General features: G+C 42.2%; 17 protein-coding genes and 1 long non-coding RNA gene across 29 annotated transcripts; 10 read left to right on the top strand and 8 right to left on the bottom strand.

The window, feature by feature from the left end:
- Positions 1-47446: 47446 nt before the first annotated feature.
- Positions 47447-49932, bottom strand: LOC124998143. The gene is made up of 5 exons (XR_007111029.1): positions 49879-49932; positions 48981-49100; positions 48553-48720; positions 47743-47885; positions 47447-47606 (listed from the first exon to the last, which is right to left on the bottom strand). It is a non-coding gene; the product is annotated as an uncharacterized LOC124998143 (long non-coding RNA).
- Positions 49933-70010: 20078 nt separating this feature from the next.
- On the bottom strand, positions 70011-79644 carry elac2 (elaC ribonuclease Z 2). 2 transcript variants are annotated; one of them, XM_047572848.1, is made up of 25 exons: positions 79579-79644; positions 79116-79339; positions 78158-78208; positions 78000-78070; positions 77622-77686; positions 77464-77521; positions 77319-77387; positions 77095-77205; positions 76203-76258; positions 76038-76096; positions 75864-75936; positions 75671-75783; positions 75489-75587; positions 75258-75396; positions 74150-74235; positions 73762-73883; positions 73527-73623; positions 73185-73323; positions 73074-73112; positions 72871-72980; positions 71919-72018; positions 71715-71835; positions 71192-71270; positions 70765-70909; positions 70011-70433 (listed from the first exon to the last, which is right to left on the bottom strand). In XM_047572848.1, exons 2-25 carry the CDS (start codon positions 79325-79327, stop codon positions 70200-70202), a joined length of 2448 nt encoding a protein of 815 aa, XP_047428804.1. In that variant the 5' UTR covers positions 79328-79339; positions 79579-79644; the 3' UTR covers positions 70011-70199. The 2 variants fall into 2 exon arrangements, with proteins under 2 accessions (XP_047428804.1, XP_047428803.1); XM_047572847.1 differs by having other exon boundaries at positions 79116-79638.
- Positions 79645-80352: 708 nt separating this feature from the next.
- On the bottom strand, positions 80353-91229 carry map2k4a (mitogen-activated protein kinase kinase 4a). Of its 5 annotated transcripts, XM_047571954.1 has the most exons (13): positions 90753-91229; positions 89865-89900; positions 89021-89053; positions 86875-86977; positions 86589-86763; positions 86383-86502; positions 86174-86293; positions 86009-86060; positions 85800-85927; positions 83424-83501; positions 81321-81469; positions 81143-81188; positions 80353-81046 (listed from the first exon to the last, which is right to left on the bottom strand). In XM_047571954.1, the coding sequence occupies exons 1-13, from the start codon at positions 90889-90891 to the stop codon at positions 80933-80935; spliced, it is 1293 nt and encodes a 430-aa protein (XP_047427910.1). In that variant the 5' UTR covers positions 90892-91229; the 3' UTR covers positions 80353-80932. The 5 variants fall into 5 exon arrangements, with proteins under 5 accessions (XP_047427910.1, XP_047427911.1, XP_047427912.1 ...); XM_047571955.1 differs by lacking the exon at positions 89021-89053; XM_047571956.1 differs by lacking the exon at positions 89021-89053 and having other exon boundaries at positions 86875-86965.
- A 654-nt stretch (positions 91230-91883) lies between these two features.
- tmem220 (transmembrane protein 220) lies at positions 91884-93424 on the top strand. The gene is made up of 6 exons (XM_047571959.1): positions 91884-92076; positions 92154-92183; positions 92269-92329; positions 92611-92734; positions 92844-92903; positions 93047-93424. The coding sequence occupies exons 1-6, from the start codon at positions 91975-91977 to the stop codon at positions 93177-93179; spliced, it is 510 nt and encodes a 169-aa protein (XP_047427915.1). The 5' UTR covers positions 91884-91974; the 3' UTR covers positions 93180-93424.
- Positions 93425-93586: 162 nt separating this feature from the next.
- On the top strand, positions 93587-95944 carry LOC124997224 (protein SCO1 homolog, mitochondrial). The gene is made up of 7 exons (XM_047570785.1): positions 93587-93885; positions 94144-94254; positions 94553-94643; positions 94785-94982; positions 95064-95156; positions 95315-95430; positions 95520-95944. Exons 1-7 carry the CDS (start codon positions 93733-93735, stop codon positions 95652-95654), a joined length of 897 nt encoding a protein of 298 aa, XP_047426741.1. The 5' UTR covers positions 93587-93732; the 3' UTR covers positions 95655-95944.
- Positions 95945-100434: 4490 nt separating this feature from the next.
- LOC124997287 (myosin-2-like) lies at positions 100435-116640 on the top strand. Its single transcript, XM_047570874.1, has 39 exons — positions 100435-100478; positions 100552-100787; positions 100874-101017; positions 101111-101267; positions 101996-102023; positions 102228-102342; positions 102445-102537; positions 103102-103165; positions 103277-103375; positions 103456-103559; positions 103724-103862; positions 103948-104066; positions 104248-104397; positions 104479-104649; positions 104730-105036; positions 105133-105206; positions 106401-106488; positions 106571-106688; positions 106768-106891; positions 107032-107168; positions 107734-107989; positions 109030-109272; positions 109356-109532; positions 109632-109777; positions 110852-110942; positions 111021-111410; positions 111487-111613; positions 111693-111811; positions 112176-112372; positions 112454-112637; positions 112710-112875; positions 112948-113072; positions 113144-113452; positions 113544-113747; positions 114069-114194; positions 114294-114464; positions 114537-114641; positions 114751-114846; positions 114926-116640. The coding sequence occupies exons 2-39, from the start codon at positions 100587-100589 to the stop codon at positions 115067-115069; spliced, it is 5808 nt and encodes a 1935-aa protein (XP_047426830.1). The 5' UTR covers positions 100435-100478; positions 100552-100586; the 3' UTR covers positions 115070-116640.
- Positions 116641-118789: 2149 nt separating this feature from the next.
- LOC124997285 (myosin heavy chain, fast skeletal muscle-like) lies at positions 118790-131603 on the top strand. Its single transcript, XM_047570873.1, has 40 exons — positions 118790-118849; positions 118931-119142; positions 119351-119494; positions 119566-119722; positions 120363-120390; positions 120479-120581; positions 120665-120757; positions 120882-120945; positions 121031-121129; positions 121217-121320; positions 121394-121532; positions 121611-121729; positions 122520-122669; positions 122752-122922; positions 123007-123316; positions 123411-123499; positions 123663-123750; positions 123845-123962; positions 124043-124166; positions 124252-124388; positions 124491-124746; positions 124822-125064; positions 125769-125945; positions 126019-126164; positions 126237-126327; positions 126410-126799; positions 126878-127004; positions 127084-127202; positions 127291-127487; positions 128256-128439; positions 128524-128689; positions 128767-128891; positions 128978-129286; positions 129368-129571; positions 129653-129778; positions 129859-130029; positions 130712-130816; positions 130907-131002; positions 131082-131216; positions 131327-131603. The coding sequence occupies exons 2-40, from the start codon at positions 118939-118941 to the stop codon at positions 131348-131350; spliced, it is 5832 nt and encodes a 1943-aa protein (XP_047426829.1). The 5' UTR covers positions 118790-118849; positions 118931-118938; the 3' UTR covers positions 131351-131603.
- A 6003-nt stretch (positions 131604-137606) lies between these two features.
- LOC124997281 (growth arrest-specific protein 7-like) lies at positions 137607-165753 on the top strand. Its single transcript, XM_047570869.1, has 14 exons — positions 137607-137683; positions 140960-141083; positions 143499-143576; positions 145767-145852; positions 147870-147932; positions 152605-152694; positions 154160-154275; positions 155805-155879; positions 156676-156754; positions 158087-158218; positions 159788-159911; positions 162017-162096; positions 162201-162299; positions 163993-165753. Exons 1-14 carry the CDS (start codon positions 137636-137638, stop codon positions 164104-164106), a joined length of 1308 nt encoding a protein of 435 aa, XP_047426825.1. The 5' UTR covers positions 137607-137635; the 3' UTR covers positions 164107-165753.
- rcvrna (recoverin a) lies at positions 165338-169289 on the bottom strand. The gene is made up of 3 exons (XM_047570871.1): positions 168856-169289; positions 168216-168327; positions 165338-168117 (listed from the first exon to the last, which is right to left on the bottom strand). The coding sequence occupies exons 1-3, from the start codon at positions 169234-169236 to the stop codon at positions 167999-168001; spliced, it is 612 nt and encodes a 203-aa protein (XP_047426827.1). The 5' UTR covers positions 169237-169289; the 3' UTR covers positions 165338-167998.
- Positions 169290-172880: 3591 nt separating this feature from the next.
- Positions 172881-179567, top strand: LOC124997282 (germ cell-specific gene 1-like protein). The gene is made up of 5 exons (XM_047570870.1): positions 172881-173504; positions 174643-174690; positions 175472-175624; positions 176931-177042; positions 177763-179567. Exons 1-5 carry the CDS (start codon positions 173201-173203, stop codon positions 178064-178066), a joined length of 921 nt encoding a protein of 306 aa, XP_047426826.1. The 5' UTR covers positions 172881-173200; the 3' UTR covers positions 178067-179567.
- Positions 179568-179690: 123 nt separating this feature from the next.
- Positions 179691-181299, bottom strand: LOC124997284 (protein NATD1-like). The gene is made up of 3 exons (XM_047570872.1): positions 181078-181299; positions 180289-180407; positions 179691-180205 (listed from the first exon to the last, which is right to left on the bottom strand). The coding sequence occupies exons 1-3, from the start codon at positions 181223-181225 to the stop codon at positions 180089-180091; spliced, it is 384 nt and encodes a 127-aa protein (XP_047426828.1). The 5' UTR covers positions 181226-181299; the 3' UTR covers positions 179691-180088.
- A 1907-nt stretch (positions 181300-183206) lies between these two features.
- Positions 183207-187318, top strand: LOC124997887 (serine/arginine repetitive matrix protein 1-like). The gene is made up of 7 exons (XM_047571920.1): positions 183207-183245; positions 183714-183791; positions 186037-186135; positions 186287-186424; positions 186580-186723; positions 186879-186968; positions 187089-187318. Exons 1-7 carry the CDS (start codon positions 183207-183209, stop codon positions 187290-187292), a joined length of 792 nt encoding a protein of 263 aa, XP_047427876.1. The 3' UTR covers positions 187293-187318.
- A 31668-nt stretch (positions 187319-218986) lies between these two features.
- LOC124997886 (homeodomain-interacting protein kinase 1-like) lies at positions 218987-221867 on the top strand. The gene is made up of 10 exons (XM_047571919.1): positions 218987-219105; positions 219368-219585; positions 219806-220000; positions 220128-220309; positions 220430-220553; positions 220880-220987; positions 221107-221199; positions 221317-221495; positions 221584-221646; positions 221733-221867. Exons 2-10 carry the CDS (start codon positions 219388-219390, stop codon positions 221836-221838), a joined length of 1248 nt encoding a protein of 415 aa, XP_047427875.1. The 5' UTR covers positions 218987-219105; positions 219368-219387; the 3' UTR covers positions 221839-221867.
- Positions 221868-224446: 2579 nt separating this feature from the next.
- Positions 224447-229412, bottom strand: LOC124997239 (dehydrogenase/reductase SDR family member 7C-B-like). Of its 5 annotated transcripts, none has more exons than XM_047570803.1 (8): positions 229253-229341; positions 228027-228110; positions 227414-227588; positions 227224-227336; positions 226292-226502; positions 226120-226212; positions 225371-225520; positions 224447-225290 (listed from the first exon to the last, which is right to left on the bottom strand). In XM_047570803.1, exons 2-8 carry the CDS (start codon positions 228078-228080, stop codon positions 225082-225084), a joined length of 1005 nt encoding a protein of 334 aa, XP_047426759.1. In that variant the 5' UTR covers positions 228081-228110; positions 229253-229341; the 3' UTR covers positions 224447-225081. The 5 variants fall into 5 exon arrangements, with proteins under 5 accessions (XP_047426759.1, XP_047426762.1, XP_047426761.1 ...); XM_047570806.1 differs by lacking the exon at positions 229253-229341 and adding an exon at positions 227736-227858 and having other exon boundaries at positions 228027-228042; XM_047570805.1 differs by lacking the exon at positions 228027-228110 and having other exon boundaries at positions 229253-229412.
- A 1287-nt stretch (positions 229413-230699) lies between these two features.
- On the top strand, positions 230700-240966 carry LOC124998448 (splicing factor U2AF 65 kDa subunit-like). Its single transcript, XM_047572864.1, has 11 exons — positions 230700-230872; positions 232216-232390; positions 232664-232767; positions 233264-233415; positions 233498-233614; positions 235147-235285; positions 235360-235439; positions 238044-238166; positions 238252-238338; positions 238519-238761; positions 238847-240966. The coding sequence occupies exons 1-11, from the start codon at positions 230824-230826 to the stop codon at positions 238976-238978; spliced, it is 1401 nt and encodes a 466-aa protein (XP_047428820.1). The 5' UTR covers positions 230700-230823; the 3' UTR covers positions 238979-240966.
- A 662-nt stretch (positions 240967-241628) lies between these two features.
- iqck (IQ motif containing K) lies at positions 241629-253403 on the top strand. Its single transcript, XM_047572191.1, has 8 exons — positions 241629-241713; positions 241815-241889; positions 241971-242068; positions 242674-242726; positions 242830-242907; positions 243160-243244; positions 249571-249682; positions 252989-253403. Exons 1-8 carry the CDS (start codon positions 241659-241661, stop codon positions 253210-253212), a joined length of 780 nt encoding a protein of 259 aa, XP_047428147.1. The 5' UTR covers positions 241629-241658; the 3' UTR covers positions 253213-253403.
- A 2568-nt stretch (positions 253404-255971) lies between these two features.
- On the bottom strand, positions 255972-271000 carry gprc5ba (G protein-coupled receptor, class C, group 5, member Ba). 3 transcript variants are annotated; one of them, XM_047571581.1, is made up of 4 exons: positions 270893-271000; positions 261533-262570; positions 261164-261309; positions 255972-259452 (listed from the first exon to the last, which is right to left on the bottom strand). In XM_047571581.1, exons 2-4 carry the CDS (start codon positions 262566-262568, stop codon positions 259408-259410), a joined length of 1227 nt encoding a protein of 408 aa, XP_047427537.1. In that variant the 5' UTR covers positions 262569-262570; positions 270893-271000; the 3' UTR covers positions 255972-259407. The 3 variants fall into 3 exon arrangements, with proteins under 3 accessions (XP_047427537.1, XP_047427536.1, XP_047427538.1); XM_047571580.1 differs by having other exon boundaries at positions 270120-270990; XM_047571582.1 differs by having other exon boundaries at positions 261188-261309; positions 270120-270990.
- Positions 271001-278242: 7242 nt separating this feature from the next.
- Positions 278243-283392, bottom strand: proza (protein Z, vitamin K-dependent plasma glycoprotein a). The gene is made up of 9 exons (XM_047572120.1): positions 283247-283392; positions 281506-281645; positions 281248-281399; positions 281144-281168; positions 280950-281063; positions 280728-280862; positions 279603-279718; positions 279374-279491; positions 278243-279205 (listed from the first exon to the last, which is right to left on the bottom strand). The coding sequence occupies exons 2-9, from the start codon at positions 281582-281584 to the stop codon at positions 278667-278669; spliced, it is 1278 nt and encodes a 425-aa protein (XP_047428076.1). The 5' UTR covers positions 281585-281645; positions 283247-283392; the 3' UTR covers positions 278243-278666.
- Positions 283393-283707: the final 315 nt, after the last annotated feature.

Below are 283707 nucleotides of genomic sequence, written 5' to 3'. Positions count from 1 at the left end.
GATGAGGTAAGATTAAAAAATAAATAAAAAATTTGAAAAAAGATGCTGATTAGTTGTGCATCTCATCTCCATATTCGTCATGCAAATGATCACACCATATTTGTACAGAATCATACTTGCAGATGTTCAATTAATGGTGTCAAACTGGTGATAAAACTCTTCTATTTGCAAATGCACTTCAGCAGCATTTCATTCACTGTCCCTGTAAAGAGTTATCTTGAGCAGTAAATGTCAAACGCACATGGAACCATCTATTAAAAGATCCAAAAATCCAAGGTAATATTTGTCAAAAAGCCAAGTGAATGAATTCTTGAACTTCTTTTTTGTGATTTTTTAGTAGCTCCTAATCTGTTTACTGATCTGACTTAACTACTGAATGTGTCTGTGCACAAATAGTGGCAGCATCTCACTGTTTTGTATTTTTTTATTTTTATTTTTTTTATCTACGTCCGTATTGTTCTGCAATTCTGCTTGTTCCACAGCAGAGCGGCTTACACAGTGTGTTATGTGAGCAGAATAAACAGCGCTTTCCCAAGACAGCAGTTAGATGACTAGCACAATGCTAACAAACTGAAGGTAAACACAGGCCTGCCTGTGTGAACACCTGCTCATAGAGATTAATGTGGGTACTGGGGCCAGTAAAAACATCATTATCATTCAGTCTTATTTAGTTGGCTCTGCAATAGGCAGTCAGGCCAGATGTTCTGTGGACGGAAAGCAGCTTATCAATACTGTTGCGTTCTCATTATTAGACTGGAGTGTGTTGTACACACGGATACACAAGGCACTCCTTGCCAGTTTCAAATGTGTTCATTTGTTGTTGTGTAGGAAACTACGAGCATCTGTACAATATTTACAGATGAGCAAACTTTATCTTCATTTTATTGTAAAGCATATGTGGATGATCACATTTTTGGTTAAATTGTTTCAGCTAATTTTGAAGAACAAGCTACAAACAATGATTCGGAAAGCCCAGATGGGCCAATAATCTGCAAACAAAGGCATCTGCACAAGTCAGTTTTTAGCGTATTCATGTTTTTTTTTCCTCCCCATCAGTTATCAAATAAAAGTTGTTATGCACGGAAAACTTGAAAACCGAGTTATAAAAATTGCAATGAATTAGCCGAAATGGAGAGGTTAACAGTGAGGATGATTATGCAGTTCTCACACTAAAGTAAATGCTGCTTTCGGCGACACCTGGGTTGTAGAAAACTATCCTGAAGCAGAACGGCATGAAAGTGAAATGTTCATGTTACAGATATGATAAAATGCAAAATTACTGTCAGCTTCGCCGTAGCCTCACTTTATCATATGGCTGACAATTAAACTGAGAGCAAGAGTAGCCTAGCTCATTGAGCACTTTACAAAATGCCATAAATTAGAGGAACATCTTCCACGTATTAATGCAACGGCATCCCATGCATCACAGTGATGGAAACATCAAACACAATCGTGTAAATGTATTGCACGCCACACCGTGTAGGTCTGTCACGCTGTGTGACGAATATGTGGTGAATTGTTGATGATGTCAAGGAGGGTGCAACAGTGCCACAAATTAACTGAATAGATTCACGTGAATCAGACACGTTTCCGCTGGTCTTTTGTCAACATTTATCCACTATTCTGACACACTGACTCTGAACAAAGATAGATGAACCCTCAGTGACCCTCAGTGGTTTGAAGCTCAGTGGCGTCTCCGGCTATCTCCATCTTTAAATTTCTGCTGTAAAGTTTTATTAACATGGAAATCTGTGGGGATTTAGCAAGCGGCAAGTCTGAAAGATGAAGCCCATGCGCAAGTTCAAAAAAAGTGCAGTTCATCGTTTAGCCACTTGAGGCTGGCTCCAAAAGGGAACAAATCCCCGTAGACCCCCATGTAAAAAAGACCAACTTTAAAGAATTATTAAACATGTTTACAGCCTGGTACAAAAAATGGTTTTGGTTACAATAGTTTATTTCACTTTTCATGACTTTTCATTTCTAACCCATTAGTTCCCAGTTTGAGTGACCGGTGGTAGCCTGAGATAACAGGTAGCGGAGAGTTGGGTGGGCGGGTCTCAACGTCCGACACAACCCCTCCACGTCCATATTTGGAATATCCGCTTTGGGCTTAATTTTCAAGGTGACGTCATGATCGGTTTGTCCATAATACAGTCAATGGCATATAGTCACTATGCCAACCTCTAGTGGCCATTTGAGGTACTGCAATTTTTAGCGCCAATGTAGAAGTCATCTCAACCGAAATTGTCATCATAAATCTGTTGGTTCTGCTCCAACACTGTCACGAATTAGACTTGTGTACATCCCCTCTCATTTGGCAGAAGAAGCTTCTCATCAAAAATAAATTTTCCTCCTGTTACCTAAATAAACGTCATACACTTCTTATGAGGCTCTATTGTAGTGTGAAGAAAGCTACATCTATTATTTCTGTCAGGTCTGCATACAACTATACAAACCACATTTACATTTGTCTTTGAAATGGAAAAAGTGCCTTTATTTGCCCATTAGTTACATCAGTGCCCAGTGAGACGATGATGTTCGTAGCGATGGATTACCAATTTCGCCCACATCAAATGAATGGAAACCAACGTCTGTCTCCCTTGGAAAATCAGCCTGGTCAATTACACGTGCACTGGGCAGGATACTTATGTGAAATCACACCTCAAATTGGAGCCGAGATTGTGAAGATGGACCACATTTTCACAGACGAGCAAGTCAAAATAACGTCATTGTACACCGTGGTACAAGGAGTGCCCATTTACCGGAACACCACCCAAGTCTTTGCATCAAAGGGCATCTGCAAACTAAGTGCTGGTGCCAGGCTGGTGAAGAATCTGTACGGGGAGCAGGAGAGGTAAACACACCTGAAGAAGACAGAGAGCACACCCCTTCTTCTTCTTCTTCTTCAACAAGCCCTCCATCAGCGTCACTCTGACATCTGATTTGGCTGTCTGGGATCTTGCGTGGCAACCTCATCCATCTTTATCGCCGCTTCAGGAAGCACACGGTGATGGGCGCTGGGTGACAGCCGCAATAGAGCTGCCCGCTTTATCTATCGGCACGTCTCCTCGGCTTCACCCTCTCAGAGCTCTGAAGGGCAACGTCCTCAGACTGATAGCAGACACGTAGATGTCGGGATGAGGCCCCCAGGCTGCGCCCCTTTATCCCACACCACTCTTCCATCCCCGGCTTCAGTCACAGCATTCATGTGCCGGGACGTCGCCGCCTTGACGCATATGAAGCTGCCAGAGCTGTTAAGTGTGACTTTGCAGATAGAAGCACAAACGAGTGTCAGATAAATTTTTAACCACAGGGAAATAAAAGAAAGATGTCTCAGATTTACAGAGGAGGTTCTGTTTTAGTGCGGGATACAGCAGCAGGCAGGAAAACAGATTGATTTATTAAACAGCACCGTTTCCAGACAACAGAAGGAAGAATTTATGACAGCTGCTGTTCTAACTAACAAAAATTACTTGTCATGTTCCTACATGTACGTTTTCGTTTAATTTCTGTAACTCCATTAGCCTTTCTTAATTCTTGAGCCAAGATACTCGCTCCACCAAAAAAAAATAACACACGGAGAAAGGAGACAGTTCAACTGGAGCTATTAAGATATGCAGCTTAATTATGAATGAGCTACGTGGGGGCGTAATAAGCTCGACTAATACAATGATTCCTTGCACACAGTGTGCCACGGTGTATAAATTAGAGCTAGGTTACTAAGAAAAATGGAAACACACCACATTACACTTTGATTATGGAGCAGGAATTTCATTATTATATTGCCGCAGGTCACAGGTTGGACACTCATTGGTTTAAGATATGAAAACACATGCGGAGTCCGGTTGTATTTTATTGTAGTCAATTAGGAACTGGACTTCAAATCTGCCTTCTTTTCCTATAAATAACTTTATTATTAAATATGCTATTAAATATTCAAAGATTATAGCTATTATTATTATTTTATCTATTTTTTGGTATTGAGTTTTACAAATACGAACAGTAGCAGCTAATAAAATACCATAAATATAAAAATACCATAGGAAAAAAAAAAAAACATATACAGCAACGATTCACAGTTAACGAAAATATCATACTTTATTGTGTGTTTATTTCTGTAAAATAAACCTTTGTACATATCTGTGAAATTAAGTGAGCCCTTGTTTTCAGTATCTGATGACTCAACGTTTCCGGTAACTGCTGATCAGTCCTCAACAATGGCATGAAATTTAATGATCATGTATCCAAATGTGGCAGGTTTCAGTGGCCGGCTGGTTCGACTGAGATAACAATAAAAAAAAAATAAAAAATTAAAAACTTGGTTTTGTAAAAAACTCTAGAGGATTTAAGTCAAAACATACCCTTTCATGTATGCAGAATTGGTATGTAGACACTTCAAAGTCTTGCTCCAGTTAACAAAATATGGAAACTTTTCACTTTAATTATATTTTGAACTCCCATAAGACTGGCCTGGATATTCAGCAAAGATAAGTTGTTCTGTTAAAGTTTAACTTGTCCTGTTAAGCTAAAACTGTGCTGGAGCCAGGATGTTCAAAAAGTGAAATGAACATAAAGTTCATTTCTTAATTATTTTACTTATCATTTACAGACAGGGTTTTCTCTGCGTAGCGTAGCACAAAGACTGCCAGCTCTGCAAGAAGTCTAAATTGCATATCACTGCAAACGCCAATCAGTATGTGTGTTATCTGCATTTTGAGCCTTTTAAAGTCACTTCACATCAACTATTTAAAAAATAGTCTTAAACAGTTAAAGTAAATATATCTGACACTTTGCATGCATATAGTTCTAATACCCTAAACATTTTAATCCCACAGCAACATGATGTTGCTTCTTCTTGAGTACCATGGCTAATATCCAGGATTATTATTATTATTATTATTATTATTATTATTATTATTATTATTATTATTATTACAGACAAACCATTAACATGGGTCATTTTAGGAGTTTGAACAATGAACGACGGTTCTCTGGAGAGAAATCCCAATTTCTAGCTACAGCCAGTTATTTCATTCAAAGTGTTTTGGATGCCTGAAAGGAACAAAAAATCACCACAGTGATGTTCCATTAACTTGTAATATTTTTACCTACTAGTGACCAATTAAGGAATTCACCGGGTTAATTTACTGAGCCATTTCTCACCGGCTATCTGTATGCCTGTCAGCAAGAATTAATGTGCAAATTAAGCTTTGAGACGCTGCTGTAGGCCTCTTTCACAGGTCTAATGCATAATGGTCCTGGGTGCATTGTAACAGAGGCTCCCTGTCCACGACTCTGTCCATCACACGCTGGCAAGAAAAACATCATCCTTTCAGTTTAATCCGTAGATAACTGAAGATTTAGTGCTTAAGAATATTTAAGATGTGACTAAATATATCGCTTCTTGGCAGGTTTATATTTGTTTATTTATTTTTTAGTTCAACAGCTGGAGTTAGATTTTAGCTGGATGAAGTTACAGCAAAAGTAATGCTCAGTGCTTAAAATCCATGTGCATGTACTGTTAATCATTCCTACTACGAGACCAATCACATAATTGTTCTATGCATTCAGGAACTTTCAGCTGCTAACACCACACACCGCTATATTTTTTTAATTCAGCTTCACAATATCAGTCTATACAATATAAGGTAGAGTTTTGAAAAGATGTTTCACTGTTCATCCGTGTAGCTCCTTCAGTTCCTTGTTTCACAAATGCTCGTGAGTTGACTTTAATGAATTTATCACCGAGTGAATCGTCTCCTTTGGTGATTTTTTTGTGTGCACCTCATCTTAACACTGTATTGGACATTGAGATGTTATTTTTGAATGCAAATGACTAGCCTAGGCATGCTAGCGGCCAGCCAAGTGAGTTATATATCAGTTACGCTTGCAGTCCTGGCATATTTCTGGTTATCACAGATGGCAAACTCCAGGTCTGATCAGTGACGCCCATGTCGAAGTGAAAATAACTGCGGTTTATCAAGCTTCAAAAGGGAGCAAATCCCAATAAACTCTCATGTTAAAAAACTCAAATTTGTGATATTAAACCTGTTGATGGCCTGGAACAAAAAAAAATGTTTTGCTCTCAACAGCTGTACGGGTGAACTGTCATCAATTCATATTCATTCCATAATGTTAAATTAATTAATCATGACATAAATACAGCTTGAAGATTTACCAATGTTACCCCTATTGTTAAAAAAATAAATAAAAATGTTTTACAGTCACGTAACTCTGTGCTCTATCATTACTCACTGCCATTGCAGTTCAGCATCAACATTCAATGCTTTGACTTTATAGCATGAATTGTGAATTTATAACATTACAACTAACAACTCTGATGACTGACATTAGCGAACGTTAGCATCATCATGACAAGTGTTCGCCGCAAACGTGCACATATCAAGTATCGGGGTCCCACACGGCTTCCATCTTTGCCCACCCATTTTATGGCCTGGAGCCATACATTTATTCGGTTTTTGTTCCTCTCCCTTCAGGGGAGCAGAGAAAATCTCAGAGTTTCAACTTTTTGAATGGTTTGAAGAACAACACACAACACAGCAATTTATGCTCCGTTTTCGCCCATAAAGGGGCGTGGCCGTTTCAGTGACCTAGGGTTACACTCTTCTATGGCTTCTATGGTTCAAAATCCAATGGGTGACATCACGATGTGTTTTTCCATAGTATATAGAGTCAGTGCTTATCATGAGGATAATCTATATGCGAGAATGTGAATGTCTAACAGAGCTAAACAAAGCAGATTATTGTTTATGGGATGGACAGAGTGCAACTGGGCATGTTAATGATAGTCATAATGTTGAGTGTTAATGCTTCATATTCTTTTCTGCTATTCCACTTTTTCCAATGATATTGCAGATCTGTCCAAATAATATTAGCCTAATGTTAATTATTAGCACCACAATCCGTCATCATTACAGATGAGTCGTGCCTAGTTTTAGAGCTGTGCTCCCGGCCTCTCAGTTTCCTCCACCATCAGTCTCTGCTGCCAGAAGTCACACCTCTGCATCTGCTCTCTGCTCTCCGCTCAGAGAGTTTCAAGAGAGTTGCCTCAAGAGTTAACACTCATCGTTTCATGAGAAACATTTCAATATTACACCCATTTCCAAATACTAGAACAATTAAACAGAGCTTGGATTTTTCTCCTTATCTTTTTCTCATGATACGGGTGCTCAACAGGTTGGGAACCTCTAAATAAGATTTTTTTTTTTCAACCATAAATATATACCATTATACTTTTAAAAATATAATTCTCGCAGATTTAAAAGCCTAGTAAGGTCATTTGTAATATGATTTTACATTTTGGCAAAGCAGGTTTATTTTTGAGTGCATTTAGATAAGATATATATCTATCGTTTTTTATGGTTTAATGGTACTTTTACTTAAGTAAAGAATGCAAATATCTCTTCCAATACTGTTGAACATACATTACAGCTGCTGTCACCATATATTACAGTAAAAAGCATAGCAAGAGATAAAATGTTCGCTGCAAGCAGAAAATAAAATAGGAAATCCAAAGAATCTCTGGCAGTTTCCAGGATATTCGAAGTTCTGTACAGGATTTGTCATCATTTGTCTTCCATGCCTTACTGAGACATCCATCCCTGTCAAAACTCGGAACAATGAGGAAAACAAAACTTGTGGGCCATGATAAGCTGTCAGCCATGGTCATCTGGAGGTAGCGCGCTGCCTGAGCCCACCATAGAGGCAGAATTCATCAGCCCTGTTACAAATCGAAACAAGCGTCTAGGCAGAACATTTGGAAAGCAATTAGTTATGTACCGTCAAGGAGAATCGCATCAAAGCGGCTTTATCTGCGAGCATCTCCGGGTAGCCGGAAACCTGCTGGTCCCCGCGAACACGCTGCTGGAGAGCATACGGTGGTGAAACCCACAGCGCTTTTGCAGTGGCATTGCCAATACACTGACAGCTGAAGTTTGAACACTGACCTACGAGCCTTATGTGTGTGTGTGTGGATAAATCTAGATTTATCCGAGGAGAGTCATCTCCACTGCTTTCTTTGCCCTTTATGAAATTAAGAGTGGGGGAGGCAATTCCATCAGTAATTCCATTTTCTTCTTCGTAAGCTGCATATTGCTCATTAAATATTAACCGACAGGCCCTTGCGCTTCCTTTGCATTTTGATTGTTTATATATAAATAATTATTTATGCCTGACAGGTTAAGACAGCTGAGAGAATGTCAATAAGGGCATTTCTACTGAAGCAAATTGAAAAGCTTTTTTCTGAACTTTTTTTTTTGTTTTTTTTTATTGGTCATGACTGACTCTGGATGATACCACTGGATATACATGTAATTTCACAGTTAGTGGCAGAATCCCTGCAAATAAGCAGTCTGATTGGCCAAACATATACTTAATACATAAATAATGATCTGAATTAACGCATTTGAACTCATAAATATTATCTCTCTATTACCTCACTCAGCATTTCAGTTGGAAGTGTCGTTCCATTGTGTGTCTGGATCAAATTTTACAACAATATTTACAAAGAAAATCACAGTTTCTCCTAAACCTGAAAATTGTACATGTCATAGTTTGCATATTTTGTATTATATTATAAAAGTCAAATTTCACTCTAAATTACATTGTCAGACGCTCCAGAGGCTCCAAAGAGTAAAGCTCTCGCAGTCATCAGTAGAACACGGTCAACGGCCCAGCTGCTGCTTTCTGGTGCTTTGTCAGCAAGTGGCGTGCAATTACGTTGTATTGAGGTTTTCATCACTAGTTCACCGCGATAAGCTCCTGCAGGACCTGTTGTGTGCACTAGAAACGTCAAGCTATTACTCTGCCGGGTCTCCCTTCGCTCTCGTTTTGCTTGATGTTGACATGATTGTGTCACTTTTTTTTTTTTTTTTCCCTCTGCAGACGTGTCGGCCTCATATTTATTCTGCAAACCTCTGTTCTACCACACCCCAGTGGTGTTCTACTTCATACAAATGTGCTGACTGGCGAGGGTGAACAATTGGCTTAAATAATGCAACAAGTAAGGAGTCCGTGTAGCAGATCTGCTAAAGTCAAACCGATTTCGGTAAAAGCAAACCTAACAGAAAGAAACAGAGAAGAGAGGACAAAGAAGGATGTGTGCAGTGGTGTTGTTTCAGGCAAAATGCAGAGGGGATGAAAGGGAGAACGACCATGTTGACCTGGCTTTATAGCATGGAAAACCCGCTGACGACCTGTCGGATTGGACGTCACAGTCATGTGACTGACACCAGTTTGACTTTTGCTCTGTGACATGTTGCATCCTCATGGTGGACGTTTCCTTAAAAGATATTAAACCGTGGCCATAATGGGATCCACCCAGACACTGTGAGTTAAATTAAAGGATTATCTATCGCTTATCTCTCCAGTAGACCATTTTTATGTTTGATGTGATCATTACCTGAACTGTTTCTGTTCTGCAGACTTCTTCTGTCTGTTAGATGCATCGCTCTGCTGACAGTTAATAATCTCATTGGATAATTGCATCTTTGAATGTATACTGATCTAAACTTCGGAGCCCAAGAAGACTAGCTGGTAACTATGGCACCAGCTAATGGGGATCCCCAAATTAATAAGTAAAATGAATAAAAACTCCAGTTCTGGTAGCCGATTTCTATGGGGAAATCCCACAAATGATTTTAGTCAAATGCATGGAATGAATAATGAGTTGTCACAAATTTTAGACGTAAAAATAACAACTTAATTGCTCGTGGTAGTTGCCTAAAACATCTTTAGTTTAGCTCTGCGTAAGGTTAGACCTATGGGAACTGCTATAAAAGGTTGTGTCTGGACTATAAATCAAGAAAAAAAAATGAGTCAGTGACAAATAACATCCCATGGGGACATTACTATGACTCCAGTAATTACACAAGCAAGAGCAAAAAAAAAAAAAAAGAAAAATGCCAAGAGGAAATTGGATATTTTTTTAATCAATGTGAATTATTTAAACAAGTTAAACTGACTGCATTCTTTATTTATGTATTCAATGAAACTTTTGACTGATCATTTGTGATATTTGTCGCCTGTGAGGCAGGAGGTGACGGAGTGGCAAGTCGGGGGTTTGTGTGCGCTCAGCCTTTTTCCCCTCAGCCTCCCGGACCGTAGTGTTGGCACTGATGTCTTCTCTCTTCGGTTGTCCCCGGACACCAGCGTTTGCTCTCATCACAATGTACCACGAGACGTGGTCACTGACAAGATTTGATTATCAATAAGCCGGCTGAATTGAGAATGTACTCGCCGTGGCTTGCTTGACAAGCTCAGACTAGCAGCCGTCCACCAGGCTGGTGAATTATGAAAACCATTGATGGATGAAATATGAACATCAATCTTCCTCAGCTCCCGTCTCCTGAATAAATTACTTTTAAAGTTTGCTGCCATGTTTGCTGACATGTGCTTCAGAGAGTGCTCATGCTTCCCTGCTTTCCTCTGTAATCTTCTCAGGAGGAAAATAATCTCCTCGACAAACAAAGCCAGACAGAACGTGAGGATTTTATTTTATTTAATTTTATTTATTTTTCGGTGACTATTACACGGATTGATGAGAGGTTTGCCCTGTTGAGGACGCGAGGCTTGAAGGCAGCGGAAAGGCAGGTTGATTGTCTAATGATTTGTCTTATTGTAAATCAATAAAAGAAGATACAGTGCTCTTTGAAAGTGGCCCGGGTGAGAAACAGTCTGCTGCTCATTCTGACACTCTTCATGGCTTCATGGTCCGTGGCCTTTCCTTAGAGTAAATCTAGTGCATGGCAGGGTTTTACAGGTAATGAATGAGCTTGTATTTTTTCTCTCTTACCCAGAGTGCACATAAATTATACACCTCTCTACAACAGAGAAGAAAAAAAGCGGCCGGGAGGTGTGTGACATTTTCTGGACATTTTTAACAGCACCCTTACTTGAAACTCGCTGCTTTCACGGCGGGTCTCATCCCTTATCAATAGACGCAGTATTATCTGGACATAATGTGTGAACTGTTCATGTTGGACTGAACCTCCTAAATCCTAAGTCCTCTTCAGTTCTGTCAGGGGATTCACTCTGGACCCTGGAGTGTTTCATGGACTAAACACATCCTGAAATGCAAATGTTCCATCTACAGAAAGACAGACTGCACATGTGGACGCAGGCAGTAGTTTGGTGATAAAACGACAGATTTTTGTGAAAGTGTTAAGGCTTTAAGCTGTACAATTAGTTTAAAACATGCAAGTGTAACACACACAAAAAAAAACAATAACGCATGGTTCAAAAGCGTTGCACAAATACAAAAATATATATAAATATTTATATGAATTGATCCCTAGATTTAATAATTACTGAAATCGATCAATTCATTAATTAATTAATGCGTATGAATGAATGTGAATGTAATTCCCACAATGAAAAGTTAAAAATATAAGCTGGTCTCAGCACAACTGAGCTGCATTTCAGCAGCTAAAGGAAAAACTGGGCTCAAAGGCAGAAAATAAACATAAAAAAAAAAACAGAGCAACTGAAGAAGCATCACTGAGGAGGAAACTCATACTTTGGTTAAGGGTTTCTGGAGTTCAGGCGGTTGTTTCCTGCCACAGGTTCTTGGCAAATTACTAAAAATGAATCGTTTATTCATGGTTGCATTATCTTCATTTGCCAAATCACTTTTGAGGCCCTGCCATGTAGGTAGGGAATGGTGTATAATATTTATAATCCCAGCATGGATACTAAATTTAAGAGTCTATATGTCACATTCTCTAACTGTCTAACTTGAATATGGTTTGTTAAACAACTGAGAGAGCAAAATGTTCCACTAACAAATGAACACATTAAAAAGGTATGGACGCACCAAACCGACATCGAAAATACAGCGGCGATGAAAGCCTCCGTAATCTGTGTCTGGACCAAAAAAAAAAATAAAAAAAACGCACTTGAAGACAGACCTTCTGTGCCTGCATGAGAGAGAATAACTCTTCATGCCAGCATGTGGCAGTAGTCCGCATTCATTATTCAGAAAGGGGAAACCAGAGGAACTATTAGCTGGAAAGCTGCAAAAAAAAAATCATTTTTAGGACAGAGCTGACTTTTGTTTAAACCTCTCCTCTAATCAGTCTGATCACACTGCAAGGATATATCAGCTGTCCTGTTTACGTGACCTCATTGTGATTTAAAGGCCACCCTAATGCCTCGTCAGCCCAATGTATGGCTAACCATGTGCAGAAATATATTTTCATTAGTCTGTGAGGTGTCAATGGCCTCTTCTGTGGATCTCCACTTATAAACAAGGACAGCGGAGGACCCACCGAGGCATCAGTCAGCCTCATTATAAATAACCCAGAGTACATGGAAGGATCTCTGACCCCTGCGTCAAACTCGTTTGGCATGCTTAGCGAACAGATACCGTGCAGAAATCTCTACTGTGAAGTCATTATACAGATTTCTACCCAGACCACACATACGCCAATGTATTACTTTCACCAGGTGGATTTCCAGCTGGATTTTCTGTTACATCGGAAATAAATCCACATTTTAAGGTGGCAATTTGTCCCCAGAGCATTGCTGCCACTGAATTGATGGAGGTCAGTTAGCCTGAAGACCTGCTCATAGAGAAATGGATTCATTACTGTGGGTCACATTTAGAGGTGGAGAGAGATGATTAAATGGATTGATCAAAGAGAAAAGGGTTCATCATCTGGGGAACCTGTTTGGTTTATGCGGTAAATCTCTGGACGTTGTATTTCGATATTTTTGTGTACAAATGGAAATTAGTTAGATCATGAAGGGGGAAATTATGTTATTTATCCTCTGAAGGCAATAAATATTCATATTTTTAATCACTGTTTTCCACTTTGAGCCAGATGTGTCCACACTAACACTGCTGGTAGAATTAAAGCAACGAGCTGAACGGTATTTTTTGGTATTTATTAGTACATTTTTGTTAAATTAACAGCAGAGAATGAAAAATAAAACATGCTACGTCACTCCTAGGAGACTCATTTAGAAGCAACAGAAGCACCAATACTACGAGTATTTCAAATGAAAATACAGTTCTTTGTCCAAGCCCTTAGCACGATTATATTTAATCACTGATATAATTGTAAGGCTAATATTTTAAAAGAAACGCTGCTATCTGACATGGAAGAGGGGATAAAACAGCTATCCACCTTGACTTCATTCCTCCTTCTTACTTTTCTACTGTCAGAAACACTACGACCGCTACAGGTTTTTGTGTCTTCAGACTTTGTTGTGGCCTGAAACTGATAAGTGCTTAGTGAAATGTTCTGGGGCTGAAGATCAAAACCAGTACAGAGAGGGAGAAAAAAAAACTGCAGTTCCTCTAATGTCCACTTGAGGCTAAAAACGTCAATAACTGTAATCATGCTATCAAGATGAAATTAAGAAACATGAACAATTTATTTCATTTATTTTGACATATTTATTCATATTTAAACTGCTATGTCTGTAATGTCAATAGCAGCGCGACCGGCTGCCGTAATAATTGCAGTCTGCATGCAACATTTTTTTTCTCATTCATAAAACGCTAAAATCGGGGACATTTTCGGGGACAACTTTAGACAGGTCATCCAAAACAGGGACTGTCTGGTCACCCTAAAAAAACCCACAGAACTAACACGGCACCTTCTTTGGAACAAGTTTTTCTGTGCTGTCCATCTTCACCACGCCTCACAGTGACACAGTTGCATCGTGTGTGTTTACAAGTGTTACACTGGACATGGTCCAGTCTGAAACGTCTCGCGGCACGGCGCTCTGAACGCTGTGTAATAACATGCCAGTATATTCATATCATAAAGAAAAAATACCCATATAGTTCACCATGCTGAAAAGTCCAACTTTACATCTCAAATAACATATAATAATATTTATAGGTCTAACTAATTTGTCCATTTACGATAGAACTGGGTGTATTTCCATATAAATAACCGGTTTAAATTATATCAAGACTTAAGCATGGTTTATACTTGCTCTTGCATAAGGGCTTCAACTTTGGGGCTTACACCAGGGCACTGATGTTTCCCAGTTATTCTGAAATGATGCCCCTGAAGGCGACTACTGGGCAGATGTGTTATGCACTGGGTGTGCTCTATTACCATAAAGGACTATATATCACGCTGTAAAGTTATTTATTATTGGCTGCTTTGAGTGACCATTTTTGAGTCAGGCACTGCCAAGATGGTGGCGAGACGCTGGGATCTTATCCCAGCCTTCACTGGGTGCTTTCTGTCTGACAATAAGAGGCATAATGTTCTTTTGTAGACCACTTACTTATTTCAGAGGCAGTACTTTGGACCAAATAATAAACTCAGACTGCACTGTCTTCGAGTGGAACAAAATCTTTAGAAGCAGTCTTATCATAAGTATAATCCATTATCATTGATGGCACCTTTTTGATTAGGAGTCCATTTCATGTACCCTGATTTTTTTAGAAAGAATGATCCAAAATAACAAAAATAAATAAATAAATAAAACACAGTGTACAACTATTGTCTCCTGACTCTGAAAGCAGGGCTTTTGGCTCAATAATACCCTCTCTTTGTCAGCACAGAAGCAGTAAATATGGAGGCCTGGGCTCTCAGTGTGATCAATAATTCCTTCAGCCCCAGATTCCACACTGATAAGGCACTTTGATGTGGACCGGAGTGCAGGAGAGAGAGGCCATCCTCGGGGAGAAAATGCAAGGAAAAGAGGCTTCATTATTTCAGACAGCTGTCAGCGGGTCATATTCAATTAGCTCTAATATGTTTGTCAGTTTGGGAAACAAAGCAACAGCACGGAAGAAGGACTGTACAGATAGAGACGGGGGGAGAAATAAATAAATAAAGGCCGTCGTAATTTTGGGATCTTCTCTCATGGACACAAAATCAGAGCATGACGCACAGCGGGCCACCAGAGAAACATCAGCAGAAGCACATTGTTAAACCAAGATACAATCAGCTGGAGGGTGGCAAATGTCTGACCAGTTTTACTGCCTTGAAAAAGCCTTTTGTGGCTTTATTTTGAGACACAATCCTCGCACTGGAGCCCACAACGGATATATAAAAAGTAAATAAGAAGTTTAAAGAATATGTTTGAGCATTGCTGTCACATTCGCCTCCAGCGCCCATGGAAAAGAGGGAGGAAGACTTTTTTTTTTAAAGAGTTAATTTGCCTGGATTGAATCATTTGGTGCAACGTGAGAGCGGATGTAATGTTTGCTAATTAACAGGGTGATGAACGACTCTTCCGAAAAGCTAATTTAGTTTGATCATTGGCGTTTTTTAAAATGGGCTTCGTGTCGTTTGAGCGAGGTTGCGCATTTATCGAAAAAGCAACTAAAACCTGGAGCGGTTGAGCTATTGAAATTACATTAGCTTAATTAGTCCCTTTCTTTATTTGAATGAGGCTGTCAGTGTTTCCTGACACTTTATTTGCTCGACAAACAGCTGTTTCGGTCTCGGCGCGCCTAAGCAAACACCTTTTTCTTCTTCTTTCTGAACTGCTCCCCAGAGAGCCCCGCTAAATTAAATATGTGGCTGCTCTCAAGAAGAGGGAAATGTGACATGAAACCGGGATGCACACTGGAGAAGTGGAAAAAAAATGAAATAAAATAATCCACAAACATTTTAAGTAAAAAACACAGCCGTACATGCGGCATCTCTAATGAATTAATGCACGACAAAGGGCCTATTAGAGGTGGTGAGGCAGCGTGTTTTGAAGCAGCCATTATTCCTTGGACCTCGTGGAGCAATTAGCGCCGCGGAATTTACTTACTTACTCTTCATTGTACTTGTGGAGTGTAAAAACACAGCATCAGCCCACTTCATCTTTTCTAGTGTTGTTGCGGAAGTCAATGACGACACGGGAAAGATAGAAACAGCGAGAGGAGTGCACTTAAGCCTCATGTTCACTTCAGCTCCGTGAACTTTACTGTGTCTGAAGCGGAACCTCATTTGAACCGACTGAATCTGCATCACAGCTGTGGCGTAAAACATCACCGCCGATAATCCAAGTCGCTTCGAGGTCGTGCGTGTGAAATATTCAAGCAGGTCGATTCTCTCCCCCGACTTATACTTAGGCCCTGTTCCCGACCTGGCATTAGCATGCGCCCTCAGTGATTGGATAACAAGCATCCGGCTTTTAGTATGTGTGCTCACACCTAGAATTAAAATGCGTCTCCACATTTGTCTCGAGCCACAACTTGAGATCCGACCTCATGCTTCATGCTCCTTGTGCATAAAACACTGGTTTTCAGCTCTGAGTGTTGGGCCTTCGCTTCACCAGACGACCACGAAGTAGTCGCTGTTTTTATCACTTCCGAATGGTGCGACTTTAACAATGCATTGCGCAGTTCCAAGTCGATAGCGGTTTGAAAGTAACTGAAATAAATGCCCAAAAACCTTAAAATGTGCAATGATGAAGGGTTATATTTGTTAGACAGTGGTGCCAGATCATAAAAACCTGTTGTGATTGAGGGTTTTTAATTTAGAATAGTAAGTTGGTTGTTTTTATCCGGGCAGGCATTCTAACTTACCACCGCCTGAAGCCCGATGTGTGCAAAACAGATGAACAAAAGTGTCTCAGTGATGTAAAGTTGTTATACCTGCCCCCATAAATTTCTCAGATTTTCATTACACTTCGGTAAAGTACCTCAAGTCTCTGTAAACTAACTCGGAGGACAAATTTTAGCTCTGTTGTAATTTTCTAAAAACTTGCCGAAATTGCCTCTCCCTGTCTTCCATCTCCTTTAACCAATTGCTCGGACGGCCTTCTCTGCCTGATTGGTATTCACCGGTGGTTCAGTCGGTACCTTTCATTTCATGTGAGTTCTGCTCCGCACCCCCGATTCAAATGACTTTCAATCTCTTTGTTCTGGGCGGCGGTCCAGGCCAGGGGGCCGGAGAATGATCCATTGAGGTGGTTTATTAACGTGATGTGCTGCACAACCGGCGACGGCGGCGTTCATATTTCTGTTCTGCCACCTCTGCGCCGATCCGCCCGGCGTACAAGATCACCCCAAGGTGCAGCTTCTGTCAGACCACCCTGGTTCCGCCATAAAAGCCACCTGATAGCCGACTTAAGGATCATACATCACATCAAGTATCAGTGTCTTGCCATATTTCTCACTAACGGCAAAGGGGATGAATGTCTATGTTTTGTCGGCCAAACAGGAAGTGTCATGAATTAGAATGGCAGGAAGATGAAGACATTTCGCCATTTGCAGCTAAATAATACGTCAAACAAACTCCTTGTCAAGCCATATTATATAATGAAATAAACCAGCAACATTCGTTATTCCGCACCGGGGAAATTAGTCTTAAATGCAGAGACTCACTGCAGCCTCCTTGATATTAAACACTTTTTTTTATTTTTTACAACACAGCTCAAATAACAAGAGCTCGTGTACTGACCAAAGTACTGACCTTTGAATGATGTGGATCAAAGCTTGACTTCTATACTCCGAGGTAGAATCTGTTAAATTTATAAAGCTTACAGGCTTCGGAATCCATGCAGCAAGCTACTCCCACCAATCTTTAACTTTTGATTCAGTTAAAGAGAAATACTAAAAAAAAAAAAAATACATTTGAAGGTAAAAAAAAAAAATAAAAAGAAAGAAAAGTATACCAGGATGATCCCTCTTCTAGAACAGTAGATGCATGTGTAGAGTGGGCAGAAATAAAAAGATTCAAATGTCACAAAAGAGAAACAGAATAAAAAATATTATGTGGTACAAGAATGTAGTATTTGGAGGAGCTGGTTTGGACAGGATTTCAAGCTGCTTGCAGACCAGGCAACAAAAAACACATTTAGGATCTAGTGAAATATGGAAGCCAGGTCAAGGCTTTATGCTGTTTTTCACGTGTTTTCGGTTGTTCCTCAACCATTTTTGTGTGTGTGCACCTGCGTCATCCTGCTGAGGGATGGCTGCTGCCATCAAGAAGTGTCATTGCTATGGGGCGGGGGTGTCTGGTCTAAGGTGTGTGGTACGTGTCTGATTGGTGTTGTTCCCGCACATTCAGAGGAAAAAAGTCAACGCGTGCTTACCATGACGACAATGGTAGTTACTCGTGAGATTTGTTTTCATCAGCAGCCGTCAAGGAGTGTCGTTGCTATGGGATGGGGGTGTCTGGTCTGGTCTGGTCTGGTCTGGTCTGGTCTGGGTGGATGGTACATGTCTAAGTAGCATCCACACGAATGCCAGGTCCAGAAGTTTCTCAGCGGATCATTGTATTGTACCACAAGATGGTCAATGTTATTTACTTGGTGGTTTTAATGTTGTGGCTGATTGGCGTATGTTCATACAGCCCTGGATCCTGGCTTCTATGATGAGCCAATATCTCACTCTACCACCACGTGGCTTCACTGCAGTCACAGCTTCAGTTTTTGCATTAATGTTCAACCTTTCTCTGCCCAATAATAACGTCCATTTTATTACAGTCGGTGTGCAGTATTTCACAATAACACGCAACTGTAAGAGTTTGAAAAGACTTAAAGATAAAATCAAATCCAAATGAAACCAGTGTGGAAGACTCCAAAGAGTTTAAACACAACACAACAGTTGGCTACAAGAAGCAGGGCTTGTTTCTGACCACTTTAAATGGCATTTGTTTACTTACAGGCAGTATTATGATTAGATGGTTGCAAAACCCTAAGTAGTGGGACACAGTTTAAGCACTAGAAATCTACTGGCCACGGCTCTTACTCTTTATTTAGGTACTTTCACACATCTTTTTACACCTGACATGCTCCTTCCCAGAAATGTAGCTATGTATCACAGCAACAGGTGGAAAGTTCTCCTTTGCATCTACCCAGATGTTGTCTCTATGTTTATTCATTTATCATCTGCAAAAAGAGATAATGCAATCCAATCTAACCTATGTTCTGTGCTGCAGTGAATTCAGTGAATTAACTGCTGATCCACATTCATTAACTTCAACTCCAACATGAGCCGCTCATTCCCCCTCGCCGCTGTGTCGCTCTGCATACACCGGCTGGTGACACATGTAGATGTGTTTTCCTCTGCTTGTAACTCTTAAGCCCCCTTAGATTTGTATCTTGAGCACCAATTTGGGAATCCCTGCTCTAAAATGATGTGCTATGCAGTTAAATACCAGCACAACTACTGTTGCTCTTCTGTAAACAGTATCAAGCTATCAGACTGCGAAAACATGAACATCTTTTCCTGGAGGGCTTCCACAGTTGGATCAGTCTGCCGGTTTGCGGCTGTCTAATATCATGAGACACACGGAGGCGGTTAACAGCAGCAGCGGAGGCCATTAGTGTGCTGTAGATGTTCAATTAGCAGCCAGATTCACACAGGTGGTGTTGATCATGGTGTCCAAGGTGGAACAAGGTCCAGGGCATCTGTCGACTACGTCAGCTCATGCCAGGGAAGCAGCGTGTGGACATCTGTTCATCATAGAGCTCCAAATTAACAATACCTCCATCCTTTCATTACTGCGACTGAATTTTTTATTATCTGCCATGTTTCTCTTTTCTAGCTTCATATCTGCAGTCACACACACACTCTGTAGCGGTCGCCAGAACGAAGGCAGTGCAACCCCCAGATAGAACTGGGCTAGAGTACAGTATGTTGCCGCAAGTGCGATCCTCAGCGGAGGAAGCCTAGATACACCAGTGATAACCTGTATATCAAGCTCTCAATCTGCCACACGCTGAAGGGGGGAAAATAAATAGCCTTCATCTCGGTGAAAGTGCGCTCTCCTCGTCTGCAAAGTGGTAAATCTTGCCCATTGTGAAAGTGGGACATGGCGAAGCACGGAGGGAAAAGAGACGACGACAAGGGCACTGGAGCAGGACCGCGAAGAGGAGGAAGAGGAGGACGGGGCATGATAGGTTTCCTCCCTCCACAGGCGTCATTACATTTCACTTATGCTTTCTGCATTATTCAGATTCTCCCCAGGGCCATCCTGCTTAAACGACCTTCCCCTCGCGATGCCACCCTGAGATTACATGTTGACAAAGCAATCAATGGAAACAGGCCCAAGACCGCAAATGTCAGTTTTGTCCTCTTCTCACCAAGTTGGTGCTTTTCTAATCGCGCCCTCCTCCTGAAAGGAGCCGGTCATCCAGACCAATTCAGAAGTGTCCCGTAATTATAGACTTGTCAGTACTGATTTTCATCAACAACTGGGCATGTGATGATCCGGCAGGAATGTTAATGAGTCCTCGATTGGAGTTAATCAGCTGCAGGCATCGCAGTGGCCGCCTCAGCATTTCCCCACGGTGCTCTACATGGCTGTCAAACGGACACTTCAGCGCCATGCATTTTGTGATGGGAACCGGCGGACAATGAGTCAACTTTCCTGCTCTCTTTTACCTTTGGATTTCATAAAAGAAAGTGCTTCTCTGACAAAATCTTTTATTTTTTAGTCAAAGTTTATGTCCACTTGCTTCACTGCTCTTGACTTGCCATACAGTCCCTTCACTTAATTAGGAGAGCTTTTTCTTCTTCAGACAGGCCTCCCAGAGGGTCATGGATTCAAAGAAATTCTTCAGCTAATGGGAGTTGCAGAGCACTTTGTTCATTTTAATGTGCCTCGGCTGGATAATCTTTTGACACTATGGGAAGGGGGTTCTGTAACAGAAAGGTCTGAGAATGTGAGAAGTCCACAGCACAGCATGGCAGTATAACGAAACAGCTGACCTTAAAAGTCACTTCTTTTGGCTGCATGATATGTTACCGTAATTAATTATACGCCTTCCTCTGTGTGTGAGAGGGAGTTTGAGGTTATTCGTGCAGGTGAAAGCAGCTCAGGTTTAAATGTCATGTGATTATTGCGTTGTAGAGATGACAAGTCCTCAAGAGATGTTGCAGAAGCAAGTGGGTTCAGAGGTGAAATCATTCTGGGCATTGCAGGCAGATGGGTTTCACGAATCCTCTGTCCTTTTCTTGTTGTATTTGTAGTTGGCTAATAGACCTCAGAATCATATTGCTAAGAATATGATAAGTGGAAACATGCTTAATACAATAATAGTAGCATTTACACAAGTCTTAACTTTTTTAGTCTAAAAGTAAAGGGTATGAGACGTCTTCTTAGTTCAGATGAAGAAAGACTTGATGTCAAACAGAACCATTGAAAAGTTTTAGTTGATCTGTCATTCCATCGGTGTCTCAGGTGTGTCAAGAGAATGAGTACCAAAATGAAAGAAATACAGTCCAGAGAGGCAAGAGGAGCAACTCAAAGTAAATTGGTGATGACTTAAAAAATAAGAAACAACTGCAGAAGTGAGCAGGTTGAATTTAAGTTCATCAAAAAGTGAATTTCAGAGAGAAAGCAAAAACCAAAGTACACAGAATCAGGGAAAATGGGGCTTGAAAAAGTGGACAATAAGCAAGTAACGCAACTGATGACTTGACAAGAAGAAAGACGGGGCTATATATACACACACACAAGGGCTGATGAGTTAACAAGACACAGGTGAAACTGATACTTGGACGAGTTTGCAGACAAAAGACACACGACGAGACAGGTGAGGGAAAACACAAGGGCGGGAAAGTAGGGCTGGGCGATACGTAAATACCGGGCTAGTATCGCCGATACCGATATCGATACTTTTTCTTGAAATGTCATGATCATTGAATAACTTCGTAATTTTGCCTTTAGTTAGTTGATTATGATTATGATAAAATGTAGGACAAATATTTAAGCATCTTAACTAATTACAGGATAAAACAATTTAACAGTATAAAATTTAGATAACTTTCCTTTCACTACACACAAGTTTTAGTTTTGTTTTTTGTTTTTTTAAATAGTCATTACTGAAAAAATAAGAAAAGGAACAATGTTACAAAAATATATATATGGCAATGTCAACAACGCAACACCAGTGGAAAATAAAGCCAGTGACAGCAGTCAGTTGGGCAAAATAAATAAACAAAAGCAAAAAATAATAAATATAAAAACTGCTAGGAGAGGGGAATGTTGGCTCATTCATTTTCCACAGCAGAAGTGAGCCTGCATCCCATGTAGTTGTCTTCTATTCTAAGTACCGAAGAGAAACTCAAAAGTATCGATCTCAGCACGCTAGTATCGATCCAATACCGATACTGGCTCGGATCGATACACCCAGCCCTACAGGAAAGGACAAAGGTGGAAATTAAAACCGACTTAAATGCAAAGAGAAAACTAGCTGACCTTTAGCAAAAGGTCATAATCCATTCATACATCCGAGCAATCATTACTCTGTGAACAAAGTCCGTTAGGCCGCCAACCTCCCACAAGCAAAATTGTGAAGCAGCGTGCCTATGGTATATGTAAGACTAGGTACCCCTGTAATTTGGCCGGGTGAGTCGTGTTCTTCCCAAAGCTGAAAACAGAACAGGAGTGGTGCCTTATGGAAGGCCCTACTCCCAGCTAAATCTCAAGAAAATAAACAAGCATACAGCATGTCTGCTCCAGGGTAACCCTAGAATGGGCTAAAGCCGTAGTACTAGCTAGCTAGTTAACATCAAGCGAGCAAGATGCTCATATGTATAAAGTAGCCCAACATTAGTGCCCAACTAACATTAGTTAACTAGTTAGCGAATTCACGTTGGCTAGCTACCTTTGACTGGTCTGGGAGTTGTCTCTAACGTTAGGTTTTGACAGTTTACATCAAAGTTGAACATAGCGTCCCAACAGGCAATTTAAACTTATTTTATAGCATTTTGCGAATGAGTAGCCTACTCATGAGTATCCAAACCCTGTACTCAATTTTTTCCCTAATTTGCATGTTTTAATATTTTGGATATATCCCTCCACTGCATACCCTCCCCTTTTGGCTTGATCTGGTGGATACCGCGCAGGTGTTGGGCTCCAAAAAGAAAGTAACGAAGCTTGACAGGCTAGCAACAGTAACCAAGGCGGACAGGGATTTTGGGAAAGGTCATTTACAGAATGGAACAGGAAACCAAAGTGGATGACAAAAGGTACCAAAACACAATATCCTGACAGTCAGTGAGGTGTATTGCATGAATCATGCCAAATTCATTCTGCTTTTTACGAACAGCTGTCTTCATCTACGAGAAGAACAAGGACATCAAAGACCTGGTTTCAACATGGAAGTTCTCCAAGGTGCAGAACAGCCTGTACACCAAGTAACCACAGTAGAGCCTAATTGCATTGTTGTGCATAATTAATTATTTAAATATTTAATTCATTTGTATATCTTTTCTCATCTAAATCTACTGATTGAGCTATAAACACATATATTGCCATGTTGCAGCAATACAGTGTTTTACTGGGAAATTTTTGGACCTGGCATTCATGTGTATGTTATTTGCTCATGTTGCACCCACCTAGGTCAGACCAGACATCCCCCACTCAGCAATGACACTCCTTGATCCCAAACTGATCAAGTTAAATTTAAAATACACAGCATGTACACATGACATAAACTCTAAACTGTCCACAGTCTTCACCAGCAGTGTGTCCAACTGTGTCTCTGTTATTCGGTGCTGGACAGGCAGCTTACTGTCGGCTCATTAAAACAGTTTCACTGAAAACAGCTTCCTGCTGCTGCATAAGGTAAATGAGAGCAGTGAGACTGAAACGCAACAACAACAACCCTGCTTAAAGATGCTAAAACGTTCCAGCCGCTGGAAACAGATTCTCCATGGGCACATAACGATGTGCAACTCCTTTAACATTACACAAATGATTTGATCCCTTCTTCTTGAAAAGCATTGATTTGCAGAGTTTGCAGTGAGCACCTGCATGTTTCTAACAGTCATCACGATAATCAGCTCATTGTTGGTGTGTGCTTCCCTGCTCATTTAAACAAGCATCTCAGAGTCACGAATCAGCCAACCTGCGTTTGACATTAATCAGTGAAGAGGTGAAATTACCTGACTGAAACTCAAACAGAGTCGACTCCTTGTCTATTCATAAAGCTAAAAAAGTGATTCTCTGCTCCCCTGGTTGGAGAAATTCTTCAGAAAATCCTAACTCAGCTTAATCACCAGGCTCGGCCGTTGTTCCACTAATGACTTGCACAGTGTGTGTTTGACGCGCCAGCAGCACCGGATCGGCAGCAGCTGACTGCACACGGAGTCCTGATGCCGGCGGTACTGACAGCGAATTCTAAGTAGGATACGAGGGCTTTTTTTTTTCCCTTTTTTTTTCATTTTTCTTTTTGGTCTAACTTCTCCTGCCAGCTCAAAGCAAGGATGAAGTGAGGGCAAGCAATGAATCAAAATCCACAGTTTGTCCTTCACCTATATTCTCACAGAAGCTCCGGTGATTTAACCTGTTGATCAGACACCACTTTCTTCTTTTCTTTTCTTTTTTTTTCAGGTTAAAGGATTGGCATTTTTAACACATTAAATCCAGGTAAATCCAGGTTTCCGCTGCAGACTCACAACTGGTTCACCCAAATTACAAATGTATTTACACTAGCGTTATCTAGCATTGCAGCTTTACTGTGCACATACAGTATTTTGTTTCCTTAGATTTCTATCTCTATCTCTGGAAAATTCCCAGACCTCAATGTCAACAGTTTTCATGTAGCACCGGGGATATTTCTGCCTCTTAAAGCCTCCACATACCTTGTGGTAAGAGCCACCTCACAGATTTACTGCATGTCCCTGTTTGCGTGGTGGGTCTAATAAGATTTCGGCCGTTAATCCGTGTCAGACAGATAAGACTTTGAAGAAATGTCAGTGGCTCTGAATCAGAATGTAAATGAATATATATCGTTTGTACTCGTGTGTGACTAAGAATGTAGAGCAAGGCAAGCTTCGGCATAAGAGCTGACGTTCAGAAACGAATGCACGCTATACATACATTAGCTATATAGGCAAGATCATGTATCTACACGATGGCAGTGTCAGCTGTTTTTGTTGTGTTGTATTTGGACGTGGATTTTAGCATGTACTGCAGACTTTCCCTAGTTTTCTCTTAGCATAGTTGCAGTAATATTACAATTTCTATTATTATTATTGCTATTATTATTATTATCATCTGGTATTAACCTGAGTTATTAACTTGAGCTTGTGATTCTGAGTAATCGGATCACAGGGATCCCAATGGTTCACACCACGTATTAAAATCTGTCTCCGCTAACATCTCATGTTGACAACTCGAGATCCTGATCGCAGTTTCACGCTCTGTATGCAAATAGACACCAGCATCATTTGGGGTGCAGCATTGAGCAAACAGCTGCTGTCTCCGAAGGATTGCCACATACTGCTGTTTCAGTACCCAGAAGAGAGCTGTTTGTTGTGTGAGCGAGCCAGCATGGTGACATAATACGCAAACATATATGAACGGCGTTACACAATGAGCTGTGAGATCTAGTCACACACTGAAACCGCATGTTAAGTTATTATTCATTTGCTTTTCTTCACTAGTAAATCCACTAGTTTCTTCACTCTCAGATTACAAGTGGAACACTGGAAGTAACGTCGCTGGTGTGTTGTTTGCAGCAGTGAAGGAAACATCATTAGTGATAAAGGTAATTAAAGCCAGTTAACCTTCCACTAAAGTTTATTTGATTTGAACTCAAAGAACCTTGGTTACATTAGTAACCCTCATTTATTGTCTATACTCTGTGTGTGGCGTTTACCGAACATTTGACATCTTTGCACTGTTTTTGTTCATCTCTACACTCTTTTTTTTGTACTTAAGTGTTGGTTTTGTTGTGCTGGTTGTTGATTTCTCTCTAGATTGCAGACATAGTAAGGAAGATGATTTACAACACATGCTTTTTGTATGAAATAAGCACAATATTTCTAGCTTTCTAAGACTGCAAATAATTTTGTTCTAATTTCTTGTTGGTCTGCATTGTACTGTCAGAAATCTCTGTTGCAGAGGAGTTAATCACTGAGCCCATTTTACTAACCTGACAGCTCAACCAGCTACATGTGGATACATTCTAATACTTGTTTAAAACGATCAGACTCTGTCAATCTGTGAGCACAGCTATACCTTACAGAATGAACAGGTACGTGCAGGATATGAATAGTGAAGCACACACCGGCTTTATCATCAGTTTCCACATTTGCTCTCTCTACGGCTGAAAGCTCCGTCAGTTGGCAGCTGTCCCTCTCTGCCTCAGACGCAATCATCCCCGGCAGAATTCGAGGCCTCAATCACAGAGCTGCATGCACAACGTGCACCGTCAGAGGGGTAGTATAGGAGACTGATCTACATGAAACACCTGGGGACAGTCATTACAGCCTTGCAGCCTCACAGACTTTGAGTCCAAGAAATACACCCAGAGGAGTGAGGGGCTGAGCTCAAGGCTCCACTGAGACTGCAGATTGAAAGAATGATGGAGACTGAAATGACAGATGCTTTCTTTATGGCTGCTTTTGTCGGATGTTCAATTTTGGTAAAATATGGGATGTCCGATTTGTTCACTGAAAAATATCCTTGTTTGGAGTCTTTGGGCATCTCTCTTATATTCTCAAAAGACATTCATAGTCACCCAATTTATATATAAAGTACTTTATATTCATACTTCCAAAGAAATACCTGCAAGTACTGGAAAACAACAAACGTGCAAGCATGACAGTTTGGATTTAAACTTTTGTGCATCTTGAGGTTTAGCAAGCATCAATTTAACACGCTAGCACCCATGACATCCATCAGATGACTTATCAAAGCATCCAGTGTCCTTTATCATTTATCCTTTGCAATAATAGTTCTGTAATAACCCTGAGTGGTCTCGGAACGCATCTGATTTCACAGTGAGTTCAACATTCTTTCAACCTGATCTCAAGTGTTAATACGTGTTAGAGCACAACAGCATATAGGAAAAAAAAAAAAAAACAGTTTGCAGTGAAGCCTTTAGTGTCTCCAGAAAGAGGTTTGTTAAATTGCCTTGAGTGAAACTGTGATCTGAAGACTAGAAAAATGAAAAATATCTAGTCACGTACTTTATTGTGCACGCGATGTCTATAATCACTGACATCACGCCAATTTTATCCAGTTTCAACATTTAGGCGAATCCTCTGCGTTTATGAGTTTGTTATATGGGTTTTGTATTTCTGTGTCCGGAGGCTGCCCATTTAACAATTAGTTTGGCAGCTGACGGCCATATGTGCCACTTAAACTGTTACAGGTGTGGGGGCGAGCCAATGACTGAATGATTGCTACATGCCATTCTTCAGCTTTCTCTTGATTACCTCTGCTGTTCTGAACTTATAAGGCAAAGGAAAATGTCTGAATAAAAGTTGAAAGTTTATTAAAGTTGTGTTATCAACATGCTTTTGACCATAAACCATTATCAAACATTTTCCCGCCCTCTTTTACAGCCTCTCCAGTATCTGCTCTGCTCTCCTGTGAGGCCAAATTGTGCCTCAGAGAGGTTAAGGAAGGGAGCTGATCCTGGTAAAAGCCTGAGTTTAGGCAAGGTTCGGATGAGTGCTGTGGGGCAGTTAAGTATTCTTCCTTGTGGTCTGAAATCTGAGCCAGTAAACAGAGTCTGACTTTCAATTAGCATTCCCGTGCCCTCCCCATCACTCCACATTTGCATCACGGCGCTCGCCTCCCCTGAGCTCGCCTCACACATACGCTTGTTTACGTAGAGAGGAATTGGAAACTGGAGTGTGACTTGACTTCGCGGAGGACATCCTGTTAGGGAAAAGACCAGCCCGCCATATTAGCCGTCGCTCCAAGAACACTGTAACGAGGCTCAGGCTGTGGCAGATGTCTCAGCCCACGGAAGGAGGGTTCAGACTGGGGTCAAAATTACGAGAAGGACCTCCGAAAACAGGCACACATATGTTACTCGAAGTACACTATGATTCTACGAGGGCATTTGGAGAGATTAAGTGCTGGGTCAGTTCCCAAAATGTCATTTCATCTGCTGTAGTGTAGTGTAGTAACCACAGGCATTTTGTTTATTCTGAGTAAAGTTCTTTTAATCATTTTATTGAATTACTGATTTTAAAAACTCCAGCCCAACAGTCTAAAACTGACAGTGTCCTCATCTTTTTGTAAGAAAATTTGAGATTTTGGCATTTGGATTCTCCCACAGTAGAAACAATATTAGATGTTAACGTCTGGATATGACCCAGAATCACTGAATTCAATTAAATAATTATTTAGATTTGGCTTTGTCATTTCATTTCTCTCCAGCTTTATGTGCTTTAGGAGGCATGTATGAAATGCATCATACTTGCCGGGAGGTTGTTGGGGTGGATGGTGGGTGCACAAGGCACACAACAAAGTTAAATTAAATCTAAATTAACACTCCGTCTAGAGTTGTTTTGTATATTTACTTTATTAAGGCCGAGCTTTGTTTTTCTTAATTTTAACCAAATGTCAATACATCAATATATGTGTTGTGCATGGAATTAAATAAGTGTTAAAATGTCTCCATTCTTATATTTGTTTTTTTTTTTGAGCAACTCTCAAGTGAATTTCATTGAGGCTTAAAAAAAAAAAAAAAAAAAAGATTCTATATCAACTGAAAGATGAGAGACACTTCCTCAATTAGTCTTCGTGTTTCATTTCTGACCTTTAGACATAAAAAGGATTACAAAAGAAAAAATTCCATGTCAGTGGCCTGCAAGGCATTAAAGGCAGTAATTACCAAACAGTGTGAAAACAGCTAGATAACCTGATTGTCTATTGATTCTGTATGTTCTGCTGTGAATAGATTTTACATCGCTAGCGGTAGAATGCGTAACAGGACCAGCTATCAGGTGCTTGCAGGTACATGCAGCATACACAATTGCCAGCATATCATATCAGCTTTGGTCTCAGACACAGCCAAATAAATCCCTTGAAAAAAGTAGCGCCACCAAATCAAACTGTCTCGCCTGTCCCTTACCCCGACATAATGAGCTGCGCTTTCCCTCCAAATAGAGACGCAACTTCAGCAGGACTTTGATGTGACGGCCGGGTCGTAATTTCAAAGGAACATTTTTGCTTTTCTGCTTTCAGAAGATGAAACATAAACCTGACTATTTATGCTCCATTATTTAATGTCTTGGCTGCAGCGGGCTCTTAGTATCTGCTATTGATCTAAATGCTCATTTCAACCTTTGGAAAAGATCGGTGTCCCCGTATACTCAGCGAACAGGCTGCCTTTGTTTAAAAATCCGATTGATCACTTGGATTTTTGTTTCTGCCCGAGCAGAAGGGACCCTCTGAATTTTAAACACAGAGGCAAGACACAGAGCTCAGCAATATTTGGCCCTTTTCTCCTGACCTAAACAGGAGGCAGTGACGCAGATTGATTTTGTTTTGTTGTGAGGCTGTGTGATAAGCAGAGGGAAAATAATGAGCATTGTCTCATTAATGGATAGAGAATGCATTATGGGTCATACATTTCGAATGAATTATGCATAAGGAATAAACACTGTGGCAGTTAGCTACATATCATCGAGAGAGGCCAAGTCATTCAGTAGCAAATGCGTGATCATGTCTCCTCCACCTGAATGAGACGCTTCTTTAAAGGCACTGCACTGGAAATGTATCTTGGCAAAGTGAGAAGGTTGTTTGTCTTGACTGAAGATGTGAATGAGTGAACATTTTGTTGCTTCCAAGTCAGAAAATTTTTTATATTCAATACATTAATGAATCCTTTTCTTCTTGTTTCCCTCTAAATAAAAAATCAAAACTCAGGTTTAACTTTTAAAGGTTTTGATTGGAGTAACAGATTCACTAAAGAGATTAATTTGGCATCATTGTCTACCACTTATTTTCAGTGTGTCCTTGAGAAACTGAAGAATTTCTTCATTATTTTAACTTCCAGACAGCTGGAAAAAAAAATAATTTGCTGATTTACCAAGATGTGACTTTAACGAGCAACTATAGCGTGTACTTTGTGAGGAAAACACTGTTTGACAGACATCACTCAGAAACTTCAGTCACAACATGCTTTAGTATAATGGAATGACAAATTAACTATTTTGATCAACACAAAGCTGCCTGTCAGTGATGAGGGAGGCGTTGGGATTTGAGTCAAAATGTGGGGACGCGCAATCAAAACTATCCACAGCCCACACATTTTTACATTTATATGAAAATGGACGAAACCACAGACACTTAAACCATAAGATTCTGGCGTCTTTGGCCATCACCATCTTGGCAGTACCCGGTTTCCTCTTACTCCCAGATAATTAAAAATGGTCAAAGAGTTGGCGCATGGGTGGATGTGAGGCTTATGGCCAGTAACCTGTGATGACACCCACCTGTCACTCAAAGCAGCCACACCCTTAATTATGCACAACCTTTCAGGCCAAGGTCCCCCAAACTGATGAGAGATTCAGTATTGACTTCCTATCTATTATGTGTTCTATATTAAACTCGGTCTAGTGCTATTTATAATTATACATTATTATTTTCATTTTGCATTCAGTATTAAGTTAATCAAATTATGCACAGGTTCAAATATTCTTTGACTGAAGAGGCTCTCGGCCAATTGCGGGGAACCTGACAGAATCACCGTGTAATATGGGGCCTCGCGATTGGCTCAGCAGCGATAGGGGCGGGGCCTACTGTGTACAGGAAGCTTACATTGACAGGGTCGATACGCTCTAGTGGTGTGGACGCTCTGCAGTGGGATAACGGTGCGCTCTGGTTGAAGTTTTAAACAGCCCTTTTATCGCAGGATGAGTGAAATACTGACTGAAAGGTAATGTCTTCTGCCTCCATTTATCCCTTTTACTAAAATATGCTGGATTCATGTTAATGTTTTTAAAAAAATATATATAAAAATGTCTAATCAACCAAAGATTTGTTCACCCCTGTTTGAAGACCTATGGCTTAAAGCCTTGATATAATTTATTTTTATTATTTATTTATTCATTTTTTCTACCAGGCTGTAAATTTGTTAATTTTTGCCTAAAAAAAAGACATCGACACTTCACTGGTGGCATTAATCTGCAGCAGCAAGGTACCAGGACTAGATTCTTGGTGAGTCACCTGACCTTCAGTTGCATTGGAATATCTGAAGTCAAGGTCTTTCCCAGCTATACGGGGCTGGACATCAACAACGGTCTCGACTGACACAACATCTCCACCATCTTAGAAAATAAGGCCCATAAAAGGCTATACCCGAGTACTGCGGTCCTCACACCTTAAATAGGTGTGCAGGGGAGATCATATCATGTGTCACTGTGCGGTGCAGAAAGGGCTCAGCCGCAGACAGAAAGGCTTTGGAGTGAGTGGAGGAGTCCGCGCAGAGTGCTGCAATCTGGTAAATTTACAACGGCAGATGCACAACAGGGCTGCTGGTATCATAAGAGGCTCTTACCAACCCGCCCATGGCCTTTTTAACCCCTCCCCCTCCCCTTCTCGTCATGACAAAAACTGCACAGCCTCAGTTTTCAATGATAGTAAAACCTTGAAACCTTTCTTCTTTGAAACTGTCCACATTTTTTCAGTCCCAGAGGTTGAGACTTGCTATACACTGACACATCTAGAGTTTTTTTTTTTTTTTGGACTATACTGCAAAAGCTGGCTAACACTTGAAAAACACTGTCTAAAACATCCACTGCGGAGCGTTCAAGGCTACCGAAATCTGTCTGCAATACACTATCACAGTGCTATTTAAAGGGAAACAGTCGCAGTGGTGTGGAGAAAAGGCCAAGGTGCCGGCAAAGATATTAGAAATCAGTTTTTAAAACCGTCGATATCCATCACAAACTGTTCAACTACTTGGCCTCTGGCTGTAGGGCCAAAGAAGAAAAAGGACAACTGCACTGCTCAAGAGAAAACTGTGATTAAGAGGTGAATGTGGGAGTTAATGTCTTTTTCATTTAAACTGAGAGACAATGCTGCAGAGTAGCAATGTTATACCTGCAATTAATATTCAGAAAGAGTCACCAGCAGGAATTACAATGGAGTCCATCAAACAATACATTTGCCTCTGTCAGTCCAATAAACTATCTGGGCTTTCACAGCTCAGTTAATTACCTTTTCTTGGACACAAAGGGACACATAATAGTCAGTGAAGCACCAGTTAGACTGACTGGGTCAAAGTCAAAGGCTCAGTGTTTTTTTCGGAGAAACCCAGTGAAGTCTTTAAATGTTCCCATTGTCTCTTGCTTGCTCAGTTTCTGGTTTTCATTTATTTTACTGCGCTGGATTAAACCATGCAATGTTTTGCTTTGCTTTGTTTTTGTAATAAATTATACATTTGCTCCTGCAGCGGCTTATTTTTACACAGACATGACTCACTTCTGTCTCTACGTTTAAGTAAATGGGAACATTTAGCAAATATGATCCCTCACAGAACACGGGCAATGCAAAAGGAACCAGTACAACGTTTGATATAGATACTGAGCATTGAGGATGCTTTGACTTTTGACATAGCAACAACTATGGGTTCACAGTGGCCATTTGTCCAAACCTTAAAGTAGTAGATAGGTGCATTTTTCAATTTCATTATCATAATCCTCAGAGGACGATCCATGTGGCCCTGCGATGATCCCTGCGCTTTTTTCCTAGTGCTAGCCTCAGGTCAGGGTGTCATCTTTGGAAGATATCTAAAAGTATGATGATGATTTTCTGCCTGCTTACAAGAGGATTAAGTAAAATAATATGAAACTAATGAAAGTGTTTTCTTTTTTTTTCTACCTCAAAGAAAATCTGCAATGCATATGTCTAAATCCCTCACATGGTCCCAAGAGGATAAACACAGAGACTGCCTTCACCTTGTGTACCTCTCAGAAAGAAAAAGGAAAGACTAGCATTTGAATCCATGCAAACAATGATTATGTGGTAACTGGTAGTTATAAGTATTCAGCTTTTAAACATGTGTTTCAGTCTTTACCAGGGGCCTTCAACCTTTTCCAGGCCAAGGACCCCCAAACTGATGAGAGATTAAGTAGGGACCCCCTGTCTACTATATGCGTTCAATATTAAACTCAGCCTAGTGCTGCTTATAAATATACATTATTATTATTATTATCATTTTGAAATATTAAGTTATTCAAATAATACACATGTTCAAATATAAACTTTTCTTTATTTCAACTGTTGCAACCGGGGACTAAATAGGCTCTTGGCTAATTGCAGGGAAACCTGACCGAGTCACCATGTAATATGTGGCCTTGTGATTGACTCAGTAGCAATATGGGCAGGGTTTATTGTGTATAGGAGACTTATTCTTATTAACGGATTCTGCCTCCACTTATCATGTGTATATTTATATATATATGTCATTCAAAAATGAAAAGCAGAAGTGTGAATGATGCCTTGCAGAAAACAGACAAACTCTTTGCAGAAAACTGTATCAGAGCAGCAGAGAATAGCTGGAGCTTAATATGACACCTGCGATACAAACGCGCTGCAATGCAATATTCACATGAGCCGTAATTCAGATTGCGGAGCGTGATCTAATCATCCCTGCAGAACTATAAAGCTGTCGGCCACTGATAGTTTGCAGACAGGGAGCGAGTGCTGGTGCAGAGAGTGAGCTTCGGAGAGAAGTTCTCTTCCTTAGCAGCTCATCAGCGCTCGTCACACTTCTGCTTTCTGGACCGGAGAGCTTTAGTCCATCAAATCCTGTTTACAAGACGTTTGAGGGACAGAGATAAGGGCTTTACAGTTTCTTGGCAAAGGAAGAAAAGGTGTGCTTCAGTACAGGTGGATTTAAAAACGCTGGAAGTAGCAGCGGGATGAAACGTACGGGAGCTTGGAGATGCTCACGCCAGCGCATCAATACTCGTGATAAAACTACAGTTACAACAACAGAAGTCCAGCCGTTGTACAGAATATATACTGCCATGTTGATGTCAGTGTAAACACATCATCTGACTGCCTCCTGCTGACTGCATGGACTGCTTTCTGATTTTTTTTTTCTTTTTTTTTTCCTTCTCCCCGACGCCTGGAGATTGAGGGTTGATTGCCTGTCCCCTGCTGTCCTGCAGCATGGGAGTGATCTGCAGGCGCGAGGACAGCAGGCCATTATTCAGTCTTTAGATGTGCTGCTTCTTATCAGTGCGCAGGGTTGACTGAGGCAGCTGCTCTTGTCAACATGCCAGCACCCAAGCGTCCTCCGGGAGGGGGGTGGGGTGGTGGGGGGTGCAAGATTTGACGAGGTCGCTCAAACAAACTCTTCCAAAAAAAAAATATAAATATAGAAAGACGCAACATCATCCAGACCGCAAGTGTCGCACTCTTCAAAAGCACACGCGTGTGACCATCTACGGCAGCCCCACTCCACGCCGTCGGGCATCTATCGGCAGGGGGTCGTTGTCAGGGTGGAGGGCGCGGAGGAGGCGTTTGACAGGTGACGGCTGCAGAATGAGGGCGGCAATCTGCGGTCGCTTTAAGCAGACAGAAGATGAGCATCTAAAATGAAAACCCTTTCAGGTGGTCTGATAAAAAAGATACCAGCGTGTTTGCCCACGGTGACTGGCAAATCGGCGGTGTCCTCACGTCGCTTCAGAGTTCAAAGAAACAGAAACAATCAAATGTTCTTGAGTAAAATGATACGGAAAGCTGATCAGGCACAACATTATGACCATTTCGAATGACAGGTCCAACAGTTTCCCAGCAGAACGTCGTATTGTCACAAGATAGTAATAGTAGTTGACTGTTATTTACTTCTCCTGACAGTGGTTTTAATGTTGTGGTTGATTGGTGTACTGTATGTTTAACCTTCGAAAGTGAGGTTGTGGAAACTTGCCTCTACCACCAGACTCACTCCAGAATTATGTTGAGAGGCGGAAGAACCCTCGGTGAGATTAGAAACAAGAATAGACGTTGGTGCCAAGTCTTTGCTGGAAGCAGCGTATTTACTGCTACTCCTGGCAGCGGAACAATGGCCTGGAACGTACTCAACTCGGACTCTGCTGCTTTCCGTTAAATCTCAGCCATCTTTTTCAAATCTTCTCAGCCCCGTGGCTGCGCATCCTTCATTGTGAAGCTAGAGGAAGAGGTTAAGGAGTCGAGGAACTCATTAGAAATCATCCACTGGAGACAATGAATATCCACAAAAATCTTATCTGACCACTTGGTGCGGTGAGACAATGGGACGGACCCACAACAATGGGCTGCAGGCTAAGGTGGTCGCAAATCATTCTCGGACAAAGAGGAAGTCACCTTTTCCTGAAAGACCCCAGATCTCCTTAGGTGGTCGTTTTCTACTCGCACATCCACATTTACACTGAAAATATTCCTTCAGCCCAAACTGTTCCAAATTAACTTAATGAGATGATCTGATGGGATATGTGTTTACAGTCCCAAAAACGTCAATTTTTGACAAAGTAGAGCCTTGAATCTACAGGAAATATAAGAGAAGATATTTCCAAAACTTAATTGACAACACTGTTTTCATTGAATAGAAAAGGATGACCATCAAATACCACCAAGTGCTGCCTCCATGTTTCTGTCCCTCCTGGGAACATGACAGAGAAATGATCGGATCAAGTGTTTACATTGTTATTCTGCACTTATATTTTTGATCAGATTGATGACAATTTTTTATAAATTATAAATGGAATACTAGTGTCCATGTAAAAACAACCAATCAACCAGGTTCTGGATTATTCTACATTACAAAAATTTAAACTACAATCCCAATTTCCTAATTGTCACTCCACTCACATATCTAAGTTATTTATGTCATCAGGTAAAAGTATAAACTGTATCGTGATACTCTGAAGCCACCAATTAAAACTGCTGAAATAGACTCGCACACTCACTCTAAATCAGGCCATTTTAGTTTTAGTTTTTTCACAATTACATCTTTTCAAGGCAAAAATAAGTTTGTCCATTGGTTGTCCAGCTTCTGTCATGCGGAGAAATCCTGATATTAGAGAGAAACAGCAACACGATGTTCTGCTCTTCATTTGCTGACAGGAATCACAGAGAGAACATGGAGCCTCGGCAACGTGCCTGTGTTACACACTCACAAGGTGTGCGCCACCATCTCTCATCTTAAGAGGATATTATATGAAGGAAGCAGATAAGGAAAATCCCGTGGTAATAAAAGATCTCGGCGGTTTGGGGTTCATAAAAATCTGACAACTGCTACGCTTCTCTTCGTTCTTCCTCTATGAAATTGTCTTCACTGCCGCGAAACGAGGAAACATTTCAGACAGTGAATCGGGGATGACCATGATGCAAGATTTCCACCAGCACTGAAAAGTTGCCGAAAAATAATTCAGCGAAGGCAACAGCTGGAAACCTGGATCCATTTAAATAATACACAGGTTCAAATATATATATATATTTTTATTTCAAGCTTGTTAGCTTCTCTTCTGCTAATATTGCAGCATGCGTCTGGGATTTCATCTGGGACTGAATAAGCTCTCAGCTGTTCGCAGGGAACCTGACAGTCATTGTCTAACATGCAGCCTCATGATTGGCTCAGCATCGACAGGGGGTGGGGCCTACTGTGTAAGGGAGGCTTAGATTGACAGGTCTCTGCTAGCGTGAAACAGTTGTTGAGAAAGCTCCTGTATTGCTGAATGAGTGAAGTGCTGACTGAAAGATGACGTCTTCTGCCTCCATTTATCCCTTTTACTAAAATATGTTGGATTCATGTTAATATGTATTTATAGAAATTTAAATTTGGGGGGGAAAATTTTAAAAAAAATATACAGAAAATGTCTAATCAACCAAAGATTTTGCCACACCCCCTGTTGAAGACCTATGATCTATTCAATAGAAAAATATTACTATGAAACACTTGATCTGATCTGTTCTGTCTGGCTGGGGATAGTTTTTGGTTGATATTTTTGGGCATGTTCACACATATATCAGATTATTTCATGTCTGATCAGGAATTTTGTCCACGTAGCACCTAAGCTAACATGTTGATGTGTTGATTTTACGTCGTCTGTAAATAGCCCTAACACCGCCTTCATTTAATGCTTCATCTGTCAGAGCTCTATGTCCCACTTATGTTACGGTCTGGAACTAACACACAAGAGAAGCAGCCTTGTCAGTTCATTTCGACTGGACCCTGTGAGATGAAGCATTGCCCGAGATCTCAGCCGTGTCCGTCTGAAGAGCGCCGCGTTGAAAGCTCCGCCTTCATCACACTCAGCCTCCACTGCGAGGCCTCTCCCATTGTTTACACTGCACCACACAACATCTAGTGTGTTACGAAGGCTCACAGTGTGAGTCCACAAAACCAAACGGCACTAGAATCTAGAGAAGTGTCCGTGTAGAAAAGTCTCCCATCCCTCTCCAAGAAATGTTTTCTGCAAGTATTTTTTACTTGCCTTCACTTCTTTGCATTGTGTAAATAAATGGTTTAAGATTCAGGCAACAATCAACAGCTGTGTGACGTCAAATAGTTTTAATTTCCCTGAATGCCACTGTATGTATTACAGTTTTCTCCTTCGGTGCTTTTTACTGTGTTGACATGAATTTTTACACATGCTGAGGGCTGGATCGATGATTCCCCTGCAGCGTGCTCGTCGGGCATTAGTCACTGCCAGCTTCTCTTAAGGTGACCGCGTTGACTGCATATTAACCACGTCATTTACCAGCTGTCCCCGTGTCATGGATTCCTTCGTTTGACAGAGGCTGAGGCTTAAAATAGCAAGCGCTCCTCCCCCGAAAACCTAAAAAGAAGCCCTGTTTAATCATACATACGGCAAATTTCAAAAGGAAGGCAGCTGAATAATGGAAGGAAACGGAGATTTCCCCACGCTGCGATTGTGTTTTACAATGCGGCGAGCTAGCAGCTACCTTCACTCTGTCTTGTAGAGCTGGCGGCATGCCCAAACACGTAAATGTGTCTGTACTTCATCCGAACAAGTGTCATTTCTAAGCAAACATGCTGCAGGTCAACTGCAAAAAAAAAAAAAAAAACAAAAAAAAAAAAAAAAGATGCTATACGAAAGCGAATGCAACACCCAGAGCTGCACTGCTCTATAGAATATTTTGAACATGTAAAGTGGACAAAGGGCTGTTTTTATAGAATTCCAAAGTCCAAACTGAAATATGCTGACATTCAATTGAAAGTCTGGCCTCTCTGTGTCAGTCCGTATAACGAACTGAGGAAAGAGTCAGTAGCTGCAGTCAGATTACATGAACATCAAACTGGGCAAATCCTGACAGCCTTAATTACACCTTCAATATATATATAGAACATTTTTCATATTCAGAGCAGAAACACACGACTCCTGGAAAATTACCTGATTAAAACAAATGTTTTGTAGTAGAACGACTTATTTGTTCTATCAATTATGATAAGACAGCTGATGATCTGACCACTCTGTTTCCCGCTCCGCTGGCCTCGGTCCTCGTGTTTGTTTCGTGAGTGACATGTTGTTTAATGTGATCCAATCAGCTGGTAGCACTATGGCAAATATGCACAATTACATATGCCTTTCTGTATGTACTTAGATATACAGTGTGTAGATTCACTGTGCAAAACTATTAATACAAGCCACAACGCAAAACAACAGTGCACAAAAAACATTAACCATTGCAGTATTTAAGGTTTAGTTCGTTGTTATGTTTATAGTTTCACTTATTCTGTTATTTTCTGCTGTAATAGGGCAGTTTTCATTTATTAAAACCAGACAATATAAAGTATGGTAAATGGAACGGTGTTGCTTTACCTTTGTACAATCAAGCAAACTTTTATAAAATAGTCAGAAATGTCCATATTAAAATTTAATAATAGTGTGGTTATATTACATGATTGTGTCTCATAGTTAAGTTAAGGCCCAGTGGGTTTAGATCTCCCAAACTCTAGTTTGAGTTATAACGTCATATTTCCCCACAAAAGAAAAAAACTTAAAAAAGACTTAAAAAGATAGAAGAGAGAAATGTTGTTGGATACTATTTTTACCAGCTTGTAACATACAGGAGAAGAAGATTTTTTTTTATTGGAAAAACTGAATTCATTCAATAAAAGATGATGACCAAGACGGAGCTGCGTTTTCATCTTTGCTGCCCACATGGATTCAAATGCCTCCTGGAGAAAGAATGGATTTATTCCAACCAGAGAGAAACTTTAATTTTAAGAGTTTACAGGACTATTGGGAACTATTTTCCTATTAAAGAGATTCACCGGAAAATAGATGAGTGATGTCAGTCAGATCATTAATGCAACATCAGTTTCCATTCAAATATAGCTATTGTGTCTTCTGCTGAGTGCTTTGGGACTTTGGGTGAAAATAAACCAGAGTGCGTTAATGTTAATGGGGGGAACATGTGACCCAGTGCAACAGTGGCACTAAACGAAATGTAAAATACCGTTATGCTCATCAAGTCGGTAAACCAGATTACCTTTAAAGGAGGTAAATTGTCAACTTAAGAAGTGTACATAAAACGCCTGGAACTGTTTTTCTTGGTAAACACTGCTATCACAAACACACCCAGTCTGCAGACACTTCCCTGGCTCTCCGGCTGGCAGCCTGACAGCAGCATCTGCGTGAGTCGGCGCGCTGCAGTTGATGACACTCTGCTCTGAACTGTCACGGGAGCAGATGGTTTATCAATTCAAAGCAAAAGAGGGAAAAATAGAGGAGCCAGGCTTCAGAAAAGCAAACAAACAAACCACTGAGCGATCAAAGTATCGCTGGCCTTTGGATCCGTTTCCTCTCCTCAAAAATGCATGAAGAGAATGGTTGAATTTTATACATACGCCAGCCTGGGAATTACACTTGGAAAAGGAACCATGTGTAGTAGTCAAATGTTTTATTCTCTTTCAGATTGATGGTTGGGATACTGCAATTCAGGCTATCTAGAGAGACACACTTTGGCTTCTTTCTTTTCTTTCTTACGGCATAGTGTTAGAAAGTGCAGTAATGGTGGCGCAACTGAGCAATAAACCCCATATCGACATGGCTGGGGACTTTAAGTGCTAAAACTACAAGCTTCTTCAGTGTAAAAACACTCAAATGAGTGCAACTCAAAGGCTGAATTTGTTTTCGTACCCAGTGTTTGAAAGTGACTTTGTAATTTAGAGGAATATTCACCTCCCCAGATCTCTGACAGGATCCATGTTCAAAGGCCTGAACCCTGAAGCTTCACTCGTGAAAATATTCCGGTTGTAATGTTGTTCCAAAATTAAATTCATTTGCCATAATTTGCACCCCCGTAATTACTTTACAGTTGGTCCGAGCTAAAGCGATGTGTCTTTCACGGTGATGCAGATTTTCACGGAAAATTGTGTTTTCTGCAACCCGCCGAAAGCTCCTCCGCGGAGAGCCTCACCTGTCACCCTTCGACCTCTCGAGCCCTTCCGAAAGCTTTGAGTATATCAGTCAGGTGCTAAATAAGCGTGGCAAAAGTCCTCCTCAAAGGTCAGCCATCCATTGAGAGGTGCGGGCCTCCTGAATAATTCATCCTCGCCGTTATCCTCTGGAAATTGAGAGCGGGAAATCAATTACACACGCATGGCGCCGCAGTCCATATTTACCGCCTCAGTGTCTTAGGCAACATTTACTTTCTAATTAGAAGATAATCAACAAGTATAATGGATTCTACAAGGTGGAGGAGTGTAGTGCAGCCAACTGGAGTTTGGTTTCCCCGAGATGAATTATTTGCAGCCGGTGAAGATACTTTTGATACAGTGGGGTCGCGCTTCGTGAAAGCTTCGTTAACAAGGTCAAAGTCGGTGTTGAAATTTAAATTTGTGAATGCAAAAGTCTGGCCTTTCACAAAAAAGAGAAGTCGGAGTTGAGTCAACATGTTAGTAACGGCTTACTTCAGTTGTAATCTGCCCCATTGATGGTTCCCACCAAAGACAGTTACCTGAACCTGAGTTCTACAGAACAACACTCCCCTAGAGGCCGATGCTTTTTTTGTAATACAGAAATTGCATTATTTTGTGCTACTACAGGAGTTATTGAACAGGAGGCAGGCCTTAATGTTTTTCCTCCCAAAACAAGTATCTGTCAAAGTTGGATCTCCCTGAGCCACACACACACACACACAGAGGGGAATGGATATTTGAAGACTTTTAAACCCAGCCCAAATATATGCAATCTAATACAGACAAAAGAAAAATACATCTTGCAATTTCTGGACTGGATAAAAAGACAAAAAAAGCACTTATTTACAATTACAAACTTCCACTGAATTTATTCTAAAAGAATTATGCGTGTAGTTCAGTCTTTATTGTATCAGTGTCCCACGTGATATATAACAAATGGATTTGTTTTGTGGCAGGACTGCACTCCAGGTTTCCTCTTGTGTTTCAGCGACATTTGTCATCCCAACAGGCTAATGCACGTAGCCACCTATGCTTCTCCTTCGCAATCTCTGAATCGATTGTTTCGGATCAAACAAGACGGAAGGCACTGAGGAGGTTCGGAGATACAAACATTCGTATGACTCGTCTTCAGTCAAATGACTGAAAGGTTTCAGTCGTCACGGTTGAAAATGAAGCAGGAAGCAGCAAGAGAAACAGGAAGTAGAAACAACAATTAACCCAACTGGCAAAAAAGACACAGCATTTCACATGGCTAGCGTTTGGGTGGTGTTTTTACAGAGTGAGTGAGACTAGCGACCACAAAAGTAGCAATGGCTCACTCAACACTGGACTAACCACATTGATTTGATACAGTTCCAGACTCAGATTACCTGAAGACTGTGTCTGAAGTTCAGTGCGGTGTCTCCGGACGCCATCTTGGCAGTGTCTGACTCCACCTAACTCCAGTGCCAAAGCACATAACTGGCAACCTGTGAGGACATTCAAATGTCCCTCAAGGCAGCCACGTCCTACATAATTCAGAGCTTTAAGCCTTGATAGAATTTAAACAGGTGAGTTATCTATGGGGACATTATATGAACTGCAGTTCAGCCTCATTTCTACGAGTTCAAAGTCACGTTTTTCAAACCCTCAGGTTTAGTTCCTCCAGGTTCTTGATAAAGACTTTTTGGTGGCTCGACAATCAGAGGACAATGTTCACAGTCCAGGAAGGAGACATTCTGTTAACAGAAATGTTGTTAAGCTCATTGTGAGCCACATAAAGAAGGCCTGATTTATGGACATTTTTGTCTCCTTGGTGCAGGTTGTCAGGGCTATGGGTGGAATATAATGCAATTCTCCATGATGTTAAAGATTTCTCCAGGACCTGTACTGCAACTGATCAGCACTCCTTATTTTAAGGATAACTAAGTTTGATTAAGATTTTAAGAGAAAGTTTTCAGGGAGGAAAATACTGTGCTCTGATAGAACCATCCACATGTATTTCACTTTCCACCAATACGACACATTTTTGCCAAAACCTGGCACAAAGCCTCATTATTCCCATTCAGAGATAATACAGCTTTACATTATGTTTCTCAATTACATTTCCTTTCTCTTTGCAGGTTTGCACTCACCAGCTTCATCTCTGCTCCTTTCGTATTGATTTTAGCATTTACATTGTCAACATTGTACATTTGCTATTAATGTCCTATTTTCCTGCACAGCGTCTTCGCCTATTTGCAGCCGAAGTGACCCATTTTCCTCCTAGCGATCATTAAAAGTCATTAAACTTTAATCTCATCTGCCTCTAATTTAAGAGACATATGACAAATCACCTACCAGTCCTGCCATGCAGGCGTCACTTCATCCTCTCGAGACGCATGAACATCAGAAAGCCGAGCTGCTCCATAGCAACCGGGCATGGCGGCAGAGCCAATCGCATTCCAGCAATCGTCTTTTGGCCCTTGTGGGTGGCATTCTGAAAGGGCCTGTCGTCACAATGAGATGAGGGAAAACGGCAAGAGAGCTTTCCGTCGTGGCCTTTGGCAAATGGAGCAGCGATGTGCCGAGGAGTGTGAGCTCCCTGGTTACCTTGGGATGTCCTTGAAAAGACCATTGATGTCATCTGCTGCCCACACAACAGCAGCTCCCTTTGGCCTTGTCTCTTCACGCACAAATTGAGTCATACATAAACAATGTCCAGAGAAGAAGAAAATGCATCCGGTTGTCAAGCAATTATTAAAGACGGCTTTTGTTGAAATGCTTTGCAGTCACAGAAGAAGTGGTTAGTCTTTGGTGAAGATAAACATTTAGATGAAACATGAGACATTTATATTCTGCTATGTGAACTGATGTGTTATGCTAGTGTAATTATATCTGAATCATATTAAAGAACTTGAGTAAATCAGAAATTAAAATGTATATGGCTGGATCCAAAATCATTCTAAGTCAGTTTTAAGAAGAAGAAGAAGAAGAAGAAAGTGACTGACTATTTGTGATAGCAATCCCCAGAAGGATGCAGCTGACACACACACAAAGAAGGTTCAGGATGAAAACAAAATATAAAAAAAACATGAAAAACAGCACAAAGTGTTGACCTGTGGGATGCACTGAAACAAGTCTGATCCCCAGAGGCCCCTCTCCCTCAACAACATAGGACCCAGAGGGCCCCCACTAACAACTTCCTGTTACCAGACACCACTGGACGCCCTCAGAAGGCTCACGTCCGTTTTGTGAAGAGTCACAACAGTTTTGGAGCCACAAGGGAGAAGTACACGATATAAAGAAGGTGGTCATAATGTTGTGCCTGATCGGTGTATGATGCAAAATGAGATAAGGAAATACATTATTCAGATAAATTTAATCCAGACCACCTGGAACTAGACGCAGAAAAATAAAGCAATGTGACTCTTTGTATTGACTCTCTATAGTCAAAACGTCGATCGATTTAAACACTGCATGAATAGGAAAGAAGAGAGAGACACAGAGTTAAGATGGGGCCATGTGGGATGTATTATGTGTTATATGGACACTGTCAAAAAACCTCTAAAGAGCACAGAAGTGGTAGCACTGACAGCGAGGTCCGGCACACCCAGGACAGATCACCACTCCAGAGGGCTGTGGGAAGAAGCCATGGAGGAAACCCATGCAGGCAGAGGCAGAGCATGGAACATGCAAACTCCACTCAAAGGCCCCAGCCAGCCAGCAGGTTTAAACCCAGATCAGGGACAAATATTAATGTTGTAAATATAATGCAATATAAATTACCTCTGATGAATGTTTAATTATACAGTTCAATGCACAATAACTACACAAATATGCTCAGATATGTGTTATGTGTTTGCGCAAGAAACTGCATTAATTCAGTATTGGATTGCCCTGCAGGGCATCATGCACACCCTGACACAAATAAATGATTACACGTCATAGTGTCAGACTACACACTTGCGCTTTAAAGTTGTTTTGTGTTGTGTTTAAGACCCAGTGGGAAAATGTAAGACAGAAGGTTTGTTTCTGTTGTTTTCTATTACAGCTATATTTCCCATTAACATCATATAATTAAAAATTTTTTGACTGACTGTACTTTTATATTTTTATAACCATTTGCTGATAATGAGCTGCGGCAGTGGATCACTTTGTTTTTTGTTGTTTTTTCATGCTCTCGTAGCATTTACCACACTTTATTTGTTGCCATGTTGAAATTTCAGCACGTTTCTCCGTGCAGCCTGGCCGTCTCCATGTAGTTAATTGCTTTAAAACCACAGAGAGCAGAACAACTTTCCTTGCCAGCAATTCATTTTACAATCTTACAGTTTCAGCTCTTCTCCTCTGCACCCCCGTTGTTCTCCTCCACCTCCTCCTCCTCTCATCCCGACAGCTCGCATCATGAAGTTAAACCTGAGAATCTGGGTAATAAATCACAGTACCTTGGTTGTCCGCTTGATAACGGCTCACACTCAGCAATTATCTGCTGAATCCGATTGGTCACCGGTCAAGTCTACGGAGCCATAAATCTGCGACACCTTCTGATCTCTCAGATAGGTCCGAGGGAAATGAGTACAGAGAGGAAGCTGCTGACTTGTCGCTGTTTTTTTTATTATTTTTTTTCTCCCCCATTCAGGAGTGAACACCTAAAGGAAATTCTGATTCAATCTAAACTTAAAATGTGGCTTCCTTAAAATAAAAAAAAGGGCAAACTATAAAGTTCCCACACTGATGACCGCTATGAAATGTCTTCACACCTTCAGGTAACACGTTAACTAAAACCACTGTCTGCAAATTGGTCTCATTAGGAGCACTAACGGCGGGGCCAAGGTGTTAACTAGGATATTAGGATTCTTTTTGCTGGAGTAAAACAATAGACGACAGTAGAAAATCTCGCCGTTTCCTTCTAACGGTGCAATTAACTAAGAACCTGTTCCTGAAATTACAGTGACAGTTCAGCCAGCTTTTCCATTACCCCCACGTCTGACTCGCAACCTCCATTTGAATCGCAACTCACAGATTGTAGCCGAGCACTTCAGAGCACCAGCCCATTGCGGTTGTTTTTGTGACAAAGCGCTCCTGAGCCCACCTCCTCTATTTCACCACTGCATGGCTCAGTGGTGCAGTTAGAGGTGATAAATGATTTATTTTTCGTCGGCGTTCACCACAGTTGCTCAACTTTGCCCGAGTTGTTTCCACCCATAACACTGTGTGATTTATGTGGGAACATTCAACCTTCTAACTTTTCTATAATGCTCTGCTGCGTGGACTGGAGCAGATGGTACAATATAAATCTGCAGAAGTCACACAAATACAAGGCCGCAGTGAACGCGTCGCTCCTCATGAATAATGCAGCTGTTCTCTAGAGGTCAATCTAACAAGTGCTGAACCTTGATTTCTGATGGACAACCTGTACAATCAGAGTGATTATTGATTAGGCTGCCATGGAAGGATTAAAATATATTTGTTAAAGACTGGAACAGGAAATTGGACTATAAATATATATACCGTAGGCTATTTCCTCCTGAATAGTGGCCGGTATTCAATTGATAGCCAAGTCTCTTATAATGGCCGGGGGCGTGGTTTTCGGGTGCGCTTGTCGGCCAATTATAGATGTAGTAACACACATATGCCACAGATGGCAGTAGTTACATTTGAAGTGCCACATGAACCCAGATTTTAAACGAAACACGATCAAAACAACACAGTGCTTTAGCAGCGTGGCACAAAGAAGGATATTTGAGTGAACTTGAAGGAGATGGTTTTTAAATATTTTATTAATCCTGCATGGCTGCTGATGGTACATATGGTACGCAAATGATAGGAAAACTGAGCTCAAATACGGAAAGATAGACAACTGGAAATAAAACCCTCCCTCTAATAAAAGCCTGCCCCCGCTCTTTCCACTATTAGAGGATATACAGTATATAAGATCAGTGGTGTCCCCTGAAGCGCGGTATATACGTCTGCGGGACATAGATGGCGTAACCTACGCTCGTAGCCAACGCCGCTGTGAGCCATTTCTGCCTGTGCACTCTTCAATCTGGCTTGTTCTGTAAAAACGCTGCCCACATGCTCGGTGGCAATGTGCCTTTTTTTGCCACACAGGTTAACCGTCCCTCAATGTGTTCCGGCTTTATTGAGTCAAAACACCAATTTGAAAATTGCAGCCATGGAGAAGCATCCAGAAATAGTAAAATATGATATGATTAGTGTGATGCATAGTTACATTTCTGGAGAGGTGGACATCAAGCTACAGTGTTAGAATCTGGTCTGACACAGTAGCTACAATGTAGGTATAAACCACGCACAAGTCTTGGTTTCCGGTGTTTGCTCCCTTCAACTGCCTCTGTTCACCTTGACAAGTTAGCATACTGCTAATGCTGTTAACACAAAGTTAGGAATCATTTATTAAGGCAACATGTCCCGGAAGACTGCCCATCAAATTTCAGCCTCAAAACAACAACAGACCATTCGTCAATACTGCAGTGCAGACTTGGAACTGACCATTAAGTTCAAATGGTTATCGAGTTGCCAGCAAAGGCTCCGCTCTTTGATTGAGCTGACAAAGAATCTGAGGTGCAGCGAGGATTATGTTGGAAAACTAATCAATCCCTCCAACACATCATGGTATGGAAGACATCGATTGTGTTGCAGTCATTTGTACACATGAAAAGTGAAGTGTGAGGAAAGACTGAGAGAGTGAGAGAGTGTGAGAGAGTGTCAGTCTCTGTTTCCAGTCTCACGTCCTCACACCTGCCCAGAAGCTGGGGAACAATAGTCTGGATAGGCGGGGGAAGAAGAAGGAAGAGGGGGAAGAAGGGGGAAGAAGGAAAAAGAAGGAAAAAGAAGGAAAAGAGAGGAAATTTTGAAAAGATGGAAGGAGCCTGTAGTTATTAGTGTCTCTACTGTCCATCACAAGTAAAATCACACATATTCTGGTCTATTAATTTGAGAAATTTAACCAAATATGACACTTAACTGCAGAAAAGCATAGGAGGCTCTTGACCCAAAGGTCGCTGGTTCGATTCCACCGTTGGAACATGAGGCCTTTAACACAGACTACTACCAAGTGTTATCACATGTATCTAAATGTACTTTTATAGTCATTTTAATATTTCTGAATGAAGTACTGCAACAATTTTATCGTTTTCTATGAGTGAGTTTGCATTTTTGCAGTAAAAAATGAAGACAGTCACTGAAATGTAACAAATTTATTACAAATTTCACACACACACTCACAAACACGTGTGTTAAAGTTAAAAAACAAAATAGAACAGCAGCAAATTAAGACTTTTTTCTTTTAAAACTATTTACATTATATACATATTGACAAAGAATGTCACACCATGTTTTTTCCATGAGAAAAGTCGTGGTGGAAGAAGCGCTATATGAGGGAGGGCTCTGGTGGATCATACCACAGTTTCAGGTCTTTGAAAAGACGCTGGTCTTTCCACAGGGCTGCTGAAATGTCTTTAGCAGCTTTGTGGGCAGCCAGGCAGCATCTGAAACAGGTACGATCCCCACATTTTTAGGCAATGGCAAGGTGAGAGGAGCAGAGGGGGTTCCTGGGGAGACACAGGAGGAGGTGGCAGATAACACTCAATAAAAAGAAAAGAAAATACTTAAAATAATAAGTTTAATACATCGATATGATAACAATCTACTCAAGAGCAGCTCTTGTGTAGTAGAATATGTTCTTACAGCTGTAGCAGTGGAGGCAGAATGGAAGAAGCTTGATACAGGAACAGGAGAAGGAGGAAGAGACACAGGAGAAACAGTGTGCGTCCAGGTGGTGACACTTTTCTTTTTGTGGGGCTTGTGATGGGGCTGGATACATCAGAGGTCTGAGGGAATGAAGGCACAGTTCACAATATAAGATAACCGTAGATGGTAAAGAATGAATGAATCTATCATTATTGGCACAGCAGTCAATAAAACCAAATCAATTAAACATGGAATGAATGCATGAAAGCCCCACTATAGTTATTGCTACATGAAAACGATAACAGTGTACCAGTGTATTTATTAAATCAAAGTCTATCTATGTATCATTCTCTTTACTTTACATAAGTGAATGCTTCCCAGCCAAACTTAAGTTTGGCTTTAACATGGCACCATGAGAGCCACTAAACTGTGGCTTTGTAAACTGACAAAAAGAAAAAAATGACCTTAACTGGGACATTTTTTATAGTTGAGTATATTAATAATCTCATCTCATCTCATCTTCTGTATCACTTAATCCTGCACTAGGGTCGTGGGGGTTGCTGGAGCATATCTCAGCTGGCATCGGGCGAGAGGTGGGGTAAAACCTGGACAAGTCACTAGTCTATTGCAGGGCTAACGCAGAGACACACAACCATTCACACTCACACTCACACCGAGGGTCAATTTAGAGTCACCAATCAGCCTAACGAGCATGTCTTTAGAGGTGGGAGGAAACCGGAGTTATATTAATAATAATTCTAATAATAATAATGTAAATATCAGCACAAGTAAATCCTCATTACTTACTGATGCCAAGGTTCACCACCAGCTAAGGAGACATCCTTTGGTGGTGGTGAACCTGCAGGTAGAGTCCTGGCTGTAGCGTCTCACCAGGTGAAGGCCCTGGCTGCTTGGCTGCGGTGCCACTGTACATGAGGTTCCTGGATGCACTGAGACAAGGAGCGAACTGGAAGGCTACAGGTTCACAGACAAGATAAAAAAAAATTGTAATACAACAGTATTCAACACCAGCACGTCACAAGAGACTTCAGATACGTTCTTTACATGAAAACCACATTTACAGATCCATGCACTTCCAAACAGTGACATCTGTCCCCTCATCTGCATTGGGCATTTTTCGATCTCTGTTTGACAGCGAATAAGAAGGTGTTCCCTTTAAATATGTCATAGCTTTACATTTAATATGATACACATGTCACTCTGTCCAGGTTTACCTTCAGATGTAGATCATGCCACTTCTTCTGCCGAGGTGCTGGTGTGTTTCCTGCGTCAGAGGCCAAACGCCTGATCTCCTCCTCCTCTCCCACGGCCCTATGTTTTTTTTGTTTGTTAATCTGTTATTAACAGGAAAATGATATTTATACCAATACAGCTAATATTTGCTCATAACACAAATATGAACAATGTGCACACTTTTGTAACTTACTAATGCACAGATATTTGTGCACACTGTAGGTTCTTACTTGCATACAGTCACACAAACAAACAGCGAATTATAAACTAACAGCAGTAGCCTACATATTATATTATTTATTATTATTTATGACAACAGAAGTGAATACTAGATTATTATCAACTAGTAACCTACCAGTAGCAGCGGTGCATGTTGAAGACTGTGGTTACAACAGAAGTGAATGTTACCAGCAGACAGATTTACTGCCTAACGTTACTGTAGCTTATTAGTAACTGGTAACAGTGCATATTCAAGACTTTTGTGACAACAGAGGTGAAAACTATACAGATTTCATTCATAATGTTATGCTAAAAGTACATAAGAACATACTCTCATACTCTGACGTCATACTGGCATACTGATAAGCAGTACGTTACAGTGATAGAGCGTTACTGTACGTTACCGGGGGTTACAGTAACGTACGTTGCTGTCGGAGCAAAACGGTCACGTTTGAACTACACATGCGATGCGACGTCACAGTCGATTCTTTTAATAGTTATTTCTCTCTTTAATATATCATTAATATCTGCCTAGCTACCCGCTAGTTTATTTAATACAACATTAAAAAGGAGCGTGTTTACGTTTTGCGATGAATGAAAAGTTAACACCGAGCAAGCTAGACAGCTGACGGAATACAATGATATTAGCCACATATTTACCTTTTGTAGTTACAGGCAGCTGAAGGTTGTACGTCTTTCCAATCATTCGAGGCGGTAAATTTGAAATGACAGTAGAGGTCTTCTGCGCCTGCGTGAAGGCCGGACGGTTGAATTTTGGAGATGCGCCGTCGTGATTGGCCGTCGGAAAGATGGAAATGGCGGACCGCGATTGGTCCGGCTCGCAATTTTGGACAATGGCTACAGCGATTGGCCGAGAGCAAAGATGGAGACGGCGGGCGGCGATTGGTCCGCCCCGGCAATTTTGGACAAAGGCTACAGCGATTGGCCGACGCAAAGATGGAGAAAGATGGAGACGGAGCGACGTGATTGGAGGGGAAGATACAGACTCTCGCTCCCCCGCTACCGCTCCAGTCAAGGCTTAGGTGGATGAGCTTGAAAATTTCTAAAGGTTTTCCTTTAGTCACGATAATGATGAGGCACATGGTTATGGTGTGGCTAACACTAGGCACAGACACCATTTTACAAGGTTTCTTAGTTTGAATTTGAATAGGTGGAGCAGTACAACAATTAACCTTTATTAAGGTTAGAGAATCTCTTTGTTTTTTATTATTAAGTAACATTTATTGTTGACGTATCTTTAACTATCAACCCTGACCTCCTCAATCACTTTGCCTGTATAATATAAATCACCTGACTTCCTTTTTCTTTTTTTAAATTTGTCACTTGGTTGTAAACATAACTCAATTTGGAGCACTTGCTAGAAGGATATTATCATGTATTATCAAGCATAAGGTGTGACACATACTGACCCTTTAATAATTGCACCTATTGGTGGTTTTTGTGCTTCTGGTCTTTTTGGCAGGATACTTGATGTGACCCTGGTCTTGTGCTAAACCAGGAAAAAAACTCAGGCACTTGGCAGTCTGCTTTCTTCATTGGATTTCTGAACATCACAGAACAAATCTGTGTGTGGATTGTGGTAGCCAAATATCGCTAGCTTCCAGCAATACGTGTAGCATAAAATATATGCTATGTTTAAATATGCGGTTATCTTAAAGCCAACATACTGTATGTAACACTCATCATGACATTCCAGCTGGAAAATTAAATTTGGCGTCAACGTTAAAGTTGACTTAACGTGTATTCAGCGCTGCCTCTGTGGACTTTGCCTCTATTGTGCATATATCACATATCGCAGTTTCACAGTCTTTGTTTCTAACAGCGTTTTGTCACGGCACACTCAGGTGAAGCTCTATTGTATAATCATCGAGGCTGAGTTAAGCTGCTTCTGTCAGCAGGAGCGCTGCCGTTCAGTTCAGCTCAAGAGTGTCAACTTGCCAGGTTTGAACTCATCCATCCACAGTCAGTCTGGATTCGGTAATGAAAATATAATAAGTTTGTTTGAAACATATTATATTGGCACAGTTTATACTAATACATTGATCAGTTGGAGAGGAAAAAATATGCATAATCCACAGAACGGTTGCTGTGCCTGTGCGTTCTCCCAGTCTGGAGTCTATTAAACTGGTGTGCAGCTGAGACAAGACATTAGTATCCTCAGTTAACTCCTGTTACAGATCAGCGAGAATCAAAACCAGACAGGATATTCCTGCTGCAAGTTTCATTTCCCTTCTCTCCACACAAACACAATCCCTCTGATGATGCTGACACCACCTCCTCCTCCTCCTCCTCCTCCTCGTGACATTTATTTCTTGTGTTTCTGCCTGAACTCCACAAATCTTGTTGCTGTCAGCGTCGATGTTCTTTTTGGTTCTCGTCTCCTCCTCATTATGCATGACCTCCTCCCCGTTCGTCCGCACCTGCCCTTGTATCCTGGCCTCCTCTTGCTGTCACACAGCATAATCATATTCACACAGTGGAAATCACATTACATATCGGCTGCCACTGTGGACCGGTCCAGGGCGGCCGCTGGACAAGCCTAATGAATGCCTAACCATCAAAATGACAGTGATAATGGCATGAAAGGAGTTCTCCAAAATATCCACAGCTCCCTCTAGCTGTCCTTCTTCCCCCCACCCCCACCCCGCTCCTCTGGGTGGTGGCTAACACATTCTCACACACACACGCACCGGTACCCTTGTCCCACATAGAGTCACGACAGAATTGAAACTGTATGTCAGTCATGTCACAGTCTTGTGCCGTTTGATTAGACAATGACAAGTGAAGCAAATTTTTAGCTTGTAGGTTCTCTTTGCAGTTCCTTCTATCAGGTGTTTGCTTGACAAATGCAACAGGTCGTCTACGCGTACTGTCTACTTGCACGCAACCGCAACCTTGCGCCTTGTAACCTTGAGAGATTAGAAAGTACTACTTACAAATATACGTATTTATATACAAACAGAAACCTGAAACTTCTGATCATTTTGTCCCTTGCCTGTTGATTTTGTGTACGTATTTGCAGATACCCGTTTGGAGAGGTTACACAAAAACAAAGCTCACATGTGACTGTTAATGTCGTCAGGGCATGCACACGTCGACTTTTTTCCTGTGTGGCTAAAAAAAAAAACTCTCTGATGCGATGTATCACACAGCTGTTTTGGAGGCACAAGAGAGACCTACACAGTATGAGGAAGGTTGTCATAATGTTATGTTATACAATGTCAGGTGAAAATTCTCTCTTATGACTGCCTAAATGAATCACTTCAGGTGGAATTTCAAATATGTTTTTTCTTTCTCATTGTCACAGAGTCTCGTGGCAATAAATATGATTTTGATTTTTAGCTCCTGGATCCAGACTTCCAGACGCTTCTAATGTGAGAACAGTTTCATAACACATGCTCAAACACAGAAGAACAAAAGGCAGCAGTTGTTTGCCGAGTAGAACATCTTGTCATTATGGCTAAAAGACACCAGTGCTGACTGTTGCTACAAGACAGGGTACAAGCTGAGGTGTCCTATGTGCAAACTAAATCTCCTATCCTCCCAAACATCCTCCCACGAGATGTCTCGCAAATTCTTAATCCTCTCCTGCTTGGAGAGCAGCGGTACACTCAGGAGGTCACTTGTCCTGCAAGCATAAACAAGTCTGAACAAGAAACCACATCAGCTTTATAGCCAAACAAGATTTCGCCAGAAATGTCTTACTGCCTTAAAGATGTTTGGCACTCAATACCACTGGCTTGATCCGTTTTCAAGGTAAAGTTACTCCGCGTTGGCCTCCTGAAACTCACATTAGTCAGAATCAAAGTGTCTGTACAGTGGAGATCAATTAAGTCAAAAGGTCTTCGGTGTGTGCAGAGCTGATGAGCAAAGGGAAGTAGGAGTCTGATGGGGTCAATGTGATAACTAAAGCAAAGCTCACATCACCCAGACGATCCGAAGCCAAGTGAATATTCATTAAATCCTCCACAATAAGAGAGAATTTAATCTGCCATTTTAATTATGAGGCCGGCGCACAGGAAGGCCGTGGTCTAGATTCTGTTTCCTCAGGAGATTCGCCCTCTATCCCCGACTCCCACAATGAGAAAGAGATAGAAAGGAAGAAGGTGCAGCCTTTTGACCGGCAGTGAAGGGAGACCTGGCCCTTAATGCCGCTGCACACACCAGGGGAGGAATAATGAGGATGAGAGGAGAATGAATGCAAGTATACAGCGGCGTGGCCATTATTTGTCTGCATGGCCTATTATGCTACGAAAACAAGCAATATCCCCACACCCCAAATTAGGACACCAGAGAAGAGGGAGTTACTGAGGATGATGTCTCTGAGCAGGATGTAGTACCAGTAATATCTTTCAAATAGACTTTCTACAACACAGATGCAGAATGATTCTGATAAGAAGCCGGGCTGATTCTGAAGCCGGGACCAGCAGGGAATGAAATACTGATATTTGAGAACATGTACATGTGAGGGCAAACATATTTGCACCACAGCAGTCTGTTTTGGTTAGCTTTCTGCGCAACATAACAAGAGTCAACACTTTAGGAAATATCTTACTGCCTACGCTTCCACCTGCATTCATTTTCTGTAATCACATCTCTTCTTGATCCTAATTCAAGTAAAAATTTTCTCAGTAGAATCAGACAATAAATGATACAATTCTGAAACTTTTAAACTCTAAGCAAAATAAATGAGTGCTTTATTGGGTTCGCACTTACACATTTAAGTGTCTCCAGAAGAGAGAACCATAGTAAATTAACTGTAAACACGTCTCCTGTTGTGCAAACCATCTGATTAATTGCAGGAAATGCTGCGATATTTTAATATTTGCTTTAGGGATTAGTTGTGCGAATGCATGTTAATATTGACACAACTCTCGGCGGCTTTCTTTAGTCTAATTTTGTCAATGTCGGAGCAACATGGAAAACCTTCAGCACGCAAACTTTAACCTTCCATGGTCATTTTATACATTTAAAAGAATATATGGTTTATATTCAGCCCTCTAATGTACAAGTGACGGATATTTTAATAATTTTTCAACAGGAAAGGCCTCCGTAGGTATGTTTGGGGTCTTGTAGCCTAAGGCGTCAACTAACACACACTAGCATTATTTGACTGTCTTCCCAGTTACAGTGTTACACCCAATAAACATCCCAATCTGCCAGGAGGCCAGTAAGCACGAACTCTGTGCACTCAAACTTTGTTCAAACTCGAACTACTGTATTTTAAATTACTGCCCGGAGTTCTAAAAGAAACTTTACAATACCGGGCAGACAGCTGGAGAAATAAAATTATGAACATTTACAGTATTTATTTATATGGTACAACCATAAAAACTGTCTAGAGCATTGGTATTAACATGAAAAGTGATCTTAAGATAAAATACATCTTTTAGTGCCACAAAGCTACCTTTAAAGGGCTAGACACTGCAGAAATTCATCTGACTTTCTTGGTTTATTTGAAATACATCCGTCATTCAGCCTCCAGTGCGCACAGGTGCTTCTTGTGCTTTAAGACAGCTGTGATCACACTGGACAGGCAATACTCTGTGTGTGCCCAGCTCTACATTGTGAGAAGAGAGAAGAAGGTATTTGCAGAGGGTGACGTACTTCAGTTGACTGCATCTGAGTCATATGTAGAAACACTTGCAAGCCCCTGGGTGGTTTATTTTGAAAGACTCAACTTCGAGAGACAATGTACAGCTACAAATTCCTTGGGAGGAGGTTGGGGTGGATGGATGGGTCGAAACATCGAACTTTAATAAAATCCAGTTGCATGAAAACTCAAGTCAAACCAAAATCTTTTGTTTGCACACAAGCTTAAATATGGTCCTCTGTTCGTGATAACTAGTTGAGTTATAAAGAATGACACTGTAGACACACAGGGAGAGACAAGCAAATGATGTCATCTCTGAAGTGGTGACCTCAACCTCCTTTCTGAGCGACTGATACAGCTGATTGACATGACGCAAGCAGAGTTTCCTAAACCTTTGCCGAAAGGAAACACCGTTGACAGCTTTGCTTAATACCCCCAAATTCACTATGGTGACAGATGGTTGGGCTTGGAGCGTCGGGTGAAGTCAGGTGGAGTGAGTAATTGACCAGTGAAATTAACGGGTTTAAGATGACAAAAGAATTTCCACTTCTTTGGCTAACAGTCAAACCTACATTTAGTTTCGTATTTCACACAGCATCAAAAAAATCTGTGAGAAATGACTTCTGTTTTGGAGACTGAATCCGGCCCGTCTCATTCAAAATAAATCATTTAATCTGTCTTGTCTTGTGTGTGTGTGTGTGAGAGAAAGAAAGGCCAGAGCTTTAAGAGAGTCTATTTCAGCTCATTTTAAGTCTTTACTGAACCTAAGCAGGGCAGCAGAGGAGCTAACGAGAAAAAAAAAAAAAAAAAAAGGAGCTCAGATCCCAAGACGCCAATGCTTCAAACCCAATGAGCACGAAACTGCAACGGTGCTGCTATCGTACATCAGGCCTGTGATCTCCTGGTACATTAACAAGTGAAGGCGTTTTGCGTTGCGGTGGAAGTTTTCGACAACCGCCGGTGCAGTCCGCAGCCCCGAGATCAAATGTAAAGATCTAATCCAGTGTCACAGAAGTATAAATAGAGCAACTGCGAGCTATGTAGGCCTACTGCAGGGAAATTAATGTCTCTGCTCGGACGGGCTCAGATCCCCCAGGTCTCCGTCCACAGCGGAAAAGACCCGAAATAATTCAGAATAAAAGAAACTATATCAGATCTACACTTCACACTGATAGAATCCCGCTTAGAGGAAAGCAACAGTATGACCTACTGTGTCTTCTGGCTGTCTCGAGGGGGGATTACACAGATGAATCTCTCCCTAGTCTTATTTTTCCTCGATTTTAACAGCAAGAGTCGGATTTTGTTGCCAGCAGCTGTAAACAACTTCCTTCAAGAAGCCGGTGTCAGACATCAGAGGGGAGGAAGAGTCAGCCCAAAGTTCAGATCATCTCACTTTCCTGGGTTTTTTATCGGGATTCCGCTGCGTAGTGAATGTGCGGATGCGTCGCTTCAGGGGCAGCGAGGCCATTGTTGCATCAGGAAGAAAAACAAAAACTAACAGGAGTACAATATTAAGGCCCCGTGATTCGATTTGGATTGTGAAGCAGATGAGGCAAAACCCATCGTATTTACTCTGCAGGCTGTATAGAGGGCTTTAATCAAATGAAAAGGAAGCCGCTGGAAAGAACAGATATATACAGAACTGGAGAAACAGCCAATTTGAGGAATATCAATACTCTGACATGTTTCTCCTTTCGTCCGTAAGGTTAAAATGTCTGTGTGTGAAAATGTAATTCAGGAGTTACAAGTCTGAACCACTGAGCTGTACCGCAACAAAAAGAGACGCGCTAAAAATGTCGGCTAGCATGGGGAAGTGGTTGGGGTGGATGGTGGGTCGGCAAAACACACGGCAACAAAAACAGGGACATCTGAGGTCTTTGCAAGTCGCTGAATACAAAATAAATTTATTCTATTCTATCACTGTATTCGACATAAAATGTACTGCGTGCACAGTATGTTTAGGAAACCTGGTTGCAGGACTGTAACCACAGTATGGACTGCAGCGTTATGCAACATTTATCTGTGAGGTCATAGGTCAGTTTTTAATGAGCAGAGGTGGTGAAGACGAGGGAGTAGATTTTTTAAAAGCAGGACAGAGAGCGCTGCATTGTGCTCAGACAGAGCCCATAAAAGACATCGACTGAGGGCATACGTGTCTGACAGCGAATCTTTTAACTTATTTGAGCCTTATTTAACCTATTTTGATAAGTCTGCACAGATAACCGAGAGAAATGCAATTTCATCACAGTTGTACGCATGTATGTCAAATAATAAAAAAAAAGCTTGATTTGATTTAATTTGAGTGTATGAGCCTTTGAGGGACAAAATAAGAACGAGAAGAAGGATTTTGCATGAACAAAATCGTACTACAGTGTGACTAAGGCTGCTCAGGTGTCAGATGTCCAGAACATCAGCTTTCCAGTGCAGACACTTTTCTTCAAAACGTCAATACCCAATTTTCAAACACCTGGGTAAGCCTGTGAAAGATCCAGCCTTTTCCTCTGATCTGCCTTTGAAAAAAAGGGTTATTCTTTTGAAATCAAATAAAATGGATAAAAGTGCAAGTGAAAGTGAATGCGTGAGCATTTTTTTTTTTTTTTTTAACTTTGGCTGACCGCTAACCTCGGCAAATAAAGTGCAGCTTTACAGATTAAAGCTGGCAACATTTTGCAAAAATTTTCAGGATTTCCAGCCTGATCCAGTGTCTGATTATATTCAAAAGAGAGACATCTCCGGTATGTAACTTTCCACCTCATAACTCCAAATAGCTAATTTTTTTGTGACAGTTGCGATGGTCTTTCTCAGAGAATATTTCTGAGCTCTTCTGGCGTCGTTACTGCGGCTCCTGGATGTTTCTTTTTTCTTTCTTTTTTTTCTTAAATTTCCCCATTTAGCAGTTTTGTCAGGTTTGATTGGAGTCAGTGCCTGCCGTCAATCACACAAGCCAGTCCTGACAGCACTGTTACGGCTCGGCGTACAATAGAAAATGAAATTGTGGGGGCAAAAAAAACAAAACAAAAAACACATTGCTATTCTCATTAGTTTGGTGAAGTCATGCAGCAGAGTCCCGCGTCACTTCAACCTGAGCTGAGATTAGAAGGACAAATAAAAACATCTGTTTGTGAGCAGGTGTTTTAATGGAATAACTAAAGATAAAACTAATAATTTGAGTTGACATTTGGGATTGTTGCGCTGCATTCGTACTTAATTCCAACACATACTATTTAACTTGACTGCATGATGAAAGATATTAAGAGACGGGCTTTTCTTTCCTTATCAGAGGTAGAAGAAGTATCCAAAATTAATCTTTTGTTTGCACGATCAATAAAACTGTTGTGAAGTGTAAAACCTATAATATAACCAAAAATGAGAATTAAGATGTCCCTCATAAAATACTAAGATAAAAAAAAAAAAAAAAAAAAAAGAAAGAAATTTGACTTAAAAATAAAATTCTTATTCCCATGAGGACACGTGGCAGTTTTTGGGAGTTCATCATTGTGCTGGAGGGTATTTAACAGATACTGCAGGCAGGTGAAATAACCAGTCTGGCTCCAGCTTCGAGCCCACAGCTGAAATGAACTCGCCCGTTTGCCCCGGGGGCCTAAAGGTCTGCCAGGGTTTTGGTTGGCTGCACACCTGCAGGTCATCCTGCAGCAGCAAGCAGATTAGAGCCCAAGCTAATTTATATTTAAACAGCTCCGAGGTTTCACTCAAACTTTATACCTGATGTTAAAAAAAACAAAAAAAAAAACAACATACTACGATCAGAGCTGGATGGACGCTGTACACTTGTCAAATTCTAGACTCATTTTGTGGTCGGTTAACGAAAAGTACAACTGCTGTTCTGCAGGTGCCTCCGTGACTGGTTTATTCAGAGCAACTGTCAGTCATGACAACATCCATCCATCCTTTTTTAGACCCAATCAAAAACTCAAGTACTCATGACAAAAAAAAAAAAACTTTTGGGGGATATTTGAGGTATACTGCCTAAGTCACAACATCCTTTTATAAGAGATTTTATAAATATAAGTGCTCTTGTTGCTTATAAGCTGCAGATGCTAGTAAAAATCTGAGTAAGAGGACAATCGGAATAAAAAGGTCCACGTGGAACTACCTTAACCACCTGTCTTTGTGACCTGATTTGTCCTTTTTACATATTCTTTTTCCTCAATGTCCACGTTCACTTATCCTAGCAATTTACATCATATTCCTTTTTTTCCTCAGCATTTTTGAAATTCCCTGTCAGACTGATGTATATTCTTGTATATTTTGTACATTCTGTCAAATTTGATACTGACTTTTTTGTCTGTGTGTTGCTTGTATATATTTTCGTACCAGATTCTGCGCTACTGTGAGAAGGTAATTTCCCATACGTGGGATAAATAAACGTTCTTGTGTCTTAATGGTGGTGGAAAACTTTGAATCCATAGGGAAATATTAGCTCCTAATAACCATGTGCACACTTAGTCTAATCTCTTTCACCTTGAAGCAACCCCACATGTTGGAAAAACCCACCAGCCCTGACCTCAACATTTGCTGAGTTATCTGCGTGTACAAAACAGCAACACCTTGACTTTCCACATGCACCTGAAATTTAAGTCCATGCAAAATAAAAGCTGAACCCCCACCTAGATCTCAGAACCGCCTCGTGTCTCCGAGCCACAGTAAAGTTTTTGTAGCATATAGTAAAATTTAAACCAAGGACACGGGCGGGGATTTATGGAAAGGCTGAGATTACATCACCGCGCTGTTCGATGATAATAAGCCTCCACCGATTCATCACCACAGCTGAGAACCCTTACCTCAGCTAAAGTCCCCATTCATTTCTCCTCAATAGAAACAATCTCACATCCCATTTTTATTTATTTATTTATTTTTTTTTACATTCCAGATTCTTCCTCGTGATAAATGAAAACTTCCCCGGCTCAGAAACAATTGGCCTCCCCTGTGGATTTGTGCGTCTGCTCAGAAGCATTTGACTCATTCATTTGTACCGTGAGCTGCCGTTTCTTATTCAGCAGACTCAAGAAGCAAGCTATGCAGTTTGTATCTATTTGAAAAAAAAATAAAAAAATAACAATAATCTGAATGCGGCCTTCTGTGTATATTGAGTTCAGAGGATAGAGCATGGAGTTCAGCTTGTTATGTGACGGTGAAGGTTGGAAGACGGACTTCACAAAACAGCCACAGTGCAAAATGTTCCTCAATTGCAGAGCAATATATTGTATACGAGGGGGAAAAATATGCAACAGAGGTCGAACTGAAGCTGGGGAACTGAGAGAGCAGGTGAAACGGGCCCTGACTTATAAAGCTGTGTGTCACTCAGCACAGGTGTCAGCTATTCACTCTGATTTGATGCAGGCCAAAGTGAAAAATGTGGCCCAGGTGGCTTCGACACTTGTTAGATTTATATGTGGACGTCCTCATTTATTTGATGTTTAAGTTCACTTTGAGTCCCTTTGCATCAATCCTAAAAATCTTTGTGGTAATTAAATATTTTTATTTTTGTTTGGAAGGTCTATTGTTGCTGTTGAAGCCGTTTTTTTGTGCTTTTTTTTTTTGCAAAATTTGTTTTTGGAGTTTACATTGGGATCATTATCTTCTTTATTTTAGCCATTTTGTTTTTGTTGTTTTTTTATTTTTTTTTGCATCTATTTATTTCACTGAGTACCTTTTTTGTTGTACAAAGCTTGTTCAATTCATGTCTCCTTTTCTTGTTATTTTTGGCCTTTTCCCTGTTACGTCATATCACTTTGTGCTTGTTTGTGTTATGTTTTTTTAACACCATTTGCATTGTTGTGTTCTGGCCATTTTGCATCTGTTTATGTTCATTTTACAGCTTTTCTGATTGTTTTGAAAAGTCTTTCATCTCTCTTTTTGATCACTTTGTGCGTCACACTACGATCATTCCATATCAATTTCTAATCTTTCTGTTTTTATAATGTTTTTGTATATCCTTTATGCTCCCCTCTGAGATTTATTTATTTATTTATTTTTTAAGATTTTCTCATGCAATTTCTTAGTGGTTGCAAATGTTTTTGTGCTCACTTTGCGTCTCTTGACCAATTCACATCTCATCTTTTTGCCCTTATTTCCTGGCCATGTTTTGTCTCTTTGTGCTGAATTTGTGGCTGCTTTACATATCTTTGTGGCCACCATGCTTCTCCTTGTGGTTGTTTTACACCTTTTTCTCTGTATTCTCAGCAGCTCTGAATATTTTAAAGGCAGTATGTATTTTTAGCAAACGTGCCTTTATACCTTATATTTCATGCTTTTGTGTCTTTTGTTATTGCACTGAAATTTTCCTCTGGCGCAATCTTTCTATCCATCCACCTACATGTTTCAAGATGTTAAACCCTTCCTTCTGTTTTCATACATGGAAATGCTGATATACTCTCCTGTAATCTCCTTTAACCTGATAGCGGCACAGGACCGTGGCTTTTATTCTGAAAGGGTGTGCCAAAGCAGATTTGCAAACCCATTCCAAACAAGTTTAGCTGCAGAGAAGTGATCCAGGAGATAGACGTGCTGCTTCTCAACGAATCAGAGGAAACCTGTAAAGGTGGTGATGTTCAGTATTCTGGGACGCTGCTCTTTAATGTCCTGTCTGACACCAGGCTGAGGTCTTAATGATTTCAGGACTTCTTAAGTCAACCTTTCACGTATGTCACTGTTTAAGACGATAAAGCAAATCCGTCTTTGTCTGCCTGCCTTTCCCCCAGAGGGGCCTGTGTTTATCTCCTCGCAGCATCTCCACCGAGAAGCCGCCGCACAGCGTGATTATCCTTTTCTTCTCTGCACAGCGGTGAAGAAATGTTGTCACTCTCTTTTCCCCGGCATTACAGGCGACGGAAGGTTTGAGCTGCTCACTTCACCGCTGATTAGCGTTTGTGAAAGAGACGGTGAATTCTCACATTCCTCTTCGCTGAGAGCTTATTACCCAAGGACAGCATTTCATCTTGATTCATCAAAACAGGAGAATTCACAATCACAGCCCTCTTATTTCAGAGAGGTGGCGATGCTCCAGCGCCACGGGATAACAAGGGCCCGGTGTGATGAGGCATGGGTTCCCCTTCAGCTTATTACAAACAGGTGTGAGGCGACGTCAAGAAGCGAGGGAAGCCTGCCTCGGAGGCTCTGATGCGGCAGGACTGCACTGCGGCCCGCAGAGACATCAAAGCTGCATAGGTGGACGCGGAAGACGAGGAGATGGTTAGCCACCAGTGTGGAGTAATTGGAGCTCCTTAACAAACGCTCTGAAGGAAAAATGCCTACACCTGCTTATAGTGTTAATGACACCAATGGCGCTTGCTCCTCATGCAGACCGATTTATTTCAAAGACACGTTTGTTCTTCTCTTTGATACAGTTCAATATTTGATCTGTGGATGCGTCTATTAACATGAGATCCTCTCACCGAAGCAGAATTTAGCAGCAGAATAGATTTTTATTTAATTACAATGACTTTTTAGTCCCGTAATGACAAACTCAGTTATTTTCTCATTAAACTGACAAAAAAATACAGTTTAATCCGAGATAATCATTTAAGTTTTTCTGAACGTGATGAAATTCATGTCATGTAACTTAAAGTTCTTCTTCTCAATAGTTGGAGACTTTTACGCTCAATGTAGAAGATTTTCAAAACACAATAATGTTCAAGTAAAAATTCATCCAAGAAAAATGTCATAATTTTCATATTATTATAGTGGAGGATGGTGTTTGAGTAGAATATATTCATGTCTTAATCACTAAAACCAATTAAAAGCCAGATTCATTCACATAATCAAATTAGAAACTTGTGTATGACTTTGCTCACGCAATATCTGAAGTTTCATCAGTTCCAACGTGAGCTGCTCACTTCCAGCTGCCCACAGTTCACAGAGAAGACCAGAACTTTTTTTTTAAGAAAAATACACACACACACAGCAGAGATAGAGCTCGTTCTTAAGTACAAACTTAAGTTCCCTGATCAGCTGATTAAACCATGGTGGGGATACCATAATTCCACAAACAGTCAAACTGTTCGATATCTGCATCGTTTCGGTGGCTCACCGTCACGTGAAACGCACCTCAAACCTGCCCGGGTTTCGATTCATTCAAAACACCTGTGCCGGTTCTTGTTAGCGAGGCTGAGCACATACTGCCGGAGGCTGCGAGAACAATGTCAAACAGGGAAGCCAAACTGTTGAGAACGTGAGATAATCTCATTTCATTTGTATGAAAACAGCAGAAGGTGGTGTATCCCTTCTCTGCTGACGTGCCTGTTAAAGTACAAGCTTCTCTACTCTCTGTTCGGATTATATTACACAGTCTGGTGCAGTGAAGGAAACTTTATTTATTTAAAAAAACAAAAAAAAACAAAACATCTTCTCCCTGTCTCATCTGGGTTTTCCCCACTCATCTGTCCACCTCATCCGTTTACCTCCGTGGACACAGCCCCACACAGGCACAGGGCACACAAACACAAAATACCTCCCACATGACTAATTTTTGCCTGAGAGAACACAAAACTCAGGTGTTTCCTAATGAGCACAAAAGAAAAGCGATTCAGCTATTTGTCAGACTAATAATGCACAATGAAAGAGAGGACGCTGTTAAGAACACGCCGAGGAATTGGTCGTAAAACATTTGGAAAACATTCACCAGTTCGCTGCTTTTCTCTCTTAGCGTGTGAATCGCTGGCTACGCGGCACAGGGCGGGGTTGCCGTTTTTTTTTGGTTTTTTTTTGTCTATCGAAAGCCCAAGCACGCGAGTTCATGAAAAGCACGGGAGGAAAGGTGGCAGCGTGTTTTGTGTTTGCAGTCGTAACCTTCCTGTTTGCAGGCTTAACGTTTAGCGTTAACATTAAGACCTGCTGCAGCGCTAATCTTCTTAAATGTGACGGTGACACATCTGGCTCTGTTCGAACAGTTTCTCACAATATTAGAGTGCAACCACACACAACACAACCACGGGAAACTGGATTTTTAAAATTATAATATGTTTCTTTTGAATTGTATAATTCAGAAGCTGTATTTCGTACCTGCTGTCCTCAGGGAGCCGCCGAGGCTAACAGCTTAGCGAGCTAACGAACAGGTATGAGACGGCAAGGTGCGCCGGCGTTTTCTCCCATAAAAATCCAAAACCAAACATCTTAACGTCCACTTCAAATCAGCAGACGCATCACGTCGGGTGAACTCGGACCTCACTGAAGGAACACCACTTACAAAGCTGTGAAAATAACAAGAAGGGGCCATTTGTGTGACCTTTCCTCATGAGTGCGGTGGACGCAGCCTCATTACGTCTGGACAGCCGGCAGGAGGGAAAAACGGTAACTAAAAACCTAAGTGTTATGCAGTCACCGTATTCTTTTTCATTAATTACACATGTCCTCTTCCTGCTTTGACAAGTCATCATCTGCGCTGCAGACAAAAAAAAAAAAAAAACACATTCTCACATAATGTTTCTGTTCTGCAGATGCTTTCTCTGTTTTCCCTTCACCGGTGCCAGCAGCTCCCCCGAGACGGACAGACTGACGTCCTCCTTGCTCACAACACCTGGATGGAGCGCAGATTGACTGAAAGTTTTGATGTGCAATTTGTTGTTATTCTTCTCCCGTCTCATTTTGGTTCACAGACGCTCATCCACAATGCTCCAGTTAATTGCTACAAGCCAGTAGGCAGTCGGTCCCGGGCACCTGTGCACAGCAATGTCTTCAACCTGGCTTCTGCTTTTGTGAAGCCACAGCCATAAAATGCATCTTTTTCCTATTTTGTGTATGTGTGTGTGTCCTGTATTCATTCGCCGTTCTTCTAAGCGCTAACAGAAGACACGAGTGAGGAGCCTTCCCTGAAGGAAGCTGCCGTTCCTCCACCACAGTGGTCAAACTTTAGTTTTCGTCTTGGAGCCAACGGGGTGTGAAGAAGATGTCGCACATGGCGGCGCGACCTTCACACGTACACACATGGCTGAATGCACTTTTTTTTTTTTTTTGCTATATTTTCTCTGATACCAGGAGACACGCTATAAATAAAAACATTCAGCAGTCTTCCACGTTGAAGTGCTGTGTTTTTTGACCCATCCATCAACCCATCCACCACAGTCCATTCCAGACCAGACTTAATAGCGTCACCGAAACATCACCTCTTATTGCAGTTATCCGTTTTATTTTGAAGAAACTGGGAACTCAAACAGCTTTTCTTGTTTCATTCTTGGCTTTACTTCCTGTCTTTGTTTCTGCTTCCTGCCAATGTGACTGGGCCTCATTCGTTTCACCTGTGTCTCGTTCCCCAGTTGGTTTGTCTTTTCACCTTATTTTAGCCTTCAGCTTCTTCTTTTTACGCTGTTTACGCCTCATTTAGTCTCTTGTACTTTTATTTTGACATCCTGAGCGGGAGATTCCTTCATCAGCATCCGTTTTGTTTTCTCTGCTCCACTTTCATCTCCCTGCATACTAACTTGGTCCTGGGCTGCAAGCAGAGGACAAAACCTCAACTTCCCCGTCAGATGATTGTCCGTTTGAAGACGATGCCTGGCGATTACAACATTTTAATGATTCATTCTACTTTACCGATGCCGATAATGGAGGCAAACAGGGGAAAAAGGTCAACAAAGATCCTTGGCTGATCTAAAGATAGATGGAGGACGTACATGCTAATTCTATGTGACATTATTATTTGGACTGATGCCGTAAACACACTTGGCTTTAATTGCTGTTGAATGAGCCCGTATTCATTCAGTTCATTTAACGGGATTAAGAAGGATCTTATAACTCGCTCTTGCAGATTTTCATTAACAGAAAACGGAGCCCTACGTAGTGGCGAGGGTTTCCTGCAACAGCACGCTTGTGCTAAAGGGATGAGTCACCGCAGTCAGGCTTAAGTGGCATTTCACAGCAATTAAAATGACTGGCTGCAGGAGAACGTCATTCACTTCTGGTTTCTGAATAAACATCAACGCACTCATTACAGTAGCAATGGCTCAACGGACGCAGTGGATGCAATCAAACGGATCAGGGGGGAGATTATATGCGGTTTCGTTTTGCGAGGCAATCTGCAGGAAGGCTGTGGATGAAGCCACTAAAACAGACTTAATGAAGGACGCGAGTACGTGCGTAACGCGTATAATAAAACGACGACTTGTGATCTGTTAAATGACTCCGGTCCCATCAGAAGTGGTCTCTTCTCCTCCATCTGCGGGGCGGGAGCAGTCGCTTATGGTTCGGTTTAAGACCCTAAAGTGCATCATTAAATTAAAAACTTTTTTCTATCGCGGGAGCCAGCCCGCGGTTATCTTCTAACGCTTGAAACGTGAAGCAGCACCTCACCTTCCCATCCCCTCTACGGAGATGGAAAGCGCAGCGCACGAGTACTCCCCACAGACCGGACCACATACCACATCTGTGTCAGTCCTCAGATACTAAACCCGAGTGATGTTTCCCCTCTATGAACAAAGCATCCAAACATAAGAGGCTTGGCCTAATAAATCTCCCGTATAATCCTCGGCTTGAGCGATATTTCAGGGAGAATTTCCCTCCGATCCGCACAATTCACACAAACTCTCACGGGAACTTTATTTGAAAAGTGAGGAATAATGCACGGTGAGCATCTTTTGCCGTTTCAGGCTCTCTAATCCTCGGCAAGTCTTTATCTGAATGTCAAAATCACAAACAAGCAAGAAAAAAAAGAAGAAGAGACAAATCAATGTCTGTTTATCCAGCCCGCCGCATTGAAACAAAGATTTTCGGCGCCCCCTCTTCCCGAGCGAAGCGGCGGGCAGGTGTGATCTGTGCGGCGAGTGCTTGTGAATATCAAAACGGCTGATTGTTTTTCCTCCGCTCACTTTATTCTCATGCAGGACCAGGTGAGTGCCAGGGCTTTCCAAGCCTCCCGGGGTTCCTCTCTTCTCAGACACTCTGTTAATGCTGAGCTGCCACGCTGGGGCGGGGAGTGAGGCCAGCCCAGGCAGAACTACACGGAATATTAATGCCCTGTGTCGCCTCCGCTTTCCACGCACCAAAGACGTGTTTTTAAAAAAAGAAAAAAAGGGGTAAAAAAAAAAAAAAAGCCATTTTTCACAGTATTCTAAAAGTTATCAAAGCTCTGCCATGGATCTTTGATCTCAATTTTGTTCTCCGTGGGTGAGTCTCTGGGCTTGTCCCCTCTGGCTTCAGAGCGTTTTAAAGGTGTCTGGATAAAGATCTAGATGTGAGCTGACAGCTGACGGACAGTAACGCGAGAGCGGCCGCTCTGATCAGCGGGAATAGATCGCCTGCCCACAATTACCGACCTGTCCGTGCGACTGCGGCGTGCGCCGGCCGTGGCCGTGACCTCCAGTCTGAGTGGCTCCCGGGCCCCGGTGGCTCCTCTTTTTTTTTTTTTTTTTTTTTTTCACAAGTCCCCTCAGATTACCTCACACTTTGATTTCCGCCAGAGCAGAACGGGGCTCCTCTCTGAATCAGCAGCCAGGCAGAAAATGCGAGGAGAGGCGAGCAGGCTGCATAATTGACTTTGTATAGAAGCGGAGGATTCAGGTGGAGGAGGTGTATCTGATTGGTGGCGTCCCGCTCCGTTCCGTCCTGTCTGCCTTCATTCTACACCGAATAAGCGGTGACAAACGTGAATAACGCGGGTTCCTCTCGGTTCCACGTCGTATTTTAATGACTTGCCCTCTCTCACATAAGCCGCAGGACTAGGAGGTGAATCCAGGCAGGGTTGTTAGGTTCCCACTGACTTTTATTAGCCTTAATTTCTTTTAAAAATGATCCCCTGAGGGGCACATAAATATCTCAAACCACCCAAAGTCTTGCAAGTGAGGCTTTTCTCGGGGAAAGATAATTCACCCTCATAGGGTTGCCTGCCTGCAGAGGCGACACGGGTGGTTCTCTCAAATTACAAAAACCATGAGTCACTTCGGTTGGTATGCAGCCAGGCAAATACTTTAGCTTTTATTTGTCCAGGTTTTAAGATATGCAGCTCTCCAATACAATGGAGGTTAATAGAGTTTAATTTGTGGCGTGCAGGCACTTTTTTTTCCGTAATCACTTTGTGCTGTAGTGATGTTCTCTGTGCTGCACGTGGGAATGAGTCTTTTAAGACAGAGTGCACCGGATCTGTAGTTTTTCTGATCAGAGATCGGTGGCTGGTAACGCGTGGAGCCGGCAAAAATATTACTGAGAAGATCAAACCAAATGAGTCCCATTTACCCATTGAATAAAGAGGAGCATCACTGCAACATCCATCTATTATCTATAGACAACAACTGATGAACGGGAGGTTGAGGAGCATCGTTGAGAAATGGGCGTCTAAGGAGGCGGTTTCTGCTTCCATTTCGCCACCACTGAGGCGGAGACTTTGACGCCAGAAAGCTTCATTCATTGTCTACACCAGTGTCTTGATTGTCTTGGTTACTGGTGATAATGATCTTTAAATGTGTTTGACATTGTCGGGGAGAGGTTTTAACGAATCCAAAAATCTGAGGGTAAATTAGCCGAAAGGAAGGCTAATGCTACGCAATAAATATCCCAAAAAAAAACAAAAAACATCTGGAATTCTTGGAACTTCTTTTGTCACATATTTTGTCACTCATCTGGGTGGGTAGCTTTGGCAGACTGGTTTCGAGAGGAACATCTGTGGGTGTTGCCGTTGTTGACAGTGGTAATCTTATGACCCATTAAAGGCCGGGACCTCCAGCCTAAAGAACGGGGAAGAAACTTTTGGGGAACAGATGTCAAGACCGCGTTTTAAATTGATGGTACCACCTCCGCTGTTCAGAGAAGGGTTTTCCGATGGACGCTGTTGTCCCAGTGAGCTGGCTCCTCCTATACGCGTTGCTCAACACATTTTAGCCAGTCTCCTAAAACTGCAACTCGGATGAGTGGCGAGACATCTTCAAGAAACTCCACAAGACCAGTTTCAGCTTGTTTTGGGAATAAACCGTTACCTGGAGGACTGAAACCCTCCTAAGGTCTAAAGAAATCAGATTAAGCAATAAAACACTCATTTGTGGTGGTCAGGAGGTGATTAGCTCCATACATTCTCCACTGGGATTCTACCATGTTTATATCAAACCCCATTCCTGTTTATCACCCTGGATAAAAAAAAACAAAAAAACAAAACACATCACCCACTCACCTCCAAACAACTTAAATTTACTTCAGACCTTTGCCACGTGGACGGAGACGGGATCCTCGCAGTGTGTTAGTCGCTCTGAATCCAACCTTGAATTTCAAGCAGAACTCTGCTAATACTAAATGTGACCTTTCAAATCTAGACATAGAGTTAAAATGGAGAACAACAAGGTAAATGTTTACTCGGAGGGCGTCTCTGTAAACGAAAGGTCAACTTTCTGACATCAAAGTTCACTCTCGCCTGAGATTGCATGTGGATGTGTCAAATCCAAAAGGCAACTTTAAAACAAGCCGGAGCACATTTAAGACACAGCGCCAGTGAGTGAACACCAAATGGTTTTTCAACAATGCACCCGACCCTTCGGACGGCCGCAGGCTTCTCGTCGCTGTTTCCTGCAGCCACCGCTCCCTCAAGTGGTAAAGCAGTCTCCTCATCAGCTTTATTAACGTGGTGACTGATTTCTTTCCATTTGGGTAACAGGTTGGCGTGAGCTCTGATGGCTCACCGGAGCCCCCTAGTGGTGCACATTGAACATTTTAAAAAATCACATCTCTAACGGATCTGGTTTAGTTTAGCTTTATTTGTCCAAATAATGAAAATAGATCACATTGGTAAAGAGAGAGTTTTTGGACCTTATCACAGTGGGTGTAAGTCTGTAGGAAGAACATGCACATAAAAAAAAGGGAGGCCAACGTGGAGGAGTAAAACAGCCAGTGGTTTTAAAGTGTTTCAAGAAAGGAAGGAAGCTGGAATCTGATCAGGCATAACATTATGACCACCTTCCAAATATTGTATAGGTCTCTCTTGTGCCTCTTAAACTGTTGTGACTCATCACAGAGTGGTCATGGCCTCCTGAGGAGGTCCTGTGGTGTCTGACAAAAGGATGTCGTTAGTTGGGGCCTTTGGGTTGAGGGGAGGGTCCTCTGTGGATCATCCCACAGATACTTGATCAGTTTGGGATCTAGTGGATTTGGAGGGCAAATCATATTGTTTTCAATTCATGTTGTTTCTAAATCATTTTGTGTGTGCGCCTGTATCAGGCTGCATATATGTATTTCACACACATTAAACTGCTGCGGTATTTCTTTATTTTGTTAAATGAAAAACAAATGATACTCATAGCACACTGCAATGTAAGATTTATCAACCAAACCACACGATTCAAATAAAAATCTCAACCTCATTTAAATACAATAACTCAGGATGCTCTAATGTAAAGTCTTTTCCTCTTGACTCATGATTTAATGAATCGTAGTTGAATCAGCTGCTTTTCAGTCTCTTCGTTTCTAGGTTTTGTGTCACCATCCCATCCTCCTGGTCTCTTTTGGCACCCCGGCCACCCACGGACTCGTCGGCCACCTCGTAGACGCCTCCTTTGGGATTTCTCAGCTCCCTCCTCTCCCTTCTTCCCTCCATCTCGTCGATCTCATCGGCGAAGAGGGTCTTCAGTGCGGGGATGAGTTTGGGGAGAATTTTAAAATCTCCAAAGCGAATCTGGAAGAAGGGGGAAATTGACGCCACGTTAACTTTTGCTGGAGCTCTGAAATCTGGTCAGATCTGGTCTGAACTTGCTCGTAGGCTCATCAAACATGTTTGATATTTAGGATGATTGACTCTATAAGGACACCTTAAACTTTTGCTAGGACACTTTTGCTAGACAAACTCTCTGTTCTTGCAGTTATATTACAGCCATGTACTGAATAGTAAGTTATTCCTTTTTTTTATACTTCAACCAGTACTATCCTTAGTTTGACGTAACAAAGAAGAATATCTTTCCAACGTGGATTCTGAACGACTGAACATTTTTACGTGGACTCCGACTCACTCTCATGTGGTCGAATGATATTCCCACTCTTTCGGTGAACTCCTCGTTGAAGAGCGGGATCTTGGCGTAACGCTGGCTGAAGTGGTTCAGCATGATGAAGTCGGCGTTCATTTTCATGCCGATGCCGATGGCCTGGGAGGTCGTGCTGTCAGAAAACAAGGTGGATTTGTATTACTCTGCTTTCCTGAGAGTTTCATTGGGAATTCTGTGTTGTTGTTTTTTTTTGAGGGTATAAAAGATGCTTTTGTGAAGACAGAAACCATAGAAATAAAATGCAAAAATCAATGTCAATATCTGTGGAGAGTGAACAGTGCAATCATCAGAGAGAGAAAGAGATTGAGCTGAGGTCTTTCTTTTTTTTATTTTTTTCCCACTCCACAAATGTTCCATTCCAGGAGTGCTTGATGTCACGGCTTGTTTTACTCACCTATGCCTTTTCTCTGCAGCTTCCTTTTCCAGCTCATCCTCCAGCGTGGCTTCGTGGATCACTAAAGTTGCGTTCTTCCCTGCAAACCCGAAAAGGATCAGAAGTCTGAATCGCAGAAAACGCACTTCCCGTCTCTTAGGAAATCAATCAAGTAGTTGCTCTAATCAAGGGTTGGCACGCCCTGTTTGTCCGGTGAGCTGAGCCATCTATAATGAACAGGCATGTGGTATACACTTGCTGTCTCTAGGAGGCTGTGCTTGGACAGAATCCAGTCAAGCAATTTAAGGAGAGTCAATGAAGTGGGATCCCTTGGGAGGCATTAGAAGAAGCTGCCAGCTATGAGTGTGATCGAAAGCATGAAGAAATATCAGATAAATTATTCAGAGCCGCCAGCGTAGTCAACATGCAGTTAAGACGACCTCATAGGAGTCGCTGAAATATTGAAAGCAGTTCCCTCTTGTGCGCATCTGTCCGGACGCACATCAGAAACATGTGGACTTTAATCACTGTGAGCGGCACTAACCGATGTTCACGAAGTTCTCGCAGGGCATGGTGTCTCCGGAAAAGGCCAGTTTCCAGCCTGACTGATGAGCGAAGCTGCAGGCGAAGGCGTTCTTGCAGTGACGCACCGTGCAGGTCAGGAACTGAGAGACACACACGGAAAACTGAATGAGTGGCACGAAAGCTGCATTAACTAACGGTGTGACACTCGAAGACAGCTGCAGACCTTCTCTAGATCGTTCTTCTTCAGCAGCCGTCGGATGAATGAGTTCGCCTGCTGCTCGGTGACCTCAGCGCCGTCGCACAGAAACTGATTAGGGATGAGGCTGAAAAGGAACAACAGCTGTTGTGAAGAAACACACCAAGCCCAGGGTACACGAAGGAAGGAGCTCCTCTTACTGGGTTTTTGGAGCATGTCATGTTAATTTAAGTGGCTCTAAAATAAAAGCTTATGTGGGCAGATTATTTGATTGAAAATGTACCAAAAAAAAAAAAAGATCTAAATTTGGCTGCTATGGCACTTCCTGCAGCGCCCCCTGCTGTGTGGATGCCTGCACCTACACTAGTTGCTCATGAACAAAAACATATTTAAAATCTCAAATGATTACAAATTTAAAATAGGAATCTCTGTTTTTTTCCAATTACAATGAATTATAAGCAAGTAGTTTCCAACACCCTTCTACTTTAACACATTACGAACCTTAAGACTAGCGTCGTTGTCAAAATGATGAGCAGGAAATGTAAAGCTGAAAAACCTTTTTTAATTTTTTGGCAAGTTAAATGTAAAATGTGTATGTGATGTCCTACTAATTATAATGGTGGAGGTGTCTGCCAGCCGCTACAGGAAGGCAACACGTCTTCTATTAGCTATCTGGATGCTATTCCATGTTATGGGATACCGATTTTGTGGGTCAGAATTTATTTTGGAAGACAGAGTAAAATAGCATCAAAATAACCTTCTGACAACTGGTCAAAAATGTTATTGTAAAAAGAAAAACAGGTGACAAAAAAGACAAAAATCTAATATAAGGCACATGAATATAATTATAAATACAAGAACAAACAAGTCAAACCTGCTGCTTTTTCAACAACAGCCCCATGAACTAACTAACTAACAGACTATTTGAGTTGGTGCGCAGAGGTGATCTTTAAGAGAAGACGTCTTTGTGTCCACATACTTGACATGGCTGAGGATCTCCTCACAGTAGTTGTGATACTGGTTGAGCCAGGTCATAATTTGGACCGGAGCGATGAGGCAGATGGGAGTGAACCCTATTCCTAGAGTAAACTGGAGACACGAATAAAATAATTTAGGAGTTCAGGAGCACAAAAAGAAAGGAGGCATGCTGCTGTATGTAAGGACGATTTTTCTCATACGTACCAGCGCCCTTTCCCTCTGGTACAGCAGCTTTAGCAGCCCCTAAGACAAAAGGTTGAATATCAGCTGAGTTTGTCTGTGTAAGTCGGTTCAACGTGGTGCACAGGTGCTTACTGTGTGATGGTCGGCATGCAGGTGTGAGATGAAGACCGTGGATATCTTGGACAAAGCCTTATCCACGTCGTCTCCGTAGTGTCTGCAGAGCTGACCGAAGGTTCCCTCTCCGCAGTCCAACAGCAGAGACTGACTCGGGCTTCAAATACAAGACAGTTCATTAGAAAGCAGCTCGACAGGAGGAAGACATCCATGGCAGAACACAGAACTGAACCGCAGTTTGTTTTTGTTTCTCGGCATTATATAACAAGTTCTGAAAAGACTCTTTAGAAAGTTTTATTTGTAACATCCTTGAGAAATCGTGCATATATTTTTTTAGTCTGTCGCAGTGATCAGCTGTACCTGATGTTAACTAAAGTGCCGCTGACGTTTCTGATCTTCATGGGAAGAGCTGATCCTGTTCCCAGGAAAATCACCTCAGGATATTTTCCTCCTCGATCTGCAGCAGAAATTTGATTTGCATAATCAATGACACATGCGGAACGGTTGTTGACTTCACGGGAGCACCATCCTTTTAAATAAAAAAAAAAAAGAATCATCCTTCTGTGTGTGTGTGTGTGTGGTTCCCGGCACTGACCAGAAAGCACTGCAGCGTCAGTGGAGCAAATCTTCCTGCACTCGTCCACTTGTGCCAGAAAGTTCGGGACCTCAGAAGCTTCTTTCACGAACTCCTCGGAGTTGCAGGCGGGGATAGCATCTCTAACAAATGAGACACAGAGTCAAGAAGACACACACCACTGCCCGCACAAAACACTGGAGGGAAGAAGAGAGATTTCTTTCCACATTTGACCTTGATGCGCCGCTACAGTATCTGACAAACACTGACACTTGGAAGACGAGGTTAAAAAAGGAGAAGAAAGCGTTTGAGAGCGGTCGTCCGTTCCAGATTGTTTTCTGTGACGAGGCAGCGCTCGGAGCTGCAGAGTAATGTCGGTTAAATTGGGGGGATTGAAGGACAAACTAACCTTTGCCACTCCATTACGGGCCTGAACTGGAACTTGAGAAGACACTCGGCTCTGACGTTTGGGATGTTTAAGGAGGCCTGAGGCTCCTGAGAGAAAACGCCAAGAGAAGAGAAAGTTGAGTAACTAGAGTGCCTAAAACAAGAAGGGAGTATATTAAAATGCATGCAGGGAAAGACACTAATGAGTTGAATTAGTGGTGAATGCAGACTTTGTGGATGATGGACTCGAGCAGTAAGTTTGCTTTTGCAAGCAGCTCTGTTTACAGGTGTTATGTTAGTACTGTAACGCTATGAAGGGGTGTGGATGCAAACCTTTGACAATCCATTCAATGGGAAAACAGTAACACTAATAACCACGCAAACACTTGATCTGATCAATTCTATGTCCATGAAAATGTTAAAGAAGTCCGATGCCAAATCAGTCACAAAGAGGGAGATGTTTTTTTGGGAACTTTTGGTTCCAGAAGTTAAGATAAAAGAAGAAAATCCTTGAATTTATCCCACAATCATTTTTTTTTTAAATCGTAAATGTTTCATAACTCACATTTAAAACTCAATATATTTATCTATTTATTTTTAACCACATGAGACCCCGTGTCTTTATATGGGGACATTGAGTTTTAGGTTTTATTGCAGCTTTTCTGCTTCATTTAAACCCGGTGTCCTCGTTACTGGACACTTTAGTCTGCCATCTAGTGGTAGCAAAGGGTCAATAAAAATTTTTGCAAATTTTATCAATAGCAATGAGCTTGAATGAACCTTGATAATTAATTCATTGTTTGCTATTCTGGTTTTGCTCCACCATGTACAGGTATGAAAATAAACAGTTTTTATATTTTGTCACACATTGGTGACTTTAGTACAATATAAGTATTGAAATAATCACTGTTTTTTTGTTTTTTTCCCCCCCAAAAAAACTACTAATTCCTGTTGAAAGATAATGCTCAGTTTTTATACTTGTTCTTAGGTCTTACTGATCCCAAATACTTCGGAAAAATTAAAAATGCACACCAAACTAAATCTGGGGTTTCAGGAGGTCAATGAGTCCAGTCAGATTTGTCACTATGTTAATACGACGCGTGTCTGGACAGACAGTGCTTCGGCGCTACCTTTGTTTTGTAAGCCTTTAGCTGTGGAAAGATATCTGGGTGAATCATGTTGAGCTGGGTCTGAATCTTGTGACTTCTGATGTTGTGGACTGAACACGCATTCTCATTGATGATCAGGTGTTCTGTTGTGGACGGAAACCTGCAGGAACACAAGCGGCCAGAGGTTTAACGCCTCAACGGCAATAAGAGGAGTTTTAAAGGAGTCTGGATGCAGAGTAAGAGAATGCTAACCTCCCCATCCACTCCTGGTATCCTTCTGTTTTCAAAACACACTCCGGAGTCATGTGGACCACCACAACAGCCGGGGGTTCTGAACCTCCAGTCTGGTACCTGAACGGGACGGTAATTTAAATGTAGACTTCTCCCTTGAACAAGCAAATATTCTTCATCTCTTTACATGGTTTAACTCTTACCTTGCCAGCTGCTGATTGCTGCCAACAGGTTTGACAAACTCCTCAGACGGACACTCCACGACAATAAAGACTGGTCCCGGGTCAGTGGGAGTACAAACCTGCTCGGGTCGGATCTGCAAAACACAATGACAGCAGCGTCAGCAGGTGCACAACCAGCGCTTCGGCGTGATGACTGAGAGAATTCATACAGCACCTCTTTTCCTTCATACATGATGCTTTTCCCATTTTTCAGATCTGCAATGAGTGGACCGATAGCTGCTGTACCTCTATGGGGTAACAGAAAATAATACGTGATGTCAGAATTGCAGAAATATTTGCAGAAAATGAAAAATACCAACACAGGGGATAGCTCTATGGGCACTCTTACATGGGCAGTCCGAGCTCCTTGGCTTGAGCCACTAAGAAGTTTCCTTTCCTGGGGTGAATCTGTAAAAGCGTTTGACAGGTAGAGAAGAAAAATGTCAGAAACAAAATCCTTGTTCCTACATTACACACACACACAGGATGACAGATCGTTCTTACATCGTCTTACCTTGCACACAAAGGCAACCACTAAGGACGTGTCTCTAACCGCTGCTCGTCTTTCACCTGAAAGATATTTGACACATAACTGAGGCTCTGCACAATTAAACTCTTATTTACAGGGTTTGTTATCGCGACTGCACTGCAAAAACAGCATTGGTAGACAGAAGCAAAATATTCTTATATTCAATCAAATCATCTTGTAAATCTGCCAATAGATTAAGATTCTGTTGCTTGACAAAAATAAGTAGTAGTAAAATAATAAGTTTTTGTCTCTAAACAAAATATAAGATGCATTTCTTTGATACAAGTATTTTTTGCTTTCTTGAAATCCCTTTTTTGCAGTGTGATTTCCCGAATCGGTTCAATTCAGTTCAGTTAGATATAAATTCAGTTTTGATAATTTTGCTTTGTTATGAAAGAGATTTTCACAAAACTAATGTTGTCTTCTTAGAAACCTTGCTTGCGGGACCGCCACAAAATTTCTAACGAGAACATGCAGGAAATGGAATAGCGATCAAGTGATTTTATGACTCGATACTGGATCTTTCAAATCAATATCGTTTTTAAAGAAACATCAAAGACGGAGATGAAAAGAGCTTCACACATTGTAATAAAACATGTGAGCTAAAACGGCCGAAAGTCAACGGAGGGACAGAAAAATTTTAAGAAAGTGTTTCATCTCACTTAAAAATAACACGCGCCCCTGAGTGCAGGATGAGTCATAAAGATTTTTAACTCACTTTCCAGGAAATCATCAACCGTAAGACTACTTATTTCACTATTATTCATACAATTTAATTTATATTTTCCCCCATTTGGTTACTTTTATTTCAGTCTTATTATTGTTATTACTTCATTAATCTCTGGTAACCTGCAGCTTTACAGGCCAGCTGCCTCACCTGCATCTTCTCCATTGCCGCCGATGTGAAAGTGATCTCTCTTTGGGGAACTCTGAGAGGGGCTTGTTCTTCCCTGCGTGGGTGAGTGTTTTCCACCATCTGTAGTTTTGGCTGCACATAAAAAAATAAAAATAAAAAAAAAGGAGAAAAAAATCAGTTCACAAAAAATCTCTTTGAGGAGCTGAGGAATCACAAAAAGCAGGAAGAAACTCATCTGGACTCACTGAAAATTGGCACCTGACAAACCGTCATGGTGTCGTCTGAATGCATCTCTTCTGTGTACGGTCGAACCACTGCGAGCACACCGTGCAGTGAATATCATACATAAACAACGAGCGAAAGTAAGTGAGTTCTAGAAATTCAACATACACAGCTTGATGTCTTCCAGTGGCCCAGAGAAGGACTTGATGGCTTGCAGATAGTTCTCCTGTGATCAGAAAAAAGACAGACAGCAGATGTGCAATGAGTCCTTGTCAGTCTAAAAGCTCCTGCAGGCGTGCTTGTGTTGGACGATTTAGTTTCCTCACCAGCTGTGGCGGTCCAGAGAGAGCACATTCAGGGACGCCGGTGTCCTTCAAGGTTAAGATCATCCCTACAACAGAGGGAGAAGTTTAGAAAAGAGCTATGAGGGATGACTCACTGCCAGTCAGTTTTTAGAACCTTCGGAATATTATTGGACTTTCCGATTTGCAGAGGTGAACACACGCAGACGATTAGTGATTGATGATGACATTTAATTCCCATTAAGACTTCTGATTGTATGAACATTACCGCGCATATTAACTTGATGTAATATTAGCAGCGTAGACAGCGCTGCTGCAGAGAATCAATGTGAGTGGCATTAATTATTTTGGCATTAGGCCTCCCAACAACATAATTCCTTCCTGTGTAAAAACCAGCCTGACCTGATAAGCCGCCCACATTCTCCCAGCTCAGTCTGGTCAGGAAGATGTTGTCCAAGCGAGCAGCTTTCAGTCTGCCAGGATGAAAAATGTTCACGTTAATGCTGTTATCTGAAAGGCTGACCGTGTGTGCGCATGCTGTCATGCTCGAATCAGCTTACTTGTGTTCCTGCATGAGTCTCTGCGTTCCCTCACCGCAGTTGAACAGGTACCTGCAGCAGGGAGAGATTTAAGGATGAAAATAATACTTTTTTTTACAGGTGCAATAAAAGACAACACAAACACAAAACGTACGCTTCTACCTGATGAAGAAAGTCTGGTTCCACATAGCAAGAGAGAAATTGGGTTTCCTTATTATATAGTTTGCATTTCTGAGGTTTTCTCTCATTTTAAACAACCTTATGAAAAAAGACTTCTAGAAGGGCGGCAGCAAGATGATACTGTAAGAAAAATATGAATTTAACATCTGTTTTCAACCATAGTAAGTTAAATATCTTGGGGTTTTGGAATATTGGGCACACAAAGATTATATTATATTTTATTTGTTTTTTATATTAGCATTTTTGTCATATTTTATCGATGAATAACAATGAAAATCAACAAGAAAAAAATGTTGGAATAAACTATTGTCTGTCACTTTATTTGTTAATCACTTAAACCACTAGTGTTTAATTGATTCACAAAGAAAGAAAACAACAGATCAATTTATAATGATGAAAATAGTCATGGTGTAAGCTGTAGCCCCCCCCCCCCCCAAAAGGGTCACACACTAATATTTTGTTGGACCGCCTTTGTCTTTGACTACAGGCTTTGTTTCAATAAGAAGCTTCTGCAGTGTCACAAGATTTATCTCCATCCAGTGTTGCATTCATTTGTATTGATCTTGTATTGATGATGGGAGAGTCTGACCACTAAGCAAAGCCTCGTCCAGCACATCCCAAAGATTCTCAATGGGGTTCAGGTCTAGACTCTGTGGTGGCCAATCCATGTGTAAAAATGATGTCTCATGCTCCCCGAACCACTCTTTCACAATTTGAGCCCCATGAATCCTGACACTGGATTTTACACTGTTAAATGTGACTTCTAAAAAACAAACTAAAACACATCTGTATTCTGTACCTGTTGTATTCGGAGAAGACGTATAAAGACGAAGGACTGTCTCTGCTGCCAGATCCGACCACCTGCAGGTACACAGAAGACGGTCCGAGGACATCTCTGCGTTTGTTCCTGTTCTCCTTGTTTTTTACTCTGCGCAGCGGCTCCTTATGTTTCACTTTCTTCTGCCCCAGCTGCTGCCTCGGCTCCGGGAAACTATTACTATTGGTCGCCATTGTCCTGAAAAACTGCGAAACAGTCCAGTGGAGACGAAAGTCACAGCGTGCGGCTGTCGGACGACCAGCAGGGAGAGCTCTGCTTTTCACAAACAGCAAAGTAAAGCCCCTGAGCTGGACATGGACCGTATTCATAATAAAAACGCCACACAGGAAATTAAAAAATCCTGAGCCAGTCGATAAATCGAACCTAAACGCGCTCAATTAACGTTACTCAAACATTTCATCGTGCCGTTTTATTGATTAATTACCTAACATCAGCTATGTGCTCATTCCGCAGGACTCTAGAGGTTGGTTGACATATGTGACATTTCTTCCGGCATCTAATGATGACGTTGACAGTACTTAACGCTCATTGGTGTTTAGGAACAGGTCTGTGGACCAATCATATTGGTGTTCTCAGAAAGGGGGGCGGAGACAGGAAGTAAACCAACTACTACGAAATAAAAAACCTAAATAGAAGAAAGTTACACGTTCAGCTTTTAAGGAATCTGTGTAAAATAACCCCAAAAACCCAATAGTCAACATATTTAAGAATGAAAAGAAAAACTGTTTATTGATTAGAACGTTATACTTATAACGTGATAATTAATACAAGTAATATTCTTTATAATATCTGTAATATTATCACAAAATACACACCATCACACCAGAAACTGTGCAATGTGATGACTTGAGGAGGCTAATTACCATATTAATGTGATAAACTCTGATAAAAACAAAAGATCTTTTTTGAATATGCACCAAAGTGGCAATATTTAAATATAAAAATGTCATCTCATTTTATTTTGTTTAAGAATTAGGTATGTACCCTGCAATACTAATTATCACTCTCTCGCAAAGACCACCAACCTCCACATCACTAATAAGCGGTGGGCTGATTTATGACACTGGATGCAAGAAATCTCTGCAGCCCAACAGCTGGTGGAAAAACTGAAGGATAAGAGTCATATATTTTCCAAAAAGAATAATCAGAATCCACACATTCTGTATTTCTGGTCAGAAATAAAGTGACACAACACACCTTTTCTCTTCTCTTTCTCTCTCTTTATTCATACATCAGCATAGAGTCCACTGCAGTGAGAGCTGACTGCACTGCAGGTAATGACTCTTGACGACCTACACTTGGCTTTATACCCAGAGAAGCACACTTCCATTAAGATACCAAACACAATGCTTTCATTCACGTACATGGAAGAGGTGGGACAATTCACAAAGAGCATGATTCCAGTAGGTCTCCAAATCAAAGATGATTCTGGTTCTATAAATACAAGTTCCAGGTTATTTTTTTTTTCTTTTTAAATCACTGTTACTAATCACTGAGATGCATTATGATTGATAGATTCAGCTGCTATTATACTTAAGTGACTGTGCGTCTGTGAACAAGAGAGAAACAGAAGTGTGTTAATATACTACACAGACATGACTGAAATCAACACCACGTTTACTGCAGGTGGTGCTTGTTTTTTTTTCAGGCTTTACAATTCTCTTTTAACACGGCAATAAGGGGACCAAGCAAATTTACACAAGGATTCGTTTTGATTATTTAGTTGTCTTTTGTTGTCGCAGAGTGGTGTATATTCAGTGATGTGCTTTGTCCTGCTATCAGTCCATATACATGGGGGAGCTGGGAGAAGCAGGCATCTGATCCATGATCCTGCAGACGTAACTGGCGACGTCGACCGAGCGCTCCTCGTACATCTGAATGAACGGGTCTCTCTGGAGTGGGGGGAAAAACAAAAAAAAAAGCGGCGCATCAATACAAGCTCAAAACTAAATGTAAGAAGCCTTCAACACGTAGCAGCGTAAACTCACCAGTAGCTCTTTGTACTTTGGCCTTTTTGATTCATCCTTTGTAAGGCTGGAGAAAAGATGAGAAGCATTGTTGAGTGCAGTTCAGCTATTTGTCCACCAAGGGGCAGAATAGCACACATAAAAAAAAAAAAGCTGAATACTCTGACATAAGTAAAATAATGGAGCTGTCTGGACTTACCACACGTTGACAAAGGCGATGAATTTGGGGGAAAAGCGCCTCTCCTCCGAGTTGCTGAGCTGCGGCGGGTCTCCTCTCACCACCTGCGTCAACTGGTCAAACACACTGTTCCACTTCGGGTAGGGAAACCGTCCTGTGGCCAGCTCGTACTGAAATAACACGATGCGTTTAAGGCAAGCCAGACAGATCAGGAGTGGAAAAAGTATTACGGACAGCTACCTGCTGTGTTTTCTGGAGTCTATCCTGAAAAAATACTTGCAAAACAAAAGTAACGGAAGCGCTACTGCCCAGTCAATATGAATAATTTATTTGGCGTACTTCTGGTTTAATGCCGTCCTACTAAGTAAAGGTGCTTAAAGGTGGTTTATTCCATGTCAAACGGAGCCAGATGCTTATAACAGATATAATTGTAGCCCTCAATGTGTTATTATACAGGTTCAGTCAGACTGTGCAGTGAGAGAATAATGATGACGTAAAATAAATGGCAAAATAAGTACAAGAAATCAGTCTGCAGCGCTTCTTTGTTTTCTACAGTAAATGCAGCTCTGCAAGTTATAATCCTTGCCAGAGTTTGAAACACTTTACCTATGTATTGAGCACTTTAATTAGATTGAAGTGTGCACATGTTTTAGTCCTAAAATTGATTTAAAATGGCATTTACAATATGTTGCATCAGTGAATATGGCTGTGTGATAAATCAAACAAGTCAGGGTGAAAATGACACGCAGAAGATGTTGTGTAGGAAAGCAGCACAGAAGATTCGCAGTCAAGATGAACAGAGATCATAAATATGAAAAGAATATAATACAGGAAGGCATCACGCAATTTCAGGTGTAAGGACCAGATTAACCTCCTGAGACCTGAGCTTTTATTTGGCATGCATTTTTAATTTATCCACAGTATTCAGGATTAGAAGGACCTAAGATGTCTAAAAACTAAAAAAAGAAAGTACGAGTTTTTGGAAAAAAACTAAAACAATGTCCTCGTATGAGGACACTGGTATTATTTCATTATTTATATTATAACATACTCAAACTAGTACTAAAAGCATAAATAGCATAAAAGTTTTAACCTTTGCTACCACTAGATGGCAGACTAAATCATCCACTAGTGAGGACAATGGGTTTAAATGAAGCTGAATAAGCTGCAATAAAGCCTAAAACTTCATGTCCCCATATGAGGACGCAGGGTCTCGGGAGGTTAAAGGACCTTATCCACATGATTATTCATAGAAGAGATCTGGTTCTAGCCATCACACTATCGCAATCTTCTAATATGTCACTGCAACTATTTACATGAGTCCAACAGAATTACATGCACAGGTGTGGACTGTGAGTGCATGCAAGACAAATGTAAATTAAGTGTTTGGTAGCTTTTCAATTTTTGATAAAATGATGTGCTCTCAGTTGATACTTCAGGTAAAATCTCAGAATAGAACCAGCTGCTCCTGCAGAGACTGGAAGACCAAGGCTTTGGAGTGACAGCCGAAGATTTTATCTGACACAACAACAAGAAGAACTTGAGTTTCAGACAGCTCAACAACACCGAGAGTAAAAGGGTCACGGACTGATTGAAAGGAATCAGGTTCTGGAAGCCTCTACTGTGGGCTATGACACCTTACTTACATTGTGAGAGAGATTCTCGCAAGATTGCAAGGCTGGAATTTTTTTTTTAAAAAAACACCGAGAACAGTTTCCTTTTGCAGGCATATGACACATAGATGGTTAGATTGTTGAGTTCAGTCTGTGGCACTTGTCTAGTACTTTATTGAAAAACCAGCCCTTTTCCTGGTAGTTTCCAAGAACAATTCTGAGATGTTATTAGAAACCATCTGGTGAAGCAGGTTAATAGGTCGAGTGCAAAAAAAAACAAAAAACTGCACCACTCCCACAATGTTTTATTAACTATTGCTCTGCCATGTTTTGATTTATCAGATCGACCTCAGGTATCTATTCTGTGTGATGCACGTTCACATAACTCGAGACTTGCTCATTTCATTGATTGAAATGTTGCAAAGCAAAATGCTTAATAAAACATTATGGGAGAACAATCTCTCAACATCATTCTGGCACGCAAAGAGAGCGAATTAAAGCTGCAACTCACCAGTGTGATTCCCAAGCTCCAGACGTCTGAGCGGACGTCGTAACCTTGTCTGGAAGCACTGGGGTCTATTCTCTCCGGCTGAAAAGAAAACAGGCAACACATATAAATATATGGATTCACAAAAAACATTTTGAATGAAGTTCAAGGAGAAGGTAAGATGAGTACAGCTCATCATAATCTACAAAATGTTATAAACACCAGTGTTTTTGAGGGAAAAAAATGATTTAAATCACTGTCATCATGCTACTGAAGCAACTTGGTTCTCGAATAAAGCTTATAAACATTACTAAAAAAATCTGAGTATAAGCTTATATTGTGATTTTGAGGCCTTAATCAGAAGTTAATATGTCTGAAAGGTTTGAAAATAAACAGAAAAGAAGGTCTTCTGTAGATTTCACACACCACCAGGGGTCACTCTGCTCGCTGCGTTTAAAGCCCCCTCACCTTCAAATCTTTATGCAGCACCAGAAAGAAACCCCCAAAAACTATACAACAGGGATAAAAAAAAAAGGCTAAGCCAAAATTGATTCTAGGTTGTAAGATGCAGGTGTTGCCAACAGAAGTTCGCCACAGAGAATATCAAAGCAGCTCATCACCTCCGGGCATGTTTACACCTGCAAAATAAGATGCCATCAGCCGACACCGCGCTCATTCCTGCCCTCCAGGGCCGCTTCCGTCATTCACAACCTCCCCTCCCGGCTTCACCGCGAAGCCTCGGAGACGGAGGAGATGCGGTAACCAAGTGTGTCAGAGGGCTGCGGCAGTCTCCCGCCGCGGCGCTGAGAGGAGGGAGCACCTCGCTGGCCCATTTACAGGCCCGAATTAGAGGCTGATGTCACCCAGCGGAGAGAGAGACTGCAGTTCTGACGGGTTTCAGGGAGCAGCAGCTGACTGCTGCACAGAGCCCGCACGCATCTGCCAAGACCGGAGGAGTTTAGTCTGTAAAACACCATTACTTAGGAAATGATTAATAATGTGTCAACTGTAACTGAATGAATAATAGGTCAAATATTTAGCCTCTACAATTTGCATCCATTTTTTAAAAAAAAAAAAATGAAATAACTAAATTAAACCCTGAGGAATTTTGTGAGTTTGATCAACCGCTAACGAATGAATAATTGATCTTAGTCGTTATTTTAATCCCTAAAAAGAATTACAGTTTTATTCAGTGGGTAATTTGGATTCCGCTATTTCAAACCCCATCAGAGTCAAGATACCCTGTGTGTATTTACCATCTATTTTGCACACGTTAAAAAAGAAACTAAAGTCTGAGTTCCACGTGCACCCAGCACCTGACTGCAGCCTGAGCTAAAAGAGCACGTCGTCTAAACATATCTAAACAATACGTCAAGTCGCCCAGCTGCGCCCGGGAGCCGTCCGTCCACGTCGCTAAGCCTGCAGGAACCGGCAGCACGCCGATCACACACACACCTGGAGCGCGTGCCAGCTGGAAACGAGAAACGGGGGGGCCGAGATTCCTGCGCTCTGAGCTCACGGCCGCGGGAAGCTCCCGCTTCAAAGCCGTGGAGTCATGAATGAAGCGCCCTGCCCCGGCCTCCTCGGAGGGCTGGGTGTGGGCGCTGATAGTGCCTCACCAAATTTAGAATGGAAACTGCACTGGAGACACCAGGGGGGGAGGGGGCGAGAGAGAGGAAGGTGCTCCCGACTGATGTAACCCCGCGACAAAAAATAACCTATAGTGATGATGCCACGATGAGATCACTGCTTCCAACGGCCAAACGTTTGGCTGCTCACCAGTAACACGCTCTCGATGAGGAGGGGGAGAGACGGTGAGAACCAGTGCATCAGTGATGGTTTACTAGATTAAATAATGGAGTGTTTGGTCTATTAAGTGTTACTCTGACATCTCAGTTAACGCTAAGCACTACTTAAGGCGACACTAAGGCAAAGGTTGTTTTTTTCTCACTTGTAGATAAACTGTATACAACGTAAAAATGGTAAAATGGCGAGAAAAACTGTGCATGCGTTTGTTGGAACTGAAATGACATAAAACCACATACAGGACCTTTTAAGGTCAAACTTTTTATCCCAGGTCTTACTCAGCTCATCCGCACTGCTTCTTCATCATGATGTCAAGAAACCTGTCCTGATTCTTATCTGCCTCCTCTTTTACTGAATTGTGTGATTCACTACGGAGAACAGTTGTAATCTATGACTCTCTCTCCCGCTCTCTGAGGTCATTTATGGTCAGGATTCAGAAAAGGGAGGGACAAGAGAGTCTTTTATTTTGGAGGGCAATAAATATGTGATCTCAAACAAATGGAGCCCAACGACGAAACCCCCGAGTGCAGTCACGAGGAGCGGGAGGCCGGTGGTCGACGGACCGCGGCTAAACCCCCCGACCGTGTGACTTACCGCCATGTATGGTCTGCAGCCCGCATCTCTGGTTTTGGCGATAGAGTCCACCAGCTGACCGCTGATGCCAAAGTCGCACAGCTTTATGTTGCCGTTCCTGTCCAGGAGGATGTTTGACGGTTTAATGTCTGGGCGAAGAGTGAAAAGACGCAGCCGGTGAGTCGAGAGCACGCAAGCAATAAAATGTAAAGCGCCCGGTATCCTCTTACCTCGGTGTATTATTTTCAAGTTTTCTTTTAAGTGGTTAAGTGCCTTCACAGTCTGTAAAAAAAAAAAAGGAAAAAAAGAAGAAAAAGAAAAGTTTAGAGGGAAAGCTGGTAATCAGACACCTTATTTTTGAATGCAAAGGATGGGTTTAATAAAACAAAACTTACAGCTAATGTTATTTTTCCTAATATTTCCTCTGGAATCACGTCGTCTAGTGAGCAATATACAAATTTGTAAAATTTGTCAAACGAGGTAGCCATAAGTTCCATACAAATCCAACAGTCGCCCTGAAACACAAGGAAGTCAGTCACTTGCTGCTGAGGGGAAAACAACATCAACGCAACACAAGGCAAATATGAACGTGAGCGGGCTTCACCTCTCTGAACAGAGCACCGTAAAACTGCACGATGTAAGGACAATCACTACTCCTCATGACCACGTCCAGGTCCATCAGCAGCTGCTTCTGCTCCTTCTCATCAACGGTAGAACGGATTCTCTGGAGAAAAGAAAAAAGAAAAAAGTCTTAGTGTAACGGATACCGTTCCCGTGTTCGTTTCCACAGACGCAAAAGCAAACCATCACCTTGACGGCCATGATTTGGTTACTCGGCTTGTGCACCATCTTGTTGACGGAGCCGTAAGCCCCCCGTCCGATCTCGCCCAGGTCTTTGAGATCTTCGGCCGTGAAGTCCCAGTGCTGCTCCGGGGAGATCTTCAGCTTCCCCGATGACTCGATGCTGTGCGTTCGCAGCCTCTCTCTGTTGACAAAAACCCCAAGCAGGGGCGAAGAAGACAGCGGCTAAATACAAAGAAAACGGGGACGGTTGTTGCGGATTTAAAATCGGACCCGGAGGGAGGAGCTCGCTCACATGTGCGGGTTCTGAAAGGGCGGCCCGGCCGTGTTCAGCGTGAATCTAGTCGTGGGTTTGATCGGAGGGTTCGCAAAGTTCAGCTTCAGAGCTTTGCGTTTACCTGAGCGGAGAGGAGGAGAAACGTTAATCAGGTTGGAAAAAACGACGGCGAGGGAGACGGAGCAAGTGCAAACCGATCCCAGGTGAAAGGTCAGGGTGATAAGTGAGTGAAAGCAACACAAACCATAAAACGAGACAACAGAAAGGACTGAGGGGGGAGACGGGGCATATGGATCCAAATTCACTCAAACCCATCTAAGTCATGCTTTCCACAGAACAAGGCAACTTCTGCATCACCGAACGTCGGCCATATTCCCAACAAATACTCACCGAAGACCTTTTGAAAGTCTAGTAAAAGAATGGTTATTGCTGTGTAAAGTTGTTTCACTGTCATCAAATCTAAGAACATGAAGCACTACGAGTCTTATTCCTCTGTGCCACAGAGCCCCACCGCTGCCACGTAGCGCTGCAGCTCGTTTTAAATACACCGTCCTGCTGCTCCAGATGCTTACGCCAGCACTAAATCAGGATTAATACGGCAATTAAATTAGTCCACAACAAATGCTCTCCAGTTTGAGTGAGACACTGGTCAGCTGTTTTTAACCCCCCCTCCGCCTTTTTTTTTTTTTAAAGCTGCGTTCATCAAAAGAGGAAGCAGGAAGAGCAGTGGGACGTCCCAACGCTGAAAAATCACCAACCACGGGCTTGGTGCGTCGCTGCCTTATGTGATATGACATAACACAGTTAGTTTAGGTGTTTTCAAGGAATTTTGATGACAGTGAAAAACACGTGCACTCTGCAACACTAACTCATCCTTAACGACAACATGATGTCACAGTGCTCGTCATTCAATAGCACAGAAGGTAAGCTAATATTAGGACTATGTTTGATGTGCCAGTTTATTACAGTACATGTATGAATGACAGTACTAGATTACCCCTTTTAGCTGCTTTGTATTTTTTGGGAAAAACCAATTGATCTTCCGTTTAAGGTCAGCTGTGCTGTTGCAGCACCTTGAAGAAATTTCCACAGTTCTTGGGTGGATTTATTCTCTAATGCAGGACTCCTTACTCATTAGTGAGTGACTATAATGTCTTAAAGACAAAGAGGTGCTTTTCTTCATTACAGAGAGCCGTTTATGGTTTTAGCTCTAATTCCAAAACATTTACGAGCAAATACTGTATAAATAAAGTTGTGAAAAATATCCAAAAGCATGTTAACAGCAGACTGGCATTGCACCGCACTGTTAACGTACTTCTGGGGGGACTCAGCGCGCCCCGACTCCTTTCATTCTGGTGCAGACACAAGATACGTAGCATGCTGCTAAAAAAACACCTACATTCATGATGCAGACACACAAACCCAAAGCTAAACACAACGCAAGGAGAGGGGAAGTAAAATAAGAAAGCGTATATCTGGACGGAAACATGCTGCTCCTCGGGGCCGGCCGCTTTGATTTCACCTTGAATCGAAGGGCAGGCTCGCTCCACCCAAAAAACACCACAAGAATGCACCGGAATTCCAATAGGCTTCCGCGGAAAAACGGCTCTCGAAGTGACAACTTAAGTGTGTGCCTTGTCTCGACAAGAAAGTGCTATGCTAAAATGCACCCATGCCAAAAAAAAAAAAGAAAAAACAAATTGACACACCAAGTGGGGAACAAAAGGCAACGTGATACCACTACAAGCACTAATTCTGATTGTTAGTTTCACACTAAAACAAAAAAACGCTGCAGTAGAGCTTCCATTATTAATTCTCTACACAATGAGAAAAGACAAGACGGGGTGACGTCTCCAGAGAGGGCCTTGTGCCAAAATATCAATGGAAGCTCTGAATTATTTGGGCTTGTGCCGATGAGAGCAGATACACCCTGGCTTTTAGCGCGGCACAGAAATGGTAAACAAATGCGTATCCTGGTATCTGAGCACTTAAAAAAAAAAAAAAAAAAAAACTTCAGCTAGAGGCACAAGCCTTCTCAAACCCGTCAGAAGTTTTGACTTTGGATTAGTTGAGAACAGCAGGACAGACTCCCCCATACCAGACTGTCAGGCGGAAACAAAGGGATGAGAACTGTTGGTGCTGAAGCAAAAGAGGTTTGGCTTACTTGGGGGAGCTCCAGACAGGTTTATCTGAAACCCTAGAGGTGAGAAGACAGCTTTTACTTTTTCGTTATATTTCATCTTGTTAGGCCGTTTTCCTCAAGAGACTGCCCTGTCCGTTTGACTTTGCTGACCCCCACCCTCAAAAGGAAAAAAAAAATGATAACAGAAATGTGCCTTGCTTTGCTGAGCTGTCAAACAACTCAGGGCATTCAATCACAGGTTAAATGCATTTCCCAGGGGTCAATGCATCAGCATGCACACGCGTTTGTGAAACAGCTACAAGCTTGATGAAGTGTCAGTTAATGAAAAAAAAACCCGAAGGTTAAAAATGATAATAATAATAATAATAACAATAAATAAAAAAAAGGGGGGGGGATCTAGATGTATGGATAGCCATCATTAGGAAATGGCTTTGACAAGAAGACAGGTAAATATTTATTTTTCTTGGGATAGCTCACCATCGATCGGCATCATGTCAGGAGTTAGGAATCAATAGTTAGAAGCGTTAAAGGTAAAAGATGAAACATGGTCAGGGGAAATGTGAATTAAAACAGGGATGCCATCAGAAGATTCTAAATATAAAGGTTATCACTACCGTTGTGCATAATAAAAACAGCATCTACTTCACTGGACCAGAAATTACCAGGGACACATAATCAACATGCAACTCAGTTATACTGACTATTTAAATTTAATTCCACCACGAGTTATATTCTACATCATCATTAAGGACGTAAAGCAGTGGCTTAAATAACATAAATAAATCACCAAAATCACAAGACAAGTGTGGAGATTGTGTTTCCTTTAGTTCTTCAGATCTGTTAAATCAATAAAGCGTGTAGGTACCTGTTTCACTCTGACATCTCCAGCAGGTGTTGGACTCTGAAAGTTAAAACGAGAAGAGCGTTTGTACAAAAACACAGCACTGTCATGAGCATTTGGTTTTAGCTGATGCCTGATTTAGATGTTTCACGACAAAGCAGCTTCGGGTTTCACTACGCCACAGAAACAGGAGGGCGATCTGTAACACCACATACATCCACTGCATAATAAATCTATAACAAGTGTGCGGAAATGTACTGAAATCCAAGCTTAAGCTTCCCCATCTCGTTTGGTTTTCCATTTTTGGAACCGCGCGCAGTCGCTGCAATGTGACTTAATACAAATTATTAATCGTGAAGGTGTTCACATGAATTCGGCATATGCATCATTAACATGTGTCACTGTAATTATGTGGGATACCTCTTGAGTATGAAGGGTGCTGCAATGACACGAGGAGATGGTGAATTAATTGATCTATGCGGAACGGTGCGTCTTTTCGGTTTGTGATATTTAGGAAAAGATTTTTTAAATTGGCTTCTCCGACAAATTGAAATGTTGCTCAGATCTAAAATTCAAAGAATTTTGAATGGATTTCGGTAAGATTTGATCAGGGGAATGGCGAGGGATAACGGGCTCCAAAATGACAAACTGGCAAAGGATGACGTTAAATGCTTTTGTTTATTTATAAGAGATTAATTATTTTTCGCAACTGATGAAAAAATCGGACAATGAACAAGCCGTACGCCCGATCATGGGAAATAAGGGAGCGCTGGTCCGTTCTCTTGGGAGGATTTTTCAGTCCTGGGAGTAGCCTGAGCCTCCCACGGCTAGCCCTGCTAACATTAACCTTCACTGCAGCAGTCTGCGATCCCCTAGATTCATGCGGATATTTTCTCTTGGCCTCCCACTTACCCTGCATGCTGCTCATCGTTGTGATGTGCTGGGACTGGGACTGGTGGTGGAGGAGCGCCGCAGACCCTGCGTTGTTGCTGCTAGGTGTTGTTGGGTTGTTGGGGCTGGGAGTCGCCATTGTTGTGTGTTTGAATTCCATCAGCAGCGCCGGGCTGCAATGCAGAGACGCGGAGAGCAACTTCACTCCTTCCCTCCCTGCTGCAATAATTACTACGGCTACACCGACGGCAGCTTCGCCTCACGCCGCCAAACGAGCAGACGGCGACCGTGGAAGAACTTCAAATGCGTCAAGTTATTTAAGATGTTTAAAACGTCTGCGCTGCGTTGACAGCCGCCCGTGTAGTAACGTTGACAAAAACAAACATCCAGCTAAGCTAGGCTAACTAAACTGGCTAGCCAAGAGGCTTTACGACCCGCAATCAGCTGACCAAGTGACACTGACATGTCAACACCCACACACAGCTTCCCAAACAGCCACACGCTAGCAGCTGTTAGCCGAGACAGAACCGGATGTTTTGCGTGGTTTATTTCAAAGTAAAACAAATTACGATTGGCTAGTCAATTAACCACGACGCTTAGATTTGTCATCCGAGGTTTAGCTTTTTCTTAAACACATACATCCATCTCACTTCCATCCCATTTCTTTTTTGTTTTCTTTTCGGACCAATTTAAATGCATTTCGCAATTCATGCATTACGAGATTAAGGATGTATGGATTTTATTTTAGAAAAACATACCGGAAATTATATCGCTGCCTTGCGTTTTTCATCTTCTGCAGCCTTTAAAATGTGCGCTCGTTTCATTGACCTAGACGTCCATTGCAGCAACAATCCTATTTCAAACCATCTTATTCACATATATACGTATATGAGCTTTCTTTCGGCATTGTACAATAACGTTATCAAATAAAATGTTAAAAGTATGACTGTAATAAAATGACTGTGTCCTTGTTGTCAATCATGCAACGTTACGGTGCAACACTAATTCTGAATATGATGATCCGCTTGTGGCGTGTTTTAAAATGATAATAGTTATAATAATAATAACATTAGAGAGACAATAGTCGTCGACTGTCAAACAATTCAGTGAACTTTTAAGCTGACGTTTATACCTAGCGAACTCGTTGTATCAGGCTAAAAACTGGTGGGTAAGTGCGCCTGCTTTCTGGAGTCTTGACGTCCCGCTGACACGGGCGGGGAAGTGAAAGGTGAAAGACACAACCATGGGAGAAGTTTGTAAGGAGAAGAAGACATGGCTTTGTGTCATTTGGCAAATCTGCAACGTTTTTATGTCTTTGTTCTTCGCTCTTGCATCATACGTACAGGTGAATATTTTATCGTGTAAACACGTTCACGGCAAACACTTGAACTCTGATCAGTAACTCTATGTGTTCCTTTGTAGATAAATGACCCAGACGCAGGTTTGTGGATGGTAAGCTTGCACTCAATTCACATGTAATTTTCTAATCGGAGATTGCGTGTGTTTTTGCATTAGTAACACCTAGTTAATGTTCCAGGTTGGTTATGGTATTCCAGCAGTCCTGTGTGTATTTGTTGGTCTGAAGCCTCATGTGACAGGTAAGGAGACACGTCTGGATCTGCACTGGTAGTTGATCAGTGTCATTTTGGCAGATAATTAGCCTTTTAAAAATTAATTACAAGAATGTATTCTGAACGTGGTCACTTGCATTGAGTTTCCTTTCCTGTTTTCCACACTGTCAAGTCGCTGAACTCTCCTGTGCATACTCGCTAGTGTTGATAGCGCCATCAAGTGGCTTTATTGTGCATGCGCAGCTCACTTTGGTGCATGGCTTCTGCATTTGACTAATTTGCATTGTTTGTTTGATTCCATTAAACAGAGACTTTGCCCTGGAGGCGTGTTGCAGATCTCCATGTGATGATTTCCAGCGCGTTTGTTACCATGTTAGGATGGGTACTTTACAAAGAACAAATCACGCAGGTCTTTCAACAGGAGGAGGGCAGGTAGCCTACGTCTCACCGTATCTGAATCTTTTGCATATTTTTCTTATTATGGAAGCTTTAAAAATTAAATGAAAAGTATTGTGAAAACCTTTCTGTCAACTTTCTGCAGAGAATTTTCTGGTCTCTTGTTGACAATTGTTTGGCTTCTCTTGTGTCGCCACTCTGGAAGGTAAGGTTAAAAATAAAACTACAAAACTAACTTTCTTTATTAGATCTTTATTTTTACCACCCTTTCCACTACAACCATCCCTTATTCATTTATGTTGATAAAATAATTATTTGTAATTATTATTTTTTTTATTTGCCAATCAGAGCTCCTGTCGGGATGTGCCGAGTCTCCACAGCTGTTGCCATCACAGTCTTCCCCTTTGTGGCCTGGCTTTACTACTACATCAATAAGGAGCTGAGGTTGAACTGGCCGTCACATTGTAAAACTGCTATTTAAATTCCCACTTCTTTCCTGATACAACGTTCATTTTTCTTTTGTTCTTTGACTGAAAATCCTGAACCGAGAATGCTGCTTTTGAAGAATTAATGAATCCAAAAATATGTCAGGTATACTGACGTGGTTTTTTTTTTTTTTTTACATTATTTTCCACCAGTGTTATAAAATTAATTTTGGTATAAGTTAAATAAATGTGTAATTCTGAACTAAATGATATAAAATATAATAAACTGAATCGTAAAACAGTTGTCGTCTGTTTTTGTGTATAAGGTTTTTCCACTCTCCAGGTGGCAGCAGAGAGCAAACAAACGAATAGACAAAAGAAGAAGACGCTCATGATGACGTCACTTCCTGTGTATAACAGCAGCCTCTTTCTGACCGACCTCAGATCAGCTGTTTCAATTTCAAATGGCCAATATTAAATATTGACGAACACGGAGAACTGATCCGAGACCAGTAGTTTGCATGCCGTAGTTTCCTTAAGTTATCACGTTTAATAACCGAACTTGCGGCAGCTTCCTTGTTGCTGCAGTGGTTCTGTCAAGGTACAAACATGTCCCTGAGTGTCTTATATCACAGACTAGGCTGCCGGTTGTTTCATAATCAGGTTCTGCAGACACAAAGCGTCAGGCTCGCACACAATGTTGTACGGAGAGAAACTGGACTGACACACACGCTGTCACCGCGGAGAGTTCCCTGCTACCTGGTAGGTCAAAGCTAGCAACATCAGCACCAAACTCCATTTAGAAATCTGGCATACTTTTATATCATCGTGTAATTACCATTTTATTATTTTTATCTGTACCACTGAACATTTTATGAGAGAAGCCTAAAACTAAACACTAATTACAGCCAATGACTTTGGGATGCAAACCGAAAAACACTTAATAATTCAAAAGATATCTCCAGTTACTCCACCTGTCTCTCCATCTATCCTTTTTTTTCTGTGATCTTTTGCAAACAGGCGAATGTAAGTCACACCTGCAGAACCACACAATGGCTGAACCAACAGTGCTCCAGAAGGCTTTCCTCAATGCCCCCACCGCCATCAAAGGATCAGCCTAAGAAGTCAGGGGTGCGTATCTAAATATTGAAGCTGAAACCTGCCAGAACTGGCACAAATTCTGTTATGATTAATTGATAAACGTTGGCCCAGTTTTAAGGGTTCTCAGACATTGTAAAACATCTTACACAGGCATCATCAGATGGAAACACTTAAGTGCACCTGTTAGTAGCATAAGAACATGATAATTCAAAGGTCTTGTTCAGGAAAATTAAAAAAGGAACATGAAATTGCATGAGTCACATATAATCTGCTGTATGAAAAATGTACATTACTGTGCCTGCATGCTTTTGTTTTCTTATCTTTAAAGCCTGTGTCGTGGAAATCTTTAGCCATAACATTTGCTATCGGAGGAGCTCTGCTGGGAGGGATGAAATATTTCAAGAAAGAAAAGGAAGAATGTGAGTATTCACTGTTTAATACCAGATAGCAAAACAAGTTGGCGAATAAAGGACGTGTTTTTATATTTAAATAAGATTATTTTTGTGTTGAAACAGTTGATAAAGTTGTTAATTAATAACAGTGATGATTGTGAATTTTAGTGATTGAAAAACAGAGGAACAAGTCGATCGGGAAGCCGGCGCTGGGCGGTCCGTTCTCTCTCATCGATCACAACAAGAAGCCCACCAAGAGCGAGGACTTCCTCGGCCAGTGGATCCTCATCTACTTTGGGTTCACTCACTGCCCTGACATCTGTCCAGATGAACTGGAGAAAATGATTGAAGTGGTGGATGAAATAGGTGATAAACTCAGTTTTACTATAAGATGTGTATAATGTCCTCATTTGTCTAAACGCCTGGTCTGTGTTTGTCTTTCCACAGACAGCATAAAGACTCTACCTAACCTGACTCCCCTCCTCATCACCATCGATCCGGACAGGGACACGGCGGAGGCCATGGCTGTATACGTTAAAGGTACGACCATGTCTGAATGTAGGTTTTGAGTTTTTATAACTATGATTCAGCAAGACGGGTGAATCAGATTAATTGAGGCGCGTGTATTTACAAAGAATTCTCTGCCTTTCTATCTTGTCTGTATTTTATTTCGTCTAATCTTATGCCATATCTTTCAGAGTTTTCCCCGAAACTGGTTGGTTTGACGGGGACTCTGGATCAGATTGAGCAGGTTTCCCGGGCTTACAGAGTTTATTACAGTCAAGGACCAAAAGATGAGGACAATGACTACATTGTGAGTTAAAACCTGCAAATCTTAACAGTGGAAAGGTGGTGCCTCCGGGATTTCAACATGTATTTGTCCTTATCCTCTCTTGTCTTTAGGTCGACCACACGATCATCATGTACCTCGTGGGGCCTGATGGAGAGTTTGTGGACTATTTTGGGCAGAACAAGAGAAGCGCGGAGATCTCCACCTCAATAGCAGCGCACATGAGGAAGTACAAGATGAGAAAATGAGCAGCAGCCCGTTAAACTCCATCATGGACTGACAGATTCTCTTCTCAGGTGTTACTGTTCACCACTGACCTCTTATATTGATTGGCCTTTTATTTATTTTGGATACACTATCATATGAAGATATATGTCTGCAGTGACATTCCTTCTGCCGCTTGTTGTTGTCATATTAATTTCTCCCCGATTATACATGAGACCCATCACACTGCAGCTAAATGGACAGAAATTCTTGAAAACATTTAAAGAAACTCTAATGAGCTCAAGATTTTGTGATAAAATCACCCCCAAAAACATTTACGGTATGCATGGGATTTCTTTTGTACTTCACAGACATCCAGGTTTCACTGAAATAATTTAATACTTAATTTAAACACACTAGCAATAAACGATTCATCAGGAGTGTTGCTCAGTCAAAAAGGTCGTACTCTGGAGACCCCTAGTGGTGAGACCATAAATTACACTACAGCTGATTCTTCAATTAGCCTAAAAGTAAACGACTCTTATCTTTGTATCATAATGTGACCGAGGCTCCCCGTTCTGGCCACATTATTAGGTACGCCTGTTCAACTGTCTACAAAATCACAAATAATCACAAACACAAATATTTAATTAGCTAATCACATGGCAGTGACTCAGTGTCTCAAGTTCAAACCGAGCTTCTGATTGGTGAGAAAAGTTGATTGAAGTGATTTTAAACGTGGAATAGGTGTTTGGCTGCTCTGGAAAAACTGCTGATTTTCATGCATTGATATCTCTAGAATATCCAGAGAAAAACAATCGTCAGCACCAGACAAATGTTCGGACACAACGATTCGATCGACAGGTTTTCCAGCGTTTTTATACATGTTCTGCTACTATAAAAGCAAACGGGAGGCTGCTAACATTTATCTTTTTATCCATGCTTAGCGAATGATTCTCCTTCAGACTGATTAATTACTGATGAAGATTTACTTTCAAATACTTTTCTTTTATCTTATTAGTCATCTGAATAAATACTGAGCTCCTCCATAACACAGACTGATATTATCATTTTAAGCTTTGCTGTTCATTGGAAGAGGCTTGTTACTTCCAGTGTGTTTTAACAGAACTGTGATTATATAATTTATTATTTAAGGTAAAACACAGAGGAGCTGCGATCTTGCCAACAGCCGGTATTGATTTATTAATATATTTTCCGCCTGCGCACCTGTTTTGTTCCTCCTTTAGAAGTCGGATTAGAAAGGCAAACACAGCAGTCGGCGAGCTCTCCGCGGCCAGACATAGGGCTCATTTGCGGAGGAGAGAGGCCTTCCAGCTCTGAACCGATTTCTGGATTGATTATTTAAAAAAGCTTTCTCGTCTGATTTTTTATTTAGGTACTTCACAACTATTTTATTTGCCTGGTGTGAATTTCACTTTCATGAACATTTCCAGATAATACTGACAATTGAATGGATTTCTGCCACACTTTGCATTTGGCTCAGACACCATGTCAGTGATAAACCCCGGACTAAGAACAAGGGCTGATTTGTTGTTACAACGAAAAGAGACTTTAATGTCTGAAAGCTAGCAGTAAAGTACTGTAGCTTAGCTTAGCATCAAGTCTGGAATCAGTGTCAATAAAGCTAACAAAATCCTCTTACCAACACCTCTAAAGCTCACTATGTAGGATGTTAAATCGAATTTTATTATTCTGTGCAAAACCTGAAGAATAATAGTGAGAGATGTGTAGATATTAAGAAAGTTAAATATGTATTTATGTTATAAAACAGGCCCCACATAGCCAGATACAGGTTATACTATACTAATATAACTCGGTCATAGTTTGTGCATACTTTTACTTCTGCTGCTAAATCCAAACTACAGCGAGTGTGAAAACAAGAACTAAAGTGCCTGTGGACTGACGGCACGATTGATCTGCGAGGCCTCCAGGGACCGCCAGCTCCTCCCTCAGACGGCCCACTCGCGGGCCGATCGATCGCGCTGTCAATCTAAACGTAGTTTACCACTTGCTTCCTTTGTTGCTGCAGCAGCTTTGCCTCAGGAACGTCACACATTGGTGGATCTGTGAGGAGAGCTGGGTTTAATCTGTGTCCAGGAAAGGAGCCTGTGGTTTGCAGTAGCCGTGCTCTCTTGTCTGGTCTCTTCTCCTGACCCCTCTAATCCTGTGTGGACGCATCCGTCGTCAGATCTATTTTCCACCAAAATGAGTCTTGGGTCTGTGTCGCACACAAGCAGCTGAAAGGGATTTTCTCCCTGTTTCTTCTTTCTTCTCCTGCGACCCTCGAGTTAACATCTCGTTACCTCATCACAGTCGAACTTCCACACACGCATTTGGTGCCATGTTGAAATTGGACAGAAGGGTCCGTGTAGTCCCCCGGCTGGTCGGCCTGCTCGGGCCGCGCATGTCTCCCCGCAGACAGTTATTCTTGCAGCTGTTGCCAGACCTTCAAGTGACATTACGAGGCTATTAAATCAGCACCAATTAGGCTGTCTGCGACGCACGGCCTGACGAAATAACCAAGATTATACACTTATTTCTCGCTGTATTACCATAATTTCCACTGTGAGGAGATGAAGATGCGGAAATTACAATTTTAGATTTAATCCAAACGGCTGTTTATGTGGAAAAAGGAAGAGAACGGATAGGAATGCAAACATGGGAAATAAAGAAAAATATTTAATTTTACGTATGTGAATCTGACGTAAAAGAACAAATAAGGACCTGTTTTCACAACATGATTGCATCGGAACCATACACTGATTTTTACTCCTGCTATGTGAAAATTTTTGAGCGTTATGTGTTTTTCTACTACTGGTATGACTCAAGACCAAGAAAACTCAACCGCTGGGTCACTCATGTTGGACTGATTAAATACCACAATTTCAGTTCTGTTAACCACACACTATAGAAAGGAAATGAACATTTCTTTGGTTAATTTTTAATGAGAAAAAAAATAAGGCAGCCATGCAAGTATTCACGTGCAAATGGACATTTTCAAATATTCTATTCTGTGTGACCAGAACCGTCCAAAAGCCAGAGATAATCCATTCGTGCTGCTGGAAATAGAAGAAAATCAAAGCTTCCAGTAAACCCTGTCTCCACACTTTAGTCACACTCTTAACTAAAGCACATATTGGCTTTGGCACGCTAATAGAAACCCACTGTAAGGATCGTGGACTGTAGAAAATCTTTCTACAGTTTATGATAAGGATTTAAAATGGATTCATTATTGGCCTCGTTAGCTGGGATCTGGCTTCTCGTTGGCTTTATGATTGTCAGGAAAGTAGAATATTCAAAAAAACTGCCACAAAGATGAAATATTCTCCTTATGACCCAGCACATTAACTCGAATAAAATACAGTCAGTCAAATCATTCTGGCCTGAAGACCACTATGATTAAATTAAATTTAGACATGTGTGTAAACTATACCGATTTACTTGAGATGCAGTTTGTCAGTGATAGCTATAGCAGGTTTGTTTTAGGTTATGTAGACCCACCATGGTTCTGCGTATGACACCAACAAAACATTTAACAACAACAAAAAAGATTTCCAGTTGGTGTAGCAATTTAGGGGGTGGTTTTTGAGATTATTCAGTCAGTTATTCATTCAATGGATGGATAGATGTTACATCATGGACACCTGACAAAAAGACAAGTCTGGCAGAGTTTTTTGTGTATTTTTCCATTTAGCTTCATGAGAAAGATAAACTAGACAACCCAGACCTTCTCTTTTATGCACCCCATGGACTAAAAATTGGATTTTACTTATTTTGCACTGTATTTGGTAGTCATTTGGTTCTCTTATTAAGTTAGGATTAGTTGGGGATCAACATGTGGTCCAATCGCCTGATATGGCACACTGTAAATAAGCAATCTGAACCTAGCATGGGTCTGTAGTTATGCTAGCTTCTAGCCCTATGCTAGTCAGTTAGCTAATGCGCTCACAGTGAAAATGCTAAAATTTGGCAGAATTGTACGGAAGAGAGATTTTAGCTGTAACCAAAGTGGTGGACCACCATGCTACGGGGCAACACACAGATTACTAAAAGCAAATAAAAGCAAAAATCATTGCCATATGTTTGAATGCGATTGAACCTGGTTAAATAGTTTCTTGAATTCCAGTGATGGTTTCAAATTACTTCATTATTTGCGCATTAATGTTTCAAAGAGCTAGACACAACACATGAGACAAAATACAGAGAAGGCCGTGAGAGATTTGCATCAAAGTTACAATCATGCCTTTAAGATGCCAGAAGAACTACACAATCTCAACATCAGACTGTAGGTTTTCGATTGATCTGTGGACCCAAGAAAACCAAGCTATAACAAGTCATATTTTTAGACAAATCCCATTGTCACATCTTTGGGTTAACTGGTTCTGGCCTCTGTCTGGAATGTGCTAAACGTTACCCATGAACCCCTGCTTCTCCATAACAACACAAACCCAACCGTCGGCTCTGCTCTCCAGACAGCCAGTGTCAGAATTTCAGCGACAGCCTAACCGACCTAATCTCTCCCTGATCCCAGAAAATGAGGCCCGTCATGTTGGGGGCCTTAAGCCTTCTAAGCTGTCGCCCTTTGCGTTCATTGCTTTTTAATGGACAGTCTTAAGGATTACAATTGAAACCGTTTAAAAGTGACACAATACAGCTATACATAGTTTGAAATACAAAATGGACATACAACGGAGCATGGAAGACCAAATATAGGAGAAGACACAGCTGTGAAGCAGGATAGACTGTATATAAAGCTTCTAAAAGCTGTCATGGTCTTGTTAAGTTGAGGTATGTTAGCAGTGCAGAGATTTAAGCAAACATTTGAGCATCTTTTGACTCCTTTTCAGGTAAGTTTGATGTTATGACCAGTTTATCAGTTCTCATCCTGAGTTTTTTTTTTAATTAATATGATCGTTTTAGTACATCTAGTTGTGGTACTTATCCAGCCCAACAAAATGAGCGACGCAGATATGGAAATATTTGGGGTGGCAGCTCCGTACCTCCGCAAATCAGAGCGGGAAAGGATCGCAGCCCAGAATATGCCATTCGATGCCAAAACTGCCGTCTTTGTGCCCGACCCGAGGCAGGAGTATGTCAAGGGCAAAATCAAAAGTCAGGACGGCTTCCAGGTCACCGTGGAGACCGAAGGGGGAAAGGTGGGTGTCGTTCGCATCATGTGTTTAACTCCAGTGCTGTTATTTGTCTTAATCAATACACGGGATGATTTGAAACGAAAGCACAGGTGGTCACAGTGCACCTGGACGACGTTCGGCCCATGAACCCTCCAAAGTTTGACAAGATCGAGGACATGGCCCTGCTGACGCACCTCCACGAACCGGCAGTGCTCTTTAACCTTAAGGAGCGATATGCTGCCTGGATGATTTATGTAAGGACAAGAGTGTAATGATGACATTTTGAACATCCACCACCAACCATTTCCTCATTAGTGTTCAAACTGATTCATTTTTTTTCCTCACAGACGTACTCGGGACTCTTCTGTGTGACGGTAAATCCTTACAAGTGGCTTCCGGTCTACAACCCAGAGGTGGTGGCCAGCTACAAGGGGAAAAAACGTCAAGAGTCCCCCCCACACATCTACTCCATCTCTGACAACGCTTACCAGTACATGCTCACAGGTCTGGCCTGACTAATCTCAGTTGGTTCGCAAGTTTTTAAATTGGTTCCTTCATGTTATTCATTCAGCGTGATAAACTGATCTGTTAAATAATACAAGTTGCTAATAATACAACTTGGCATAAAAATGTATAAAATCAAATATTATATGTATTATATATTATATATATTTAAACCTGGCCAAATTATCTTTAGTTCTTTGACAGAAATTAAATTTAGAAAAAGCATGTGTGAAACTGACCATTATCCACAAATATATATATTTATTTTTTACTGAAATCTAACTAAAATAAAAGAATTTTGTCAACAAAATAAGGTACAAATAATAATTAATTTAAATAAATGCTATGTACACTGACAAAATAAAATGAACTTAAAATGTAATTTAAAGAAAAAAAATAGAAACCTGTATTTACTTACTTTCTGCCTAAAATTACACCAAATTAAGATTTTGTCCAAAATAAAACCAAATAGAGCCATGATTTAGAAGACTGAAGAGACAAATGATAAAAATTGTTAGGATGCATTTATGTACACATTATTTTCTTAAGCACACTGTTTTGTTTTCGACCAAAATGGTACAAAAACAAAGAAAGTGTTTTTGCCACAGCAAAACAAAAGTCACAGTTTTAAAAGTGCTCAGTGAGAAATTGGTTGTAATTCACCTTGATAAAAACATAAATGCGCAAAGGGGCCGATGTTTACATGAATTCCTCTGTCCTTTAAACAGATCGAGAGAACCAGTCCATCCTGATCACGTAAGTACATCTGCATTTACACAATTCAGCCAGACATATCAGCCTGCTGTTTTAGTGTTGTTATACTTCTTTTAATGTCTAATAACTCTGGACGTTATGGAGGAGCCTCTTCGCATAGAATAAGTAGATGGATACGCATGGCATGCACCACTTATGTCATGGTTTCATATCTTACTGCTTGTTATTTTATGGTTATTAAATCAGTGGTGAATCTGGTGCCGGGAAGACGGTCAACACAAAGCGAGTCATCCAGTACTTTGCAACAATTGCATCGTTCGGAGACTCGAGCAAGAAGGAGCAGCTTGGCGGCAAAATGCAGGTTCAGAGTCAAATCACGCGGAGATCAGAAACAAACTGGCATACGATGTTAAGAAAAAAAACCTACTCTTTCTACACGAGTTATGTGGCTTTGCTTCTTTAGGGGACTCTGGAGGATCAAATCATCCAGGCCAACCCGCTGCTGGAAGCTTTTGGGAATGCCAAGACTGTGAGGAATGACAACTCTTCTCGATTTGTGAGTTTAGTTCAGTCATGCCCCCATACGTTGACACTAGGTTGACACTCTAATGTGGCTACGATGACAAGAAACTAAATCAGTATATCTCCTGTGTATAATAGTGCAATTAACATGTGATCTTAAAGATTAAATTGATTTTATGTGTTTTTCTAGTTGTCTTCAAATCCCCTTTAAAGACCAAATTCAGCAATGAACCATAATTTTCACTTTCCACTTCCTTCAGACAACTACGGAGCTCTGACTTTATTTCACAAAAATCGACAGAGCTGAAAGATGTCTGGATAGAAAGTCTGGAAAGGCAGTTGTTAAATAATTAACAAAAACTTTTTAATAATATGACTGAATCGTTCGACTTCCTGTTATTATTGTTTTGTCTGTAAACTCACTTTGCATAAAATTTCAATACAAACGTAAAATAACATTGTTTTCATGATGGTAAAGTGATTTTCTTGTAAGGATCATTGCATACAAAGAAAAGCATATTATACTAAAGTAGAGTTTTAAAAGAAATAACATTGTGTTCGTTTGTTGCAGTATTATTCACAAGTTTAACTTTTCTAGGGTAAATTCATCCGTATCCACTTTGGAACTAAGGGGAAGTTGGCATCGGCTGATATTGAAACTTGTAAGTTTATTTACTCAGTGTCCACATCATTAGCCACAATCACTTTTTTTCTGCTGTAGGGTCCATTTCCATTATCTTTTTTTTTTTTTTTTTATTCCTATGTTTTCTTAGACCTTTTGGAAAAATCCAGAGTGACTTTTCAGCTGCCGGCCGAGAGGAGCTATCACATCTTCTATCAGATCCTGTCCAACAAGAAGCCTGATTTAATTGGTGAAGAGGCCGATCGATGAGCTCTGAACGATTAAGATGAGCCCGTGCGGAGCTTTCAACACGTTCACGTTTCATTTCAGAGATGCTGCTGATCACCATCAATCCTTTCGACTACCCATTCATCAGCCACGGTGAAATCACTGTGCTGAGCATCGACGATACAGAAGAGCTGATGGCCACAGACGTAAGTGCTCAATGGTTGGATCAGAGCACTGGTTGATTGTTGACTGATGAATTTTTCACGTTAGTGCTGACCCTTTGTTTATCATGAATCTGGACAACAAAGCAACACGCAAACGTGACATCATTAACAACATTAATCACAATATTTCTGTGCCTGTTGTTCAGAGTGCCATTGACATCTTGGGGTTTAACACGGAGGAAAAGGTGGGCATCTACAAGCTGACGGGAGCTGTGATGCATTTTGGGAATATGAAGTTCAAGCAGAAGCAGCGCGAGGAGCAGGCAGAGCCCGATGGCACTGAGGGTGAGATGTCTGAGGCGGCGCCTGAAAATTCACTGATTATTTCAAGGTTCAGATGAAAATATGTCACTGTTTTTACATCCTGCAGTGGCAGACAAAGTGGCCTATCTGATGGGTCTGAACTCTGCTGATTTGCTGAAAGCGCTGTGTAACCCTCGGGTGAAGGTCGGGAACGAGTATGTCACCAAAGGTCAGACTCCACAGCAGGTACGATACGTTTCTATCAATCAGTTAATCCGACTTTATTTATATAACACTTTTCATGCATAAAAAAGTGCTTTATATTAAAAAAAAACACCTATGAGGAAAACACTGCTAAAAACCGAGACAAAAGACAAAAGAAAAGAAAACTAAAGCTGATTTAGGTGAATACCACGTCGATTTTCAGGTGAACAACGCCATCGGCGCCCTGTCTAAGGCAGTGTACGAGAAGCTGTTCCTGTGGATGGTCACGAGGATCAACCAGCAGCTCGACACCAAACTTCCCCGGCAGCATTTCATCGGTGTCCTGGACATCGCGGGCTTCGAAATCTTTGAGGTGAACAAAACGTAAAATGTGCTAAACCGCTTGAAATTCTCTTCAGTGGCTCAATGACGTAACGTTTTCCGTGTGATTCAGATGAACAGCCTGGAGCAGCTGTGCATCAACTTCACCAATGAGAAGCTTCAGCAGTTCTTCAACCACCACATGTTCGTGCTGGAGCAAGAGGAGTACAAACGGGAAGGGATAACGTGGGAGTTCATTGATTTTGGCATGGACTTGGCAGCCTGCATTGAGCTCATTGAGAAGGTCCATTAGCTTTTTGTAACCTTAAGTATTCAACCGGTCGCTGATGTGAATAAAACTCTCATCAGCTTTCTCTCCTGCAGCCGATGGGTATTTTGTCCATTCTTGAAGAGGAGTGCATGTTCCCGAAGGCGACCGACGCCTCATTTAAACACAAGCTGTACGACCAACACCTGGGGAAGGACAGCATCTTTCAGAAGCCCAAACCGTGCAGAGGAAAGGCGGAGGCCCACTTCTCCCTGATGCACTACGCCGGCACCGTCGACTACAGCATCAGCGGCTGGCTGGAGAAAAACAAAGACCCGCTGAATGACACCGTGGTGGCGCTTTACCAAAAGGCTTCCCTCAAACTGCTCTCTCAGCTCTTCGCCACGTATTCTACTGCTGACGGTGAGGCCACACTTTTAAAGGCAGATGTCAAAGTTACAGTGAGATAATGTTTGTTTGCTTCACAATTTGTTCCTATGTTTATCTCGTGTTTTGTAGCAGCTGCTGATGGAAGTAAGAAAAGTTCAAAAAGAAAGGGATCTTCTTTCCAAACAGTTTCTGCACTTTTTAGGGTAAGAGCCTCAGGTCATTTAATAAAATAATGTGTCCTGAAAACCTTATTGACATCACCTGGATTTTTTCTCCTCTTCATAATTCAGACGGATTTGTCATTCTTGCGATATTACTTAAATATATGCCTTTTAAAATATTGTTTGGACCTCAAGACGGAAACATTAAAACTGGTGGACACTTGAAACCAAGCTTACAGTCTAAAATAATTGTGTAAAAATGTTCATCTAACAGCTGCTTTCTTTTAATAGGCTAAATTCCATTTTTTTCCATCTCAAGAAAAATTCTCATGAGAGGATACATAAAGTAAAACCAACCACAAGTCTATAAATGATAAAATCGAAAAAGATTTGCAATTTGGCAACTTCTCAAAAAAAGGCTATGCTGTATTATTTATAGTATTTTTATCTGCACAGATGAGGCTACCTACTGATGTTTCACGCCTCATATTAAAAGGAACAGCAACAAAAAAGGCCAATGCCGCAATAGTTTTTAGGCTGCAATATGAAGAGAGTGGTTATTTTTCATTTATTATTGATGTGTGTCAATGGAAACACATAAGAAGCTGCTATAAATGAACAAATGTAAGTGGCTCTCTGATCGACACGTTTCAGTTTCATCAGGGTCATCCTTGACCAACGTCAGCAGTCATTCTATCAAATGTTATGAGTTAGGAGTTTTGTCCACTTCGTACTTCTTTTTGTACCACTAGTCTCTATTTTTAGGACTTGCTGTTGCTTTGAGTATTTCTGAAACTTTTCTTTTCATTTATGTTTTGCCAGTTCACCTATTGAGTGAAAGAAACACTTTTAATTTTCACTCACAACCTCTAACCGCTCATATCATTAGTACTTATTTAGTGTTTATTTTTTAAAATCAAGTCTTCCAAGTTTGCGGCAGTTTGTAACGAGTGATTCGTTTTCTTCCCAAGCATTGGAAGAAAAGATTGATACCACACTTGTACTGTATTAAGCTGCTACCAGTTGGTTAGCTTAGCTTAGCATATAGATTTTTTGTACTATTTTGACCATATTAAACCAGCAACAAGAAACATTTGTCTACTTTAGAGATGCTGAGCTAAGCCAAATTAGCGTTTTTCCTGTTTCCAGTCTTTGCGCTAAGCTAAGCTAAACTAAGCTAAGATAATGGTAAACTTGTCAACAATTAGCTTTTGCTAACGTGTTTATTGGCTGCAGGAGAACTTGAACAAACTGATGGCCAACCTCAGGTCCACACATCCACACTTTGTCAGATGCCTCATTCCAAATGAAACCAAGACACCGGGTAAGAAATAAACAAACACACAACATGTTGATACATTTTTTTCAAGTTAAGCTGAGAAGAAATATTTCTCCCTGTTCTGTAGGGTCCATGGATCATCATCTGGTTCTTCACCAGCTGCGGTGTAACGGCGTGCTAGAAGGTATCCGGATCTGCAGGAAGGGATTCCCCAGCAGGATTCTTTACGGAGATTTCAGGCAAAGGTAACAGACCCCACTTTTCTTTCTTTCTTTCTGTTGACTGCAAAAAGTTTAAACTTGAATTTCCTTATGTGTGCGATAGATACAGGATTCTGAACACCGGTGCGATCCCTGAGGGGCAGTTTATCGACAGCAAGAAGGCCTCAGAGAAGCTGCTGTCCTCCATTGAAGTGGACCACACACAGTACAGATTGGGATACACAAAGGTATTCCTGACATATGATGAAAGTTTCCCTTCATGGCATTTCTTCAAGACTAATGCATGTATTTTGGCACAAACCATTTATGATGTCCAAAAGAATTTAAGAAAGGAGTCTTCACTCAGCATTTATCAACACAAATACAGGTGTTTTTCAAAGCCGGCCTTCTGGGTCTGCTGGAGGAGATGAGGGACGAGCGTCTAGCTGTGCTGATGACTCGAATCCAGGCTGTGGCCCGAGGTTACGTCAGCAGGCTGAGCTTCAAGGAGATGTCGAAGAAAAGGTCTCTGACACATTCATGTCTTTATATAAATATATATATATAGGCTGCATAGCCAAAAAAAAAGTCACACACTCTAATATTTTGTTGGACCGCCTTAGCCTCATGGATTAGTGGTTTTCTTAAGACTACACAGTTGTTTAGTCCCAATCGTTTGAGTTCCCATCGCATTGTACATGTGGAAATGCTCTTCACTATTAACATCTTCTCCACGACCATGAGATGTGTCTTTCGATGTGGTCGTTTAAGAAATGATAAGCTACTCATTGCATCAGTTGGGGTTAAATAACTTGTTTCTAACTGAAAGATAATCGTCCACGCAGTAATTATCCAATAGGAGGCTTGTATCTGTTTACTTAGTTAAATCCAGATGCCGACTTTTTTTTGGCCAGTCAGTGTAACTGTCATTAGCTACTTGTATTTTGAAATCCTACCGTGTTATAAAATTCCTTCTTAAAAGTCTTCTTCCTTTCTTGATCTTGTCTGCATTCTGTGTGCAATAAAAAAACTTGAATTCTTTATTCCATTCAAGGTATCATCAATAACCTTCACTGTTTTCTCTCTGCAGAGGGTCCATTTTCATCATTCAGTACAACGTCCGTTCATTCATGAATGTGAAGAACTGGCCTTGGATGAGGCTCTTCTTCAAGATAAAGCCTCTGTTGCGAAGTGCTGAGGCCGAAAAGGCAATGCAGACCATGAAAGAGGAGTTCTCCCATCTCAAAGAGGAGCTGGCAAAGTCGGAGGCCAGGAAGAAGGAGTTGGAGGAGAAGATGGTCGCTCTTGTCCAGGAGAAAAATGACCTTTACCTTCAAATCCAAGCAGTATGTAAAGACAAAGCGGTCTGTTTGTGTGGATTTTGTTCTGTTTGACTAAAAAGGTCGATTAAAAGCCACTACATTATCAATAATGAGGAAAGATAAGCGGAAACATTATCGATCCCTGCAGGGAAACAGCACAACAACAAATAAGAAGCTAGAAGACAAAGTCATTATACTAAACACTGAATATAACAATACCAGAACTTATAAAGAACAGCTTTAAGAGAGACACAAACCTTCAAGGATTTTCTGTAATAATTTCTACTGAAGGCATCAAACCAGGAAATAGCACATGTGAAATCATGTGGTGCATACGTTTGAACAAAACAAAATATATTTCAGGTTTCAGGCTTACCTCTGTTTGTCTCCTCTGTATGTTAAGAAGTTTCATTAGGTCATTGTCTGAAACAGTTTCCTGTTAACAACTGAGTCTTACCATAAGTTGCCTAGTTGAATCAGTTGTGTTTACACAGTAGTGTTTACAGGAAACTATTCAGTTACTGTAGCAATCTTCATTACAACAATAAGAGAAACAACAGTCCATCTTTACTTTGGCAAAGATTGGTCAGTCCAGAGGAAGCCCCAGGAATTGAAGACCCAGAGCTCCCATTTGCTCCAGCGAATCCGTTCATTAGAATCAGCAAGACTGGAGCTCACATCAGTGCTTTCTAGAGTTAATTTAAAAATCGATTGTTGGAGGACACTTAGTTAATAAACTCACTACTGAGAGAGACCAAAAAGAAGAAGAGAACAAGTCAGACCAAGAGACACAAGGAAGGTACATTAGACAACATCCTGCAGAGACAGTGGATCCCATATAGTAGAGTAGGGAAATGGGCTATATCACCAACCTAAACACAGCTGAGGTTATTTGGGATGAAGAAAAGCTCACTTTATGTGGTAACTCCTTCATGATTACCTCTTGGACCAGGTTAAAAAAAAAAAAAAACAGTCGAAAGAAAGACAGGTACTTAGAAGAGAAGGTTGTCCAAGCTCTGTTTATGCTGTTATCTCATAATCAACCATATGTCCTTGCTCCCTAGGAGAGGGAGAACCTGTGCGATGCCGAGGAGAGGTACGAAGGCTTGATAAAGAGCAAGATCAACCTGGAGGCCAAAATCAAAGAGTTGTCTGAGAGGATGGAGGAAGAGGAGGAGATCAATGCTGAAATCACCGCCAAGAAGAGGAAGCTGGAGGATGAGTGTTCGGAGCTCAAACGGGATATTGACGACCTGGAACTTACCATTGTTAAGGTGGAGAAAGAGAAACACGCCACAGAGAATAAGGTGAATCTGATGATTTGTCACGTAGTGCCCCTCGTATTGGATGAGTATTTAACATATACTTTTAAAACTGCTTCTGTGCTTAGGTTAAGAATTTGGTAGAGGAGCTAACTACTCTAGAGGAAAAACTGTTGAAGTCAGCAAAGGAGATTAAAGCTTTGCAGGAGGTACACCAGCGGACTTTAGACGACCTCCAGGCCGAAGAGGACAAAGTGAACTCTCTAATGAAAACGAATGTCAAGTTGGAACAACAGGTCGATGACGTGAGTGTGGAGCGACTACATGCTTCACAAAACACAGCTGACACGTCTCGATTCAAGTGATTCAGACTCTTCTGTGGTTTACATTGACATGTGTTGCAGCTGGAGTCCTCGCTGGAGCAGGTGAAGAAGCTGCATGCTGATAGTGAGAGATCGAGAAAGAAACTGGAGGGAGATCTGAAGCTGTCTCAGGAGACCATCATGGACCTGGAGAATGAAATGCAGCAGGCGGGGGAACGACTGAAAAAGTAAACTCATGTATCATAAAGCATGGGACACAATTAAGTTTTTTGTTTGTTTGTTGTCAAGAGCTTCACAAGAAGATTGATACCTCAGGAAGTTGTATTCCCCATTGGCTAATTGGCTAAGTACCACAAACATGGGAAAACCGCTAGCCTGGATTTCCCCCCTCTGTTTAAAAAACAAACAAACAAAAAACTAAAGAATAAAAACAACCAACGACCAACGTAATGTTCATAAAATAGCAAACTGTAAAGTTAACATTTTAACTAGTAAGCTATAGCATATTAACTAGTGAGCTTTAGTGGTGCTTTCAGGCACCGACTTCGTAAGTGAGTTGTAAAGGTTTTTTAATATCAGTATGATTTATTTGTTGTTTCGATTGAAAGCCAAAATGATTTATTGTTAGTTTAGTTGTTAGTTTAATGCTTCTTTGTGAGAGTTAGATGATTGATACCACTCTCATGTACTGTAATTGTGAGTCTACATATATAGTCCACACACATATAATAACAGTTAGGCTATTTTAAGTTAGCTTAGCTCCTCCAATTTCAACTTATTCATTTGCTATAGCTTGTTTGTTTAACACAAAAGTACAAGACGTGTAGTGCAAAAGTATTTTTTGCATTTTGCTTTTGCTTGGCAATACATTTATTGTATTTGGGCAAGCAGTTTCCACCTGTTTCTAGCTAACTGGCTGTTAGCTTGACTTAGCATAAAAAATGAAAACAGTTAGCCTGGTGCATAGCAGCACTACAGAAGCTCAAAAATTAACACTTCAACATCTTGAAGAGGTTGAAGAGTAAATTAAGAGTTTGCTGTTTTCAGTGTTATGTTACAGACTACTTTGTGAAGTCCTATTGTCAATATATCGGTTGTTAGATTAGATTTTATCCAGAATAAGCTGGACATGCACATGCTTTACAAGCTCTAGTGAACAGATTTTATAGCATTGCACAATGTTTTGTCTCTTTATTACTTATTTTACGGCACAGACATCAAAACCTTGTCATTAGCCATTCTTTAAAATATGCAAATGGCAGTAACAGTTTATATCTTTCCCAAAATGTTTCTGTTTTCAGAAAGGACTTTGAAATCAGCAACCTGCAGTGCAAAATGGATGACGAACAAGCTCTTAGCATTCAGCTACAGAAGAAGATTAAAGAGCTTCAGGTATAATTTTTTATAGGATACATATAGAGATGTTCTGTAAAATCATTTTATTTTATTTTTAATTCAACTTCGCTGCAGGCTCACAGTGAAGAACTGGAGGAGCAGACTGAAGCCGAGCGCTCGGCCCGGGCCAAAGTGGAGATGCAGAGTTTGGATCTGTCCAGAGAGCTATGTGAGATCACAGAGAGACTGGAGGAGGCCGGAGGAGCCACTGCCGCACAGGCTGAGCTCAACAAGAAGCGCGAGGCCGAGTATCAGAGGCTGCGTCGTGACCTGGAAGAGGTAACCCTGCAGCACGAGTCCACAACTGCCACTTTACGTAAGAAGCAGGCGGACAGCATTGCAGAACTTAGTGACCAGATAGACAGTCTTCAAAGAGTCAAGCAGAAGCTGGAGAAAGAGAAGAGCGAGCTGAAGATGGAAATCGATGACATGTCGTGCAACGTGGAGAGTGTTCTGAGAAGCAAGGTAATGTCTGCCTTCAGAGCGGAGTAGAAGTCTTAAAATGTTAGTGCTTGACAAATGATCGTCAATAATATTTCAGGCTAATCTGGAGAAACTGTGTAGAAGCTTTGAAGACCAAATGAATGAACACAAGACAAAGGCAGAGGAAGCACAGAGATCTCTCAGTGATCACATGGCCTTCAGTGCTCGTCTGCAAACAGAAAATGGTATGTCACTTTTTCTAAAAACTGACAAACAACATTTAGTGACAGATGAATAAATTTGTCTCCTGTTTGTCCTGAATAGGTGAACTTACACGTCAGCTAGAAGAGAAGGAGATGACTATTTCCCAGCTGAACAGAGGGAGATCTTTGGGGAGTCATCAAATTGACGAGCTGAAGAAACTTTTGGATGAGGAAATTAAGGTCTGGCGGGCTCAGTAAGGCACAGCAGGGGTGTAAACCTGAACCTAAACCATTGTTTAAATGCAGCACTTAATGTTAGAAGGCCTGAGGTTGACAAGTCGATTGATAGAAAAATCTACTGTTTTGATGATCGGTTAAAGCTAAACATTTTGATTATAGCTTCTTGAAAAAGAGAATGTTATCGTCTTATTTTCTACATTTGACAGAAACGTATCACTTATAAATTCATAATGAATAATAAATTGCTTCATAACTGCTGAATTTGTAAAATTCTCTCTGTTTGCCAGCAGTGTGATGAAACGTTGCAGCTTGTTTCTACTGTTTCCAAGTGGTAAAAAAAAAAGTTTTTTGTTTTCCTTATCAGACGCGAAATGCCTTAGCTCACAGTTTGCAGTCATCTCGCCACGACTGCGAGCTGCTCAGGGAGCAGTACGAGGAGGAACAGGAGGCCAAGGCTGAGCTGCACCGCTGCCTGTCCAAGGCCAACAGCGAGGTGGCACAGTGGAGAACCAAGTATGAGACGGACGCCATCCAACGCACCGAGGAACTCGAGGAGGCCAAGTGAAAGCGACATGCGTTTCTCAAGCTTCTCAAGCACCGATAGGCTTCTTCTCCTTTAACCCATTTATCTTTGGTTCAAAGGAAGAAGCTGGCCCAGCGGCTGCAGGAGTCTGAAGAGATGACGGAGGCAGCAAATGTCAAATGTGCATCACTGGAGAAAACCAAGCATAGGCTGCAGGCGGAGGTCGAGGATCTCATGGTTGAGTTGGAAAGGTCAAATGCAGCCAGCGCCACCTTGGACAAGAAACAGAGGAACTTTGACAAGGTGCTTCTTTATTTATCCTCAGGAGTTTTCCCTCATTTGCATCGTACTGAGGCTGATTTCCTCTGCTTTCAGGTTCTGGCGGAATGGAAACAGAAATATGAGGAGAGTCAATCAGATCTTGAAGTCTCCCAGAGGGAGACCAGACTGCTGAGCACAGAGCTCTTCAAGCTGAAAAATTCATACGAAGAAGCCCTGGATCACCTTGAGACCATGAAAAGAGAGAATAAAAATCTCCAGCGTAAGTCTTCTGCAGGTCATGTCAGTTATTGTGTTAAACAAACGAACATCACACTTTTCTGTTCATTTCCAGAGGAGATCACAGATATTACCGAGCAAGTCGGACAGTCTGCCAAAATTATCCACGAACTGGAAAAGGTCTCAAAGCAAGCTGAACAAGACAAGAGAGACGCCCAGGCAGCTCTGGAGGAAGTAGAGGTTTGTTTAGTTTTCACTTTAAAATCTTTTAATGTAAAACCAACTTTAAATGCTGGTTTCTGTCCCTGAAGTCTTCTCTGGAACACCAGGAGGCCAAAATCCTGCACCTTCAGCTGGAGCTGAACCAGATCAAGTCGGAGGTGGAGAGGAAGGTGGTGGAGAAAGACGAAGAAATTGACCAGCTCAAGAGGAACCACCAGAGGACCGTGGACAATCTGCAGAGCGCGCTGGACGCCGAGACGCGCAGCAGAAACGACACTGTCCGGGCAAAGAAAAAGATGGAGGGGGACCTCAATGAGATGGAAATCCAGCTGGGTCGCACCAGTCGGCAGGCGTCCGACGCCACCAAACAACTGAGAAACCTGCAGACTCAGCTGAGGGTTTGTGTGAACTCCGCTCACATGCACAAGGGTTAGACCGGAACGCTGCGATGATGTTCGTGCTTTTAAAGCCTCCCGCCTTCTGCCTCAGGACACGCAGGTCCACTTGGACGAGGCCGTCCACAGTCAGGAGGACCTGAAGGAGGAGCTGGCTATCTTGGAGCGCCGCAACAACCTGATGGGGGCCGAGAACGAGGAGGTAAGGGCGGCGCTGGAGCAGTCTGAGAGAAGTCGAAAGGCCTCTGAGCAGGAGCTGATGGACGTCAGCGAGAGGATTCAGCTGCTGCACACGCAGGTGAGCACGCACAACACTTTAGAGGACGGACATATGCAAATAATACAGTTTGCAATTGTACCAAGTATCACCAATTCTCACTATTTTGTGGAGATTTTCTAAGCAAAATTATTAATATTTTAAAAAATGCATCATTAGTGATAGCGCCGCATGAGAATAGAAAATTGCCTCCATCTAAACTGTGACAATAGTCATAATTGTAATTTTACTTGCATGTTTACATTGTAGAAATAGTATTTTTGCTTAATTAAACTTTACGAATACTTCCTCCACTCCTTCTTTTAATCAACGTGTCATATTTAAATGTCACTTAACCATCAGAACACCAGCCTCCTGAACTCTAAAAAGAAGGCCGAGGCTGATTTGACTCAACTGCAGTCAGACATGGAGGAAACCATCCAGGAGGCGAGGAACGCCGACGAGAAGGCCAAGAAAGCCATTATGGACGTGAGTCTCCCCTTAAATCTAATTTACTGCACATGGGCGAGCTCTGCTGGCTTTGGAGGTTGGGTTCAGATTTCACCGTGACTTCACATTTGCATGCAGGCTGCCGTGATGGTTGAGGAGCTGAAGAAGGAGCAGGACACCAACGCTCACTTGGAGAGGATGAAGAAGAACCTGGAGGCCTCGGTGAAAGACCTGCAGCAGCGCTTGGATGAAACGGAGCACTTGGCTTTGAAAGGAGGACGGAAGGAGCTGCAGAAACTAGAGATTAGGGTATAAATTGATACCGAACAAGAAAGAGAAGTAAATGTCTGGCATGTGACCTAAACCAAGGTTGTTTTTAAGGTCCGAGGGCTGGAAAATGAATTAGAGGCCGAACAGAAACGCAGCAGCGAGGCTACGAAAGGTTTGAGGAAATATGAAAGAAGAATGAAAGAGCTCACTTATCAGGTTACAAATGCATTCTGTTACTTAACAGCAAAATTCACAAGCTGTGATTTCACTGTATATGTAAATATGTTCAAAAAGAAAGATGTGAGAGTCGCATATTCAATTCTAGGGTGAAGAAGAAAAGAAGAATGCCTCGAGACTGCAGGATCTGGTCAACAAGCTGCAGCTGAAAGTCAAAGCATATAAGCGGCAGTGTGAGGAGGCGGTGAGTTAAAATGCTTCAACACTGTGTGAACTGGGTCTAAAACAGGCATATTTATGGTACTGTTTTATGTGGGACACAGGAGGAAGAAAGTGGCGTCCATTTGGCCAAAGTTCGGAAGCTGCAGCACGAGCTGGAGGAAGCTGAGGAGCGAGCGGACATCGCAGAGTCCCAGTTGAATAAATTAAGAGCGAAGAGCCGTGACGTTGTTGGTAAAGGGGAGTAAAGTCTTCACAGGTTAACTCCACTTTAGGAAATGTAGCATTGTCACAGTCTACTTAAAATATATACTTTGCTTTGTTTTTTGTTTTGCATATTTCCAATTATTTAAATTACTTTGGTTAAAAATTGACATTTCAGTCAAAATAATTAAACTATCAAATTTGGAAATTGATTTTTGGACAAAAATGTAAGATTTGGACAAAATTATATTTTATACATTATACATTTATCGAAAGTTTTTGTTACAAGTTCCTTACAAGGGTTTTGAAATCAAAAGAAATGTTCATAAACTGTCAACTAGTCGACAGCAGATGCAAGTAGAGCTGAGATAACTGATACTAAAATATGCCAAATTTATTTTTAAGATTTGCTGTTGTTCCTTTTGAATAATTTCAGTTGCTTATTGATCCTTTTGAGTTTTGGACCAGAACAAATCCCAAAATTATGGAAGGGCTCTTGAATGAATTTAGTTGCAGTGCTACAATTAAAAATAATCTCATTCATGATCTGAATCAGCTCAAAAGATCAGTAGCCCATTATATTCTATATATGTATATTATAGGGTTTAGCCAAATGGAAAAAAAGTGAAATAAACCACCACAGCTAACTTGTTACAAATCGTTGCATGTTGCTGGACGCTCTGGCAGTTTTCCACTCAGATTAGTTTACTCATGATTCACAGGTTGTCTTGACCTGTGAAAAAAAAAAAATCTTTTGAAAGTAGCTTTCTAAAACCCAAAAGAGACTACACATTTAAATATAAAAAATAACAAACATGGCAGGGAAGGTTGAATTAAATAATTGACTAATTTGTAACAGCAGAAATGTAGGACTCACTACTTTTGGAGCCATACTAGGAACTAAAAGTCCATATATGTCATCCTTTATGAATGTAGTATTAATGTATCTACAGAGCAGCCTGATAAGTGATAACATATTTAGACAATATTAAATGGGATCATGCAATCTAGTGCATTTTTACAATAGTTCTTGTTCTTTCCTTTGTTTCTGTTCTCGATGACTTGATTTTACTGCTGAAGGACTACATATTTCATAGAACTGTGGTGCTTCAGAGCGAAGACACCACTTTACTCATGCAGATTCATCATCAAATATCAACCAACCACTGTAAAGTCAACCCAGGACTCGTCTTCTGGCGATCAATGAATGTCTAGCTGAGATCTTTCTGTCAGGCAGTGGGCCCACAGATGAACACCACCATTAGAGCTGCACAATTAAATCTATGACCTCGTGGTTTTCTATGACAATTGTACATTAAAAAAGAAGAGTCGGGTCTCCATTCTGTGAGTTAATTCAGTTAATTTAGTCTAGACAGAGCTAAGTAAGCAGTGATAGCTTAGCATGTTCCAGGAATAGTGTCTGCACTGCAGTTATTTATGACCCGAACTAAATCCCCACTATGAGCAAGACACAAAATGAATTATTAATAGATGTGGACACTAATGTTCATCAAATATTGTTTAGTCTCTACAACCAATAAAGGCAGTCTGATGAATCTTTCTTTTTTCTTCTACTAACAAAAAACTGAAGTTTGATGGTGATTGTTTTCTACCTGAAGACATCATCAGACTATTACATGTAACAGCACATACACGCCACATAAGATAATATGAAGAATGATTAACACATTAAACCAGTGTGGTTTCACTCAGATGCTGCAGACAGAGTTTACATTTTAACTGAGGCACATGGATGATAATGCGCTCACTCGCTGACACTACGGTCAGTCAGCAACCATGTCCAGTGCTTGTAGGCCTAATAATGACTCTAATAAAAATCTGAACAAAGCGATAGGGTCACAACCATTTTCAGTCCTTGGACCCCTGAAAATCCACATTTGTAGAAGCTCATAGCTTCATCTGAACCCACCGGAAATGAGATGTAAAACATGAATGAGTTGGCCTGTCATTCAGGTGAAAGTACGCAAGTTCAAATGAACCTAAGGAAAATCCTCCTTAGCCTCCTGTCAGCGCAGCATTAATCACCATCAGCTGGCATGTTTTTGACATGTGTTTAAGTCCTTGTGGGGCAGGTTTAGAGTTACCACTCGTGTGGCTGTCAGCAGGGTTACTTACTGCAAGTGCTGAAGGTAACCCCCAGGAGAGCGGAGAGTACATGGAGTCGAAGGTCTGGAGGAGCTGGCAGGTTGTTGTTTGCATTAACAGAAACAGGACACCAAATAACAGGGGACAAACGAGACATCAGCTTGTCATTTTAAATCACATTGCAGGGTCATTGCCTCACAGAGTGGAGCCTCTGTGTGCAGTGAGTGGTACACATTTCTAAATGGAGAGTCAACAACACGTAGGTACAAAATGACTGCAGGAGAAAAGTGGAGATATCTACAAAGAGATACAAAAAGAGAAGAAACAAAGTCAACCATCTTCTTATTTTACAGTTCTGATGTGGTGTTTATGCCTATCTAGGAATTTACATTAAGAGACAATGCAATGTATTTCCAAGCCGACGAGCTGGTGTTCACACTTGCTTCCGTGCACTTCTCCCCTTAATGTGATTAGATATTGAGTTACACTCTCCCAAGCTCATTCTAAATGTGGCACGAATCGCTCGTCGTGTGTTTCCACCTGCCTGTGATGCTCACACGGTGTGCTACACTCACATGAGTGTAGCACAAACTGGACACTGTTATGTGTTAATGTGTAAACAGCGCACACAAACCAGACAACTTCCCTCAAGGTGGCTGGCTATCACTGAAAACCCGGCATGCAACTGCAAGAAACAAGAAACTGCTACATTTAAATCTGACTATTTTATTTGTTGTCTCACTTTTTTTTTGTCCATCATATTTAGCGGATGGAGTCCCACAGGGTTCAATTCTAGGCCCACTTTTGTTCTCTCTTTTAGAAAAGGCCATCCATCCTTTCAACCTAAAATAAGGAATTTCTTAAAAGACTAAAACTTCCAAGCCTCACTTGATATCAAAGTGAGTTGTCAGAGAGAGCCTAAGCAGTGATACATGTCGCTGTCTTTTTTCTATGCATGCATATAGGCGTCATAATTTGCCTTTAGGAATTCACTTATTAGTCATCCCGATTAAACAATTAAAGGTGGGCAAAGTAATAATATAATTCTGTTTCCATTACAGAATTTTAAAGAAATTGTCCGATCTGATTCATAAAAAAAAAAAAAAATTCATAAATATGTTATATTGACTTTGTACTGACATCTGTCTCCAGTTTAAGCCAGTTAATCCAAACAAGGTGCCTTGGAGGTGAATGAGCAGATGGTTCTCAAGTAAAGGCGGGGATATAAAGGTCATGAAACATCAGAGAGATGCTGTTCAGATATGCCTTATACACATAAAAATGCACAATAACAGACTGTCATCATTAATCAACACAATTACACCGAATGGATCAATTAAGTCATTCATCACGCATTAAACGTGAGACGTTGAGACCTGAGACGTTGTCCTCAACATCATCAGATAAGACAGTTCTTGACATTGCGGATGGCATGTAAAAATAGTGCTTGAGGATCATCACCTGTCGCTGTTGACATGTTTCTAATACCACAGCGAGATCCCGTGCCATATTTAAGTATCAAGCGAGAGATCGATAATGCAGCTCGACTGACTTTGGAGCACAGTGACATTGCCAAGTTTGGAGCATCCGGTTTTCCTCGTCTTGATAAAAGGGTCCTCAACCAGCTGCCTGCATTCACTTAGAAGATTCTTCTGGTGTCGGTCAGCATTTGTCCTGGCCTGCAGCACTGCATCCTCAGTTCAACTGAGCTGGGATCTGTAAGTAATTTTGTTTTGTTTGTTTATCATATGCATTTGATTTAATTTGACTTGAATTTAAGTGTGATTCTTTATCTTGAGATATCACCATGAGCTCTGATGCTGAGATGGCCCAGTATGGGCCGGCGGCCATCTTTCTCCGCAAACCTGAGAAGGAACGAGTAGAGGCCCAGAACCGACCGTTTGATGCCAGAACAGCGTGTTTTGTACCTGATGTCAAGGTCCTCTACATCAAAGGTGTCATCCAGTCAAGAGAAGGCGACAAAGTCACCGTGAAGACTGAAGCGAATGAGGTGAGCTCCTTTACGGTGAAATACATACTGTCAATATTTTTTTATAAATGGGCTTTAACATGCTCTTGTTTGTTGTGTGACTTTGCAGTATTGTGATTCCATATTGTAGTTTGTTCTCAGGTGCCACATTTCTTCCCCTGTTGCTCAATCCCATCACTCATGTTCTACTTTCCCCCAATCAATACCTTCTCTCATTTCTCTCTTTCAGGTCGTAACAGTTAAGGAGGAAGACTGCCATCCGATGAATCCCCCGAAGTACGACAAGATTGAAGATATGGCCATGATGACGCACCTCAACGAGCCCTCCGTGCTGTTTAACCTCAAAGATCGTTATGCAGCGTGGATGATTTATGTGAGTAATGAGTCTTTCTGTTTGCCTCAGTGATTCTTTCTGTTATGGCTCACATATATTCTCCTCTGCAGACCTATTCCGGGCTTTTCTGTGTCACTGTAAACCCTTACAAGTGGCTGCCAGTGTATGACCCACAGGTGGTTGCGGCTTACAGGGGGAAAAAGCGCATGGAGGCCCCGCCACACATTTTCTCTGTGTCTGATAATGCATACCAAAACATGCTTACAGGTGTGAACACATTAAGATCGCAGTGAATGATTTTTTTAAGCATTGATTTTTGATGTTGGACATTACCAGACCTCACAACTAGTTTTATTTGAGTTTGGATTTTGTGCTTCTTTATAATTCAACCTCACTTCATTTTACTCCACTATAACTTTTAATCGGTACTAGCTACTTCTTAGACTGGGATCTATTGTACATAATCTCAGTTTGCCCTTAATTTACCAATCACATGTGGAGATTCATGGGCATAAAGCTTAAGGTACAGTGCAAAATGAATCACACACCTTACACTTTTCCCATTGGCTCACAGTCTATATAAAATCTGCTGATTATTTTCTGCATGGAGTGATTTATAGATTTGTACAACCTTCATCGCTGTCTGTTTTTAACTTTAATTTGCTGCATTTTATACTATTATTTTTCATCATAGTAGTACTTATCAAGTAGTTTGGATTATTAACGTAGATTTTCAGAAGGAATTGACTGAATCTTTGCATGAAAAGTCATTCTAGCAATGTTTGTTTGTGCGTAGTTAAGAGCTTTAATTTAAAATCCTTTTCTATAATAAACTTGTCAAGTATGTTGAATAGGTTTATTGCAAAGAAAATCACAACTTCTGTGTCTATGTCTTTGTTACCGTCAGATCGTGAGAACCAGTCAGTCCTGATCACGTGAGTCTGCTGCATATAAAACTAACTAATAATTTAAAGCCATAAAATATAAAATGTTTATGGTTTATCTTGTTGTCTGCATTCACAGTGGAGAATCTGGTGCAGGAAAGACCGTCAACACAAAGCGTGTCATCCAGTACTTTGCAACAATCGCGGTGGCTGGTGGTGACAAGAAGGAGCAGTCTGGAAAAGTACAACTAATGGAAACACGAATAGAATCCAGCTCATGACCTCTTTACTGTGGGATTCTGATGGAGTTGGATTTGTTTTCCAGGGTACGCTGGAAGATCAAATCATTTCAGCAAACCCTCTTCTGGAGGCCTTCGGGAATGCCAAGACTGTGAGGAATGACAACTCCTCCAGATTTGTGAGTCTTAATATAGAAAACTCCTTTTAAACCCCACAAAATGGTACAAGAGGTCTTAACTTGCTTATTAGTTCTCATCAGTGAGTGGTTTTCTTGTTTTCTCTGAGGTATTTATGTTTCACAGGGTAAATTCATCAGAATTCATTTTGGAACCTCTGGAAAACTGGCTTCTGCTGACATTGAGACTTGTAAGTTTGTATTTTTGAGTTATTAGTGTTTACAAGAGTTATTATGAACATGAGCTTCTTAATTATTACTTGTATTTTCGTGTAGATTTGCTGGAAAAGTCGAGAGTGACTTTCCAGCTGTCTGAAGAGAGGAGCTACCACATCTTCTATCAGATACAGACAGGGCACAAGCCAGAGCTGATAGGTAAACTGAGGACTGCAGCGCCTGAAGCATAATGTATCTTTAAGACTACACAGAAATAAACATGTTTCTGATTGTGTTACCCTGCAGAAATGCTCCTCATAACAACAAACCCTTATGACTTCCCCATGATAAGTCAGGGGCAGATCACTGTGGCCAGTATCGATGACAAAGAAGAGCTGGTGGCCACCGACGTGAGCTAACTCTTCATTTTAATCACTTTTAAAAGCATACACAGAACTGATTATCATTCTTCCTGATTAACAGACAGCTACGGATGTCCTGGGCTTCACCAATGAAGAAAAACTTTCCATTTACAAGCTTACCGGTGCTGTGATGCATTACGGGAACATGAAGTTCAAGCAGAAGCAGCGGGAGGAGCAGGCGGAGCCTGACGGCACTGAGGGTCAGTCCTTTAGTCAGTTTCCATTGTCATTTAAAACAATGAGGTAGTATTAATTGAGGTATCCTGCTTGTCTCTCAGTGGCAGACAAAGTCGCTTTCCTCATGGGGCTGAACTCTGCTGACTTGCTGAAAGGCCTTTGCTACCCCAGAGTGAAAGTAGGGAATGAGTATGTCACCAAGGGCCAGACAGTTCCTCAGGTACAGTAACAACACAAACGTTTCTGATGAATGGATGAAAATAATACACAAGATGGAGAAAATTATCCTCACTGCTGTTACAGTGTGTCAAGAACAGTTACCAAAGTTTTATTTTATTTATTAAGATTCTGGGAAATTACCTGGAAACACAACTAATATCTGATGGTAAAATCCACAAGAACTTGATAGCAGAGTCCAAGAGGACACCTAGCCTCTTTAATATACAGTAAACTGTTGAAATATATGGATTAAAGAGTCATAATACCCAGTAATAACTGACTTTGTTTGCGGTTCAGTGTGTCCTGTCAACAGTTGTACGCACCTTTTTTATGTGCATTTTTAGTTTTTGTTATTGTAATTCCACGCATGGCCACTGTGACATGGTGGCAATCTGTATAGCTCTTTCAATACATTCGGTGAAATGTCCACCCCTTTAATCCATCCAAATGGTGTCTGCATAGCTACCTTACTATTGTCATGAAAATAAGGTGTACTAAAGTCACAAAAATGCCAATGAGCGTGGTTGAGATTGACAGACGTTCTGAGCAGACAGAGTAAAACTAATAAAGTATCTGAAAGCCTTTAGCTATAAAATGTCCCTCATTTTCATTGAACGAATTATTGGCTTCTTCTAAATGCTACTACTAAGTGCTACTACTGCCACTACACCAAAACTGAGAACTGAAATATCAACATTTTGCAAGCCATGAACTGTTTCTCTTAGTATGTGTTTTCCCTGTAAAACCATAAGGATCTGACTTTGTAACTACTACAACGACTTTTTATGCAGGTCACCAATGCGGTTGGCGCTCTGGCCAAATCTGTCTATGAGAAGATGTTCTTGTGGATGGTGGTTCGAATAAATGAGATGCTGGACACAAAGCAGCCGAGGCAGTTCTTCATCGGAGTGTTGGACATCGCTGGGTTTGAGATATTTGATGTGAGTTTTAGTTCTAAAATGGTTTCCGAAAGACAGATGCACAGTTTTATGTTTTGGTCTTAAATTAATCTTCTTCTTGTAGTACAACAGCATGGAGCAACTCTGCATTAACTTCACCAATGAGAAGCTGCAACAGTTTTTCAACCACCACATGTTCGTGCTGGAGCAAGAGGAGTACAAAAAAGAGGGGATTCAGTGGGAATTTATCGACTTTGGCATGGATCTGGCAGCCTGCATCGAGCTCATTGAAAAGGTGAGATAAACCTACTGAACTCTGAATGTTCTTAATGTTGGTTTAAACGCCATATCTCAAATGTTCACGTGATGCATTGAACAGCCAATGGGCATCTTCTCCATCCTTGAAGAGGAGTGTATGTTTCCCAAGGCCTCAGACACTTCTTTTAAGAACAAACTCTACGACCAGCATCTGGGAAAAACAAATGCTTTCCAGAAGCCAAAGGTTGTCAAAGGCAAGCCTGAGGCTCATTTCTCATTGGTGCACTATGCTGGCACCGTGGACTACAATATTAGCGGCTGGCTGGAGAAGAACAAAGATCCGCTGAATGAGTCGGTGGTGCAGCTTTACCAGAAGTCATCAATGAAACTGCTGGCTTTCTTGTATGCCTCGTTTTCTGGTGCAGAATCAGGTACCTGATTTACCATTAATTTAAAAATGAGAAGCATCCAAGAATGGGCACAGTAAAAGCTATTGTCAGCAATAATTCTGTTTCTTCCTTGTAGAATCAGGTGGCGATGCTGGAGGCAAAGGTGGGAAGAAAGCAGCAAAGAAGAAAGGTGGTTCCTTTCAGACAGTGTCTGCAGTTTTCAGGGTACAGACATGATAATCATCTGTTGCTTTATATTGATCCTTCAAAGTGATTATAGCTTATGACTCCAATGACCTCAGCCTGTTGAATATTAGTGTGTGGCTGGATTGTTGAGCTACCAGAATTCATTTCACATAAGCTATGCTGTCTTTTATTCCCTTTGTAGGAAAATCTTGGAAAACTAATGACCAACTTGAGGAGCACACATCCTCACTTTGTACGATGCCTGATTCCAAATGAGGTTAAAACACCAGGTACACACAAAAGCAAAAGGCTTGTCGGTCCTGTTAAAGATAGAAATATGCTCCTTTGTCTGATGCTGACCAATTTGTGTTGACCTTTCTGCAGGAATCATGGACAACCACTTGGTTATCCACCAGCTCCGCTGTAACGGTGTGCTGGAGGGTATCAGGATCTGCACCAAGGGATTTCCCAGCAGGATTATCTACGCTGACTTCAAACAGAGGTCAGACAACTAATATCCACATGCTGTATATTGAAGTTATTCCATTTAGCGATTACCTGTCTTTATCCCCATCCAAACAGATATAGAATCCTAAATGCGAGTGCTATCCCAGAGGGACAGTTCATTGATGGAAAGAAAGCCTCTGAGAAGCTTCTTAGTTCTATTGACATTGATCACACACAGTATCGATTTGGTGCTACAAAGGTAAGCAAGCGCCAGTTCTTCATAGAGGGGGGCAAATCTCTTAAAGTGAATATCTTTAATAAGCAACGGACTGATTTTGTTGCAGGTCTTCTTCAAAGCGGGCTTACTCGGCACCCTGGAAGAACTGCGAGATGAAAAACTAGCCTCTCTCGTGACCCAGACTCAAGCTCTGTGTCGGGGTTTTCTGATGAGGAAAGAATTCTCCAAATTAACTGCACAAAAGTATGGCCAAAATCACAAACACCCCTCAAAGCTGATTTAAAATTAAACTTAACACTAAATTAAACTAAACACACTACAAACCGTTTGCTATGTGTCTTTCAGAGATTGCATCTGGATCCTGCAGTATAACTTGCGCTCGTTCATGAATGTCAAACACTGGCCGTGGATGAAGCTGTTCTTTAAAATAAAGCCACTTCTGAAGAGCGCCGAAACCGAAAAAGAGATGGCGACCATGAAAGAGGACTTCATCAAAAGTAAAGACGATCTGACAAAGTCAGAAGCCAAGAGGAAGGATCTCGAAGAGAAAATGGTTGCTCTGTTGCAGGAGAAAAATAACCTCCTGCTACAAGTCCAGGCTGTGAGTATTGTGTTAACTGTTCAAAATCAGATGTCAAGATGATCTTACATTAAGTGCGTCCTGTCTGTTCCGTAGGACTCAGAAAATCTGTGCGATGCAGAGGAGAAATGCGAAGGCTTGATCAAAAGCAAAATCCAGCTCGAGGCCAAACTTAAAGAGGTGACTGAGAGACTGGAGGATGAGGAGGAAATAAATGCGGAGTTGACGGCTAGGAAGCGGAAGTTGGAAGATGAATGCTCTGAGCTCAAAAAAGACATCGATGACCTGGAGATGACTTTGGCCAAAATTGAAAAGGAGAAGCATGCCACTGAAAACAAGGTCTGTGATGCCAAAAGGACATTTTAGGAAATAAAGTTTTCACCGTGTCAGTTCCATTTTAATGCATATTAGGGTTAGCAACCATGCTAGCAGCTCTATGCAGCTTATCGTAGGTGCAGTGAAGATTAAAGCTAAAAGCTAATGCAGATGTTTATTTATCTAAGTGTTAAAATTAAGGCAATGTTTCACTCCTGATTCAAATGCCTTGGTGGTTCACAACACAACTTATCAGCTTCTTTTAATGATGTCGATGTCACATCAGACCCACTCAGCAAACCAAAGCACTAAGTAAGGAAGCCTTTCAGAAGAGAGGAAAACATTTTACCAACACTCATGCATATTCAGTTACCTTTGTTGTAGCCCCTGAGATCTAGACGATAGAGGGTATTCACACACACCCTGGTCTTTGGGAGGAATGGTCACCACATGCAAGCATTTGTTGACTGAAGAACTGGAGTTATTTGAGGTAACATATAAATGTCTGTTGTCCAGTTTACGTCAGTACAATTACGTCAACCTCAGGCTGTTGCGGCATCATCAGTCATTAGCATAAATGGAAGCAACAAGAAATAACTTTTCTTGAAGATCCATCAAGGATTTCAGCATCTGTCAGTGTGGAGGACCGGCCGACCAGCTTTCTGAGTAGGTGTTTGATGATTTTCTATTTAATTAGCAACTGCATTTATTCATATAACCTGCTGCAGGTTAAAAATGTAATGGAAGAGCTGGCTGGTCAGGATGAAAACATTGACAAACTGACCAAGGAGAAGAGAGGTCTTCAAGAGGCCCATCAGCAAACACTGGATGACCTTCAAGCAGAGGAGGACAAAGTTAACTCTCTGACCAAAGCCAAGTCTAAGCTTGAGCAGCAAGTGGATGACGTGAGTTCCTGTAATGCACTGGCTGCATTACGTTGTTGTTACTGTTTTTAAATGTCTCAATTAACTTTTTAAGCTTGAGGGTTCATTGGAGCAAGAAAAGAAGATCCGCATGGACCTGGAGAGGGCCAAGAGGAAGCTTGAGGGGGATCTGAAGCTGACGCAGGAGTCCCTGATGGATCTGGAAAATGACAAGCAGCAGTCTGAGGAGAAAATTAAGAAGTAAGCTAATGCACTGAGCTTGTGGAGTAAGGATGAGAGAACTTAAAGTGACTAATCTTCTTGTCTTCACAGGAAAGAATTTGAAAACAACCAACTCCTCAGCAAAATCATGGACGAGCAAACGATAAACAACCAACTTCAGAAGAAGATGAAGGAACTTCATGTAATAAAATTTTAAATCCTTAATTAACAAAACTGACAGTAACCAGTTGTCCTCTCTTGACAGAAATGTATTCTGTTTTCAGGCTCGAATCGAAGAACTGGAGGAAGAGGTCGAGGCCGAGCGAGCGGTCCGAGCCAAGATCGAGAAGCAGCGGTCCGACCTGACAAGGGAGATTGAGGAGATCAGCGAGAGGCTGGAAGAGGCCGGAGGAGCAACCGCCGTTCAGGTCGAGATGAACAAGAGGCGGGAGGCCGAGTTCCTCAAACTGCGGCGCGACCTGGAAGAGTCCACGTTGCACCACGAGGCCACGACCGCCGCACTGCGCAAGAAGCAGGCGGACGCCATGGCCGAGCTGGCAGACCAGATAGACAACCTTCAGAGAATCAAGCAGAAGCTGGAGAAGGAGAAGAGTGAAATGAAGATGGAGATTGATGATTTGTCCAGCAATATGGAAACAGTTGCAAAAGCAAAGGTGATATTTATAAAGCTGAAATTAAACACATAGTGAATCAAAAATGTCTTTATATAACTGAATGGCGCTGATTTACAGATAAACTTGGAGAAGACGTGCCGCTCGCTTGAAGATCAGCTCATGGAGCTCAAGATCAAAAACGATGACAACACAAGGCAAATCTCTGACGTCACAAACCAGAGAGCTCGTTTTCAGACTGAGAATGGTAATTCTTCTCACCCTTTTATTACGGATATTTTAAAGATATAGAATGGGTGACGAAAATATATTTTCCATTGTCGTAGCCGAATTTTCCCGACAAATGGAGGAGAGAGAAAGTCTCATTTCCCAGCTGACCAGAGGAAAGCAGGGATTCACAACACAGATTGACGAGTTGAAGCGACTGATCGAGGAGGAGTCAAAGGTCATCAAAGCTCACTCTTATAAACTTCACTTTTGTTATTTTTATTTTTATATTGCCTTACGTTTCATGTTCATGTCGTCCTGTGTAGGCTAAAAATGCCTTGGCTCACAGTTTGCAGTCAGCTCGCCATGACTGTGATCTCCTTCGGGAACAGTTTGAAGAGGAGCAGGAGGCCAAAGCTGAGCTGCAGCGTAGTTTGTCAAAGGCGAACACTGAAGTGGCTCTCTGGAGGAACAAATATGAGACGGACGCCATCCAACGCACTGAAGAGCTGGAGGAGGCAAAGTTAGCTGTTTCACATTGTATTGCACACTATTTTGGTTAATATGAAGAAAAACAACAAAAAAAATTGCGGTAACAGGTTACAAGAATTCAGTTTCACTTTATATAGGAATTTCCAATAATAATATGAGTAGTTACCTGTTTAGGCTGTACCCTGCCTCTCGCCCAATGACAGCTGGGATAGGCTTCAGCAACCCCCGTGACCCTAGTGAGGACAAGCAGTAGTAGAAGATGAGATTAATATGAGTAATTATCAAATGAATATATTTTTCTGGGATCAAACATTTTAAACCTAATGCCATAGCCGAACATTTCTCTCCATACCTTGTACGATATTGCATAGTTATTTCCAGGAAACTTCCAGAGAAATTATAAGGAAGTTATTTTAGACCTACAATTGAGTAAGCCATGATTTAATTTAGGTTTTTCCATCTGAAAGCAACATTGTGCATCTCAACTGCATATTACAGTATGAATAACATATTTTTAAGTGTTTCTCAAGAAATGCAAATGGCTTGCCTTGATATACGAATGCATTTTCAGTGGGATGCAGAGGTCTGTGTGTGAATTACTCAGCTCTATGAAAGTATAACTAAGTGATACCGCTTCGCTTCCCACCACTGGCTCATCATTTTTGGCGTGCACAGATGCTTTCATGCTCAGGTAGGAAGAGCTGAACGTGTCTGCACCTAGAGCTGGAGAAGTCTTTGTGTTCCCACAAGTGTGGGGTTGTTTGTTGTTTGCTCAAAAAGTGTTTTTCACCTGCTGCAGGAAGAAGCTCGCCCAGCGTCTCCAAGAGGCCGAAGAACAAATCGAAGCAGTGAATTCAAAGTGCGCCTCGCTGGAGAAAACTAAACAACGACTTCAGAATGAAATGGAGGACAAGATGGTCGACGTGGACAGGTCCAACAGCATAGCTGCTACCCTTGACAAGAGGCAGAGAAACTTCGACAAGGTATTTTCTTTCACTGTTAATGACACATACATTTCTTTATATGACACCATTAGTCGTGACTAGCAGATGTCTTGCTGGGTTCAGATTCTAGCCGAGTGGAAGCAGAAGTATGAGGAGTCGCAGGCTGAGCTCGATGGGACTCAGAAAGAGTCTCGATCGCTGAGCACTGAGCTGTTCAAGCTGAAGAACTCGTATGAAGAGGCGCTGGATCACCTGGAGACGATGAAAAGGGAAAATAAAAACCTACAACGTGAGTGAAATCTTATTTAGATGTTTCAAATGACTGGTTTTAAACCCTCCCTGTAATACTATCTTTGAAACACACAGAGGAGATCTCGGATCTGACGGAGCAACTCGGACAAGGTGGAAAGACAATTCATGAATTGGAGAAATTCAAGAAGCAAATTGAGACGGAGAAATGCGACATGCAGACTGCACTGGAAGAAGCTGAGGTATCGCTTACGAAATAACATCAAACACCAGAAAAATAAGACGAAGTGGAAGTAGCCATTTAAATGGAGCAAAAAATGTTTTTAAGGCTTCTCTGGAGCAAGGGGAGTCCAAGATCTTGCGTGTACAAATGGACCTGAACCAGATGAAGGGTGACTCTGACCGAAAAGTAGCGGACAGGGATGAGGAGATCGACCAGATGAAGAGGAACCACCAGAGGGTCCTGGAGTCCATGCAGGCCATGCTGGACGCCGAGGTGCGGAGCAGGAACGACGCCCTGCGAGTGAAGAAGAAGATGGAGGGAGACCTGAACGAGATGGAGATCCAGCTGGGCCATGCTAACCGGCAGGCGGCCGAGTCTCAGAAACAGCTGAGGAACGTTCAGGGACAACTCAAGGTACAAACACGTATTGCTGATTTACACTTAACGTTCTGTGGGGAAAAAGTGTATTAACTCCCCAATTAACTGCATTTTCAGGATGCCCAAATCCACCTGGACGACTCTGGGAGAGCACAGGACGACATGAAGGAGCAGGTAGCCATGATGGATCGCCGAACCGCCCTGATGCAGGCTGAGATCGAAGAACTCAGAGAAGTCGTGGAGCAGACTGAGCGCAGCCGCAAAACGGCCGAGCAGGAACTGGTTGATGCCAGCGAACGCGCAGGACTTCTTCATTCTCAGGTAAACCGTTTACCAGCATCAACTCGTGAAACAATCAAGTCATTACAAGTCATGTGTTTATTTTTTTTTAATGTTTGGCAGAACACCAGTCTTCTGAACACCAAGAAGAAGCTGGAAGCAGATGTAACTCAGCTTCAGACTGAAATAGATGAATCTGTTCAAGAGGCTAGGAATGCAGATGAAAGGGCCAAGAAAGCCATTACTGATGTAAGGCGCTCTCAGAAGTCTCTCACTGTCATTGCCACAGGCTTGATGAGATTAAAAGAATGCTGCTGTGGCACCTATAGGCTGCCATGATGGTTGAAGAGCTAAGGAAGGAGCAGGACACGAGCGCTCACCTGGAAAGGATGAAGAAGAACCTGGAGGTCACGGTGAAAGACCTGCAGCACCGCTTGGATGAGGCCGAAAACCTGGCCATGAAGGGCGGGAAGAAACAACTTCAGAAACTGGAGGTCAGGGTGAGTATATGGAACTAGCATCACATATTTGGATTTGCCTGAAGAGCTTCAAAGCCGCTCTTCGGAAATGCCATGGGTGAGGTCACGGACCATCTATCCATCTTTATCTTTATATAAAGTCAATGGCTTAAAAACATTGTTAATCCACACAGCAGAGAGTGCTATAGAATAAAGGTTTAATCCATTCAAAAGACTGAATAATTTTATTAATTTAGTTGTATCTGTGGAGCATCTGGAGGCCATGAAAGTTTTCTGTACCACAGTTGTCACAGTAACTGTGAATTTCCAAAGAGGATCTTGCCATCAAACCTAATGTGGATAACCAGTTCCTTTAGTTTTGCTGTTTTCATGGTGTTATTATTGACTGAAGTGGGCAGCTGCTTTCAGTGTAGAGCCTCTGTAGACATTTATTCAACAATCAGAGAGCAGACAGCAACAATTAAAGACAAACTGTATGCGTATTTATCAGCTAAAGTGTCACATATTAAACTTTGGAGCTGGTGGAGACCAAAAGCAGAGCTACTAACATTCATTTAACATGTATTTTAGGTAAAGAGGGATTTGCCACGTTTGGATATGACACCACACTAACATGTCTTCAAAGGCAAAATAAAATCAATTATAGTTCCAAAAACACATTAAAATGCTTCAGTCCTAAAACAGTCTCCTGACTTATGGTCAGGTCCGCGAGCTGGAGCAGGAGCTCGAAGCCGAGCAGAAACGTTCTTCCGAGTCTATTAAAGGAGTCCGTAAATATGAGAGGAAAATCAAAGAGCTGACCTATCAGGTAACTTTTTTCTTTTCTTTTCTTGTTGTTTAAACCAGCATACATTTGTGTGTCACATTATTTGACTGAGGGACGTTTGTCTCCTCACAGTCTGAGGAAGACAAGAAGAACAACGTCCGACTGCAGGATTTGGTGGACAAGCTCCAGATCAAAATGAAAGCTTACAAACAACACGCTGAGGATGCTGTGAGTGTACTGCTGTCAGCACAAAAGAATTCAGGGATAGAGTGAAGGCACCAGTGCACTGACATCAAATGGTTTCCAGGAGGAGCAGGCGAATGTGCACATGGCCAGACTGAGGAAGGTCCAGCACGAGTTGGAGGAAGCCGTGGAGAGGGCGGACATGGCTGAATCTCAGGCCAACAAGATGCGAGCCAGGAGCAGAGAAATAGGCACAAAGGTACTGAAAATTATTTTTACTAGTTTAACACAGCAAATATTTTCAGTAAAAATGCTAACAGATAAATTATATATCAAAATAATTTTTGCATGAATATGTTTGTTTTCCAGGCTCAAGATGGACAGGGCGAGTAGAACTTTGCTGGCAGACACAAATGTGTTGAGCTCAAACATACAGGTTGTAATAGTTTATAGATTCTCCTATCATCGTACGGTGTTAAATCACATAAGTAAATGGTGCTAAAATATATTAAGTTGTGAGGAGCAGAATAAATTTCCTTACTGTCTCAAAATAAAACTGCTATTAATTACAATGAGATCAATGGCTTAACCTGAAGATGATTTAATATCTAAAGCATTGATTACTTCATTACTATTTATTTATTTATTTATCTAAAGACTTGGTGACAATAAAAATAATAAGGGCGGCTTAAGTAATACGCTTGAGATTTTACACATTTGTAGCTCATAAGTTGCTGATAACTTTGTGACATGTGCTTCTATGATACAGACATTAGTTTTGTTTAATGAGCAACTTGTTTCTCGTGTGGGCGAACTGTAGATACTGGTGTCCACCCAGCAGAGGGCGCTGCAGAAACAGGTTGGGTGTACTTTAAATGTAGGGACCCACCAAACCAACACAAAGGGGAAAACGGGATCCAACAAACCATCGTAAACGGCTGTCCTGTTCTAGATGATAATATTGTTGCAAGTATATTTGTGTCTTTGAATGGTCAGATTAGATTAAAATGTAAAACCGCATTCTTTATGTGTTTTCTTGACTGAGCCTATCACAATGTGATCTCAGCGCGTTGACTCAGAAAAATAGAAACTTGAACATGCATCAGCATCATCTTAACTACGCAAAAGGCTAAAAGAAAAAAGTTTTTACATGGACTTGGTCTTCCCATCTGCTAACATAGAAGGGTGTGATTATGACTTATACTACAGCCGGCCACTAGGGGGCGCGCCACGTGCTTTGGTACGAATTGTGAGGAGCTGCCATGGCTACACTTTTACAGCATTCTGTAGTCACAGCCCTGACACCCATGAGAGATAAGAGTGAAAATTCGTATGATATTGTCTTTTTTTAAAAAAAAAAAAGCTGCTGAATCTGAATGATGTTCACAGAGCAGGTATGTTTGCTTTAGAAGACAAAAATACATGCAGATTCATATGTTGGGGTTTACTATGAATATCAGCGTCATCCAAAAAGACACATTTCATCTAATAAAGCAAATAAGTAAAGAAATCTAACCCTCTCTCGTTGCGAAACATTATTAGAAATCATTTAAATAATTTCACATCAGTTTTTCCCCACATTTTTTAACAAAAAAAAAAATTCTGTATGACTCATCCATGCTACATATCGCTCCTTGATGTTGAACATCACCACCATGTCCTCAACCTTATCAAACTTGGGAGTGTCCATAAGAAGCACTGATTCCTCTCTGGCAGTTAATATCTGGAAAAATAGAATCATAAGCTCGAGTATTATCCTTAGAGTTAAGATAATTTTTCTGACTCCAAGTGGCTGCAGGGTATTTACTGCCTTCACAAATTTAATAATGTGAACTTAGATTTTCATGTACAGCATTACTTATGTGGAAACTGAAGCAGCACTTTAAAGCTTCAAGGGAATTTAAATGTCTGCGTTAAAAGCCAGATGATAAAATATTGCAGGTTGTTTATTGCAGGGCACCCTGAGCCTGCTCCAAATCCTTGCACACTGCAGCCGGCTGAACTCCTCATCAGACATCTAATATAACACAAAAGCAATATCCACTGACCATGTTTACTGTCTAATAAAGAGTTATAGACCTGCTGCTGATTACGGACAAGGAAGGATCATGGATTAAACACAAGATATAGCACAGTTAAATTTAGATTTTGACATCATAAAATCTCACATTTGAATATTGATGCCACAGAGACAGAATCTTAACACCTATAGCCAGGGGAAGTATTTTGTTATCTAATTAATCTAAAAATAAACAGAAAAAGAAAAATCTTATGTGTTAGACCTTAAGTCATCTTCCCAAGTAATTTGGTCAGTGATTGCACTTGCACAATGCTGTTTTTCTTTTTAAACACTTGTTGGGGGGTTTAAATAACATACTCTGCTCCCTAAAGTTGTGACTGTGTAGTATTTTAAAAGAATAAGTGTCAACGAGACAAAGCCTCTTTCTCATCGAATAATGTACTTTAGGGCAGAATGCACTCAGTTTCTTAAGTTGTCATGAAAATACAGAGATAATTACAGATATATATAGACTTCTGCAATGTGCATTGTTCTACTATTGTATTATTGTATATTCTATTGTATTTCATGTCACCAGTTCAACAAACGCCAATGCTTTCATTCAATTCCTGCCAATTAAAAAAATAAACAACGGAGTTGATATGAAGCAGCAGGGTATTCATATTATCTGTACAGGAAGCTCAACTTCATTAGTCAGCATGTTTTGGGGGTCTTGGATAAAGCAGGCTGAGGCGATTATTGTCCGAACACGAGCAGGCAGAACTTTAAAGGTAGAGGATAAATTATATTGCTTTTAGACAATTATTGCAGGCAACTGGTGTGGACATAAAGGCCACCAAGGCCACCCGAGTGGATATAGTTGTTTTCACAATGGGACTCTGGATTTGGTCCAACAGTCCAGTGTGAGATGTGCATTGTTACTCCAGTAGTGTGTAAGGTCACAGCAAGGTGAGGCAAGGGAAAGAAAGGATGCCAGCATTGCATCTGGTTTCACTTCGATCGCATGCTGATATCAGTTTGTTTTTCTTCTCAGCAAAATGCGTGTAAAACTCATTTAACGCCGAGGCACTCATAAAGCTTATAAACCATTAAAGATTGAACATCACATTAAAAACTTGATCGTGTGTGGATTTATTCAGTAAAGTAAGGAAGGAGGAAGGAAAGTCGTCTCTGATCTGCAAAATAAAACACGGATTAGTCACGACCACGCTGGCTTGTGGTTATCTGGAGTCATTAGAGGGTATATGGGATCCAAATGTCAAACACAAATGCGGGATGAAAGTTGTGTAATTGAGGAATTTTGCATGGATACCCATGAATTAGTGAGATGAAATCCTTTTTTTTTTTTTTTTTTTATGTATGAGTGGCTGTTTATATTTTCCAAAACAGATTCATTCATATTCATGAGGGATTTTCTGATCCAAAACAGCTGTAGAGTGGAGCCCGATGAGGCTAAATACTTCCAAAAGTATTCATTGAATTCCAGCAGTTTTTTTTTTATTATTATTACAAATTTTGTAACAAGCCACTTCCATTGTCAGTGGGTCCAGCATCAAGGTGCGAATTAGCCAAAACTAATTGCTCCAGTTTCTGGTCAAGCAAGTTTCTGATAGGTTACACCTATCAGGTGGTAGGTTAAACTGTTTTAATCCGGTTTGGTTGAAGGTTACACAAAGATGAGCATTAATTTATCTTCTCATGGGAATTAGGGGTTGTGACCACAGTATATCTGTGATTCTAGCTGCCAACTTCAACTTCAAAAGATGTATTTCTAGACGCTAACACGTTATATCAAACCGGTAAATCCCCTTTCACCATAGTTAGCTTGTAGGATGATAGTCATGGCGCAGTGAAAATCACAACCTCGCTAACCTCTCATCTTCTCCAATGTGCAGGTAAATGTGTTTTTATTTTCTATGAATAGTCGTACTCAAACAATATAAAACCACTGCGTGTCCAAACCTCTACTGTAACATGCTTATCTTTAGCATTTCAAATGTTCTGTTTCTTCATTTAGCTTGTTAGCATGCTAACATTCGCTAATTAGCATACGGTTGGTTTAGGCTAAAATGTTTGCGCCAAATGATGGGGAAAATTTAAAATTTATATTGAGCGGAACAAAAAATATCATACAATTAATTCTATGAGTGTGAATGGATGTGAGGGCTAAATATCATCATTCAGTTTGGACCAAAGTGGTGGATTAACCAACCAACCCATCAGAGCCATGTCACTAGCATGTTTTAAAACAGCAAATTGTGTTAGTGTGGCAATAACATTTGATTATTTCATGCAACAGATGTGCTGTGTACCAAATAAAAAGTGTGGTTCTGGTTCCTAGATTTTGGTTTCAGTCAAAAATAAATGTCAACTTTATTGTCAATTCTGATATGTGCAACGCATGCACACTATTGATATCTATATATCTAAAAATGTATCTAAACATAGTAGAATAAAATACTTGGGCACATGATGAATAGACGTTAAGTGGCTGTGGCAATCCCTGAGATGGGTTGTGCAAAAAGGGATGAAATGAAAATATAATACACAGTATAAATGTCACTTATGAAGTGTGAGGCATGTTATGTCCGGGGGGCGGGCAGCATTGGGGGGGTCAGAGTCCTGATTTAGTGTCTGGTGGATGTAGCTGTCCTTCAGTCTGCTGGTCCTGGTCTGAAGTCTCTGCAGTCTCCTCCCTGATGGCCGTAGACTGAGGAAGCTTTGTGACTGCAATGCAGAGGGTTTTGCGGGTGAGACGGGCATTGTAAATGCCCCGGGGGCTGTAAATCGTCTTGCAGATTTACATTGTCAACATAGGCAATGTGAACTTAATCCGTTTTCTCCAATATATTGGATTTATGTGAGCATTTGTGTCAAGATACTGAATGCTGGTGGTAAACAATGCAATCTCCCATGTTGCTTGTTTTTCCCTGACCTGCAATTTCTTTTGTGGTAAAAAGCTGTCACAGACCCGCGCTCCATTTATCATTACAGTGGGTGATGTTCCTGCACATTTTCCTGATAGACCCAAGAGAAAAGACCTTTGACCCTCATCATTCACTTTGCTGAATGCTGTGTGTCGTCCTGCTGTCTATGGTGCCTGGCGTAACAATGCGTTGTAGTCAGCAGTCTGATTTAATTTAAGTTGGACCACTGAGCAAGATCTAATTCCCTCACCTCACCCGTTTGTGTCGTGAAGATGTAAAACACATATAAAAAGACATATCTCTTTAGATTTGGCTTTGAGTCAGACATCTGAGTTCGTTTGATCTGTAATAAAACATGGGCCATGTATTAAAAATAGCAATGTATTTTTTCTTGCTTTTTTGTCTTTTATTTTAGATGAAGCTACTTTGTTCTCCAGTGACAGAATGAGAAAGGGACAACAACCATTAGACAAATGTGGTGAGTAAATTATTAAAAAACAATGTAAGTTGCATGTACACTACAAGAGTATATACTGTACTGTAACTATATATTATGTTAATGGACATCTTGAGGTCAGTTTATGCTTCCTGCATCTGTGTCCACCAGACAACAGTGCACCAAAACTACTCAAAGCATTGTAATATTTACTACATTCAAAGGTTTTATGGAGGAAGATATTTATTGGGATTAAAAAACTACAAACTTAAAAAGTCATAGGTAGGGCTGGCTAGGTAGGGTAGGGGTTAGGTTAACCCTACAGAGCATGGACACAGCTCCGATACACCTACAGTGCCGCTTAGTAAAAGTAATCCACATTTCTGCTTAAAATTAGTTTAGTTTTTCCACAGGATGTTTTGCAAACTGCAGACAGGTAGAAATGTTCTTTTTGAAGAAAAGCCACTCTGCCATGCACACCATAGTTGATGAGGGCTCCTGATAGTGGACTCATAAACGTTAACATTAGCCAATGTGAGACAAGCCTTTAGTTGCGTAAGTTACCCTGGGTTCCTTTGTGACTTCTCAGACTATTATGCGCCTAAACTGTATTAAATTGACCCACAATTTGGTGCTTGTGACATCTGTAATACAAGTTATACACACAAATGCTGCATTATGCTAAATTTAGTAGCACTTTAGCAAAACAAAGACAAGTATCAGACAGAGTTTCATTAGAAAAGGAGCAAAGAAGACCAATAATGATAGAGTATTATTCTTTTATTTTTAATTCTTTTTGAGGGAAACTGTAAAGCTGGACATTTCAAATTAAACTTCCTCAAATCTCGCCAGCGCTGAGCTTCACTGTCCACAAGTGTCTTCATTCTCCCGAAAGAGACAGACCTTGACTGTGCTCACTGAGTATGAGTAGGCTGTCAATATATGCAGAGTCAATTTAATTTAACAGAAGAGAACAAGCTGGCAGGACAGAAAAGTCCTTGTTGTGTCCCAGTGCTTCGCGGCTCCGTCTGACAGTGTTCGCTTTTGTGTTTCCTGACACAGACTGACAACTGCTGGAGTTTTCTGCTCAACAAAGACTCATAGAGAATGTCTTGCGCCGATTAACACCAAAAGCATGTCTCTCTCCCAGGCCTTTTAATGGAAGAAAATACACTTAGTCTGAAAGAATTTCAGTGTCTCTTTCTGTTCCCTCTGTGCCCTGAGCTGTGACCCTGCAGCCTTTGGATCATTTTGAACAGTAATGAGATCATATAATCCTTTCTGTCTCTTCATTCATGTTTCCAATGGCTGGTCGACTGACTTCTGCTCAGCGTAGCAGCATGGTAGGAACTTTATTTTAATACATATACATATTACATATAATTACATATAATATATGCAGCAGACTTTAACGTATGAGATAAAATGAGATCAATTTTGTGAGACTTGTGTATAGTTTGCGCCCTCAGCATTGAACAAAGCAGAGATAAACCAGACGATTGCTTCTTTAAATATTATCTGGATGTATTCATTTATTCGTTTACAGAAAAGAAATGCTAGATCTCACACTACTACAGAAAACTTTGCTAAATAACTACGCGGCTAAAGTTAGAGAGATATCCACAGCTAGCTAGAATTGAATTATTTATTTCCTCCTCATTGTTTTGTGCAGACATTTTGTGTCACTGTAGTGCATTAGATTTCATTTAGCAGTACATTTAAATTACCTGTTTAAAAGTATTCATTTGTAAATTAGCACTTCAAGTTAGATATAATATAAATATTCATAGTTCAGATAAGCTAAGTGAGCTTAAGTCCTATGGACAGGAAATAATACTCAAGCTGAAGTTGTTATTTAGCTGCTCTCTTTCTTCACATTTCCTGCCTATTTCAAGTGTTACTAATTACGTCCAAAAAATAAAACGTATCCTGCGCACATTTTACAACTGCCGTTCTTAAAAGTCTCCAACCGCAAACTAGTTAAATGTTCAATGTGCTTGAAAAAGAACAAAAAGGAGTGACTGAAGATGCTATTTATGCAGAGAAAGACATCCACTAAGATGGCAGCGTCGCCTTAAACTTTATAATTTCATTATGAATGAATTTGTCCGTTCCTGACAGAGCTTTAACCCTTTATAGGGAACTCATTGAGAAAATCCAGCTCTGGAAGCAGCGGAGCCGTAAAAGCGTCCTTTTGAGGTGGCTTCCGTCAGTATAACCGTTAAATACGAGCATTGTTCCTCCTGGCGTGCTGAAGCTCCGCGGTCAGTCTTAAATTTAGAGTCGACTGATGCCTTCACTTTCCAAACATCTCGTAAAATGTTAACATCCATAAAATTTGCTATTGCAAAAGATGCCACAGGAATGAAATTCAGCCCGACTAATACGCAGCTATGTACTCATTAGGCCTCTGACGGAATAAAGGTCTTACTGCTGTTTCTATGCCCTCTACTGCTTTTGTGTGATTCTTTTTTCTTCTTTTCTAAATCAGCATCCTGTGTGAAGCGATACTGACTCTTCTCCAAGGCCTCCTCTTCTTTTGTGTAATTGCTGCGGTTTGTAGCTGCCTCGGGGCACGGAAACAACCCATGTGAAAAAATGTATATTTTGTCGGAGCGGCCTAAAATTACACGCAGGCCTTTCTCCCTTTGATAATTTAAGATTGCACTGCGCTCAGATTAAGTGCCCAAAATAGATCCATGACTGGCCTAACTTTTTCTGATAAGATGTCCTAATTTCATCTTATTTCTCCCCATATCTCCTGGGGAAGTTTTCCATAATATATTGCCGAAATGGTGCCCAAAAAAAAAACGGCATTAGCTTCTCTCTTTTACTGCTATGAGAAATTTTAGGTTCTTTAATCTCATTTTCCAGGTAGAAAGTGCTCTAAATGCTGTCTTTGTCTTCCTTTCCCCCGTCAGTCCTCATCAGCCAGCACACGCTCAGGAAAGCAATGAGAGGTCTGACACGGCCTGTCTTGTCAGTTTTTTTCTTGAGAAAACTGTGCTAACACGAGTGGAGTTCAAGTCCTAGTTTCAGGGTTTAAGTATCCCAGGGGGTTACGGAATTTAGTAGAGATATCTTAGAGATCTGTGGTGTTTTTAAAGGCTTTCCATAAAAGCTGACATTTCTTCGTGCCAGCCGGAGGACGCGTGAAATCGCTGCAAAAAGCAGATCAGTGTTTGATATCATGATAAGAATCTATCTTTAAATCTTGGGTTCATTCGGTAACAATGCACGGATTCTTTGGTTCTACTCGTTTGCATCAGCACGCTGTTGAACCGGAGATTTACGTCTAATGTGCGTGGGCTTATGTCTCTAATTTACAGTTTTCGATTAAGCTTGAAAATATGTTTTTCAAATCTCACTCTGGCTTTGGAATGAGGACACAGAAAGGTATTGTGTTTCCCAAGCACCCTGCACTCTTTATTTGAAAGGTCGTTTCTCAGGGGATGTGTTTTTATGGGAGGACAGTCTTTACACCGCATGGGTCGCCGTTAACTGCCAGGAGGGATGTCACTTATCTCGCGTGTGCACTAAACATCTGCTCGCTGTGAATTCAGCATCTTAAACGCTGCAGAAAGCCGCAGCAGAATCTATACGCTGCTCTCAAGTTGAGGCAGACGCAGAAAAGAGCCGATGAGTCTCTTTAATGTTACACATCAATCGACTTTATCCTCCCACTCCGCCCTGCTGCCCGTGTGAGCAAAAGGAACATGATGTGACTCCTTTATCATTCCGGTATTAATCTCCCCATTTATATTTCTGTCCGATCGCATCCGCCCACCTCCCCTCAGATGTCTGATCGGAGCGCGCCATCTCGAAGTGTGGCAGTCCGTCTGTCAGATCCGTCAGACGGATGTGAGCGCGCCGCGCGCCGCTGCGTCTGAAAATGAACAGCCAGCCGGCGATCTCTGCAGATTAAAAACGACTTTTGCCTTGTAAAGCACGCTGCGCTCGGAGTGCAGCCCCAGTGAAATGGCTCGGCTGTGGCGAGGGCTCCTGGGGACCGCCGATAAGGTGGAGCGAGCATTTATCACTATTTATCCATTTAGTGGATCATGTTTCACCATATGAATAACACCGTTATTTAGCGAGTCAGAGCTGCTGAAAGGCAGAATGGGAATTTGATGATGATAGCGTTGCATATTGCAGAGGCTGTCGTGCATCTGCTGCGTGCGAGCTGGTGGAGATGTTGAAACTCTACATAAACTTTAATGATGCAGCAGTTGCATTTCATTATAGACTTTGCTCAGTCTTCCCTTACTCAGGGTAAATTCAGCTATCCATTAGCACAGAATTCAGAAGCTGTTAATGCTCATGGTGTAATACCAACGTGGAGGAGTTACTTCATTTGTGGACTCAGCTGCACGTGCTCTGAATTAATCTAGTGAACTAAGCTGTTACTGATAAGAACGCTCCCTCTAGGACACACTTTGTAAGTTGATTGGAATTAAGGAGACAAACCTGTTCATTATTTCTACTATTGCGTAATTAAGTAGCTGTAGATACAATGATTGCAAAGTTTAATTATAGCATTGATTCAATGAAGTTTCTAAGGCCTTGTTTTAATTTTATACCAGGACACGTGCAGTGAAATGGGTTTTTCTCTGTTGTAGAAGCCAGTGGCTGTTAACTCTGCTGCACCCAGAGAGGAGACTGACAGGCGGCCTCTCCCCCCCGGATGGAGCAGCTACGAGTCACCTGAGGGACTGAAGTATTACGTCAACAGCTGCAGTAAAGGTAAGAAGCACAAAACAAAGAGCAATGCCTGTATGTTGGCTGGCAGTGGCCGTCATATCCTTCTGAATTCACAATCTGTAAATAAGCTCGTGTCAGTTGCAGCTCTCTTGTGTTAAAGTTAATTTGTGACTAGTTTTAACCTGATGCATTTCCCATTAATGTTTCAATTGTGTCTCTATCTTATGTGCATCAAGAGGTGGCACAAAACTTCTGTTTGCACTCGGGTAAAAAGTACAAGATCATTAATCATTGTCACATTTAATTTATTTAATATATATTTAACTAACACACAATAACAAATGGTTGTCGGTCAGTAGGAAATGAGAAAGAACGCTTCTGTTGCTCTTTGTTGTCACATATTGATCATCAGTTCACACAATCAAACTCTAGTGTTCGAGGAGTTCAATGCGGTTTAGCTCAGACGTCACAGCCCTCAGCTCTCACCACCGTAACGCTGTGAACTATGAGGACTCATTATCATTCCTCTCCATCGTCGTTTCTCAGCAGTCCATTCAAGTGGAGACAGGCCTCCAGATTCGATCCACTTTAATCTGATTATCTTAAACGTGTGGCACTTCAGGCCGAGCTGTGCAGCCAGTGTCTCAGCAGTGAGACGTGCGTGTTCAGAGGTGGACGGACGTGTCTGTTTGTTTGTCTCGACGCTCCCTAACAAGAGGCCGAGGTGTTGTTTTAATACAGAGGCTCGACGGCAGACGGCCACTCTGAAACATCTGCTGTAGTGTGAGCTCGTGTGTGTGTGTGTTTTACACCTCATTTGGGAAGAAATCCAGGGGGATAGGACAGGCTCCCACGGGACAAACTGAAGCTGCATCAACAACAACTCTGGCAACGATTGCTCTTTGGCTCACAGCACAAACACACACGAAAATGTTTTCTATTTAGGAGCCATATGATGCAGCAGTCACTTTTTTTTTTTTGAGTTCGTTGTAGTTTCATGTCTCAGTGTGACTCTTCAAAAGTGCTGTGCGCATTTGTGGGAGTTGTAGCGGTATCAACATGCATTGGCGTGTTTATTAGAAAGCTGCCTGTTGTTTTCAGTCTGTCTTTTAATTGAGGATCAGTTGAAATCTTTCCACTTAATCCCTTTGGAGCTGCAAATGTAACAGTGGGATTTGGAATGATAAGGAAGGTTTACTGGGAGCAGTCTTGAAAATTTGTTATTGTGCATGATGACATATCCAAAGACTGGATTTTCTGAGACTGTCCTCAAAGACGAATCCCAGAAAACAACATAGTTTAATTACATTCAAGTTAAAGGACAAAGTCACGTGAAATTATTACATTGTTGTGTAAATTATATTTCTAAATGATGGCTAGCTCAGGGATGCTAGAGCCGAGCCAATTCGGTTAGAGGTTAATGAGTAGGTAATTCCTGATAAGACAGTGAACCTTTCATCCCCCAGGCTTTCACAACTGGTCTGTATACTGAAAAATATAAGTAATCAGAAACACACAGTGCAGACACTTGTGGACTTCCCCAAAGCTTTATTCTCGGCATATATACATATGTACAACTATATTTATTAAGACTATATTTCATTAGGACTTTTGAGATTTCCATCCATGCACATTTGGACATTTGGGTGCTGAGTTTTTGTCTCCACAGAAACAGCACTGCCAAATATTTCTGCTGACCCACACTCCAGTGTTTCTCTTGGAAGGAAACAGCTTGATTGCACATAAGGACCCACAGAGGAACACCAATTCACCCACAGCTATAATTGCATAAATGGCGTCTCGCTCTGCTAAGTGGAATGAATTGTGATAAGTTGTGTGGGATGGACAGCTCAAATGCAGGAAGCGAGCTGAAAATGAGTCGGGACATGTTTTCACCCATAAGGTTCACATTCAGAAGTGATCATCACAGATGCTTCCTCTTAGCCTTTTCACTGCATACTTGTTTTTATTTATGTTAAAGAGCAATTTAGAGTTTTTTGTGTTTTTACATTTTTTCTGCTCGTTTAAATGTTTGTGACTGACATGACTGAGATTTGGTCATAAGAAAAAGTGAGCCTTCAACATGTAGATTTGTAAAGTTGACTAGTTGAGCACAACAACAGAACAGAGCTAAACTTTGGGAGTAAATCGTCCAATTAAATCCATGGCAACTCTGATTACAAAGCAACCCTGAGACTATCAGGAGAAAACAGCTGTTTCTCAGGAACACATTGTTTTGTGGAAAGAATACACTCGTACAATCATTCTGTTTAGAAAGAAATCTCTGAAATATCATCAAATGAGAAAACACTCCTGCCAAATTTACAGAACTTTCCACAGGCATGTCTGTTTCTGCAGTCCCACTAATAGATGCTTAAAGAGAAATTTTAATATGAAATTGTGCCACGTTTTAGTTTGTTTCCATCATCTTCCTTCCTGTTGTTTGTATCGTTCCAGAAACAACATGGCGACATCCCTCTTCGTCAGCCGAAGCCCCACAGGGACCGCTGGCACGGCAAAACTCCTCACCATATGGTAAAACTGGACCTCTATCGTTTCAGCCATCCATTTTTGGACCCAGTGTCTAAAAGCGCAAAGAAAACAACAGCACAAACAAACCCAAACAGAGAAAATAGGGTTTGCAGGGAGTGACGTCTCTGTGGTTAGCAGTAAGTGTAATTTGTTCCGTTTGCTGAAGATTGTTTCCATTTGGAGCTACAGGTCATGATTTAATTCCTCAACATTTATCCAGTCAGACAGATTTAGCCTTGTGGCATTCATTCATCATCAGAACTAATCTGCTTATTATGCAAAGAGCAGATTCCTTCAGGTGTATTTGACACAATACTAATCATGTTGCCTTTCCAAGAGACTTTTCCCAAAAGCTTCTTAGGAAACCTTTGACAAATCCCTTGTAATGCATGTTTCCAACTGTACTATCGTGATGCTCGCTATTGGAGGAGATCCTACACTTTCTCCGTGAGTGGCTTATTATGTTTCATAGCTACCAGCATCCTCACTAACAACATCACAGTAGATAGCAGATGGTTTCCTTCTTTCTGCTGGCATGTGGCCCGAACTCACTTAGAGGAAGAACGAGCAGGGAGGCAGTCAGCTGCAGGGGTGTTTGTCTGCGTTTAACCAGACAAGTGTGATCCTCCATAGAGAAGTTTAATGAAGGCCAGGTTTAGGTCTGAGCTACCCGGATGTCTGCTTCAACCTCTGAACAGGAAGCCAGAATAAAATATAGACACTGCACCCAGAGAGAATAGCATAAGAAGGGGTTGGTGAACACATGGCTAAGCGCTAAAAATACCTGCTAAATCTCCACTTTATCCTCCAACCGCTGTCTAACTGGTGGGTACACAGATTTTGTGTTGGGATGTTTTTATCACAGCATCTGTATGCAACATCTAAAAAGGAGACTCCTACACTAGACAGGTTTTGGTTCTACAACCAGGACACCACTCACAAACAAACTCATAAACTCATATGAAGGGAATGTAAGTATGTCAAAACCAAGCGAGATTGCAGATGTCTTTTGTCGTGATGCTTAAGGGTTTTGCATCTCCAATGTATGTTTCAGTTCAGATGAGCCAGTTATGCTAAGTACGTGCAGAATGACGCTGTCCCAGTTTCTATTCTTTTTTTTTTTAACTGGTATAATTCTTCTAATTTTTCAGCTTCTTCCGAGTCAAAATATTTGGAATAATCAGCTGATCCAATTTAAATTCATCCTGTCGTACAAAATGTAATTAGCTATGAGATATCTGCCTTTGAAATGACTATCACCACTTTCACACAAATCATTTCTGTTTGTACTGCTAAAAATGCAACTAAAAACTTGGTTAATAATCCATAAATCCAAATCCTTCCATCTAATAACGCAATAATTATTCATCTGCACAAACCTTGTATTATAGTGAACCATAAAGATTGCTAATTAACATTCTCTGTCTCATTTGTTAAATTATCACTTGACTGTAAAGATGTAGAAATGACCTCTAGCTGTTTCCTGCTGTTTCCAGTTGCTGTTCTGAAATAAGCTCACTGGTTGTAGCTTGTATGTTTAAGGCATACATATAGAGAGATATTTCAGAGAAGACTGAAAAGCTCCATCTTCATCCTAAAACCTACAATAGGCCACAATCCTTATTCCCACTGATGTTGAATTTCTGATGGACCTCTTCTCACTTTCATGCATAACTGCACGTATCAGAGACCTGCCAATATTCAATTTTCCTGATCGCTAATAGAGGTCAAAAAGGTTGCCACATTTCTTAATGCCCCACCCGCGCAAAGTGACCATCATCTCTATTTTTAGAAGTGCCTCAGTGTCCTGAAGGCGGTCAGCTCCGACCAGCGTCCCCGGCTGTGACCTCGGGGATCTCATTTTATGTGGCTCAGTGTTTACCTTCAGCTGGAGATGGGCTCATTTGATATTCAACGAGCTGACAGCTCATGAATCACAGCCAATGAAGGACCATTATGGGCCTGTAGGATAAAACCAGTGACGTAACGAGAGAGTTGTGAACACCTGAGGGCCCAGCTGATTAATAATATATCTCATTTTGTGTTTGTATGTGGATCTGTGGGAAGGAAGTACATTGCATAAACCTGAAACAGTGTGCCCACTCGTGACCTCTATTTTTTTGAAAAGCTGAAGGACATAAACATTTTTTGCTGCAAGATCTGAATATGTGCTCAATTGTTTTTTCTATGTAGCCGCTGGATGCCCCAACAGCAAAAAAAACAGTCAACCTACAGAGAAACCAGATGTTTCTATAAGGAAACCTTCAATTTACAGACAGGTAAGCCAAGAGAGAATGCATAGTCGGACTGTTTGAAGTATTGACTGTACTTTTTCTTTTCCTTTGAATTTCTAAAGCGATCGTCCAGTGAATCAATTTGATGATCAACTAACCAGTCTTAAAAATTAGACTACCATAATTAAAAACTGTTCGCTCTTAGGTGAATGGTAAAAGACTGTGTTTTGCTTCTGGTGAGTAGATGTCAAAGCTTTGTTTAATATAAATATAGGTGTAAAAAGGATCAGCACATTATAATGCACAGATATGCAGCATTAGATATTTGTACACTGCTGTATAGTCCATTCTAGGGATTTTCTTTCATTAACAGCCTCCCATGTTTATGTCCAATGTTTTGTCGACCCATCCATCCACCCCAACTTCCTCTTTGCTTGGATTTTACAGCTCTAATGTCCAGACCAGTATTTAAGCTGTCTTGGGGGCAAAAGAAAGCAGGAAAGCTCTCCATAATTATATGGAGCATAATTATGTGAAACTATCTCTTGAAAGAATAGTTGATATCCCTCCAATTTCACCTCTAGTCACTGTAAAAATATCGAGAAACACTTTATGTTCCCAGTAGCAGGGCTAAAACTGCCGTGCTCTGTCCACTGAAGCCAGGGCCGCTCCCGCAGCTCTGATGAACCTGAGCCAACACTGATTACATGCCAACCCACGTGACTAAATTACGAGTCCGATTTGGGCATACCGTGTCATGATCACATAGGAGAGTATAGATGGACAGACAGTCGAGCCATATGGGCGGCTGAGATTTGGACTCCACATGTGAGAATTCGTCCGAAAAGGAGGCCAGCCAAGACAAGTCAAAGCTCAGACCGTGAGCACCGGGGCCGCGGATCACAGAAACCCCGGATTGTTGCGGTCGGAGCCGCCCGCCGCCATGTTGTGTACAGCAAAGGTGAGAAGATGGTTGTCGTGCTCCTTCGTTCGTGTTCCGGCTGCGATGGTGTTGATGGGCCAGCGCAGGTGGATGTTGTGAGAAGGTGTGAGCGCTGCAGTGATCACGTGCAGCTGCCCAGCTCTGCGCGCAGCTTGCGTTTGATGCCTCGGGGGGTGAAACGCTGTCATGTGAGAACGATAATGGCCATGTGTAGCCGCTGCCGTCACACGTACTCCACCGTGAACGTGGATGTTGCAGCCGAATCTGCCTCCTCAGCACACCTTTTTAACCCTTTAAGCTCGGTCCTAAACACACACTCCGCATCCAGCACGTCGTCTGAGAGGCTGCGTCTCATTGGCTGGGTGTTTTGCCTCCTGCTTTCCCTCTCCTCCCCCCTCTTCAGCATCCCTCCAAATTCTAATTAGTTTTTAAAGATCATCATTCAGCCATTTCCCTCACACCAACCCCCGCAACTGCCTCTCCTCTCTCACTATTGGCTTTCTGCAGAAGGAGGTGCGTCAGGAATCATGTAAATAAACCCCCTCCTCATGCTTTTCCCCTCTCTCTGTATTTTTCTTTGTGTTTTTCACCCCTTGGCTTTAGTCTCTCCATCCATGAACTGGTTCAGTGGTCTCTTTTTTTTTCTGAGGAGGGGGAGTGTAGGTGAGGTGTTGAAGGGGGCGAGAGGTGCAGCCTCCAACCTTAAAACTCGTGTGGCAGCAGCTTAACCGGAGGCTAGACTTCGTCACGCTCCCACAGCCACCACCGATTCCTGTTACCACCCCCCCCCACCCCCTCTTTCACCCCTAACGCTACCTTCCCACAGCTCGCCACACACCCCACCGTCCCCCCACCCCCCTCTCGCAACGCGACTCCGCTCCACTCACTCTTTAGCTTGTGAGAGCGAAGGCAGCCTCGGTGCGTGGAGGGAAAGAGAGAGAGAGAGAGAGAGAGAGAGAGAGAGAGAGAGAGAGAGAGAGAGAGAGAGAGAGAGAGAGAGAGAGAAGAGTGTGAGGCTTTCCCAGAATAGAGAAGCAGGAGGAGGTGAGAGGGATGATGATGGAAGCCAGCTTTGACACTGAGGAGAGTTTTGACGATCCTTCCTGTCTCGCCCCGCAGCCCCCCGGCTCCGTTTCTCCGGCTAAAAGGCAGATCAAGGAGGTCAAGGAGACCAAGATCACTGTGAGTATCCAGGAACTTCTTTTGTTTGTCTCTTCATCCACCTCCTCTTGTAAGTGTCTGCGGTGACACCAGAAATTACTTAGTGTGTTTTGTTTTCTCCTCTTTCTGACATCTGTTGACATTGTCTTATAGCTCGCAGCTCAAATCATAATGCATCGTGGTTCCTCGTGGAGTAGCGTGGAGGGGTTCCCTGCATATTGTGTACCACATTAGTCTGAATGAAGAAGCCATCCAGGAGTCTTGGTCTCCTTTCTTTTTCCAACCTGAGCGGTCTCAATCTATCATATTGATTAATGTCCGTCAAAGATGGATTTACGCTTTGGAGATGGTTAACTGCTCATTTCAAATATTATTGAAGTGGCTGTGACGAGTTGATCTAGTTGCCTGCAGACCGCTGATGGTATTTTTAGAATCGTCTGTCAGTCAGATAAAGTGTCAGTGATCTCTGAGTGTTTCTGTCATCCAGTTGTTGCTCACTGTGGTGCTGCATTCAATCTTTTTCCCCCTCAAAGAGCTCCACGTGTAATCGGCGGAGCACAGCCCGACCTGCCTCGCTGCTTTGAGCAGAATTTAAGCTCCTCTGCAGCAGGAGGAGGAATGAGATGACCATTAATGTTTCTGTGAAGTGTACCGTAGCTTTGTCTCAAGATGCCCAGACAGTAACGGTGGTTATGCAATCTTTTCATCCATAATGATGGCAGGGGGGAGGTGGGGGTGAATAGCGGTGTGGGTGAGTGGAACGTGTGGTGGTGATGGAGGAGGCAGACAGGGGTGGTTTTGTGTCTCTCAGGGGTTGATTCTGAGCTCGATGGGCTCGGTGACCTGCCGCAACCACGGGAGCCATCACTCTGGCTATTGTGGAAAAGCCCACCAGACCTGCAAGAGATGCAGCAAGTCCAGTTTCCATGGTGACAAAGGCAATAGCACTGATTAATGGGTGTTGAAATGGAAAACAGTGCCATAGGAGAAGAACGGGAGCCATTCAGATATTCAAAGAGGACATGTTTTGAAAAGAAATGATTGTTTCCTCCTCTTCTTTCGCCTTTTTTATAGACAGCGTGCTTTGACATCACTAGCTGAATTCTTATGTAGAGCTGAGGATTTTTTTTTTCTATTTTATCACTTAGAAGCTGGATTGCAGAGAAGTCTTGATGTCTGGGAATTTTTTTTTTTTTTTCGTGCACGTTGAGTAATTCCGCTGCCGCCGATCGAGAAAGTCTGAAAAAATCCAGGTGATAACATCTGAACCAGTGACGTCGGGGCTTCAGGGGTGTCTTTTTGTTCGCTGTGGTGCACCTCACGTTACACAACCCCTCCACAGTTGTCATGGAGACGCACACATCCACGACTGTTGGTGAAATGGACCCTCGCCGGGCTCCCGCACATCAGATAAGAGAAGCAGCCGCTGCGCAACCTTGCGTTCACCTTCACACGAGCAAATTCGTGTGTTTCGGTTTTTAATCAGACATGTACACACGTGCACGCCAGTTTGACTTGTTGCTATGCTGCGTGTGCTCGGCAGAGCGTCACCTGGCCTCGTTGGCGGGACTCGGGTAGAGCGATGCGATTGGTCGGCCAAGAAAAGGCATTAGCGAGAATAGAGAGGAAGTCAGAGATTGTTTTGTTATGGGGAGGTGTGTGTGTGTGGGGGGGGGGGAGGGGGGGGTCGTCTTTTTTACAGCAAAAGTAATTTGTCGCTTAGCAACTGCACCAGCGCATCCTACAGTTTCATCTGCTGAAATATGCTTCTCAGAAATGGATGTTAGCGGGAGAGGGGAAGTGTTTGTTCGAGCCATTATTTTTAACATCTCTCATGGGCCGTTTGTTCTTCGACTGTGTCATGAGTTTTTTTTCCCCGTGTTCAGCACAAAGAACAAAGACAGAAATAAATAAACACTAAAATATGGAAGGAAACAAGTATTGCCTATAGCTCGGGTATGAAACCCTCATGAGGCTGACTGTTTATGACTGCTGAGTGAGAACAAAACGTCCCAATTCACACGACAAATTTGCCCTCTTATACTTTGCCGGCAGCTTTTTATTTTTATTTTTTTTTTGGTTCTCGAACATTCAGAGCATCCAGGGTCCGATGACCGGACTTCAAACGTCCCCCGGATGGCCTCACATCCCTCAGAAGGATTTATTACACGCTGTGTCATAAAGGTAATCTGTATTAATATTTGATTCTCAGCCCTGGAGTACCCTGGTAAGCACCCATAAAGGAGAAGTAAGTTAGCCAGACAGGCTTCCTTTAGATAAATGGTCTCATTTCGTGCAGGATGTGAGAGGCAGATAAACAACGGTCATGATGAATGTGGAGCCGGTGTAATGGAAAATCTGGTGCCGATGACAATCAGAATGATCTCCGAGGCAGAAAATGAACAAAGTGACTGGTCGGCACACAGAGTAAATCACTCTCCTGCTCCTTTAGATTACAGCGCGGCGCCGAGAGTTGACGCCTCTCTGTTTATGCACGTTCTTTCTGGTTTCATCTCCTTGCTGCCGTAGCAGTGAGCTTCGCTGGCAGCTAGCCTTATTAGCATTTCCTCTGACTTCTGATTATATAAGGGGCAAAAGGAGTATTACTCATCTGCTTTTGAAGTTGTTTGTGGGGAGCTGTTCATATGAAGTGATGCGGTGGCAGAGCAGAGAATCAAGGGGTCAGCGTCCGCTGCTTCACTTCAGGCACATTGTTGATGACGTTTAGAGCTGCACGAGGCAAGACCTCTCTGCAGCAATGCACTCATCAGAAGAAAGCCCCCTCTCCTTTTTTTCTTTTTCAAAGACAGTAAATATGTCTGTGCTGATATTGCAGAATGCTACACTAGTTTTTGTTCTTTTTTAACATAGAAATTGGGCCAATGACTAAAGACACATAGGGGAGTTTGCAGCAAAAGTCATAAATCTGCTTAAAAGGAGCTAATAAATATGACCTAATAACTATAAATCGTTTGCAACTGCGACACAATCAGGTTTCAGGAAGCTACAATGAGAGCACTTTTATTTAAACATTAAGAAGCAGATCTGTTACACCCAGCCTCACCCTCAGCTCACAGAGATTTATAGTGAGTTTCGGCTCATTCTTTTGCTGTGTAGCTTCAACTTGACTGTTCTGGGTCATTCTCATTACTCTTACAGTGTCACGTTCTGGCCACAGCAACAGTGTGCACAACATGCGCAGCATCAAATAGCAAAGCAGACACAGTCTATGTAGCTCGGTATCTGGGCAAAGAACGGTGGCGTAAACATCTCATTGATAATCATTTACATAGGAAAATATTAGTTTCTCACAGTTATGAAAACGCTCAATCATATTGTTTTTTCCCTGATTATTTCTGTGCATGTTTGTCTCACAAACTGACGAGTTTCAAGGATTGGCAGAAATATGGAGGTGTCAAAAGAGTGAGTTTTGTTTGAAAAAATGAACAAAGATGCAATCGATGAAGGCTCCACCTCGATTCTTTCTTTTGTCGAATGAATTCAACATTGTCATTAAGGTTTAGAGAAAAAGCATCTTCCCCTGCTGTATTTCTGACAGATTTGACACTCCATGGATGCCAGAAAAAAACACTTTGTGGTTAATATTTTGGGTCATAAATTGTCAGATAATTTTATTTAGCGTCTTTTTTAGCAGTTAAGTTTGAATCATTTCATCGAGGAGCTGGTGGAGACCAAAAACAGAGCTAAAAGAGGGCAAATATTTAACTTTAATAGTGCTTTATTGACACGTGTATCTCACACGGTTGAGATTTGTTAAGCTTCTCCTGGTACGGATCATGTATTCAGACACAAGTACCTCTTTGGTTTTGTTGTTTATATTTCATTTTTTTCCCAGTTTGAAGCTTTTAATGTGAAACACTTTTGTTTTGAATGTGCTGTGCTTACATGCTGGCGCAGCTTTTACCTACATTGGCGCTAAACCAGCCTCTCCACACGTTTTTAAACCTCAAAACATCACTCTCCAGCTGGGATGGTGAACCTGTGTGCACACGACTGATCTCAAGTTGTTTGAATGCTTCAGAAGATCTGTGCCATTAAACAGAGTAGAACGACTTGAGCCTCCTGGTAGATCTTCATGTTTTTCCCTCAGCCTGTGTGACAGCAGTACAATGGAGAGCTCATGCTGTAAACACTGTGAGTCAGTGTGTTTTGTGTGTTTGTGGAGCCTCCTGTCTGGATGCCCATGCAGTTTGCAGCAGCGGCTGACATGGCACAGAGAGTATCTTGCAGCGCCAGGAGGGAGGGCTCACAGATGGTGAACATTACATAATTGCAGCCCAGAGAGTAATTGAAGACGCTGTGGACCATGGAGTCTCTATTCAAGCTGAGTGTTTATCTGCAACACTACACAAGTGTTTAAAGTTCATTTGTTCCATTTTAGAGAAGAAAAGGTTTCTCGTTGCTTTGCAGCGGCCTGTGTTGTGTTTTCTTTCCCTCCCCTGAAGCCCCATGGGTCACCTTCTGGACCGCCACATTCATACGTTTACTCATTTCTGACCTTTTCCCTCTCGTCTGCACGATCCAGACAGAGCTCGGGCCTGTTACCCCTCATATTCCACTTTTCTTATTTCATTCCTTCAGCGTTCGGCTCCCAGTATTTCAGTACCTCTGCTTCAATTCAGTCATTCCTCCTGATCTTTGTGTTTCTTCTCTCTTTCTGTTTTTGCTTCAGATCAACTGTGTGACTTTCCCTCTTCCTGGAGAAGGTCCGGAGCAGCAGCTCCTCAAGCCCAACGAATGGAGCTACTGCGATTACTTCTGGGTGAGTTCCTAAAACACAGTGCCATATTTATGTAGAGACCTGACGTGTCCTGACAACAAAAACAGAGAGTTTTCCTGGGGTTTCCACAGCATTTCACATTAGTGATCCACAGCACCTGTTTATTTTTTGCAATTTTCTAGTTGCTCTTCTCTAAAAACGTATTTGGAAAAAAAAAAAACATTTGTAATGCTTTGGTTTATCTTGTCTAAACATTAAAGATCCTGTTTGAAAGTATCCCTAACACATATAACAGGAAGTCAATGCACCAACAAACAGCCAGTGCATACGTTTAATAATAGGGATTCAGTGTTGGCCTATAGAGATACCATACATCAGTATCAGCGTAACATCTGTGAAAACCAAATGTGTTGGTATTTCACTACTTTAGTCCCTTAAACATGCAGAAACAATTAGAAATGTCCATCACTGACCATAAGTTGAAATCCATTTCCATTCGTTAACAATAAAGTCAAACCAAGGAAATCGATCTTGAACTTAGCTTAAAAAGGTTATTCACACGAATAACCACTTTAGCCAAGCTAAACGAAAAGATCAGTGTGAGTTTATTTCCTTTTGATGACCTAATCCATTACCTGACTGATCCGTGCAGCTCTACACAAACCATGTCAAGCTCATGGTTAAATCAAATCAGTCTATTTAGAATGTCCTGAAAATGTTTTCAGTGTTCTCAGTCTCCTTATCTAAACCATAAAGTTCAAAACTTCCAACTACAAATGATTTTCCAGTTTCCAAAGATTCACATTTCACACAGTTTTCTGACCTTTGGTGCAATCTTTGCTGACAGATGTGTAAATCAGACAAACGGGAAACCAATCGATGCGCTGATCAGCAGTCTCCTCCTTGTTTAACAAAAGACGTTATTCATGGTGCACTCTGAGCTACACAGGCCGATCGAACGGCAAACACAACGATCATTTGATGTCTCCCCAGTGGCTCGCGCAATTTTCAGTTTCCATACATCTCCATTGTAAATTAGATTTGTATCGAAGAACCCTTCAGCCTGTGTAATTGACTGAAATCCGATCCTCGTTTGCTCCTGCTCCTGCTGTTTGCAGCTTGTCGTGTCACGTTGCGTTGTGTTGTTTTGTTTTTCCACTGACCTGCTGCTCAGACCCGCTGCGTGACTTAAATCTGACGCTTTTGTTCCACATATGCTGTCACAAACAAGACAGAAAGCAGCCGCACAACTCCGTTTGATATTCATGCGCTCAGAAACACACACATCCACCCATCGGTGATTGACGCACGCACACCGACGCATGCCCTCCTTGACATGCAAGCGTGAGTCATTCACGCACACACGTTTGTGACTCACCACTTTATTCTCACAAACCCCTACAATGCTCTCACATGTAAACAATTAAAAGATGTGACTGGACGTTCTGTCCGTGACCGCGGAGCCGGGGTCGTTTGTTTCGCTGAATGATGTGCTCCTCGTCCTCAGGCCGACAAGAAAGACCCCCAGGGGACCACCTCTGTAGCGGGCTTCGAGGTCCTGCTGCAGAAGCAGCTGAAAGGCAAACAGCTGCAGAAAGAGATGGCCGAGTTTATCCACGAGAGGTAACGACTCAGCTCCGCAGAGGAAATGCACTTTGCTGTCACTGGATTTAATCGATTAACTATGTTAGAAACAGAGCCTGTATCTGGAGGGAGAATTATTCCCAGAACAGGAGCCAGAAAAAACAAGTTTTTAAAAAGTTAAAACTAGTTACACGAAGCTTGTGAAACAGAGGGTCAGCGAGCTCATCATCAGTCACTTCACCAATTAAAGGAAAAGGCTGGTGATGTTCTCTTATTATTATTTCAACATATCCTGTCCCACTAGCACAGCCTGATGTAGAGCTACACTATTTCTAAAAGCACATCCCTGATCATTATTCACAGCGGTCTTGTGCACTCAGTAGCACAAACACCATACTTCTGCAGGAACGTGGCTTAATCCACCGCAGAAAATAGTCCCCCAACAGATGCACAATCTGTGGAACGGGAGATTGGCATCATAGATGTGCAGCCGACAAGTCTGCAGCAACTGCGTGATGATTCTATCGTGTCAATATGGACCAAAATCTCTGAGGAATGTTTTAACACCTTGTTGAAAGTATGTCATGAAGAATTAAGACAGTTCTCAAGGCAAGAGCGGGACCAACCTTTTATTAGAAAGGAGGTGTACCTAATAAAGTGGCCAGTGTGTATAAATCAATAACTAGTTTGGGGAAGAAAATTCAATGTACAATTTAAATTACGAAAGAAAGAAGAAGTATGTCTGCAGTATTTCTGCTTCATCAGTCAATTATTTGTACAAAAATGTCCAATTTCATTGTGCTGTACCACTCCTTACTACATTTCCCACATAAAACCCACACAAAGTTACACTTATAAATGAAATTTCAGGTTGAAAGGGACCCTAGCTTTGTATACTTGCACCCTGCTGTTAAGGGTCTGTTGATATTAACAAAGGAACTCCCACTGAATCCAAACCAAGATAACCGCAAATAACTTCTACATCCGATCTCACGCCTCTCTATATAATTAACTCCACCTTGGCCAACAAAAGCTCCGTTCACGTCCTGCTCCGAGTCGTGGGAAGTTAATGAAGATCCTCTAGAGGCCATCGCTTCCCAGATCCTCCAAGAAGACTCGGAATAAGACTCATTCACCGCTGACCTTTTTCGCAGTGTTTCACGCCGGTTGCTCGGTGCCCGTGAGAATCTGCCCATTAAGAACCCGTGACCTTCTTCAGGTGGCAGATTTACTCAGGTGTGGATGGTAAATGTGAAGCCGGTGGAGGAGGTGAATGTCACAGAGGGCGTAAACATGGCCGGCTGAATGTCCCTCAGGGCCGATACGAGCGTGGTTCATTTTTAAAATGCAGATGGGAAAAGGGGTAAAACGAGCCGCTCTGTAAAATACAGCTGCAGAACAACAGGATTGTTGAGGTGTAGGAGGAACAGCTACGTGACACATGGGTTTTTGCAGCAAAATATTGTTAAGGTTTTGTGTCAGGAAAGTGTGTTGAAGCATTTCCTTCACCTCACTAAAGCAGCTTTTGTTCTCTCCGATCCTGACGGTTTCACATCTCGGTGTTTCAGGATAAAGATTGAAGAGGAATATGCCAAGAACCTCTCCAAGCTCTCTCTGAGCCCCCTGGCAGCACAGGAGGAAGGGTGAGTGCAGTAACCTCGGTAAACAGAAGCTGGAAGACGAATCCCGGAGCACAGCTCTCTCCGCATAACAATAGACCGCCTCAGTAATTACCACAACCGTTTCTAAAGATAGGACTTTTAAAATAGACACATGCCCGTGCTTCTTTTGGAGTTTGATGCTCGTCTCAAGGAGCGCCCCTCTCATCGTGTTTGTCTCTAACATAAAAACCTTTGAGCAGATCTGTAGACTGAATGGAAAAAAGGCTCGGCTCCAGGAACAGTGGACCAGATCCGGAAGTCCCACTGCGCATTTCTGCTTCAGTCGCAAAATTAAACAAATTCAAATGCGAGGACAGAGTCCAGACATCAAGGAACTCACTGAGACATGAACGAGTGTCCAAAATGATACATAGCACTGGTTGGCATGAATATAAATAAGATGCAGATGATGTTAACGTTTCTGTTAATCCTTTAAAACGAAAGTGGAACAAGCCTAACAAAACACAGCCCCTGAAAATGCCTTCTACACTTAAAATCAGGGCTGTCGCTTTAAAAGATGCCTCAAGTTTGAAGCAAGATGGACAAACCCTTTACTGAGCATGCTCCCACTGCTCTCAGATGTTTTAGAAATTACCTCCTTATTGAGAAGAAACGGCAACAAATTGAGTTGATTGAGTTGATCTGAACTCTGAAACGAGTGTTTGACATTTTAAATAAAACTTGATCATTTTTACCGTGACTGTAAATAAAATGATCATTCTGTTCCTCCAACTACAAAGTGCAAGAGCGTGACTGATTCTGATGTTTGTTTTTTCAGGACTCTTGGAGAGGCTTGGACTCAGCTGAAGAAGAGTCTCCACGACGAGGCAGAAGTTCACCTCAAGTTCTCCAACAAGGTACCGTCTGCCGAGGGCTTTCTTTGTTTAACTTTTAAAGCTCATTAATGCGTTAGTTTGACAGGGGTGAAGGATGGCTGGCTTTTTGTTGGACAAAATAATAAATCAAACGGCATAAGTTTAAAAAAACCTCCCGAGGCCTTTGTTTGCGTTCTGACCACATTTGAGGCCTTATTTACCTCAACGTTGTCGGTGCCAGCTGAAAAAAAAAAAAAAAAGACCCGTTCAAGACTCCAATTACCAGCGAAGCGGAAACGGCGCACTGGCTTCAGAGGCAGCCTTAAATAAAGCAGAGGGAGCCTCCGAGCTTTTCATAACCCGCTGTTGTCGGATTAATTAGCTACGTGTTCTGATGAGCCACTACTTTGTGCCACGCAGGCTTTCCTATGCTCCACCAGTGCTCCGTGCCTCCTTTCTGTGGGTGGGGGTTATGCATGGTCAAGCGCTAGGATGAGGGGTCTTATCGAGCCTGCAGAAGCCCCGGCTCATTTTCTGCTCCGTTCTTATAATAAGCTACAATTCAGCTATGGCACTTCCAGCTCTGCTCACAGTAATCTTAGCAGTTTATTCAAGTGTCTTTAAAAAAAAAAGTCAGTGTTATTATTAGCATTTGATGCAAGAAAGAGAAGCAAAGACTAACAATGCAATTGTCTCCATTTATAGTGAAGGATCGGCTTTGCAGGACAGGAAAGGAGCTTTATGAGCTGGGCTTTTCACATTCTTACTGTAATAGACTTCCAAATAAAACGTGTCGACACATCTAATGATGATTTTAGAGGAAGGAAGAGGCACAGTAAACAAGTTAAGATAATTATAAAATGCTTGCTGTAATAAACAGGACCATAACCATGATGACAACAGCACATAATCCAGTAAAAAAACAACAGTTATTTACAACATATCCTTTGAATTTTCCCTGAATTTTTAGCTTCGCTTTGGCCAAATGGAGGGGGCGGAAACACGCTGTCCATCTTTATATACACTCTGTGATCTATACGCATTCACACTCCACACACACTCCTAACCCATTTACTGTACGTGAGTGTGTAACACATTATTGTGTTTTATCCACTCATTTATTTTGCCCGTGACCTCATTTTCAAAAGCCAAATCATTGTTTCCATTTACTGCACCTTGTGTGAAATGAATTAACCAATAAATACTCAGTAGCAATATTTCCTTTGCTTTATATATTTGATTTGTTCCCCTGCTGGATTGTGCAGTCCAATAAAGCAGCTCTGACAACACAGATTTTAAGCAGTTATAACGTGTTCACATGGAAAGTGTTTGATAAATCTCGCTCCACATTTTATCTCTGATGTGTTTTCAAAGCTGCACTCGGAGGTGGAGAAACCATTGCTGACATTCAGAGGCGACAACTTCAAGAAGGACCTGAAGAAGTACGACCATCACATCGCAGACCTCAGGAAGCAGCTGGCGAGCCGCTACGCCAGCGTGGAGAAGGTACGCGGGGTTTAACCACTGAAATCTGTACAGGTTTAAGAAAACAAAGCTAGGGAGACGTGATGTGCGCCAGAGGATGACATAATAATAATAACCAGTAACTCCTACACTTAGTCCATCACCGCTCTGTGTTGCAGCTTCCCACCTAATAGATCAGTTCATGAATGGTTGTTCACTTTTATTTCAGTGGCAGCCTGTGGTGGGTGGCCTTAATATGTGAATGCAGAAGAAGGCTAATATGGAACAGAGCCAGTATGCAGCAGCACATATTTTGGCCAGTTTCTGATTCTGATAGCTTTGTGCTTGTGATGTTTAGTAAATGAAACTGAAAAATACGGGCTTCAGCTTCAGCTTGCTCAGCCCAACATAAAGCAGGAGAGAGACACTTGTGTTAGCATAAATCCTTGCACAGTAGCATACAGGTCAACACGTCCTCACAGTATTTATTAACTATTTAACATGCTAACATTAGTAAAACCGTATACGTATGTATTAAGCTAATTAGCCGGCCATGCTAAACATTGCAGCTCATGTTAGCACAGTTACTTAGTCCAATAATTTTAGCGAATAGGTGTGTAGCACATTGTCACACTCATTCCTCCTTGTCACTTTGTCACTGCTTTTATATATTTAGCTCTATGTTAAACATAATGTGATTTGTTGATCAATTCACTATTTAATCCATGATTTATTTTTGGTTATTTCAGTCTATAAAAGCCTATTTATTATCGTATAATCTAATCTGAGGCTATAAGGTCTGGGATCAAAAGATTCACAGCGTTTGTGAATCTTTTGTGAGATTAATATATGTATATATCAGCCGGCCAATATATCGAACCGATATTTGTGTTTTTTTTTTACTGGTGTCGGTATCGACCGATACATGTCTGCGTTCGCCTATAGATGTTTTGGTTATTTATTTATTTTATTTTTGTGACTCTAGAATCACCCCTGCTTGAGCTCTACCTATTTTACCTGCTTATTTTTTTATTGTGTATGCTTAAGAGCTTTAAATATTCTTTGAATTCAATAATTTTTTATGTTTTTGGTTAAATTGAGACATTGGTATCATTGTGTCATGTTTATCATGTGAATGGAGGGAGCCGTATCAGCTCCAAATATTGACTTGGCAATATTGAAAATCAGCAGCATGTATCGTCCATCAGCCAATGTTGGTGTAGAAAAAAATAAAATCCGTATCGGTTGATGTCTTGTTTTTACTATAACATTTAAAAAAATATTTGCAGCCAAAAACAAACTCCATAGCTCATGTGTTCATTTGTTGTTCTTGATCATTTAAAAAGAGGTTTTCACACGTCACCGTTATTTACAGTATGTAAAGAACCTTTCAGTCTCAGACCTTGGAGAGTTTCCTTCTAAAAGAATAAGAAGAAAGATTCACTGATATTGATTAAGAAAAGATTAAAGGATGCACGGATGTCAGTCATCAACATGAAAAGGCTGTAATGACTCTTGATGTAGATGTACAGGTGTAGGTGTACAGTAAATCTGAGCATCATGACCAGTGACTCATTGTTTCTGTAATGTGTGTGTGTGTGTGTGTCACAGGCTCGTAAAGCTCTGGCAGACCGGCAGAAGGATCTGGAGGTGAAGACCCAGCAGCTGGAGATCAAACTCAGCAACAAGACGGAGGAGGACATAAAGAAGGCTCGGCGGAAATCCACACAAGCAGGTCAGAAATCTGAGTGTTGTCTGAATGTCACCAAGGAGCCAGAGTGCAGCCTGCAGCTGCTGTTTTAATGGAAGACGTGTTTTAAATCTGACACTACAAAAAACTAATAAAATCCATCAAAATCAATGTTGCTATTAATCACTGACACGTCCAAGGCTCTAATACTCCACTTCTCATTTAGATTAATGTGATTAATTAGATTTTTTTTTGTTTGTTTTTTTTAATGAAAAACTTGTGCTGTCATCACAAACACTGGCATATAAAGGGTTAAAAGTAAGAAATTAATCAAACTTTTGGTATTTATATTTAGGACTAAAGTGGATTAAAAGATTTATATATATATAAAAAGAAGAAGGTATTTTTATGATGTTTTTGAAGAGGACGCTTTTGTCCCGTAATGGTAACAACTCATTAAAGATATATTCAATTACTTTTTTGTTGTTGACAAAACAATTTATTTTAAATGATTTAATTGTATCTTATATAAATTTAACCCATTTAAGTTTGCTTTAGTGCCCATATGCAGACCACATGCACACATATAAGATAATTAAATGCATAACAATCAGTAGCATTTGGTAATGAGAAACTTAATTAAATTAATTAATTTAAATAAGATTAGCATATTTATTTCTGTCGTTTCTGCATGTTAGAAAGCCACAGGGTCCTAACTTCAGTCTGAAGCAAGATTAGTAAAATTAAATTACTACTAAATAAATAATTATAGTAAATGTACTAAATTATTAAATTTACGTGACACAAACTAGCTATTCCTTCCATTAACTAGAGATTCAAACCTACTATGTTATTAACATATAGATGCAGAAAAACATAATTTAAATAAATAAATAAATAAATAAATACCTGTGGAAATACAGAAATCCATTTATTTATTGTCATCAAAAATCACCTCACGTCCTCCATATAGACAGAAGGTGACACGTGGTGATGTAACTTTACACGTCTGAGTGAAACATCCTACAGACAGTGTGGATGGAGCCGTCTTTGCTTTTCTATTATTTTTATGAGCTTGACATGAAGAAAACCAAAAGAAAATCTTAACCAATGGAGGAAATTCCTCCTTGAGACCGGCTGCGTGTGACATTTCCTTAAGAAAAGTCTGGTCATAATTGTCATCCCCTGATGTTCTACACGAGCTAATCTTTCCCCTCAGTAGATTAGTCACAGTCCACAGCACTAATCAATAATGTTCATAAGACACAGTTAAATGATGTCAGCCTCGAGGTTGGGCCAGGTGTCACTACAGCTCGCTGCTCTCTGCCGAAGACCAGGAGGAATTTTAATAAGCTTCTTTTATGATCTGTGTTATAGAAAGTTGAAATAACCTGCAGTGTTTGGATGGTAGTAAAAAAAATTAATGAGATCACATATAATGTGGATTTTAATAATGTACTCCGTATATATTGGACCATATATATGTATATATATATTGGAAGCTGTTATTTGTGACCTAATTTATGGTTAGATGTTGCAGCTGTAGAGGAGCCTACAGGTTTGTTACATGGGCCTATAGATAGATATGACAGATATGTTAGTAGCAGTATATTAGCAGTTCAAAAATGGTTTATAACACACTACTTTATACTTCATCTCAAGTAGATGCTACAAATGATAAAATATGAAATATGTCTTTACAGGAAATGTTGGAGATGTTGTCAGTTATTGATTATTAAGACATTTAAACTAGTTTACTATAAACTATGTTCTATATGCTATATATAAAGGGTAGCTTTAAACTGGTACATAAGTGTTGTCTCATGGTGTTGTTATTTGTGGGCGCCCTCTACTGGTCGCTGTCAGTTTTGCAATACATGCTGGACAGCAGAGAACTTGAAACGGGGATGTAGATCAGAAACATATCATAGAGAAGGTTTGACAAGTCAAATTTAATTATAAAGTACGTTAAAGAGCAACAAAAGTTGACTAAAGTGCCACAAAATAACAAACATGAAGAAAGGTATTACTAATTTAAAACACAATAAAAAGCTCTCGAATTAAATGAAATAGTGATAAAGGTACAGAAAATAGATAAATGCTGATCACGGTTAAAAGCTGATTCGTTTGTTGCTGTCTGTATTCTCCAGGAGACGACCTGATGCGCTGCGTCGACCTCTACAACCAAACCCAGTCCAAGTGGTTTGAAGAAATGGTCACCACCAGCATGGTACAACGTCTTTACCTCTGATGTGATATTAGGAGCTGCTCTTAAAGCTTAAATGTGATACAAAATTAAACTGTCTATGAACATCTGGGTTCCTTCCACTGCAGGAGCTGGAGAAACTGGAGGTCGAGCGGGTCGAGTGGATTCAGCAGCATTTACGCCAGTACACGACTCTGCGGCATGAAACAGACATGTTCAACCAGAGTGTGAGTTTGTGTTTGTTCTGGACTTCTTCCAAGATCACTGCCAGAACGCTGTTTCTTTTTTTATGCGTCTTGTTTTGACATTTCATGTCTCTTTATTGTTGTTTTTGGTCTAATCTGAGCCATTTTAAGTTGCTTTGTAGCTGCTTCACATTCTTTTTAGCTCTGTTCTGTCTCACAAATACCATGATAAGCTGCATCCAAATGAAATCTGTGGGGAAAAGACAAATATCTTCAAATTTCAGAACCTCAAAAGAAAAAAATATAATCCTATACATGCTATATATGCTCATTAGTCTGAGCCCAATAGCAGACAATCATTTGTTCAGAAAACTGAGAAACCGTCTTTAGATCTTCCACTGACATAACTGCTTTGACGTTACTTGCATTTCAACCCGAGCCGGCCAGTAGAAAGCGGAGATGTTGTGACAGACTAAGTCCTTTTTTCTCCAGCTCTCTGGCTGTGATCGCTTGGCACGTCGGAGAGAGGAGGAGGTGTAGAGTAAAGCCTCCGAATCTAACGAGACAGTTTCTGTCTGCAGCGTAGGAATCTCCTGTAACAAGCGCGCTTCTCTGTGTGTGAGGTGACAAGATGAATTCAGCAGAGCTCACAAAGACTAGAGATAAACCCCCATGTACATATAATGTAATAGTTTAACTCTAATACTCACTTACTTTTTTTGGTACCAAGAACTGAAGGAATTGTTTTTTTCTCATCAGATTATAGACTAACAGTTATAAAGTTGAACTAAAACAAGACTAAAATCTAGATAATAAAGTAATTAAATGCAGCATTAAAGCCCTATTATGCAAGTATTGACGTTTGCACGCCCACGGTTTTGGATTTGAAGTCTCGTTTATGCCACTGCTAAGATGTAAACTCATGCTGAAATGAGCTGAAACCAAAACAACCAAGACAACTGCAGCTGGAGCATGACAAGTGATATTACGGACTAGTCCCACGGCCAGGTCATCGTCCTATTTACAGCCAGCGTCCAATAGCCGGCCCAGTCTGAGCTTTACTCTCGTCCTGTCATGTTGTCCAGACTGAAAATACTTAGCCTGCTGCTTCTTTTCCCATTACTTGTGGGGAGGAGGTGAAAGAAGTGTCCTTAGAATAAGGCAGCGTGCCATCAAAATGACTTGGAAGCTATTATTTTAAGGTAAAATAGCCACTTTATCTTTAAGACAAAGTGATGCAGCTTCCCATAGAGATCAATTCAATATCTAAGATGATATTGGAGCTGAGAAAGATGTTTTCTCAAAAAGCTCAAATGTATCAGACATGATACCAAATTAATTCCTGGGAAAAACAAGCGATGCATCGACGTCACCATCAGCCAAAGTACCTCACTGAAGGTAATATGCTTAAGTATTGCTATGGTCAACAAAGTATGTTTAACTCTGTGATGCTCGGTTCAAATTACTTTCCTGTGTAGTAGCTATTGATGCAGTTTTCAGCCGTACGCTCGCTGAGTAATGACACAATATTTCAAGCATGTATGTTGACTAAGACAAGAACACTTGCTACTTAAGCATCACTTTCTCTGCAACAATGTGGACAATGAGCTCTGTGTCGGCTACACAGTCGACTGTCGTGCAGACGAGCTAAACACCTGACCTCTCAGCTTCTTCTCTGACCTGCTACATGAACTCTGCTGCTTAACGAGGTCCCATCACTGTTAATGCGTTTCAGACGGTGGAGCCGGTCGACCAGCTGCTGCAGAACGTGGATCCAGCCAAAGACAGAGAGCTGTGGGTGAAAGAGAACAAAACCAGCGAGGTCCGGCCCGTGGACATGGACATATAGACCGTCCTGACGTCCCGTCTCAAGTATTAGCGCGTCCACAAAGTCGCAGAACACGTCTGATAACACTGGTCCGGGGACGGTGCATGTTCAGACTCTCTGACCGGAACAACTCGGAGGAAAGGTTCAAACTTAATGCAGTCTAAGTCCAGGAAACAGTGACGGATCAAAGTACCAGCATGTTCCTTCTAAATTTTAACCCTTAATCATAATCAACATTAGCTTATTGAATGCCATTTCACATATTCTGCTGTTTACCTGTTGTAAAGTTGAGACTATTAAAAAAAAAAAAAAAGATACGTATTTTAAATTGTTTAGTTTAGCTTCAATCAACACTTTTTCCAGTTTGAGAAACAAAAAACTAAAAAAGGAAAATGTCTAACTATTGATATTACCTTTATTTTAGATACTGAAGCTTATTGATATTGAACTTAGAATGAATATGATATATTTTCATATTTTGCTGGTTCATTTCGGTGGAGATGCATGTTTTGAATATGTTGCTTTTACTGTCTATGGAGAGCTGCACAGTTGTGGAACCACGATGGTTGTTTTTGGTATAGTTCATTGAATTTACACAAGGTATTCTGTATCTTGTAATAACTTAGGAGGTTGCTCATGAAAAAACAAAAAAACAAAAACACGTATTAGCATTAATAGAATCCAGTAACCTCAGTTGTCCAGAAACACACGACAGTGTTTTTTGGAATTCGATTACCACATGTCCCAACACATGGTCGATCAGATTTAGGCCGGGGTCTATTTTGGATCAGAGCGGAGGTTAGAGACGGTCCAAGTCACACTGAAACACCTGTTAGTGCCTAACGGTTATATACCTGGAATGTTCTTGATATATTCTTCTCTGCATCAGTGTACATTTGTACATAGTGGCTAGATGTATTTTGCCGTCTGATGTTGTAAGCGGTCGCGGACGTTCGGGCCGACGAGGTGTTTGCACTGTGCAATGTTGTTTGTTCTTATTTTTGGTAAATGTACAGAGAATATCTTTGCGGTGGTGTTCAGTGACGGGCCATGTTATTGGGAAAAAAGAGAACTTTTATCGGAGACTGCATGTACAGTACGTGTCTGTGTTTACATGTGTGTGTCTGTCTGTCGTCCTTACATTTTGTTGTGGTCTAGTTGTTCTGTGTTTATTTGGGTTGTCACCTTTTTTTTTTTCTTTTTTTTTAAACAATGAAATAACAAAGATCTTGATCCAGCTGACAGACACGACAAAAAATAAAAAAAATAAAAAAAATGCAATGTGAAAATAAATCTATGCTTAACAGCCTTACGAAAAACACACTGCTCATCTTTATTTGAATCAGGTGAACTGCAGCACATCCAGACTTTGCTTTACACGGCTTCATGCACACGTTTTGAATAGCGTATCTGTTGTAGAGGTTTTATCAGTGTGTGTCAATGTTGTGCACTAAGTGTTATGGCGAGTTATTACGTTCTAAATGTTCTTGACATGAATCGACGATGACGTGCCGGTTGAGTTAACTGCCCCTCTGTGGTGAACGTTTTTCATTAACGTGCATTAAATCCAATGTTCCCGATGTTTTAAGGATGTTTGATCATAGATGACCTCTGTCCAGGCGGTGTACTGAGGAATGCAGTGTTCAAAATAAATCTCCTCTTTCAAAATCAAATGTCATGCTGTGTGATTATGTAACTCTGCTGGGAGTTTGGGATTTCAGGGAGAGGAGGATAAAAATCAATGTTTACACAACGGCAAAAAAGAACAACACAAGGAAATATATATCTGAGCACATTTTGTTAGCATTAAGCCAAAAGACGGATCACACACTTGTGTCTTCTTCCACAAACCTCCTGACTCTCTGCTAATTATGGATGCGTTGAAGATTACAAAAATGTAATTAAAGGTTACCCTACATATTTAGAGTACACAGGAGTTATGGTGACCATCACCCACCCATTATTTATTACTACCATGACATGTCACATGAAAAATATTCTTGCATTGTGTTGCGTTCAGTGCCAATATGATCCTAACACTAGAGTAAGGAGGTTGTTTGTCTCATCTGACCTTCAGCTCCTAATAGGATCGGCTTACGCAGACGGATTGTTAACCTGAGCCTAATTCCCTGTCATAAGGCGCTCTCGCCCAGACTTTCTTGCTATCAACCTAATGAATGAATCCGAGTGTGAAAAAACAAGCTGCCAGTCATGAGAGAGTGAACTGGCCAGTCAGAAACATCACCGAGGGCGGCGGGCAGAGCGGAGCAGGTCAGGGTACAGAGGCTGTCGCACAAAGTCAGAAAGCAGAGCAAACGGGGACAGTGAACACTTCGATGCTACAATAATAAACACAGCAAACTAATGTAGCGATGCCATTTTTAAATTAAATACGATTTGACATGCTTTAACACTCATTCCCTAAAGGCTAAATGCTAAAGAGAGCTCTGTAAGCTAGTTAGCCACACAAGTTTATCTGATCTGTGGGTTTAATGGTGTTTTCCCTGAAAATATTTGATACTACTGACATTTCCAGAGTAATGTAAGATGAATGAAGTCCCAACGACAGGCAAATGTAAAATAATTAAAATATGTTATTCTCCTAACTAGGCTAAACGCGGTTTAGCTAGGCTAGTTTCTCCCCAAAGAGATTTAAAATTTGGCAGTGAGCTTTGTTTTCTCAGGATAACAACAAAACGGAGCTTGTTTTCCTGAGATAATTAACTCAAGACCTCAAGAAATCGGGAGAAATTAAGTCGTTATCACGGGAAAACTGAGGAAAGCTTAGGGCTTCCGTGAACAGCTAAACAAATGTAATTAAGTCTATAGCAAGTCACATCGATCATTCAAATTTAAGTGTGTGAATTAGCTTCGTGTTTACTTCCTTCGCACCAGCTAGCATGAATACAATCACTAGTCTGGTTTTCTAGTTCATATTACTTTTTTATGATCTCATAAATGATTCACGTGTTTGGTAACACATCAAAAGTCACATCCTGCTGTTCAGGCAGTTTAATGATGACAGTATTTTAAATACAAATCCACAGCTGGGAGAAGTGTGGAACATTAAAACATGACACTATTGCTGCCTTCAAATGGTTTTGTGTTCTGTGACTAATTAATGGCACACTCTTGTAGTGTTCATCATAACAGGAAATGATCTGAGGTCAAGTTTCCGACGCGTTTGGTGCCCGGTGTTTCCAAAATGGCGGAATTGGACGGTAAGTTAATATGTTTAAATTCAGACATACAGCGTTTTCTTTTTAAATTTGTAATATATCTGAAGGAAATGTTGATATTTATAATGGACTAGACCTTTCTGTATGCCTTTACATTTTCTACATTGGGTTAGCCGCTCGTTAGCATGCTAACTGTTAGCCTCGCGGCTTCTAGTCGTGACCGTTGCCTTGCAACCATCTTTGGTGACACCACTGCTATTTCTTATTATATTGGAAAATATAAAACAAACCAAATGTGTGCTTGTTTCCTCTTCACCTCTCATCGTTTGAGCTATTAAGCTAGCTAGTTTTTCCTCTTTCTTTTCTTTATTAAGAAACTACACATTGTATTTATAGTCTACATTTTCTCTGTGCCCTTCAGAATATCCAAACAAAGTGTTTCTAACTTCAGTGCAGTTAAATTGTTTTTTTTTTACCCACCAATTTGGATGGCCTTTCCTCTGTTCCTCAAATGCTATTATTTTCTTGCTTTATGGGAGCAAAGACAAAAACAAGATGCTGGTTGGCTCTTAGTCAAAACAGACCACCCCCACAAAAAAACATTAAATTAAGTAAAAAAAGAGAGAACTCAGGGAAAGCGGACAAGCAGTGAGAAGATGTAAACACAAAAATGAAACTGAGTCTTGAAATCACATGTGGGAGGGCTTTTCTGCCCCCGTCTTGTAGCCCACGCACTATTGCTTCTTCTCTTTCAGCTTGTCTTTGATTTTTTGCGGCTCATCGTATTGTATCAAGCGCAGGATGTCCTTGTTGTCCATCACACCCTGAATGAATTCTCCCTCCAAGATTTTATCTGTGAAGGAGGAGAACGACACGCGTCACAACAGCTTCAGCGAATGCTTGCAAAGGTGAAAGGAAATCAGTTTGGAGAAGAGATGAAGTGTGAATTACCGTTGTCCTTCTTCCCGAAAAATGCCCAGATTTTCTCAGCCCTCTTCTCTGGTGTGTTTTCATCTTCAGGGAGGTTCTTCTGATCATCCACAGGAATCATGTTGAATATCGACTGCGGGACAGTAAGTAGGTTTTAAACAAAACTACTTTAGCCAGTAAATTAAAAAATATTCACTTAAATAAAAGATATTTATATGCAGTTCATCATTTATCATCACACATTTGCAGGTTACAGCTTCGCAAATCCAACATTGTTTTGCACGTTCATTTTACTTAGTAAATTGGTGTAATTTGGGTTATAGGCTCTCTAAAACAATGTAATCTGTGAAATTATGATGGGCAATATACACCTAGTTTTACAGACTGCAAAAAAAATAAAATAAATAAAATATAATCTCTGCTTATTATTCTGCTAATAAAGATTCAAAAAAAGGTATGTTATATTATGTACGCTCATATTATGTAGCCCTAAATTTTGTTATTCAGCAAAGCATCTTTGTTTTTGTTACTGCACAGAATAAAGTGATCAAATGCAATATGAGCCAAGCCCAAAATAAATAAATGAAACCAATATTTAAATTTTTCCCATCTGTATTTTACAATTTACACATAGGACAAAGTAAGAATAAAGTATAAGTACCCTAACGATCTCTAGGATTTCATTTTTGCTGATGGTTCCATTTCCGTCCACGTCATACAAGGCAAAGGCCCATTCCAGCTTCTGCAGAGTCTTTCCCCCAGAGGTGAGATGCAGTGCGACAATGTACTCCTTAAAGTCTAAAGTGCCGTCTGCGTTGGTGTCAAAACTCCTGAAGACATGCCGTGCGTACGCTGTGGGGTCTGCATCTGGGAAGAAGCTGGCGTAGATGCCTTCAAACTGCTGCTTACTTATCTTCCCGCTGGGACACTCTTTCAGGAAGGACTGGTACCAGGTGCAGAGCTCGGCCTCGGAGTATTTGGTGTTGGATTTCAGATCTTCCAGGAGTCCCTTCGACAAAGCACTGCTCTTCGTATTCCCCATCCTGCTCAAAAAAGGTAACCTTCCTCGTTCGTGTTACTCTGCCTTGTGTTCACTCTGCAAGCCCCTCAAGGTGCCAAATGGGATTATTGTCATCACTATCTAAATCCAGACAGCTGTCTTGAAGATTAAGAGGATAACCACGTCACACAGCTATGACACCTTTTTTAAAGACACAGTTAAATACAGGAGTGTAAGCAGAGGATTAAACACAGCAGGTGGCTTCAAAGTTCAACATCTGTCAAACCCTGAACTGTATTTTACACCATGTAAACGTACATTTGTTAGTGGAATGAGTCTTTGTTCTAAGACCGATTACGTTTTTCACACAATACTACACGAAAAAGGATTAAATATACATTTCAACAAAACATCACTTTATTTGGTGTACAGAAAGGTGTGTTAGTGTTTATATATTGTGATTAACGTTGCCTCAAAATACATTTAAGAATTTGATCAGAGTTTGATACACCTCAAAATAAGCTACTTACCAAACACAGAGGAGTTCCCCAAGAGTCTGTTATGGGTCCTATTCTGTTTATCATTCAGCCTTTTATTGGGACACTCAAACTACAAGCCTGGTGTTATATAACTGATGTTATAGGGTTCAGTTTAGTTTGACACTAGTTTAAACACAAACAAACCTCAATTTGTGTTTTATTCTAAAAGAAGAGTTACATGTAGTGCAGGTCATGTAGTTGCATGTATTCTTAAAAATGAATGATGGGAGACCATAATACCAGGATTAAAACTCAACTAATCAACAAATAACACTTCTTTTACATGGTTCCAGTAGTAAGTACTGAGCTTAGGAAGCCTGCTTCATTCTCATAGGATAAACTACATTCAGTTCATAGAGTATTATTACATCCTGCCTTAGCTTCTTTAATCACAGCTGTAGATGACTGTAATATATTCTCATGACTTTTTATTGGTTTTGTTTTATAGCTTTTGTTCCTATGTGTGTGGCGAGCAAATGTTCTGCTATATAAGGTCTTGGATCTAAATCCAAATAACTAAAGAGAAAATATGTTGAAAATCAAGAGGACAGTGAGGGATTCAGATGATGTTTGGGTGCCTGGGGCCGCCGTGCAACCCCATGTGGTGTCGGCTGCTCATCCGCAGTGGGACGAGATTATCCGCATCTCCAATATAATAGTCTCAGGCCAGATTACAATACCACCTGCTGCACTGGTGCCAAAACCACAACAAGTGAAAGTTAATTAAAAAAAAAACAGGGTAAGTGGAGTGGATGGCATGGTGGAATGGTTAAAAAGATAACTGTAAACTCACATGAATGCAGTGTGGATTCAGGTGAGAGAAAATTAAGCGCCGTCACGCTGTGAGATGAGATATAAAATTTAATATAACTTGTTGACGTAGTGATGTGCAGGCTGCTGCATCTGCTTTACATTCTAGGGAAAAGAAGTGATGCTGTTGCCAAAAAGTCTATATAGGGAGGTCTGGGCAGATGGAAGGGTCGACAAAACACTGGATTTTAACACAGGAGATTGCTATAAATTTCTTTTCTCAAATTGATACGTTTTAACAAAACGTAACGTTAACTGATTGTCTGGCTTTGTTTTCCTCTCCAACCACTAAACATAATCTAGTTGTCTAACTTTCCAAATCAGATTAGGATACCCTGAATCATTCTTTAACCTTCAAATGATCATCTCGGGCCTTTACATAATCTCTCCGGTTTTGTCATAAAATGCACAGAATGCGAGGCATCCCGATCTCGGAGAAAAAGGCATTCAGTCAAACCTCACATCTGTCACCTGTGTATGCCAGCAGGTATTATTACGTAAAAAGCAATGAGTCAAGGAAGTATTCACGGTTCAGCTGGCTTACCACTTCATCAAATGTATCACTGGACTTACTTATCCTACATGGAAGCCAATGTTTTCAGAATAATCTCTTTATATTCAGGGAGACTACTCAGGCCCTGTTCAGACCTTGTACTAACATGCTTCCTGGGCAATCCAACGTCAAGTAGCGATCTTTTACTACCTGCACTTACACCTGGCGTTAACATGGGTCTCCACCATTGACATCTATATGCTATGAACAAACCCATCAAAGCCATCACCCACTGGATTCTGAACCTCGAAAATGAAGCCTAGAGTGGCTGAACCTTAACTCCCCCCACACTCGGATACTCCAAATATGGATATGAGTCATGTTGGGGCGGAGCTAAAGCAGCCTGGACATTGAGACCCTCCCATCTAATTCTCCGCTACCTGTTAGCTCAGACCACCACCTGTCACTCAAAGCGGGAATGCCCTTAATTATACAGAATGTTAAACCTTAATAAAGTTACAGTTGTCATAAATAATGAAATAAACTATTGCTTCAAAATGTTTTTTGTAACAGGCCATAAACATGTTCAGTAATGCTGTAATGTTGGGCTTTTTAACATGGGGGTCTATGGGGATTTGCTCCCTTTTGGAGCCTCAAGTGGTCACTCAGTGAACTGCAGTTTTTGGCACTTGTTTCATCGATGAGACCTCGATGTTGCCCCTTGGTCTCCACATGTGTGTCCAGCTAGCTCTCCAGATCCGATCTTAGTTTTGCGCTCTGTATGCAAATATACATCACCTGCAGCGCTTTTTCCATTTAATCCAATCATTTATAAAAGCAGTTGTGCGCTTTTTAACTAATGAATAAGTATGAGTAGGAGGTCTTGGTGCATTCACGCTACCAAAGGAATGTGGACAAATGCAAACTAAAGCAAGGCCTTAGTTCACATCTGTCGTGGTGTTGAGATACAAATTTGATACCACTATAAATGTGGGCAATCTGGAAGACAGAGAAAAATAACAAAAAGAGAAAACACTACAGTCATTGACTGTTATTATAACATTATCGATTTAGATGCAAGTAGGATACCATCAAACGTGGCATCATCTTTAAATTTCACGTCCCCAGTGGAGCACAGTTGGGGTTGTCATGCACAAAACAAATTGTCCTTACCTGACTTGGATACATTCATGGCCTAGATCTAGAAGAATGTTTCCCTTTAAGCTCTGATGTTTTCATTTGTGTGAGTCACAAAACATGACAAGGTTGCTGTGATTGAGGAAACGTTCATGCTTCATATCCAAGTTAAGACGTCTCCGTGACAATGTGCTGAGGCACGGCAGAGCCGCGGGGGCTGAACGCTGAGGCATTCAATTTTTAAACGAGATTCCCGCAGCCCAAACCAACTGTGACACGTTTGCTTCCGAAAGTACGAGCTGCAGGACTTTGTGACAAGACTAATGATGTCAAATTAAAGAGGCGAAAAGACAAATGCATCAGATCAAAAGGAGCAGACGTTTCCCTGCTAGCATCTGTCATCTCCTCCGCACACTCCTGCAAGTAATATATCTTCTGTCTGTGTGTGCCACATCAGCAAGCTATTGGGCATGAGGAGATTTGCCCTGCATGCGCGCACACACATTATGGATGGATTTTCATATGAGACTGTACACATTATGTCACGGATAACCGACTGTAAAACAGATGCTTGATCTTCCGCCTGTGGCTTTGCAAATACAGGAAAAAAGATCAGGAAAATATAAGAAAAAGCTTGACATGGATTACAGTTTAAGCCCTCTAATAGTAATCTTTTTGTTTTCTTTGCTCAAAGGAAGTCTGGACTATAATTTGCCATTTGTAATGGATGATATTGAAGGCAAAGATTTGTGGGAGGGGAGGAGCGACGGACGAGCGGTAGAAAGAGTGAAGGACTTCAAATGACGGCCGTGGGTTTCTATTGTTTCTGCGGAAGTGCAGAGAATGCACAGCAGCACACGGGCAGAGGCAGCGGAGGGATGTGCGCAACTCTCACCAGAGGAGCCCCGGACGCAACAAGATTATGAAGATTTCATATATCTGCTGGGAGGCAAAACACGGTGGCTACATATCGAAAAGCCAGGATTAGTTGCCTTTTCATTTCATTTCCTCTGGCCTGGCCTCGACCATGAGGTTAGAGCGAGGGCGGCGGGCTTCTCTGGCGCTCACCCTTAACTTCGTGGCGTTTGCCTTTGCCTTGTCCGCGGTGTGCACCAGCTACTGGTGCGAGGGAACCAGGAAAGTGCCCAAGCCCTTCTGCACGGGGCCGCCGCTGAAGGTGAAGCAGTCGTTCTGCATCCGCTTCAACAGCTCCAACCTCAACGACAGCCGCTTGGTCCAGTACATCTTTGAGACCGGAGAGGATAAGTTTCTCATGCGGAAGTTCCACGCAGGAATATTTTACTCCTGCGAGCAGTCCGCCGACATGAATGGTAAGAAAACTGTAAGCGCCGGGACAGGAAGTGATGATGGAGGAAGTGGTGAAAAAATGACTCTCTTATACATACTGTGCGTACAAACAGAAATGTCTGCGTGGTTATTTCGGTTGAACCATAAGTAAGTTCACTTTTGTAGCTTTTTATTGGGGTCTGGAACATTTTTGTGTCTCTAGCTGCTTTACAATTTGATAAAACTACATTATGTGAAGACTTGTTGCTTAGTTTGTAATAAAAAAAGGGATGGCTGCAAGAGGTTAATTTAAATTGAATGGAACAAAGCAAATGGGAAAGTGAATATATATCACTATTCCACTTAAAGATAAATCCCATAAATCAAAACATAGGATGTAATTACTACTACTGTCATTTTCTGTTGAGGATTTTAAATCATACTGAAAGAATTCAAGCAGTAGCATCAGATTATATTTACATATAAAGAAATATGGTGTCACTTTTCCATTTTATTTCATTTTATTTTAGCAAAGCTACCAGATTATAAGCGTTTCTCTCAGCGTCGCATGCAAGCAGCCCCATTTGGTTTCATAAGCCCCGGGTAAAATAAGTTTGTATAAGGATTTGCATGCAGCTAAAAGATAAATTGTCAATCTAATCTACCGACCTCCACCAACATGGCCAGTGTATTTATATAACCAGTTTCTCAGAAATGCCACAACGTATCGTCCGATGCTCTCAACATCTCCTCCTAAGTCCATGTTTGTGACTGTCTCCTTCAGTAAGATGGCTTTTTGTGAGCTGAGTTTTTAACAGAATACATCTTTTTTTTTTTCAAAATATTACTTTTTTCTCAAAAGGTGTTTTTTTGCTGAATAATATCACTTTCCTGTGAAAGGGAAAACATGTCATATGCATATGTTGGTATAATATTAATGCTTATAATGCTTACTTTTTACTTTGTGTTACTCACTTCTCAAATCGCTTATTTTAATTCCTATAATCAAAATGTTCTCTCAGCTGAAGATGTAGAAATGTGACATTTGTTTATAGACAAACGTAACCATTAGCTCCATGATCTTTGCAAATGGATAGTTAATATTTACTTGGGTTGAACACAAACTTCAAGATACTCATTTCCTCTCATTAGAACAACATTTAATAGCTTTTATTCTTACAGGATTTGACTGTCGAGACTTCTTTGAGATTGCACCTGAACATGAAAGAGGTTGGTAAAATTGCATTTTGTAAAATGTGTTTGGTTTTATTTCATTTTTATCCCGAGCTGTCGTGAAATTGAGCTGCAAATTGGGAGATTTCCGGCGCCCTGTTACTGGAAGTCGTCCTCATTAGAAGTCATTTTGAAACTGTTCAGCTCTGACAAAATTCTGTCACTCTCAGTCCTCAATCTTCTACGGCTCAGATTAGTAGAAACTTCCTTGGCTCCGGACGTTTCGAAGTTTCAAACTTACAGAGGAGCGTCGTTAACACTGGACTTCAATCAGTTTTTAATGAAGCTGGCTACTGTGCTTCACAAATTCAAGAACATTTTAGTCATACTAAAAATCATTAAAAAGTTATCTTTGGTAAATATCACTGAGCTAAGAAAACTAGTTTTAGATGAAGTTGAATCAACAGAATTTCAGTCACAATGACGGGAGGTGTTGGGGTGGATATTGGGTCTACAAAACATTAAATCCTCACTCCAAAGATCAGGATTGCATTGTCATCATGTTGCCAACAAACTCGACACAAAAAATAATGTAACCAGGAAGTCCTCCTATAGTAGGACCTCACCTTTGCAAGGCGTGCGTATATACTGAAGAGCATACGCGGCTGCTGTCCCAATTTTATAAACCCAGCAAATGTGCTTCAGATGTGCAGACCTAAAAGGAGAAGACCTGTTATACTGCCTTTAGACAACGGGATTATTCATCTGGAACATGGTATTATGAGGACAACACAAGTCATTTCTGCGTCCCTCCTTTCTGTTTCCTGCGTGTGCCCAGGGGTGCTGTGGTTGTGCATCGTGGCTGAGACTCTGTACCTCACCCTGCTCTTCATGGGTGGAGCTCTGATGACTCTGGAGCAGTGCCCCTGCTACAGCGTCATGAACAAGCTGAAGCTCAGTGCCTTCGCTGCCGTGTGCACTGCACTGTCAGGTAACATCCCTCATCAGCACTTATCATGAAACAAATCACCGAGTTATATTTGCTGTTTCCTCTTTCTGTATCAACGCTAAGTGGAGCAAATCGATGTAATTTGACTTTAAAATCTGCGCTGAAGTAACGCAGCTGTAAATGAGTAAAGGAAGGAGCAGGGCAGGAGGTCACGCAGCCCCCAACGAGGTGAGGCTGACAGTCGGCGAGCGTTCAGAGCAGCTAACTTAACTGTGTCCACTCACCGCCTCGGAGGATTTACTGGTTTGTGGACTAATCGGATTGAAGCCGACGCTTTGCCAAGACCTGCCCAGAGGAGCTCCCTCCCCACCCCTCTACTCCTCCATCCCCTAACACCCATCCCCCCCATGGTTATGAGTTAATCCCAAGAAAAGCAGCTGTGGAGAGGCAGGCTACTGGATGGAGGGAGGCCATCACCGGACAGACCACTTCACCTTCACCACTTCATGTCTGCATGTCGTTTTTTCTCTGCAACTGTACATAAAGTCGCATAAAGAGTGCAGCACAGTCCATTAAAGCAAACAGTTTTGTAATAATAATCTATCAATTGGGAGATTTCCCAAGCGATTTGACATATTTACTCATTATAAATCATAAAATGCTGACATAAGAAAGAGACATTGGCAATAAAACAATGTAACAATAGTCAGCAGACTGATTCAGGTCCCCTCCCATAGTGAACGCTACATAAATTCTTTTATACCCTACTCTATCCAGATGTATAACAGCTCACCTTTGTGTGACAATTAGGCTACTATGACAAATTAATTTCTCTTGTGGATCATTAAACTCTGTCTAAGTTTAAGTCTAAAAAATAATGTTACCATAAACAACAACTACAATTAGCATAAAAATAGCAGCATAAAGACCATCAAGTATTTATGTACAAAGTAAAAAATAGCATAAAAATTGTAAAACCAACATAATGCTAACATGAAAAAAAAATCTGTGTTTTTAGAGTTAGTTTTTAAGGGTAAAAACATAATGCATGATAAAAATATGAACATAAAAATGGTAGCATAAAAAGTTAGCATAAACTACCATTTCGATACAACGTTAATATTAGCGGAAAAAAACTAATATTAGCTAACATGTAAAAAGAAGCATATGCACAACTAACTAGCACGAATTTGAAATAATAATTAAGCTAATATGAAAACAAAAATGTCAACAGTGACCAAAGCATAAAAATACTGATGGCATAAAAATTTCCGAAAGGAGCGAACAGGTCCTTTGTGTAAATGGAGAAAATGTACATTACACTGCACTGATTTGCTCTTGTTCTCAGGCCTTTGTGGGATGGTAGCCCACATGATGTTTACCACCATATTCCAGCTGGCTGTTGCCATGGGGCCAGAAGACTGGAGGCCCAAGACCTGGGACTACAGCTGGTCTTATGCGTAAGTACCTTTCACATCTTAAGAAAAACCTACCATCCCAACAAAACCTTACATAGCTTCAGTGCAATGCATTGTGGGCTTAGGGGGTAATTGGAAAGTCTGATTACGTTGCGCGAGGCTGCACTTGTGTTTTGTTGTTGTCCTTTTATTTTTTATTTTGACATTAATGTTAGCCAACAACAAACAGCTGCATTCAACGATGGTTTTAGACTCCAGCTGACACAAGTAAAACTCAGTGACTCCAGGAGACAGGTTAGTGTTACCGTGAGCCGAACATACCGGAGAATTCTGCCCTTATCGACACAACTAACGTTCTGAACAATTAAGTCTGCTGCTCTGTTAAATTTATTGGCGCTCCTTAAAGTGAATGGAGTACCAATGTAAACAAACAGTCTTTGACCCTAAAAATGGCACTCGTGACCCACAATGCATTGCACGATCATGTGACCTTTCAAGCCCTATACAAGTGGGAATCAATGCTACTGTTAACAAGCTTAAGAGTCTCCACATTCTCAGTAAAATTCATAGTAAGATAAATTTGCCAAAATGTTTCATTCTGGTTTCAAGGGCCGATTTGATTTCTTGTTGTTAACCAAACACAACCAGCATTGAGTTTTTCATTGTTCCCATGTGTTGCATAGAGGTAGGATTTCTGTTGATTGTTGAAGACTTTAGAGAACAGTGACTTCAATCTAATACTGTTCTCAAACCTCTTCTCAGTTTAGCGTGGGGCTCCTTTGGCACCTGCATGGGCTCTGCAGTGACGGCGCTGAACAGGTACACAAAGACCATCATAGAGTTTAAGTATAAGCGGCGGAACATCGAGAAGACCCTGATGGTCAAGCAGAAGATGATCGACATGGACCTCCCCGATCAGATGTGGGACATGTACCTGACTGCCGTACCGGTTGATGCAGAGACGCCACTAGAACTGCTGGCCAACGGCCACAAACCACCCACAGGAACAACATACGTGGTTGAAATGGACGATGTACCGGAACAACAGGGAGAGGCTTATTGTTAAAAACGGAGTCGACATCCTTCCCTGCTGCGACCCACTGGACCAGTTTTAGGGGCTGAATTTCCTCGTCCTAAATTGACTCTTGTTCCTGGATTTAAGCGTCTAATACGGGAGAATATTTGTTCCTCTCTACACATCCAGTGTGTGTCTAGGAAGCCAGAGCCCAGATTCTTTTTGCAGAAATAATGTGACATCGTGGGCTTTGAGAAACAACATGCATTTAATCAAATCTTTCCATGCAATATTATCTGAGGGAGGAAGGGGGAAGCCGTAGCTTCAGTGTCTTCACTCTGGGATGTGGCAGTCTACCAGACATGCAACATCCTTCTCATCTGCTTCAGCATCAGCCGAATTCATCCCTTCCACTCAATCTGCATAAAAGCACTGTGGTGGATGAGGTCTGGGGAGAAGAGCAGTGAATACACAACAGTACCATCACGTCCATCACCATCCCGTGGACTTGACTCTCTTGCAAATGACTGTTAACACTTAATGTTGGAAAATCAAATGACTACAAGGAGACAGAATATTGACAGTGATGCTCCAAATAGATGGAAACAATGAAAAAAGATCATAAAGTGATAAGAAACAACCACAAAGGCACACAACATGACCACACAGAGATAATACAATGACCTCAAAGGCACACAAACAACCACATGAAATGACTCAATGACCACATGAACTTGCAGCACGTGTGTGTTTCTGTCAGTTTTGAGGTGTTGCTCCTCTGTTGGATGTGTGGCTGGCCTCTAGCTTGTCTCTTCTGATTTTGCAGAGCAGTGTCAGCTCATGGGTTCAACACCTGGTATTTCTTGACATGTTTGCCAATACGTCTGAGAGTTTTGGTGAAAATACTGCATGTTCGATGCTAAATCAGAAATGACTTCATGTCATGTTTGACCACAGCGGCTGCTGCCCTAAGTTACCATTTATTGGATGTTTTATTGTTATTGGGGAAGCGCATATACAGAGCACCAGACTAACAGATGGAGTCAAGGGAATACTCTCTGTGGATTAAGACTGACATCTATTGGAAGTAGAAAATACAAGCAGACCTTACAGTTTATCTGTCTCTGAGGCCGCAACGAAGCTGCAAAATAATGCTTTTCAATGAACTGGTTGCAAACAGCTTAACTGAGCTCAAAAACAAAAATCCAATTATTGACATTATTGTTGAAGTTGTCTTTATCATCTTATTCCATCATGCGCTTGTTCTCCCTGCAGAGGCACCAGCAGTGTTGCTGTGGTGGCTCAAGTAATCTCATTAGGTGGCGGGAATCCAAAATATAATGCGCTCGCTGGGGGTGGGGGGAGCTGTGGCAGTTTGGGGGCTGTCTTTTTTAATTTAATCTTTTTTTTTTTCTTTTTTTGCTCTTCTTTTTAGTTATAAAACAAAATAAAAAAACACAGTATAAAACAGGATTGGTCTGCTGGGGTGAGCCAGACAGAAGCAAACAATTACATGACACAAAGCTAGCTATGCTAACCTTATTAACCACAGGTTAGGACTTCTTACCCTATCAACACACTATGGATAAAATATAATATTATTCTGATTGAGATATTTTAGTCTGAACCAAAACAGTAAGCAGGGCCAGAAAGCAAGCAGGGATGTGACCAAATGTTGCCGTTTGTTCCATTTTCATTTATTGCTCAACTTTCTCGACTTGTTCTTCCCAGAACAATTTCATTTTATTTTAGCACTGGTAATCAAACAGGAAAATAAAAGGTCATATCTTGACATGACACTTTCCCCTAAAATCAGTGGACTTTGAACAAAAAAAAAATCATAGTATTTTAATTTAACACATTTTCCAGAGGAAGTAAGCATTACACCCACATTAAATAGTACAATCTGCTACAGATTACATTGGGTCATTTTACTGAATCGTAGTTCACATTAAACTTATGATTCTACACATATGCACTGAATTACATTCAAAAATTTAAAATCATTTGGCATATACACTTGCTGTTAATTTGAGGTAGCAGTCCAGCTCATAGTGGACAAATCAGGAAGAATCAAGTGATGACAAGGTCCTCATAATGTTTTTCTGGGTGCTCTTCGATGTATTTCTTTATGTACCAACAGGAGATGTGAGCCTTTAAGTTTTCTTCAACCAGAAAGTCCATGGCAGCCTGAAAAAGAAGCATTTGACAGGTTTAAGGCAAACTTCTCTTGCATGTCAACAAACGAGCCGAATGACACCTGAAGATCTCACCTCTGACAGCACCGCAGCGACGCCTTGACCCCGACACGCCTCAGGTACAAATGTGGACATCAGATCCACCTCCTTCTCTCCGGTGAACTTGTACTGCAGCACTGCACACTCCTCGGCCCCTGAAGAGAGAAGACACTGACTTAACACCACTTATAATATAGCCCTGAACACTTTGGTAGGGTCACAGATGTACAAAGCTAAAACAACATAAACGTGTAACAGTAAATGTCTCTCTTGTTTAATTTTGATGGGTTAAAGCGTAATTTATAATATCAAATTATTTTTAGACACTAGATTAACCACACAGGAAAACTACCTGATAGATAGATAATGTCAACATACAGTACCAAAGTCCGTTTCAGAATGCCTTTATTTTTAGCTCATAGCGACTTGCCCCATTATTATGCAACTGTAAACACAAGGCCAAAAGTGTATTAAAATAAATCAATTTAGCTTATAATATTTATGCCGAACTCCTTGTCAAATTGGAAGTAAGGGTGTTAAATAGAAATGATTGATGTCGGTTATGGAGCGATTTACCTACGTCAAAACTAACTTAAAATCACATATTTTTTAACGCAGTTCCGCAGAGGGGCTCTCTCATTCCGGACAGAAACATGAAAAATATTCTACAATAAACAACGGCGCCTTAAAATAGTATGAATGTTCTTAATGGAAATTAAATAATTCATATCACGAAGTGTGCTTCACGAGGCCGCAAGCGGACGCCGGGCTCTCCTACAGTGGATAAGCCGGGATCAGAGCTTCCACCCTGGGCAGAGTTCTTACCGGCGCCGCTGCTTGGAATGACGGTGAAGCGTCGGTTGTGTCGGTCATGTTCCACCGTTAACTTGCAGCTCACTGAACTGAAGGCACTGGTGCAGGACTCCATCCGTCGAGTTAATGCAGAGAGCCTGGAAATGATTTTAAAGGCCATTTAAAATAAAACAGACAGGACACAGTAGCATGTGGACCGAGCAGTGGCTCTCAAACATGCCCGATAGAGGGCGCCAGAAAAATTCAGTTACTCACGACTTGACTTTGACCTTTACAGCAAAACCAGCAAAGTTTAAATTAACAGAGAAATCAAGGGGGTAAAGTGAACCAGCTCGGGGTAAAGTGATCCACATACCTAACAACACATGTTGTAACATTTAGAAGTGGGGATTGGTCAATTAAGCACATTTTCCACTTGAAAGTAACTGCAAACAAAATCAAATACAACATAATATAATTCAAAATATTTTAATTAACATTCACATGACAGATACAAGTTAGATTAGAACCCAGGCAGAACACAGGTGTTTTCCTGGATTCTTCTGAGAAATTGTACCAGTATTTTGCCATCCTCAACTTTCTCAATCATGCAATCAGCTGAGAAGTATCAGTTAGGATGGCTGTCTTCACACGCTTTCATTTGGTTTGTGTCCTGGGGGGGGGGGGATTTCACAAGGAGACACATATCCAGGTTTGCTGGGAACTCGTGGCACATCTGAGTCAGCTGGCGAGGCACATCCATGTGGACCATGCGCAGTGGATGGATTAGCATCAGCAAGTGAATTGCCTGCATGGGGTGGATCATCTGCAGGTGCATCATCTGCAGGGGGCGGACCATCCAAACCATCTGCATGGGGTGGATCATCTGCAGGTGCATCATCTGCAGGGGGTGGACCATCCAAATCATCGGCATGGGGTGGATTATCTGCAGGGGCAGCCTGCAGCTCAGGGTTTGGCCGGTCAGTCACCATGGATGGTGTAAACGCTTCATCGGGGTAAATTTGATGGCTTTTCTACAATGTTTATGACATTAAAAATAAAACATGTAGGCCTATTGAAATATTACGTTAAAAGATGTTTAAGATTAAACTTAACTGTGCCTCATGGTGGGACAAATTTGTCTCACTTTACCCCAACACCACCATTTTAGAAAAAACAACCTCTCTTAGCAATTCATGCTAATAACTTGATCTAGCATCGCCACATGGTTTTATATGTTGGTAGTTCATCAACATGTATGATATACGCTTTTCTACCTAAATCAATTAGCTTTGACACAACAGTTCATTAAGGCGACAGCAAGAAAGTGTACTTTTACATGCAAAAAATATATTTTAATTAAAATAAAACATGCTTACCACAGCACTATGAGGTCCTCTCCTTAATGGCCAAGGGGAAATGAGAGGGGATCCTGTGCTGGAGCCGTAGGCTGAGCTCTACGGCATATTTTAACTTTTAATCCAATTTTATTCTCTGTTATTGCCACTTCGCTATGGGTGAATATTGGCTAGAATATATTTAACATGGCGTCAATGACACACGTGACCGGCTCAGAACCAATCAGCATAGCGGGAAAAACAGCGGAAATTAACTATCACGGGAAAACCGGGGATCAATGGGGAAAACGGAAAAAATATGTAAACTCGTGGCCCAGGGCTTCCGTAGGTCACAGGTAATGGCTACGAGGCTAATGAAATAGCATGTTTTTAACTTGCTATCGAAGTCTCAACGTAGTGTATCATTTCTAATTGCGCACACAACCATGTCAGACGGTCGAATCCTTTCGTTTTATTAGATTAGATAACTATTTAATTTATCCCACCGGTCCCACAGCTGACGCACAATAAAATTTCAGATTGGAGCTATTAACCGTACCAGTCTGATTCTGGCACCCTACAACACGACAGGATGACATGTTAATGTTAAATTGATACCGGTGGCCCCATATTCTGCTCTGAGGTCACGTTGCCGTGACTACGTCAGCCTCTGGTTGCTACGGCCGCCGGTTGCTATGGAGAGCATTTATGTTGGAAAGTGCATTTTACGTTCATATGTTCATATGCGTTTATGTTTGAAAAAAACAAAACATTCCTAAACCAGTCTGAAACTTCAGAGAAGAAAGTTCAACTTTTTCCGCGAAAATGGACAAGCAATCCAGCGATCTTTACCTTTTGGCAAAGGTGAGAATATTTATATTATTTTAATATTTTATCACGGCCTGTTATTCCAGGTGAAGCAGCTAGCCGGCTAGCAGTGTTATGATACGTGATAATTGGGTAGTCTTTCTTTCTTTCTTTCCTTCTTTATTTATTTATTTATTTATTTATTTAGAGCATCTACTACTACTACTTCTCCACAGTTTCCAACAACTGACTTTGATGCAATGTCAAGTTTTTATCAGCAAAATACAGTATTGAGTACAAAGCGTTTTACTAATCATGTGAATCTGAAATATATATTTTTAAATGCAATAACAACATCGTTAATCGAGTTCTGCTTTAATTAAAAAAGCCAACATTCATGGCTTCATTTAGTAACATCAGTAAATTCAGAAGGCTGAGATAAGAAATGTATAAAATGCTTAGTTATGACACAGTAAACAGTAGTTGCACAGAACCCCATCCTGAACTGCATTTTAATCATTGTAGATGTGTGAGAAAGCCAATACCCTTCATGACCACCACTACTCCCTCAGCGAGATTCAGGTTGGGCCTGAGACCACCAAGGTAAATCAGCTGTCTTCTGCGACTGCCATACAGACTGTAAAAGTATATGCCTGTTTAGACTTGCTATGTACGTGTGCATATTTGAAGTGTTATTTGCAGATGCAGATTTCTTTTCACTATAGTAGCAAATAACGAAGAAATATACAGGTATTCTACAGTCACAGCCACATGTGGGGTAGAACTGCTATGCTATGTTTTTGATGTTGGGACAATCATGGCATAACAACTTACAGAATGTTTCATAGAAGGAATGCCACAGGCCAGTAAATGGCCAGAAAAGTGTAGACAATTACAAATACTGGAGGTGGACTATGTGCAGCTGTCACTCTACAGATCAGACTGTATGCTGCTCCCCTGAAAGTGTATGTATTATGCTGCGTTCAGAGCTGTAGGATGTGATTCTTCCTGTAATTCCTCATGTGGTCCTGTTTTCCTCTGCTGGAAGCAGCGGTGACAACTGTCAGTGCAGGATGACCCGCTGACTGTTTGTCCCCCTGCAGGTCTTCATGTGCCACAGGAACAATGATGTGTTTTTCTGCTGACGTTGAGTTGTGCTCCACGTCGGCCTTTGCCATGTGCTGGGTGATCAGTAAGTTTTTAATGTGTCAGTGGAGTCTGGTTAGAGTCGTTGTGTGATGAGGCACGTGGATTGAGGAAGCGTGAAAGTGTGGAGTGGTGTCTGATGTTATTTGTCTTTGTTGTGAGTCGGGGCTTTAAAAAAAATTAATCTAATTTTATGATAAATCGGATTAGTTTCTAACAGTGTTTGGAAGGTTACTTTTAAGTGTCATAGGTTTCAGATAACATATTTCCTTCTTAAAAATATTCTGTAGGTGTTTTAAATTCTTCATCTGTGTACAGTATTATAATTTATTACATTCGATTAATTTTTCCATGTAAACTTTACAATAGTAACACTGATTACCGAGGAGCATTTATTAAAAGTTCTTCAGTATAACTTGAATTACCACTGGATGAAGATGAAACAAATCAATGCATGCATATTAAACCTAATTAGTTTGCCTGTGGACAATCCCAAAGAAAAGCTATTGAGATAAATTACATCTTGAACACAATTTGTGTGATGAAGGTGCTTTATTTTATGACTTTTCATTACTTGATTAATCTGTTTTCATTTTTATTCTGAATTGTAGATTACTCCTTGGTTGACTTTTCACTAAATACTAACTGCAGCAATGCTTCATTCAAACATTTTCTAATAACCATTTTAACATGAAATCTATGAATAAAATAACTTGTATTATGTACCTGTAAAAGGTTGCTTGTATCCTCAGCGGAAAATGACATTGTTCAGTTGTGTTTTAAATGAACAGAAACAAAATGTTAGCAAGTTTTGAATTTACTAAACACACTACTATCCATTAGCATCTGCTCTACTGAACAACCAATTACGACAAAACAGTCCCAATAAAGACACTAATGTCTCGTTGTTTTGAGGCTACCGGGTACTACATAATGTTTTCTCCTGAGATGCTCGTGCAAAACTGTTGCGCTGCTCTTATATGTCACTTCATTTTTATAGTGTCCATTTTATTAGGTCTCTATTAGGTTGAAAGAATTTGCACGATTTTGACGCTCAGATTCAGGCTTTTCTGGATACGTTTTAATTTCCAGCACAACATTTTGATGTGTCTTTGTATTCTACGCAAATTAACGACCATTAAAGTGCAAGTAAAGTATCAGTGGACGGGACTCCTCCCTGTCTTACAGCTTTTATAGAGCAGAAATATACTAATGACAGTTACAAGAGGTCAATCGCAAAAGGAGATTTGGACAGTCAGCCTGTTCATGGAGGGCAGTTCACACTTAAAACAGTCTACCAACACATAGCTTTTAAAACTAGTTTTAAATAGTAGTTAAAAGACAATCAAGTGTGTGACCGCACACTTAAACCCTTTGTGCCCAGTTTTCTGTTTTCTTTTGTCTGTATTGTTGGCTGTGGTTTAAGATGTTTTCCATGTCCTTGTGAAGCGTTTTGTTGTGTGTTTAGTATTGCTGTTTCTGTTGAAATGTGTCGTATTAGTTTTTTGTGTCTGTCATTTCACCTGCTTAATTAACTCAGTTTCATATGACACTTAGATAAACAGCAGAAGCCAGTTTGGCTGAAACTCAGTTTAGACAGGAAACAAGTGATCCAGTGAAGTTACAGCAGCAGTCTGGCTGCACTCTACCTGAATCAGCTGGATGGGGTCCTTTACTTTCTTCCCGTTCATCTCTCTCATAGATACGGGTCGAGCAGGAGAACAGGTCTAGACCCACTCGGGATCCTCCTGAGCGTAGCCCCAGCCCCGAGCTCTCCAGCTCTGACCGACATGCCAAGCGAGTGAGTATAGACAAGTGTCGGTGTTCACTGTCTTTTCATTATTCTTTGAGTGGAGCTGTTTTGTCCCAGCACGGTGGGTGGGTCCTACGCACGTATCTCACACTTCTCCATCAGCAGTCCTTTACGTTCAACCCGATCATCTCCCTCACAGAAACGGAGGAAGCACAAACACAGACGCAGAGACCTCGAGGAGGAGCCTGCACAGAAAAGACCCTGTGTGAGCGCTGCTTTACCAACAGAGCAGCGCTTCAGCCCCGAGCCGTCCCCGCCTGGCCTGCAGACTAAGCGGGTGAGTGGTCCCAATGTATGAGTCTTGGTTTTCACCATTTCTTTGTTTTACTATTGGACATAACCATTCTCTCCCCGCTCTGCGGTCCCTACACATGTATCCCACACTGCTCCATCAGCAGTCCTCTATATTCAACCTGTTCCTCTCTCTCACAGAGACGTAAGCACCAAAAACACCGGCACAGAGACCCGGAGGAGCGTCCGCGGAAAAGATCCAGAGAGCGGAGCCCCCAGCTTCCGCACAAAAGATCCAGAGAGGAGAGCCCCAGCCGTTCCACCTCTGAACTCCATAATAAGCAGGTGAGTGATCACAATGTATGAGTCTTGGTTTTCACCATCATTATGTTTTACTACTGGGTAGGACTGTTCTGTCCCAGTTCTCTGGTCCCTACACATGTATCCCACTCTGCACCATGAGTATCCCTCTACATTCAACCTGTTCATCTCTCTCACAGAGACGGAGGCGACAGAAACGCCGGCAGAAAAGATTCAGAGAGCGGAGCCCCCAGCCCTCCACCTCTGGCCTTCATACCAAGTGGATGGCAGTGAGTAATCCAGATATATGAGTCTTGGTTTTCAGCATGTTTTTGTGTTTCCATTGGGTAGAACTGTTCTGTGCCAGCTCTGTGGTCCCTACACATGTATCCTGTTCATTTTTCTCACAGGGATGGTGGGAGCAGGGCTACACATCCAGCGAGCCTGATGACCCTCCAGAGAAGAGGCCTGTCGGCCCTACAGAGTGGAAGCCCTGCCCCGAGCCCTCCGCAGAGGTGAGTAATGTTGGTTTTCACCATCATTTCATTTTGCTGTTGGGAAGAACTGTTCTATCCTGTCCCACAGTACTGTATCAGTTTAGAGGGTGTAGCTGAACCAACCTGGAACTTACTTCTCCTCCTCCTCTATCTGTGTGTCAAAAGCAGCTGGATCCTGTCGCCCTCCAGTTCAGTGCAGGCCTCCGGTCCATGTTTTTGATGCATCGGTGGAACTATTGATCCCCCTGCAGCAAACAGGCCAGATGCTGAGCTCCACAGCTGGATCAGTCAGACGCTGTCAGAGTACCACACACACACACACACATACACACATACTTACCCCCCAATCTGACCTAAATCTATTTCTGCCAATCACCCCCAAACCAAACTCAATTTCATAAAAAAAAACAAATTCACTCCGCTAACCTAAAACCCAAGCTGGTCCTCATAAAGATACTTGTACGAGTAGGTTGTAGTCTAAACCATTCTCCCACTTCCTACTTTGTATTAGTTCTTGTTGTAAGTCTTTATTCTCCCTCTGTTTCAAAAAAAAAAAAAAAAAACACAAAAAAATCTCCATACTTTATACTTCTCTTTAATTTTTAGTTCTTAGTTTCTAAGTTAGTTAAATCTTGTACCCCTCCTTCTCTCTCTCCTTAAAAAAAAACAAAAAGATAAAAAAAAAACTTTTTTCTCACCTCCTTAAAAAAAAAAACACAAAAAAATCTCTGTAGTTTGTAGTGCTCTTTATAGTTTTAGTCACCTTTTTTCCCTACTTAAAAAAACAAAAAGACAAAAAAAATCTCTGTACTTTGAATTTCTCTTCGTAGTTTTTATTACTTCTTACTTTGTAGGTTAATTGTAAATCTTAATCTCTCCCTCTGTCTTTCCTAAAAAAAAAGACAAAAAAATCACTTTATAGTTACTACTGCTAATAGTTTATTTACTCTATAGTTCTCTGTATTTTTTCTCCTTAGAAAACCTTAGAAAAACCCCCCACAAAAGCCTTTTTCTATTTCTTGTTCACCTTAAAAAAACAAAAAGACAAAAAAAATCTCTGTACTTTATAGTTCTCTTTCTACTTTTTGTTAGTTATTAGTAAGTTAGCTGTATTACTCCTTCTCTCTCTACTTAAAAAACAAAAAAACATACCAAAAAATACCAAAAATCTCCATAGCTTGTAGTTCTCTTTACAGTTTTTCTTAGTTTCTAGTTTGTATTACTTTTTAGTTGATAGGTTAGTTGTAACTTCCTTTCTTAGTTTCTATAAAAACAAAAAGGCAAAAAAATCTCTATACTTAATAATCTCTTTCTAGTTTTTGTTAGTTCTTTGTAAGTTCATTGTCTTTAACGTCTCCTTCTCTCTCTTCTTATAATAACAAACACAAAATGCTTCTTTTTATCACTATTTCTTCCTCGTTATTGTTAGTTTAGTTTGTAGATTAGCATGTCTTCAAAACTTCATTCTCTCTCTCTTAAAAAAAACAAAAAAAGAAACAAAAAATTCCTTTTTTCCAACTATTTCTTTCTTACCTCCTTAAAAATAAGTTTTGTAAGATTTCCCACACAATGCTATTTAATCATACAAACGTTTATTAGAAAGGGACAATTGAAAACACAGAAAAATAAATGTGAAATTGGCTCCATTATTAATTATTCATTTGAAGAGGACATTTCAGTTAATTTATTTGGAGTATTTAAAGTTTTTCTAAAGTCAAAGATGTTCTGTCCAACCCAAATTTGAATCTGGTTCTAAAAGAGATCAGAGCTTTAAGAGGGTCTGCTGACAACGTTCTATTCAACTGGTTTTTCCTCCAGTTCATCTGTCACTGAGATGATCAGAGAAGTTTTCTAACTATTCCCCATGTTTTACCAAGTGCATTTTTACTTTCAGTATACACCGATCAGGCATTACAAATTATGACCACCTTCCTATTATTATCTGAACAGAATGTTGTTAGTGGGTCTTCTGGGTCCTATGGGTTGAGGGGAGGGGCCTCTGTGGATCATCCCACAGATACTTGATCAGTTTGAGATCTAGTGGATTTGGAGACCAGGTCAACACCCTGTGCTCTCTTTCATGTTTTTTTGAGTTGTTCCTAAGTCAAGGGTGTCATTGCTATGGGGTGGGGGTACCTGGTCTGCTCTAGGTGTGAGGTACATGTCTAAGTATCATCCACATGAACACCAGGTCCAAAAGTTTCCCAACAGATCATTGAATTTTCACAAGATGGTCAATGTGATTAACTTCTCCTGTCAGTGGTCATAATGTTATGCCTGATTGGTGTATTGACTGATGGATTAGTTAGAGCTGACATGTCAAAGTGATTATTTCCCACTAGAGAGCAGCAGTACACTGGCTTTAAGCGCTCTCTTTATAACATGCCATAATTTGAATCTGCAAAAAAATATTTTGTAAGCTTAAAATTTGTCATTTCATTTGCCCAGTCCCTCCAAAGACAAGCCCGTTAGGTTAATTAGTGATTCTAAATGCTCGTTAGGTTAATTGGTGATTCTAAATTCACCCCACCCTGCCCCTCTGAGATCCCCAGTTCATTACTTTGTTTCCCAGGTATGAAATTTTGTAAATGGTGATTTGAAAACTGCTGCGCACATGTATGAGATTCAATTCTGAAGGCGTGAAGTTTTATTTTGACCCTCCTCAGTCCTTGTATCAACATCTGTTCTGAGTAATCCAATCTCAGTTGATCGGCTTTCAGTGCCTGTGTTCACTCTCCAAATGCGTCTCGAGCCAGCTCTTCACATCTGAGCTTAACGCATAGTGGGAGTGTTAACACCTGTACTTCAAGCTTCACTTGTGACCGGATTCCCAGGACAGATGTTGATGCAAGGTCTGAAAAGGGCCTTTGAAACTTTGACTGAGAGATAGTGCGGTGTCTTTAGAGGCAGTGTTTTCTTACAGCTCAGGCTTTAAACTCTGTAACTCTGATCCAGGAAGTGGGCATGTTTGCTGCCAGTGTATTAGAGGCTCTTTGCTGAAGTTCAGCCCAATCATTTGTCGCATTTCTAGCGTTAAGTGAGACTGACGGACTTCTCCTCCAATGACTGACATGCAGTGGATACACTAAGGGGATCTGCTGTGTGGCTGTCAGCAAGCAGTTACCATCCATCCTGTAACTGCAGTCTTTCAGTCTCACTCAATGCTGTAAAAGCAAAATGTTATTGAACTGTACTTCAACAAACAGTTACTATTACATTTAGAGCAAATGTGTCCTGCTTCCTTGATCCCAGAGTTTTTCTCGGACTTGGGGAACACTTCCAAAAATGACATGACTCTTAAGACCACAACTGCATATTGTAATCTCTGAAAAGTGGGTGTTGTAAAGTCATCTCTGAAAGATCTGCGCAATATACACCGATCAGCCACATCATTAAAACCACTGACAGGAGATGTAAATAACATTGATCGTCTTGTGACAATTCAATGTTCTGCCTAGAAACTTTTGGACCTGGTATTCATGTGAATGTTACTTAGACATGTAGCACCCACCTAGACCAGACCAGGCACCCCCACCCCATAGCAATGACACTCGTCGTTGGCAGCAGCCATCCTCAGCAGGATGCGTCCTGTCACAGACACACACAAAAACGGTTAGGAACAACTCAAAAAAACATGAAAGAGAGCACAGGGTGTTGACCTGGCCTCTAAATTCACTAGATCTCAAACTGATCAAGTATCTGTGGGATGATCCACAGAGACCCCTCCCCTCAACCCATAGGACCCAGAGGTCCCCAGACAGGTGGTTTTAATGTTATGCCTGAACGGTGTTAGTCCAAATAAACACCCGCTAAAGTTTAAAAATGAAGTTTTAAAGTTTACGTTAAAAGCTTTCATATGCGGCGCAGTTTTCAGATCAACATTTACAAGGTTTCTGGCCAGGGAAAGAAACTAATGAACCTTGAGAACAGTAACATCATAGGGTAGTTTCCTGAAGGTGTTTCACTGCTCATCCAAGTAGTTTTTTCAATTCTAAAAGATTGATGGGGAGTTGGAGTTTAAATAAGTTCATCTGTGGGTGTTACTCATGAGAACCTCACATGACTATTTAAACCCCAACTCCCCACCAGACCTTCAGAACTGAAGAAGCTGCTTGGATGAGTGGAGAAATATCTCCAAGTCCAGTTGCTTGTCTTTGCATTTAAATATCTGAAAAAGCCCACGCTTCAGTGTTTAGAGAAATTTTTACAGGTTCAAATTGTGGCATGAAATCATGAAATTTGGGAAATAGGAAACATCCTTGAATGGAACATTGTCAGAGGGTTAGGGTTAGGGAGGGCGGACCCTCTTAAAGACACATTTATTGTGTTATTGTGTTTCTTTCTAGTCATTGTTAGTTCTTAGTTTGAATGTTAGTAGCATGTGTTTAATACCTCACCCCCCCCAACACCTGCTTCTTTGTCTCTCCTTATAAAAAACAAAAAAAATGCCTTTCCTCCACTCTCTCCTTAAAATACAAAAAAAAAAAATCTGTACTTTCTAGTTCTCTTTCTGGTTTTTGTTAGTTCTTTGTAAGTTCATTGTATGTCTTTAACGTCTCCTTCTCTCTGTTCTTAAAACAAAAAAAATCCTTATTTCCAACAATTAATATCAAATTTAAAACACAGTGCTATTTAATCATACAAACGTTTATTAGAAAGGGACAATTGAAAACACAGAAAAATAAATGTGAAATTGGCTCCATTATTAATTATTCATTTGAAGAGGACATTTCAGTTAATTTATTTGGAGTATTTAAAGTTTTTCTAAAGTCAAAGATGTTCTGTCCAACCCAAATTTGAATCTGGTTCTAAAAGAGATCAGAGCTTTAAGAGGGTCTGCTGACAATGTTCTATTCAACTGGTTTTTCCTACAGTTCAAGTTTTCTAACTATTCCCCATGTTTTACCAAGTGCATTTTTACATTCAGTTTACACCGATCAGGCATTCCAACAGATCATTGAATTGTCACAAGATGGTCAATGCAATAAACTTCTCCGTGGTCAGTGGTCATAATGTTATGCCTGATTGGTGTATTGACTGATGAAATAGTTAGATCAGAATTGAAGTCTGAACAGTAGGAAATGTGCTTGAATGGAACATTGTCAGAGGTTTAGGGTTAGGGAGGGGCAGACCCTCTTAAAGACATAGTCTCTGTCCAAAATCACCCCCTAACCAGGGCCCCTCATAGGGCCCTATATAGAGGTTACGCCATTTGGTAGTGGTGTCCGAAACTATGAAATGTGTCCGAAATCCGAAATGTCCACTCACTCCCCAGGCCCTACTCCCCTCATAGGGTTTCACTATATAGTAAACAGCTTTCGGACACTACATGTGTCTTTGTTTGACGCACAGTTAATGACGTCACTGCTGTCATATCATTACGTGTCAGATCCCCTTGTTATCCCATTATAATTTACACATTACTAAAACCTGATTTTGTAAACAAATATGTGTGATGTTCACCAAATAAAAAATAAATTAATTTAAAAAAGTTTAAAAAAATGTGTCTCACAAACAGCAACGAACGGCAATTAACGGCGGGACCTCTAGAGACGCAATGCATGATGGGATATCCACCACCCGTTGAATGACCATCGGATGGTCACTTCTTTTCGCAATGCTTTATGGGAAATTCTGAGTCTCCTGTAGGCATAGAATTTGATCTCTAAGGTTTCGGACACCACTACAAAATGGCAACACAAAATTTAGGTGGAATTCGTGGGGGTGGGTTCATGAGAAGTTGTGTTTACCTATTCCAATCCCTTACACAGTCCCCGTTCTGGTACCAATTTTATTTTCCCACCTCACCTTTTTCCCATTTCTTTTTCTCCTTTCTCTTAGCACTGTGGCTTCCTCCTGAAAATTTCGAAGGCCCAAGCAGAAGACTTTGGATGCACCTTGAAACGACCAGCAATACCATTTTTTCCCTTTTGTAACTGTTTTACTAACTGTATTACTGACCATTTCTTTGGTAATAAATAGCCTTAACTTACACCAAAACAATGTGGAGTTTTATTTGAAATTCTCAGTCATGTGGTCATTAGCATTTCTTTTTGTTCAAAATATTTTAGTTATGTGGTAACGATGGAACGAAGACTAATATCCAGCTTTGAAGACATGAAATCGAGGGATATTGAACTTTGACACTAGCTGATTGAAGGATACAAAATATCATCAACAAATCAAAGATCTCACATTGAAGTGATCCCTCTTCTGACCAAAGCACTAAAAGCTCCACTTATTATTGAATGTGTCAATAGGAGATTTTTTCTCGACAGGAGCATAGACGGAAGGTTTGGTGAGTGGAAAAAAAAAAGTTGGAGAGAAAGACAGGAACACACTGAAATACATGTAGAAATTTGGACAGTACATTAAGGGAAATTGGCTTCAAAAGCTTAAACCTTTGTGTAACACAGGTTCCTGAGTATGTTGTGGTTGTTGTGTTTACTGGAATCCCTCTCACTTTTTTGTAAATTAACTTTATATCCTGATATCTTGCCAACATTATCCAGAAGCCTAAGAGTCAGAGTATTATTAATCCGGACTGCTGCTAACAGAGCGGAGTAAAGCACCCTTATCTAAGAGACCTTGATTTTCTACATGAAACATGGGAGAAACATGGGCTTCTTTTCTGGGTGTAAGCGATATAACTGCCTGCCAGATCAATTAATAAATTACTCTTCAAACGCAAAGAGCAAAATGGGTGTTGGTTGGCAAACTTCATAAAACATTGATATAGAAACTCATGGGGTCCTGGACATTTTCCATTTTGCAGAGTTAATTGCATGTGAAAGCTCCACTTTCATCAATGTTTTTCGCAATTGTGGGCATAAATAGTTTTCCAAGAAAAGTTTGAAACAAAGAGTTTTTACCCAAAGATTCACAAAATCTTCATCAGATAACAACAATGAATTGAAACTCGAGGGGCGGTAATCAGTGTGAGTTACTGGAATGCTTAAAGTCATAGACAGTGGGACATGGTCTGAAGTAACTGTCACCCGATATTCACATTTACATAGATTTAGAGTGAACATTGGAATGATACGACTGGCCAACCCATCGTCCTTCCAAAATGATCAAAAGTGCGTAAGTGTGAGTATTAGGCTATCCTTACGTTAAGCTTTTCCAAGAGGGACAATACTTTTAAAACTCTTAACAGGTAGGTTTAGTTTTAACATTCCAACTTATAAAGGTCATGATTTTGTTGAAGTACAGTATGTACATCCATCAGCAAACTGACAATATTTTAATCTTCATTCAGTGTTTATTGGACCATGTTTGATCATAGATTCCTGCAGAATGGAATTCTCCACACTCATCTGATGCATATTATTGAAGCACCTGACGTCTGAATGTACTGATTTGTCCTTTGCTCCCTCTCCTAGTCACCACCGCAGTGAATCTACATTTCTGTCAGGTGGCATTTCAGGCAAAAAGACTGTTTCCCCTGTCATGGATGTTTCATGAATACGTCCTTCAGCGGAAGTCAATGTTCATACGCTGAGTAAGCAGAAATGTTTGATGATTAAAGGGAAATAGATTTTGATCCAGTGAAGCTAATGAGGGAGTAGCAGCACACGGAGGGCACGGAGGAGTTGTTAGAGAGGCAGTGAGGGGACTGTAAGGTCACAGGTTTGCCTCCCTCTGAAGTGCCTCTGCTAAGCAGCCAAATGTGTGTAACTGAAAGGCTAATCAACAGCAGGTTTTAGCAAAGCTATGATGAGAGTGGAACCATTATTTGATAGCTGCCACGTGATACGCTACTTGAAAACAGCACATCTCTAAGTTTTGTAGCTACATAAAAACACTGTTAATTGTTTGTCTAAATGAATTTAGGATGACGCTATTTTAGATGATATAGTCCCTAATAGATAATTTTCCCAGTGAGGATAATATAAATTAAAGTGTACAACTGAACTGTTAATGCACATATTTTGAGTCATAGTGCTTGGGATAATCAAGGATTAAAGTTGTTAAGGATTAAAGGATTAAAATATAAATATTTCAATATTTATCATCACAGTAACAGCATTACACACATTAGTTGCTGTAAACACTCATAAAAACATTACAAAAATATATAAGTTGGTTTGGTGCTGACCTATATCCTGAACATAAGGAGTAAACATTTATAATAATCACTTTAAAAGTTGCATATGTTGTTTTAGGTGCCTATTTGTTTCCTTAATATATAAGTGTGTGTGTGAATGGGTGAATAAGAGGCATTAACTTAAAGTACTTCGTAGAAAGGCGCTTTATGAAGTTCAGTTCATTTCCTTTTATTAGTTTACAAGGCAGATCCATCACATCCAATATGTCGGACTCGTTGACGTATGACACCAACGGATCAACCCGTCCAATGCGGCATCTATGTATATATGTTTATGATTGTAACAGCTTATCCCGAGTATGAGTGTCCAACTCATACGCAGACATTTCGCCCGTATTCTGCCGGGCGACAAATCCTAGCAACGGAAAATTTATATTTACCGCTAGTGGCTCGTTTTCACCATTGACTTTAGGTTTTCACCCACATGGGGGTGTGGCCTAACTTGCGACTGTCGCCTATGAATGACGTCACATTCATAGCTAATGAAGTGGGCGGGGCCTGTTCCAAGGCAACATTGCTGAGTTTGGCTAAGATCAAAGCCAAGTTATGATCAAAGCCAATATTAGAGTTCATAGTCGTCTGGGTTTATATCCCTATTTCACAGTGTTATGTGAGAATCGTCTCAGACACATCAGTTAGTAATTAAGTGGTAGTAAGTACGTAAGCAGTGATATTGTACCAGCAACAAACGCTTGTTATAAAGTGATGTTACAGCTACAAAGCTACAACAAAAACATAATGCTAAAAAGTGATACTAAAACAGAAATGGACCACCATAAGATGGAGTAATACGTGCCAGAGAACACAAACAATGAAGAAATTGTGTTTTTCGCTGAAGATTTTCCAGAAATCGTCCGAATATCCAACGAGGCGGACGATGGTGGAAGAGGAGGGTTGGACACAGACGAAAAGCAGAAGACCTGCCTGCTAGCCCTCCATACGAAAATTGCCGCAAACTGCGATTACATTGTGGACCCTGGTGGGTTTTTTTGTTTGTTTGTTTTTTTTTGACTATGTGAACAATAGTAAAAAAGGCTGTAGTAGTAGTAGTAGTTTTCCCAAAACCTTAAAGATCATTCCTGTCATGGATCGCGGAACGCATCTGGACAAGGGGGGCATAATTTCAAGTGCAGCAGAGGGGATGGGGAACATTGAAACAGACAATATTAGTGATATTTAACGTTGCGTAGCACTTTTTTTTATTATTTATTCCGACGCTAGACAGCAGCATCTACAGTACAAACATGATGCTTGCTCAGATTAACCCCTCTGCAAGTCTATTTACACGCACAGATGTAACTACAAAACTGACTTACGTTAGTGGTCCTAAACTTCCCGAATACCAGTCTGCTTCATTCATTTTGCTGGACGAATTCCTTCCTGTGTCATAGTTGAACGCAGGTATGTTTTGTTGAGAAAGATCTCCTTTGACAGATGCCCGCCATTAACTCGCGACGCGCACACATGACGTATTGATAAACAATGCACGTGATAGACACACTAATTTCCAATCAAAATGCAGCAGTCGGTGGCAGTTTTTTTAATCGGCAGCAGTGAAGGTGTGTGGTGACTTGGCTCGTAAAAGCACAAGTACCATTTTTTTACTACAGCCTTTGTTCATATAAAATAGTTTGTCAGAGTACAGAAGATACTCAGGCCATAGCCCCCCCGTCTTTTTTTTTATAACTAATGATGTAAAATCGGGCCTCTTCTGCCCCAACGCATTTGAGAACAGAAATACCACATGCAACACTGACCAACTTAGTTTGATGAGCCTCCTAGGAGCTAAACAGAGAAGGCGGACACAATGACACCAGCCAGACTTGTATTTCTTCAAATAGTCCTTGTTTTAAAACCAAATTTGGAAATACTCCACAGACAAACCCTTCTTGTAGAATTCCCAGTCACTAGATTGGTTTCCTTAATATCCGTGACCATTGATGTGATATGGCCATAATCCCTGTCCACTGCCTTAAACTGAAACGTATGGATTTGTGGCAGGCGTACATATTTAGATTCCTGTTTGTTTGTACTGTCTTTCAATATTTTATCACTAGAATGACCTGGGACGGGTGGGATCAGATGTGTGAGCTCACCATAGCTGTGGTGGTGGAGAGTCAGAAGTGGATGTGGTGTGGGTTGATCACTAGACTGACGTGGGACAGGTGGGGTCTGGGGCAGATGTGTGAGCTGACCTTTAGCTGTGGTGTGGGGAGATTAGATTCCTGCTTGACTGTACCATCCTGACCTGTGGTATGGGGAGTCAGAGGTGGATGTGGGGTGTTAAGATTCCTGTTTGTCTGTACTGTCTCTCAGTATTTTCTACTATACTGGCCTGGGATGGATGGGGTGGGGTCAGATGTGTGAGCTGACCTTTAGCTGCAATGGTTGGGAGCCGTACTTATCAATCTTTGATTAGATCCCTGCCTAACTGTACTAACCTGACCTGTGGTGTGGGAGGTCAGAGGTGGATGTGGTGTGGGAGGTCAGAGGTGGATGTGGTGTGGGCTGAGCCTTAACAGGGATTGGTGCAAGGTGTACATGTTTAGATTCCTGTTTGTCTGTACCGTTGTTTAGTATTTTACCAATAGACTGGCCTGGGATGGGTGGGGTCAGATGTGTGAGCTGACCTTTAGCTGTGGTGGTGGGGAGGTGTACTTGTCTTGGGGAGTCAGAGGTGAATGTTGGGTGTTTATATTTCTGTTTGTCTGTACTGTCTTTCAGTATTTTACTATTATACTGGCCTGGTGTGGGTGGGGTGGGGTGGGGTCAGATGTGGGAGCTGACCTTCAGCTGCAATGGTCAGGCACCGTACTTACCGATCTTTGGTTAGATCCCTGCCTAACTGTACTATCCTGACCTTTGGTGTGGGAGGTCAGGGGTGGATGGGGTCCAGGGCAGATGTGTGACCTGACCTTTGGCTGTGGTGGTGGGGAGATTAAATCCCTGCTTGAATGTACCACCCTGACTTGTGGTGTGGGGAGTCAGAGGTGGATGTGGGGTGTTTAGATTCCTGTTTATCTGTACTGTCTTTCAGTATTTTACCACCAGACTGGCCTGGGATGGGTGGGGTGGGGTCAGATGTGTGAGCTGACCTTTAGCAGTAATCTTTGGGAGCCGTCCTTATCAATCTTTGGTTAGATCCCTGCCTAACTGTACTATCCTGACCTGTGGTGTGGGAGGTCAGAGGTGAATGTGGGGGGTTTAGATTCCTGTTTGTCTGTATTGTCTTTCAGTATTTTACTACTATACTGGCCTGGGATGGGTGGAGTGGGGTGGGGTCAGATGTGTGATCTGACCTTTAGCTGCAATGGTTGGGCACCATACTTACCGATATTTGGTTAGACCTCTGCCTAACTGTACTATCCTGACCTATGGTGAGGGAGGTCAGAGGTGAATGTTGTGTAGGCTGACCCTTACCAGAGATTGGTGGTGTATGTACATGTTTAGATTCCTGTTTGTCTCTACCGTCGTTCAGTATTTTAACACTAGACTGGCCTGGGATGGGTGGGGTCAGATGTGTGAGCTGACCTTTAGCTGTGGTGGTGGGGAGGTGTACTTTTCTCGATCTTAGATAAGATCTCTGCTTGACTGTACTATCCTGACCTGTGGTGTGGGGAGTCAGAGATGGATGCGGGTGTTTAGATTCCTGTTTGTCTGTAAGGTCTTTCAGTACTTTACCACCAGACTGGCCTGGGATGGGTGGGGTTTGGTCACATGTGTGAGCTGACCTTTAGCTGCAATGGTTGGGCGCCGTACTTACCGATCTTTGGTTAGATCCCTGCCTAACTGTACTATAGTGACCTGTGGTGTGGGAGGTCAGAGGTGAATGTGGTGTGGGCTGACCCTTACCAGGGATTAGTGGTGGGTGTACATGGCCTGGGATGGGTGGGATCAGATGTGTGAGCTGACCTTTAGCTGTGGTGGTGGGGAGGTGTGCTTGTCTTAATATTTGTTGAGATCCCTGCTTGACTGTAGTATCCTGACCTGTGGTGTGGGGAGTCAGATGTGGACGTGGGGTGTTCAGATTCCTGTTTGTTTGTACTGTCTTTCAGTATTTTACTATTATACTGGCCTGGGATGGGTGGGGTGGGGTAAGATGTGTGAGCTGACCTTTAGTTGGGATGGTGGGGCACCGTACTTACCGATCTTTGGTTAGACCCCTGCCTAACTGTACTACCCTGACCTTTGGTGTGGGAGTTCAGAGGTGGATGTGGTGTGGGCTGACCCTTACCAGGGATTGGTGGTGGATGTACATGTTTAGATTCCTGTTTGTCTGTATCGTCGTTCAGTATTTTACCACTAGACTGGCCTGGGATGGGTGGGGTCAGATGTGTGAGCTGACCTTTAGCTGTGGTGGTGGGGAGGTGTACTTGTCTTGATATTTGTTGACATCCCTGCTTGACTGTAGTATCCTGACCTGTGGTGTGGGGAGTCAGAGGTGGATGTGGAGTGTTCAGATTCCTGTTTTTCTGTACTGTCTTTCAGTATTTTACTATTATACTGGTCTGGGATGGGTGGGGTGGGGTGGGGTGGGGTGGGGTCAGATGTGTCAACTGACCTTCAGCTTCAATGGTCAGGCACCGTACTTACCGATCTTTGGTTAGATCCCTGCCTAACTGTACTATCCTGACCTGTGGTGTGGGAGGTCAGAGGTGAATGTGGGGGGTTTAGATTCCTGTTTGTCTGTATTGTCTTTCAGTATTTTACTACTATACTGGCCTGGGATGGGTGGAGTGGGGTGGGGTCAGATGTGTGATCTGACCTTTAGCTGCAATGGTTGGGCACCATACTTACCGATATTTGGTTAGACCCCTGCCTAACGGTACTATCCTGACCTATGGTGAGGGAGGTCAGAGGTGAATGTTGTGTAGGCTGACCCTTACCAGAGATTGGTGGTGTATGTACATGTTTAGATTCCTGTTTGTCTCTACCGTCGTTCAGTATTTTAACACTAGACTGGCCTGGGATGGGTGGGGTCAGATGTGTGAGCTGACCTTTAGCTGTGGTGGTGGGGAGGTGTACTTTTCTCGATCTTAGATAAGATCTCTGCTTGACTGTACTATCCTGACCTGTGGTGTGGGGAGTCAGAGATGGATGCGGGTGTTTAGATTCCTGTTTGTCTGTAAGGTCTTTCAGTACTTTACCACCAGACTGGCCTGGGATGGGTGGGGTTTGGTCACATGTGTGAGCTGACCTTTAGCTGCAATGGTTGGGCGCTGTACTTACCGATCTTTGGTTAGATCCCTGCCTAACTGTACTATCGTGACCTGTGGTGTGGGAGGTCAGAGGTGAATGTGGTGTGGGCTGACCCTTACCAGGGATTAGTGGTGGGTGTACATGGCCTGGGATGGGTGGGATCAGATGTGTGAGCTGACCTTTAGCTGTGGTGGTGGGGAGGTGTACTTTTCTCGATCTTAGATAAGATCTCTGCTTGACTGTAGTATCCTGACCTGTGGTGTGGGGAGTCAGATGTGGATGTGGGGTGTTCAGATTCCTGTTTGTCTGTACTGTCTTTCAGTATTTTACTATTATACTGGCCTGGGATGGGATGGGTGGGGTAAGATGTGTGAGCTGACCTTTAGTTGGGATGGTGGGGCACCGTACTTACCGATCTTTGGTTAGACCCCTGCCTAACTGTACTACCCTGACCTTTGGTGTGGGAGTTCAGAGGTGGATGTGGTGTGGGCTGACCCTTACCAGGGATTGGTGGTGGATGTACATGTTTAGATTCCTGTTTGTCTGTATCGTCGTTCAGTATTTTACCACTAGACTGGCCTGGGATGGGTGGGGTCAGATGTGTGAGCTGACCTTTAGCTGTGGTGGTGGGGAGGTGTACTTGTCTTGATATTTGTTGACATCCCTGTTTGACTGTAGTATCCTGACCTGTGGTGTGGGGAGTCAGAGGTGGATGTGGAGTGTTCAGATTCCTGTTTTTCTGTACTGTCTTTCAGTATTTTACTATTATACTGGTCTGGGATGGGTGGGGTGGGGTGGGGTGGGGTGGGGTCAGATGTGTCAACTGACCTTCAGCTTCAATGGTCAGGCACCGTACTTACCGATCTTTGGTTAGATCCCTGCCTAACTGTACTATCCTGACCTGTGGTGTGGGAGGTCAGGGGTGGATTGGGTCCGGGGCAGATGTGTGACCTGACCTTTGGCTGTGGTGGTGGGGAGATTAGATCCCTGCTTGACTGTACTATCCTGACCTGTGGTGTGGGGAGTCAGAGGTGGATGTGGGGTGTTTAGATTCCTGTTTGTCTGTACTGTCTTTCAGTATTTTACGACTATACTGGCCTGGGATGGGTGGGGTGGGGTGGGTTCAGATGTGTGAGCTGACCTTAAGTTGTGATGGTGGGGCACCGTACTTACCGATCTTTGGTTAGATCCCTGCCTAACTGTACTATCCTGACTGGCGGTGTGGGAGGTCAGGGGTGGATGTGGTGTGGGCTGACCCTTACCAGGGATTAGTGGTGGGTGTACATGGCCTGGGATGGGTGGGATCAGATGTGTGAGCTGACCTTTAGCTGTGGTGGTGGGGAGGTGTGCTTGTCTTAATATTTTTTAAGATCCCTGCTTGACTGTAGTATCCTGACCTGTGGTGTGGGGAGTCAGATGTGGATGTGGGATGTTCAGATTCCTGTTTGTCTGTACTGTCTTTCAGTATTTTACTATTATACTGGCCTGGGATGGGTGGGGTGGGGTTGGGTCAGATGTACAAGCTGACCTTCAGCTGCAATGGTCAGGCACCGTACTTACCGATCTTTGGTTAGATCCCTGCCTAACTGTACTATCCTGACCTGTGGTGTGGGAGGTCAGGGGTGGATTTGGTCCGGGGCAGATGTGTGATCTGACCTTTGGCGGTGGTGGTGGGGAGATTAGATCCCTGCTTGACTGTACTATCCTGACCTGTGGTGTGGGGAGTCAGAGGTGGATGTGGGGTGTTTAGATTCCTGTTTGTCTGTACTGTCTTTCAGTATTTTACTATTATACTGGCCTGGGATGGGTGGGGTGGGGTCAGATGTGTGAGCTGACCTTTAGTAGTAATCTTTGGGAGCCGTCCTTATCAATCTTTGGTTAGATCCCTGCCTAACTGTACTATCGTGACCTGTGGTGTGGGAGGTCAGAGGTGAATGTGGTGTGGGCTGAGCCTTACCAGGGATTGGTGGTGGATGTACATGTTTAGATTCCTGTTTGTCTGTATCGTAGTTCAGTATTTTACCACTAGACTGGCCTGGGATGGGTGGGGTCAGATGTGTGAGCTGACCTTAAGCTGTGGTGGTGGGGAGGTGTACTTGTCTTAATATTTGTTGACATCCCTGCTTGACTGTAGCATCCTGACCTGTGGTGTGGGGAGTCAGATGTGGATGTGGAGTGTTCAGATTCCTGTTTGTCTGTACTGTCTTTCAGTATTTTACTATTATACTGGTCTGGGATGGGTGGGGTCAGATGTGTCAACTGACCTTCAGCTTCAATGGTCAGGCACCATACTTACCGATCTTTGGTTAGATCCCTGCCTAACTGTACTATCCTGACCTGTGGTGTGGGAGGTCAGGGGTGGATTGGGTCCGGGGCAGATGTGTGACCTGACCTTTGGCTGTGGTGGTGGGGAGATTAGATCCCTGCTTGACTGTACTATCCTGACCTGTGGTGTGGGGAGTCAGAGGTGGATGTGGGGGGTTTAGATTCCTGTTTGTCTGTACAGTCTTTTGGGTGGGGTGTGGTCACATGTGTGAGCTGAGCTTTAGCTGCAATGGTTGGGCACCGTACTTACTGATCTTCGGGTTCACAATACCATGACACTTACCGCTGATTTTTTGGTGGGTGTACATGTTTAGATTCCTGTTTGTTGTTACTGTCTTTCAGTCTTTTACCACTACACTGGCCTAGGATGGGTGGTGTCAGATTTGTGAGCTGACCTTTAGCTGTGGTGGTGGGGAGGTGTACTTGTCTTGATATTTGTTTAGATCTCTGCTTGACTGTACTATCCTGACCTGCCTGCACCACATTTACCCCTGCCTCCCCACCCCACAGCTAAAGGTCAGCTCACACATCTGCTTCTGACCCCACCCATCCCAGGCCAGTCTGTACACCCACCACCAATCCCTGGTAAGGCTCAGCCCACACCACATCCACCTCTGAACTCTCACACCACAGGTCAGGATAGTACAGTCAAGCAGGGATCTTATCTAATATCAAGACAAGTACACACCACATACACCGGTGACTCCCCACACCACAGGTCAGGGTTGTACAGTCAAGTAAGTCTCTAATCAAATATCAAGACAAGTACACCTCCCCACCACCGCAGCTAAAAGTCAGCTCACACATCTTACCACATCCATCCCAGGCCAGTCTAGTAGTAAAATGTTGAAAGACAGTACAGACAAACAAGAATCTAAACGCCTAAACCTGCCATCAATCCCTGCTAAGGGTTAGCCCACATCACATCCACCCCCAACTTTCCACCACCACAGCTAAAGGTTAGCTCACACATCTGACCCCAACCATCCCAGGCCAGTCTAGTGGTAAAATACTAAACGACACTACAGACAAACAGGAATCTATTAGGCAGGGATCTAAACGAAGATCAAGACACCCACCACCAATCCCTGGTAAGGGTCAGCCCACACCTCATCCACCTCTGAACTCCCACACCACAGGTCAGGATAGTACAGTTAGGCAGGGATCTAACCAAAGATTGGTAAGTATGGTGCCCAACCATTGCAGTTAAAGGTCAGCTCCCACATCTGACCCCGCCCATCCCAGGCCAGTATAGTAGAAAATACTTAGAGACAGTACAGACAAACAGAAATCTAAACATGTACACATGGCACCAATCCCTAAGGTTTAGCTCACACCACATCCAACTCTGACTCCCCACACCAGAGGTCAGGGTCGTACAGTCAAGCAGGGATCTAAACAAATACCAAGACAAGTACACCTCCCCACCACCACAGCTAAATGTCAGCTCACACATCTTACTCCATCCATCCCAGGCCAGTCTAGTAGTAAAGTATTGAAAAACAGTACAGACAAACAAGAATCTAAAGATGTACACCTGCCACCAATCCCTGGCAAGGGTCAGCCCTCACCACATCCACCGCTGACTCACCGCACCACAGGTCAGGATAGTACAATTAGGCAGGGATCTAAACAAAGATCAAAACAAGCACGACTCCCGACCATTGCAGCTAAAGGTCAGCTCATAAATCTGACCGCATCCATCCCAGGCCAGTATAGTAGTAAAATACAGAAAGATAGTACAGACAAACAGGAATCTAAACACCCAACATTCACCTCTGACTCCCCTCACCACAGGTCAGGATAGTACAGTCAAGCAGGGATCTTATCTAATATCAATACAAGTACACCTCCCCACCACCACAGCTGAAGTTCGGCTCACATATCTGACCTCACCCATCCCAGGCAAGTCTACTGTGAAAATACTAAACGACAGTACAGACAAACAGGAATCTAAACATGTACACCCACCACCAATCCCTGGTAAGGGTCAGCCTACACAACATCCACCTCTGACCTCCCACACTACAGGTCAGGATAGTACAGTTAGGCAGGGATCTAACCAAAGATCAGTAAGTACGGTGCCCAACCATTGCAGCTAAAGGTCAGTTCAGTACTTATCACTAGACTGGCCTGGGATGGCTGGGGTCAGATGTGTGAGCTGGCCTTCAGCTGTGGTGGTGGAGATTCAGGGGTGGATGTGGTGTAGGCTGATCAGTAGACTGGCCTGGGATGGGTGGGGTCAGATGTGTGAGCTGGCCTTTAGCTGTGGTGGTGGAGAGTCAGGGGTGGATATGGTGTGGGCTGATCACTGGATGGGCCTGGGATGGGTGGGGCCATAGGCAGATGTGTGAACTGACCTTCAGCTGTGGTGGGGAGGTGTACTTGTCTTGATATTTGTTTAGATCTTTGCTTGACTGTACTATCCTGACCTACCCACACCACATCCACCCCTGCCTCCCCACCACCACAGCTAAAGGTCAGCTCACACATCTGCTTCTGACCCCACCCATCCCAGGCCAGTCTAGTGGTAAAATACTGAAAGACAGTACAGACAAACAGGAATCTAAACATGTACACCCACCACCAATCCCTGGTAAGGGTCAGCCCACACCACATCCACAGCTGAACTCCCACACCACAAGTCAGGATAGTACAGTTAGGCAGGGATCTAACCAAAGATCGGTAAGTACGGTGCCCAACCATTGCAGCTAATGGTCAGCTCACACATCTGACCACACCCCTCCCATCCCAGGCCAGTATAGTAGAAAGTACTGAGAGACAGTACAGACAAACAGGAATCTAAACATGTACACCTGGCACCAATCCCTGGTAAGGGTTAGCCCACATCACATCCACTCCCGACTTTCCACCACCACAGCTAAAGGTCAGCTCACACATCTTACCCCACCCATCCCAGGCCAGTCTAGTAGTAAAATATTGAAAGACAGTACAGACAAACAAGAATCTAAACGCTTAAACCTGCCACCAATCCCTGATAAGGGTTATCCCACATCACATCCACCCCCGACTTTCCACCACTACAGCTAAAGGTCAGCTCACACATCTGTCCCCACCCATCCCAGGCCAGTCTAGTGGTAAAATACTAAACAATAGTACAGACAAACAGGAATCTAAATATGTACACCCACCACCAATCCCTGGTAAGGGCTCAGCCTACACCACATCCACCTCTGACCTCCCACACTACAGGTCAGGATAGTACAGTTAGGCAGGGATCTAACCAAAGATCGGTAAGTATGGTGCCCAACCATTGCAGCTAAAGGTCAGCTCAGTACTTATCACTAGGCTGGCCTGGGATGGGTGGGGTCAGATGTGTGAGCTGGCCTTCAGCTGTGGTGGTGGAGATTCAGGGGTGGATGTGGTGTGGGCTGATCACTAGACTGGCCTGGGATGGGTGGGGTCAGATGTGTGAGCTGGCCTTTAGCTGTGGTGGTGGAGAGTCAGGGGTGGATGTGGTGTGGGCTGATCACTGGACGGGCCTGGGATGGGTGGGGCCATAGGCAGATGTGTGAACTGACCTTCAGCTGTGGTGGTGGGGAGGTGTACTTGTCTTGACATTTGTTTAGATCTCTGCTTGACTGTACTATCCTGACCTGCCCACACCACATCCACCCCTGCCTCCCCACCACCACAGCTAAAGGTCAGCTCACACATCTGCTTCTGACCCCACCCATCCCAGGCCAGTCTAGTGGTAAAATACTGAAAGACAGTACAGACAAACAGGAATCTAAACATGTTCACCCACCACCAATCCCTGGTAAGGGTCAGCCCAAACCACATCCACCCCTGAACTCCCACACCACAGGTCAGGATAGTACAGTTAGGTAGGGATCTAACCAAAGATCGGTAAGTACGGTGCCCAACCATTGCAGCTAAATGTCAGCTCACACATCTGACCACACCCCTCCCATCCCAGGCCAGTATAGTAGAAAGTACTGAGAGACAGTACAGACAAACAGGAATCTAAACATGTACACCTGGAACCAATCCCTGGTAAGGGTAGGCCCACATCACATCCACTCCCGACTTTCCACCACCACAGCTAAAGGTCAGCTCATGTAACAGGGTCAAATATACAGTACTGTACAGTATACAGTAGTATAATTACACAAAATCTGTTTCACTTTAAATTGTTCTTACCTGACATGTTTGTCCTCCTAAGTTGTTATGTGGAACCTTTAAAACTGAGCTACTGTACCCCTACGTTTATTTTCGGGGTCCCCCCCTCCCCTATAAATGCGTCTCCCGCCTTTACCTCTCCCCTTTTCCTGTTGTGCTCTGGAGAGGTAAAGCGACACAGTAGTCACAGAGATTTGTGTTTTAGCTATGTGCTAAAGCTATACTGTTAAAGTTCGCTCGCTAGCTTAAAGCTAACATATTTCTGTCCTTTAATGTGTGTAGGAGCTCATGTTGTTCGTGACTGATGGGAGGATTTTGTTTTCATTTATACTTTCGTCAGGTATGTTTTTCTGTGTTTTAATGTATTATCGCCCTTTTCCTGTTGTGCTCTGGAGAGGAGCTCATGTTGTTCGTGACTGATGGGAGGATTTTGTTTTCATTTATACTTTGGTCAGAATAAACGGAGACTGCCTCCTCCAAAGAAATCCTGGTCTGGGCCATTAATCCTCATCACACAACGCAGAGGTAAAAACTAGCCGGTTACACTCACACATCTGACCCCACCCATCCCAGGCCAGTCTAGTAGTAAAATATTGAAAGACAGTACAGACAAACAAGAATCTAAACGCTTAAACCTGCCACCAATCCCTGATAAGGGTTATCCCACATCACATCCACCCCCGACTTTCCACCACTACAGCTAAAGGTCAGCTCACACATCTGTCCCCACCCATCCCAGGCCAGTCTAGTGGTAAAATACTAAACATTAGTACAGACAAACAGGAATCTAAATATGTACACCCACCACCAATCCCTGGTAAGGGCTCAGCCTACACAACATCCACCTCTGACCTCCCACACTACAGGTCAGGATAGTACAGTTAGGCAGGGATCTAACCAAAGATCGGTAAGTACGGTGCCCAACCATTGCAGCTAAAGGTCAGCTCAGTACTTATCACTAGGCTGGCCTGGGATGGGTGGGGTCAGATGTGTGAGCTGGCCTTCAGCTGTGGTGGTGGAGATTCAGGGGTGGATGTGGTGTGGGCTGATCACTAGACTGGCCTGGGATGGGTGGGGTCAGATGTGTGAGCTGGCCTTTAGCTGTGGTGGTGGAGAGTCAGGGGTGGATGTGGTGTGGGCTGATCACTGGACGGGCCTGGGATGGGTGGGGCCATAGGCAAATGTGTGAACTGACCTTCAGCTGTGGTGGTGGGGAGGTGTACTTGTCTTGACATTTGTTTAGATCTCTGCTTGACTGTACTATCTTGACCTGCCCACACCACATCCACCCCTGCCTCCCCACCACCACAGCTAAAGGTCAGCTCACACATCTGCTTCTGACCCCACCCATCCCAGGCCAGTCTCGTGGTAAAATACTGAAAGACAGTACAGACAAACAGGAATCTAAACATGTTCACCCACCACCAATCCCTGGTAAGGGTCAGCCCAAACCACATCCACCCCTGAACTCCCACACCACAGGTCAAGATAGTACAGTTAGGTAGGGATCTAACCAAAGATCGGTAAGTATGGTGCCCAACCATTGCAGCTAAAGGTCAGCTCACACATCTGACCACACCCCTCCCATCCCAGGCCAGTATAGTAGAAAGTACTGAGAGACAGTACAGACAAACAGGAATCTAAACATGTACACCTGGCACCAATCCCCTGGTAAGGGTAGGCCCACATCAAATCCACCCCCGACTTTCCACCACCACAGCTAAAGGTTAGCTCACACATCTGACCCCAACCATCCCAGGCCAGTCTAGTGGTAAAATAGTAAATGGCAGTACAGACAAACAGGAATCTATTAGGCAGGGATCTAAACGAAGATCAAGACAAGAACATTTCCAAACCACTGCAGCTAAAAGTCAGCTCACACATCTGACACCACCCACCCACCCATCCCAGGCCAGTCTAGTGATAAAATACTGAAGGGCAGTACAGACAAACAGGAATCTAAACATGTACACCTGTCACCAATCCCTGGTAAGAATCAGCCCACACCACATCCATCTCTAAATCCCTACACCACAGGTCAGGATAGTATAGTTATGCACGGATCTAAATAAAGATCAAGACAAGTATAGCTCCCAACCATTGCAGCTAAAGGTCAGCTCACACATCTGACCCAACCCCACCCATCTCATGCCGGTCTAGTGGTAAAATACTGAAAGACGGTACAGACAAATAGGAATATAAACACCCAACATTCACCTCCGACTCCCCACACCACAGGTCAGGATTGTACAGTCAAGCAGGGATCTAATCTAATATCAATACAAGTACACCTCCCCACCACCACAGCTGAAGTTCAGCTCACACATCTGACCCCACCCATCCCAGGCCAGTCTACTGTAAAAATACTAAACGACAGTACAGACAAACAGGAATCTAAACATGTACACCCACCACCAATCCCTGGTAAGGGTCAGCCTACACAACATCCACCTCTGACCTCCCACACTACAGGTCAGGATAGTACAGTTAGGCAGGGATCTAACCAAAGATCAGTAAGTACGGTGCCCAACCATTGCAGCTAAAGGTCAGTTCAGTACTTATCACTAGACTGGCCTGGGATGGGTGGGGTCAGAGGCAGATGTGTGAACTGACCAACTGACCTTCAGCCGTGATGGTGGGGAGGTGTACTTGTCTTGATATTTGTTTGGATCTCTGCTTGACTGTACTATCCTGACCTGCCCACACCACATCTACCCCTGCCTCCCCACCACCACAGCTAAAGGTCAGCTCACACATCTGCTTCTGACCCCACCCATCCCAGGCCAGTCTAGTGGTAAAATACTGAAAGACAGTACAGACAAACAGGAATCTAAACATGTACACCCACCACCAATCCCTGGTAAGGGTCAGCCCACACCACATCCACCCCTGAACTCCCACACCACAGGTCAGGATAGTACAGTTAGGCAGGGATCCAACCAAAGATCGGTAAGTACGGTGCCCAACCATTGCAGCTAAAGGTCAGCTCACACATCTGACCCCAACCATCCCAGGCCAGTCTACTGTTAAAATACTAAACGACAGTACAGACAAACAGGAATCTAATAGGCAGGGATCTAAATGAAGATCAAGACAAGAACATTTCCAAACCACTGCAGCTAAAAGTCAGCTCACACATCTGACCCCACTCATCCCAGGCCAGTCTAGTGATAAAATACTAAAAGGCAGTACAGACAAACAGGAATCTAAATATGTACACCTGCCATCAATCCCTAAGGTTCAGCCCACACCACATCCACCTCTGACTCCCCACACCAGAGGTCAGGGTAGAACAGTCAAGCACGGATCTAAACAAGTATCAAGACAAGTACACCTCCTCACCACCACAGCTAAAGGTCAGCTCACACATCTGACCCCCACCCATATAATGTTGAAAGACAGTACAGACAAACAGGAATCTAAAGGCTTGCACCTGCCACCAATCCCTGGTAAGTGTCCACACCACGTCCACCTCTGACTCCCTGCACCACAGGGAAAGGATAGTATAGTTAGGAAGGGATCTAAATAAAGATCAAGACAAGTACAGCTCCTAACCATTGCAGCTAAAGGCCAGCTCTTAAATCCGACCCCACCCCACCCATCCCAGGCCAGTATAGTAGTAAAATATTGAAAGTCCGTACAGACAAACAGGAATCATACATGTACACCTGCCACCATTCCCTAAAGTTCAGCCCACCCCATATCCACTGACTCCCCACACCACAGGTCAGGATAGTACAGTCAAAACAGATCTAAACTAAGATCAAGACAAGTACACCTCCCCACCACCACAGCTAAAGGTCAGCTCACACATCTGCCCCTGAACCCACCCATCCCAGGCTTGTCTAGTGATGAATGATGAAAGACAGTACAGACAATAGGAATCTAAACATGTACACCTGCCACCAATCCCTGGTGAGGGTCAGCCCACCTCTGACTCCCCGCACCACAGGCCAGGATACTACAGTTAAGCAGAGATCTGAACAAAGATCTAGACGAATACGGCTCTCAACTATTGCAACTAAAGGTCAGGTCACACATCTGCTTCTTACCCGACCCTTCCCAGGACAGTCTAGTGATAAAATACTGAAAGACATTGCAGACAAACCAGGATCCAAACAAGTACACCTGCCACCAATCCCTAAGGTTCAGCGTACACCACATCCACATCCAGAAAACAGTGAGAAGAAGAAGAAGTAAGTGTGAACAGTAGGTGTGAGCACTTAAAAGCCCTGTCATCTCAAAACCAGGTGCACGTTTTCCCTATGGGTTTTCCCCGAGTCCTTCGGTTTCCTCCCACATTTTGAAGACATGCATTAGTTACTGTATGGTATAACATTAAAACAAGCAATGAAACAAACAAACAAAAAAAACATCGATTGTGTGTCGCATTATATCATCCACCACCAAACTGTTTCATGTTTATGTTAAAAGTTTCTTCTTTGGTGCTTCATGATTTGCTTTTCTTCCTGTGATTATATGATGGGGTTTACCTTGTGTGCTCCTTCCTCAAGGTTCAAGGTTCTTTAATGTCATTTATATGTCTGTACATACGAAATATGTTTCTCAGTGCCTGGAGCATATATACAATTACACATACATCCATATAGTGCAGAAAGCTAAAATGTGCAATAAAACTGCAGCAAACGCAGCACGCACATCTCATCTTCCGTACCGCTTAATCCTGCACTAGGGTCGCGGGGGCTGCTCGAGCTTATCCCAGCTGGCATCGGGTGACATAGCAAAGTGGAGCGATTGGAGCATAGACACATATACGAGAGATGTATATACATTGAGATATGTGTATAATCTTCATCAATGCTCCACGTGTAGATATAATATATGTTTATCAATGTGCCCCATATATATGTGTGTGTGTGTGTATAGAGTATGTTCATCAATGTGAGTATAAAAACGATTCATCAAAATCAGTTAAATGTAAACGTTACTGCTCTTTATTCAGAAAACCTTGATGTCACATCTACATTTCAGGATCTGGTTATTATATAATAACGGTTGTACTGTATATCTACCATATGATAATAGGTTATAGGTTATTAGCCTAGCAGTTAATCTTAGCCAGACCTAATTCCATGAATACAAAGAGAGGACATGAAAATAAACATTAAAACAAATGAAAAAAATAAGAATAATAATAACATATGCTCAATAAATAAATAATTAAACTAAATAATTGAAAATAATTGTTCATATCGGTAACAACAATTTTGATTTAAAAAACTGCACCTGTCTTAGACGTCTATGTGACCTCCAAAAAAGTGACCCAGTCTGACGTTCAAATCTTGAACAGTATATAGACGTCTAAATTGGGTCATGGTTAGACGTCCAAATAACGGGCCTAGTTGACACGTCATGCTGACATCCAGAATTGGTCGTGGACCCTCAGATGCAATATAGACATGATCTACACGTCCATCAGACGTCTAATGTTTAGGGATACACATAGATTTTTTAGACATATATACAGTGCAGAAACAAAAATAAGAGACCTCACACTCATTTTCTGAGAGGAACTTCTGGTGCAGATTCTTCATTGTGTCAGTTAGCAAACGTTTCTGTTTTATTGTTTTCTTTTGAGTCACTGTTTGCTTTTTTCATGTTGTCACCCTGCTGACGTCATCTCTTACAAAGAAAGCCTTTACTTCGTCTTTGCATTCAACCAGCACCAGCCACACATTCCCACATGTTCTGGCTTTTGTCAAAGCTAGATCCCTTCTGATGGTCAATATTTAAAACCTTATCAGGACTCTTAAAGGGGCCCATACAGCCCTCAGCTTAAATAGCAATATGGAAGTAGAGCTGGCGTGTAGTTGACTCTACCAACAGATTTGAAAAGCACATGGAGATGTATTTTTACAGGCTCCCAAAAGCCAAAGAAAAGACAAGTAAATGGATCACTGCATTAGAAGAAACAGGTGGAACCCAGGAAACCCAGTGTTGTGATTTACATTTTCAGTTCGGTGGTTAGCGCTGATGCCTCCCAGCAAGAAGGTCCAGCTTGAGCCTTTCTGGGTGGAGTTCGCATGTTCTCCGTGTGTCCGCGTGGGTTTTCTCCGGGTACCCCGGTTTCCTCCCACTTCCAAAGACATGCTCGTTAGGCTGATTGGTGACTCTAAATTGACCCTACATGTGAGTGTGAATGGTTGTTTGTCTCTGTGCTGCGTTGGCCCTGCGACCTGTCCGGGTGTACCCTGCCTCTCGCCCATTGACAGCTGGGATAGGCTCTAGCAACCGCTGCGACCCTAGTGCAGGATTAATCGGTAGTAAAAGATGAAATTAATTTATGCTATATGTTTTTAATTAAGTCATACTTTAAGTTACGTATTGTATGGCTTATGTGACACCCACTATTGTGTCATCACAGCTGGGGCATCATTGTTTTATTTTCATCTGTCTTTCTACTGGCTGCTCATTACTTAAAACAGCACAAACCTGCTATGTGCTCTGGAACAGTAGGGGGCAGCATGGGACTATGGCGTGGCTCCAGCAGAGATCATATACAGTGGTGGCGCCATCTTGCCTTCATTGTATTTAGAGAACTGAAGATCAACCAATGTCACGTCTCCGTCTCTCTTCTTTTCCTTACTGTGTTACAGGTTTGTGAAGTACAGAACCATTCTAAATGAAAATGTTTCATATGCTAACAAAACGTGTTGGGTTGTGAGCACGTAGATCGAGGTTTAAAGTGAAAAGCCATTATACTCATTGAGGGAGTGGGCAGTGTTTTAAGCTAACTTACAGCTATGGCGGCAACGCTAACGAGCTAGCATTCGGTACATCATTAGCACATGTGGGTGACACACCCACACACTGACAAGCACACACGCTCATTCCGCTTATTTGGGCAAGTTGTGTTAAATTGTTTTCTCCAGTGCCTGCTAAGATTAACCAGCAAGATTTAAAAAAGAAATGGTTTCTAAAATCAAGAAATGTCAATTGCTAAAAGAAAAACACGCATAGTAAAAAGGTGGAACTGAAGGACTTGTGAACTTGATATGAATTTATAGTTCATTCGGAGTTGTGTATTTATATAAAAATAAGAAAATAATTTCTGTATTCATGTCAAATTGACATTTGTCATGCCGCATAATAGTGTAAATAAATAATAAGTCACTGGGAAGATTGTAGTAAGAGAACTCGCGAACGTCACATCTCTGCCTCTCTTGTTTTCCTTACTGTGTTACAGAACCAGAGACTTTTAGTTCTCAGCAAAACTCTTAGAGTTAGCATCTCTTATTTAGTTATATTTATCGTAACTGAAATTAACTAAAACTAACTTAAACTGACTAAAACTGAAGCTAATCCACTCTTCCAAATAAGGGAGGTACTGGAGCCAAGTTGTTTAAAGTACCAAAAGGTCATACTTTAGTGTATTGTGTATTTCCCGGCATGGAAATCCGTTACATATAGATATCAGAATAACTGATTTCTGGCCGCATGTCAATGTTCGTGGACCATTTGTTATTTGGTAGTTAGTATGGATCATTGTCCAGTCCAGTTGTCCTTAATTTGATCTGACAATCCACATTTTTCCTGGTCTGAGTGTATTTATTGCTACATTTCGCCATGTTTTTGCCTCTTGGGGGCAGAAGTGACATCAGCGCATACCCAATAAATTAAGAATGAAAATTAGTAGTAGTGTGGTTGTAATAGTGTGGTACTGTATGGTACTTAACATCTGGCCTGTTTCCTGTAGGGGGATCAATATGTCCACCGATGACCTAAAAACATGGACCGTTGGCCTGCACGGAACTGGAGGGCTACAGGATCCACCACCTTTTTGACACATAGAAAGAGGAGGAGAAGGAAATTCCAGGCTGGTTCACCTACCACCTCTAAACTTATACAGTACTGTTGGCCACATGTGTAGGGATCATGTAGCCGCGATAGAACAGTCCTGCCCAACAGAAAAACGAAAAGATGGTGAAAACCAACGTTACTCACCTCTGCAGAGCAGGAGGGCCGGGGGATGGGGCTCACATGGACTTTTCCCTGGAGGCTCCCAAGTGGATCTGGAGCAGCTCTCTTGACACAGTTCATCTGGCTGTGAAATCTTGAAGTCATTGTTTATCCTCACCCTAGATGGAACAGGATTTTGTTCGTATGTTTGGGAAAGATGTCTCTGGCGAGTTTCTGGAGAAATGGACAACCATGTTCAAGAAAAAGATCATCCAATAATGCAGAAAGCTTCCATCCACCAGTGAGCTTGAAGATCTTCTCCTGGCATCTGATACTCTTGAGGATGTCACTGAAGTGGATGACGACATTGATAAGTATGACTTGCTATTGAATGTGTTGAATCGCTGAATTTTGCTGATGGTTCACTTGACATCAAATTTGTGTTGTTTCAGGTTGGGAGAGTGGCCTCTCATCGATTATGCTGCTGTTAGACCTGATTCCCCTCTTCTCGTTCATTCAGACCACAGTGTACAACATAGATGTTGGCAAAGTGAAGGAGAGTCCCCATGTCGCAGAAGTTCAGGCTAGGTTGCTTCATTAGTACTCGAACTGATCTGTTTGACATGTTTTGTTTGTCAGAGTTAAATTGCGCAAATACACTTGTTAGGCATTTACGAGTAGTTCATGGTTGCTTGGATGGAAAATATCTTCACCTTAAATGTGCACAGACTGCATGTGGCTGTGTGCTTGGAACTTTTTCAGGTTTTAGGAAACATTTAAACACCAAACACACCGACAGTATTGACCAACAAGTTAATAATGACGTCAGTTTAAGCAGAGCAGATCTTGGTGATGCTAATGATGAGAGCTGGTGATAGCTAATGTAGAGGAGACAGCCACAACATTTACCCTGTTGACAAAGTCCAGTAGCAGCACTTTAGGCATTAGTGCTACTGCTGTTGCACAACTCAAAGCAGCTGGATTGAGTCAGTGTAATGTTAAGAGGTTTTTCTCATCCATGGAAGTGACTGTTGAGAATCACAGTCATGCTAAGGATGTAGCTTTACAGTGCTTGTCTCCACAGGATACAGGAACAAAATAGAACTTTCAATTGTTGGAAAATCCATTCACACCTTAAAATTCAGATGCAAAACTAAACTAAACACTTAAGAGAGAAATGGGGACTTGTTGGTCCTGTTCAAAACGTGCTTAGCACAAGGTTTGACAGCAGAAGAAACAAAACTACTGGGACATATGGCCAAATTGGCTAAATTTAATCAAATTAGGGTCTTTAAAAGTGGTGCCAATCTAAGAGACCGTCTAGTAAGATTAGATTTGCCCCCCACTTCAGAGTCTAGCCAAACATTACTTACACCTACCCCAGATGGTAACAGATGCTGTGGGTCTTGTGCTCAGTGCAGTTATACTTACCGCTGTAGTACTTCTACACATCCACATTCTGGTTAATCTATCCCCATTAGAGGGGTCATCACTTGCCAAACAAAATCTGTGATTTGTCTGATTACCTGTCCTTGTTGCAGGCAAAACAAACAGGGAATTAAAAACCTGCATCACGGAGCATCAGAGTACCATCAGATCAGATGCAAAAATCTTAATTATCCTGTGGCTGCTCATTTTGTGGAAGCTAATCATCCTATTGCTTCATTGAAATACAAAGGTACTGAGAAGGTTCCCTCCCTAGAAGAGATGGTAATTTAGAAAATCTCTTATCTAGGAGGGAACATTGTTACATACACTATTAGAACACTCTGGTACACAATGGTCTCAATGTTGATTATGATTTGAAATGTTTTCTATAACTTTTTGCTCTAGATAAATAGTGTCAGTTGTAGTGACAGAGACCACTAAACCTAGATACAGCTTAGCTTTGCTAATGATGCCTTTTATAGATTGATGTGCAGCTATTCTGTTCCTATTTCTTGTAAATATTTTGATTGGATTGTCTTCACATAGATTGTGGTGTGAGTTTTGAAATATGAAGAAGAAAAAGTAAATCTCACTTGAAAATCCCGAAAAGTCAAACATCGCGGCTGCATTGAAGAGACGCCATAAGGCATGGTAAAGGATCGCAGATTGCATAAATGCGCAAATTACACATCAGTGGCTCAATTAGTTTAGATTTAATGAAGCCACGAAACCCAATCACTGCACTGCATAGATGAATCGTGAGTATGACAATTTATGTCATTCCCCCAGATGTAACCCCTCTGGAGTAAAAAGAACATGCGAGCAATTAAAATCCAAGCACAAAAACATAATTTCCTCTGAGGAGTTGGATTTCTTAATTCTATAATGTTACATGGGCTACAATAAAGATGGAAGCTGATGCCACTATTACATCATATAAAATACATCAAGTTCTTGCCCTGAATGAAATGATCCTGATTCTGAGCTGTGTTTGAGCTTAGCAGGGACAAATGGCAAAAATATACTCTTTTTTTTGTGTGTTCATCTCCTGAAAGATGCGTTCACACGGTAACACTCTTCCCGTGATTTGGGCTCCAATCTCAATCGGGTCTTCAATGAAAGGACGCATGATTCTTTCCCGAACAGCTGATTGGCCGGTGGGTGGAGCCTTTTATCAGATTCAGATAAATCCTGAAAGTTACAGACTACTCACAGAAGGCTTTCTAAGCCACTCCTTTTGGTGTCTCATATTTGTTAAGATTTGACAAAGACCCTGATAGAAAAATCACCCTTTCTGCCTCGTCCTCTGACATATTTTAATATGTTGGTGTCTGTCCCGTTGTTTCATGCCCCCTTTTAACCAAAACATTCTATAATGCTTATCGATAGAATCAGAGACACCTCTCTTATGATAAACACTGGCTCACTTTGTAAAAACACCACCAAGACACTAGTTGGCACCTGCAGGAAAAAACTGCCTGCAGACAGCACCAAAGTAAAACAAAGAACTGTAATGTTTTATTCTGTACGAAAAATATACGAGGTTAAAGATAACTCTGATTCAATTCGTAATGGGATGATAGGATGAAGAGATGAGCGACTTAACAACAGTTCAGTAATGTGTAAATATTGTGTAATGTGTAAAAATATAAATAGTTTTTTTAAACATCGGTGTCAGCACAGAGTTTCACAATTGGTGCATCCCGAATCCCAAGAGAGGTTGTTTGGAATAACCCACCTTAGTACAGTGGTGTGAAAAAATGTTTGCACCCTTCCTAATTTCTTATTTTTTTGCATGTTTGTCACACCTAAATGTTTCAGATCATCAAACAAATATTAGTCAAAAATAGGGCTGAATGATTTTGAAAAATAATCTAATTGCGATTTGTTCCCTCAATATTGCGATTACTGTTTAATGGATAATGAATCTCACTGTGGTTCACTGGAGCCTGAACTTTAGAAATGGTTTTATACCCTTTTCCAGACTGATAGATCTCAGTTATTTTCTTTCTCACTTGCTCCTGAATCTCTTTGGATCTATTGATATCCAGCTTTTGAGGATCTTTTGGTCTACTTCACTTTGTCAGACAGGTCCTATTTAAGTGATGTGTTGATGGAGAAGAGTTGTGGCAGTAATCAGGCCTGGGTGTGGCTAGAGAAACTGAACTCAGGTGTGATAAACCACAGTTAAGTTATGTTTTAACAGGAGGGGCAGACGCTTTTTCAGACAAGGCCATGTAGGTTTGGATTTTTTCTCCTTACTAATAAAAACCTTTATTTAAAAACTGCATTTTGTGTTTATTTGTGTTATGTTTGTCTTATATTTGAAATAGTTTGATGATCAGAAACATTTAGGTGTGACAAACATGCAAAAAATAAGAAATCAGGAAGGGAACAGCACTGTGAATCTGCAGTAAAGCTGCTTCATGGCAGAGTTCAGGACTGGTGATGTTATTATCAGTGGTAGAATATTAAGTTCCACTTTAATGTGTAGTCAGATATTAATATACTGCTAATGTACAATGACCACACCAGTGTTTGTGTACGCTGAACCGACTCTCTGCTTCCTTCGGAATTCTGTGACATGGGCCAGGTGCAGTAATGACATCACAGTGACATCACAGAGGTGTTCTAGAACACATGCCGTTCTGTTTCCGTTTATCAGCACAACTAGACAAAAATCAGTATCAGAATCAAGACATTCATCTACAGAAGAGTTAACGAGCGACGAGAAGAGCGACGAATTAACGACATCTATCTTCAAATCACTTCAACGCGATCTGAAACAACATAACTTTTAGACAAGTAAGTAGCTCTACTCTTCTGTGTTACTCAGCAAACATTTTGGAGCTTGAGAAAGCCTCCAATGTCCAAGCAGAGAAGCTCACAAAAAACTATTATAATCTAATTTTTCTTGTCTTTAGTACTACATATTAATCATTTCAGTGGTGTAGTGCATTAGTGGTGCATTTTCCTAAACAAAATATGTACTGTTGTAGATAGTTCATCAAATGTGTTAAAGTCATGTAGATTCATAAAATCTCTTTTGTCAACGTTTCTCCTCCAGCTTTGTGTGACAAAATAAAAATGTATCCATCCAGTCCTTCATCAAGTAGCTCCCTGAAATTCGACTCACACTGCTCCTACCCGGTCCCAACGGGCTATGAGTTTGTGCGAATCCTGGGACAAGGCGGCTTCGGGACGGTGCTTGAGTGCACGAACAAGAAAAGTGACGAGACTGCGGCAGTAAAGGTTTTCACACAGATCAGACATGCACAGTGGGAGGTAAGACACTGCTCATTTTGATTGCATATAGTCAGGACATATTAATGGTTGGAGAAATTGACAAATAATGTTTACTTCTAAGTTTTGTGTTTAATGAAACTGTACAACATTTGTCCCCATTGTCTCAAGCTCAGTCACCAGCTACCTAAAAAAGTCTATTTTAAAAACTTCGGATTGTACAACTGATCCAAAAATTGAAAACAACGTCATGTCTCCTCAGGCTCGTATCATGAGGATCCTCATGCAGTACAAGATGGACTCCTCCAACATCATCAAATATCAGGGGGCTTTTTCCGACAGCGAGACAATGAGCCTGATTTTTGAGTTGTTGGACATCACCCTTGAGGAGTATCTGAATATGTTCAAAACCAAAGTGAAAATGCGACTGGAGGACATCCGGATTGTTATTCAACAGGTTTGACTATTAACTCTGTCTTGCACCTATTTTTATGTTCTTCAATGGTATTATAATACCCTGTTTTGGTTTTCATGTGAAAAAGAAGCATCAGTATCAATGTTGACGTGACCTCTGTTACTTGCAGATGGCCGTAGCTTTCGACGCCTTGAAGAGTGTTGGTGTAATCCACGGGGACCTGAAGTTAAACAACATCATGATGGTGGATCACGTGAGCCAGCCCTTCAAGATCAAACTAATAGACTTTGGTTTAGCTATGTTCAGGTGGAATACAACACCAGGAAAGCCTCTCCAGACACCTCAATACAGGTAACAGTGATCACTTCAGTGCTGCTTACATATTTTATACTGATGGAGTTCTACTTGTTCAGCTTTTTCTTAAGTTTCAAATGTAACTCACTTAATTAAATGTGTTTATTTCCTACTCAGAGCTCCAGAAATCATACTGGGGCTGCCATTTTCAGAGGCCATTGACATCTGGTCACTGGGCTGTGTCATGGCTTACTTGATGTTAGGTGTTAGACTCTTTCCATCCAAGACAGAATACACGGCAGTAAGTAATGGACGATAGATGCAACACAGTGATGACACACGTAGTTAGTTTAAAGCTGTTTTTGACGAGAAGCTGATCTTTTCTACTATGTACAGTTTGGAGTCTTGCATTGCACACAACTATAGCATTACAATTTATTTCTAACTTGACGACAAACTGATGAGAAGACGAGACAAGATCAGTGAAATCAGTGTTTTCATTCCAACGTTTTTTATTCTTTTAAGAAATTGTAATTAACTGTTTGTGCAGAACTAACTTTAGAGTTTCAAGATGTTTTGACCAGAACAAAGCTTCATGACTAACATGGTAATGTGCTATGTGTGCAGCTCAGATTCATGACTGATCTCCTGGGTCCACCACCACAGCATCTACTTAGGTTTGGGAGCAAAACGGGTTTGTTTTACAAGAAAGTAGACGGCCAGTGGCAGATGAAGGTACAATACACAAGCTGGGACTTTTTGGCAGCTATTTTATAATTGACCTTCCTTTATGTAATGAGATAAAGGTTTTATAACTCAGTATTTCAAATATTTGGAATCTTGTCTTCATTTAGACCAATGAGGAATACTGCCAGGAGTGGGGCAAGGAGGAGTCTTCACTAAACAACAGGAGTTACACGTTCTGCTCCCTGGACGAAACAAAAGCGGTAAGTGTTTAATGAAGCTGTACCCAACTGCTGAAAAGGGACGTACATTCATTGTGTAATTCATGCTTTATGGAGGTCTTGACCACAGTTGTGTTCTCCAAATGTTTCCTGATCTAGATGCGTCTGGAGACAGATAACCCTACAGAGGCTGAAGAGAGGAGGGAGTGTGTTGAGCTGCTGAAGGCGATGCTCCAGTGGGATGAGAAGGACAGGATCACCCCCAGTGGTATCCTCAAACATCCCTTCATCACCAAAAGCTACCTGAACAACACTTCCGACCTCAGTGGGCCCAGCAGGTGATATATGACTCATTTGGCTCATTGCATCTTTGTGTACTCTGCTTTTTGATCATAAACTCATGTGAGGTTCATTTATTTTTTGTAGCAGTGAACCTGAAGGCACCACCAGCCACAATCACATGGACGTGGGGACTCAAACTGAAGACAAGTTAGTGTAAATTCCTCCTTCATCAGGGTTAACATTAGACGGCTGCCTGTAGGGAAAGTAATTCATTGTATGTTGTCATTCAACAGTATAAGTGAGGCTCTGCCACCAGGAGTCATCTTGGTTCAGCCTGCAGACCCTGAGAACAGGATCCACTTTGAGGATGAGCCTAAAGAGGACCCTGGCCTGAGGTAAAGGTCTTTCTTCTAGCGAAACTCATGGCTCCACCAGAGGAGACAAACTGAGCCCTAAACAGGACTAGCATACACACTCAGTGTGCATTTGTGTGTTTAGTTCACATCCCAATGCAACATTAGTCATTACATGTATAAGAAAAACACTGTTTGCTCCCATATCTTGACAGCTACTGCAAGTGATTAATGGTATGCCTTCATTCAACAGCAGCCACAAGGCTCTGCCACCAGGAGTCATCTTGGTTCAGGCGGCACTCCCCAAGAACAGGATCCACTTTGAGGATGAGCCTAATGAGGACCCTGACCTGAGGTAAACGTCTTTCTTCAAGGAAAACTCATGGTTCCACCAGAGGAGACAAACTGAGCCCTGAACAGGACTAGCATACACACTCAGGATGCAGTTGTGTGTTTAGTCCATATCCCAATGCAACATCAGTCATTACATGTATAAGAAAAAACACTGTGTGCTCCCATTATACAAACTGCAAGTGATTAATGGTATATTTTCATTCAACAGCAGCCACGAGGCTCTGCCACCAGGAGTCATCTTGGTTCAGCCGGCATTCCTCAAGAACAGGATCCACTTGGGAGATGAGCCTCATGAGGATCCATACCTGAGGTAAAAATCTTTCTTTAAATGTTTTAGAGACATTCATTCCTCCATCAGAGAAGACAAACCTGGCTCTAAACAGGACTAAGATACTAACTCAGGGTTCGTTTGTTTGTTTAGTCCACAGCCTACACCAGCTCCTGCTTTAACCACCAGCAACCATGTGGACACAGACCTCCAGTCTGTCACCTTAGGTGAGAACTATTCAGATTTACTTGTTTTTCAAAGTGTCAAAATATTCCACATTGTTGTTGTGTTTACATCTGAGCATGGCTGGAGTATTTCACGTTTGCTGTTTTTCAGATGGCGGCAAAGTCCCTAAGAAGAAGAAGAAAAAGAAGAACTGCTTCAAACGCTTCTTCTCTTGGGTGAAGAGGACCTTCAGCTGCAGGGTTGACACCATGGAGTGAGGAAGGCTACGAAGGACTCCATGGATCCTAGGATGGGACACATGGTGGAGCAATTTGTATGTTTGCAGGTTCTCCCCATGTGTCCGAGGGTTTTCTCCGGGTACTCCGGTTTCTCCCACAGTCCACATGTGGACATTTAATCAAATTCGATTTAAGATAATATATTTGCATGTTTGTCACACCTACATGTTTCAGATCAGATGTTTTATGACAGTTTTAAATATTAATCAAAGATAAGGTAAGATAAGACAAGATAAGGTAATTTAAGATAAGGTTAGATAGGAAAAGGTAAGATAAGATAAGGTAAGGAAACATAAGATAATATAGGGTAAGGTAATATAATATAAGATAAGGTGAAGTAAAGTAAGGTAAGGTAAGATAATATAAGATAGGGTAGGGGTGAGGTAAAGTAAGGTAAGGTAAGGTAAGACAGAGTAAGTTAAGATAAGGTAATACTTTACTGATCCCCACTGGGTAAATTCAAATGCTACATCAGCACAAGGTAAGAAAACTAGTGACCAAGAGGAATTTAATAGAAAGAGAGAGCAGGCAGCAATCAACAGTTTTTAAATGAAGGTTTTCATTTTTAATGGTCCTGTGAAAAAGTGATTTCCCCCTAAACCTAATAACTGGTTGGGCCGACCTTAGCAGCTACAGCTGCAGTCAAGCATTTGTGATAACTTCCGCTGAGTTTTTCACAGCATTGTGGAGAAAACTTGTTCCACTCCTCTTTACAGAATTGTTGTAGTTCAGCCAGATTGGAGGGTTTTTCCAGCATGGACCTCCTTTTTAAGGTCATGTCACAGCATGTCAGTAGGATTCAGGTCGGAACTTTGACTAGGCCACTGCATGCGACTTCACTTTGGTTTTCTTCAGCCATTCAGAGGTGGACTTGCTTGTGTGTTTTGGATCATTGTGCTGCTGCTACAGAGCCCATGTTGTTGTTGTTGTTGTTGTTGGGTCTCTTGGATGAGTTGTCACTTTGTTCTTGGGCTAAATTTGTTTGGCCGGCCACTGTTCACCACCATGACCTGAATCCTACTGAGATGCTGTGACATGACCTTAAAAATGGGGTTTATGCTGAAAAAACCTCCAATGTGGCTGAACTACAACAATTCTGTAAAGAGGAGTGGACCAAGATTTCTCCACAATGCTGTGAAAAACTCATCGGAAGTTATCACAGATGCTTGACTGCAGTTGTAGCTGCTAAGGTCGGCCCAACCAGTTATTAGGTTTAGGGGGAAATCACTTTTTCCCAGTAGATTTGGATTTTTTTTTTCGTAATCATAAAAATCTTCATATAAACTGATTTTTGTGTTTACTTGTGCTATCTTTGTCTATTAATCACATTAGTTTGATTATCTGAAACATTTATGTGTGATAAACATGCAGAAAAATATGAAATCAGGAAGGGTGCAAACACCTTTCCACTGTAAATTAAATGAAATCGAATTTTAAATTAAAATTAAATTCAATTTGGCCACATTCAATTCAATAAATATTAAATCAAATCTTTGTGTGACATGTCTTTTGTATATCTTCAGTAACAACTGATTCATGACGAGTTTGCGAGATCAAAAACAACGGTCGTCTTTTTGTATGTTTTATTCATTACATGAAGAATTAAATTACAACATGTTTGGCCTTAATAGCTTAATACAGTATATCCGTTATTAAACTTGAAATAATAACTTGTATGACTCTTTCTAGTTAAGTATTTCTATTGTGCATGGGCCAACTCTTTAATTAAAAGTATCTAAATAGTAACAGTCATTTAGTTAAACTTATAACATGAATAATAATTTGATTTATAAAGCACATTTCTTAAAATAAAGATGTGTAGATCATTCTGTGTTGAGGTTACTGACCCATAAGTCCACATATCGCTAGAATAAATAGTAAAACTATGATCGTTGGTGATTAAACCTGCAAAAAAATGTATTTTCAAAATTACTTTGGTAAAATAAGAACACATTCACTTGTCGAGCCACAAGCACACACATGTACTCCCAATCTAAGGTGAGAGGGTTGACGAATTGACGTGAAATATTTTTGGCAGATAAATTGGTGATAATTCATGTACATGTTAGCATATTAATCGCCCCGATCATTCCAGCCCTCATATATATTTTTTTACCGATTTATGATGTGTTCAACACCATAAATCACCAATGGATAATAAGTGAAAACTTGTTATCACAGATATCCTGATATCACAGCATGTTTAGGTCCTCTCAGCAGCGGCGGCGGCGTTGTTCACTCCCGCAGCCATCACAGAGAAGAACACGTTGGGGAAGAAGGACCTGGCGTAAATGGCCACCTTCGGGAGCGAGGGAGCAATTACCACCTCCCTCCTTTTGTTATTTAAAGTCTTCACAATCTCTGTAGCTGCCTCATCTGGAGAGACGCCGAGGGGCTTCCTAGTGTACAGCACTGCAAAGGAGATTCATTTATTCAGAATTCAAAGTTATGCTTGCTTTCCACGTCATCCCAATTCCTCTTCTTTAACTCACGTGACCAGGTGGACTTGGAGGACGCTGCCTCTGTTGCCTCAGAGCGGCTGATGAAGGTGTGGTTGATGGTGCTGACTGAGATGCCGTACTCTTCTACTTCGGCTCTCAGGCAGTCAAAGAAGGCCTGGACTGCATGTTTCGAGGCTGCATCTGGAAACCAGAGTCCATTTGTGACAACACTTATAAAAAATAACCATCAACACTGAGTTTTTTTTTAAAAAATCTAATTTTAGTTGTTTATTCAAGAGTTATTTTTTTATGCTGCCTAAGCTAACTGAGTTTTTATTCTTTTTGTTTTACGTCTATGTCAGTTTTCATAGCAATACTAGCTTTCATGCTAATTGTAGCTTTTGGGCTGGGAATAGCATTAAATGCTAAAGTCTGCGTTTATTCTAAATTTAGCTTTTCTGTGCTTTAGTAATCGAAAATTGGCCTTTTATTTTCATGCTAACTTTAGCTTGTTGTGCTTAATATTTTATATGTATACGCTAACTTTAGTTTTCTTGATGCTAAAGTTAGTTTTGGTGTCAAAGTTTTTATGCTAACACTAGCTTTGAATGCTAACGTTAGTCAGAAAACAGGCCTAAGTCATTTCAGTTTTTTTCAGTTGAGTTGGTGCCAGCTTGTGAAATCTGAATAGCTGCTATTCCCTCTGTTTCCAATGCTAATAAACGTAACTGTTGGTCAGGCAAAAAAACTAAAACAAAAAACGAAATATGTTTAGGTTACAAAGGAACGTGGGAACTCACAAGTAGAGCGAAAAGGCACGGCCAGCTTCCCTTGGATGCTGTTAACGAGGAGCAGGTGACCACTTCTCCTGGAGATCATGGAGGGCAGCACACCTGAAACAGAAACGCCACCAGAGCCGTCACACCTCTGCGGGCTTAAACGCTGCCTCACCTGCTTCCATCTTTACGCCACCTTTAGCCAGTGTGACGGGCCCAAAGTAGTTATTGTCCATCAGCAGCTTGTCCATCTCCAGAGACAGACTCTGTGCTGGTGCTTTAACCTTCATGCTGCTGTTGAAGATGAGAATATCCAGGCAGCCGTAACACTCCAGGATCTCTGCGATTGCCTCAGGCATGCTCTCCATGTCTGCAAAGTCCAGCAGGACTAGCTTCGGAGGAAATGTCTGAGGAGGGGAAACAGTGAAAGCTTACACTTTCCAAAAAAATACAGAAAGTTTGGCTCATGAACTGTTACAGCAGTTTCATTTAGTAATTTAGCTACGTTATGTATTCTTTCAAAGTGCAAATACACCAAATCTGACCTTTAATTAACTGAAATCCCAGTGTACTTAGCCTGTTGACCCATTTAATAAGTTGTCATTAATCATGGAGGCACTGTTGCATATATAACCTGTGATGTGGTCGAAATGAACTGAGAATAATTGCACTTTTTATCAGTTGAGACAGTTAAGTGGTGAGGCCAGTTAAACACCTATGTTCCCAGCACTACTGCTGACTGGTTGCTCCTTTCAGGTCCTAGTTGCCTATTCTGTTATCTGAAAGAGGTGCTGCTGCAAGCATAGGTCTTCAACAGGGGTTATGCGACCATGAGGGGGTCTGCATGAATCCAACATATTTTAGTAAAGGGATACAGGATAGCTTAATATTGCAAAATGATAATAATAATGTATATTTATAAATAGGACTAGGCCAAGTTTAATATAGAACACATATAGTTGGTAGGTCCCTACTTAATCTCTCCATAAATGTGGGGGTTCTTGGCCTGAAAAACATTGAAGAGCCCTGGTCTAAAGTGTTAAAATGACCAACACTGTCACCAAAAACAAGACCCTAGGAGGCCTCCGACCCTCCGATACGGCAAAGGATCTGTTACATTTGACTCACGACTGTGGGATCAGAGGAATTTGCCAAATCATCCGCAAGTTCCTCAAGTTTCTCCCAGCTTTTCCCGCAGAGGATGAGCCTTGCTCCGCCTTTGTGAAACACACCTGCACATTCTTCAGACAAAACACATAGCGCCCGTCATGTCACATTCAAACAATACCGTAGGAAATTTGCACTGCACTTGTGTTACCTTTTCCAAGCCCTGACAGTGCATCCGTTATAACCACCACCTTATTGCGCACTGATGTTTTGGACAGCAGGCCGACAATCGCACCGTAGACGTAGAAAAATCCAGCAGTCAGCACGACAACACAGGGCAGCAAGATGACAGTGGTGGCCCAGGAGTCCATCTCCTGGAAGGTACGCTGAAAAGATCACGTCTTTGAACATATTATCTCAAGATGCTAAACGAAACATTCTGGATGGAATGGAAACAGAATCCGGTCACTAAATAACACAATAACAACAAAAAAATGTATCATGCCAAGCTAGGTGTGTTTGGGATAACATACCTAATGAAGTGTAAATCTTTACACTTCAGTTGGTGACAAACGAAGTATGATGTGTTAATTCACTTTGTGTTTATTAAGTCTTTGTATTAAGCCACACTGACTGACAACACCGGCAGAAACAAACTAGAAAAGAAAGAATGAACACTCCGTCATAAACTGTCATTGATATCACCATGACAGTCATGGTAATGTTAAGGATGTAAACAGTAACTTTGAATCATGGGCGATGCATATGAGATGGGATGAGATGTCAATCACGATTTAGCGTCTACAGAACAAGTGTTTTCATACCCAGAAGCTCTCCGGCTCCGTTACATTGGACTCCATCTCACTCTCAACAACCATTTTTAGCTACACCTATGAGTTCCTATGATTCTGAAACAAAGACGTAGACAACATTTTTTAACCACGTTTGTATGCCAATGATCACAATGAAGACATAATGACATTATTATGTGGATATGTGTATTTATGTAATTGTACACATTCAGTAAAATCTCACTCCCAAATTATGAGACTAAAGCTTAGATGTGATTGGTAGCATCGATAAACACAAAAGAACCATAAGGAAACACAAAACAACCTTAAAGAAGAACATAACAGCTACATAAAGACACAAAACAACCTCAACAAAATACCTATAAAGACACACACAACACCTACAAATATACACAAAACAACCACAAAGAGATACAAAGCAACCACAAGACAACAAACATCTACTAATAAAGACAAAAAACAACAATAAAGAGAAGCAAGACAACCACAAAGACACGCAAAACAAACTCAAAACAACTACAAATAACAGCTACTAAGAGCGGAAACCACCAAAAAACTACACAGTGATTCAATATGAATACAAAGGAACAAAAATACACAACTTTACGACAAAGAAACACAATTACATATAAACAAACTTGAACTGACAACAAAGAAACAAGAAACAATTACAAAGAGGTATGAAATAACTAACTAAAATTATGTGAAACTCTTCCGGTCTGAATGGTGCCTCTTTAAGTAGGAGGTTTTGGGGGCGCGTTACATTTCTCTGTTCGATGGCCCGTTTGTTTCATAATCCATCCACCAGCTCAGAGTGTTATATTCTTGACTGTGCCAATTTTCTCTCATCTGAGTGTAAAGAGAGACACTCAGAGTTGTGTCCAACTAGGAGCTGGAAGATAACCTTTCAGTTTAGGTATACCATGCCGAGCGCCGGTTGTTTATCCAAGAAGAGGCTTCTAATTATAAACTGCCCTAGAAACAGATAGCGTAGCTCTCACAATGACTCAGAGTCACAGAGCACACGCCGCCTTATTCCACAGCAAAGTGTGGAAATGACTGAACTATTTTTCTAATCACTTCAGTCTCAGAACTTAAATCAAACATCATAAAGCATAGTTTTCCCTCAGGCTTTCCCACTACTTGCTGGATTTGAAGAAGCAGTTCATTTCTGAATGACTCAGCCAGCTGACGCTACCCTCAACACTGCAATAAATGAATTAGCAGCCTCCACTTACTGGTTCTCGGGCCTCCGTAGGTTTAATTCCTCTCTTGAGGAGCTGTAGCTGCACGCCTCAGCAGTGCTCCCGTGACATGACAGCCGGGCCGTCCTGCCACAGCAATACTTTGGGATTTGAGCTCTTTTAATAGCAGCACAGCTGAGTCAGTTATTTTCCATGCATGTTGTCAAAGTGGTATGTTTAGAATGACAGGCGGTAGAGGAGGAGCTTCCAGATACTGGTTCTTATTCTATGTGATGCATACAGTAATGCATGACTTTAAAACCATAGATGGTCTATGGTATAAACGTAGCATCTATGTTCATTTACAATTTATCGATAATATTCCTTTTTTGGTTAAAAAAGTTGCAGAAGTATAGTGTCCACTTTTGAACCATGAGATCATACCAGTGCTCATGGTTGACGCACATATTAATAATAGATGATTTTTTAAATGAAGCAGAACATTGTTTTATCATGTCATTACCCTATTAGCCTAATAGCATAATAAAGTCAAATTTTTAATTATTTTCGTAAAAAACAAGAAAAAAAAACAAGTTTTAGCAAACCCATTATACTTTTTTTTTATTTATATTGTAATAGTAAGTCAAAACATGACTTGGGCAATTATGCTTTTAGGCTAACAATATGTAACATGGCCTACGGTATCATAAATGTGAAATGAATAATCCCCCATAAATAAGTATTGAATGAGTAAAACAGTATCGACAGTAGAGTGTAAAGAAACAGCACCATGATACAAACTGTGACATTAAAATAGCAGCACACGAGAGTAGCAACATGGTCAACAGAGTGGCGGAGGTGGCAGTATGGCTGCAGATCAGATGCAGTCCTTGGTTTTTAACTTAATTTGCATATTTATATATATATATTTATCACATGTTGATTCATGTAAAGTGGCAATGATTGTATCCAGTAATTAATTGAGCAGCTATGAATGATGATGATTCTCTATTAATAGTTTCAGTTCTTTTTCTGAGAAAATTGCAAAACATTTGGTATTTGTCTCTAGGACTGCAGGTTTAGGTGGCTGGCTGTCTTAGCTTTAGTTAGTTGTTGTTTTCAATATTCACTGTAAGACAAACTCCCTTTCAGCAAGTTCATCTGGATACATTGTATGTATCGAGTATTGCTGTATGTGAACGGAAAATATAATAAAAAAGATTTTATATATATATATATTTTAAAGAACATAAGTGCAATTTGGGCACATTGCTGTCTGCTGAAATTTTTCAGTCTTCTATGTAATTTTCGCACTTTGCAGATTTATGCTGCGGCCCAGATTAGACCCTCTGGCGGGCCGCTTTTGGCCCGCGTGCCGTATGTTTAACACCTGTGGTTTATGGTTAAAAAATGTAAAAGCTAATAACTGAATAAATAGAAACATCGTTTGGTTTCCGGTTGGTATTATTTCGAAGAGGAAAGCGGATGTCGTGTGTTCAGGTCGACTCCGTCCGTGCAGCATTCAGCGGGTTTGCGGCACTGAGGCGCTGAGACAGCTGACAGGTTCATCTTTTTCTCTCGAGAGGCATCGGAGCTGCCGTATTTTCACACGCGTAACGAATACAATGTCTGATTTCGAGGAGTTTGAGAAGCAGCTGAGCGAGAATCGACAAGGTGAGTGTTAGCGGTGTCTGTCTGTCTGTCTGGTGTTTGTTTTTGCGGGCTAGCTGCGCCGCGCTGGTGCGCACCGCTAGCTCCCCAGATGATTTTATGAATGAATACTGCGACCTGACCGCAACTTTAGCGTGAAGCTGTCCCCGCTGTGACTCAGCTTCTTTACGTTGTTTGCCCTAGCTTCAATTAACACGAGCTCCGTCCTCTCCACACAGTTGTAGCTAACCCCTCACACACGGTTCTGAACGCAGTCCGGACACCGGCGTGACTTCACACGGGATTCACCTGCGCTAGGCGCCACGGTCCAAAGCTCCATTGACCCTTTTCACCTTTTTACGATATCTTCATCTCTGCCAAGGCTCATATGGGTGGAAATTAATGAGCATGACATGTTTCTGATTATTTCTCAATTCGGCGTCTTTTATTGACTATTTCAAGGCATAAAAATATTCTTAAAAAAAAAAAAATCAAAATCCATTAAAACTGATGTAACATGACAAACAAATACATTGTTATTTATGTTAAGGAGGTATTCTAATTATTTTTTTGATCTTCAAGAATTTTTAGAATAATTCTAATTATTTTTTACATAGAAAATACAGTATAAAGCACGTTTTCAGCCGTTTCAGCTTTTGCTTTTTAGTTTGGCCTTTTAAAGGACAAACTATTATTTTAATTTCTCCCATTGTACAGTTTAACTGTGTAAAACACTTGTTACAATGGAAATAAATAGTACACTGTCATACACTGAGGTAGAGCAGTGACATCTGAAGTACTGCAAAACATAGACACAGATCCTAGACTCAGAGAGAGAATAACAACCCAAACATACCACATCTAAAAGTTGACATTTAATCAAAGCACAGCTCCAGCTCAAGGTGCATCAGGTCTGTTCAGAAACGTGGAGTACCTGTTATCGATTAGATTAAAGGTCTTGAGTCATGACCAGAAGAAAGGCCACACTCAGCTGTCGTATTTCTCACAGAAATATCCTCAACACAGAAGCAATTTGAGTTTATCTTGCTGTGGAAATTGTCCTGTTTTAATTTGTATGGTATCTGGAAATTACATCAGTGTAAGCAGCAGAGGTGATGAACAACAAAGGATGAAACGGGTATATAATTTTTAAATTGTCAAATTTTTAAAATAAACACCAATACTGACATTTGTGAAAAAAAGAAACTGTAATAAAATAATAAATACTGTTGGAAACACTTCCTCACACTAGAAAGACTCAAACTCAATAAAAATAACAGTTAATCTGGGCCATAGTCACATGTATTGTGGTATTTCCCAGCGAGTACGAATAAATACAACCACATTGCTTCTTTCTGTCCGCACAGAGCGAGAAAGAGAGAGGCACAAGAAGAGGAGTCGCAGTGGATCTCCCGCCCGTGGAGACAAGCACCGTAGCTGGAGCAAAGACCGAGGGAGCCGCAGCCGAGAGAAAAGGAGTCGCAGCCGGGACCGGAAGAGCCGGGACCGACGGAGCTCCTCCCGGGACCACAAGAAGCACAGGTGACAGCTGGAGACATTGATGCTTGATGATGTTACAGAAAGTGTCTTCACAAAGTAAAAACAGATCACTTTTCTATCTGTAGGAAGAAGTTTAGTTAATCATTCACTTTTCATTTCATGCCGTTAATATCCAAAGTGCTATGTTTACGTTTTTAGAAATGTTTCAAAGGAAAACTATCCAATGAATTGAATGATAACACCTTTATTCTGAAAACCCAACACACGTCGTATGTTTTCACTGAGCTCTTATTTTGTCTACTTTTTGGCGTCTAGCCACTCTCCTCGACGAACCAGAAAGAAAAGGACCTGCAAGTACTGGGATGTTCCTCCTCCTGGCTTTGAACACATCACACCAATGCAGTATAAAGCTATGCAAGGTACCTGTCATGCTCTCACTGCCTGTTTAGGCCCTGGTGTTCTTCTTCTGAGTTTATATCCAGTCTTGAGATATTTCCTGGTTGTGGACTTGTTTTGTGGAAGTGATGCATCCAGTTAATGTTTGTTCGTCAATTTAAAAAGCATTTTCATTGATGTCTGAGCAGAAAAATAGTTCCTTGTCTAGGGGCGGACATAAACCAACCATGACCTTTTAAATAAATGTTGTTGGATGGAAAATATTTGAGTCAGTCTCCAGAAATAGTCGAGAACACTGCCAGCGACTTCGAAAACTGTAAAACTGCGAGCCGCTACGTGAATAATGATGGTTTTCTATTTGTCTTCGGTCTTAACTCGGACATCTGTTTATATACGGCTAATAAAATGACATCAGAGGTTGCAAAAAGTCATTCATGAAAACTAAATTCCTCACGCTGCATTCTAACCGTCCGACTGTTTCCCCGTCAAGTAGAAGTTTGTCTGTCCATGTTCCCTCAGCGGCCGGCCAGATACCAACAATAGCTCTGCTGGCAACATCCACCACCACTGGAGTGGCTGCAGCGCCGACGCAAGTGCCCATAGTTGGCAGTCAGATGACAAGACAAGCCAGGCGCCTCTACGTTGGAAACATCCCGTTCGGTGTTACCGAGGTAGCGTCATATCTGTACCAAACACTGATTTGCTTGTGTTGCAGTGTCTCCAGTCGTTCTGTTTTGGTTCCTTTCTTCTCAGGAGTCCATGGCAGAGTTCTTCAACGCTCAGATGCGTCTCGCTGGCCTCTCACAAGCCCCGAGCAACCCCGTTCTCGCTGTGCAGATTAATCAGGACAAGAACTTTGCTTTCTTAGAGGTAATTCTGTTCAAAAGAGTCCAAGTACACTTACATTCACATTAGAGGAGACATAAACCAGGTTCTTACTGCTGAGCCACACACTTTAAACTTGATTAACCTTTATTGAATTGTGACAGGATAAAGTGAGCGTTGAAGCTTTTCTAATATAAGTCTACATCTCCCTAGATTAGCTTTGTTCCAGTGCATCCCACAGATACTTGATCAGTTTGGGAACTAGAGACTTTGGAGGCCAGGTCATTCATTATTACACAGGATGAGATCTTACAGTCCCTTGTGCCAAAATCCGAGGCAAAATACACTTAGAAGCCCAGTCCAACTGAAAAAGCGACCAGCAGGCTAGCAGTCAGCTACCAGCTAGCAGCCAACAAGGAGACACCCGCTAACTAGTCTAGCCAACAGCAGTAGGTAAGAAGTGATGGGATATGCGACTACATGTCAACCAACACCCCGTCTGCGAAACACATTTAAAAACCCAGTCCAACTGCAGGAAAAAAAAAAAAAGCCGACCAGCAGGCTAGCCGTCAGCTACCACTAACAACCAACAAGGAGACAGCAGCTAACTAGCCTAGCCAACACCTCAAGAAGGCTTAACAGTGAGTTCCAGTGTCCTAGTGTCACGTCAACACCTTGTGCTGTTTTTTTTTTAGTTGTTCCTAAACGGTTTTTGTGTGTGTCTGTGTCAGGCTGCATCCTGCTGGGGATGGCTGCTGCCATCAATGAGTGTCGTTGCTAATGGGTGGGGGTGTCTAGCTGGGTGGTACATGTCTAAATAACATCCACATGAATGAATGCCAGGTCCAAAGGTTTCCTCACAGAACGTTTTATTGTCACAAGACGGTTATTTATGTTATTTACTCCTCCTGTCAGTGGTTTTAATGTTGTGGCTGATCGGTGTATATCTCACATAAAGGGATCACAGGAAGACAGAACCGATAACGCTTCACTCCGAGTATGTGTGCTGAACGGTTCTGAACAGCCCTGCCATTTACACTAATTGCAGCGTATTAAAATTATAAAATTGTCGCACTTTAGTTCTGACATTTTCTCATTCCACCATTATTATTATTATCGCAGGCATTCGTATCCACTCAGGATGAACTCCCTGGGCTGAATTTAATTTATGATTATTTACCTGTAAAACGCATGTAAGCTGGTGTTTGATTGTATCTGCTAAACATCAGCAGAGCGTCACAGAGCTGCTGGTGTGGCTGTTCAGGCTCTGGGTCTTGTTGCGTATATATATCAGCAGGACGTTGTCAGAGTCCATTTCTCTCCACTGTTCACACAGAGTTCTGGCTTCTGCTGCACATCTGCTAAAAAACAACAAACGTGACAGATGAACCAGCGCTTTGAGCTCAGATGAGCTTTAACTATAATGAAAAGAGAAAGCAGCTAAGGACAAACCCTACAGTATATATCCTCTCATTCACACAGACTGTCAGACTGTCTGGATCTCTATGATGGATTATTTCCATCAGTGTAATCATCAAGATTTACCAGCGACCTCTTTTCCCCGCTTCCTCTTCTAGTTCCGATCCGTGGATGAGACCACGCAGGCCATGGCCTTCGATGGAATCATTTTCCAGGGCCAGTCGCTGAAGATCCGACGACCCCACGACTATCGGCCTTTGCCCGGCATCTCGGAGCAGCCCGCTTTCCACGTCCCAGGTTTGTTTCTGGTGCCTCCATCATAACCTCGAAAATCCCCCGATCTGTCTTGACCTGACCGTCCTTTCCCGTAGGCGTCGTCTCCACCGTCGTCCCCGACTCCCCGCACAAACTGTTCATAGGAGGCCTGCCTAACTACCTTAACGACGACCAGGTAAATAAACCGAGAACCGGCCGCACAGGCGCAGTCATGTCTCCTCACGTTTCTCTCACATGCTGAGGTTTTAAACGCGCTGAAACATCCTCATAATAGGTTTTAATTTCCTCTATTAATACCCGAATGTGTACGAAGGCTTCCTGTAGAGGTCAAAATAGCCCCTGACTCCACGGTGCACAAACTGGAAACCTAACTATGTGTATTTAAAATATTTCAAAGTAAATGAAGTGAATGATTCATTTTTTTTTGTTAAATCTGCGATACTATGTCATTAATCATAAATTAAAGTCATAAGCTCATACCTTTCTCATGCTAAGCGTACTGCTTTAAGAAAGGTAAGCAAAGTTCAGTATGTTCACATCAAAGGCTAAAGATGAAGTGACGTGCAGTTTTATATGTGGGGTGTTTTTCATTTGAGTCAAAGGTAAAAGTCCACCTGAAGAAACGCTTGTGAGCAACAGTGATTTGCCTTTCTGGACTGTTCTGTTGTTTGGTGGTTCGTTTTGTTTTGTGGTGTCCATCGTCCTCCCGATGGATCTTTAAAGTTTAATTGGAAAGAAAATTGACTGTTGAGCAAAACTACCAAATATGTTCTGGTTTCAGCTTCTCAGATTTGTAGGCTTGTGACCCTGCAGAGGGGTCGCAAAAGTTTTGGTTGATTAGACATTTTTTTATATTTATATATATTTTAAATTTCCCCTGCAAATTAAAATTTCTTTAAATACACATTAACATGAATCCAACATATTTTAGTAAAGGGACAAATGGAGGCAGAAGACGTTTTCTTTCAGTCAGCACTTCACTCATTCGGCGATACAAGAGCTGCCTCAACAGCGCGCAGTTTCACACACTACACCTGTCAATCTAAGGTTCCTGTACACAGTAGGCCACGCCCCCATCGTTGCTGAGCCAATCACTGAGCCGCATATTACACACTGAGTCTGTCAGGTTCCTCCGCAGTTGGCCAAGAGCCTAAACTCTTTAAGTGTAGGTGAGTATTGAGAGATGTTTTAAATAAAATCTAAAAGATCATCAATTGCTGTAGGGCAGTCGCTGAGCATCAAACAAGTCCAGCAGCTTTTGTTTTAGCTCTATCTTTGACAAAAAAAAGGTCCAACTGTGCAGGTCTAAGTTATTTCAGGATAGAAATAACTTCTCACACTCATAAAACGCCGCTGTTCCTGTTCCTAAAGCAGCCGTAGAGACAGCCACTGTTATAATATTTTTACTGCACCCCAGATGATTTCCGGATTTATTTGCATCCAGAGATCTGGAGACTGCAATTGGAGAAGCATGTTAATGGCAGGTCCGAACACGTGTACCTAAATCTGGCCACTTGGGGCGGGATAGCCCAGATTGGATTTTAATGCTGAACAGGCCCTCGCTGTATGTGGCTTTTGTAAAAAGACCAAACTTTAGGACATGTGAGGAATCTGGATGTTTACATCTGATGCAAAAAAAGTGAAGACTTCATTCACGATGCCATCACAGCAAAATGTCACCAAACAACTCCAGAAATGCTTTTATAGTTGGAAACGAAGGGTGGACTTTTACTTTGACAAAGAGTATATATTTGGTTAATAGTTGCTGTGGCTCTCAGGTGGGCATATGGTGTGCATATTTACGCAGAGAATTTAATTCTAACTGTCCATTCTGTCTCACTAACTCTGAACTAGTTTGCAGAGCACATGCAGCCTGATGTCTATTATTCACTGACTTATTTTCTTCAGCACTTGCAGTCGTTGATACTCACAGCTCTTTCATTTTTGTTCCCCCACTTTGTCCCCAGCTAGGGGCCTGTAAGATCGTTAAGTCTGCGCTCATAATTTGTTCAGTAGTACTCATCCACTGCTGCCATGCCAACATGTAACACAAGGCAAGTAAGACATTCTGGTCCTCACACGGATACACTGCGAGCCGGCAGGCTCCATTACTGGCTACTTTCTTTCTCCCATGCTTTTGGAGCGCGGTTAGGACTCGGGAATTTGAAGGGCTGATAGTAACGATTGGGGGAAGTTGTTGGTGTAGGTGGTGTTGTTTTTTTGGGGGGTTATATTAAGCTTTTAATTTAAAGGTAAGAATATTGTTGCGGTCAGTGTAAATACGACCAGTTGTCTTTTAATCTTTTCAAATTAACATTATTATTAGTATATTTTTATATGTGTTACTGTCTAAACGACACTCCTAGTTAATTCATTGACAAGGATACTGATACATGAGTAAATATCTGATTCCAGCCTCCTATATTTGAATAGCGTTTGAGCGAAATGTAACAAAATTTGGGAAGTTGTGACATTTTCTGGATTCCAGACTTAATCTCTGGAAATAATCAAACAGCCTGCAGGGTAACTGATTGCACCTCAATATATAATTTTCCACACCTCCTTTTTCTTCTCTTCACAAACAACCGTATCTAAATCTACATGATGCAACACAGGAACACAGTATGTACTTGGCACATTGTGTTTAATCGCATACATTTTTTTTCCATTCATTTTTGAGTATCAAATGGACACTTAGAATTTGCTCAGTAGACGAACACATGAGCGTCCGCGGCGAATGCTCGGCCTCACGTCTCGCCCGTCGGACTCCTGTTTGCAGGTGAAGGAGCTCCTGACGTCCTTCGGGCCGCTCAAAGCGTTCAATCTTGTGAAGGACAGTGCGACGTCACTGTCGAAAGGTTACGCCTTTTGTGAATACGTCGACGTCAGTGCCACTGATCAGGTAACGGTAATGATCTTTGCTGAGATTGCTAGTTAGCCGGTTCGTTGTTAGGCCCGTCGTTTAGAGCCTCTTTGTTATTCATCAGGCAGTTGCTGGGCTCAATGGGATGCAGCTGGGTGACAAAAAGCTGATCGTCCAGAGAGCGAGCGTGGGAGCTAAAAACGCTAATCCTGTGAGTACAAGTACTTCTAGTTGTTTAATAAGGTACTGACATGTGTATATATAGTTTTAAAATACATTCGATCCCTCAATTTATGAACCTGATCATGAGTTAGAGGTGGAATTTGAAGGTTCATTTTGAGAATCTTAATCTGTAATGCTGTTGTGATTCTTCCCCCCGCCCGCCTGGCAGACCTCCATCATAGAGACCCCGGTGACGCTACAGGTGCCTGGGCTGCAGAGGCTGCAGAACTCCGGCATGCCCACAGAGGTGCTGTGCCTTCTCAACATGGTGATGCCGGAGGAGCTGGTGGACGACGAGGACTACGAGGAGATCCTGGAGGACATCCGCGAGGAGTGCTGCAAGTACGGCAGCGTCCGCTCCATCGAGATCCCCCGGCCCGTCGACGGCGTGGAAGTGCCCGGCTGCGGAAAGGTACCGTCTCTTCGGGTTTTGGATTTTTTCCCATCCACGTTACGATGTGCGCGTCGCATTTTAATTTCTCTTCTCCTCTTCGCAGATCTTTGTGGAGTACGTCTCTGCTGCGGACTGTCAGAAAGCCATGCAAGCTCTCACAGGACGCAAGTTTGCCAACAGAGTGGTAGTCACCAAATACTATGATCCAGACATGTATCACAGACACGAGTTTTGAAAGCACAGACGAGTCCCTCGTCCTCTTTGTTGGGCTTCTTTCCTACACTGAATGTTGTGAGTGTGCCCTGTAGAGACTAGACCTGGAAAACTTTTATTATCTTAACAAAATGGACTGAAGTGTCTCTTCAGCACTGAATAACTCCCAGCTTTAGCCTAATACCCACAAACGGTGAACTAAACTCATTCTGAATTAAAGGAATAAAATACTGTAGTATACATTACACTACCAGTAGAATGAATGTGACGTGTATCTTACCTAAACTAATACTGCCTGACAATACCAGAATAACTGTCTATGAAGTATGCACTATATGAGAAAAAAAAATTAGAATTCCTTCTTGAGCACAAACATTTATTTCTCTTTCAGATTTAAAAAAGCCATCGGAGCCTTTCTTGTGTGGCTATGAAGGGGAAAAATGTAACTTATTTATTTATTTTTCCAGAGTAAAATTTCCTGGTATATGCTTCACATATTAATGTTCCTTAAACATATACAATGCTATTACCTGTGCTGCTTACACCAAATGACTTGTTCTGTTTAAAGTGAGATGAAACGTTTTGTCATTATAGACTGTATATAGACTGTGTATATCCTTTATATACAGACTGCGTTGTAGCCTCAAATGTGGTTTTGTAAATACGTGGGACAAGGGCGACGAGGGCAGGGCTCATAGAAGCTCTCCATTGACATTTCTGGGTTGGCAAATTTTGATCAAATGGTACAGTTGACCGTTTCCTAAACTCCTCCCCCTGTGCACCTATTGACCAAATGTAACAAGGCTCATATTCAACACTTTGTCTTTTTTCCCCGTAAAGAGGAAAAACAAAAAGAAGCAATACCCTTTACAGGGCTGTGACTGACCAGTCATAGTTTATCAGCCACAACAAGGCGCTCAGCAACTGTATGTAGTTAACAGGTTTTACTTCCCGGGGCAATAAATGCATCGTTACTTCTAACTGACGACATTAATTTTAGGGGATTACAGCCTCCAGCCCCTGGAAATTGCCTCATTCCCATCGAGCTGTGTGCTATTTAAAGGACTAATGGTTGCAACAAAGTGCCACCTAGGGGTGATTTTAAGGATTGCACTGAACACTCCTCCCTCACCTTTTCACTTTACAAGTGTCCAGTAAAGTTTAGAGTGGCTTGAACTTACTCCCAATGTGAATATAAAGGGCTCATTCCAGGCTGAAAAACTAAATTACAATTGATTTTACAGCTAATGAATCCCTTTTAAATCTTTTTCACTGCTCTTTCAAGCTAATATAAGCTGCTCTGTCTGGCTCTTTGTTGGATTTGGGAATGTTTACCCTGCAATTTTATTGATGTTTTTTAAAATCTTGTCAGCACTTCCGTGCTGGATGTAAACCAACTCGTGGAAGATTAGCTGGCATGTCACCAACTAGAAATATGAGGATGCCTTTGTCCGTCTGTCTTCAATTAAGGTATATTTTTCTTAAAATACTTAATATCTTAATGAGGTGAGGGGGTTTAAAAAAGGGTCGTCTGTGTTCATCCAACCAGCAATACTGTACAAATTGTGGCCAAAATCAGAACAACAAAGCCAAATCAGTCTTCGTGGTCTCAAAAACTAAATCACATATGCACATGTTGACAAAACCATCTTTAAGTTTTGTTAATAGCAAACAGGTGAGTTCATTTCTAATGCTTTACGCTTTGTGCAGTGTGTGCATCTGATGAAGAAAATGTATAGAAATAAAGGATTCATTTATTATGATATATATTTAACCTGCTTGAAAAGTGTAGGTGAACACAAGTATAAATTGGAATGATTGTCTAGTTTACATACCGTCTGTTCTGTTACAAAATAAGCAAATTGTATTTTAAATAATAAGCAGAACATACCAAATTATAATAAATAATTACTGTATTTTATACATTTTTGGATGGCCAAAAATTTAACAACATTTTTAGTTTGTACAATACCTGCCACTGCCATTGCTTGAATAAAAGCTTGCATTCACTGTCTGGCTTCTTATGACAGGTTTATTTTGTCATCATTTTCTTTGACAAACAACCGAAAAAAAAAACACCAATATTTTGTTTTTATAAATATGTTTATTAGGTCAGTACAGTTATAAACTGCACAAATGTCATGTGCAAATGTCAACCTCATCCGTTCGTTATGGTTAGTAGTATTTATGTGAGTGACAGTATGGATAGGTCATCAGGTATATTCTGCATTTATTTCTCTTATTTAGTTATTTCTGTTTCAGAATTAAGCATCATGAAGTCATTTACTGACATCTACTGGCGGTACGAAGAATATGAAAAGTGAAGCCTTCTATTATTGTTTTTACAGCTGATGCGACAAAACAAAGATACACTGAAGATAATTTAAATTAGAGTCCGGCACACGTCGATATAATAAGTAGCAATACAATTTCAGCAACTGAATTGATAGAGAATTACACATTTTACATATATATTTTCAGTCAATTTTAAACATTCACTGTGGAATTCCAATGGTTTAATGTTGAAGTTAAAACAAAAATCATCGTATTTAACCCAAAAAAATATTATATAAAAATTAATAAATAAATAAAATTAAATTCGACCCGTTCCCTTGTGGTCCAGTTATGTTTACACCGGAAGTATCGAGATACTTCCTTAGCAACCAGAGCGCCCATGGCAACCTCCCGAGAACACAGGAAGAATGACCGCGATGACAATCGGTGTCGAAAAGTCCCTCTGGCAACAAGTGTGTGAAGGTAAGATATTAACTGCGCTATGTGTTTAAGATTTAGAGACTTAGACAGACAAAAACATAACAAATGAAAAATAAGTGTATTTGTTTGGTGTCTTTTTGGAGAGTTTGAAGCTGAGCAGCCCAGTCCTCCCAGAACCTCAACAGCTGAAGCCACTTCGCCTCCGCAAATCCATGAACGTAAGATGAGTTGCCACTTCTTGCAAACGTCCCTGTTAATCTGGTTCATATATAAATTCTGCTCTTTTATATTTGTGTCAGGTCATGTCACACGTTTCCTGGAGAAGATGGTGTTTCCTGTGTTGTTTCCTGGATTGGAGGCTTTGCTGAGGGAAGCCCAGCATCACGACTGTTTTGAGGTCTGTATTTCTTCTGAAAACCACAGCCAGCAAGAGGCTAAAATGACCCAATTAATTAAAAAAAGTGAATATTTTATTTCATTTATTTATTTGCACTGCACAGAATGTGAAAAACGTGCCTAGCAAAATCTAACAACAAGATAAAAACAAAGGCAGATGGTCTACCAGATTGTCAAAGCAATGTTGTTTATATAGTTCACTGCAGTCAGGGATGCACAGGCTTGTTTTATGGTAATTGGGGGAAACAAAACTTCACAAACGCATGGCTCAACACGGGAGAATCAACTCTTCGGTTTAAGAATTGGCCGTCCACTTGCACCTGAAGGGCGAGGACCAAAACAATAAAGCATGTTGTTTCCCAATTGTTTTCCAGTGAGTGTCAGCATTGGTGGAATATGGCACTGCTGTAAATATTTGTAATTATTGTAAGATTTTACACACAAATCATGTGACCAACTAATAAAATATGATAAATTAGATACATAAAATTCTGTAGTTGTGAGATAATTTAAACTTTACCATGGCCTCAATAAGCACTATACTTATTCTCTGATCTGTAATCAGCAGATATTCTGAATGAAACCTACTTTTATTTTGTGTCTCAGAGGAAAATAACAGCCTTTAACCCATGGGATTTCCTAACAGAGTGGCTTTACAAGTAAGAACACATTTACACATAAACAAATCTCCGCATTCTGTAACACTCACATTGAAAAATCCTCTCAGATGTCATATTGCATATTGTTTTTTTTTTTTTGCAGCCATAACCCCCGTAGGCAAGGACGGGTCCCAGTGAAATTTCACAACATCCCCTTTGTCAAGGACTGGCTCAGCGTGCAGTGAGTGTCTCCTCAACCTGCCGTGCATCCATACAAAACTTTACATAAACAGGCTCCGCTCACTTTCCAGCTCATTGCACTTGATGTTAGCTTCACGAATGATCACGATGATGGATTTAATACAGGACCGTTATATCAGAATACATTTGCCACATTTCACTAGTATTCCTAATGTTTTGGTGAGTAAGTGTATTCAGTCTCATAAGCCTCCTATCCTGTCTTATTGTGCTTTCTTCTCTTCTCATCCTCTAGCCCCAGGCCTCCCCTTCCTCTGTTTCTGCAGCTGAGCGAGGATCAAGCCGCTCTGCTCATCCAGGCATTCTGGCGGGGATACAAGGTAAACTGGACCTGACTGCAAGCAGACTGCTGTTTACATGCTCTCTGTCCTATTACAGCAAGTAGTTAACGAAGCAAAGGATTCTTATACAGCTCTGAAAATAAACCTAAACACATAGAGTCTTAAAAATCAGGCAAGTTTTACATTAAAATCCAAGAAAAAGTGAAAAGATGTTGTTTAACCATGGATGCATACTACATTACAAGGCTTTCTTCATATTTACACACAACTTTAGCCATGGCTGCCTGCCAAACTATAATAAATAGTTAGAAGAAATAAGAAGAAAGTCTGAAGGAATGCTGCAGTTACTTGACAAGACCATAGTGGATTGGTGTGCTTCTCTGTGTGTAATACAATCGGTGCCCTTCTGCGTGTGCTCTAGACCAGTGACCAGTCTTGCTGTACGGTCCCATCTCGGTTAAAAAAGGCCTTCTTCCACAGGGGTCACAATTTCATTCAGCAGCTTGATTATGTCATCGGTGATGCCAAGGTTTAATTCCTTCTCGTGTGGGCGCTGCGTTCTGTAGTGCTCTGTGCTGCGATATAAATAGACGGACACCACCAGAGGCTAGCAACAGCAATTTCTCCACACAGACGAACAAAAATGTCCAGTGGACAAGCAAGGGTCATGCTTTGTTTTTCCCGAACAAAAGCTCTTGTTTTCTAGCATATGTGCACGTGGGAGGATTCTCATATAAACCATTGAGAGAAAAATACGCCAGCTGGGCTGCCATTTACAATTACATTTTGTTTTTGCACACGTGGGCTTGTAGCTAAATTTGCGTTGGTGAGAAGGAAGGATGCGTTCAATGAGTCCACGTGTGCGTCCAGTTTTGGACTGCAGAGGGCGACATTTCCTCATATGACACAAAATCTAACCGGCTCCTGCTCGCACTAGGAGGCAGCAGTGAGCCGTCAGCCTCACTCTGTTTACCCCGAACTAAGACCACTGATAGTGATAGCTGATAGTGGTGCAGACGGACACCCCAAGGGATCTAGAGGAAGAGAGAGGCATAGCCAGAAAGAAACTGATTACCACTGGAGGGGGAGAGGGAGGATTTTGTGGAAAGGAGAAGCTCGGGCTATTTTTGGAATATCATCAGATGGGTGACAAAAGGCAAGCTGATGTTGCAAAATGGCCTCAGATTAGCAGAGGGGGAAGATTAGGGGAAATGCAGCCGTGCCAAAATTAGACAGAGAGATGACTGAAGCCTCTGAGACCCGCAATGGATGTTATGGAGTACGAACCTGCTGAACCAACCGAGGCGGAATATCATGAGTTATTTAAGATGCATAGGGTGGGGATATTTTGGGTTGGCAAAGTCCAGACAAGAGTTTAAGTGTTTCTGCTTTTTACCTTGACTTGGGAGAAACAGCAGTTAACAACACACTGGGCAGTGGAGCGGAGACGAGAACAGCGGCGCAAACAGGGTCGACTGTGTAGCACCGCGAAACTCCCACTGGGAGTGTGGCAGTGAATAATTAACACATTAATGTCTCCTGTTACGAAATTCCCCAGTGAATTATCTGTTTACTCTATAAGTATATTTATAGTAAAATCTGCCTCAGTCCATCCATGCGTTATATATTACTGCCTATCCTGTAGAGGGTTAAGGTGGGAGTAGCCTATCCCAGCTGTTAGTGGGTGAGAGGTGGGATATGTACAACATGAATATGTTGCCATTCTGTCACAGGGCTGAGACAAAGAAACAAACAAACAAACAACCTTTCAAAGAACCCTTAACTCTAAGATGCCAATTGAGAATCATCAAAAAGCCCAACGTGGAAAGTGAGATGAGCTGGAGACCCTGAAAGGCAAAGGTACAACATGCAAATTCTGCACAGAGAGAATACAGATTCTGAGGGTCTTTCTATTTAAAAACATTTTAAATATAAGTTCAAAATATGCTGTTCTCGTCCGTGCCCCCACCTCCGCACACATACACACACACCCTCTTTCTTCCCCTCACACTTCGACTCTCAGCAGTTACATAACCCGCCTGACGCAGCGCTGACTGCATAGGGTGTGCGTATGAGTATTCTGCTAAGGAAGACAGACAGACAGACTGACTGAGGGCCAGGAAGCAGGGATGGAGAACACTTTCACAGAGAGGAGTTTTATCCCTCCGTTATTAATCTGTTTCATGCAAACACCGGGGACGGAAGGAGAGCAGCGGCGGAGATAGTACGCGCCGAGACGCACGCGCTGACTCACGTCTCTGACCCAGACAATGCGATTGTCTTTTGTTTCACTCACATATAACTGTAAAGAGCTGCTGGGTCTAAACATATTACATAATCTTCTTTACACTCTGTGCCTTAGCACGGCTCTAATCCATTCATCCATGCCTGCCACTGTAATGCACACATATGTACACACACACACACACACTCTCTCTGATCACTAAGACTTCTCAGGATTGCTCGAGTGGAGTCAGCTGAGCTGGAGTAGCTGTGTACTGTTGTGCAAGATATTCTCATCACACTTCGCTGTCAGTATTATGGGCGTGTGGTCGCGCTGAGGAGCGGGCTTTTATCTTAATCATGTCCACATTGTCCATCTGAAGATTTATTAAGCTTACACACGAGCACTTGTGGCCTGCCTTGTCCTGGCTGCAGCACAGCATTATCCTGGAGAGAAAAACATTACCCATCACAATAAATCTCTCTACAGCCCAATCAAGTTTAACTCACACCCTGTTAAATGTTTGTTAGGGATTGTCTTATTTACGCCCTTCACATGTTACATGTGATTTTGTCACATATTCAATATAGGGAGAAATACACTCATTCACTTTGTGAAGTCTGATTTCACACATGCACAGTATATGTCCGATAAATATTAAAATTAGAGCTCGACGCTTGTCTAGTTCCGTGGAAGCAGTCAGGAAGCCAGAGGCGGCTCCAGGCTGCTCTCAGCCTAGAAATAGTACAACACATGACTCCTGATTTTGTACAGATTAAACTATGACAAAGAAAACATCCATTGACCCTCTGTTGGCCTTCTGATGGTTCGGCTGACCTCCAATCAGAGGACTTCGACCCTTTTTCAAGTCCAGACTGTTACTGTTGCAAGGTTGGACAAACAGCAACAATGCAGGGGTCCGTTCCCACAGACGTTAAAAACCTTGGTTAACACTGAAACTATTAACTGTGTGGAAAAAACATGCATAAAAACTGAAAACCTTTCCAGTCCCTGTCAACATTAGCACAGTTGCTAACCTCCACGTTAACTCTAGACTCTGTTATTACAAATTTTCAGTGCTTTTTCTATAGGAATGGACGCCCGTGTTGCAATCGCTTTTCAAGGCTGCATCAGTGAGGAACAGTGACAGTGGGTCTAGAATCGGCCCAGTGGTTAGTGGACAGAAGACCAATGAAAAGGTCAACAAAGTGGAGAGACGGAGTTTTTGTTTGGATGTATCACTTAATAGAGCAAGGCCAGCTGCTTCCCATTTTTGCTTTTTTATTGTTTGTTAAGCAGACTTTTCAGAGGGAGCATTTACTGGGCAGACATCGCAGTGGGTGGATCTTCTCAACCAGTGCTCAACAGAAAAAAGCATATATCCCCAAATGCCAAACCTTTGCCTTAAAACCATATACTTATTTCATTTTCATGGGAACTGAGGTGATATTGACTCAATACGGCAGCCTCTTCATTTCCCCTACGCGAGGGAAATTCAGAGAAAAGTCTCCCTCGGACTAGCAGACCCAGTTATTGTTAAGAAATGGGGCACTGCGAGGGCTGATTGGTATTCTACTTGACGTGAACTAATGGAGCTGGTTGAAAGAATCTGGCGCGCGCCCAGACACAAACGCGCGCGCGCTCACCGGCAGAACCGCAGAAGTAGGTCTGTGATTCCAGATGAATGGTCCGATGAAGCGATAGACGAATGGTTTGAATTGATGTTGAGTCAGTGACGCGCCACGTGTAGGAAATATGTCACAGGACATTCGGTAGCTGATGTCTTTGCTCAGTCCTCACTGCACAGGGGCTGTCGGGTCACGCTCCAAAATTAGGTGCTGCACTTCGTCCTGTGATTTCCAATGTCGTCCACGATTTAAAGAGAATTGGTCAACAAAGAGATGATGGATTGGTGCTGGGGTGGGGTGGGGAGTGTGAAGGGCAGACAGAGCAGACTGTGGCTGTGTCTTTATGTAACGTGGCGGCGTTGCTTGCGATATTGCAGCAGCCAGATCCCCCCCAAACAGGAGCTATTGTGCCGCCGCCCGAGTGTGAGACCGGGAGAGGGGCTCAGTCTCACAGGCAGCTTTGCACAAAAAGGAATGCGGCTTGAAAGGCTTTGCAGTGGGACTGCGTGAGAAAGTGTGCGCACGGTTTGTGTCGCCGCACGGATGTATACAATTTGAGAATATGTTGGGGGTTCTGCTTGCGGCGGTGTAAATTTGTTTCATAGTTTGCAAGAACGCATGTGGATCTCTGTGACCTTGCAATGCATTGGTAATATGTCTAATCACTCTAATCCTAGTCGTCATGCAAACACACAGCATGAGGGGATGGACTCACATGTACACTAAACCAGAGTCTGCCACGTGTGCAGCGACATGGATGATCGCAACCCCGTGTTGGCAAATGCTCACTCGGGAGATGAATAGACGCAAAAGAACACAATTTGGTTTCAGGCACCCAAATACAAACGTGCATAAGCTCCCACGCGGCGTAAATAAACACACTCAAAGTCCTCGACCGGCTTCGCGAGTCAAAACAATACCCCACCTCCGCTAATCAGATGTGCTGATGCGCACAGACAGGGCCTCAAAACACTTTACGCACACACACACACACACACGCGCTCAGCTCAGCCCAGCTCTTTGTCTCCCGCCGTCACACACAGAACTGTCAGCATCCTGTGGAAAGCTTTTATATTCAAAGTCAGCTTTCTAAGAAGCACGGTTGATTCTGTTGGTGCGTTGTGCGGCGGGCGATAAAAAAGCGGTGGCTCCACGGCCATCAAAAATTCCCTTGATTTAGAGGACGGAAATAGAAGCAGAAAAAGGAGACGTGAGATTTATGGAGGGCACCAGTGAAAAGTGACACGGGGTAGAAATGGCACACAGACCCGAGCAGAACACACAAGCGATGGTGAACAAACAGACTCCAACCCCCCCCACACCAAATCCTCCCTGACCCTCACCCCTCATTTCCATTTCTATGGTTCGCTCCCATCAGCAGAAGGCCTGTTCGCCTCACTGTGACACCCAGTGAATTAACTATTGGCGCTCACACGTCTTACCCGTTCCTAAATCCACTGCCTTATATAACAGGCCCACTTTCATTCCCACTAATAGCATCCCTATTGTGACCACACAACAAGGCACTTGGGAGAAAGCTGGGGTCGAATGGAGCAGTGGGGGCAAGGGAGAGTAGAGGTTGGAGGGAATGCGATGTAGATGGAGAAAGATGAAACGTGTAAGATTTAGGAGTGGCACACCTGGGAAGAAGGAGGACAGAAGGGTTAGAAGGAAAAAAAAAAAAGGAAGAAGAAGGAGGCCTGAGGATGAGGAGGAGGAGTGGGAAGAGGAGGAGGAGGGTGAGCTCTTTAGGGACGTTTTCTTTTCATCTTAAACAGCAAACCTGCTTGGTAATCTCTCAGGAAACCAAGCAGCCCACACACAACCAACAACGGGGGCTTCCTCTGAGAACAAAAGCGTAATTCATGGCAGCTACAGCCTGTACAGAGAGAAGAATCACAGACGGCTTATTGACACTTAATGGGCCGCGCGAATCCGCATCCGAGTTTTTACCCGTTGGTGTGTACGGCGCACAAACACACGCACCCATCGATGCGCTTAATTACTATAAATAGTGGCAAACTCTTACGTAACACACACAGCACTGATTGTGAGTTCATATGAATGACATGCGTAATGGTTAAGGGCCTCTTCATGATAACATTAATAAACCTTAATTATGGAAAGATGGCGTTTCAAATGACGCACATTAATAAGCTTATTACTGTAGTTATGTTAAGAGTACAGAGCATATTAAAAAACAGTCATTTAAACCAAATAAGATACAAGATTAAAAACATAACGCATGTAAAAGTTTAAAACTAACTACAGCCAAGAAAATGGCATGTTTTTGTTTAGTTGTTTCGCCCCAGTACGCAATAAAGTATGCAAGTTGTGGTGTTTCCTTCCACAGTAAACAAGCCACCACACGAATCAATATATGACGGCGAACGTGCCACTTTAAACGACGCTTGCTTTTTTTTATTTGCTCTGATTAGCTCGCAGCTCAATGAACCTATCGATCGCATTTGCTTATGTCAATCTGTGCATGTGCCGCCTCCACACGTGTGCAGGTCAGGGCGCGGCCAGATGTGCAGGAGCTGCGCCAGTGGCAGAAGGAACTGAGGGAAAGCCACGACATCGCCAAGACTGTGGAGCGGTTCTGGGCAAAACATGAGAGCCGAGGTGAAGACGCACAAACACACACTGTTCAAACACACATGGTATCGCTGATTGCCAGGCCTCGAGCTTGGTAGCAACATAATACCATTGATCTTTCCTGCGTCCGACACCAGCTGCTCACATGCAGGCAGGATGCCGCCACGGCGTTAATGTGCACTAGAGGACGCACAGGTATCGACCCGATTCATACTATTCAACGTTTACACAAATACACGCACCGCGTGCTGCGTCAGTCCGTGATAGAGTTTCACACAAATTGCTGCAGCGATAACGGAGTTCATCCCGGCGCTGCTTTGATGTCGAAGCCGAACAATGAAGATCGTGGGAGCAGTGACACACAGAGAGAATGAGGGCAGCGATGGAGATAAAGGAAGTGAGAGTAGATCACAAATGAAATAGAGAAAGAGAATGTCTGCGGGGCTCAAGCTGCGCTCGCTTTACAGATATGGCAGGGGATGGGGGCTGGGGGATACATGTGAAGAAAGAGTTTTGGAGTGAAGAGACCAAGGCAGAGAGAAGTGTGCAATAATGGTGTGTGTGTGTGTGCGTGCGGAGTAAATGTACATTTCTGTGTGTGCGCACACATGACGGACAGGGCAGAGCAGCTGAGAATGCAGAGCCATGTCCGCTGTGACTGACTGGCATTTAGAGCTCAAGGATAGTGACTAAACTTTGTCCTTGGAAATATAAACAGGCACCGTGCACTTAAATCACACAAATAACAAACAGGAGACCGAGTTCTACTGAATGGAAAAATACAATTTTAGCTTTTAAATTAAAAAAAGGGGTCGAAATAACCACATATAACCAAATAAGATGACAGAATATCTGCTTCATAATTAACTCACAAGAGCATCATCAGATCTAAGTGACTAATGCCTCCATACTATGATGTACCATATGACCTAATACCTAATTATATTCCTGTCACCTCTGGCCTTTGTTGCAATTAGCAACTTACCATGCTCGCATGGTGAACTAATGTAATGACCATTAAATCTGCTAGTATAGTGTGTTTACTGAAAAAAGAAAAAAGTGTAACTGTACGGGACACAGGTTACAAATGTATGAAAAGTAGTCATCCAGTGCACACGATAATCTAAATGGAAAGCTAAAAATAACACATTATTTTGTGAAAAATCCAGGTTTTAGAACATCCATGCACACACAAGACTAACAAGATAACCCCACGTCTCAGTTACAGATGAAAGCACTATTTATTCCCCAACCAAAAACCAGAAGGATTTCATCACGTCTCCATAAAAGTGCAATCTCTCATTTAAGTGTGTTTCACTACTTTTCTGTAATAAAAAGGATGTTAAATGAGGTCATTTGCAATCGCTTGATAAATGACTGTTTATACTGGACCAGTTCTAAATGGGAGCAATAAAAAATAACGATAAACACATAAAAAAGCAATACAGTTAGTTTAGAATAAGCAACCCACTGGCTGCAGTTATGGTGAGACTGACTGTAAAATAAAGTAAGATTTAACACATTGTTCTCTTCATACTTAACCAAGACAAATGACCATTTATTCAGTGGGGCGTGCTTCAGGGCTGTGGCGCTTTCAAACGTGCACATCAGAGCAGGTCACCGTAGTGTCTCCGGAGGTTTTTTTGTCTTTTTTTTTTTTTCAGCAACATCATCATAAGCGCAGGTTGTTTCCACACTGACACATTCCACTAAACAAAGGGCGGCTCGCTGCAGCCGTGACAGCGTGACGAACATTCTTCCACCCGGGTGCCACAGCCACACTGTGCTGCTGCTGCTAACTTCTGCTACAGCCGCTGCTGACCTGACATTTTAGCAGGGGGCCTGTATGTGTGTGTGTGTGGATAAGAGTGTGTGAGTACACCCAGACTGCCGTCCCGAATAGAAACCATTTCTGATCTCTTCAGCAGAATCATTAATGTCACACAGAGAGAAGGAGGAAGTGAGAAGAATGGTTTGCTGTTTGCTGACTGCTGTTTTGAATGATGAACTCTGACAGTGACAGATGGACGACCCCATGTTTGGTTCAGGGACAGAGGTAGAGAGTGGGAGAGATTCCTACTGTATGCACGCACTTTAAGTCGATCCCGGCAACAGCTGCTCTCATCTCATTTGACCCGGCGAGACCAGCGTGCGATACCGCTTCTGCCGTAACGTGGTCTGAAATCAGCATTAGTTAGAGACGGAGAGGAAAAACAATGAGGCCAACAGCGGGCTCACACTGATAGGTCAATAGGTGACAGCTCTCTGGACAGGTGTAGCTCTCAACAGCTCATGAATCACGGCATGACTGTCCTTGACTGTAGCATGACACCATGACATCATATCTGAGACAGGAAAACACATTTTTAGATGATTAAAAAACAAAAAAGTAGAAGAGGCTCCATTAGTACGTATGTTGGCCGGATAATACTAAAACCCTAAAAGCCTAAAAGTCCAAAAAAAAAAAAAAAATGTAATTAGCTAAAAACAACACAAGCTTTAAAACAAAGCAAATTAACCTTCTTCCATGATTTCCAATCTGTTGGTGGCTCTTGTTTAAGGTAGAGATGGCTAAAATTTGATCAATCAAATGTTTGCTTTCATCTTGTCAAACCCATTTTCTTGCACCAGCTGATGGCAAAGGGCAACCACGTAAGTTTTAGCAGCTGTCACAGTGAGAAAACGTCAGCTACCGGCTCATTTTCCCGTCACTTACAACTTGAATTCGGACAAAGTAATAAGGAAAAAAGTTACAAAAATTCTCTTGAAAAAAAGAATTAGCTGCTATTGTTGCTACATTTGGGTTTGAACTTGGCCTGGAAGACAGACGAACTAATGTTTTTGCGGTGGAAAGTTGTTCCTCTGTTGATAACTATTTATGCTACAGCAAAGATAAACCAGTCCAGTTACAACGTTTAGAGCTTTTTGAGAAGAGTAACAGCGATATAATCATCTATGTCATCTGAGAACCATTGAGTTGAATACAACACTGATCGGTTGTGGAACTATCCAGTTGCATGCGGAGCTATTTTTTGTTCTCTGTATCGGTTTAAGTATGCCACTTGATGAAATCTCAGTAGTTTTTACCAGACTCATATTCTGATAAGACCGGAGTGAAAAGGTTCTGCAAAATCTAAAAATACATATACCCTCACACAGAAAAGCTTTCCAGGCACATTTAAGAGTCTGTCTGACAAGTCGTGAGCCTTTAATTTTTTAAAAGTCTGAGATTTTCCCCTAATGTTTTTAGTTCCGATCTGCACTAAATTATGAACGTATTACAGTTTTCACTACAAACATAAAGAAGATGCGTTTCTTTTGTTTCGTTTCCAGTGGGTTCGGTCATGACAGATTTTCCAGAAAGCCCTCAGCCCGACGACTCTGACGTGTCCATCCAAGTTGTTCCTGCCACTCCCCTGAGCACTGCACCCAACGCGTCCCCCACCCCCCAGATGACCCCGGAGGCCGGTGAGTGGCTGACCCCCAGCCACCCGCTGGATCTATCCCTCACTGCAGCATCTCCATCTTTACTAGGAACTAGCAACCTGACCTGGTGATGACTGAACTCATTAGCTCCATGAGCAAGGCTTTTCTGCTGATTAAAGGCTATTAAACTCTGTTAGGTTGATATAACTGACCAAAGTGATCACTCAAACAAACCATTAAAATGCCTGTAACCAATTGGACATGGCCAGGCCAGAGTTTATGGTCCGAGGTCCGTGTCTAATTAGTTTATTGCTTTTATTGCTCTTTTGATGGATCACTTCCCTTCACGAGTCTCGCCCAATGAACGACCAGCATATAGCACGGTTCATGTATTATACTGTCGTGAGTGAAACCTCTTGTAACATGGGTTATATTTCCTCTGGGCACCTCTAGATGATTCCTCTGTGGAAGATAACCACATTTCCTTGATCTGTCTTTTCCCTTTTACTTGGCAATACATATCACTCCACAAAGGAGGTCAGGACGTCGCCGTTCAAGCCAGGAAATGAGGCCAGAGTGAAAGGTGACTTAGCGTACAGAGCAGCGCTTTTCGTTTCTGTTTATCGGGAAAGGAAATTACCCTGTCAGGGAAAAAGAGAATAGTTTTTAAATGTCACTCTGGGATGACTGACAGCTATCTGACGAGGCAGCAAAAGGTTAGTGTCTAATGTTGTCCTTCTTCAATGGACAAAACGGGGTCTTCAACGTTTTTCTGGGCCGAGGACCCCCAAACTGATGGAGAGATTAAGTAGGGACCCCCTACCTACTATATGTGTTCTATATTAAACTACTTATGAATATACATTATTATTATAATTTTTGCATTCAATCATAAGCTATTCAAATAATACACAGGTTCAAATATTCTTTTTTTTGTTCAATCTAAGCCTCCTGTACACAGTAGGCCCCGCCCACTATCGCTACTGTGCCAATCACAACGTTAAAACTGTCGAGCTGTCAATTACTTTCCTTTTCTATACATATAATTATTTCCTTGACAGTTTTCATTTTAAACAAAGCTAAATACTACTAAAATATGTTGGATTTTTGTTAATGTGTATTTAAAAAACTTGTGGGGCAAAATTGTGGGGAAAAAAAAAAGTCTAATCAACCAAAGATTTTGCAGCCCCCCTGCAGTACCTCTGTGGACCCCATAGGGGTCGCAGACCCCCTGTTGAAGATCTATACCTTAGATCAAGTGAAACGTATGTCTCCTGAGGTTTATCACGTGTCAGTAATGCAAGTCTGACATTATGTTTAAAAGTAAATATATTAGCACCGGCTACTATATGACACAAAACGTCAAAATAAACATACATTGAAATTATATTTATATTTTTCTAATTTGTTTTGATGAACCTAATGGTTGGGTATTCTGCCTCGCGGAGTCCGACACCTTCAGCTATCTGATTTTGCTGCAGGTAATCATCAAACGCCGTCTTAAATGCCACGGAGGCTTTCGAAATGTCATGAAATTTGATTTTCCAAAAAATTTAAAGGCTTGCATGCTGCTCATCTGTGCAGTCCTTCTCTCTCCTTCAAGACGAACTGTCCACGTTAAAGTCGCCTCCTCCTGACTGTGTGTCAATTAACCCGAGTGAATAAAGTGCACTCCTGGCATAATTCCATCTCTCCAACCAACTTGGCGTACCTGAGAGGATGCCGCCGGCTTCTCCTCCGTCTTGACGGCCTTGTGACGGACGGCTCGGCCTCCTGGTGAGGCGCGAGGAGGGTCGTGTATCTCCCTTTGCAGGTATGTGGATGCTTGGCAGACAGCTGCCGCAGAGCAATGTGATAAAACGGCCCATTTCATTCTGGGGACATCTGATAGCGCAGCCAGCTCCACGGAGTCTGGCGGCTGTGGCCCCGACTGTAACTGGATAACACGGCGGCAGAAGGGAGTGGGCACCAAGCTGTCAGGGCCCAGCCATAGAACTATAGGCTCTGGGCTGCGATTCCAGGCTTAAGATGGACGTATAGATTACAACTGAAACATTTCAGGTCCGTGTGGGTGAGAAATACATACCGCAGTACACAAACACTTTGCCAAACAACCTCTAGATCATAGACAGCACATTTTTATCGACTAAAATTAAAAGTAGTTAAGCAAAGTTAGATGAGATCATGATGAATTTGAATCTAGGCTGTTTGGAAACGGCAACCTTCAGCTGCTTCTGCTCCGGCGCACTTGGAAAGCCCTCTAATGAATGTGTTGCATCAAGTCTTTTTCGGACAGTTTCTTGTCTTTGCGCCAAGGTAAACAAAGTCATTTGCTGTAGCTTTATGTTCTATGCTAATAGGCGTTTTAGGCTTTTTTACACAGATCCTAACGCCGCAGCCTGACGTTCACCTCCCCAGAAATGTTCTTACACATCATGATGCCACAGACCACAAGAGTTGCCATTGGTCCACTTGGTTAGTTGCGTATTTCTGCTGTAGTATTTGAAGCTGCTTCTCGATTGTTTTGGATCAATAAAGATGGAACACATTGAGGAAGGTTAACTGAGAAGGTTGTGTGACTTGTCTTCAGTCAAATGCAAAACTTTCAGTCTCCACTGTTGAAAGTGAAGTGAAAGTAGAAACAAAATTTGACCCGACTGGCAAAAAAGACACAGCGCAGACGTGCATTTAGGTGATGTTTTTACAGAGTGAGGCAGACTGATGACCACACAAGTATGAATGACTCTAAAAGAGCCTTAAGGTTGCGACAATCAACAGCAACAGCATCTAGATCTGCTTTTGTCCTCATTCATACTGGTGTTATAGCAGGAGGCCTTTACTTTGACGCTCACCAGACAAACCACAAGAAAAAAAAAAACACCACTTCCAGTTAAAAGTTAACTACAAACATGACACGTTTATTGAACTTTTTTTTTCCTGAATCAGTTACAGAAACGAGAGTTAACAGTTTATTTTTCTTTTTTCTGATCAGGGGAATCAAGTTCTATACATAGGCATGCTGCGTCCCTGCACAGTCATAGCTGTGCAGACCAATATTACCCCTGTCAGCTGCCCCGCTGGAACAGTCTGAAGGCAAGACAAATCAGGAGAGGACAGGCAAGGACATGTCAGCCCAGGGAGGATGGGTGTTCAAATGGGCAACCTGGGGGACGACGAACTCAACACTTAAGCTTTTGTGCAAATTTCACCACAGTCTATTTGATTTTAAACACAGAGACAATATCAGCCGGAGGATTTTCTTTTCTTTTTTTTCCTTTTTTTTCTTTTTTTTTTTACCCTTGAGTCCGCAAACCAATAGAGGAAGTTATTATTAGGTCCGATGACGATGGCATTATGTTCCTTTCCTGGGACTCTTCTGGACCATTTCCCCTGCCTTTAGTCTCTCCTCCTCGCTTCTCACCAACCAGCTCTCTTTTGTGTTTAAGAAAGCACAGACATCGAGTGTGTCATCTGATATACACTGAAATTACGATTGCTGTCACATGACCTTTACATAAATAGTTAGTATTCAAAAGTACGTCTGAGAAAGGTCGTATATGTAGAAATGGTGATAAGCATGCACAGATAGGTAGTCGACGAGTGCAAAATCTACTAAGTCACATCATGTTATTTCTTCTTCTTTTTTTTCTTTTCTTTTTTTGTTGTACTCCACACTGAGTGAAAACATCACGAGAATCGACACCTCTCCCCCTCAGCTCTCGAGCGTTGAGATTCAGGAGCTTTTGTCCCTTTTTTTTACCACTGACCATCCGAAACCCTGAGGACAGCTCTTCTTGCATGGATCGGAGGCCTGGAGCCTGTTTCGGAGCAGGCCCAAACAGAGCCTGTGCATCGCGCTTACAAGCTCTCTTTGGGCATGAGGCTGGCCCGCGAGTACCAGTCCTATTTTAGAACAGCCAGTGCGTAAGACATAAACGTAGAGCAGCAGTCAAGGGTTGACCCCCGGAGTCTTTACTTAGCCGAGGATTGACATTAACATCAAAGCTCACCAGACTGACTATTGGTGGGCTTTAAAATTAGTTTATCCTCCCCTCCCCTGCTATGCTTTTTATAGTTATCCCTAAAGTATCACAGAATAAGTCACTGTTTACTGCATGAAGTGCCAAAATTATTCACAGCCATAGTTGTTTTTCTGAAACGTTCAAAATAAGTGTGATTTTTTTTATCCCCTTCACAGCCGAGAGTGGACCACTGTCTACACTGAGAGCAGGAGCAACGCAATTTTCCCGTTAATCGATCAAACGAACAAAAAAGTAATAATCGTAAAAGCGTCTAGTGTTGGCAAAACATTTCCAAAATGCTAGTTTAAAATAATAATCATAAAAAAAAGACACCGGCAGGAGGAAAATAAAAGCATAATGTAAAAACGAGCAAATGTACTGTATGAACACAAAGCAAACCATAAAAAAAAAAAAAAAGATAAATTCTGTTTGCAGGTATCAGTCCTCCGCACATACGGTTAAAAAAAGAAAAGAAAATGGACAAAAGTAAACAAGCAAGCAAAGCTTTACAGCACTACTATGTACACAGCTTCCTGGGTGAAGGAGAGAGCTGGTGTCACGGTGAAGGGGAAAGGGGGCGTGAAGCGGAGACTCCGGTGAAACTGTAGTCCAAGTTGGCACGAGGGACTTGAGCTGTAGCCGACCACAGAAACAGGAGGAGGAGGAGGAGGAGGAGGAGGAGGAGGAGGAGGAGGAGGAGGAACAGGAGGGCGAGACTAGATAAAGAAGACGACCACACAGGGCCGAGGGACACGGCCGTCCTCCGCGGGGAGACATTTTCTCACACAGATTGGCCGAAGGAAGTCACAGATAATTCACTGCGCTATCTCCTGCCTCCGCCGCCACTCCTTCTCTTCCCTTTTCCATTTGATCCTCCTCTTCCTACCTTGCACTGTAAATCTGATCTCTCTAAGGCTCTCGGATATCTCCACACACCAGCCGCAGCTCTATATATATATATATATATAGATATACTCTGTCACTCACAGTTTGACTACGGTATCTATACAAGTGTTGATTATTTATTTTTTTTTACTCTTCTGTGCCTCACTGGAAAGAGTTACGTGGAGGAATATTTAGCACCAGAATGCAACATGAACTCTGACCCCCCCCTCCCTCCCCTGCCCCTCACGACATCCCAACCCTCGCGTACTCTCGCAGCGAACAGACCCGGAGGAAGTCAGAGAGGGACACCGTTTCATTTCCTCGCTCCGTTTCCTGCTGATACAAAGTGACAGTTTTTCTCCTGGCTGGTTCAAACCGCCGGTGGCCACCGGAGACGTGGGAGAGCGCAGCAGTCTGACCTAGATTCGTGAAGCGGAGAACCTCCCCGCCCCGTGACCGACGCGCTCCTCGTCCAATCGCGACCCGCCCCTGCTCCGTCTTGACGGCGTGCGACCGTCCCGTCCGTCTCGGGGGGCCGTTTGTTGCGTCTGCGGGTCGCTGGGAACTTCTTCTGGCTTCGCAAGTTCAGGGTTCTTCACAGTTTGCGAGGTGTCCATGCAGGTGGTGGGATGACGCGAGGTGAGAAGAGTGTTGTATTCACAGACAGTGCAGAGAAAGAGGAAGCGGGAGGATAAAGGCTGGGGGTGTGGGAGCGGGGGTGTAACAGTCTGGAGAAGGAGGGTTTGTAGGTAGAGTTGTAGGGTACACACACACACACACACACACGCTCTTTCCTCTCAGATGCTGAACTCACGCACCCACTGAGGCTATTTTTTTTTTCCTTTTCTACGAGGGCTGCACAGTTGCCCGTGTGCTCTGCCTTCGCCTACAGTGTGGATGGATGGAGGACAGAGCCAAGTCTTTCCTTCTGAGTGCCAGTGTCGCGAAGAGCAGCAGAAAAGACTTCACAGTTTTCAAGGATGCCTACGAGGCCTGTTAAGTGTTCAAGAGGAGCTAATCATACACGTTCCCCGACCCTTCAAAAAAAAAAAAAAAAAAAAGGAATACTGCAGGTTGTTATTTTCAGATCTCAGTTGTCTCGTTTTGCTATTTGCTGGTCACATTTCTTCTTTAGGGATTTGTGCGGCAGAAAGGCTTTAGCTCTGTCCTCCATGAACCCCCCCCCACTCGGTCTTTCACTCTCTCAGTCTCGCACACACTCATACAGGAGCTGATTGGCACATAGTCAGTGTTGAAGTCTGTACACAGGGTGAGAGGGCCCCGTAGGCCTCCGTGCTCGTTAAGTCCAATCCAACGCGATGGGGGAGGCCCCTCGTCCCGGACCCCTCCCCTCCTCACCGTCTCTTCTTCTTCTCCTCTTCATTTTCTAGCACGCGTTCCTCTTTCCAAACCGCTCGCTCACCACAGCTGCCTCCCCGTGTAGGTGGGCGGGGCAGAGGGCACCTGTAAATGGGAAAAAACACATGTTGTAGACGATAAACAGCATCAGCATAGCGGCATAGATTTTAATACCCACACAGACAGTCCACACCATTCATACTTTGGCCCTTTAGTGTTTCGTTTTCTCGCTAAAATTGCTGGTATTCATTGGAATTAAGCTCAGAGGACTTTGTTTTTTGCAGTATCTCGTTTTTCTCTGGGCTGTAACTTTTTTATTCTGGTTTATCGTCAGTCTGCACCATCAAAATGCTACTGAACATAAAATATTCCTCATTAAATAATGGGTCTCCATTAGTGGGAACTTTTAGGCTCTTTTAGGTCCTGTTATTGTACGTTGCTACAGTGTACTGAAATACTCGCTGCACAAACTGAGGAAATGTAGAATTTAAAAGAACAACTCTTCCTTCACGAGTCCCCACTTCTGAGACCAAACCCATATTCCCCGAAAAGCCCGACTGTCTTTTACTTTGGTATCAAAGCTTTCAGTGTGTCATCATCTTCTGATAGCTGTCAAAGTGTCAGAGATTTGGAGGCAAGCCGTAGAGGAAAAAAACAAAAAAAAAACCCAGCAAACTTGTGTAGAGTTTTAGACTCTTGCAGACTTTGCAAGAATTGCTTTTAACTGCGTAGTCTGGCATTTTTGGAAAACACTGAAACATGTTTTTCCACTAGTTGGATTAGCAGATTTCATGTGTACAAAGTCAACTTCTCTTTGTCCACTTCCTGCTAAGGTCTCCTGACAGTAGTGTATAACATGCAACAGAGATCGGTGGTATTGGTTTTGCCGTCCAGCTCTCTGGAAGATGGTGAATGTGGCCCATTTAGACCATTTCCCACCATAGTTTCCTTTAATTCTCAGCACTTTCATCTTTTAGGAATTAAACATTTAATCACAGTTATCTTTCACTGGGTAACATAAAAACTGGCTGATCTTCTTTAGACTCGACTGAGGTATTGCCAGGGATTTGCGAAAGCGTTGAGTTTGAGGGTTTAGCTGAGAAACGTCTGAAAGCAGCTATTGAAGTTTTTTTTACAAAAGGAATAAATCTCTAAAAGGCAAACTGTGGAGCGTCACAGATTGCCAACACTAGAGTTTAACCACTGGCTGTTACTAGCTTTGAAAAAGATGCGGAAAACACTAAATTATGCAAACTAATGGTGTTTTACACAAATCAGCTTATGAAGGAGTCGTCTACATTCATTTTATCAGTTAGATCAGGAGGCCTAGCTGCGATCTTTTAGCTGTGTTCAGTGTTTCAGTACGTTGCCTCCTCTAATACGGAGCTGCTGTGATGCTGTGTGGCAGCCTTAATTCATAGCACGGAGGCTGGAGATCATTTCACCTGCGCCAGCCAGAGTTATCATTCATCTCGCGTAGCGACGGACGTGACGGGCCGTGACAAGCCGGCTGACATTCACATCACTCAGTGGACAGTTTGCAGGTCATCTACACACACAGGAGCACATGGAAACTCTCTCTCTCTCTCTCGCGATGACCCGTACGCAAATCGATGCCAGATGAGTGACCATTCGTGACAGCCCCCCTCCATGCACGTGACCATCCAAATACAATAGATACAGGCGCGTGAGCATGCACGCACTCACACCTCTCCCTCATCCCGGTGCAATGGCATGTGGTCCGGAAACGCACGAATGTGCATGCAGTCTAGTCGGCGTGGTCGAAATGAGAGGGCGGCGTGTAAGCGGCGTGTACCTGTGCCTGGGCGGATGTACTCACCGCTCCCCCGTTCAGGATCATGGTCATCTCGGTGGGCTGGTAGACGTTGCTGCGGAAAGGAGCGCTGGGCCGGGCGCCGGTGTTGCTGTTGTGTTGCCCGGCAGCGCCGCCGCTCCTCAGGCCTGGAACAGACAGAGATTACTCATCGTGACTCACCGCATCACTAGTTAGTCTAGATGAAAGAAGAAAACATTTCCTGTGCCACTTTTTCCCTTCTGTAGTTATTCCTAGCTTCGCGTGCAAATATCTCCTCATGTTCATTCTTCTGCGTGGCCTACATTCCTCCTACTAGCTGCTCGTACGAATTACGCCTGTCTGCCTTAAACTACCAGATCGTAGCTGTACCTGCAGTGTTCTCGTCGCTGTATCCGTAGCCCTGGTTCTCCACGAACTGCCTGTGAGATAAGGGGATGTCCTCGTCGAAGCTCGTCTCCCTCATCCGCGTCGAGTTCTGCGACGTGTCGAAGTAATCCGGGGCCGTGGGCTGCGGCGGGGGTCTCAGGCAGATGTGGGCCTCGGGGATGGCGTGGAAGATCAGCAGCAGCCAGCCCTGAGCCACTAAAGCTATCGCCAGCGCCGGGTCGTTCCAAGCCGGGGACCTGCCGAGCCAGTCGTTGCCGTACAGGTAGAAGCCCACCCAGGCCACCCACAGGAGCAGCGACATCAGGCAGGTGATGAGCAGCCAGATGGCGTTGCAGCGCCACTGACGCGTCTTCCCACACAGGGCCAGGGAAGCGGCCGTCAGCGCGGCTATCAGGAGCGCTAGCACGTAGCTGCACGCTAGCGAGAAGTCCAGAGGCAGGTACTGACAGGCAGCCCGTCCCTCCCTCAGCACAGTCAGAAGCAGCCACTCGGCGGCAATGATGCCCTGCACGGCGCTCAGGCCTAGAGCCAGGCCCGTCAGGGCGCAGCCGCCTGGGCTCCGGCGCTCCCGGCCCAGCCTGCGCAGACGGACACCCTGAACCAGCAGGCAGGAGAAGCAAAGAGCGAAAAGGAGGCCCCAGAGGGCCCTGCGAAGTAGACACAGTGACTCGTCCTGCTCGATAAGGTAGGCGAAGCTCAGGCCGAACAGGCCAAGGATCCCGAGGAGCAGCAGGAGGATGGGTCCCACGCCGCTCCGCTTCTCGGCCTCGCTGATGTGGCGCAAGCGGCAGAGCAGGACCAGGGCGAGCAAGATGGCAGCCAGCGTCCCACCGGCGGCCACCGACTCGACGGCCACACCCCATATGGAGTCCAGGTCACAGAGGAGGGTGTAGGGGCGCATCAAGCCCCACCCGCAGCCCCTCGGGAGAGTCTCCGGGTCACCCGGATTTTGACCGCTGACATGGCGAGCAACGGTTAGCAGCAGGAGAGGGAGGAGGAGGACTGGTGGGGGCGCCATCTCTGAAAAAAGGAGAAGACGCAAGTGAGTCATTCTGGTCATAAACATGTGGAAAGCTATAGAGCAGCCAGTCATTCTCACAGTAATCATCTGTCTGCGTGACAACACAGACAATCGGCCACTGCTGTGTTTTAGGAAGGAAACAAAAGACAGTGGTTCATTCACGGCCAATGACTAAAGCCTTTACAAACATCCTATTCCACAACTAGCTGCCTTATAGCCTAGCTTTCTTTTTAAAGATTTATTTGTTTTTGTCGACCCACACACAAGATAAGCCTGCGAAATTAGAGGAGCCCACGTCGTCCACAAGTTTATTCAGAATGTGAGTTTAAGGGCTGTGATTTGTCTTGTCTCGTCCAATGAACGAGCCCCGGGGTGCACTGACAGGAGAGCCGCAGGATCATGCATACTTTTATGAAAAGACCAGATACAGAGAAAGGAAGTAGCGCGAACAAGAAGCGCGGCTCGCTATCAGGCATCTGAGGGCATCCAGGTGTGAGACGATGCATAATACACAGTCGCTTGCAAACATTCGTGTACTTTTGAGAGAAGTGCCCCAGTGGAAAAAAAAAAAAAAAAAAAGGGAACACACATCAGCGTTATGTGTAAAATCAATACTGTCTACCTTTTTCTTTATTCATCACAGCAACCAGACAGCAACACACACACAAACCCACAAAAACACGTATTCTTTTGCTTCACTTAAGGGCTTTGCCGGGATGATCAGCGCTGTCATTTCACCTGACATGCTGTGTGTTTTATGGGAGCTCGGCCTGTGTTTAAAGCCACCACGACGCCACACGCGCAGACACATCCTCATCCTTTGCCAGTTCGCTGTCGCCGTGCTTTCAGACATTCCTTCCACGCCGGCTCACAGCGTACATCGGTGCGTTAAACAGCCTGCTTTCACGAAGCACTTTTCTATCCACTCGGCGGGTTGTTTATGTCGGCGCGGGTTAGCCTCGCTGTAATTTTGTCATTTAAAAAAAAAAGAAATCTCATGGAGTCCACGAATAGACTGCACCATAATATTTGCATACCACATAAAGGACACTGGATATCCCCAGCTTCGCATTCCCTTTCCATTCCCGTAAGTTGGGGAGAGAATAGCAGGTTTAAATAAGCAACAACCTGGTCACATGGTGTAGTTTATTAAACAGGGTGGACTGCAGGAAGGAAATTAGGTGTTTTTTTTTACTTTAACCCAAGGAACAAAGGGGCAGAGGTGGTCGAAAGTCTAATGGAGCGCCAGTTTTTTATTTTATGATTTGATTTTCCTGCGAGATAAAAGTGCAAAAACAATGTGACAATGTGAAAGCAATGGCTCTGAGTGATGAGCTCACACACTGTATATACTGTATATTTAAATCCTAAAGCTGCGGCTCCCCTCGGCTTTACAAGGCTTAATAGTGAGTTTCTGCTCATTGTTTGGATGTCTGGCTGCAACTTTACCGGCCTGGTTTCCTTTCACGTCTCAACCAGCGACTAGCTGATGAGGGGCTGTTGCACCGGCTGGACGTGCGCCTGGCTGTGAAAGCACGCTGGGCGTAAAATGCTTTTGAAACCCCTTCGCAGAAATAACATCAATTGTGCGATCCAAGGCGAAGGTCTGAGATTAAAGTCAGAGGTAGGTGTAAAGTGAAAAGCCTTGACAGGGCTTTTTATACAATACAAACGTTCATACAAGGGGGGCGTCTAATATTCAGGCATGAAAGTGTGACGAAAGGCCGCAGCAGTTCTCTTGATATGGAGTTAGAATTGACTGCAAGATCACTTCTGCCTGTTGGAACTTTCAGAGTAGACAAATATGTCTATCAGGGGAGGGTGGAGACCAAAACGGAGCTAGAGGGAGAGTTTTTGAATGACTAGATGTGGCAATGTGGCCGCAACCTTTGTTTATTTAGGACGACTTTGCACCAGAAAGACATTATTAATCTGACATCATTAAGACAACCAGCTCACATCCAATTACATCCATATCCAGAGAACATTAGTGTTAATAGATGTATTGATCTTCATTCTAAGTCTCATCCACACACATATACTCTGCATGTGTATGATGATCCATCCATTTAAGCTTGTGATGTATTTGTCCTTTTTATATATTTTTTAAAAAAAATTTCAGAGAGCAGTTGTTTACAACTTTGGGAAATATCATATACTTATTCCCAGAGTGCATCAGTGTGAATGATGCATGTGTGCATATGCAGCACTTGGGTGTTTTTTTGCGCATATTCATTTATTTGGAGCTCTTTCATGTCTCCCTCAGAGATTTACACCCTCCAAAAATTCCTCTTCACGCCTCCTCATTACTAAAATTTTTCACTCCCCTTATTTTAGAGACTTTTTCTTTCTTATTTATTTTGTTTTGTTTTTTTCCTGCTCGGCTCCGTCCCTCCTCGCTGCAGCAGCTGTTACTGGCCACTGGTTACTACTGGTCAACATTTACATCAATCAGACCTCGCCGCCGGATGAGTCACCGGGCTCTTTATACACAAACACAAACACCTGATATTAACACGTGAACATAACGGCTCAGAGCACTTGTGCTTTCCCCTAACATCGTGTTGTTTTTCTGGTGAACCTCTGACAACCGCGGTTACGCCCCATCTTCAAATTACTGGAATGAAACAAGACAGCGAGGAGACAAAGAGTGAAAAGCTCCCCTCACTCATCCTCGATGAGCGGACTCCTCCTCTGTCCTTTTTTTAAGTCTTTTTTTTTTTCCCATCCCGTGCACGTTCATTGTCACGTTCTGGTGAAGCCACGCAGTCGAGACCAGCGCACGCTCGCAACACGACACGGGGGGAGGCTGGAGCTTGTGTCCAGCACGCTAGTGACTTTTTGACTCACTCCCTCCCTCGCGCACAGATGGTTGCTCTGGCTGCTTTTTGAGTGTGACTTGGCAGACTGGTGCGCTGAAAGCTGAGGGGATGGATGGATGCACAGGGCCGCCACACACACACACACACACAAGCGAATGTACACTGTATAACGCACACCTACAGTCACACACATACTGGAGTCCTCTTCTGTCGTTCGTACTAATGCAAGGCACGTGAGACGGCAGCGAGATAGAGCCTCTGGCCTTCTGCTTTGTGCAGCACGGAGGAGGACGCTGCGGCCGCCTCATCCTTCCCTCCCCTCTGTCTCTCTAGACGTGTTCCTCCCTCTGTCGCTCCCCGCTCCACGCGGCCATTTCTGTTCTCCCCCTCCATTTAAAAAAAAATTTCAATGCCACCTTCCCTCCCACAGCAGCCTCAGCCCTCTGCTACGTTCGTATGAAAGATGCACCGCGCACACTTTCGTCCCCATCGCTGTCTAACGCCAGACACACCCCTCTTCCTTCCATTTTTTTGTTATTTCTCTCTTCGCTCCCTGCACCCCCTTCCTCCCCCATGTCCTTTTCCTCCCCCACCCCCCACCTCCTTCCCTTCCTTTCCCTTTTCCTCTATTCTTGCTGTGTATCTTATGTAACTGGGGGACAGATCCAGCTCCTGCCAGTTCTGCTGCACAGCTACTGTTTCTCAGGCTTCATCCTCCTCGGTGCCAAGCAGCCTGTTGGCACCCTGAGCTCCATCTTAGCTCTGCGTTGTGCATGCAGCAGGGTTACATGAATTCGTGCACGCGCCTTCATCTCATGCACCGGTGCAGTTTGTCGCCGACGTCTGCCGCCTCCGCGCACATGTAAATGCAACGCTCTGCTCGGCGTTGCATTATGTACGCGAAGGCAACGCATTCGTACGCAAAGCTCAGCGTGGAAAGTGTGCACGGCGCATCGCAATGCTGAGGGCAAATGTGCAGCACTGCAGTCACTGAGATCTGCTCCAGGCTGCATAGGCAGGGGCCGGGGGAAATGTAGCAAGCCACACCATACAATTACAAAGTCCTATAATTATCTTACACACCACACAACCAGATGCTGTCTAATTATCGTGGTGATAATTTGGTGGATTATTGCATTTTGACGACTTCAGTTCAGTTCTCTCTTTTTTTTCTCTCTCTCTTCTCAGGCTACTCACACTGAGATGTGAAAAGTGTGTGTTCTTGTTTTTATCAAGTTACGGGGGCTAAACTCTTGCAGACAAGTAAAGTTGAAGGGATCTTGTTGTTGCTTGACAACATTTAGAATTTTAAAAAAAATAAATATTGAGACTTTGCTCAGGAGTAAATGTTAGGGTAAGGGCACACTCAGGCTAGCTAATCGTTCTGTACCCGAGCACGCTTTGTATGGCTAGTGTGAAGTCTGGCACGCTACGGTTAGAAGAGGAATACTTTGGCACAGTAATGTTTGTGACTGTGACACATGAGCACAAGCTCGAAATGTAACCACGACGTGACCACGTAATCATGACAGCAAGCGACCATCTCTCCATCGCAACAACAATGGCGGCGGCAAAGTGTTCGCATTGGTCAGAGGACAAGGGCTGACTATTTTATAAAGAAGTTTATAAAGAACTAGAAAGTCATTGCACTTGTGTTGTCAGGTTCGGGTAACCGCGTATGTCGCGTATCAACGTGATGCCGTACGTGTCTGGGGCGACCGTTCCTCGGCCCACTTGGTTCAGGTTAATGTGAGTGGTGGCCATCGGAAGATGGAGGTAATTCGTGCTTTGGCACAGCACGGAACATCTGGCCCTAGTGTGGGTGCACCCTGGGACTAGGCCCATGGAAAGGCCTCTCAAGGATATGAAACACAAGTCTATACAAAAAAAAATCAGCGCATTGGTATCCAACTGGAAGCGGACCTATCGCACTCATCCAGCTGTTGGGGTGAACAGGTCCTGTGCTTGCATCTGTTTGCCGGTGATAGCGTTTGTTAACACCCACCCCCGTTCACAATAGATCTTTTCTTATGACGGAGCATACGTTCAGATCCTGCATCAGTAGCTGGGATTACATAACACACTGCACAGTTAAACACAGACCGTCTGGTGACCCCTGTCTAAAGCCCATCTGTGTCTAAAAAGATAATAACTGCGGTTGCAGTTAAAGCTTTGGTCTGGAACTAAATTTGAGCTGTTGACTACATCCATCTGTCTTTCTTCTTCACTGATTTGATTAATGTTTCTCTTTTTGATAGAATCTGAGGAGGTTCTGAGTGGGGCACTTCATAGAGGACAGGAATTTCTGATGTAAGATAATCCTAGATAAGTCTTCCTTTAATGCCATGCTGCATTACTTGCATACACTTGTATGTGCAGTTAATGTATGCATTTTTAGCTTTGATTTTATTCCCTCTAAGGGTTTATTCAAAGAATGAGCACAGTGATGTAAAAGTGTGTTTGGTGATGAAATTAGGTCCGGAGTTTTTCATCAGCTGGTCCACTCAGAAATTTTCTTTTGCGCCAAAAATGTATTTGTGGCTCAAGTCACAGGCTGATCCTTACTCCTCTTTTATCTCACCAACCAGTTTATGTAACTTTTGACTGTGATAAATACAGTTTATACAGTTTGAGGCAATCACTGAACCTCTAACTTTCTAGACATGACCTATCCATCGATACATTTAACCAAAGTCTGGGACCGGAATGTGTCCAATGTGAGATCTTATCGTGAGTTTGAAAATACTGATAACTACTTGGGAGGGCAAGTTTTTGGAAAACACACGTATTTGGGGTTAGATAATGTTGAATGGCGAGACCGAAAATGAGGACGTCCTTTCACTGCACCAACCTCCGGAGCGCCATCATGGGAAAAAAAGAAAACAACAACAAAAAAAAAAAATAGACAGTGGAAGTATTTTCCCCTGTCTCTTCAGACATCCCCAGCCACCCTAATTAGGCCTCATTACCATGTGACTGGGCTCACAGCAAGACCATATGCTAATTGACTTGGCAATTAACAGCGCCAGCGTTTAATCTCAACCCTCTCTCCCCTCCCTCAGCTCCATTCGCCCCCCACCCCAACTCAGTCCAACATTAACATTGTGTACGAGGTGACCAGTCAGATGGGAAGGCGTCCAGAACCTCAAAATATACCGTGGAAACCGCAGGCCTCCGGCGCCATGCGTCCATGTGATATGAATAAGCATAACAGATAAAGTGATGGGATCTGCTGTGAACGGAGGGTTGATCAGAGGCAGGGAGATCAGATTTGGTTTCAGAGCGTGGTGGTGCTCAGAGCAGCGAGAGAAACAAGGAACAGCCGGATGTGCAGAGGAAGAACTGGAGCGAGCTTTGTGCCTGGAGCGCGTGTGTGTGTGCGTGTGTTTGCGTGTGTGTGTGTTGCATCGTGTGTCGGGGAGGAGGGGCGAGTGCACGAGCACCAACGCACGTATGAAACGAGTAGCAGGGAAGTTTCTCGCGGATGTGACAGTCGCACCCTGCCTCACACACTCAGCTGTGTCATGTGAGCGTAGAGGAGCTGAACACACACACACACACACACACTCACACACAATCCATCCAAACAAGGTGCATATGGCACAAGCCCGGAGGAGATACTGTAGCTCCGGCTTCTCCCGAGAGGAGGCTAACTAACTCATGGGTCTGAGAATAAACAGCTCCACTCTACTGAATATTGATTAATGATGGAAAACAGAACACTCTGAAGTAGGCCCTGGAGCTTTCTGGGTACACAAACCCTGCTCTGACACTGGCTCTGGATTCATATATCATCTACCCACTGACTGACACTAAATCAATCCACGTAGTGACATGAATTTCCATTCACTTCATTTAGACACAAGTGGGCATTTAAATGGAATTTCATGCAGGCTACCTATCCTGTCCAGGACCCGGCCTCTTGTTTATGATGTCAGCGTGGGAGTCTTTTGAAGGGGACAACTTTGCCTAATGCAAACACACATATTGAGAATGCTCTTTTTTTTCTTTCCTTTTCTTTTTCTTTTTCCAGCACACCCCCTCTCAGGCCGCAACAATGCCGGCCACATTGGGTGGGTCCCCAGGGGTTCCAGAAGAGTGTGTTTGTTTGAGGGACATCACTAAGACCATTGTTTCTGAGGTCTGAGCCTCTCAGTGTGTGTGTGTGTGGTGTGTGTGTGTATGTGTGTGTGAGATCCAAAAATAAAGAATGACATCTAACCTCGAAACTAAAGAACGGGGAGGTGATTGGCACTGTTTATTGTGAGATGCAACAGAGGCGCAGCTACTAAAAGGAACCGATGTTTTTTTTTTAACCCCTGCTAAGAAAATTGTGCCAAAGCGAGCCCGTCGTCAAGTTTCACACGGTTTTGTCGAATATCCCTCGAGGTTACGGCCATATGCGCCAAACCCTGCGCGTAAATATACGTTTTTGCAATGTGCCCGTGTGCCCTCTCTCCGTCACATCTATGCGTTTTTTGGTGCAACGACATCGCCTCTCTCCCAGGGCTGTCAACGATGCAACTTCCACCCCACCGCTGATAAACCCCCCAAAACAGCCCCTTTGCAATACATGCACTGGTGCATTCAAACACACGCCGACCCCCCTGTAGGATTTTCAGCCACACGCACATGCTTCAATATTACGCTCGCAAATCTCCTCTGTCCCCGACCCCTTCTGTTTCTGTCCATCGATGGGTTATTCTACATGGTGAGCAGCACGTACCTTGATCGATGTAAACAAATGTGGTCTAGAATGAAGACGGATGCACAGTAGCCAGGTTCGAGGGGAGGCAGGACCAGGAGAAAATGTCACATTTCGGAACGAGCTCCCCTCGTTGCGTTTGCGTATTCTCTCTCCATCCACATGGACTTGTGTGTATGCGATCAGTCCAGATGATTCCTCACGCTCCGGGTTTCAGACCAGAGGAAGCCGGTTATTCAGCCCGTGTTCGTCGTCCTCAAAGGCAGGACTGAAAGGAACGCGAGCCCAAGCGCAGAGAGACAAAACGCAACGGGGTGCAAGGATTATAATATGACGGAGATTTCTTTATCGTTTTTCCCTAAATCCTTTGTTCAGCGGCGCGCATCTTTGACTTTCACTCGACGGAGCATTCGTCAAATATAAATGTAACGTACAACGGGTCGAAATCCTGCGTTGCGCAGAAACGCTGTCCCCATAACAACCGGGTCCACTTCTCCGGTCAGAGCGCCGATTATGCCGCTGAATGCCCGGGTTGACGCTCACCCCTCCCGGATGCGCCTCTCTCGACCGAACGCATCACCCAAACTGCGCTCCCGCACAGCGTGCGTAATGATAATCCTTCTGCGCACCCACACATGTACGCACAGAGGGGGGGAAAATGACAGCTCCGCGAGAGGCAGCGGACTCCCCTCTGTCTTCCCTCGCTTTAACAGTTTCCCCGATAAATTAATTGATCCCCGAAATGGCTGAGATCCTAGACGCACAGCGAGCGAGCCTTGCGCGCCAATACACACCTCCTAAATCTATGCGTCTGATGTCACTGGCCCAGGCTGTGGGCACAGTTTGGGCTCCCCCGTGTCCAGTTAGTGCGGCACTGTTTTTCTCCCGTTCACTGAGCTGAAAGTCGCAGAAAATGTCCCAACGCACCGTTAAGTTGAGCGGCTACTGCTCCGTTTCCGGCCACATCTTTCAGAATAAAATACGGTCTTTGTTTTTACAAGAACATAAAGTCACAACTGTTGTGAACATATTGAGACCATCGGCATCATATCTATCTATCTATCTATCTATCTATCTATCTATCTATCTATCTATCTATCTATCTATATGTTGATTATTGGTTTGTTTTCAAAACGTCTCAATGAATAAGCTTAAACCACAACTTATTTGCTAGGCCGTGGACATACATTCAATGTGTTGTCTAAGGTGACTTTGACAAGTGGACAGAAAGTCTCTGTGATCAAATGATCACTTATTTACTTGCTCACGTTGCCTTTAAACTATGACTCCAACAAAACCCACAGCTGTCACGAACCTTACAAACTTTCCACTCTTGAACCCCTCCCCGCCTCTTTTCGTTCTGTTGCGAATGGCTCTTTTATTTTGAAAATAATCCTCTCTCTTTTCCGGCGTGATCTCAGGGGTCTTGACAGATCTCCAAAGTGCAGTGATGCTTATTATTCTTCGCTGTCATCACATGCTTGTTGCCTCAGCTGCTCCGCTCCATCTTCCCGGGGGGCTTTCGATGGCGGAATCTCCGCTCCTGCAACCACCACCACCACCTCCTCCTCCTCCTCCACCTCCTCATCTTTATCTGGGTGCAGATGCGAGTCAGTGAAAGTGATTAGTGGCAGCTCTGTCTCCATTTTGCACTCTTAAGGGGGCAGACAAGAAGGGGCAGCTGTGACACCCCTGAACAGGTGACTGTAATGCTGCTAATGTAAAGGGTAAAAAAATCCATTTGCAGAGGCAGGACTCATTTTATAGGATTGTACAAATCCGTAATCAACACCTTGCATGCATGGAAACATTGGCAACACACAAGCAATGAGAGTATTGAACCACGAGCACATTTTGCACCGAGCTGCCCTTTCATTGTCTCTGCCCCTCGCCACTTTCCCCTTTCCCATGCACAAAAAACTCACAAATACATGCAAAGTGAAATGACATGCAGTAAGGAGGCGTATCATGTGGAGTGGCAGCTGAGGATGTGAGACTAATCTGACAGGTGCAGCCTGAGAAGAGTAACAGCATGGGAAGAGGGGGTGGAGGAAGAGAAGGAGGGGGAGGGGGGGTCACCGCTCAAAACAGGAGGACTGATGAGATTAATGGTCCTCTCCCTTGGCTACCAGCAGACGGGCCCATGCCGTACACCGTCAGCCTTTTCTCGTCGTCCTCAAACGTTGCATGAGCAGTAAAAGGTTGCGCGGGGAATAACAATGCTATCACAATGAAAAGGACGTAAAAACTGTCTCGTCACGTCAGAGTGATGGGGGTAATTAAGAGGACGATTGCCATTTAATTACTGAGTGGGTCTCTCACGTCTGGTAAATAAAAAAAGAAGCTAGGGCTAGGCCTTAGCGTTCACCAGAGACTGGAAGCAGGAGGAAACGGCTTGTCCGAAATCAGCCCGCGTGCTTTAATTCATTTGTTCAGCTGGTACAACAGCAACGGTTTAAATGCAGCAAATTGCATCGGGACAGGGTTTACGTGCCTGACTTAATGAAGGACCACTACCTGGTGAGGGTACCACACAACCACTGGAGACTCCATGTACTTACTCGTCCTGGTCAAGAAATAGTCCAACAGATAAGCCTCTTATCACGCTCTTAAACGTGCTAGCATTAGAGGTACCAGTGGTGATCCCAAGTTCTCTGCTGCCCCAAGCAAAGACATGCTATTCCCCTCAGGCCCAAGCTAGAAAAATCTGTTGTGGGGTAGATAGAAGGGGGGTCATTATGGGTTGATTGTGGAGTACTATTGATGCACTTAGGCTTCCATTGGTTTAAGGAAGATTATGGGTTTCATTGCAAAATATGCAAAAAGGTAGACATCTATGGGCCCTATTTCTAATATTTTATTTCGTTTGCCTGTCCTGAGAGCTGCTAGTAAGCTGAGTTGGTTAAAATAGTTTATACAGTAGAGGAAAACTTCCCAAAATATTATACGTACTTCATTTCTATATTATTCTTTTATTTGTTGCCTTTTTCTCTCAGTTGATTCAACCCTTTAAACTATGATGATGGCCGATGACAAGATTGGTTAGATCAGCATTGCGCGTTCGATATATCTGGATACATATGTTGTTGTGAAGTCTATATGTGGCCCGTCTTTTGCGAAGGAGATCTTGACTTCCTGTACAGCTTGTAACGGAATACGTGTATTTATGTTTACAGTATGATGCTCAGGTGAAAATAGCCGGTGTGGAACTTCTGCTTGAGTATTTATAGAGGGTGATATGGTAACTCTGGATCGGTGTCGACTAATATAACTTTACGGACAGGCAGTAGGCTGACTCTCGCTCTGCGTGGAGAGTTGTTGCCCTTCGTGAGGGGAGCCCACACTCAACAGAGTCACAGGTGCTGTGCTTCCTTTTCGTTGTGTGTGACATTGCCTCGTGTATAGAAATCTATTTTTATGCCTCCGTCTCCTTCTTTTAGTGACTATCTCAAACACACTGTCAAGTATTTCCAGCTTCAAAACCGTTTTGCTTCTCTTCATATTCCATCTTTGCTCTCTCAGCCCGCCCTCTTGGCTCCGGACGGCGCGAACCGCACAGCGACGGCAGGTTGGCCGCGGTGCATCTGTTTCCAGTGACGAGCATCCCGCACGAGGGTGACCGAGTGACCTCACCGGATGCAGCGACTATGACAGGATGCAGGTGTCCAAAATTAGCAGGAAGAGAGTCTAATTTTAAAGAGCACTTTGTTTTCCCAAATAAAACGGGGACAGAGGATGTGGCCGCGTGGTGAGGAGAAAAAAAAAACTTCAGCTGTGTGATCACTTCAACACAAAATAAAAATAAAATAAATCACAAATACAAAAATAAGCCTCGAATGAAGAAAATTGGGTCATTCCACTAATCTCTAACGTTAGTTTGTGCATCATGGTGGGTATCAAAAACATCTAGATGAGGCGTCCCAGTGTTCTGAATGAGACCTGCTTAAGGTGAGTTGAGACAAACAACAGAGCCAAATGTTTCTGAGTGATTTGTGAAAATTTGACAGATTGTCAATTGGCCTCAAGCCCCCCCCCCGTACCAGCTGTTGGCCATGAACTATCTGGAGTGTCATAAGAGGTCCTTTTGTTTGTGTTTGTGTGGTAGTTCAGCCTCTCTCTGATCCCAGGGAGGTCTGCAGTTTCAACTCTTCTCTTTCAGTTTCCCCCCTCATTTTTATATGTTTATATGAGCACACTTACGCCTTTCGATTGAATTAGTGCACCAGGACAAAAGTGCTCTTGACTGTAGTATTGTCATTTTGGGCTTGGAGATGGAAAAATTTGACAAAAAAAAATCTTCTTTTGGATCCGCTTTTAGGCGCTCAACCAAATCTTAGAGCTAAATGTCAAGATAACCGAAACCCTCTTGTGAGTGCCCGAACTTTATGAAAGTCACTGATGACTTTCCAGTTCATTGAACGTTTTTCCTTGTATTGAAATGTGCTGGTTCATCACAGGGTAATCCAGACCTCGTCCGTCCTCCCTTCTGCTCAGGATCATAAAAACCTACACAGGCCATGACATCATGAAGCAGAATAGCCCAACACAAGGAGGACTGATGTTGAAGTTCGTCCCAGCGTTACTAAATCAACTTAAAAAAAAAACACAGTAGATCTGCACATTGTGGTGAACACACATACAGAAGCGTACACACACACACACAAAGCCGGTCTTATCTGGCCTCTTCAGAGACCACAACTCGGATCACTGCCCACTTGTTTTCTTTCAGTGAGCACTGCCGACCTTTCTGTCAGCTCCTCAGGTTTCTCAATGGCTCCAAACAGGATTTAGGTCAAGGCAGGGTCAGTGGAATAAAGGCAGGTCCGGGATTTACCTTCCTCCTCTATCATCCAGTCACTGCGTCCACATGAAGAAAGTGACATATTGTTGTTAAAGCCTGCCTCAAGGACCGGGCCTGGTTTTGGTCAAAGGTTAGTAGAGGGTGAGAAAGCAGAGCAGAAATGGCCCAGAAGAAAGGGGGGTAAAAAAAAAAGGTGGTAGGTGAACTACATGAATATCACTGAAGGGATGAGGGAGAGGCTTGTCTGTTTGAAGATGTCTTGGGTTGGGTTGATCTCTGGTCACGCTAGCTCTATGGAACCTGCACCCAGACTGAAACGCTTTTTCCAGCGTCTGTTTTGGAAAAAGCAATCGCGTTTCCATCTTACTCAGTAATATTTCCAGGATGCAGCAAAGGCCGGAAAACTATCTGCTGTTTCCCCTTTTCACTTTATTATTTCGTTCAATTATTGCTCTTGCATTTTTAACCTCTCCTCTCTGCTGGCTGCAGACTCGTGTTGTCAAACAGCTACCGGGGAGAAATTGGACTACAGCACAGTTATATAAAACGTCTACAGCCTGTCTCATTCTTTCTCTTTCAACCCGCGTCTTCCAGCCCAAGCTGTAGCCTCTGGAGGTCTTGCGTTACCTCCACCCTTCTGCACAATTAGCCAACGAAGTAGAAGCTGCTCTGTCTTGGATGGGCCAGAGTCTGCGACGGAAGGGGGCGCGATGACGTCGGCTGGAGGGGGAGAGGCTGCGCCGTTCTTTCTGACTGGAGAGCCCCGACTCTGTGGGGTCCTGAAGAGAGTACGGATTGAGGACATGTATTTTGGGAGGTGGTGGTGGTGATGGGGGGGTATGTCACGCAAACTCATGAGCGTGCCTTCACAGACACCAGAGTGCTCATCACATGCATAGCCCCTCAGATTTGAACTTAGTCAATCAGCTTTCATCGCTCAGACATGCCGCTAAACCCCTGCGTGGAATCAGACACCACACAGACGGATAATCCTTTGCCAAAATCTGGCATTGGACGTTGCCCACGCCGCCCCCATCCCCAAATAAACGTGCACACGTACATGCATGTAGACACGCATAGGGAGGATTCGAGGTCACAGAATGAAACAGTTTTGGGGGTTTGGAGGGAGTTAAGGATTATCGATTTAATAGGACACTGGCCAGATGTACCCACACACAGCTGACACATTGTAACGCATCAACAGTGAATTTACAAAGAGTGAAAGCTTTGGCGTTGAATGCTTTCACTCCTCTCCATTAGTAATGGCCTTGTAATGTTTCTCTGAGGCCATTTCATTTCTGTCCGACATAGTGCAGGTCCATCTTTCCATCCACGCAGCGGCCGACTTCTCCTCTGTGTCATCTCTTGGGTCCGTTGCTGCTCGTCATCTATAAACCATTTCCTTTTTTTTTTGCTTTCTCGTTCTGTCAAACGTCTCTCACTCGAACCCCTTATCCTATCTATTTACCCCGTCTCTTCGTTTGCTCAGATTTTAGGCTCGATTCACACAACAAACTGAAACCCGCCCAGTGACTGAAGTGGCTCATTCAACAGTCTGAATTCAGCGTTTCAGAGCCGACAGAAAGTTTAGGTTAAGCTACACCTTGCTCAGCGTGTGTTTTTGTGTAGGCCTGCTAGCTTGGTCTTCTAAATGGAAGTGGCAGGAACAGAGAGCAGGACCAGACTCAGGAAGGAAGGAGCTCCACTCAAATTAATCTCCACTGGACGGGCCCAGTAAAGGAGCACAGCCATTTTTGGGAGCAAGGAGCCATCTCCTTGGTGAGCGCCATGGCAACAGCCAACGTGGGCCCCAGCTCTCGGAGCTGTCCTTTTCAAGCCACCGATCAAAAGTGGCAGGCCAGGTTTTTTGTTACGTGGCATCTCTTACTCTCTCACTTGGGCTCGCTTTCTTCTGCTTTTCTCCTCACCCTGTTCACCGGAGAGGCTGTGAGAAGACTGCAGAGGGCGAGGGTCTGTGGGAAAATGTTGCCAGACAACACAGGGGTATGTGGCAGCGAGGGCCAGCTAATATTGTCTGCATGGAGCGGTTCGAATTGCTGATTTAATACTCTAACTTCTTTTTGTCCACTGCATTTTTTGCTGTCATTTATTTTAAATATAAACTTTTTCACTCTAGCCATGCTAGCTGCAGAGTGGTGATAATATTCTCATCAGCATCAGCTGGTCTCTGTGACTAGTGCTCGTTAGTCTTAGCATTTGCTGATTAGCAAATACAAAGGACAGAGAAATCTTTAATTTATAGTCTAGAATATCTTGCCCTACTTATATCTATGAACTCCAAGATTACTTGCTTGTTCATCTCCAATGTAATTGTTCTTTTGAGTTTATTTAATTTAGTTATGTTTTTCCATCTGAATTTTAGTCACGCTAGCAGCAACGGCACCAACAGCTTGGTCCAAACTCAAATATCCCAACAAATATTAGATGTTTTTTTTTTCTGTGGTCCCCAGAGGATGAAGTGTACTAGTGTGGTACTTTAATTTTGGTGCCACCACTAAATTATTTTGTTCTACTTTGGTCTCTCACTAAATAGCAGCAGAACAAACAAGCATTAGCGTCAGAATCAGCTGGTCTCTGTGGTTAGTGCTAATTAGCTAAAGTTAGAACACATAAAACACAAAGGAGACTTGTCATGAATTTGTCTGCATACTAATGTGGGAGGCTCTCTTAGCTTTTACTTTAGCGCCACCACTAAGCAATTTGGAATATTTACTTTGTTTATTTCTCAAGGTTTATTGGAATGGCATGACATTGGTCCCGTCATTATAAACAGTAAATGTTCACAATGTGTTCATAATAATATATGATATTATCGCCCTATTATAATTTCTAAACCATTAATTTGTTCTATTTTGATCTCTGATCAAATGTCTACCAAACTAATAGCATTTCCATTAGCATTGGCTGTTATCTGATGTTAGTAGAGTGCTTTTGTTCTCACTCTCACTTTTCTAGTTCACTATAAAGAACCACAGAGGTTGTAGAAATAACACTAAAAGCATTTCACTATTTGATGTCTAATAAAAATTATTAATTATTATTTTTAATTTGTGACTCATCCTGTAACCGATAGTTTCATGCGGCTGAAGCTTGTGGGTGCAGCGATGATTTTTATATTGCGCCGTTCATTTATTATTTAGGCCGGAGATTTTATTGTCTGCTTACGTTTGTGTGTTTGACGATCCTCCAAAAGAACACGGCACATCTGAAGCTTTTCTTCAGAAGTAAAATTCTCAAATAGAGGTTAGCCAGATCAACACGCATGTTATCCGTGTCCCGTACGGTTACTACCACAATTGCTAAAACAATGAGAGAGGTGACGTCAGGTGTGGTGATAGTGTTTATTACATTCAGAGAACAGGGATTATCTTAAGAGTATTTTAAGGTGCATGTCATTAGGTACAGTCGATGCCAAAATAACATCACTTAAAGGTTTATTAAAAGGTACAGCCGCATCACAAAACACATGCTGAATAATTCACATCTTGCTGCTTCTGACTCTCATGTGTGTATTTGTGGACACACAGAGCCACCTTGTGGATAAATGAGGACGTCCACAGAGAAAGAAGCAGTTGCCCAGACAGAGGCTACAGTGCATATACTGTCAGGATGGTTATGGATATTCTTAAAAGACACACAGACAAAGCTAATAAAGAATATGAGCTGCAATGAAGGAGGTTAAAAAGTTATGAAATCCTTCTTTTAGAGTGCTATCACCTGCATTGTCCTTAATCTCTAATCATAATCTAACGTGTACCCATGAATGTCTGCAGCCAGCCCAGGTGGCGCGACACTTTCTGGAAGATGTAGCCCTGGCGGCAGTCAGCCCCTGGCGGCAGGCTCACCACCCCAGTGAGGAAGAACACTTCCTTGTACAGGGTGAGCAGGGGGCTGCCGGAGCTCATGGCGCAGTCGGCATTGGCACGCGCGGTGGTGCAGCCCATTTTATTGGTCACCACCAGGTTGGGGTGAGCCTCCTGACACTGAGGCAGCCGGCTGTATGCGAGGTGGTTGAGGGTGAGCGGGCCCTGGAAAGCGGATTCCTGCTCGGTTTCCTTCCAGCCGGTGATCACGGCCTGAGACTCTCCCGCCATCAAGACGCTCTCGGCGAAGTCCCTTTCCGGCAGACAGGCGGCGATCACCTCCTTCTTAAAAACGATGCGGTCGCGCAGCTCAAGCACGGCCAGGTCATTCTCGGGTCGACCCTCCACGTAACGCGGGTGGGCGTGGACTGTTTTCACATACAGCGTCTGCTCTGTAGTTTCAGACTGAGTTCTGCGCTTGCCTGGGGAGGTGCAGATTAGGAGAAGTTTGCTCATGCGTGCACATAATGGCATTATGGACGGTGGAGAAAATACATTTACTCTAGCCGCATACCTTAATTTTGAGGGCCACTCACGTTTTTCTGTACCTCTTTGTAATAAAGATATGATTGTGTCTTTCATTCACTCACCAACAACCACCTGGAAGGACGCGTATTTCTTGGTGCACTGGGCTGAAGTCAAGACCAGGTTCTCCTTCAGTATGACTCCGCTGCAGAAACCGTCTGACTCTGGACTTTTGAGGAGAGCCTGCGAACAAACACACACACACACACACACACAAAACCCTGATCACTTTTGGACGACCTATTGGGAGAACCTGCAATGTGTCACAGTGCGAGTACTTGTGTGACTCCTCACCTGCCAGGGACACTCCGTAGAAGTACAGGCAAGTCCCTCGTAGTTGCTGCCGACGTTGCTGGACTGTCTTTCGGCCCAGCGGCTCAGACTGTTCACCTTGCCGCAGGGGAGCGGGACTGAGGTAAGGAGGGAGGAGATTATGATTACTTTCTGTCATTAATGCACTGTTCTTTTTCCTTACTCCTTTGTCATGTTTGGTCAGCAGTCATTGCAGATGGATCGACTGGCTGGAGTCGTGCTGATGTTTCAGGAGCTGGACAAGGTGGACAGAAGCGACAGTTCTTAAAACCGAAACGGATCGCCGGCGATTCGTTAGCTCGCGTTTTTCGAATTGCCGTAACTCACAGTGGTTTGTGCCTTTGACAAAATTCAGCCAAAAGTGTGGCTGAACACTGTGGAGTTGTGCGTTTGTGTGGAAGACCTTCGTTGCATCGTTGCAAGGGTATAACTAAATTAGTTTTTAACAACAAATTCCTTCAACTCCCTGGGGCTCCTCGGTCTTTTGCGTCACTCCCAAACCTGCAGCCGACAGCAGTGGAGCGTTATCGTTACCGTAATGGCAGCTTTTTTGGTTCCAGAAAGCGCAACTTCCCCAGTGTTCAGCCACATTCTGTATTTTGTCCATTGGTGAGTTACAGTAATTCAAATGCCGCTAGCTTTTTTTTGATGCGCGGGCAGATGTTTGGGTCTTAAAGGGATAACATAGACTGTATAAAGATGGGCGGAGCTGCTCCTCAAAAGTGAGGCCAAAGTAGAGACAATTAGAGCTCCCCCTAGTGACTGTCTGCAGTATAGGTCATAATCTCCACCTTGTCGTTAATGGACGGGACTTGGGGCACAATAAAACACTACAGTACACGTCACAAAAACAATTCAAAATAAATACAGCGCATAGTCCAACATTTCTTGAAACTGTGATAGGTATAGGAGAGCGTAAACGAAATGCGAGTTAGTCTGGTGGATCAGCTTGACCTCTGGAATGAGATGCCTGGTTTGAGAATCCTCCCTCTAAATGCGGTTTATAAAGCAGATACAGACATACAGGCTGCAGCAGAAATAAATTCATTCTATTCATTCATGTAAAAGAACAGTAAAAACTGCAGTCTGGTTCTTAAACAGACGCACCTGCAGGCTCGCACTTATCCTTGTTCGTGCGGCTGAGCTTCCACCCGCGGGCGCAGGAGCACTTGTAGGACACGTAGTCCGGTTTGCAGAACTGGGAGCAGCCCTTGGTCTTGTCCACGATGCACAGAGTCACGTCTGCAACAAAAAGTTGAGGAGACTCTCAGAACAGACGAAAAGACAGTTGACCGTCAGACACACACAAAGCCGGCAACTCCCTCTCACCTTTGTCACAGTGGACCCCGGTGAAGCCAGATTTGCAAACGCAGTCGTAGCCTCCCACGCTGTCTGAGCACAGGGCTCCATTCTTACAGGGGTTATCCGCACACTGATCTCCATCTGAACAGAAGAGGCAAGTTTAATGCAGCATTAATGAGTGTGCGATAGTGATTGGGGAGTCCTTTTAAAGCGGCACTTACCGACATAGACCGACCAGAAGATATCCTGGAAGAGAAATTGCAGGAGGTGAGTGCACCGCTGAAGTTGCATAGTTGAGGAAAGACAGGTTTAACAGCGAGCTCACCGTGCGGTATGAGTCCGCGAAGAACTTTCTGGCCTGCTCGTAGGTGCACACCCTCTCCATGCAAGCCTGCTCCAGGGTGGTGTACGTGCTACCGTCGGTGTTCCTCTTCGGACGGGAGATCAGCGTGCTCGCCTGCTGCTTGTCCAGGAACACTGCAGTATGGGAGGTTCTGACACGTTACGCCGCCGTATCGCCTCTTAATGTCAAATTCAGATTACACCGTTTAATTCTCTACAGGCTCCATGCTGGCCCTCTCACCTGACTGGGGAGCCTGTATGGCCGCCACAGCTGCAGCCATCAGACACACCAGAACGGCGGATGCGGTGGAGGAGTGCATGGTGGCGCTGAACGCTAACCTGATTCTGAGGCGTCGCTTTCTCGTGGATCAACGTGTGCTCCTAGAAACATGATGAGAACATTATTCACATGATTCGCAGTAAACAAATTGTTTAAAAAAAAAACAACAACAAAGCAGTAGTGGGGCTTGCAGCTTAGGAACTCAGAAAGCAGTTGTTCATTATCTTGTAAGGCCGGACTCATAAAGGAGGAGAATCTGCCGGTTGTCATGGAGAAGTAGTTCTTTTAGTGCACTCACTCACATGACACGCAGTTATTGTCTTTTCTCGGCCGCAGCTGGCTCACTGGGCGTTTATGAATTTAGTGGTTTCGCTAAAGGAGCTTGTTGTTGCAAGGATGCCTCAGTACTACTGCGCAGCTGGACAGATCATTGCCTCTCGAACAGAATATCTCCTGTACATCACAGTTGCAGTTATTGTAGTTAGTTTTAGGACCTTGCCAGGTTTATAAAAGTATTCGTCATCAGAGGCAATGGACATTTTACAAATATCACTGGATATAAGATACCAGTTCCACCACTGTATTATGCTAATGCCTTGATACAACAGAAACTAGGTCGCTGATCTGTTGATTTCTTGATTTGGAGGAAGAAATCAGGCCAGTCCACTCTGTGATCTTCTTTAAATCTCTACTTAAAACACTTATTGGGAGAGCACTTCCTGCTTTCAATGGAGATTTTAAAATTAAGTTCTAAATTATTTTTTTGTCTCACCCAGTGACAGCTGGGATGGACTCGAGCAACCTTCCATATCCCTAGTGAGGATAAGTGGTAGAAGAAGATGAGATGAGGTCTTTTTTTTTTTTTTTGTGTACGTACATATTTAATTAACTTGTTTGTTTTTGTTTTTTGCTGCTATAAGCCTAGGCTGCTGGTGACTCCGGATGCCAACCACCTCTGCTCTGTGTATCAGCATGTTTGGTACTCACACACATTTAAATTGCGTCCTGTGCTTCAGTGGTTTTCATTCAGCCAGTCAGAGAAGATCAAGGAAACACTCTCAGGTAGCAAAAAGAAGCGGGCTAACATTGTCTAATGTGATCAAATAATCTTGATTTTATCCATGAAAATGAAAAAAATTAGAAACATTTTCTGACTCCCTATAATAACACCAGGGGTGAAATATAATGAGTTCCCTATAAAGGGTTAGAGTAGATGTATGCTAATACATTGTTATACAGCGGTCAGCGCCTTAAGACAATGTGGATTGTTATTGTGGCTACATAAATCAAATGTAATGGTAACATTGCGGCGACATTGGTCTTATTGTTCATGCATTGTCAACAAATTACATCCTAAATAATGAACATTGCGGTCCTTGCGCTGGGGGACACCTCAGCAGGATTTATATTATATTCCCTTTATATTATATGTTAGCCTGTGGTTGCTGTGTAGCTTTAACCTTCGTAGCATTAGCTCATCTGATGTTACAAAACGGAGATGGAGACAAAGCAGAAGCATCTGCGCATCTTTAACACCCAGGATGCTGCTACGGTCCAAAACAAGAGGAATAGGAAACGATTCGTCACTGTTTTCAGGGCGGGTCGCCTGTGCAGGCCAGAGCTGGGATGTGACGAACGCAACAAAACAACAAAAACAAAAACACACCAGTAAGAAGTAGTAGTACTGACGCTCCGTACATACCGTCCCGGGCACAATCACAGTACCGGCTCGGTGTAGTTCCTTCTCCCCGCTGGTCCTGAAACACGCCGCTGTCTCCTGGACCGACCAGGCCTGTAGATCTAGAAATAAGATCGCATCAAACACAGTGAGCCCGTTAACTCACCGTTTGCTGCTAGTGGGGACTGTACCGACAAAGACGCGCCACCAGAGGGCGCCACGGGACTGCGCCCCACGGAGCCGTATATCCAAGACAACCTGGCCAAATAGGGAACGGACCGTCTGACCTACCCCGCTGTGCTGATTGGTTCTGAGCTGGTCACGTGTTTCATGGGCGCCATGTTTGATACATTTAACCAATATTCACTAGGAGGATAAAATTGGATTAAAAGGTAAAACATGCCACAGTGCTCAGCCTAATGGCTGCAGCACGGGAGCGAGGAAACACGGGTTCCCCCCACGAACAGAAACGCAGAAGATTAAAA

Source organism: Mugil cephalus, chromosome 20, assembly GCF_022458985.1.
Source record: "Mugil cephalus isolate CIBA_MC_2020 chromosome 20, CIBA_Mcephalus_1.1, whole genome shotgun sequence".
In the NCBI taxonomy this organism is placed as follows: Eukaryota; Metazoa; Chordata; class Actinopteri; order Mugiliformes; family Mugilidae; genus Mugil; species Mugil cephalus.
Note: the sequence above shows the minus strand (reverse complement) of the source record. Positions and strands in the feature narration are given on the sequence as shown.

What these genes read in the sequence shown, in the direction of transcription:
- LOC124997284 (XM_047570872.1), bottom strand. Translation starts at nt 181,225, where the DNA reads ATGGCCTTTAAAATCATTTCCAGGCTCTCTGCATTAACTCGACGGATG. An exon ending in CATTCCAAGCAGCGGCGCCG is followed by an intron (nt 180,408 to 181,077) that starts GTAAGAACTCTG and finishes TTCTCTCTTCAG; the next exon opens with GGGCCGAGGAGTGTGCAGTG. An exon ending in TCGCTGCGGTGCTGTCAGAG is followed by an intron (nt 180,206 to 180,288) that starts GTGAGATCTTCA and finishes CTTCTTTTTCAG; the next exon opens with GCTGCCATGGACTTTCTGGT.
- LOC124997281 (XM_047570869.1), top strand. Translation starts at nt 137,636, where the DNA reads ATGTTTCCAATGGCTGGTCGACTGACTTCTGCTCAGCGTAGCAGCATG. An exon ending in GCAAAACTCCTCACCATATG is followed by an intron (nt 143,577 to 145,766) that starts GTAAAACTGGAC and finishes TTTTCTATGTAG; the next exon opens with CCGCTGGATGCCCCAACAGC. An exon ending in GCCGAGTTTATCCACGAGAG is followed by an intron (nt 154,276 to 155,804) that starts GTAACGACTCAG and finishes TCGGTGTTTCAG; the next exon opens with GATAAAGATTGAAGAGGAAT.
- tmem220 (XM_047571959.1), top strand. Translation starts at nt 91,975, where the DNA reads ATGGGAGAAGTTTGTAAGGAGAAGAAGACATGGCTTTGTGTCATTTGG. An exon ending in CTCTTGCATCATACGTACAG is followed by an intron (nt 92,077 to 92,153) that starts GTGAATATTTTA and finishes GTTCCTTTGTAG; the next exon opens with ATAAATGACCCAGACGCAGG. An exon ending in CAGACGCAGGTTTGTGGATG is followed by an intron (nt 92,184 to 92,268) that starts GTAAGCTTGCAC and finishes TTAATGTTCCAG; the next exon opens with GTTGGTTATGGTATTCCAGC.
- LOC124997239 (XM_047570803.1), bottom strand. Translation starts at nt 228,080, where the DNA reads ATGGTTGTTGAGAGTGAGATGGAGTCCAATGTAACGGAGCCGGAGAGC. An exon ending in ACTGTCAGGGCTTGGAAAAG is followed by an intron (nt 227,337 to 227,413) that starts GTAACACAAGTG and finishes TTTTGTCTGAAG; the next exon opens with AATGTGCAGGTGTGTTTCAC. An exon ending in ATTCCTCTGATCCCACAGTC is followed by an intron (nt 226,503 to 227,223) that starts GTGAGTCAAATG and finishes TCCCCTCCTCAG; the next exon opens with ACATTTCCTCCGAAGCTAGT.
- gprc5ba (XM_047571581.1), bottom strand. Translation starts at nt 262,568, where the DNA reads ATGGCGCCCCCACCAGTCCTCCTCCTCCCTCTCCTGCTGCTAACCGTT. An exon ending in CAGCGACGAGAACACTGCAG is followed by an intron (nt 261,310 to 261,532) that starts GTACAGCTACGA and finishes TGTCTGTTCCAG; the next exon opens with GCCTGAGGAGCGGCGGCGCT. An exon ending in GTACATCCGCCCAGGCACAG is followed by an intron (nt 259,453 to 261,163) that starts GTACACGCCGCT and finishes TCCCATTTACAG; the next exon opens with GTGCCCTCTGCCCCGCCCAC.
- LOC124997282 (XM_047570870.1), top strand. Translation starts at nt 173,201, where the DNA reads ATGAGGTTAGAGCGAGGGCGGCGGGCTTCTCTGGCGCTCACCCTTAAC. An exon ending in GCAGTCCGCCGACATGAATG is followed by an intron (nt 173,505 to 174,642) that starts GTAAGAAAACTG and finishes TTATTCTTACAG; the next exon opens with GATTTGACTGTCGAGACTTC. An exon ending in CGTGTGCACTGCACTGTCAG is followed by an intron (nt 175,625 to 176,930) that starts GTAACATCCCTC and finishes TCTTGTTCTCAG; the next exon opens with GCCTTTGTGGGATGGTAGCC.
- LOC124997224 (XM_047570785.1), top strand. Translation starts at nt 93,733, where the DNA reads ATGTCCCTGAGTGTCTTATATCACAGACTAGGCTGCCGGTTGTTTCAT. An exon ending in CATGGCTGTATACGTTAAAG is followed by an intron (nt 95,157 to 95,314) that starts GTACGACCATGT and finishes CATATCTTTCAG; the next exon opens with AGTTTTCCCCGAAACTGGTT. An exon ending in ATGAGGACAATGACTACATT is followed by an intron (nt 95,431 to 95,519) that starts GTGAGTTAAAAC and finishes TCTTGTCTTTAG; the next exon opens with GTCGACCACACGATCATCAT.
- iqck (XM_047572191.1), top strand. Translation starts at nt 241,659, where the DNA reads ATGACCGCGATGACAATCGGTGTCGAAAAGTCCCTCTGGCAACAAGTG. An exon ending in GCCTCCGCAAATCCATGAAC is followed by an intron (nt 241,890 to 241,970) that starts GTAAGATGAGTT and finishes TATTTGTGTCAG; the next exon opens with GTCATGTCACACGTTTCCTG. An exon ending in AAGGACTGGCTCAGCGTGCA is followed by an intron (nt 242,908 to 243,159) that starts GTGAGTGTCTCC and finishes CTCATCCTCTAG; the next exon opens with CCCCAGGCCTCCCCTTCCTC.
- map2k4a (XM_047571954.1), bottom strand. Translation starts at nt 90,891, where the DNA reads ATGGAATTCAAACACACAACAATGGCGACTCCCAGCCCCAACAACCCA. An exon ending in GCTGCAGACCATACATGGCG is followed by an intron (nt 83,502 to 85,799) that starts GTAAGTCACACG and finishes TTTTCTTTTCAG; the next exon opens with CCGGAGAGAATAGACCCCAG. An exon ending in CAAAGTACAAAGAGCTACTG is followed by an intron (nt 81,047 to 81,142) that starts GTGAGTTTACGC and finishes CCCCCACTCCAG; the next exon opens with AGAGACCCGTTCATTCAGAT.
- proza (XM_047572120.1), bottom strand. Translation starts at nt 281,584, where the DNA reads ATGCACTCCTCCACCGCATCCGCCGTTCTGGTGTGTCTGATGGCTGCA. An exon ending in GGATAAGTGCGAGCCTGCAG is followed by an intron (nt 279,719 to 280,727) that starts GTGCGTCTGTTT and finishes TCCTTACCTCAG; the next exon opens with TCCCGCTCCCCTGCGGCAAG. An exon ending in CTACGGAGTGTCCCTGGCAG is followed by an intron (nt 279,492 to 279,602) that starts GTGAGGAGTCAC and finishes GTTTGTTCGCAG; the next exon opens with GCTCTCCTCAAAAGTCCAGA.
- LOC124997887 (XM_047571920.1), top strand. Translation starts at nt 183,207, where the DNA reads ATGGACAAGCAATCCAGCGATCTTTACCTTTTGGCAAAG. An exon ending in ATCTTTACCTTTTGGCAAAG is followed by an intron (nt 183,246 to 183,713) that starts GTGAGAATATTT and finishes TAATCATTGTAG; the next exon opens with ATGTGTGAGAAAGCCAATAC. An exon ending in TTGGGCCTGAGACCACCAAG is followed by an intron (nt 183,792 to 186,036) that starts GTAAATCAGCTG and finishes TCTCTCTCATAG; the next exon opens with ATACGGGTCGAGCAGGAGAA.
- LOC124997886 (XM_047571919.1), top strand. Translation starts at nt 219,388, where the DNA reads ATGTATCCATCCAGTCCTTCATCAAGTAGCTCCCTGAAATTCGACTCA. An exon ending in TCAGACATGCACAGTGGGAG is followed by an intron (nt 219,586 to 219,805) that starts GTAAGACACTGC and finishes ATGTCTCCTCAG; the next exon opens with GCTCGTATCATGAGGATCCT. An exon ending in CCAAGACAGAATACACGGCA is followed by an intron (nt 220,554 to 220,879) that starts GTAAGTAATGGA and finishes CTATGTGTGCAG; the next exon opens with CTCAGATTCATGACTGATCT.
- rcvrna (XM_047570871.1), bottom strand. Translation starts at nt 169,236, where the DNA reads ATGGGGAATACGAAGAGCAGTGCTTTGTCGAAGGGACTCCTGGAAGAT. An exon ending in AAATCCTAGAGATCGTTAGG is followed by an intron (nt 168,328 to 168,855) that starts GTACTTATACTT and finishes ACTGTCCCGCAG; the next exon opens with TCGATATTCAACATGATTCC. An exon ending in TTTCGGGAAGAAGGACAACG is followed by an intron (nt 168,118 to 168,215) that starts GTAATTCACACT and finishes CCTCCTTCACAG; the next exon opens with ATAAAATCTTGGAGGGAGAA.
- LOC124997287 (XM_047570874.1), top strand. Translation starts at nt 100,587, where the DNA reads ATGAGCGACGCAGATATGGAAATATTTGGGGTGGCAGCTCCGTACCTC. An exon ending in TCGTCTGCAAACAGAAAATG is followed by an intron (nt 111,614 to 111,692) that starts GTATGTCACTTT and finishes TGTCCTGAATAG; the next exon opens with GTGAACTTACACGTCAGCTA. An exon ending in CCAAGAAAGCCATTATGGAC is followed by an intron (nt 114,195 to 114,293) that starts GTGAGTCTCCCC and finishes ATTTGCATGCAG; the next exon opens with GCTGCCGTGATGGTTGAGGA.
- elac2 (XM_047572847.1), bottom strand. Translation starts at nt 79,462, where the DNA reads ATGAATACGGTCCATGTCCAGCTCAGGGGCTTTACTTTGCTGTTTGTG. An exon ending in TGACGCTGCAGTGCTTTCTG is followed by an intron (nt 73,624 to 73,761) that starts GTCAGTGCCGGG and finishes TTTCTGCTGCAG; the next exon opens with ATCGAGGAGGAAAATATCCT. An exon ending in CGAGAACTTCGTGAACATCG is followed by an intron (nt 71,271 to 71,714) that starts GTTAGTGCCGCT and finishes TCGGGTTTGCAG; the next exon opens with GGAAGAACGCAACTTTAGTG.
- LOC124998448 (XM_047572864.1), top strand. Translation starts at nt 230,824, where the DNA reads ATGTCTGATTTCGAGGAGTTTGAGAAGCAGCTGAGCGAGAATCGACAA. An exon ending in GCAGTATAAAGCTATGCAAG is followed by an intron (nt 232,768 to 233,263) that starts GTACCTGTCATG and finishes ATGTTCCCTCAG; the next exon opens with CGGCCGGCCAGATACCAACA. An exon ending in AGAACTTTGCTTTCTTAGAG is followed by an intron (nt 233,615 to 235,146) that starts GTAATTCTGTTC and finishes TTCCTCTTCTAG; the next exon opens with TTCCGATCCGTGGATGAGAC.
- LOC124997285 (XM_047570873.1), top strand. Translation starts at nt 118,939, where the DNA reads ATGAGCTCTGATGCTGAGATGGCCCAGTATGGGCCGGCGGCCATCTTT. An exon ending in CAGTGTCTGCAGTTTTCAGG is followed by an intron (nt 123,500 to 123,662) that starts GTACAGACATGA and finishes TTCCCTTTGTAG; the next exon opens with GAAAATCTTGGAAAACTAAT. An exon ending in AGAAGATGAAGGAACTTCAT is followed by an intron (nt 126,328 to 126,409) that starts GTAATAAAATTT and finishes TTCTGTTTTCAG; the next exon opens with GCTCGAATCGAAGAACTGGA.